We start from the raw sequence: 261,308 nt of genomic DNA, 5'->3' as shown, positions 1-261,308 counted from the left end.
AAAGTCGAGAACCAACTTTCAATGTTAATACATGTAGCGGCATTTCGGCTGGTTCCAATGAATTCAAAAATTCAGCATGGAAATTTCTTATTCATGCACCTAATATGCAAAAGTAAATAAAATTGTTTATTACAGACCGAACATCAAAAATCAGACACTGTTACCCAAAAGGCTTTTCTAAAGATTCCGTGAAAATTTCATCAAAATCGGTCCAGCCATCTTTGAGTCCATACGGAACATACATACAGACATCCATTTTTATGAAATACTAGTTGACCGCCCCGGCTTCGCCCGGTAGCATTTACTAATTTTAGTTCGTCAAGTTTCTCCAACCCTGTCTGTTCTTATTTATTTGCAAATAAAATATCTAAATTTGTACTGCATACTTTAGGGGCTTTTTATTACAGTTGACTGGACTCAAAAACCATCTCCTGAAAATTTCGAATCGAATAAAAATAAATCAGCCAAATCGCTTCAGCCGTTCTCACGTGATGACATTACATACATGGACCATTTCATTTTTATATATATAGATTATGTCGTTGGAAAGGTGATTGAAATACCTTTCATTTGATATCCATATACAATGCATGACTTAGTAATCGAAAATATATGAAAAATGTGAAAATTACAAACAAAATTCATGGTGAATGCTATAAGAATTGCTGTCAATTGAGTCACCAATAGTTTTAAAAATATATTTGCTACAAATTAATGCTGATATTATTAAATTAAGTGATATTCACAGCATTTAACAAAATAAATTATGTTTTCAAATATTAATCTTTTAAAACGTGTCAAAAATATCGTTAAAGCTCGCCAATTTTTTAAAGTAACTTTAATTTCCGGGAAATACTTCCTAATAAAATCTCAATCTAACTTAATTTATATTTTTAAACCAATATATCTTGTGTAGAGCGCTCAAAACTGTCTACATTATAAAACTTAATTAGTGCATTACAAATAGCGGGGCCGATATAACCATGTCCGTCTAAATGAGACATCAATATATCTACTATAGTTCATTAGTTTGCTATTTAAAATCGAGAAAATCGGCCCATAAATGTCTGAGACATAAGCAATATTTATTTTCATCAAAAATAGTTTTTAATAACACATCGAAATATTTGTCGTAGACCCATAAACAATATATTTTCCTTATTAAATTCTATGACAATCTAGCTGTGTCCGTCTGTTGAAGGCTCTTTAGGGACTATAGTGATGGGTTTTAGGAGATGATATTGTCAAGAATTATGAATAGAAAATTCCGCGGGAGTTTGTTCCCCGGGAGTTTTTTCCAATTGAATTTGAATACAAAAAATTGGAAAAGGGAAAAAAAACTCCCGTTGAATTTTTATTCATAATTGGGCTGATTATTGTCAAATATTCTCTGTTGATCAGAAATGTTTGATATAGAAAATTAGCCAAATCAGTCCAACAAAATGAAAAATTTGGAACTCAACATCAAAAATTTAAATTCAAAATAAGTTGATCTGATACATTTAAATGCATCGGTCAGCGAATGAGTAATATTAATGAATTATAACAAGTATACTCAAGAATGAGGAAAAAAATATTTATTATTCGAATGAATACATTTTTTTAATTTACAATAAAAAATGATTGTATTTGAATAATTATTGTCTAAGCTAATGGTTGGTTGGTTTACGTGGTAGTTCACTACGTGCGAACAATCAAGTAGAGTCGAAGGGACCCCGTTTTGATGAGATGATGTATTGTCGTTTACATCGCAATGTAACTAAAAAGTGCTAGCTGGACCCAACCTGTAGCTGTGAGATATCTTAGTAGGTCATTGAGTTTAGACCCGGCTACCTCACCAAGGTTGGTCAATGTATAGTTGCCCATGAATTTATGTCTCTTGACACTCAGAGCTGGGCATTCGCAGAGAAGGTGGAAAGTCGTTTCCTCCTTTTCCCTATCCTTACATTTGCGTGCTTGCCTAACGCCCAGTGTCCCGTTAATACTGCCATCAACCTAGATATATCCCTTCTATTCTATACTTAAAAAAAAATATTTCAAATAGATTTTGGATTAAGACCTTAAGACAACATATCAAACCCGAGACCGTAACATTTATGACCTTTTCATAAACATCAGATTTATTTTTACTTTTGTTTTTTCGAGCAAAAATAAATTTTATTTTTTCAAAATAAATATTTTTTTTGGCTTTTATTAAAATCTAATTAAACAAGTAAGAGATCTATATTCAGCTGTGCCGAATCTAAATCAAATTATACTTTAAAATACAAATTTTAAATATTTTTAGGTAAACAAAATTAAAAAAAAATTTTCAAATTTTTTTTTGAAAATTAAAAAAAAAATTGTTTTCCATTTTTTTATGTTTATTAGTGAAAAAAAAATTTAAGACAAAAAAATTTTGTCATTAAAAAAACTTCGTGTTAAAAAATATTTTTCCCGATTGTAGGTCCAAATTACTACATCGTTGCAATAAACTTTCAAATATCTATCATAAGATATCCATATAGTCTATATTAATGACTTAGTAATCCAGATATAGATAAAAAATATGCCTGATCTTTTTTTACTAGTTTTGTACGTTTTGTTAAGCACAAATTTTTTCTAGAAGATTTCAACCCAAATATAAAAAAACCAAAAAAAAATTTGTTTGCTATTTTTTTTTTATATTTATTAGTGAAAAAATATGTTAGACAAAAAAATTTTTTCATTAAAAAAAAATTCGTGTTAAAAAATATTTTTCCCGATTTTAACCCATTGTAGGTCCAAATTACTATTGCAATGGACTTTGAAATATCTGTCATAAGATATCCATATTGTTTATATTAATGACTTAGTAATCCAAATACAGTGAGACCTCGATTATCCGTAATGGTCGGTACCGGGAGCATTCTGGATAATCAATTTTCCCGGTTAATTGATTACCAGTTTTAAGTAGTTTTTTAATACATATAGTTTTTTATAGATAATGACATTTACGGCTCCATATTGCACCCTGATCCATCAGTTGGATCAATATCGTCAAATTTGGTGGACAAACTTTCACAATAACGTTTTCAGCATTAAGGCAAACTGCTCTCAGATAAACAATTTCAAATAATGTCTGTTCAATCTCCATTATCTCATTGGTGAGTTTTTTCATTGATAAGAATTCATTTAATTTTTCCACGAAAATTGTAGCAGCTATATAATCAGCTGCATATTTTTCTCCTGCTGCATTAAGTTTGTGAATACAATGTCGCTTTTTTATTTAATTTTGAGTGAAATATTTTAGCCTTTTCTTCGCTGTTAATCCAGAAATTGGAGTTCCTTTAAATCTTTCCTTCCGGAATGATTCATAAACAGCAAAATCTACTTTTGTATATGCTTTCGAATCATCATATGCAATAGAGGGAATTCCCCTTTTTCGTTTTATTCACATTGTTCAAATCGATTGTTCAAAAATAATCGAAAAAAATTATGTTTATAATCCCGGATAATAGAGGTAATTACGGTTAATCTATGCAAAAAAATTAAATCGATCCAAAAATATTTATATTCAGCCCAATTATGAATAAAAATTCCCAGAGAGTTTTTCCCCTTTTCTCATTTTTCCTATTTAAATTCAACGGGAAAAAACTCCCGGGGAACAAATTCCCGCGGAATTTTTTATTCATAATTGGGCTGATTTTCTTTCCCGGTTAATTGATGTTGCCGGTTAATCGAATCACGGATAATCGAGGCCTCACTGTATACATAAAAAAATATGCCAAAAATCAAGGTTGTCCTTATATCTCAGCCATTTGTGGGTCGATTTTGTCGATTTTAAATAGCAACCGAGCTGGGAGAATTCCCGATATATTGATGTATGTTTGTAAGTTATTTGATTTCAACATACAGACGGACATGTCTATATCGACTTCGCTATCTATAACGATCCAAATGAAAAATGTAGATATTACAAACGGAATGACAAACTTATATATACCCTTGCCACCCACGATGAAAATTAAAAAAAAACAATTTTTCTTAAAACTCTGACTACGGTTCCTAATTTCCCGGACATTTTTCTTTCCCGGGATAAAATAAAAAAATCTTTCGATTCCCATAACCAAAAAAAGTGTCACACTCGTAGTTTTAATGTTTAATTAAAAACTAAAGAATTTCGACTTAAATCGAATTAAATAAAACACAAGTACATAATTAGTTTCGAAACAGAAATTTTTCAAATCAGATTGCAGATAAACAAATTTAGCATTGCAACCATAAGTTGTGCATAACGTACTTTAACATAAAATGTCAATGTGATTAATTCTTAAGAACCAATTTTTCTTCTGTGGCTTGAGTTGTGTAAAATTAATATAGGTTTTAGAACCGAAAAAATGTAGGGATATAATTAAATCATTCAATTAGCAAAAAATGTTAGACATCGCAACGAATCTTAAAATTGTAACTTTAAGCAGAAAACTTATAAAGAAATAAATAAATGTTTACTACACATTACATAAACATGTAGAAGTATTATGTTATTTATCTAAAAATTCAATGGTTTATTAACATTTAATTAGTGTTTAATGTGTTCTAAAATAATTTACAATGAATATTTGCATATAGAGATAATTAACATAACAGTAGCAAATAGTAACTGAGCTACAAGTACAAGTTTACATGCAAGTGTATCTACCCAGCAGTTCTGCAATTGTCACTAATGTAATTGTCACTAATGTCTAATATTGGCTGTCCCCAGTTTAAATGTTTTTGGGTTATTTGAAATGTATGTGATCTTTGCTATACAGAGAAATGTCAAATGGCTACTTTATACATTACAGGTAATCTAGCTTGAAGTAAATTGTCACTTTAGTGTTTCTAAGTAATCTAGAGTGTAATCACTTTTAATGTTTATTATATACGGGACTTTAGAGAGTCAGTTGTCACTTAGTGTTCCTTCGTAATCTGAATTGTAGTATGTTTTAATGTTTTAATACCCATCATCAATAAGATGTTGGGGTCATTCCGTTTGTAACACATCAAAATATTCATCGCAGACCCACAAAAAGAAAAGGACTTAGAGAGATAAAATTTGTCTTAAATACTATTTGTTGATTAGAAATGGTATTGAAAACGGGGAAATCGGTCAAATAGAGCCAGAGTTATGGACAAAATGTGAGACAACTTTTTTGCAATTTCCTTTAAATATATTGCAGATTTATCCATGACTTTTTGAATAAAACACAGGTTCTTGCTTAAAAAAATCATTTAATTTTTTAACATACTTCGTCTCCTTTGAGCTCAATACATGTGCAACGAGCATTGATTTTTGCCATGGAAACTGCACATTATGCACCCTTGCATTGTCCTGGTGAAAATTAACTTTTTTTTTGTCAAATCCTCATTAAACCGACGCAATAAATTGATATTCGTCATTGATTGTTTTACAATTTTTAAGGTAGTCAATGTAGAATAAACCGCGTGCATTCCAAAAAAACTCTCATCATAACTTTGGCACCGTTTCAAGCAGGTGTACTGTGGTGGATCCACGTTTCGTCCACGGCTACGAAACGGTACAAAAACTCATCCATATTGCGGTTGAACAAAGATAAACCCTCCTGGGAAGTTGTCACACGATTGCATTTGTGGTCGATTGTGAACACACGCGGCTCCCATCTTGCGGAAAGCTTTCTCATTAAGTGATAATTCAAAATTGAAACTACTGAGCCATGTGAGATGCCTATGGCTTCAACAATCGTCAGTAAACAACTTTTTTACCATTGAAATTTATAGTATTTACCAAGTTTATTATTGGTTTTAGTGATGTTTTTTCTCCGCAAAAATGAATGCTTAATGAGCCCAAGAAATTCACTTTTTCCATTTTCTCCTCAAGTCATGCTTTAGTCTGCTATCAATGGCTGTCAAACTAAATGACAGGAGTCAATTGACAGATAACTGTGGACAGCAGTAGTGCTTTCCTTTCATTTAAGAAAGCGGAAAATTCAAAATACAGATAATACATCTTATGTTTGCAAAATACGTAAGAATGGATCGATGATTTTTTTTAGCACCCATACAAATATCTTCACGGAATATGGCTCTTTGATACGTACATAAACGTCTACAGAATAGTTCCATTCATACAATATTTGGTATTGAAAATATACAAAATCTAATAATAATATTGTTACGTTTAACCTTTTCAAAACGTTGGTTTATTTCCTTTAAATAAACCGGATACTTTTGATTGCAAATAAAAGCCGTTTAGTAGTTTGAAAATTGTAACAACTCTTTATTTACTTAAAATGTGCAACAACAACAGAATGATTGTCACTCAATGTTTTTTTAACACGTTTATAAATTCGCAGAAATACAAACACACTTTATAATGTACACGAATTCACTTGATAAATACAGCACACTTTAAGGCACTCAGTTGATGTTTATTCGAATAGCGTCTCTGATAAACTAACGACTGCAACCTCTGCCACTATTTATAACACTGCCATCTGCACTCTAGATTGCTCTTTAACTGTCAAAGCTCGTATATTTTAGAGCTTTCTAATACATACGCCATCTGTGGTGTACTTTCTACAATGTTCTTTAACTGAATATTCGAATTCGAATATACGGTCGCAGCAAACAGTCATGGTTATGTTACAGTTTCCTATTACAGCACTGCTATTTGAAAGCATTATGCTACTTTTAAATCAGCCGTTAAAATCGTTATATTTGAATTCAAGTACAATTTCGTAGCAATATAAAGTTTTTATTCAAAATGTTGAATATATAAGATTCAAGTAACCATTTAGGTTAGAATCCATGGGAGGCTTCACATCAAAGCAGCTCACTTGGGTCCATTAAAAACTGGTCCTATTGTGATACCTTAGAGGCTAACAGCAGGGTATTTATAATACGTCCTTTGTATCCGAGGTGAACCAACCAGATTCTGTGATGAAGGAGTGGATTCGTCTTAGATTCATACTTGATAGCTCATCTAAACACAATATAAATGGGATTCCGAGGATACGTTCCCTCAAGTTTGTCAGAGCCGGGCGTTGGCAGTGCATCGATCGCCTCTTCATCCCTTTTGGACAATTCATCTGCTATATAATTGCCATGATTTCCATCGTAAGCATTATCTAGTTAGGTAGCTAGTAAGGTAACTGACTCCATGTAACCGGTATGTGAATTCTATGCAATGACTACTTTGGACCAGCCATCAGACAGTCTCTTTGTATCCGATGTAGGGTCAATTGCCCAATTAGCTTTCGCTTAGGACACGTCCAGGTCACCCAGAACAGCTGGGAAATTAACCACAACCCTCCCCAACACCAGTATTACATATAATTCCGGCCCCCGGCCATTATAAATTAAGTGATGGAGAGTGTGGGTGTGTGTTTGCCTTTCAGGGAGACGGGTTAATAAATTTATTACACTAATGAGCCAACGGCAAACAATGAATCGAATCAAATTGAATGAAATCAAATCATATAAAATGTAATCAAAACCCAACAATTAAATTGATACTTAAAATGCCAGCCATACATTTAGCGCACAATTAAATCTTAATAAATATTTGCGTTATTTAATAGAAATTAATGAATATGATTAAATTGCAATAAATTGCAGGATTTTATAAGAATTTCTTTTACACTTAAATGGCAAATGGGGAAAATATAGAAAAGACAATTATTTAATAAATGTTCAATTTATATGCAAACAATTTTGCTTAAAATCTGATTGGAAATGTATAAGTTAAAGAAGAAAAAATTGCAAAAAATTTAAATTGTTTATAGATAATGGTAAAATGAAATTGAGAAGAAAATAGAAAAGCGGAGGAAATAGTAAAAAAAATGAAAATAGAAAACATTTTCGAAAGGATGCTTTAACGTTGTTACTGGTTGTCCTTGATATTTGAAACAAATTTGCAATTGTATGTATAAATTAGTGAAAGGAAAAAGAATTTCGTCATGTTGACACCACGTAATTGACAATTTGTAAAATAATGATGCCAAACATTGTCAATACGATGGAGGAATTGTTTTTTTCAGTTTTTTAATTATGAGATAATCTATGAAAAACGAAGGGTTCCCGATAGACTAGATAGATGGACTATCAATCTGAGGGTTGCTTTCGGTTCGATTCCCGCAAAAGATTCTGGGTATATCTGCAGACAAGCCAAAAGGCAGTTTGTGTTTGTTTATACAAAACAAAAAAATAATGCCCCTTTCAAAACCCAATTCTTTCCCCTTCAAATTTTTTCTTACCCATGGCCAATAATTTTTTTATTTTTTTTGTCAAACGTAATTTGATCAATTTAATTTAACCCAAAAACAAAAAATGAAAAACATTAAAAAACAACTTATAAATCAAAGAATTGTTTCATAACAAAGCTAAAACTCAACAACAAATAAATGCCCCCAAAAAATAAAATCAAACAAATTGTATTACAAAATCACTAAGTTGCTAAGTTAAAATGATTGTATTACATTCATTCAAATTATCACAAAGCAAAAACACAAACAAAACTGATTATTTTTACAAAAATGGTAAGAAGAGGACACTTGAAACAAAATCATTTACAGTTTTAGCTGTCATTTGCCATAAACATTCAGGTTCACTCACTCACTAAGCACTACTCTCTCTCTTGCCAGAAAAATCAAGAGTATATTTAAACAAACATGCCTTTAGCATTTGACAGTCAGTCAGTCCTACTTTATTAATTATTTAAAGTTGCTTAATTTTTTAGCGTAACAATTTACATCATAATATTTTGACAGGGGACTTGTGTGCGTCTGCTATTTTTATTGTTTTCTTTTTGAGGGGATTTGGGGAAAAAAAAACACTGAAAATAAATTACAATTTCTTTTAAGCAAATAATGCTTTTAAGCTTTATTTAATTATTTACATTTTAAAGCATCCGTTTTATTTGGGAATTCTTTGATTAATTGGATAAAAGCTTGTTAAAGGAAAATTTGTTAAACAAACGACCCTTACAAATATGCATTAGTAAAATGGTGATTTTAGAGCTGTGTTTAATTCATTATTAATAGATTCGTAAGGGAAAATTAAAGGAAAATTTATTAGATTATTCGATTTAGGAAATTCAAAGCATTTAGCGGATTTAATTGGTAATTTTTAGTGTTTTTATAATTAAGTTAATAAGAATTGAAATTTTATTAGAAACGTTTTAAAATATTAAAAGCTAAATTGAGTGGATCAATTTAAATGTTATTTTATGTTAACTAAATTACTGTAGAGCTATAAATGAACTAGAACCTGAACAAGAACCTGAACTACAATCTGAACTGAAACCCGAACTAGCTCCAGAACTAGAATCTGAAATAGAACCTGAACTAGGATCTAAACAAGAACCTTAACTAGAATCTGAACTAGAACCTGAACTAGAACCTGAACTAAAACTGAACCTGAACTAGACCCTAAACTTAAACCGGAACTAGAACTTGGACAAGAAGAACCTTAACTAGAACCTGAACTAGAACCTGAACTAGACCTTGAACAAGAAACTGAACTGGAACCTGGCCTATAACATGAACAAGAACTGAACTAAAACCTGAACTAGAACTAAACCCTGAATTAGAATCTGAACTAGAATCTGAACTAGAACCTGAACTAGACCCTAAACTAGAACTTGGACAAGAACCTTAACTAGAACCTGAACTAAACCCTGAATTAGAATCTGAACTAGAACCTGAACTAGACCCTAAACTAAAACCGGAACTAGAACTTCGACAAGAACCTTAACTAGAATCTGAACTAGAACCTGAACTGGAACCTGAACTAGACCTTGAACAAGAAACTGAACTGGAACCTGACCTATAACATGAACAAGAACTGAACTAGAACCTGAACTAGAACTAATCCCTGAATTAGAATCTGAACTAGAACCTGAACTAGAACCTGAACTAGAACCTGAACTATAATCTGAACTAGAATCTGAACTAGTACCTGAACTAGAACTGAACCTGAACTAGACCCTAAACTAGAACCGGAACTAGAACTTGGACAAGAACCTTAACTAGAACCTGGATTAGAACCTGAACTAGACCTTGAACTAGAACCTGAACTGGAACCTGACCTATAACATGAACAAGAACTAAACTAGAACCTGAACTTGAACTAGAACTGAACTTGAACTATAACTTAACTTGAACCGAACTAGAACATGATCTATAACTTGAACTAGAACTGTACCACAATTCTGTATCTTTTTAACGACAAAATTTTGTCGTTAAGTAATCAAAATTCGTTAGTTAACAATATTTATCGTTAAGAGATATTCCGAATTAAATTTTACCGATTATTTTCGTTAAAAATAGTCGGTAGATAACGAAATTTGTCGGTAGGTTAACGACAAATAAAATGTTCTAGTTAAGCCATAACGATAATTGTTTAGGAGTTAGTTTTGCAACATAAATATTCGAAATAAGTTGTTTTTTGAAAGTAAGGTTGGTCAACTTTTTTGTGTTAATAAAAATTAACATGCTTTAATTATCTTTTTAAGATAAATTTGGACATATATTTGGTCAATTCACAAGGTCTCTTATCAGTCATATTGTCATAATGTCCTAACATATCTCGGCTCGGCTTAACCGACTCTTAGGCATTCGGCGCAGGTCTCTGCTGGCTGGTTACGATAACACAATAAACATAGCATACATAGTAGTATTATTTTAGGACTTTTTTAGCTTGAAAAGCAATAAAAACCACTGTGAAATATTAGGACATTATGAGACCTTGTGAATTGACCAATTATTTATTTTGAAAAGCAATACAAACCACTGTGAAATATTAGGACAATATGACATGATAAGATAAGTTGTGAATTGACCAATTATATTAATTTTAGAAAATAATATTCGAATTTTAAGAGCAACTTTTATTTGGGGCATAATATCCATAATTAACACATTTCTGGAGTGTATAATGTTTATCCCTATATTCAGTTTCCATTTTTGACGATGTGAAACGATTATAAACTTATATAAATTATAAAATCGTTTTTAAGACAGTATTCTAAGAAGGAAATTCATCTGAATTTGTCGACTGTCCTTATAACAACACATATATATCTAAATTCAGAATCAATGATCACTTGTGGTGGCATAGACATATGTATTACACTGGGTTACTTTTATTTTTAGAAAAAAACTCTTGTTCTTTTGTTTTCAGTAGGTTTCGCGAACATATTTGGGTGAGCTGATGCTTGATTTTTATATATAAATGCGGTTATTTATTCACACGACTACGAATTTATCTGCAAACACGAAAAAATAGTAAATATTTTTATGATTTTTTAATTTTAAAAATATTGACATTTATATTTTTAACTATATTCGTCGTTAAAATTTATTATCGAGAGATATCGTTAACTTAAAATAGTGAATATAAAATTCGTTAAAGCAACCGATAGTTTCCGTTACTTAACGACATCGGTAAGAAAGTATAAAAAGTTACAGAATTGCGGTACTGAACTGGAACCTGAACTAGAACTTGAACTAGAACATGAACTAGATCTGAACTAGAAACTGAACTAGAACATGAACTAGATCTTAAATTGGAACCCGAACTGGAAACTGAACTAGAACATAATTTAAGAACTAGAATTTGAAAACATCAACAATTTATATCTAACAAATTCAATAAATTTATTTTTCTAAATTTTCTTTAAATTGCATATTAATATTTGATGAACCAATCATTTTAAAATTCAACAACAAATATACAATTTACATTTCAATTGTACAATAACTTACCTTGCAGTAAGTTACTCGTGTGAGTAGTTTAAATAAATCAAGTGAACTTTTGTTTTTGTTATTAGTAAATTGTACTAAAACAGAAAACCCCAATGAAATCAAATAAAATAAGCAACACTACACAACAATAATAGCAATAACAAAACTTAACTTACCATATAAAACTAAATAAATACAAAAACAGCAAAATACCCTTTAAACATTTGAAATCTATAGTTAAATAAATTGAATCAAAAGGAAAACAAAATAAAAATGTTTTTGAAAACACCAAAAATTACCGAGTATCAACAACTATATAAAAATCCCTTGCAGCTGTGGCCAGCATTAGTAACAAAAACAAACTACAACAATGAACAACAACGAGTAATAACAACAATAACAAAATAAAAGCAACGTAAACACTAACATCAACATAAAAGGAAGAAATTGAGAGAATAAAAAAGAAAAACAAACAACAACAAAAAAGAGCAACCAGTTGTAATTGTAACATGGTGGCAAATCAAATACAGTAACATGTGTACATACCGTTATTCTTACACTCCTACACTCTCAAACGAACTGTAAAGGTAAAAGAAAGTACAATGGGACCAAGTGAATAGATTTGTTACGATTTTTTTTTGTTAAATTCTACAAATTTAATTGAAACGGAGAAAAATACATTTTATTTGTTATCAAAATTTATAAAATCAGTATTTGTTAATTGTCACAATAAATGATTACATTTGTTTGTACGGTATCTTCCCAAAAATATTGCATGCGACAAAATTGCACTTGTTATTTGAGTCTTTTTTTTTAACTCTCACATCTATTAATGTTTGTCGTCTTGTGTTTCTGTACAATATACATTGTACATACATAAATAGTACTCATTTTTTTTCTCCACCAAAAAGATTCATATTTTTGTCTTCTTTTAGCAGACGAACATAAGTACATAATTATTGCTTCCAATTTCTTTTGTTACTATTATGTACATTTTGGTAACTACGCAATATCATTAGACTAAATAACTAGCTTCATCACCAACTTGATTTCATTATCAAAGTTAAAGTGGTTACGATCAGAAGTCCTGATAAAAGTTTAAATTATCAAAAAGTGCATGTGTTTCAAATTATATAACCATCAGTGAATGGAAAATTTTATAAGTTCTACTATCCCAAATTGTAATAAATTATAATTATATTCGTCTAAGACCCTAAATCCAAGGAATGATCAAATCACTTCCTACAAGTAGACCTTGAATCTGGCCAAGTTTGCATCGAAATCTGTGGTTACTAAACGAACCGCACCTAAAATTCACGTGGTTAATGAACCTAAATCACCAGACTTGGAAAGTTAAATTCCACAATTAAAGTCCACCTTAACTATTACATCAACAATTTTTCTACATATAGAAGACCATTTTGGCCACGAGGCCGCCACATGTGACAAGAATCACATTAACGATTGCATCATAAACTTTGTTACATATAGAAGTCCATTTTGAGCCACGAGGCCCACCACATTTGACGAAAAGTCGCAATATTCCAAAATTGGGAACTGACTGCAAGCTACAGTCCCCACGTGGCGTGAGCCCCATCAACAGTGACTAACATAAGTGACTAAAATCACCCGATCCAGATAGAGAATTAAAATTCCCACGTGGTTGTGAAAGCCTTCACGCCATGACACCAAGTCACGTAAAATATTGTATTTATATTATATATAACTCGATTTTTCATTAACAACTTATTATTTACAACCTGTTTATTACTAAAATTTTCTAATTACTATTATCTAAGTCTAAAATTCTAACAAATATGTTTAAAAACTAATTCTAAATATTCTAAATTATATATATTAAATCCTTTGAAACATATCGTAAACTTTCAAATTAAAACATTATGTAAACTCATTTCAAAATTACATAAATTTTTATAAAATGAATTAATCCAAATCAAATTTAAACAAACTCTAAAACAATCAAAAGATTTAATATTAAAATTTACTGAATATTTCTAAAAACTTAATACTACTTACTAAAACTACAATCTAAATTTTTCTATAAGTATAAATATCACAGTTATTTGAACTAAACAAATTTATAAATATTCTAACTAAACTAAATTTATACTAAATTAACTATTATTGCACATTTTATATAATATGTAAAATATTTTTCTATTTAATTAATTACATTTATATTTTCCTAATCAATATGTAATTTAAATTGTTATTATCTTTAAAATATTTCTAAATTGTTTAAAATTTTGAATAATATTACATAAATTGTAAATGAATTAACTTTTATATATTGTTAAAATTTTTCTAAACTTACATTAATATTATCATACAATTATGTTTTATTAATTTTATAACTAAAATTTCTCTAAGTATATACATAAATATCTAAACTTATTAATAGTAACAAAAAAACATCATTTAGAGATTTACATCGTTTAAATTATACAACAACATCACCAATTACTACAGATTTGCTGGGCCCATCAATGAAACAATAGTAATGGATCACCAAACATAAATGTAAATATTCTCAGTGAGTAATTATGAATTGAAATTATTATTTTTGTTGCTACTATTCCTATACTCTAATTTTTAACACTTGTCCATACGTCAGTCCGTTTTCCAAATTGTTCCATTTCATTAACATGTTATTCTTTATAAATTCCAATTATCAATAATATTTTGCTTAGTATTATGTATTTACTCTCTGAGTAATTATCGTTTATTTTGTTTACGCATTTACATACATTTATTCATTTATGTTATTTTACTTTTATTTTCGATCAAAGCATTTTTTTCGTATTATTATTTTGCTAATTTCTTTTACAATAAAATTCATTGATAATTTCTTTAGTTAAAATGCATCTATAAATTGTTTTAAATTGTAAGGGAAGGATATCCAAAACAAAATAATGAAAATATGAAAGTAAGGTCATGTGTGTATATTTTAGGGACAGATTTTTTTTAAACATTAAGGGTAACAATTCTGTCATGGTGTTTTGCAATTAATTGCTGGGAGGGAAAAGTTTACCCTACGTGACATACCACCTTGTCATGGTTCGATTTATTCAGTTTTGTTCTTTTGTATATATTTTCGTATTAATTTGGATTTATTCTAGTACTTTTGCATACACTGATTATGATATTTCAATTGGCATGCAGTGTATGTTATATGATTACGCGCGAAGCAAATGAGTTAGGAGTCTAAATATATCATATGAGCTAGCCAAACAATCTTTCATGCCCTTAACTAATTTTTTTCGATTTTAAGGTTTGATGTTATAATTTCAATTGTAACAATTTTTATTATTAATGTTTTACCGACGCGTAACAGATTGTTGTAATAAATATAGAACTTTTAAGCTACGGATCCGATTGCCACAAAATTTCAAATATAGACAGAAAATATTAAGCACTCATAATGTTTTTCTTTCCAAACTTCATTCTTTTTATAGATTGTTAAATGTTATCAATTTATACCATAGTGCACAATGAACAAAAAAAAAAAAAAAAACAATCCAAATAAAATTATTTGGGTTTTCGAACCTTTTCATACAGTAATAGTCCCGACCAAAACGAAAGTGTATGCATACAAATTTTACATAAAAAGCAGCGGCATTTGTTTAACTATTCATGTTAGTCGCTTGTTTTTTTAAATAAAATTGAAAACAATTTAAAAAACTAACATAATATTATTATTACAAAATATAAAAAGGAACAAACACAAACATAAACACTACTACATGTGCTCATACTTTTATGTTAAAACGATTTTGTTTAAAATTGTTTCCGCCTTTAACCTGCCCTTTTTTCTCAGCTACAAAAATGCATGCAAAATGTATTAAGAAAATTATACCATTTCAAGTACGTATGAGCATTTTGTATGTGTTTTGGTTTTTTGAAAAGGAAATTTGTTTATAATATTCTAAATAGACATTTGCAGGCATATATTAGAATCTATATTCATATAAACTCAAAAAGGATACACTTAAAGTATAATAAAAAACGTGCTGTTTAAGCTAAAACTGTTATAATATGCGAACAAAACACCAGTGCAATGCAGGAACGTAGAAACACAAATAACATTTAAATGTGAGAATAAATAAAAAATAACTAGAACAGAACTAGAACAGAACTAGAACAGAACTAGAACAGAACTAGAACAGAACTAGAACAGAACTCGAACAGAACTAGAACAGAACTAGAACAGAACTAGAACAGAACTAGAACAGAACTAGAACAGAACTAGAACAGAACTAGAACAGAACTAGAACAGAACTAGAACAGAACTAGAACAGAACTAGAACAGAACTAGAACAGAACTAGAACAGAACTAGAACTAGAACAGAACTAGAACAGAACTAGAACAGAACTAGAACTAGAACAGAACTAGAACAGAACAGAACTAGAACAGAACTAGAACAGAACTAGAACAGAACTAGAACAGAACTAGAACAGAACTAGAACAGAACTAGAACAGAACTAGAACAGAACTAGAACAGAACTAGAACAGAACTAGAACAGAACTAGAACAGAACTAGAACAGAACTAGAACAGAACTAGAACAGAACTAGAACAGAACTAGAACAGAACTAGAACAGAACTAGAACAGAACTAGAACAGAACTAGAACAGAACTAGAACAGAACTAGAACAGAACTAGAACAGAACTAGAACAGAACTAGAACAGAACTAGAACAGAACTAGAACAGAACTAGAACAGAACTAGAACAGAACTAGAACAGAACTAGAACAGAACTAGAACAGAACTAGAACAGAACTAGAACAGAACTAGAACAGAACTAGAACAGAACTAGAACAGAACTAGAACAGAACTAGAACAGAACTAGAACAGAACTAGAACAGAACTAGAACAGAACTAGAACAGAACTAGAACAGAACTAGAACAGAACTAGAACAGAACTAGAACAGAACTAGAACAGAACTAGAACAGAACTAGAACAGAACTAGAACAGAACTAGAACAGAACTAGAACAGAACTAGAACAGAACTAGAACAGAACTAGAACAGAACTAGAACAGAACTAGAACAGAACTAGAACAGAACTAGAACAGAACTAGAACAGAACTAGAACAGAACTAGAACAGAACTAGAACAGAACTAGAACAGAACTAGAACAGAACTAGAACAGAACTAGAACAGAACTAGAACAGAACTAGAACAGAACTAGAACAGAACTAGAACAGAACTAGAACAGAACTAGAACAGAACTAGAACAGAACTAGAACAGAACTAGAACAGAACTAGAACAGAACTAGAACAGAACTAGAACAGAACTAGAACAGAACTAGAACAGAACTAGAACAGAACTAGAACAGAACTAGAACAGAACTAGAACAGAACTAGAACAGAACTAGAACAGAACTAGAACAGAACTAGAACAGAACTAGAACAGAACTAGAACAGAACTAGAACAGAACTAGAACAGAACAGAACTAGAACAGAACTAGAACAGAACTAGAACAGAACTAGAACAGAACTAGAACAGAACTAGAACAGAACTAGAACAGAACTAGAACAGAACTAGAACAGAACTAGAACAGAACTAGAACAGAACTAGAACAGAACTAGAACAGAACTAGAACAGAACTAGAACAGAACTAGAACAGAACTAGAACAGAACTAGAACAGAACTAGAACAGAACTAGAACAGAACTAGAACAGAACTAGAACAGAACTAGAACAGAACTAGAACAGAACTAGAACAGAACTAGAACAGAACTAGAACAGAACTAGAACAGAACTAGAACAGAACTAGAACAGAACTAGAACAGAACTAGAACAGAACTAGAACAGAACTAGAACAGAACTAGAACAGAACTAGAACAGAACTAGAACAGAACTAGAACAGAACTAGAACAGAACTAGAACAGAACTAGAACAGAACTAGAACAGAACTAGAACAGAACTAGAACACGAACTAGAACAGAACTAGAACAGAACTAGAACAGAACTAGAACAGAACTAGAACAGAACTAGAACAGAACTAGAACAGAACTAGAACAGAACTAGAACAGAACTAGAACAGAACTAGAACAGAACTAGAACAGAACTAGAACAGAACTAGAACAGAACTAGAACAGAACTAGAACAGAACTAGAACAGAACTAGAACAGAACTAGAACAGAACTAGAACAGAACTAGAACAGAACTAGAACAGAACTAGAACAGAACTAGAACAGAACTAGAACAGAACTAGAACAGAACTAGAACAGAACTAGAACAGAACTAGAACAGAACTAGAACAGAACTAGAACAGAACTAGAACAGAACTAGAACAGAACTAGAACAGAACTAGAACAGAACTAGAACAGAACTAGAACAGAACTAGAACAGAACTAGAACAGAACTAGAACAGAACTAGAACAGAACTAGAACAGAACTAGAACAGAACTAGAACAGAACTAGAACAGAACTAGAACAGAACTAGAACAGAACTAGAACAGAACTAGAACAGAACTAGAACAGAACTAGAACAGAACTAGAACAGAACTAGAACAGAACTAGAACAGAACTAGAACAGAACTAGAACAGAACTAGAACAGAACTAGAACAGAACTAGAACAGAACTAGAACAGAACTAGAACAGAACTAGAACAGAACTAGAACAGAACTAGAACAGAACTAGAACAGAACTAGAACAGAACTAGAACAGAACTAGAACAGAACTAGAACAGAACTAGAACAGAACTAGAACAGAACTAGAACAGAACTAGAACAGAACTAGAACAGAACTAGAACAGAACTAGAACAGAACTAGAACAGAACTAGAACAGAACTAGAACAGAACTAGAACAGAACTAGAACAGAACTAGAACAGAACTAGAACAGAACTAGAACAGAACTAGAACAGAACTAGAACAGAACTAGAACAGAACTAGAACAGAACTAGAACAGAACTACAGAACAGAACTAGAACAGAACTAGAACAGAACTAGAACAGAACTAGAACAGAACTAGAACAGAACTAGAACAGAACTAGAACAGAACTAGAACAGAACTAGAACAGAACTAGAACAGAACTAGAACAGAACTAGAACAGAACTAGAACAGAACTAGAACAGAACTAGAACAGAACTAGAACAGAACTAGAACAGAACTAGAACAGAACTAGAACAGAACTAGAACAGAACTAGAACAGAACTAGAACAGAACTAGAACAGAACTAGAACAGAACTAGAACAGAACTAGAACAGAACTAGAACAGAACTAGAACAGAACTAGAACAGAACTAGAACAGAACTAGAACAGAACTAGAACAGAACTAGAACAGAACTAGAACAGAACTAGAACAGAACTAGAACAGAACTAGAACAGAACTAGAACAGAACTAGAACAGAACTAGAACAGAACTAGAACAGAACTAGAACAGAACTAGAACAGAACTAGAACAGAACTAGAACAGAACTAGAACAGAACTAGAACAGAACTAGAACAGAACTAGAACAGAACTAGAACAGAACTAGAACAGAACTAGAACAGAACTAGAACAGAACTAGAACAGAACTAGAACAGAACTAGAACAGAACTAGAACAGAACTAGAACAGAACTAGAACAGAACTAGAACAGAACTAGAACAGAACTAGAACAGAACTAGAACAGAACTAGAACAGAACTAGAACAGAACTAGAACAGAACTAGAACTAGAACTAGAACAGAACTAGAACAGAACTAGAACAGAACTAGAACAGAACTAGAACAGAACTAGAACAGAACTAGAACAGAACTAGAACAGAACTAGAACAGAACTAGAACAGAACTAGAACAGAACTAGAACAGAACTAGAACAGAACTAGAACAGAACTAGAACAGAACTAGAACTAGAACAGAACTAGAACAGAACTAGAACAGAACTAGAACAGAACTAGAACAGAACTAGAACAGAACTAGAACAGAACTAGAACAGAACTAGAACAGAACTAGAACAGAACTAGAACAGAACTAGAACAGAACTAGAACAGAACTAGAACAGAACTAGAACAGAACTAGAACAGAACTAGAACAGAACTAGAACAGAACTAGAACAGAACTAGAACAGAACTAGAACAGAACTAGAACAGAACTAGAACAGAACTAGAACAGAACTAGAACAGAACTAGAACAGAACTAGAACAGAACTAGAACAGAACTAGAACAGAACTAGAACTAGAACAGAACTAGAACAGAACTAGAACAGAACTAGAACAGAACTAGAACAGAACTAGAACAGAACTAGAACAGAACTAGAACTAGAACAGAACTAGAACAGAACTAGAACAGAACTAGAACAGAACTAGAACAGAACTAGAACAGAACTAGAACAGAACTAGAACAGAACTAGAACAGAACTAGAACAGAACTAGAACAGAACTAGAACAGAACTAGAACAGAACTAGAACAGAACTAGAACACAGAACTAGAACAGAACTAGAACAGAACTAGAACAGAACTAGAACAGAACTAGAACAGAACTAGAACAGAACTAGAACAGAACTAGAACAGAACTAGAACAGAACTAGAACAGAACTAGAACAGAACTAGAACAGAACTAGAACAGAACTAGAACAGAACTAGAACAGAACTAGAACAGAACTAGAACAGAACTAGAACAGAACTAGAACAGAACTAGAACAGAACTAGAACAGAACTAGAACAGAACTAGAACAGAACTAGAACAGAACTAGAACAGAACTAGAACAGAACTAGAACAGAACTAGAACAGAACTAGAACAGAACTAGAACAGAACTAGAACAGAACTAGAACAGAACTAGAACAGAACTAGAACAGAACTAGAACAGAACTAAAACAGAACTAGAACAGAACTAAAACAGAACTAAAACAGAACTAGAACAGAACTAGAACAGAACTAGAACAGAACTAGAACAGAACTAGAACAGAACTAGAACAGAACTAGAACAGAACTAGAACAGAACTAGAACAGAACTAGAACAGAACTAGAACAGAACTAGAACAGAACTAGAACAGAACTAGAACAGAACTAGAACAGAACTAGAACAGAACTAGAACAGAACTAGAACAGAACTAGAACAGAACTAGAACAGAACTAGAACAGAACTAGAACAGAACTAGAACAGAACTAGAACAGAACTAGAACAGAACTAGAACAGAACTAGAACAGAACTAGAACAGAACTAGAACAGAACTAGAACAGAACTAGAACAGAACTAGAACAGAACTAGAACAGAACTAGAACAGAACTAGAACAGAACTAGAACAGAACTAGAACAGAACTAGAACAGAACTAGAACTAACAAAACTAGGACTAAACTAAAGCTTTATCTGCCCTTAATCCTAAATCTAAATTTGATTACGCCTCTGTAAGCATTCAAAAAAATGAAAGGAATTCCCAGCAACAAAGTAAATATAAACAAACAGTGAACACTAAGTACAACACTTTAACTTGTACAACAACCATCATACAAATAAGATGAAAGTGCCTGAATTTCATTATTTTATTTTTTATTTTGTAAACTAAATAGAAATAAGGGCAAAACAGAAACAAAAAACCCTTTTCATATGCAAATCTAAAACACAATCAAATATTTTGCATTTAAGAAATACTCACATACATTCATAACTAATAGTCTGAGTTTGAATATATGAGCAAGAAAGGGAAAATAAATGTTTGTATTTATTCATGCGATTTGCTGTAAAAGAAAACACCAGCAACAAATTCTCAATTTTTATAGATTTCATTGTAAAATTTTCTTTCTGCCCTCTCACTTGGTTTGTTTATTTATTTACCTTTTGTTGTTGTTGCTGCTGTTACTGCTACTTTTTTTGTTGTTGCTGTTGATTTGTGGGTACGAAGGGACTGGTGATTTTATTGTTGTTTATATAGTTGTTGTTTCTTATTTAGCTGTATTTAGCTCTTCACTTTGTTATTCACTTATTGTTGAGAAGACAGTGTGAGTGTTTCTTTGAATAGTTTATTTCTTTTAGTTTAACCACGTAAAAAGGAATTTTGGACAGGAAAAAAGGTTAAGAACAATAAAAAATATATGTCACCCTTTGTGTATTCTTTTATGTCGACAACCATAGTATGTAAATGTACACAAGTTAATATTTAACATGCATATAAATATCTATTAGGGATCATTTTATCCCAAATGTTGTTTGCTTTATCTACAAAACTAAAACAGATTTACCAAATTGAGTCATTTGTTCATTGGAGGGGTTTTCCGGGTCTTTCATTTGCTTTATTTTTAGTAGTATAATTTTATTTGTCAAAAGGTTGAACTGAACATTGGCTGAAATTATGAAAATATACAGTTTAGAGTAAAATCTTGTTTTTTAGTCAACCATTTCTTTATGATTGGGTTTTGGGATAAAAAATTATTTTATTTTTCATCATAGTCTCCTTTGATATCAATGCACTTTGTCCAACGTTTCTCCAATTTGTTATCCCTTCCAATAAATAAGATTTGTCTAGGTCATCAAAATAGGTATCTTTTTGTGAGATGATTTTATCATTGGAGTCAAATGTCTTTCCGCCGAGACATTGCTTCAGATTTAGAAACAAGAAATAGGCACTCGGTACCAAATCCGGAGAATAATGTGGAAGAGTCTGCTATCAATGGATTTCAAACACAAACTAAAAGACGCAGTTTGTTAAAATTTTGACAGGAGTAAACTGACAGATGAATGTTGACAACAGCAGTGTTGCCCTTTCAGTCAAAAGCTGGGATTTTAAAAACGAAGCAGTTCCAGAAGCAGCAAATAAAATCTCAGGAAATGATAATATCCATTTCTAACTTGAGACTTCGGGGTTACAAGATACATAGCGGACATCTACTTGAGGCGGCCCTGAAGCAGAAACACAAGCAAAAATCAAAAACACTGCTTCGTCAATATACAAGTAACGTCCATAGGAGAATTCCGTTTACAAATTTTCACAGTGGCGGAATCTTTCAACAAACAAAATGACAGAGTCTATGCTACGTCACCTCTACAAGCATTGAAAGTGGTTCCTAGTCATAAGGAGTTTCTTACATATTAATGTCCTTCCAGCTGCGTAATATCGCCAAGTATTGGAAGTGGTTCCTAGACATTTCATGAAGCAGTTTCTTTTATATCAACGTCCTTCCTGGCATGTATCCGAAGAGAATCCAAATGTATGATGTTGTAGTTTGGATTATGAGGAGTATTTCAACAATCAAAATGACAGAGTCAATGCTATGTTATCTCGCAAAGTATTAGAAGTGGTTCCTAGATATGTATCCGAAGAGAATATAAATGTTTGATGTTGTAGTTTGGATGTTTGTTTGGGTGTTCAGGGGAAACTTCTGCGACAACATGATATAATTAGGAGAACCTGTATTTCTTCCTGTAGCAGATGTCTCAAGATGATAGTTTTCAGCAGTAGTACCACAGTTGATCACAGAACGATCAATTGTGTTGTAGGTGGCCAACAAGTAACCTATGGCCGCCTTTAAATAGCTTCTTGTAAGCTTTGCATATTTCTCTGCTGGAGCACAATATTAGATGACCACTGTAAGTGACCAACAATGTTTCTTCATTTCTATACTGCAATCAATCAATTATTCTTGCGCTTCTTGTGGATGTGTAGGGAGGTTAGAGAGGTAATAGTTAAATAGGAGTAGCAACAGGATCCTGGTCTGAGAAACCACCTGTTTAATTTTATGGGGTTTTGTGCATCATCCACTCAGCTAATTCGTGACGATAATTTTAACCCATAAATTGCACGCTTAATAGTTTAGCATTCTATTATATTGAATTTGGACTTTTATGTTCTTTAATCCAGTTAAATATTATGTCAAATTACTATACAAATTTTTATCAAGTAATATGATCCTTGATTCTGATTCTGATAAACATCCCTAAAAATATAGGCCAATATTTAAGAGACAAAATATTGAAATACCAGAAAAACAGGAAAATCTTAAACAATTGTATAAATTTAAATTGTCTTCATTAAATTCCACACGAAGCTTTTCCTTCAGAAAACTTTCCATAACATTTGACACTTTATTTTAAATGACAAAAACTTTTTCTAAATAAAAGTATGTTTAATGTTTCTTTCTTGAAATGTATTTAAATATTAAGTTTTCCACGATTATAAAGTCTACGAGGCGTATGATTTATTTTTAACAACGTTTTCAATTAATATCCATCATACGGCCAAGAGACAAAAACAACTTTGCGTAACAACTACATTTTAACAAATTACTAAGGAAAGCTGTTAATGGTTGTTGGGGGAAAAAAGGTCAAAGATTGTTGTTTTTATTTTGTGTTAAATTTGACACTTTTACTTTTTATATAAAAGAAACAAATTTATCTTTTATGGTATTTTGTTTGCATTATTGTTAAATTTATTTTCAAATAAATTGTCAATCTAGTTTCATTTGTGTTAAATTTTGTTAGAAAATCTTTTCAATGTTATTTAGCTTTTAAATCCCCAAATACGGAAATAATTTTATAAATAAACATGAATATTAAATGTACGATTCAATTACCATCAAATAGAATGCGTAGAAATGTATTTCAACAAATATGAGTTTAAACATAGATATTTTGTGTTTTCAAATGCTTGAAAACAAACACGTTTTGTAGATAAATATAAGCAAAGGATTTTCTAAAAGGAGGTGTTTTTCAGTTCAGTTCTAGTTCAGTTCTAGTTCAGTTCTAGTTCAGTTCTAGTTCAGTTCTAGTTCAGTTCTAGTTCAGTTCAGTTCTAGTTCAGTTCTAGTTCAGTTCTAGTTCAGTTCTAGTTCAGTTCTAGTTCAGTTCTAGTTCAGTTCTAGTTCAGTTCTAGTTCAGTTCTAGTTCAGTTCTAGTTCAGTTCTAGTTCAGTTCTAGTTCAGTTCTAGTTCAGTTCTAGTTCAGTTCTAGTTCAGTTCTAGTTCAGTTCTAGTTCAGTTCTAGTTCAGTTCTAGTTCAGTTCTAGTTCAGTTCTAGTTCAGTTCTAGTTCAGTTCTAGTTCAGTTCTAGTTCAGTTCTAGTTCAGTTCTAGTTCAGTTCTAGTTCAGTTCTAGTTCAGTTCTAGTTCAGTTCTAGTTCAGTTCTAGTTCAGTTCTAGTTCAGTTCTAGTTCAGTTCTAGTTCAGTTCTAGTTCAGTTCTAGTTCAGTTCTAGTTCAGTTCTAGTTCAGTTCTAGTTCAGTTCTAGTTCAGTTCTAGTTCAGTTCTAGTTCAGTTCTAGTTCAGTTCTAGTTCAGTTCTAGTTCAGTTCTAGTTCAGTTCTAGTTCAGTTCTAGTTCAGTTCTAGTTCAGTTCTAGTTCAGTTCTAGTTCAGTTCTAGTTCAGTTCTAGTTCAGTTCTAGTTCAGTTCTAGTTCAGTTCTAGTTCAGTTCTAGTTCAGTTCTAGTTCAGTTCTAGTTCAGTTCTAGTTCAGTTCTAGTTCAGTTCTAGTTCAGTTCTAGTTCAGTTCTAGTTCAGTTCTAGTTCAGTTCTAGTTCAGTTCTAGTTCAGTTCTAGTTCAGTTCTAGTTCAGTTCTAGTTCAGTTCTAGTTCAGTTCTAGTTCAGTTCTAGTTCAGTTCTAGTTCAGTTCTAGTTCAGTTCTAGTTCAGTTCTAGTTCAGTTCTAGTTCAGTTCTAGTTCAGTTCTAGTTCAGTTCTAGTTCAGTTCTAGTTCAGTTCTAGTTCAGTTCTAGTTCAGTTCTAGTTCAGTTCTAGTTCAGTTCTAGTTCAGTTCTAGTTCAGTTCTAGTTCAGTTCTAGTTCAGTTCTAGTTCAGTTCTAGTTCAGTTCTAGTTCAGTTCTAGTTCAGTTCTAGTTCAGTTCTAGTTCAGTTCTAGTTCAGTTCTAGTTCAGTTCTAGTTCAGTTCTAGTTCAGTTCTAGTTCAGTTCTAGTTCAGTTCTAGTTCAGTTCTAGTTCAGTTCTAGTTCAGTTCTAGTTCAGTTCTAGTTCAGTTCTAGTTCAGTTCTAGTTCAGTTCTAGTTCAGTTCTAGTTCAGTTCTAGTTCAGTTCTAGTTCAGTTCTAGTTCAGTTCTAGTTCAGTTCTAGTTCAGTTCTAGTTCAGTTCTAGTTCAGTTCTAGTTCAGTTCTAGTTCAGTTCTAGTTCAGTTCTAGTTCAGTTCTAGTTCAGTTCTAGTTCAGTTCTAGTTCAGTTCTAGTTCAGTTCTAGTTCAGTTCTAGTTCAGTTCTAGTTCAGTTCTAGTTCAGTTCTAGTTCAGTTCTAGTTCAGTTCTAGTTCAGTTCTAGTTCAGTTCTAGTTCAGTTCTAGTTCAGTTCTAGTTCAGTTCTAGTTCAGTTCTAGTTCAGTTCTAGTTCAGTTCTAGTTCAGTTCTAGTTCAGTTCTAGTTCAGTTCTAGTTCAGTTCTAGTTCAGTTCTAGTTCAGTTCTAGTTCAGTTCTAGTTCTATTCTAGTTCAGTTCTAGTTCAGTTCTAGTTCTATTCTAGTTCAGTTCTAGTTCAGTTCTATTTCAGTTCTAGTTCAGGTTCTAGTTTAGGTTCTAGTTCAGGTTCTAGTTCAGGTTCTAGTTCACGTTCTAGTTCAGGTTCTAGTTGAGGTTCTAGTTCAGGTTCTCGTTGAGGTTCTAGTTGAGATTCTAGTTCAGGTTCTAGTTCAGGTTCTAGTTGAGGTTCCAGTTCAGGTTCTAGTTCAGGTTTTAGTTCAGGTTCTAGGTTCGGGTTCAGGTTCAGGTTCTAGTTCACTGAACTAGAACTGATTAACACATATTTTTGACTTAACCTATAAAACAACATTATGATAATATTATCCAATGGAATTATGGTAAATGACAACCCTTACAAAGCATTTGCCATAGAATTCAATGAATTTGAATTGTTTGTGGAAAAGATGCTGGGATATTGCAAATGCTTTAAATAAATTTGACATTAAGTTTAGTTGGTAATGTCAATAACAAAGAACAAATGATACAAATTGACTGGATGGCAGGCAGACTAACTAAATACAGTGAAAACCAAATTTAAATCTAAAGTTTGAAATTAGCTTTAAAACATATTAAATGGAAATATTTGAAGGAATTTAAATTTTATTTTGTAAATCAGAAAAGTGAAAGTCTTAAAAATGTAATATTTCGCTTCTTCTATCATTAAATCATCTTGCATTTGTCTTTTGAATAAAGAAGTCAGAAAAGATTTTCTTTTGGTTGATCACATCTGTTGTGACAACCATTGACATGTTGTTAAAAAATCATTAAAAAGGTTGTAGCAGAAATGAAATGTTAAGAATTATTAAGTTTTTTTTTTTTGCTTTAAAGATTGGCAGCATAATTTGAGTTTATAAAACAATATGTTGCATTGTGTTGAAGAAATTAAAGGAGTGTGTAACACTTTTAAAAGTTAAAAAATATTAAGACAGAGGGAAAAAACTTTGAGTGTTTTTGTTGTTCTTTTTTAAGGAAAAAGTTATTAAAACAAACAAAAAGTATTTGATTTCTTTGAAATAAGATGATTTTTTTTGGCAAAAAGTTTTAGAATGTTAAAGATTTGTAAAGAAATTGTGGCTGTTATCATTAAAAATTCAATGTTAAACCACTAAAATTAATTTAAGATTTTGCGGAATTAGCTTTACAAGTTTCTGGGAATTGTGTCAATGGTAGAGAGAATTCAAGTATTCAATTCATTAAATTTCTTAAATTTTTAACTTCATTTTGCAGCATATTGGATTAATTTATAAGTTCCTTCATAAAAGATAAAGTTGCCATTAATCTGTTTAACAAATTGTGCTCCGTTCTACCCCTTTATGTTCAATAGCCTATATTTTGTACGTCTTCGATGCTATATTTGCTGAACATTTTAGCAAAATCAGAGAACGATTAGAGGCTTTAAATCAAATTATAGTCTTCTTTGAGGTCTATGCACTATGTGAAACATTTCTTTAATTTGTTTATCTCTTCCAAAAAATAAGAATTGTCGAGGTCATTTCTTTAGGTTTGGAAACAAGAAATAGTCAGTCGCGGCGGCCATATTTGTAAAGCTTTCTTACAGCCAAGTGGTCATTGAAAATTGAAACCACTGAGCCATGTGAGATGCCTTTGGCTTCCACAATCTCTCGCATATTCATTCTCCGATCGTACAACACCAAATCGTGATTTTGTTTCGGGTGAAGAGATCTTAACTGGGCGTCTAGATTGTACGGCCACAACGAAATTCAGTAAATCACTTTTTTACCATTGAAATTGATGGTGCAGAGTTTTTTTTATCAAGTTTACACAGAGAAAACATATTAGTGATAGCTACCCAATGTGTTGCCAATCGAATGATTCTACCTTAGTGACCGAATTTTACAGTTGTGCCTACAAAATTTTAGAAAGTTTGGTTGCTTCAACCGTAATTCTTCTTTATCAACTGACTTTCTGTTGATAGAACCGAAAAATTCTATGTGTTCAACCGAATCATTCGATTGACAACAAATTCGGTTGCTATTACGAATCTGTTTTCTCTGTGTAGACTTGCTTAAGGCCAAAAATTATTTTTTTTTCATTTTCTCCTCAAGTCACGCGGTAGTCAGCTATCAATGTCTGTCAAACACAAACTAAATGATGCAGCTTGTTAAAATTTTGACAGGTGCCAACTGACAGATGCCTGTTGACAAGAGCAGTGTGGCCCTTTCAGTTACGAGGCGGGAAATTAAAAAAAGGTCACGGACCCGCCCTCGTAAGCTAAATATAAGTGGACCCCTTATTTTCAATATCTTCTTAAATTACTTAAATAACATAATCATTGTATTTATAATATAATAATGTTATATTTCAATAAACAAATACAATAGAGTCTAAAGCAGCTAAAACAAAAAGCTGCTCTAACCTAAAAAACATTAAATACAAAAATCTTCTTAGATTTCCCACATATTTTTATTTTAAGCCACATTCTAATGGTGTGAGACATATTTATTTTAAGAATTGTGTTCAAACATAAATTGTTATGTTTTTGCTTCTCTTTTCTCCGCAAATTTCCCCCTTTGTTGCAAATGAAAGTTGTCAATGCTTGTATTTTGTTATACTCTTCATCATGAGTGTTAAGGGTAAATATAAGTTTGTCATTTCCACGGTTTTCATTTGCTTACCCATAAAGTTTATTTATTCTGGATCATTATAGATAACATTGTCGACATAGCCTTGTCCGTCTGCCCGTCTGTATGTTGAAATCAACTTTCCGCAGCCCCCAAATAACTTAGACACTGTGTGTAATTTTTTAAGTCATGGAAATATAACCATATACGGACACCAGTACGTAATAAAAAACCAAAAAAAAAAAAATACCCATGTCTCCCAGTTTTGACCAAAGTCATGCTATTTTTTTAATGGGCACCAAAGATTTGGATCCTCGGTATTATTTTTGGAAAAAAGTGATAATTTTCTCAGGCTCATATCTTGCAAACAGTTCGGAATTTTGATTTACTCTCTGAGACAAAGTTATAGCCCTTGTCATAAAGAAAATTAAAAAACTTCATCGTCAAGATCAAAATCGCCAAAAACATTAAAAAATTCGAAATAAATTTTTTTTAAAGCTGCCTAAAAGTATGCTTTAGTTTATTGCCCAAAACATATAATTCCTTTAGTTTTTTCTTACTAACTTATATTGACCTACCTAAACGGTGTTAAGAATCATTCCTAGGAAGTTCATATGTTCTAGAAAGTTGTTTATTGAGATCTTAGGTAAATTTTTGTAGTTGATTGTTTCTTTGAATTTTGAACGGTTTGCTACCTATAGACCTGAACAGGGGAAAAAAGGTAAAAAAATGAAATTTTTTCAAGTTTTTTGAGATTTTAATCTTGAAGATGAAGTTTTTTTGATTTTATATGTTCACAATTTTTGTTCTATATGACAAGAGCTACAACTTTGCCTCAGAGAGTAAATAAAAATTCCGAACTGTTTGCAAGATATGAGCTTAAGAAAATGATTACTTTTTTTCAAAAATGACACCGAGACCCCCAAATCTTTGGGGGCCCATAAAAAATGCATGACTTTTTTTAAAAAAATATTAAAAAAAATATTCATTGGTGAAGGGTATAAAAGATTCGGTACATCTCTTATTTTTTTTTTGCTAAATTTCCTCTGTGGCATTTTTAGACATTTATGTTTTTTTTTTTGGTTGGTGTCTTTGTCTTGTTATAAGTGGTATTTAGGTTCATTTTTTTTGTTTAAATATTTTTATTATTTTTCATTGTTTATTTTTTATAAGTGGCTGTTTGGTGGCAGTTCTTTTTATTGGTTAAAGTTAAAATGTTTTGATATTGTGTTTTTTTTTCTAAATTTGTTTGTGCGTTTACAAGAGGAATTCAATGTTTATTGTTTTATTTGATTTTTTTGATGTTGTGGGTTTCCTTAAGTGGTTTAATAATGTTATATCTGTTCAATTATTGTTAAACTGGGGAATTTCTGTTAATAAAAACATAAATGTTTTCAACGATTTAACTTACTTACTGGGTTTTGTAATATAACAAGCAGTTTAATTGTTACAATACCAGCTGACATTAAATAAAAGGCTTATTAAAAATTTTTTATTTAGAGGACTTTTAAGCAAATATTTGCTTTACTATGTTTATAATTTCAACTCCCTATAGCTTTAAAATAAGTTTTTTTTTTTTTTTTCCAAAAACCTTTACCAAAATTCTTATAATTTTACCACAAAATTTCCATTAAGCCTTTTTTCCCTCTCATTTATTATTTAAACATTAGTTAAAAATTCTTATTTTACTTGTACTCCTGCACAATCCCCAATGATTATAATTCCAAAATTATGTGTAACCTTAACAAAACCAGGCAACAATAAGAATACATTACAATAAATAAATTTATTAAATTGAAATCCCTGATACAATCGATAAAAGGTACTTTTCGTTAAGCTGACATATGATAATGTGTGTGTGTAGACACACATTTATACAATTTGTTTGTCTACATATGTAAATACCACATGCACATTAGAAAACAGTAATTAAGTAATTCATTGGAACTTTCAACAGGATAACAAACTTGTACAATTTTCATAGACCCAGTCTAGTAACAAAATGAATAAACGAATGTGTTTAAATACATTTTTAATGTAATTATAGGCATACTAACATTATTTGTACCAGGGATGTAGGAATTGTACTTTATTTGGTACCATTTAAAATTGAAAGGTACAATACGTACTCTACACAATTGAAATTTACCTAATAATTGATTTACCTTAGCCATGGACAAGTTGATACGATCGTACTTTTTGTGATATTACTAGCTTAACCCATCGCGCTTCAAAAAACTAAAGAAATTAGGTGTTTTGGGCCATAAACTATTAAATTACTATAAACTAAAGCATACTTTTAGGCAGCTTCAAAAAATTTATTTCTAAATTTATTTTGAATTTTTAAGGTTTTTTGCGATATTGATCTTGAAGATGAAGTTTTTTTGATTTGTTATGTTCACAATTTTTGTTCCTTATGACAAGGGCTATAACTTTGCCTCAGAGAGTAAATCAAAATTCCGAACTGTTTGCAAGATATGAGTCTGACAAAATAATCACTTTTTTTGTAAAAATGACACCGAGTCCCCAAATCTTTGGGGGCTCATAACAAAAAAAGTGCATGACTTTGGGCAAAACTGGGAGACACGGGTGTTTTTTTTTTGGTCATTTATCAGGTATATGCCCGTATATGGTTATATTTCCATGACTCAAAAAATTACACACAGTGTTCGTACACACAGCGATCGTACCTCCTGGTACGATCCCTCCAATTTTTGTTTAAACCTCATGCAATAATAAGAAATTGAATCGTGTAAATTTTAAAGACTTTCACAATTATAGTACACCATATATTTGAAAAAAAAAACTATTTACTTTGCATGATAGGAGCCACGCCCACTAATCCGATTCCGCCCATTTTCAGCCAAATTCCATACAGTGATATGAAATGGAATCGTACAAAATTTAAATACTTTTAAGATTAAAGTTCTTGAGATATTCGAAAATAACAATTTAGATTGTATGGGAGGTGCCACACCCTCAAATACCGCCCATTTTTACCTAAATTATCTAATCCGGAGTATAGTGCGGAAGAGGGATCATATCGTAGCCTAATTCATGGATTTTTGCCATGAAAACTGCAAACAATGTGCAGTGCACATGTGTGTAACCTTTTGTGCACCCGATTGTGAGCAAATACGGCAGCCATCTTGCGGAAAGCTTTCTCATACCAAAGAGATCATTCAAAATCGAAAACACTGAGCCATGTGAGATGTCTATGGCTGTCACAATCTCTTCCACTTTCAATCTCGTAATAGTTTTCAATTGTTTCGGGTGTAGAGACCTCAACAGGGCATGTAGAACGTTCAAAATCTTCCGTGCTTGTACGGCCACAACGAAATTCAGTAAACCAATTTTTTAACTTTGAAATTGATGGTACAGAGTTCCCATAGTATTTATTAAGCTTAGCCTTTATTTGAGTGATGTTTTTTTTTCCTCAAAAAATAATGCTTAATGAGCAGGCGAAATTCACTTTTTACCAATTTGTACTCAAGTCACGAGGTAGTCTGCTATCAATGGCTGTCAAACACAAACTTAATGTCGCAGCTTGATAATATTTTGACAGGAGTGTACTGACTAGGGTATTCGAATTATTCGATTTTTCTCTTGTTCGAATAAAACGAATAATTCGAATAAGAGATTTTAAATTATTTGAATAATTCGATCACACGTTTAAAATTAATCGAATTATTCGAATAATTTAATTTTTTTTAATAAAGTAAAAATGAAGTTTTGATTTCGGTTTTTTAATATTTTATTGTTAAAGAAAAACAAAAAATTACGTTATAGTTAATAATTCAAGCATTGATAATGTTAAAAAACATTCGAAAACTAAGTCCATCATTAAATTTTCAACAAAAATAACCGAACAATCTACAATACAATTGACTAGAAAACCCTTTAGTTTCCGTTTTGGAGCTATGCTTTAAAAATGTTGATTGGACATGATCCTGAATTCAAATACAATATAAACGTATTAAGAACTTTTTTATGTAGTTCATTAATTCGGGTTTTAAATTGAGTAACTCATTCTTTAGTAATTATTCACTAGTTCTATATTATTTATAAAAAATTGTATTATACATCAAGCTCTATCAACGTTGCCGAATATTTGCTTAATACAGTGGTCTTGGGGAATTACACAATAAAGGGAATCTGTCCAAAGTTTGATATCATTGTCAGTGAACGTGGCTAATTTGAAGTCAGGCAGACGCATTTACAACTACACGCAAAAAGTTTATTACCATGTTAGACAAAGATGTTCAAAACCATGTACATATAAGACGAACTCCATGCTTTTCTTGCAACAAAACGTTAGTTTGCAATATTTGTGTTTATCATTCGATTTAATAACATCACTTAAATATATTTTAAGATCATGTCCTTTATCTATTTCAATGTAAGCATTATAAATGTCATCCTCAATATCACTTTGGACGACCGTTTCAAAATCACATTCTCCATCACATTCAACTCCACTTTAATCTAAGTTATTATTTTGATTATTAATTGCGATTCTTCTAATATTTCGCCAGTTAAATTTCAAATATTTTATTCCGTACCTCTTATTTTCATTGGTTCAAGTCCTAAGTTAAAAATTTTGAAAGATTTGTATTTAGAATTGTAACTTCTTGCAGTAATATTTATATATTTATAGAAGGAGCTATTGGAACACTCATTTACAGTGATCGAAAGTCCCTTTGTTTTTAGTTATTTGTCGAATTTCAGAAACAATACAATTTTTGTGAGTCATTATTACTTATTTAAATTTGAAATTATGAAAAATATTAAGCAATTTAATAAATTTAAATATATATGAACATTTATTCGTTTTATTCGATTATTCTACACAAAATTGTTCAAATTATTCGTTATTCGAAAATGTCCATTTTTAAATTGTTCGAATAATTATTCGTAAGAAATTATTCGATTAATCGAACGATCATTAGTCGAATGAATAACCTAGTACTGACAGATGCCTGTTTACAGAAACAGTGTTGACCTTTCAGTTAAGAGCCGGGAAATTAAAAAAGTCGCGGACTTATTGACCCTCCCGCCTACATTAATTATGAAAAGTTTGAAACATTTTGCACCCAGTTGTATTTAGGTGGGTTTCAAAGGCAGAAAGGTACTTTTTAATATTTTAAACTTTTGTTTTAAATAAGATAAGTTTTAATTTAAGTGTGAAATACTTTTTCCTCTAATGGTACCAAATTTTTGATTTTTTCTAAATTTACTAAAATGGAAACATAAAGTTGGGCTTTCTCATTTTTAATAAAAAGAAAAACCTCACAAACTGGTATTTAATCTCTCGTCCAAAATTGTTTGCTTGATTAAAGTAAGAACCAACTAAAAGGGTGGTACTTCTTACTTATTTTCATTAAACATTTTGATTGAGAATCAACAAATGGTTATATAGTGGTACTTTTTATTTCTTCTGAATGTACTTTTTGATTTACTTATTAAATTGATTTATATATGTTCTTGATTGAAGCTGGAATCTATAAAATAGAACACTTAATTGGTACTTTTTATATATTCTCTCGGTACCTATTAATTTTTCTTAATAAAATTAGTTTTTTTGATTCTTATCAAAAAAAGAATCAATAAACGGGATACTAAATTTTATTAGTCTGATGGTGCATTTTGATTTTCTTATTAAAACATGTATTTGTGCACTTTTGTATCTAATTCATATTAAAACTCCAAAGAAAGGGACTTTTGTTTCAGTTTACGAAATGTTGCATTTAGTTGCCAACATTTACAATATATTTTTTTGAGAGCCATGCTATCCTCCTTCACATATGTTCTCTATTTGCTCGCTTGTTCAGTTATTTACTAAAAAACGATACAAATTTTGAAAAATTATTTTATCTGCTGCTGTTAATCAACTACAATTGTTTGTATATGTATTGTTATACAAGCCTGAGTACCCAACAGTTCTGTTGATTGGTCCCCAATTAGTTAACACATTAACTCTGTAATTTATTATTTAACTAAGTGTCTGGATTTTTTAAAATGTTTAGCTTTTATTTTGAAACATTTGTACAAAATAAATTTATTCAAAGTATTGGCTATTATTGGCTATGACTTTTTCACATCTTTCTGGCAACAGAACGAATCATGAAAATATCGGCTACTATGTTAATATCGGATACTCAAATTGAAGCGTATCCCAGAGAGAGCGTTCTAGATAGATCGAAACAAATATTAGTCGGAGGGGAATGGTCTGAACTAGCGCATATTCTTATTTTATTCCTTACTAGCTGACCCGGTGCGCTTCGCCACCCCAATTAGAAGAAAGAAATAGTAAATAGTCAAGTCTCACTTTGTGAATCTAATTGAAAATGTCTAATTTCATATTTCTGGGTCCATTATTATAGAAAATGCAAAATGTGTTCCTAATTTTAAAATTTTAGGTTTATTATTATAAAATATTCAAAAAGTACCATTGCAATAAGGAAATAGTACCATTGATTATCACTTTTAAATTCGCATTCACTAAACCATAACCCGTCAAGTTTGAATTTTAGATTTGTATATCATATCCTATATTATCAACTAATTTTGTTTCTATAATACTTTAATAAATTATCACAAAACCGAAACCGATCGGTTTTTAATTTTTTAAAACCGAAACCGCGGTTTTGAAATTCTTCGATTTTTTGGAAAATCTAGGTCCATTATTATAGGAAATTCAAAAAAGTACCATTAGAATATATAAAAAGTACCAAAAATCCCCCACTTGTGGTTTCCCACTCACTCGGGTCCATATAAGCTTAATTTCATGGCTTTAGGTTCATTGGTGAAGAAATTACAAAAAGTACCATTCGAATAAAGAAAAAGTACCAAAAAGTCTCCCATAGAATTCTAACTCACTTAGGACCATGTATGCTTAATTTCATGTTTTTAAGTCCATTGCTATAGAAAATAAAAAAAGTACCATTAGAATAAACAAAAGGTACCATGAGGTATCCGCTTGAATTTTCAATCACTTAGGACCATATACGCTTAATTTCATATTTCTAGGTCCATTATATTATAGAAAATTCAAAAAGTACCATTAGAATATAGAAAAAGTACCAAAAAGCACCCACTTGTAGTTGCCCACCCACTCGTTTCCGTATAACCGTTATTTAGGCCCTAATTTTGTAAATCACGTCACCAAAGTGATGTTTATGTGCAAAGCAAAAACAACATTTCACACATTTTAAAAATTTGTTTTTGTTTTGTGTACACAATTTTCAAATTATGAAAGGCAAATCAACGCTTGAATTTTTGTGCGTTTGTTTGGTTCACAATTTGTACATAAAACAAAAACAACTTTTTGAAATGTGTGAATTGTTTGTTTTTGCTTTGCACATAAATATCACTTTGGTGACGTATTTTACAAAATTAGGGCCTTAATGTTTCTAGGTTCATTGGTGAAGAAATTACAAAAAGTACCATTTGAATAAAAAATAAGTACCAAAAAGCCTCCCCCTAGACTTCTCACTCACTTACGACCATAAATGTTTAATTTCGTGTTTCTAAGTCCATTGTTATAGAAAATTCAAAAAAGTACCATTATAATATAGAAAAAGTACTAAAAAGTATACACTTGTGGTTTTCCAGTCACTCAGGTTCATATAAGCTTTATTTCATGATTCTAGGTTCATTGGTGAAGAAATTACAAAAAGTACCATTCGAATAAAGAAAAAGTACCAAAAAGTCGCCCCCTAGAATTCTAACTCACTTAGGACCATGTATGCTTAATTTCATGTTTTAAAGTCCATTGCTATAGAAAATTAAAAAAAGTATCATTAGAATAAACAAAAAGTACCATGAAGTATCCGTTTGAATTTTCAATCACTTATGACCATATACGCTTAATTTCATATTTCTAGGTCCATTATATTATAGAAAATTCAAAAAGTACTATTAGAATAAACAAAAAGTACCAAAAAGTCTCCCCCTAGAATTCTCACTCACTTAGGGCCATATATGCTTAATTTCATGTTTCTAAGTCCATTGTTAAAGAAAATTCAAAAAAGTACCATTAGAATATAGAAAAAGTACCAAAAAGCCCACACTTGTGGTTTCCCACTCACTCGGTTCTATATAAGCTTTATTTCATGTTTCTAGGTTCATTGGTGAAGAAATTACAAAAAGTACCAATCGAATAAAGAAAAAGTACCAAAAAGTCTCCCCCTAGAATTATCAATTACTTAGGACCATATATGCTTAATTTCATGTTTCTAAGTCCATAGTTATAGAAAATTCAAAAAGTACCATTAGAATAAAGAAAAAGTACCAAAAAGTCTCCCCCTAGAATTCTCACTCACTTATGACCATATATGCTTAATTTCATGTTTCTAAGTCCATAGTTATAGAAAATTCAAAAAAGTACCATTAGAATATAGAAAAAGTACCAAAAAAGTACTTGTGGTTTCCCACTCACTCGGTTTATATATAAGCTTTATTTCATGTTTCTAGGTTCATTGGTGAAGAAATTACAAAAAGTACCATTCCAATAAAGAAAAAGTACCAAAAAGTCTCCCCTTAGAATTCTCACTCACTTATGACCATATATGTTTAATTTCATGTTTCTAAGTCCATTATTATAGAAATTTCAAAAAAGTACCATTAGAAGAACAAAAAAGTACCTATAGTACAGTTCACACATTTTGGTACATAAATATTATCCCCTATTCCTAACACTAACTTCACTCAAATACATATCAGCTAACTTTAATGTCGATAACTGAAATAATTTAAAATGTTAAAAAAGTACCATTAGGAGAAAAGTACCAATTTCCCTTTTCTTACTTGAACACCCCTCAAGTTTGAAATTTAAAAATATTCCATTTTGCCAAAATTGTTTATGCTACAGGCATGTATCAAAATATTAAAATCTGTGTTAATGTGCCCAAGAATAAATATGTTTTAAAAAAAGTACCAAACTGTTTACCCGGATTTGGCCCAATATACACCTTGGCACTCGAGTTCCAAATAACACCCTGTTAGTTAATTTTTGTATGAATCCAGGAACCAACGTTAAAAAATTGGCTTAATAATTTCAAATATAATGTATTTTCCCGATTTTATCCCCTTTTTGGTACCTTTTTTATCCCCATTGAGGTGGTACAATTTCATTCAAATAAATTTCTGTAACGTGGTGGGAGCTCATAATAAAATATTCGTATGTCTATGTCAAATTATAGAAAAACATATTTTATGAAAAAGTACCAAAAATAAACACAATTTTTATCCCTTAAAGGTTCGAATTTCCAAAAAGTACCAAACTTATATTTTTTATTTTTTGTTAATTAAAGAATACGATTTAAAATTTGTTTCTATGTTTATTGGTTTAAAAGATACATAGGGTGCAAAAAAAGTACCAAAATACAGTTTTTACCCGTTTTCTCCCCTAAAAGTTTCGAATTTCCAAAAAGTACGAAACACCTGTCAGCTTATTTTTTAAATGGAGTAACATGCTATTTTAAGTTTTTTTGTATCTTTATTAGTTTTGAAGATATAAGGTTACCGAATTTACCCGTTTTTACCCTTTTTTACCCCCTAAACGTTCGAATTTCCTTCTTATCGGATCGTTTTGGGGAGGGAGGAACCCACAGTTAAAATTTCGTGATTCTAGCTTCAGCCGTTTGGGCTGTGCGATGATGAATCAGGCAGTCAGTCAGTCAGTAACGTTACTCTTTTATATATATAGATAGAAGATTTTTAGAGTTGCTTGAATATTTCGAATTTAAATTCGAAATTTCGAACATATTTTGAAAAGCTTATATTCCGATACTACATTGAAAATACGAAATTGTGCTTGAATTCAAATATAACGATTTTAACGGCTGATTTAAAAGTAGCATAATGCTTTGAAATAGCACTGCTGTAATAGCAAACTGTAACATATCTGTGGGCATTATTAACATTGAATAAAAGCTTTCAGTTGACCATTGATCGTAAGTATGGCAACGCTGTTTGCTGCTACCGTATATTCGAATTCGAATATTCAGTTAAAGAATATTGCAGAAAGTACACCATAGATGGCGTATGTATTAGAAAGCTCTAGACAGTTAAAGAGCAATCTAGAGTGCATATGGCAGTGTTATAAATAGTGGCAGAGGTTGCAGTAGTTAGTTAGTTAGTTAGTTAATCAGAGACGCTATTTGAATAAACATCAACTGAGTGCCTTAAAGTGGGATATATTTTAAAGTGAATTCGTAAAAAAACATTGAGTGACTATTTAATTCTGTTGTTGTACATTTTATATATGTAAATAAAGAGTTGTTACAATTTGCAAACTACTAAACGGCTTTTATTTGCAATCAAAAGTATCCGGTTTATTTAAAGGAAATAAACCAACGTTTTGAAAAGGTTAAAACGTAACAATATTTTTAAATTCATGAACATTTGAATTTCCTTTTTTTATTTTAAAGTTTGAAATTGGAAATGTGAGAAAATTTATTTTTATAAGAATACTCATAATTTAAAGATTATTTTAAGAACTTTAAAAACTTTTCGAACATAAGTTCGAAATTTCGAACTTCTATTCAAATTGTCGAATATAATATTGCATTGTCATTAGGTTTCTGCAGGGTTTAAAAATAATTTTACAAGTTTTAAATTTATTTCGAATATAAATTCGAATTTTCGAACATAGTATTCCATTGACTTCAGATATATGCATGAATGCCAAAATTCAGCCTACGATAACTGGTTCAATATTCAGTTACAAATATTGTTCTAAACTAAAGTTTAAACTGACTTCAAGCTTGATTACTTAGAGACACTTAAGTGACAATTGATTTCACGCTGCATTACCTTGGGTATGTAAATTAGCTTTTAGATTTCTTAGATTTCTGTAGGGTTTAAAAATTATTTTAAAAGTTTTAAATTTATTTCAAATTTTTCGAACTTCTATTCGAATTGTCGAATATAATATTGCATTGTCATCAGGTTTCTGCAGGGTCTAAAAATTATTTTAAAAGTTTTAAATTTTTTTCGAATATAAGTCCGAATTTTCGAACATAGTATTCTATTGACTTCCGATATATGGATGAATGACAAAATTTAGGCTATTCGGGCTACGATAACTGGTTCAATATTCAGTTACAAATATTGTCCTAAACCAAAGTTTAAACTGACTACACGCTAGATTACTTAGAGACACTTAAGTGACAATTGATTACAGGATGCATTACCTGGGCTATGTAAATTAGCCAATTGTATTTTTTGTGCAGTAAAAACTGTTTATAAGTTTCCACAAACCCAACAATAGATAAATTGAACTCAGCCATGAAACTACACATAAGAGAAAAGGGCTACAATGTCACACTATCGAAACTAAAGGGTTAAGCTAGAATGTGTTTATATTACAACATTACAATTATAGTTAATAAATTTTTGTTGACTCTCGTACGTTTTGCTCCACACCTCATTGAAGTCAATTTGAATTAGCATAAATTTCTGTTTTTCTGTTTGAGCGGAGCTGAAAGTTTTCTTTTTTGTATAATTTATTTAATTGTTGAAAAATTACGAGGTGTTAAAGTTATTAAAAGTGGAATTTGTAAATTTTTATATACAAAATTTTATGTTAATTTAATCAAATGTTTGGTAGGAAATTATTTTGTAACAGATTTGTTACAGCTTGTTAAGGAAGACAGCGAATTTAACATGCATAAGGGGTGGTTTTAATTAAAAAGTTTAAGGGTGGTGGGTGTAAAATTAAACATTATTAGGTAGTAGTTTTTAAAGGCCTCTCAAGTAAATCTGGAAATTAAAGAAAATGAAGTCATCGTATACGACACCAAATAAGTGAAATTATTTTATTTAAGATTTTGAAATTTGTTATGCAAATTTTGTTTTATAAAGCTTTAATACAATAATATCATTATAAATAAGAGCTTTAATCTTTATTACAATTAATATAACTAACCATTTTCTTTCTATTCTAGTTTTCAGTTCATCATAGCGTATGATTAATAAAAATTTTCATAGTAATAATTAATATTACTTATACGCATAATCAAAACTCTCGCACAATTTAATATGATAAAATAACTACTTAAATTTAATTAAATTACAAAATGACTGTTATAAAAACAAAACCCTGAAAACAAACTACAAATAAATATTAAATTAACTAATGAAATTAATACATAATAAATGATAAATAAACATATTAACTTATTAACTGTATAAAATATTAAAATATATAGAAAAAAATTAACAACTTTAACAAAAGTTATAAAATAAACAGCTCAACTATATAAACAAATAATAAAAACGCAACGAAAATGTCGCACTTTTCAACAATATTGGAAAATTTGCGCATGGTGGCCATAAAAAGAAGCCCATTAACACAACAAAAACAGAAACAGCAACAACAACAACAGCAGCAGCAACAAGCTGCTGTAACACCACCCTCTCCCCAACAACAGCCACATGTAAATACTCAAGCACCATTAGCAGCTACAAACACATGTAATGAGCAACTGTCTGCACAAGAACAGGATGTAAAAATTAATAACGATAATAAACAAATTAAAGTTTTCATCAACAAACAACCACCCACTCCACAGTCACCAGAAGCCCCCTCATCACCACAATGTACAAAATCTGCTCAAAATCACCACAATGAAGATCACATGGATAAAAATGCCAGCGGCAATTCACACACCACAACACCCGACAAAAAACCACATCATACCACCACCACCCATCATGGCCACAAAAGACAAAGTATATCAGCACGTGGTTCCATTGGTTCGGCTGAATATGTCGCTGGCAAAAATTCGCCAGGACGTGAACGTAATCGTGGCAGCAATGTTATTGTTGAAATTGATGGTGGTGGCGCAAGTGGTGTCGCCAAAAATGCCACCGTTTCACGGGGCTCACGTGAACTTTCGCCGACACCCAAGAATCAACAACGTAAAATGTCAACGGACTTTCGTTCGCGTGCCGGCAGTTTCATTCATCTTGATGAGGAGGGTCGCAGTATATTGATGCGTAAGCCGGTGCGTTTAAAAAATATTGAAGGTCGTCCCGAAGTCTATGATACGTTACATTTCAAGGGCAGAGAGGTAAGTGTTTTTAAATATTTATAGAATATGATATTTATTAAGGTTTTATTTTGGGATGTTTTTTTTTTTTTTATTTGTTTTATTGAGAAATAGGTTTATTTTGAGTTATTTAAGTGAAATCGTTTGGAAAACTAATTTAAGGGTTTAGGAAGGCTTTTTTGTGTTAAAATGGTTAGATTTATTTTATAGAAAATATTTGCAATCAATAGATTTTTGATAGAAAATGTTTGTTATCGATAAATTTTGTATAAAAATTTTATATTTTTGTTACATTTTCCATAGAAATTTTATGTTATCGATAAATTACTTAGAAACAATTAATGATATCGTATAGCTGTTTATAGAATATGTAAGATAACGATAATTGATTTTATATATTTTCTGTTATCGATAAATTTTTTATAGAAACTAAAAATTTCTATAACAAATTCAGTTTTTCCTAGAAAATTTAAGATATCGATAAATTTTCTGTTATCGATTAATTTTTTTTAGAAAAATGTTATGCTTTCGATAAATTTTCTATAGAAAATGGAAGATATCAATAAATTTTATGTAGAAAATTAATGTTATCGATAAATTTTTTTATAAAAAATTAAAGTTATCGTAAATTTTCCTTAGAAGATTAATGTTATCGATCAAGAAAATTAAATTTATCGATTACTTTTCGAGAAAAAATTAAAGTTATCGATAAAATTTCTATGGAACATTAAAATTATCGATAAATATTCTATAGAAAGATAATTTTTTTAAACAGATTTTCCAGTATCGTTACATTTTCTATAGAAATTTTATGTTATCGATAAATTATTTAGAGACAATTAATGATATCGTATAGTTTTTTATAGAACATTTAAGATACCGATATATTTTCTATAGATATTTTCTCTTATCGATACATTTTGTATAGAAATTGTATGTTATCGATAAATTTTCTAACTAAAGTTAGTTTTTCCTAGAAAAACTATTGATAAATTTTCTATAGAAAATGGATGATATCGATAAATTGTCTATAGAAATTTAATGTGATCAATAAACTTTCGATAGTAAATAAATGTTATCTATAATTTGTTTAAAGAAAATGAATGTTATCGATAGATTTTTTTATAAAAAATTTAAGTTATCGAAACAAATTTATCTATTTCGATATCTAGATAAATATTCTATAGAAAGTTAAAGTTATCGATACATTTTCTGTAGAAATTTTCTGTTATCGATTAATTCTTTACAAAAATGTTATGCTATCGATAAATTTTCTATAGAAAATGGAATTCTATATAAAAAATAAAATGTATAATATTTTTATTTATTTATTTTATTTATTTCATTTATTGAATGTAATCTAAAAGCCTCCTTACAGGCCTAAACTGATTACAAGAAAAAATATAATTTAAGCACAATTCAAACTTACATAGTATATGTTAATATTAATTATTGTCGTATATAATTGCTAATATAATTGTTTCCTAACACAAATATATATATAAAGGTTATTTATTTACAAAAATGGAAAATTAAACTCTGATTTTTCTACACTTTTACACCAGAAAAAAAATCCTCAAAAAGTTGTATTTTTAACAGATTATAACCAAGTGTAAAAAAGCTCTGAGTGTAATTTTCCATTTGATTTTGAAATGAATACCCTTCCTTATATACATTTAAATTTCAGATTTTATTCCATAAGAAATACCAATCTTCTCTTTCCCAGGTGGAATTATGCTTTTTTTGCACTTGCATTTTTTTTGTTGCAGTTTTTAACAATACAAATTCTTTATTTAAACTATTGCTTCTTCTTCTAAAACAAACATTCACGTCTATTGATAACACATAATAAAATTTGACGACTAACCAGACTTAAATTTATAGTTCAATGTTTTCTATTGATTTAAAATAAACTCTTACATAAATTAAATAGAACAATTCAGTAAATACGAAAACTAAAATGAAAAAATAAAAATCCCCAAAAAGATTCCAAAAATCCCCAAAACATGCAATATTGCCCCAACTGGTCCCCATATCCCCAAACCAAATTATTTATCCCCATTTGCAAAATAAAATCCACAATTTGGGGAAAATAGGATTTTTTTGTTTTAAAAAACTCATGAAAAATCGAAAACTGCAGAAATTGTTCAAATTTATTGCTTTATCGCAAAGCCACATGTAATAGGAATTCGCTAATTTTTTACAAAATTTTTGTTTTTTGTTTGATATACATACAATTGAGAAGTTAATGTTCTTCGTTCGATTGATTGAATTTTGAAAACATTTTTTCCATGCTATGTGCAATTTTCCACATTGTCAATCGGCTCAGTATTTTCGGAGTTATAATAACAAATTGAAGCAAAAAATAAATTTTTTATTTGAAAATATTAAAGTTTTTTGTTTTAAAAAAATCATGAAAAATCGAAAACGGCAGATATTGTTCAGATTTATTACGTTATCGGAAAGCCACATGTAATAGGAACAAAATGTGTTATCGATCATAAAAATCGACGGATTCTTTTCGAATTTATTCACAATTAAGTGAATTCGCTCATTTTCACAAAATTGTATATGCATGTTTGTTTACATGTTTTTTGTTATTGCAACAAAAACAATGTTAGTTAAGTTATCTAAAAAATGTCTAAGAAGATGTATAAAAAATTTATACTTTTTAAAAAGCTAACTTTACATAAAATATTTGAAATGAAAAATATTAGTTTTTATACCCTTCACCTTCGTGAGAAGGGTATATATAAGTTTGTCATTCCGTTTGTAATTTCTACATTTTTCTGGATCCTTATAGATAGCGGAGTCGATTAAGCCATGTCCGTCCGTCTGTCTGTCTGTTGAAATAAATTTTCTGAAGACCCCAGATATCTTCTGGATCCAAATCTTCAATATTTCTGTCAGACATGCTTTCGAGAATTTTTCACAAAAAAAAAATTGAAAAAACAAAAAAAAATTGAAAATTTAAAAAAAGTAAGTTGGACCTACTATGGGTCAAAATCGGAAAAAAATTTGTAACCCAATTTTTTTTCACAAAAAAAAGTAGAAAAATCAAAAAAAATTGAAAATTTAAAAAAAAAATTTAAAAAACTTTAAATAACAATCGAAAAATTTTTTTTCCAAAAAATGAAAAAACAACTGGAAAAAAAATTAAATTTTGTTTACCTTAAAATATTTAAAATTTTGAAGTATAATTTGGTGAAGGGTATGACCTACAAGATTAAGATTCGGCACAGCCGAATACAGCACTCTTATTTGTTTTATGTAATATTCTACTTTAGCACAAAAACTCTCAAAACGCATACTCGATATCAAAATAGGGTAACGCATTTCAGATGACCAAATATGTTATTAATAATTTTGTAAGGGGTGCCGATAACCCTGCCGCTGGTATGGATATTATAGCCAAAAAACTAAAATATCCCATTGAGATTTTTCAAAACTTTTTTGGGTATTTCTGGATTCCTGATACAAAATTTCAAATTTTGTATTTCCAATAAAAAATTCTATATAACTATAAACTTTCATTAAAAAATATCATAACAACGCCGTGTTATCAAAATGGAAAAAGATTTACATACGTTTTTAACAACAAATCTACCATTATTCTACAATGAATTGCAAGTCATTATGTTTAGTTTTAAAAAGTGTAGACACAATGGAAAATGAAGCTAGAGAAAAAATTGTGCACAAATATCTAGAAAATCCGACTTTGTCGGGTTAAATACAACTATGAAGTGGTATAATGAGAATAATATTGATGTTATAGCAAAACACATCAATTAAACAAATTGCCCAAATCTTCGTCCAATCGATATATATTGTAGAATTGTTAAACGTAAATTGAAAAAGAGTGCAGGTACAGTAAATAACCAGATTTTGATGAGAACAAAGTGGAATAAATATGCTGGAATAACGGTAGAAGTGGGAAGTAAAGTTGTGCAGCTATTAATAGGAAGCATAAAAAGAAAGGCCAGAAAATGTATTCGAAATAAAGACAGATAAACCTGCAGTTATATTTTTTAAAGCTTAATAATTTACCTTTAATTTCATGTATACAATGTTAACATACGTTGTTTCATTTAAAAGTTATGCTCGTTTTAATTCGTACGGATTTTAAGTCGCCACTTCTTTAAATAAAAAATTAATTTAAATTTTAAAAAATTTAAATCTTTGCAAAACCTCAATAAAAAGCATTTTTTGTCATATTTTTCAATAAAGTATTCCATGATTTTTTTATTTTTTAATGAAAAGCTATAAACATTTTTAAAAAGTAGACAAAAGCCTCTATCTATTGATATATAATATGTATCCCTTATGTTTTTCACGTGGCAAATTAATAGGGGAATACTTAACATCTCGCAGAGAATTTACCTAACACTGTTATTTTCATTCATAAAATATTTTTAGGTAGGCAAACATACTTTTTTTTATTAATTTCTATTTTAGGTAAATTCTCTGTGGTTTACTAAAATAATTTTTTTAATATTTTGAAATTTTGTTTAAAAAAAGTTTTTAAAAAAAATTAACAAAGTTTTTTATGTTTTGAGTTACAAATCATTTATTTTGATAGATATCAAACTCGCATCCCACTAAGCGATGAAATAGATCTTCAAGGAAAATATATAAGCTTTATTTTAAGAAAAACAAGTAAGGGTGCTATATTCGGATGTGCCGAATCTTATATACCCTTCACCAAATTATACTTCAAAATTTTAAATATTTTTAGGTAAACAAAATTTAATTTTTTTTCCAGTTGTTTTTTTAATTTTTTGGAAAAAAAATTTTTCGATTGTTATTTTAAATTTAAATTTTTTTTAAAATTTAAAATTTTTTTTTTTTGTTTTTTAAATTTTAAATTTTTTTTTGTGAAAAAAAATTCGTGTTTCGGTTCCGATTTTGACCCATTGTAGGTCCATCTTACTATGGTCTTATATATGTCGTTGCAAATGTCTTTGAAATATCTATCATTAGATATCCATATTGTCTATATTAATGTCTTAGTAATCAAGATATAGGTTACAAATAGGTCAAATATCGAGGTTGTCTTGGTTTTTTCCTCATATCTCAGCCATTTGTGGACCGATTTTGCTGATTTTAAATAGCAAAATTCTCGAAAGCATGTCTGACAGAATTATTGAAGATTTGGATCCAGAAGATATCTGGGGTCTTCAGAAAATTGATTTCAACAGACAGACAGACAGACAGACGGACATGGCTTAATCGACTCCGCTATCTAGAAGGATCCATAATATATATACTTTATAGGGTCGGAAATGAAAAATGTAGAAATTACAAACGGAATGACAAACTTATATATACCCTTCTCACGAAGGTGAAGGGTATAAAAGGGACCATTTTGAAAAAAGTCAAAAAAGTTTTTGATTTCAGAAAAAAAATATTAAAATTTTTTTTATTTTTTTTCGAAAGATTAAAAAAAGAGCTATCTAAACTATTTGGGATACATTTTGTCAAATTTTGACCCCTTCTAACTCAGAGAGTTCTGGATCGATCTTGTTGTTGAATTACTATCCAACAGAACTAACCTTGGTGCAAATTTCATCGGAAGACATCAATTTCAAAAGTTGGTTCACTTGACATGAAATCCCCCATATATAAAATTAGAGTTATCGACAACTTTTCTATAGAGATTTAAAGTAATTAGTAAATTTTCTATATAAAATTAAAGTTATCGTTATGAATACTGTAGAAAATTAAAGATATCGGCCACATTTGAATATAAAATTTTAGTTATCGTTAACTTTTCAATGGAAAATTAAAGTTATCGTTAACATTTCCATAGAAAATGAAGTTATTGATACATTTTTGTATAGATAAACATTATTTTAAAAAGTTGCAGTTAAAATTTTCTATTTATATTATATTTGGAAATAATTTGTATATTTAAGATTTTTAAGTACTTTCTTATTTCACACTTTTACTTAAGATCCTTTTCTATACGCTTACAGGATTATAAATTACTATTCATTTGTTTATACTTAAAAATTCATAATCCCCCTATGAGCAGTATGATATCTTAAACATAATCTTCTTACACCTTGCCACTAAAACCTATAATTAACATGCAACAAAGAGCTCATTACAAATGAAACAAATACTGTGCATTTTGCTAAAAAAAACAACAATGAAAACTTTTTTAATAAATATGAAAAATAAACAGCATATTTGCAGACACCCACATTTCTTGAATTAATGAGAAAAATATTTTATAATAAAACAAACAAAGGAAAACTAAAAACATAAATGCAAAGATTTTAATTTACTCCACGCCAAAAAAACACACTCAAACATACTTAAAATATTAAGCAGTCGAGCATGTGAATACTCTCATACTTGCACTATGACTTGCATGCAAGTAAACCCTACTTGTGTATGGTATAAATACAAACATGTAAAAAAAGAAACAAAAAATTAAACAAAACTTAAACAATGTAAATGAAATTTTTAGTAGGAAATAAAAAGAGAAGAATTAAAATAAAACTTAAATTGAAACCACAAGTCAGAAGTTGTTGTTAACAAGTTGTATCTAGTAGTTTGTATTTATAAATAAACTGCAAGTGTATGCATTTAGTTACTTGCAGTGGCAGTGTGAAAAATATTAATATTACAACCAAATATAAATTAGCTTAAGGGTTTTAAATGAAAATAGGAAAGTTACTTATCTATATATATAAAAGAGTAACGTTACTACTGACTGAAGCTAGAATCATGAAATTTAAACTGTGGGTTCCTCCCTCCCCAAAACGATCCACTAAGAAGGGATTTTTGGAAATTCGAACGTTTAGGGGGTAAAAAAGGGTAGAAACGGGTAAATCCGGTAATCTTATATCTTCAAAACTAATAAAGATACAAAAAAAAAACTTGAAATTGCATGTTACCCCATTTAAAAAACAAGCAGACAGGTGTTTCGTACTTTTTCGAAATTCGAAACTTTTAGGGGAGAAAATGGGTAAAAACTGTATTTTGGTACTTTTTTTGCATCCTATGTATCTTTTAAGCCAATAAACATTGAAACAAAATTTAAATCGTATTCTTTACTTATAAAAAAATAAAAAATATAACTTTGGTACTTTTTGGAAATTCGAACCCTTAAGGGATAAAAATTGTGTTTATTTTTGGTACTTTTTCATAAAATATGTTTTTCTATAATTTGACATAGACATTCGAATATTTTACTATGAGCTCCCACCACGATCCAGAAAATTGTTTTAGTAATATTTTACCATCGCAATGGGGATAAAAAAGGTACCAAAAAGGGGATAAAATCGGGAAAATACATTTTATTGCAAATTATTAAGCCGATTTTGATAATTTGTTTAACATTGGTTCCTGGATTCATACAAAAATTAACTAACAGGTTGTTATTTGGAACTCGAGTGCCATGGTGTATATTAGGCCAAATCCGGGTAAACAGTTTGGTACTTTTTTAAAACAAATATCTATTATTGGGCACATTAACACAGATTTTAATCGATTGAGACATGTCTATAGCATAAACAACTTTTGCAAAATGGAACATTTTTAAATTTCAAACTTGAGGGTTGTTCAAGGAGGAAAAGGGAAATTTGTACTTTTCTCCTTATGGTACCTTTTTAATATTTTTAATTATTTCATTTATCGACATTAAAGTTAGCTGATATGTATCTGAGTGAAGTTAGTGTTAGAAATAAGAGTTTATATTTAGGTACCAAAATGTGAGAACTGAACTATAGGTACTTTTTCATTCTTCTAATGGTACTTTTTGAATTTTCTATTACAATGGACTTAGAAACATGAAATTAAGCATATATGGTACTAAGTGAGTGAGAATTCTAGGGGGAGACTTTTTGGTACTTTTTCTTTATTCGTATGGTACTTTTTGTAATTTCTTCACCAATGAACCTAGAAACAAGAAATAAAGCTTACATGGGCCCGAGTGGGTAGGAATCCACAAGTGGCTGCTTTTTGGTACTTTTTATATATTCTAATGGTACTTTTTGAATTTTCTATAATAATGGACCTAGAAATATGTAATTAAGCGTATATGATCCTATGTGAGTAAAAATTCAAGTGGATACTTCATGGTACTTTTTCTTTATTATAATGGTACTTTTTTTAATTTTGTATAACAATGGACTTAGAAACATGAAATTAAGCATACTCGGTCCTAAGTCAGTGAGAATTGTAGGGGAGACTTTTTGGTACTTTTTCTTTATTCGAATGGTACTTTTTGTAATTTCTTCACCAATGAACCTAGAAACCATGAAATTAAGCTTATATGGGAGTTAGTGGGAAACCACAAGTGGGGGCTTTTTGGTACTTTTTATATATTCTAATGGTACTTTTTGAATTTTATGCAATAATGGACATAGAAATATGAAATTAGGCGTCTATGGTCCCAAGTGAGTGAAAATTCAAGGCCATACTTCTTGGTACTTTTTCTTTGTTCTCATAGGTACTTTTTTGAATTTACTATAATAACGGACCTAGAGTTTCCAAAAAACCGAAGGTTTCGTTTTTTTTCGGTTTTGTGATAATTTTTAAATATTAATTGTTATAGAAACAAAATTAGTTGATAATATAGGAAAGGCTATACAAATTTAAAATTAAAACTTGACGGGTTATGGTTTAATGAGTGCGAATTCAAAAGTGATAACCAATGGTACTATTTGTTTATTGCAATGGTACTTTTTGAATATTTTATAATAATAAACCTAAAAATTTTAAATTAGGCACACATGAGGTGACTTTAGTGGAAAGTTACCATTTGTTTTCACTAAAGTCACCTTTGGATTTTCTATAATAATGGACCCAGAAATATGAAATTAGACATTTACAATCAGATTCACAAAGGGAGACTTAATAGTACTATTGCACTCTTCTAATTGGGGTGGCGAAGCGCACCGGGTCAGCTAGTATAATATAATTTCGTTCAAGCTATTTGTTTTTTTTTCAAAAATATGTATAAATTTTGACAATTAAAAATTCATGGAATACTTTATTGAAAAATATGATAAAAAAAATTTTATTGAGTTTTTGCATAGATACAAATGTTTCAAATTAATAAAATTGTTATTTATAAATAGTTTTTAATGAAATTTCACAGTTATGTAGATTTTTCTATTTAAAATGGAAAAATAAAACGAATTTTAAAATTTACTATCAGCAATCCCGCAATTCCCAAAAAAGTCTTGATAAATTCCAAAAATGGTAACTTTTAGTTTTGGGGTTATCGAAACCCTTTACGAAATAACTAGAAACATATTGGGCCACCTAAAATCGGTTACAATATTTTGATATCGAATATTTGATATCGAATTTGAGAATTTTTGCCCTAAAATTTAATTTTACATAAAAAATAGGTGTTTTCTGAATGGACCTGGTCCCCTCGGTAACAAAATTTTTTTAAATTTTTTCATTTAAAATATTTTATGAAAATTTATCTTTCAGAAAGTATAAATTCCTTATACATCCTCTTAGAATTTTTTTGCGATAACTTAAAAAGAAAAAAAGTTCTTTTTTCCCAAAAAATGAGCGAAAAATCGCCTTTTTAAAAATTTTTAAATTAATAAAATTTTAATTTTTGCAATAAAAAAAATTATTTAGAAAATGTCGCTTACGATAATTTGGCGCTAAGGGCTCGATATGTGTAAACTATGATTTTATCTTTTTTTATTCAAATGTTTTATATCATTTTTAGCTATTGCAGTTTTACTAGTCCAGACTTGTGAAAGTTTAAACTTCCAAATATTTGAATTTTTTTTGGAAAATTAGTTTTGAATGTTCCTGCTTGTTATACTGACTACTTGTTACACTGTAAATACAGACATATGTTTGTATACATTCCAAAAAACATATGTATGTTAATACTTAACATGTGTAAGTTTTTGTATTTATTCTTAAGCACACACAAATGTAAATAAATGTATAAATAACTATGTATGTTAAACATTTTTCGAGTGTATGCAAAATAGTGTGTAGAAAACATTACACAATTACAAACATTACATTAAGGGCCGTTTTCTCATTAGGTGATTATCTTTTTTCCTAACGAAAAACTGCAGATTAAAGAAATTTGGTTTTCTCAATGTCTCATTTGCTTCTATTCTGTCGCAAAGCTAACCCGACCTCATCTGCCAATTATTTATTTATCGTACAGATAAATTCAATCAGCTGACTTCTGTTCATAGTTTGTATGTGTTTGTGTTTTTGTAAACGAAATTAAATAGATTTTATAAAAAAAAGTTTAATAGAGGAATTAACCTTAATTTTATGGAGGATGAACACGAAGAACATGAGTTCCAAGTGAATGCTGAAAAATTTTATCATGCCAGGCCTAACTACCTGGCAGACATAGAGAATAATGAATATTTCAAAAGATTCCGGCTGTCGATGGCCACGTTAAACAGCTGATTTATGTAAACATGTTGTCAATTGAAGGCAGGGTTCCCAACTTTCACATCTATTTTGAGAGGTATTGCCAACTGAAAATAATCTTTTTTTGTCGGTATATTGAGAAAAACAAAATTGTTAACGGACAGTTTATCGGCCTAATAAATTTATGTCGACATTTAGTAACAGGCAGTTTGTCGATACATTGAGAAAACGGGCCTAAGAATAGCAGAGCACGTATAAGGCTGCTCTTTCATGCACACTAGGGTGGCCCTAATTTTGAATTTTCTGGATTTTCTCTGCTCCCAAGATGCAAAATTGTTCTTTGTCATTTAAATAAGAATCAAATACAAATCGTATAACTTTTACAGGTTGAATTTCAATTTTCCCAAAAAAATATTCAATTAAAAATAGTTTTTGTATTTTATTTAACCATAGATAGTTAATAACGCGTATTTTTTTTTTAGAGTGTCGCAAGTTTGAGTTGGCATCACTGATTTATTTTAGCACCAATTTAACAGCTGATAGTTGCGTTTTGTTTAGAATGCTTCGAAATTTCATTATGAATTTCAATCGACCATCATATGCGGCGCCAATTCGGCGAATGGGCTGAAGCACAAATTGATATGGATTTTGAATTTCCATTCAAAATTTTATTTTCCGATGAAGCCCATTTATGGTTGAATGGGTACGCAAATAAGCTGAATTATCGCATTTGGAGTGAGAAGAATCCACAAGCTTTTGTCGAAACACCATTACATCCACAGAACGTTACTGTTGGTGCGCTTTATTGGCTGGTGGAGTCATTGGCCCATATGTCTTCAAAAACGATAACGGTCAGAATGTTACTGTCAATGATGAACGGTATAGGAACATGAATCGAAAATGTTCGTACTTCAATTACGTGGCATTAATCTTGCTGATATGTGGTTCCAACAGGACGGAGCCACATGCCACACAGCGGGCGCTGCAATTGATTTACTCAAATAAACTTTTGATGAAAAATAAATTTACGTAATGGGACCATTAATTGTCCACCAAGATCGTATGATTTAACCCCATTGGATTATTTTCTTTGGGGTTATGTTAAGTCACTTGTCTACGTCGATAAACCACAAACAATTGAATACCTGGAAATCAGATTGCACATTGGAGAAATCATATTTAAATATTAATTTCACAAAATTTAATTTCTAATAAAGCCCGTTTCATTCATATTAAAAATATACTTCCGTGTTTTATTATAATTTAAACTTGTGAAAAAAACACCCATTATAAAATTTAAAATTTTTCTGACATCGATAACACTGTGCAACAAATGAAGACTAATTGAAAAACACTCGAACTGAACAGTATAGGTTCGACTCAACTACGATAGGGTAGTAAAACCCTATACTCAGTTTATACATTTTGTTAACCAATTATTTTTTTATGGACTTAGGGTCCTCTAGTTTAATAAGGTATATCCAGGATCGTTATAGATACTGGAGTCGATATAACTATAGTCCTGGTTTGGTTGCTTTTTAAAATCGAGAAAATCGGCTAACAAATGACTGAGATATAAGCGGCTCGATGTTTGACCTGTTTTTGATCTATTGATGATATATACTTAAATTATTAAGTCATTAACATATCTATCTAATGATAGACATTTCAAAGACCTTTCTAATGACGTCATAGAAATTTGGACCGACAAATTTTTGTTTCACCATAAATTTTTATTTCAACAAAAATTGTTTTCAAAGGGTATATAAAATTCATTACAGTCGAATGTATGTAGCTGCCTTACTTGTTTCACTTAAATTTATATTATTGTTATTTTTTGTTTGTGAAATAAAAATACTTAATTAGCATGACAGTTTTGTTTGCTTGCCAAAAAAAAACAAACAAAATAAACTTAATTAATAACCAAAAATGGTGTTTATCAAGAAACAAATTTGTCTGCATAACAAAATGAAATTTTAGTACATAGTTAGCTGAATTAATTTGAAATATAATAAAGTTAAGATATGCAAATGGACTATTTTAAATTATAGTTATGTTTTTATGTTTTATAAAGGAAATATATTTAAAATTTACCTATTTAATAAAAATAAATTATGTTCCCTAAACTTCATAAAATATTTATTAAAAAAAACTAAGAAAATCCACAAAACAGTAACAAACCTACCTTCTATTTAACATTAACCATTTAATTTAGATATTCTATTAAAAACTCCTTTAAACAGCTTCTTTTAATTACCTTTTTAAAACTTGCTTTTTCTTTTTTGCCAACGAAATATAAAAGTCATTATTTAGAACTTTTTCATATTAAAATCTCTGTTTTTATTAAAAACAACAATAAACTGTTGCTAATAATAAGAGAAATAGACTCAAAATAATGCTTGTTAAACCGTATTTCACATTAATACAGCTCGCTGAGCTGCTTTTCTTTGTTTTGGCGCTCCTTTTTTGTTTCCGGTTTGGAGTACGAGGGTAATTTCTATTACCTTTTTAAGGCTTTCTTTTTATATAAAAAAAATAGCAACTTTGGCCGCATCATAAAAAAAGGATTTTATAAATTTCTTTCACCATGTGCACTTGATAATTAATTCTGTGTTTTTAAGCTTTTTTATATTTATTATTTTTTTTTTTATATTTTTATAATTTTTTGTGTTTATTTTTTAAATGATAAAAAAATTAAGATTTTTTTTTTGTACAGAAAGACTTAAAACTGAGCAAAATGTAAATCGATAATTTTAATATTTTATAACAATTTTCTGTTGTCGATACATTTTCTATAGAAAATTAAAATGATCGATTATCGAGAAAATTTATCGATAACAAAAAATATCTTTAGAATTTTTATCGATAACTGTAGTTTCCTACAGGAAACATATCGATTACTTGAATTTTCTATGACAATTTTATCGATAATTTATAGAAAATAGAAATTATCGATAACTATCCAATTTTTTTATTTGGAAATATATGGATAACTTAAATTTTCCATAGAAACTTTGATCGATAATGAAAAATTGTTTTCGATAACTTTAATTTTCTGTAGAAAATTTAACGATAACTTTAGTTTTCTATGTCGATAAATTGAATATTCTTTAAAAATTTAGCAATAACTTAAATTTTCTATAGGCAATTTATCGATAACTTTAATGTGCTTTAGAAAAGTTATCGATAACTTAAATTTACTGTAGAAAATTTATCGATATCTTTAAAAATAGTTAAAATAGTTATCGATAATTTTATTTATCTAAAGAAAATGCATCGATAACTTTAATTTTCAATTGAAAATTTATCGAAAACCATATTTTTGTAAAGACAATTTTATTTTCTAAAGACATTTTATCGATAACATTAATTTTCTATAGGTGTCTTTAATTTTATATAGATAGTTTATCTATCACTATGAAATTCAATAGAAAATTTATCGATAGCTTTGATTTAAAAAATCTGTAATTTTTCATAAACAATTTCTCGATGACTTTAATTTTCCACAATCGAGCAAAATGCTCTATTACTTTGATTTTCTATAAAAAATATATGGGGGATTTCACGTCAAGTAAACCAACCCACTAATCGACCAAGTAGGCCCTCAAGGAAAATATCTAAGCTTTATTTTAAGAAAAAAGGAACATTTTGAAAAGAAAAGTGAAAAAGTTTTTGATTTCGGAAAAAAAGTATTAAATTTTTATACCCTTCACCTTTGTGAGAAGGGTATATATAAGTTTGTCATTCCGTTTGTAATTTCTACATTTTTCATTTCCGACCCTATAAAGAATATATATTCTGGATCCTTATAGATAGCGGAGTCGATTAAGCCATGTCCGTCTGTTCGCCTGTCTGTTGAAATCAGTTTTCTGAAGACCCCAGATATCTTCGGGATCCAAATCTTCAATAATTCTGTCAGACTTGCTTTCGAGAAGTTTGCTATTTAAAATCAGCAAAATCGGTACATAAATAACGGAGATATGAGCAAAAAACCGGGACAACCTCGATTTTTTACCCATTTTTTATCTATATCTGGATTACTAAGTCATTAATGTAGACAATATGGATATCTAATGATAGATATTTCAAAGTCCATTGCAACGTTGTAGATAAGGCTATAGTAAGTTGGACCTACAATGGGTCAAAATCGGGAAAAATATTTTTTAAAAAACTTTTTTAAAAAAAATTAAAAAACAATTTCAAAAAAAAAAAAATTTGAAAAACAATAAAAAAAAAATTAAATTTTGTTTACCTAAAAATATTTAAAAAAATTTATTTTAAAGTATAATTTGGTGAAGGGTATATAAGATTCGGCACAGCCGAATATAGCTCTCTTACTTGTTTTTATTTTTTTTGGAATATTTTTTTTCGAAATATTGAAGAAATAGCTATCTAAACTATTTGGGACACATTTTGCTAAGAACAATAGGTAATAAGCAGGGAAACCGGAAATATGCTCTAAAAAAAGCGTTTTAGGCGCTTTAAATATGCAGTAAAAACTTTAAAATATGCTCTTAAAATTTAAAAAATATGCTCTTAAAAAAACAAACTTTTAAATAATTTTTAACCAAAAAAAATTTACTTAAATTCTCAAATAAAAATCGTTGTTATTGGATCTGAAAACATTTTTATACATATAAAATTTTCTTTCGACATCAACTGATGTTACAGGAGCAAATTTAAAATACAATATTTCTTTAACACTTAGAACGGTTAAGTTTGAATTAGAACTAAAATTTGATATTTAGATGGAGCTATTATTAAAATAGTGCTTATTTTATATTAAAACAAGTAAGAGAGCTATATTCGGCTATGCCGAATCTTATATACCATTCACCTAATTATACTTCAAAATAAAAAATTTAAATATTTTTAGGTGAACAAAAACTTTTTTTCAGTTTTTTAATTTTTTGGAAAAAAAATTTTTTTTTTTTTAGGTGAACATTTTTTTCTGTTTTTTCATTTTTTGGATAAAAAAATTTTTCGAATTGTTATTTTAAATTTAAAAAAAAAAATTTCTGTTTTTAAAATTTTTTTTTTTGGTGAAAAGCCATCTATTTTTCAATTTTGAATTTTAAACAAAGGAAGTAAAAACCTGTAACACAACAGCGAAAAATAAGTAAGACAAAAATTGGTTTTTGATAAACTCAAAATATGCTATTAAACAGTAAAATATGCTCTAAAAACGCAAAATATGACATAAATATGCTCTTAAAACAAATATATGCAAAAATATGTATTTAAGGGTAAAATATGCAAAAATATGCACTAACAAATCGATGCCAAAATTCTTAAATAGTTCTGAAACGTGTAAATATCTTATCCATGTGCTCATTAGACTCACCAGAAAAAACATGCATTTGCATATTTTGGTTTCCCTGGTAATAAGTTACATGGATGAGAAAAATCACATGTTTGGCCAAAATGTCAAAATTTGACCCCCTCTAACTCCGAGATTTCTTGACTCATCTTGTTGAAAAATTGTGTCTGAATTACTATCCAATAGGTCTAACTTTGGTGGAAATTACATCCCGATCGGAAGACATCGATTTTAAAAGTTGGTTCACTTGGCGTGAAATTGTAAATAACATTAATTTTATATCTAAGTACATGACGTATACTTAATTTAATTCGACTACAATTTAATATTGCGTATACGTCTTGCTGATTTTATACAGAATATTTGTAAATTTTTAACCATTTTCCTTGCTTGATTGTTTTTAAAACTAATACAGTTTTAAATGAAATATTTCAAAGTTTCAGCAATTTGTTAATAAATAACAACATCTTTAAAATTTGTCTTAAAAAATATTTAATTTTACCATCAAATTAAGTCGTTCTCATAACTCATTCACGCCAACTTTTATATACTACAAAGTTTTTCTGTCAAAGAGAAAAAAAATCTATTTAGCAACCTAAAAGTAAATAAAATGTCAGTTTATTACAATTTAATGTTGAGCATTTTCAGCCAAGTAAAATAAATACTAAAAAAGACGTTGTAAAAAACTGAAAAAGGTTGTTGTTAAACATTTGATTTCACGAAATGCTTTTTATTTGAGTTACTGTCTATTTTTTTGGCTATGAAAACAACCATTTACATTCACTGTTTTCTGTTTAAAAATAAAATGAACCCTTCTCCCAAGTAAACTTCCAAATACCTACATTTTAAATTAGAGAAATAAACTAAGAAAGTAAAACATAAAGTTCACATACCTTTTGTTTTATTCTTGGTTCGTACTTTCTTAACTTTAACTTTCAATTTGCTTTATATGCTCGTGGTATTTGACTTTTTATTTCTATTTGGTGTGTAGGTATTTTTAATTTAACTTTTTAACTTTTTTTTTAACCCAGAACCCTTTTGTTTTAAATGCTAGTACTAGTACTCGTTCTTCATTAGACAAACATACTTGATGAATCATCAGCAATTTATTAGTACATTTATTTTAAACTTCTGTTCAGCAGGAAGTTACTGGGGGAAGTTGATTGCAAACAAAAAATTATAGAAAAACATATAAATTTTCAAGCATTTAACGGAAGGGTAACTTAATTACCTTTTCTTCATTAAGTTATAAAATGGAGGTTAAAATGGGAAAATAAAAATGTTGTTATTTTTTTACCACAGAAAAAAAAGGTTGTTAAATACTTGCAGCATTCAGAATGAAGTGAATGAATTGTTGTTGTTGGCTCTTATGGTTTCCCTTTTGTTTATTATTTTGTTCTCTTTTTGCTGTTAATTAGTAACTGTTTTTCTTTTTGTAGTAAGATTACAAAATAGAAGAGAGGAACACACGAACACAACAAAATCCGTTTTAAATAATTGGAGTATAAAGGATACAAGTAATCATACAAATAGAAACTGATCGATATATTTGCTTTAGAAAATTCAAGTTATCGATAAATTTTCTATAGCAAATCAAAACTATTGATAATTTCTAAATGAAAATCAAAGTTATCGATAAATTTTCTATAAAAATTCAAAGTTATCGATAATTTTTTTTTGTTTATATTATGGAAAATCAAAATTATCGATAAATTTTATGTAGAAAAACAATGTTATCGGTTAAGTTTGTATAAAAAATTAAAATTATCGATAAATTTTCTACGGAAAATCAAAGTTATCGATTGATTTTTATAGAAAATGAAAGTTATATAAAAAAATGTTCTACAGAAAATCAAAGCTATTGAGATTTTCTAACAGAAAATCAAAGTTATCGATAAATTTTCTATAAAAATTCAAAGTTATCGATAAATTTAATTTAGAAAAACATAGATATCGATAAATTTTCTATGGAAAATCAAAGTTATCGATACATTTTTATAGAAAATCAATGTTATCGATAAATTTCTTACAAACAATTAATGTTATCGATTAACTTTCGGTAGAAAATTGAAGTTATCGATAAATTTGTTATAGAAAAACAAATTTATCTATAATTTGTCTATAGAAAATTAAAGTTATCGATAAATATTTCATTAAAATTTTAAGTTATCGATTAATTTCCGAAAAAAATCAAAGTTATCGATGGTTTTTTTTATGGAAAATCAAAATTATCGAAGAATTTCATATAGAAAAACTAATTTATCGATTAAATTTTTGTAGAAAATCTAATTTATCGATTAATTTTGTATAGAAATTCACAGTTATCGATAATTTTTTTTTTGAAAAATTTAAAATTATAGATAAATTGTACATAGAAAATCAAAGTTATCGATAATATTTCCAAATTGAGCAAGATTTATTAAAAAAATCTATTTCGGTGACCTTTGACCTCAAATTTTGCAGTTTTTACAACGTCTTTTTTTTAGTATTTATTTTATTTGGCTGAAAATGCTCAACATTAAGTTTGAAATAAACTGACATTTTATTTACTTTTAGGTTGCTAAATGAATATTTTTTCTCTTTGACTGAAAAACTTTGTAGTATATAAAAGTTAGCGTGAATGTGTTATGAGAACGACTTAATTTTAGGGTAAAATTAAATATATTTTTAAAAGCAAATTTTAAAGATGTACTTATAGAAATTTTTAATTTTTTTATAAAAAACTTTATTAATTTTAAAAACAATCAAGCTATGAAAATAAGTAAAAAGGGAGAAATACATAATTTATTCTTTATAAAATCAACAAGACGTATACTCAATATTCAATTGTAGTCTAATTAAATTAAGTATACGTCATGTACTAAGAAATATAATCAGCCTTATCATGCAAGGCGTAGTCGTTTTATGAAAACAAGCATAAAGAAATTATTCAACTTATTCTTATCGATAATCAAAGTTATCGATAAGATTTCCAAAATGAGCAAGATTTATTAAAAAAAATTATTTTGCTGACCTTTGACCTACAAAATTTCGCGTAACGTAAAGTTGATTTGTAGTATCATTTATTATCATATTAAGAACAGTAAGACGAAAGTCAATGCCTATTTGCATTTCACTTCGCATTAAAACCATTATTTGACTAAACTATAAATATACTAAAATATGTACTCAAAATGCCCTACATTTCACAGAAAATTATGTAATTACCATAATTTTTGAACCCAATGTAATCTCAATTAGTAATTTTCACACAATAATTACATAGTTCAACATTTTTAGGCCCTAATTTTGTAAATCACTTCATCAAAGTGATATTTATATGGAAAGCAAAAACAAAATTTCAAAAATTTTAAAAATTTGTTTTTGTTTTATATACAAAATTTTCAAATTATGAAAGGAAAATCAACGCTTGAATTTTGGTGCGTTTGTTCTGTTAAGAATTTGTATATAAAACAAAAACAAATTTTTAAAATTTTTGAAATTTTGTTTTTGCTTGCCATATAAATATCACTTTGTGACGTGATTTACAAAATTAGGGCCTTAAAGTCATCGAGTGCAAACTTGATTTGTCTAAAATTAGATTTTTCCGAAGAACATACAATTTTTCTCACGGTTATATTCAGGAAACCAATTGGCACAATTTTTATAGACATTTAACCCGAAAAATTGCTAAAATGTCGAACAATTTTGATTTTTTCTGTATTTTTTCACAATTATTGGCCCATAGCTATCAAACTATGGGAATTACAGAAAAAATATTCCTTTTAATATAAAACATAATTCTTTATTATTTTAGATGATTTATGCTTGATTACCCTCCAGCTAAGATCGCTTTGTGTTATCTCGCATTCAAGTTGACGCCTCCATGTGTGCAATGGGCGGCCTCTTCTTCGCGTGTTACCCTGGGGCAGTGTTGCCAATTTAGCCCCTTTTTGGGCTAAATTTAGCCCTTGTTTAGCCACAACAAAATTAATTTAGCCTTTAGCCTTTTTTTAGCCTTTTTTATTTTCATTTAGCCATTTTTATGACTAAATCAAAACTTATATATTTACTCTAATGATCTGAAATGTTTGCTGTTGAAAATTAGTAAAATCAGTTCAAAAAAATTGGCAGGGATATTATGACAAAAACTAACTAAAAATGTTGAACCAGTAAACAATTTAAGCACATACAAATTGTTGGACCTTCCATACATTAAAAAAATGCCATAACTAATATAGAGAAAATGGACGTTATTTGAATAAAAATTGTTAATAAATATGTTAATGTTTTACGCGCGGGTCCGGGCGTTTATAAAATCATATATAGGGTTAAAGAGACTACTTTTAACTTTATCTGGGCGATGTATTGACGTAACACATGCCATTTTATAACACATGCCATGTAGTATACCGTTTTCAAAGACTACAATCCAACCAATTTAGAAAGAAAAATTCAGTTCAGTTCGATAATAATTAATAAAAAAATTAACTTTTTTCCAAATTTAAATTAAATGTTTATGTTTACATATTTTGGCTACCTTAGTTTTGATATGTTTACTAACTAATGGCAAAATTTATGTTTTTGCCAATGAAAATCAATTCTGTCCGGCGACGTGTATAATTTTTAGAATATTTTTTTTCTGCATTACATGAGAGGCATATTTGCCATATATTCACTTATCAAAATATTCTCCATCGAAGTTATCACAAAGGATTACTTTATACATAATTTGTCTTTCATATAAAATATTTGCCTAGGAGCATTTTGCAGGCCAGGTGATAAATACGAGGCTTTAAAAACATCGGCATATGATATACGGCCCCATATTACGTTATTTTAAAGTTAAGAATCAATGCCAGTTTTAAATTCATTTCACATTAAACCCCTTATTTTACCAGACTATAAATATACTGTTGGGTGTATGACTTAACAATGCGGTATTTAAATTTATCTTTTGAAGCACACCGATTGCTCAACAAAGCTTATGGTAAATGTGTTCCATTGGTTTCAATGTGTGACAGATGGTTTGTTCGATTTAGAAGTGGTGATTTTGATACAGAATACAAAGATCACTCAGGCCAACCAATATATGTTGCAATACCTACACAGAGAAAACAGATTCGTGATAGCAACCGAATTTGTTGCCAATCGAATGATTCGAACTTAGTGACCGAATTTTACAGTTGTGGCTATAAAATTTTAGAAAAGGTAACAAAAGTTTGGTTGCTTTAACCGAAATTCTTCTTTATCAACTGACTTTCTGTTGCTAGAACCGACAAATTCAATGTGTGTAACCGAATCATTCGATTGGCAACAAATTCGGTTGCTACTATGAATCTGTTTTCTCTGTGTACTATAAAGAATTTAGAATGACTACTTTTTGTTTTCGACTACTTTTTGTTTCGATCGATATAGAACGCTCCATCTGGGATACGATATCTCAAAAACTGACTGTACGATTTAATACTGTTTGCCATATTAGTGATCAGCACGTTAAAATTATGTAGAAAAGATGTTTCAACAAGGAAGACTTCTCAAAACTTTTATTTTATATTGTAATATTATTTAAACATTCAAACAAAGTAAATATGTACTCAAATAATTGACAATCATAAGCCCCTTATTTTAAATTAATTCAAACAAAATATTAATTTTACCTACACACACTTATGTAGATAATAAATGTCAAGAATTTACATTTTACAAATACCGGAAGTGGCTTTTATAAACATTTTTTTCCTTTATATTAAAAAAAAAAATCGCTAAAATACACTTACACTCAAACACAAACCTAATAAACAATAAAAATTCCTGTAAAAAAAATAAAGGAGAGCAAAAGAAAAAACACCGTTAATTTTGTTTAAACAAGTTGTTTTTGTAATGAATTAATGTCGTGTGTTGTTGGTTGCCAGCAAACCATGACGAAGCTGTGCTGCTGCCGCCACTTCACTGGTTTACTGTTAAAATACGACGACGAGTATGAGTAATAATGTGGCAGCCAACAAACGATTAAATTACAATATCCTTCACAAGGAGAGGAGTAACTAGGAGGAGGAGGAGAGAGAGAGAGGAGTTAAAGCAAATAAATAAACAAGAGATGATAAAATATGAGTGGGAGTTTCTTAAATGTTTTGTATGAGAATAATTTAGTTTTTTCTTTCTTTCTTATTTTCTATATAAAATGAAGGGGAGGAGGATAGAGGTTAATAAAATATACAGACAAGCAAAAAATACACGCATCACAATGAAATGAAATTAAAACAATAATGAAGTTGAGCTGCTGTAGGAGGTTGCGGGTGAGGTTTAAACACAACAATAATAAGTACTGGCTGGTTTTTCTATTACATTGTTGTCTTTAAATTGCGCCATCCTTATTAAAGCTCATCAGGTGGCCTGCCCCTCTAACTGTGGGGGATTTTCTTATGACGATTAGCTTTAAGTCTTTGTAAAACCATCCTGCTTTATGCACTATTGCAGGGATTTATTTCTCCCTTTTTATGCGGGTATTTAGTGTTTGCTGTTGTAAGTAGAGACTAAGCGGAAAAGAGGGAAATAAGAAAAACAGTTAAGGAGAAATGGATAGGAGAAGAGAGATTTAGTTGAAAAGCCAGGAAATGAAATTAGAAACCATTTAAATTAAATGGATTTTTATGCCAAGTAATAGCAGGGGATATAAACACTACTTTTATTTATTTGTTGTTTTATTTGTTTTAAATGTTTTAAGTTAGAAATGGCAGAGTATTTAAAGTAAATAATAGAACACAAAGTTGAGGTTGTATTTATATGAAATTTATAGATAATTATAACAATAATTAAAATATTAAAATTATATGTATTTCAGTTATTTAGTTGTAGGTAGGCATAACCCAGCAAAAATTTTGTAAATTTTTGTAATGACAACTAGTTATTTCATGCATTATTTTGTAATGAGTGGTGGTTACCCAGCACATTATTTTATTTACTAGAATAAGTACTTATTTTTATACAGGTTGGTAATGAACTTTTGCATTTAGCACAGCTATCTAGTGTGTTTGACTGGAAAACGGGAGGTTAGAGGTTCGTCACCGTTCAAAGACATTAATTTGTTTGTTCATATCATATTCATTTATATGTTGATGTTAAAACTATTGCTAACTTACAATAAAATAACTCGCAGTGAGTTAGCAGCTTGACTATCGATTCCCACACAAGGCAATATTTTTTGTGTTTTTTTTTTAGCTACATATTCTTGTTGTGAATTTACTACATATTTCTTAACTGATTGTAAGTAAGTACATTTGTAAGCTTGACTCATGAATTTTTTAAAAATCTCGAATAAAGATATGTAGTGTTTCAGTCAAATAATAAGTAGTTATGCCTTGGCTCCAATATTACTTGCTGGCTTACTAAGTAAGTAAAGTTTTTGCTGGGAACAAATGATTTACTTGATTTTTTTTTATTTTTCTTAAGTTTTTGCTTTGCAACAGCAAATGTGTTTTCAGTTCTATTTAGAAAATTGTTTTTAGTAATTAAGAAAACATGAGATTTTGTCATTAATTCTCCAAAATTCAAACGAATTTTTATTATTGTTACTTATAATAATAAATTTCATTAATATAAAAGCAACTTACTTTATTGTTTTCTAAAAATCTCCTACTGCAAGAATATTAAATCACTTTAATTACACTGTCCAACAGCATTTTTGGAACAGAATAGTGACCCTATAATTCTGAAAGGACATGATGAGTGGACCATTTTCATCATCAGCTGGTCCGGTTTTTTTTACAGTGGGTCAAAGTTTTAATTTTTGATCGAATGGTGCAACTGAAAAAAAAGTTGTAAGTTAATATCTGAGCGAATTATTATTGTCAGAGTTATAAGTTGAATTTTAGGAGGAAGATCTTAACCATCTATCTCCTCAATCTAGGGGTCAATTAGACCTTTTTTTTCGAGAAAATCAAAAAAAGTCCTTTCAAAAAGGACATTTAAGTATTAAAATATTCTACGAAAATGTTTGCCGAAAATTTCAGTGGGGGTCACCAAACATACCAAAGTTGTAATTAAAACTCTTTACGCTTAATTAGCAAAATTCCACGCCACCTCGGGTCTCACATTTTTTAAAAAAATCGCCATAAATCCATTTATGATCCGAATGAGCTGAAATTTAAAATATACATATATTGTCCTTTAGGAGATCTACAAAAAACATGCATACATATGTAGGTTATCACTTTTAGGTCAAGAGTTATTTAGTTTTATTTATTTATTTTTTTCAATTTTGCTCGATCTTTTTTTAGTTATTCGAAATAAGGAGGTTTGAAATTTTTTTTTAAAATATCATCTATATTTGCGATAAAATTTCGAATACAATAATAACAACTTTCTAACAGTTATCTCGTACCTATAGAAAGTTACATGCATCAAAAATTGGAACATGTAAAAAGACAATATTCTTTTGTAAAAACAAATTATCTTCAAGACTATATAATATTTGTATATGATCCAAAAAGAGAACCTAATGCAAAAGCATGTAAAGTCAAACATAACTCACCTAACGTAGATGCCTCCAGAACTATCCAAACTTTGCCAATTTTTTTAAAAAAAATTAGTTTTGAGTAAAAATATAGATTTGATCCTCAAAAAAGCTGATATTTATTCATCAGGAGCTCCACAAACCTTGCTCCCTTTTGAAAAATTTTAATTTTTTTTATACATTCCATGCAAAATGTGTTTTGGAAAAAACATAAAAAATACGGCCATTTTTTCATGTTCCAAATTTGGATACTTGCAACTTTTTATAGGGATGAGATAACTGTTAGCAAGTTATTTTTATTGTATTCGAAATTTTATCGCAAATATAGATGATATTTAACAAAAAAAATTGGAACCTCCGTAGGCCCGCCATATCTAAAAAACCAAAAAAAGATCGAGCAGAATTAAAATAAATAAATAAATATAAATAAACCTAAATATCTCTTGAACTAAAAGAGATAACTCATGGATTTTTGGCGATTTTTTTAAAGAAGGTGGCGTATAATTTTGCTAATTAAGCGTAAATGGCTTTATTTACAACTTTGGTATCTTTTGTGAACCCCACTGAAATTTTCCAGCAAAAATTTTCGTAGAATATTTTAATTCTTAAATGTCCTTTTTTGATTTTCTAGAAAAAAAGGGTCAAATTGACTCCTAAAGAGCAGAGCTACAGGGTTAAGATCTTCCACAAAAATGATCCCCATAAAAATCCACAATATAACTCTGACAATAAGAATTCTGACAGACATTAACTTACAAAATTTTTTCAGTTAGTATAATGCTCCTTCGATCAAAAAATTTAAATTTTTGACCCACTATAAAAAAAATTCAGACCAGCTGGACTCTAAGTTTATTCTACCAAAATTATCTACTCAACATGCCCTTTCAGAATTATAGGGTAGCTATTCTGTTCCAATCAAAAAGTCTCAATTTGTTGGACAGTGTAATTGAATAGTTTATGGCCCAAAACACTTAATTTCTTTAGTTTTTTCTTACTAACTTATATTGACCTACCTAAACGGTGTTAAGAATCATTCCTAGGAAGTTCATATGTTCTAGAAAGTTGTTTATTGAGATCTTAGGTATATTTTTGTAGATGATTGTTTCCTTGAATTTTTAACTGTTTGCTACATATGGACCTGAACAGGGGAAAAAAGGTAAAAAAAATATCGAATTTTTTAAAGTTTTTTGCGATTTTGATCTTGAAGATGATTTTTTTTTGATCTTATATGTTCACAATTTTTGTTCTTTATGCCTCAGAGTAAATCAAAATTCCTAACTATTTGCAAGATATGAGCCTGAAAAAAGTATCACTTTTTTTGCAAAAATTACACCGAAGCCCAAAATCTTTGGGGGCTCATAAAAAAGTGCATGACTTTTTTTTGGTCTTTTATCACGTAGTGGTGTCCGTATATGGTTATATTTTCTCGTGTTTCACTGTGTAATACAGTTCGAGGAATATTAGCTTTTATCAAACGATGGGCAAAATAATTTAATGATTCTTACATCACTATAATATTATTTACGTCATTTGTAAGACCGATTTTCGTTATGGCTCAATTGTATGGGAGCCCTACTGTAATGTTTACTTTGACCTTAGATATGATTGAGGATATTCTGCGCTTCCATCATATTCATCACAACTTGCTTTGATTCGACTATCAACATTAAAAAGCTGAAGAATTATGCTTAATGTTTCATTTCTTGTAAATCTTTTAAATGGAATTGTTTTATCCGATTTTCTTTTAAGTTAGATATCATTAAATGTTTCTCAACGCTCATTATGATTCAATAACCCACTTTATTTTGAAACTTTTCGAAAAAAAAACTACAAAATGTCAGATCCATTTAGAAAATTATCTTAATTTTAACGAAATGTTTATTTTTATAGATTTCTCATTAAATGTTATAAAACGTAATATTATTTAAAATTTAAACAACTACCAGTCTTTATATTAAGAATAATTGTATAAATTAACACTCAGTCTGTAAGGATTATATCCATAGACTTAATTAAATAAATAAAATAAATAACTTTAATTTCCATTATAATTTAATTATACTTATATCGATAACTTTGATTTTCTAAACGAAACTTATCGATTATAAAGCAAAATCCTAACTGTGTTGCTTATAAAGGGTGTCCCAAAATTCACTTCAAAACATATCGTCGTCAATAAGTTATCTCCATGTGATCAAAAAATGAGGTAAAGCCATTCTCTGGACTAAATTTCATTGATATATCGATCTGTTCGATATCTAGGCCTCTATCTCACAGAAAAAACATTAGCGCAATTTATAAATTCAAAAATAAGTTTATCGGTCACAGTTTTGATTTTTCGATCAAAATCTTATACGATGAATTGCATTTTCACTTTCATGCCTTTTTGATCGTTAAAGAACCCACATGTGATTGTCGAAAAATATTGCATCCTCAACACGCCATTGTTTTTTGCGAATTTTGAGCAGGACCAGAATTATTCTTGTTATGATGAAGATCAAGCAGTGACGGTTAGTGGTGTTGGATATCGTGACATAATAACAGACTTATTTCTGCCTAAATTGTATGTGTATGAGATAGTTTTTGGAATTGTACTCTCGCATTTTGGTGATCACAATTGGCTCTCTAGATCGTGTGATTTAACAGCACTGGATTTCTATGACAACAAGTGCAGAATCACCGGTTTATTGAAGATGAAAATTCAAATTCAAGAAAAACTGTGTTTTATGTGTAATTTAAATTTTATGAGACCCTTAAAATCTTATTTAGTTAACATTGAAACTAAATACAGAACATGATTATTGTTTTGCTATCCGTTTATCCTTTTTAAGAAACTCTAGGAAACTTCTGTTAATTTTTTTTTATTATTATTTGTTGTTCTATTTTCGCTACAAAACTTTACTCAGTAACAACTGCAATTTTGTTTATAGAACAAAAAAGTAATTTATTAAGAAAAACTGCAAAGTTTGTCTTTGCAGTGGCTCTGTGCTGTTTATTAGAAAAAAAAACAGTGAAACTTTCTGAACAGCAAGGAAAACCAAGACAATATTTATTAATATTAGGTTATATTTAAATAGTAATTAAAGTATGAAAACAGCAGCTACTCGTATTTACGAATGATTTAAATTAGTAATAGCTGAAAATTAATTGAATATTGTTTAAATGCCAAATCATAAATGCGGCCATCAGTGCAAAAGTGGTGTAACCCCAAGCTATTTTTGAATACCAAAAGGTGGCTTACCTCCTTTTTACAGTGATATTGGTAATGTAAGGACTGTATATAACAACAGAACAGCAACCAAAAAAAAAAATTTGTGGGTTACACCACTTTTGCGTTGATGGTTTCAAAAGATAGCAGTCACGCTAACTTCAATAATTTCGGTAACTTAATTTTATTGGTAATGTTATACCCGCAATTCTCCATACATTTTTGCATTTTATTTTAAAATCTTCTAAAATATTGAAATTATTTATATACTTTTGAAAAGTAGACACAATTTTCTTTCTGCTGATATACAGTATAACTACCTTTACTCTCTGTCAAGTCAAATGAATTAACACCAAACACATTACAATTTTTCTTATCCGCTTTAAATTTCACTTTTCTCCTCCGGCCGTTTAAATAAATTTGTATACCCTTAAAGGCTTGTTTGCGTTTAAAACTATAGCCAACATATTTTATTAACAAAACAATTTAAACAGTTTTCCTGAACAAAAAAATAAAATAAAAAATATTCAAAACAATAACTGTGTCTTTACTCGTATTGCATGTTTTAATTTCCGGTACAAAACACACAGAAAACACAGCAGAAGAGAGAGAGAGAGAAACAGTAAAAGTTTATTTAAACTTATAAAACTTGTATAAATTGTTCTTAAGTGCTTGAATATTTTAAATACTACAAACGCTAAGTTTTTTTTTTGTTAATATCTACAAGGAGTTGCAATTATTTGCATAAATGAAAATTGAAAAAATAAACAACAGTTTTGAAAGTATTTTTACAGCAAATATTTTGGGGAAATGGGGTTAAAAGGAAAATTAGTTTTACATTTTTATACACTTCACCTTCGTGACAAGGGTATATATAAGCTTGTCATTCCGTTTGTAATTTCCACAATATAATTTTCCGACCCTATAAAGTATATATATTCTGGATCCTTATAGATAGCGGAGTGGATTAAGCCGTCTGTCTGTCTGTTGAAATCAATTTTCTGAAGACCCCAGATGTCTTTGGGATCCAAATCTTCAATAATTCTGTCAGACATGCTTTCGAGAAGTTTCCTATTTAAAATCAGCAAAATCGGTCCACAAATGGCTGAGATATGAGGAAAAAACCAGGGCAACCTCGGATTACTAAGTCATTAATATATAGATATTTGAAAGACCTTTGCAATGACGTATATAAAGTTTGTCATTCCGTTTGTAATTTCCACATTTTTCATTTGCGACCCCATAAAGTATATATATTCTGGATCGTTATAGATAGCGGAATCGATATAGCCATGTCCGTCTGTCTGTTGAAATCAGTTTTCTGAAGACCCCAGATATCTTCAGGATCCAAATCTTCAATAATTCTGTCAGACATGCTTTCGAGAAATTTGCTATTTAAAATCAGCAAAATCGGTCCACAAATGGCTGAGATATGAGGAAAAAACCAAGACAACCTCGATTTTTGACCTATTTTTTTTACCTATATCTGGATTACTAAGACATTAATATAGACAATATGGATATCTAATGATAGATATTTCAAAGACATTTGCAACGACATATATAAGACCATAGTAAGTTGGACATACAATGGGTCAAAATCGGGAAAAAAAATTTTAACCCAAATTTTTTTTTCAAAAAAAAAATTGAAAAAACAAAAAAAAATTTAAAATTTAAAAAAAAAAAAATTAAAATAACAATCGAACATTTTTTTTTCCAAAAAATGAAAAAAAAACAACTGGAAAAAAAATTCAATTTTGTTTACGTAAAAATATTTAAAATTTTGAAGTATAATTTTGTGAAGGGTATATAAGATTCGGCACAGCCGAATATAGCACTCTTACTTGTTTTTTATTCGATTCGAAATTTTCAGGAGATGGTTGTAAAGAAAAAAAATTCAAAAATTCCGGGTAAAACTCGGACATTTTTTTTGAGTCTAGTCAATTGTAATAACACTGTAAAAGCTCTCTAAAGTATGTAAAAGCTCTCTAAAGTATGCAGTACAAATTAAGATATTTTATTTGCAAATAAATAAGAACAGGCAGGTGTATGTGGGTTGGAGAAACTTGAAGAACTAATAAATTTAAGTATTTAATTTATATGATCTTTTCCCATACCGGTTGACTAATATTTATTTAATTTTTGTTTATATTTGTAGATTTTATCATGCTCGAAGGCCACTTGCATGAGCAGTGTCATGAATTTTGGCACAGCTGCTGTGGAGGCTCGTAAAACGGATGTGGTGCTGGATCATGCCAAAGATTTTTTGGATCAATATTTTACCTCAATTAAAAGGTAAGAAATGGGTTTCAATTAAAATTTAAATATTTTTTTACATCGAACAAGACATAGAGTAGAAACTGGGAAATAATATTACCATAAAATGAAATCCATTACTGTTTAATGAAGCACACGATCAAATAATGCACAATGGGGCAGAATCATAATACTTTACTGCATAAGTTGCGACAAATTAAAGTTTTGCATGAATTTTGGAATAACTTTTTGACAACAATGATAGTTTTTTTATTTACAGTATTTACGTATTTAATCTTGTTTTTTTTTTTTCCTTTTTACTAGATTATCATGCGCTGCTCATGAAACCCGCTGGAAGCAAGTACGTCAGAGCATTGAATCGTCTGGCCACTATCAATTGACCGAAACTGAATTGATTTATGGCGCCAAATTAGCCTGGCGTAATTCATCACGCTGTATTGGTCGCATACAATGGTCCAAATTGCAGGTATGTACGGTTGAGTGTCTGGATATTTGTTGCAAATACATAGTTAACAGTGTGATGTTGAGTGAAAGTGTTAAAATTGTGGGTGTCAGTGAACATGTTGAGGTGTTAAGGTATTTGCCTATAATTGCACGTTAAAATTAATTTATGAACACTATTTACGAAATGAAATATTGATGAAGTGTCTGTTTGAGATAAAAGTTACAGTTTTTGTATCTGCTTTGATTATACTTTGAACATTTTGATAAATGGTAGAGTAATCTTTTAGAGTCTACAGATAACATGAATAAATAATAAATAATAATATATTTGATTTGCGGATATTATAATTTTTTTTTATGTTTTTTGCGTAACTAAAAATAATGGTGGTCTATTTATGGAAAAGACCCACCTTAAAACGCGGATTTTGAGCTCAACGGTTAGAGAAAAAATGTTTGCTAACCTGATTACACCAGTTGATTATGCAGCAAAAATGAATGCAATGGACTATTTTTGAATCCTTAAAAAAAATTTAAAAAAAGCACAACAGGGGCCGCAAATCTCATTAAAAAAAAATTTAAAATTTGAAAACATGATGAAAAGCCATTTTAAGCTTAGCAAAACGGTATTAAAATTTCCTTTCTATCACAACCCGTTAAAAAGCTATATGGCTTTAAATATTGTGAGTTTTTGGAACTTTTTTAAGGTTTTAAAAAACCTCCATTGAATTAATTTTAAACAAAATAAAACAAAAAAGTAAATTTTAATTTCAAAATTTATTAGCAGTGACCAGTGACTTCATGTGTCCCCATAGGAAACAAACGAGAGATGTCAAATCACACGACATTCGATGGCAATTTACAGGTCTATTGGGAAATTTCAGGAAGTTATGCATCCAATTCATGGTGTTCAAACATTTTTGACTGGCCTGGGTCATTTGACATGGGCACTTTGTAATGCAGAGATAAGTCAATTGGTTACTTTATACAGCCTATGTAAACTAGTGTGAGGACAATTGTCTCATAAGTGTACCTCAGTAATCTCTAGAGTAGTAATTTTAATCTTTTATATTGGTACTGTACTTTAGAACCCTTCACCATGAGAGGCAAGGGTATATATAAGTTTGTCATTCCGTTTGTAATTTCTACAATTTTCATTTGCGAAGTCGATATAGCCATGTCCATCTGTCCGTCTGTATGTTGAAATCAACTTTTCGTTGCCCCCAAATAACTTACAAACATGATTGATACATCAATATATCGGCAATTCTTCTGGCTCGGTTGCTATTGAAAATCGAGAAAATCGGCACACAAATGGCTGAGATATAAGGAAAAAACCAGGACAACCTCGATGTTTGGCCTGTTTTTGATCTATATCTGGATTACTAAGTCATTAATATAGGCAATATGGATATCTAATGATAGATATTTCAAAGACCATTGCAACGATGTATATAGAGGACCTACAATGGGTCAAAATCGTGAAAAATATTTTTTAACCCGATTTTTTTTTTACCATAAAAAATTTGTTTGTGATAAAAAATTAAAAAAAATTTGTTCAAATTAGAATTAATTAATACATTTTGCTTACAACATTTCCACATTAATTTGTATAATTTTTGTTTCTTAAATACTAGGGTATTCGAATTATTCGATTTTTCTCTTGTTCGAATAAAACGAATAATTCGAATAAGAGATTTTAACTTGTTCGAACAATTCGATCACACGTTTAAAATTAATCGAATTATTCGAATAATTTAAATTTTTTTTAAAGAAGTAAAGAATGAAGATTTGATGTCGCTTTTTTAATATTTTATTGTTAAAGAAAAACAAAAAATAACGTTAAAGTTAACAATTCAAGTATTGATAATGTTAAAAAACATTCGAAAACAAAGTCCATCATTAAATTTTCATCAAAAATATTCTGATCAGATTAACTCCCGAACAATATACATACAAAACAATTGACTAGCAAACCCATTGGTTTCCGTTTTGGAGCTATGCTTTAAAAAATTTGAGCTAGTTGGACATGATCCTGCATTCAAGAACTTTTTTATGTCGTTCATTAATTCGGGTTTTAAATTGAGTAATTAATTCTTTAGTAAATTAATTATTCACTATTTGTTAATTATTTATAACAAATTGTTTTTATACATCAAGCCGAACCTTTGCTTAATAAAGTTGTCTTGGGGAAATACACAATAAAGGGAATCTGTCCAAAGTTTGATATCATTGTCAGTGAACGTTGCTAATTTGAAGTCAGGCAGTGCATGATTGACGCATTTACAAATACGCAAAAAGTTGATTACCATGTTAGACAAAGATGTTGAACAATGTTCAAAATCATGTTGCTTTTCTTGCAACAAAACGTTAGTTTGCAATATTTGTGTTTATCATTCGATTTATTAAATATTTTGCAACACTTACGTACGCGGTTAATAACATCACTTATATACATATATTTTAAGATCATGGCCTTCATCTATTTCAATGTAATCATTATAAATGTCATCCTCAATATCACTTTCGACGACTGTTTCAAAATCACATTCAACTCCACTTTAATCAAGTTAATATTTTGATTATTAATTGCGATTCTTATTATATTTCGCCAGCTAAATAACAAATATTTTATTCCGTACGTTTTATTTTCATTGGTTCAAGTCCTAAGTTAAAAATTTTGAAAGATTTTTTTTTAGAACTGTAACTTCTTGCTAAAGGAGCTATAGGAACTCTCATGTACAGTTATCGAAAGTCCTTTTGTCTTTAGTTATTTGTCGAATTTCAGAAACAATACAATTTTTGTGAGTCATTATTACTTAATTAAATTTGGAATTATGAAAAATTTTAAGCAATTTAAATATATATGAACATTTATTCGTTTTATTCGATTATTCTACATAAAATTGTTCGAATTATTTGTTATTCGAAAATGGCAATTTTCAAATTGTTCGAAGAATTATTCGTAAGAAATTATTCGATTAATCGAACGATCATTAGTCGAATGAATACCCTATTAAATACTAATACATCATTTAATTTAAACCACTTTCGTTTTTAAAATTTTAATTTTCCATTTGACCACCACTTTAAAATTCCCACAAAACATTCAAATACTCCCTGTTGTTTTTTTCCATCCTTTGATTTGATTTTATTTTGATGTGTTTTGGTTTTTCCTCTGTACGTGTTGAAGTGACACTGACAGATTGTGTATGAGAGTATTTAAAAGTAAATACTTTAATTATGATGACTTTTCAGTTTTATGAATGACAGAAACACAAAATTATTTCAATGCGAAACAGACGAAAAAACAACATTGAATATTTAACTAAAACATGAAATGAAATCCCAATATGAACAAAATTAAATAAAAAAAAATTATGGAAAATAAACAAACAACATCATTTTATTGTGACATTCGTTGGGTTGAGTTTTTCATTCATTCATTCATCTATACAATATGACAAAGTTTTAATGAAATTTTACGTGATTTGTTTAAATAAATATGACTCTTTTCACTCGTTTCCCAACTACACTCTCTTCCTTTTTGGTTGTGTTTCTTTTCATGTGGTTTTATGCTATTCCTGTTGTACATAGTTGTCATCATAGAGTAATGTACATAGAACGGAAATTAGAATAGAAAATTCTAACAACAAAATTACTCAAAATAATAACACATTATTTTCACTTAGTTTTTTTTACTAACTTGGATTTTCAGCAACTGAGTTAGGTCTTTGTCTGAAGAGTTTCCGCTCTATATTATATCTCTATGTTTGTCATCATTTAAGTTTATTTTTGTACTGACATTTACATAAATATATTCAACAGTTGCATTAAGTTTACGCCTCTTATACAGCCCAATTTTTTGTTGTTTGCTTCGACAAAAAAAAACCAGGCACAATTTATGCAGTTGTCACAACAAATTGTTGATAACGAGTCAGTTTATTACAATTTGGTTTGCATTTTAGTAAAAACAAAATAAAAAAAATTAAAACACAACTCGAAATTACTTTTGAATAATTTAAAAATGTTATCTGTCATAAGAACCCAATAACAAGCATAAATATTCAAGGATTTTTAAAGTGCACACGCACACAATAAATGAATTTATGTTAACACATCATAATAGAGTTAGGTTGGTCACAAAAACTAAATGGAATTTTACACTAGGACAATTTTCTATGAATATATTTAAATATTTCCAATTGTTTAAGTTCCAAAAAACTCTTGTGAATCTTAATATTGTTAAAAAGTCAAAACTAAATGAATAATTTTGAATTGTCATATCTTCTTAAACTGAAGAGTTGGTTTAACTCTGTGCGGTCACTTTAGTAACCACCTTTTCTATAGTCTTTAAAATATAGTTTATTGGCTTTTATTGGGATTTTGCTAAACAATTATATGTTTTGAAGTCATTGTTTATGTTTTTTGCAAAACTTGCCGTCAGTGTGCTCTGGTTAGATAAATATATTTCCACTGCCATGGTGGTTAGTAAACTAACCACCCCATTCCACAAAATACCTTGGAATGGTGTGGTTTTTTATGTTTTGTTTTATTTTTTCTTACTTTCTATAATAAATTAACCTTGATTAAAGTAAAAATGCAATTGTTTTGACTTTAAACTTATACACAAAAAAGCATTGTTGAAAGAGTTAAAAATGTAGCGAATTAATTTCAGAAATTGTTAACACACCAAAAAAAATTAGTAATTAAGCCCAACATTAAGTTGGTTAACCGTCCAATTTTCGGTTACAAACCGGTTTTTTACGAACTCTATTAAAAATGCAGGATTCTTTCAAAGCTTTTATTTTTAAACATTTGTACAAAATTCAAAGTATGTATTGGTCATTGTTAGCTATGACCTTTTCCCATCATTATGGCAACATATGGATTCCAAGCCAAAAGAATTCCTCATATTTTGAGGCCAAGAACGAATATAGCCAGTATTGCATACTCTGTGGAGTGGTATCACAGAGAGAGCTTTCTGCATCGAAACAAATAGTTGTCGGACGGAGCACGGTCTGCATTATAAAGCGGATGAGGTAAGACTTCCCAACCACTTCTTTCTAAATAGTTTTTAACAGGTATTGAAATTATCGCTTCAAAATAATACGTTGCGTTCAGTACAGGTTCCCTAGGATGGTTTGGTCAGATTTAAGCAGATCATAATAGATAGGACCCTTTTCCTCCCACCAAATACAGATAGTTACCTTAGTCCAACCGATTCGGTTGGTTGGCCCCACATACGCTTCGGATTATTGTAATGGATCCAGTTTTCATCGCCATCCGAAATTTAGCATTTCGGATGAAAGTATTTGAATTTGGAAAATGTATTCGTACATACATATATTTTACTTGATAAATGTCAATATATTTCTGTTGCTGACGCTTTATATAGCAATAATACTCAATTTCTCAAAACTAGAAATGTAAGTTACTACATGTAAACATAATAATTCAATACATTAAGATGTGAGTGCATTCAGGTGTTTCCTGTTGAACAATCAATGAAAGGATTGACACATACATGCAGGTGTACAAAAAAATACCTAACTAAACATGCACGTGCATGCATAAATACTAAGAGTATTCAGGTATTAGTATGCTTGTATGAGTTTAATAACAATATTTGTTATTACTGCTATTATTCGAATTTTTACATTCACATATACTTAGAAGGATATGAGTACATTTGAATAAATAAGAATTTGTATTTGTTTGTATTTAGGTATTAGTAACATTTCATTAGAATTTTCTGTTTTTTTTTTCAATAAATATAGAACCCCAAAACATATAATTTAATCTGTACAAAACATTGAAAAATGCTTGCTTACATTTGAAATCTCTTAATAAAATATACTGATATATATTTATTCCAGCATTTGTGCTGATAGTACCACTGTGATTTGAAAGTTTAAATGCATTTTTCAATCGAAAGATTTATTTTTTATTTACTCTCTGGTTTCTTTTAATTCGTTCTCAAACCACAAATTATTTTAAATATCTAAGCATATAAATATATTTGAAATGAATGGTAAATATTACAATTTAATTAAATTATATACTTTTTATTATTTTATAGTAATTCTTATTTTTAAGTGGAAATTTGTATTTATAGTTTATTATATAGTTACTATAAAATAACCCAATTGAGAAATTTGACCTATATTCCAAGTATAGCAGGACAAAATCTGCAGTTTGTCAAATAAAGAAAATAATGGGAGTAGTTTTGAAATTTGACATTCAGTAATATTGAGAATCAACTCTTCTTTTCTGCTAATATTGGGCTAAACTATGAGAGAGGCAGGATTATATATTTAAACTATGAAGTTCAGATTCAGTGTAAAATTTCCAACTGACTTGTTTATTTATAAACAGTAAAAACAAACTTTACATTCAATTAGCAGGTTTTTTTATAAATTTTTTTGTGGATTTATGGAATTTAAAAATATAAATTTAATAATAGTTACTTTCAATTAAATTAATTATTTAGTAAAGAAATGTTTTAGCAACCAAAAATCTTTTTTATATTTAAATTGAATTACATTTTCTATAGAAAATTTGCTCTGAGTCAGACTACATTTTCTATAGAAAATTTAATCTGAGTCAGACTACATTTTCTATAGAAAATTTACTCTGAGTCAGACTACATTTTCTATAGAAAATTTACTCTGAGTCAGACTAAATTTTCTATAGAAAATTTACTCTGAGTCAGACTAAATTTTCTATAGAAAATTTGCTCTGAGTCAGACTACATTTTCTATCGAAAATTTGCTCTGAGTCAGACTACATTGTCTATCGAAAATTTGCTCTGAGTCAGACTACATTTTCTATCGAAAATTTTCTCTGAGTCAGACTACATTTCCTATAGAAAATTTGCTCTGAGTCAGACTACATTTTCTATAGAAAATTTGCTCTTAGTCAGACTACATTTTCTATAGAAAATTTGCTCCGAGTCAGACTACATTTTCTATAGAAAATTTGCTCTGAGTCAGACTACATTTCTATAGAAAATTTCTATAGAAAATGTAGTCTGACTCAGAGCAAATTTTCTATAGAAAATGTAGTCTGACTCAGAGCAATTTTTATAGAAAATTTGATCTGCGTCAGACTACAATTTCTATAGAAAATTTGCTCTGAGTCAGACTACAATTTCTATAGAAAATTTGCTCTGAGTCAGACTAAATTTTCTATAGAAAATTTGCACTGCGCCAGACTAAATTTTCTATAGAAAATTTGCTCTGCGCCAGAACACATTTTCTATAGAAAATTTGCTCTGAGCCAGACTACATTTTCTATAGAAAATTTGCTCTGCGCCAGACTACATTTTCTATAGAAAATTTGCTCTGCGCCAAACTACATTTTCTATAGAAAATTTGCTCTGCGCCAGACTACATTTTCTATAGAAAATTTGCTCTGCGCCAGACTACATTTTCTATAGAAAATTTGCTCTGCGCCAGACTACATTTTCTATAGAAAATTTGCTCTGCGCCAGACTACATTTTCTATAGAAAATTTGCTCTGCGCCAGACTACATTTTCTATAGAAAATTTGCTCTGCGCCAGACTACATTTTCTATAGAAAATTTGCTCTGCACCAGACTACATTTTCTATAGAAAATTTGCTCTGCGCCAGACTACATTTTCTATAGAAAATTTGCTCTGCGCCAGACTACATTTTCTATAGAAAATTTGCTCTGCGCCAGACTACATTTTCTATAGAAAATTTGCTCTGCGCCAGACTACATTTTCTATAGAAAATTTGCTCTGCGCCAGACTACATTTTCTATAGAAAATTTGCTCTGCGCCAGACTACATTTTCTATAGAAAATTTGCTCTGCGCCAGACTACATTTTCTATAGAAAATTTGCTCTGCGCCAGACTACATTTTCTATAGAAAATTTGCTCTGCGCCAGACTACATTTTCTATAGAAAATTTGCTCTGCGCCAGACTACATTTTCTATAGAAAATTTGCTCTGTGCCAGACTACATTTTCTATAGAAAATTTGTTCTGATGCAGATATTGTTTTCTAAAGAAAATTTGTTCTGATGCAGACATTGTTTTCTAAAGAAAATTTGATCTGATGCAGACATTGTTTTCTAAAGAAAATTTGTTCTGATGCAGACATTGTTTTCTAAAGAAAATTTGATCTGATGCAGACATTGTTTTCTAAAGAAAATTTGTTCTGATGCAGACATTGTTTTCTAAAGAAAATTTGTTCTGATGCAGACATTGTTTTCTAAAGAAAATTTGTTCTGATGCAGACATTATTTTTTAAAGAAAATTTGTTCTGATTCAGACAATATTTTCCATAGAAATGTTGCTCTGAGTCAGAGAACATTTGTTCTGAGTGTGACCACGTAAGGCAGTTTATAGAATTTCATTAAATTTGTATGTTTATCCTCGTAGATTATACGTTTGCATATTTTATTTTTTAAAATTCTGTGTGAATAATTCTTCTAATATTTATTGTTCTTAATAAAATATTTCACAAAAAAAGGATTAAAAAAAACTTTTCTCATGTTTGCAAATTTTTAAGCACAAACTTGCAAAAGTATCTTGTTTACAAAACATATTCGTAACTAACCAGATGAATGAATAAATAACTAAATATTTACAATTGTATTTCAAAGTATCTGTGTAAGATTTTTTATGGTTTTGTTTTAAAACAAAACAGAAAGTATTAAATACTTTTTATTTACACTTGATTCTACTCTGCTGGAGATTTAAACTCTTAGAAAATTTCTGGTATTTTACTCTTTTGAGTGTAATTTAATTTTTTAGTTCAAGTATTTCATGTACTTGAAATAAAATATTTATTATTTTGTAGATAAATTTGATTGTTGTTGCACTTTCTAAGCAGGATCTTTTTCAAGCAGTTCATGTTGTTGCTGCTGTGGCTGTTGCCTGGCATGTGTTTAAGTACGTTTTGTTAAAGTTATTATTAGTACGTACTTGGTATTTGGTACTTAAGTTTTCAAGTGTTTAGACCACAAACAAAAACGAGAAAAACCTCAAAATGTTAACAACAACAATTTAAATTTATTGCTGATTTGTTGTTTAACAAGTATTTTTGTTTGTATGTTTTTAGGGGTTTTTCCAATTTTGGTTCATTCTGTTTGCGTACTAAAGAAATCAGGGCGTTAAATTAATTTAAAGTATTTAGAGAAGATTTTTAAACATTTTTTGTTTGTGTTTTGTAAATGAGAATGATTAAGTTTTGAAAGGTAAATAAACTAGTTTTTCTGTGAGTTTTTTTATAGAAATAAATATAAATTGTATTTGATTCCTCGGATTTAAACTCATACATATTTATAATAAATGTATGCTTTAAATAAAGAATATATTTTTTTAAATAATTAATTAACCTTGAAATCCTTTACCTTTTGAGCAACTGTTGCATCTGTAGGAGTAAAATTTGTTCACTTTATTTTCCCCATTTTTCATTTATTCTTTTGTAATTAAGTATTGACATGTTTAAAACATGTTGCATTTGACTAAATTATATAAAATTGAATTTGTTTTTTATGTAAAAAGTATAAAGAGCTGAAAAGAAAACATTTCACTCCATTTCATCGCAACAAAGCAGAACAAATTTTACTATAAAAGAAAGTATATTTCAAAATATGCAGCAAAGAGAAAACAAGAAGTCAAGGAAGGAAAATTTTCAACTCAAGGTGATAAAGACATTCAAAGGAACAACAAAAGTAATAACAATACTCGTATTTTTTTAACACAGCCATAACATCCTTTTATAGTCTTATTGTTGTTATTGTTGACTTGTTTTCTGTCTTCCTTTCGCGATTTAGCACCTTTTTGATAGTATATCTTATTAGGATGGCCCTCATTTTGGAATTTTTTCCTATTCGATGCTCTCAAGGTAGAAAATTTGCTCTGAATCAGACTACATTTTCTATAGAAAATTTGCTCTGAATCAGACTACATTTTCTATAGAAAATTTGCTCTGAATCAGACTACATTTTCTATAGAAAATTTGCTCTGAATCAGACTACATTTTCTATAGAAAATTTGCTCTGAATCAGACTACATTTTCTATAGAAAATTTGCTCTGAATCAGACTACATTTTCTATAGAAAATTTGCTCTGAATCAGACTACATTTTCTATAGAAAATTTGCTCTGAATCAGACTACATTTTCTATAGAAAATTTGCTCTGAATCAGACTACATTTTCTATAGAAAATTTGCTCTGAATCAGACTACATTTTCTATAGAAAATTTGCTCTGAATCAGACTACATTTTCTATAGAAAATTTGCTCTGAATCAGACTACATTTTCTATAGAAAATTTTCTCTGAATCAGACTACATTTTCTATAGAAAATTTTCTCTGTATCGACTACATTTTCTAAAGAGCTCTGAGTCAGACTAGGTTTTCTAAAGAAAATTTGCTCTTCTATAGAATTTGCATTTTCTATAGAAATGTTGCTCTGAATCAGACTTTTTTTTAACAGATATTGCAACATGTAGACTAGCGCTGCACAGTGGGGCAGAATCAATATTTTTTTTGGAAAGCGTTCTGCTAGGCCTTGAAAATACATGCTTAAATGCTTTTTAAAAATGTATGGCGTAGTTTTGTTAGTTAGACAACTAAATTACCAATAATATACAAAAGATTTCAGAGCAATGTCAATTATGAATCCAAAATAAAAGATTTTCAATTTAAAAATTTAAAAAATAGTAATTTTTTGCTGTTGTTTGGGCGAAAAGGTGACTTAACACTTTTTTATTAAAAAAACTTTCTTTAAGAACATATAATAATTTTATGTTTTTCTGTAAGGTATCTCTACGGAGAACATTTTGGTATAAAAAGTGTGTTCTATTTTTCGAATATACTGGCCTTACGCCCTTCTGAAATTGACCTATTTTTTTTATCAGAATTTCAACATTGGGCCACATGTTCTAAAAGCTGGAATCAGAAAACGGAAAGCAGCTTTTTAAATATGTTTTCTATTTAATCCAAAAGCATTTTCCCAGCCCCGAAGAAAATGTGGACCCTATGGGCAAAATTGTAAAAAAATACCATTTTTGGGATTTTCCCTCCAATTTTTAGGAAATGCGAGATTCCCTTTTGACCTTTTGACAAGTTTTATTGCAACTTGTTATTTAGAATGAGCAATTTAAAAAACGTTGAAAATTTCATTGATTTTTTTTAATAAATAACTATTTTATTAAATATTACATATTTATTGAGTTTCTGAAAATAAAATTTGTATAAAAATTTTAATAGGATTGCAAATATTGGGACCAATTTGATCCAAATTTATTCGGAACTATTTTTTCTTGTTTACATAAGTTAAGTTTTGGTCTTACAAAAAAAAAATTCAAGTCAATATCTCAATTAGATTCAAAAATATGCAACTTTTAAAACTCAGTCTTTCAAAAATATTGCACATTTGCCATACCATAGCGCCGCTACTCGAATACTCCTTGGCTACGCCCACATACAGAGAATTACCTTAGCGCCATTGATATTTGGCTTTGGTGCCGATTCTGCTGGTTGACCGGGCTTCATGTACGATCTCTTAAATTCGGGTTATCGTAATGGATCAATTTTTCATCACAAATAATGATTCGATGCAAAAATCTCCTTTCTCTCGGTGCAAAAATCTCCTTTCTCTCTGTCGAATTGTAGATAGCCAACAAGGTTTATTTATCTATGCCCCATTTGCTACTGGCTAGCGCTTTGAGAACCTTGTGGCCGAAAAACTTGGATAGTTCACAGTCGGAATTCGGATTCCATTGACTTCTACATCTCGGCGTAGAAGTGAGCTTCACCTTTTTCGTTTAGGAGGATAAGAGTGTTGCCAAAGACTTCGTTGGTGAGAGTTGCAGGTTATGAGCAGTGAAGAAGTTGTGTATTTCACCGAGATATCACCAGATCGTATATGACATCAATGATGGTGCCCGTCGCTGTAATGTTGTTGTTGACCACATATGAGATCTCTGTAGATCACAAATTACCAACTCCTGAACTTAAGTTGTGTTTTAAGCAGCAGAAGCTGAAGTCGTCGATTAGTTCTGCCAACAACGCACCTCACCGTACTTCCCTTAATTTAGAATGCCTGAATTCATGGCGTTGAATTCCCCTATAATAAGAAGCGCAGACATAAGAACTGGTCTAGACTAGACACTGGTCTAGACTAGACACTGGTCTAGACTTGAAACTGGTCTAGACTTGACACTGGTCTAGACTAGACTAGACACTGGTCTAGTATTAGAGGGTCCTGATGTCGTGAAAGTAGCCCGTAGGACATTCAGAGGCTACTGATGATCTTGAGCTTCTCTAGTGTCAGTTGCGAGAGAATTAGCTGGTTTATACTGGATGATAAATGTCATTAATTCAATCACTAAATTTTTTAAATCGGAATTAAGAAATGCTAGCCATTCATTCCATCAACTCATCCCACCAACTAATCTTTAGCTTCCTTCAAAGGCTTTTATTTGAAAAGAATTCATTCATGGTTGAATTAATTCATAACGGGATTACTTCATAACAGATTTTATTCAGCTTTTAAATGAGTAGATTTTTGATAATTCAATTCTAATACAATTAAAATATTGTTACAAATTTGCATTAGCGATTTGAATTTAACGGTCAGAAACGACTACCTGTAACATTCATCATGTTTATAAACATGTCCATCAGTAGAAGCTTCTACTTATCAACAATTTTGGTAGCACGCAGTTATTAGCATTGCTTGTAAGTAAGGCAACATTAAATGTTTAAGCTCTAGAATTAGAAAATTCTAGTTTTGTCCGTTAAGATCATTTATGATGCTACTGGAAAGTAGATGGCGCTGTGTATAAATAGTGGCAGCAGTTGCAGTCGGTGGTCAGTTCATCATACGAAATTTAAGTGTGTGTATTATTGTGAATAATAAACGTTGCTGTGTAAATTTGAATAAATAAAGAGTTGTTACAATTTTAAACTGCTAAACCACTTTTATTTGCAATCAAAAGTCTTTCGTTTATTTAAACCGTTTTTAAAAGGTAGAAACGTAACAATATTTACAAAACGAATTGAAGAAAAACTGAATCATTTAATAAAGTTTTAAAGCTATGAGTATTTTGTAATGAATTTGTATTTAAGAAAATTTAAATGATGCAATAAGGAACTAATTATATAAGGAATTCTCAAAGGAATGAATTCAATACATTTGAAGTACAATGGAACGAAGCCTATGAATTAATTCATAATTAATTCATTGACAGAATAGTTAAGAGATCAAATTCATTTTGATATCGAAAATAAAATTAAGAATTCTTTCGAAGTTTTGAGTGTTAACTTTTCTGAGAACGCGGTATACGTTACAACTGTTCAGACTGGAATTCCTATACTGATATTTAGTTCATTGCATGGTCATAGCACGTGGAGTTGAATTGACTTTCGAGATCATGTAGTTTGACTCTTTCTTGTGGGAGTCTCTTAAGTCGTAGGTCTATGCGAATAAGCCACAAACCACAGCGGCCCTCAAAGCCATTCCATCTGTCTAATTCAGCTTGATTTATGCGCCATCAGTTAAAAAATAAGAGCCACCCTAATGTCTTGTATACGTTTATTTTACTCTTCCAAAACACCAAAAAGGTGATGATGTGAACAACTATTGCTAGCTGTTTTTTGTTAAGACATACGGAAAAATTTTTGTGCAGTTATTTTGCATTTAACGTCTTCCTTAAAGTCAGTGTGTTGTTGCCATTATTCAAATATTGTATCTTTCAAATACTTGAGAGGGTGAGTTAGTTGGAGTGAGATGCATTTGAACAGGGATATTTACCCAGCAGTTAAGCAAGTGAGCAATGTATTCCTTATAGACAGTAGTTGTCACTAATGTCTGATAACTTGGCTGACTCCGATTTATATATTTATATATGTCATGTAATCTAACGTGAAGTCAATTGTCACTTTAGTGTCTCTAAGTAACCTATAGTGTAGTCACTTTAAATGTTTATTTTGTACTGCACTTTAGAAAGTATTTATTTTACCCACCAGCAATAAGCTATTCGAGAGTTGTCGGAGGAAGGTTTGTTTACAAGCAAACAGTTATTGGACTGTCTATATCGTAGATATCTATTTGCTGAAATTATGGGCATAAGTGATAGGTAAAATCTCTAGTTAGCGACAGTCACCAAGAACTGCTGTGTGCCGCTTTGTACAGTGAACACTGCATAATAATTTTAGCAGTATTAGTTGTGCACTCAAGTGCAAATGTTAATGCAATAGTATTCAAACAAACATGCACTCGCACCTTTTTGCTTTGCCAAACATTCAATTGAAAGTGCAAATGAGAGCTTTAAGACATTCCAAAATTTAGGGGGAAGAAACGCTAAATATAAAGAAATGTAGCTGAGAGAAAATTGTAAAATAAGCGAGTAACAAGTACAAGGTAGTTTGTAGTTGAAATAGTGGGAAGAAGCTCCACAGAAAAACTTCAAAAAGAAAAAAACAAACAAATGTTATGCAGAAAAGAAACAGAACTGTAACGTATGAATGGAAAATTTCATTATAACTGTATAGTAATGTGCATAGTGGATCAAAATGGTGTTAGAAAATTTAAAAGATTTCAATTTCAAGCTTTTAAGGCGAAAAGTCTCTGAATTGGCAGCAAATTACTTGGCCAGTGTCTAGTCTAGACCAGTGTCTAGTCTAGATCAGTGTCTAGTCTAGTCTAGACCAGTGTCTAGTCTAGTCTAGACCAGTGTCTAGTCTAGACCAGAGTCTAGTCTACTAGACCAGAGTCTATTCTACTAGACCAGAGTCTACTAGACCAGAGTCTAGTTTACTAGACCAGAGTCTAGTCTACTAGACCAGAGTCTAGTCTACTAGACCAGAGTCTAGTCTACTAGACCAGAGTCTACTAGACCAGAGTCTACTAGACCAGAGTCTACTAGACCAGAGTCTACTAGACCAGAGTCTACTAGACCAGAGTCTAGTTTACTAGACCAGAGTCTAGTTTACTAGACCAGAGTCTAGTCTACTAGACCAGAGTCTAGTCTACTAGACCAGAGTCTAGTCTACTAGACCAGAGTCTAGTCTACTAGACCAGAGTCTAGTCTACTAGACCAGAGTCTAGTCTACTAGACCAGAGTCTAGTCTACTAGACCAGAGTCTAGTCTACTAGACCAGAGTCTAGTCTACTAGACCAGAGTCTAGTCTACTAGACCAGAGTCTAGTCTACTAGACCAGAGTCTAGTCTACTAGACCAGAGTCTAGTCTACTAGACCAGAGTCTAGTCTACTAGACCAGAGTCTAGTCTACTAGACCAGAGTCTAGTCTACTAGACCAGAGTCTAGTCTACTAGACCAGAGTCTAGTCTACTAGACCAGAGTCTAGTCTACTAGACCAGAGTCTAGTCTACTAGACCAGAGTCTAGTCTACTAGACAAGAGTTTAGTCTACTAGACAAGAGTCTAGTCTACTAGACAAGAGTCTAGTCTACTAGACAAGAGTCTAGTCTACTAGACAAGAGTCTAGTCTACTAGACCAGAGTCTAGTCTACTAGACAAGAGTCTAGTCTACTAGACCAGAGTCTAGTCTACTAGACCAGAGTCTAGTCTACTAGACCAGAGTCTAGTCTACTAGACCAGAGTCTAGTCTACTAGACCAGAGTCTAGTCTACTAGACCAGAGTCTAGTCTACTAGACCAGAGTCTAGTCTACTAGACCAGAGTCTAGTCTACTAGACCAGAGTCTAGTCTACTAGACCAGAGTCTAGTCTACTAGACCAGAGTCTAGTCTACTAGACCAGAGTCTAGTCTACTAGACCAGAGTCTAGTCTACTAGACCAGAGTCTAGTCTACTAGACCAGAGTCTAGTCTACTAGACCAGAGTCTAGTCTACTAGACCAGAGTCTAGTCTACTAGACCAGAGTCTAGTCTACTAGACCAGAGTCTAGTCTACTAGACCAGAGTCTAGTCTACTAGACAAGAGTTTAGTCTACTAGACAAGAGTCTAGTCTACTAGACAAGAGTCTAGTCTACTAGACAAGAGTCTAGTCTACTAGACAAGAGTCTAGTCTACTAGACAAGAGTCTAGTCTACTAGACAAGAGTCTAGTCTACTAGACCAGAGTCTAGTCTACTAGACCAGAGTCTAGTCTACTAGACCAGATTCTAGTCTACTAGACCAGATTCTAGTCTACTAGACCAGATTCTAGTCTACTAGACCAGAGTCTAGTCTACTAGACCAGAGTCTAGTTTACTAGACCAGAGTCTAGTCTACTAGACCAGAGTCTAGTCTACTAGACCAGAGTCTAGTCTACTAGACCAGAGTCTAGTCTACTAGACCAGAGTCTAGTCTACTAGACCAGCGTCTAGTCTACTAGACCAGAGTCTAGTCTACTAGACCAGAGTCTAGTCTACTAGACCAGAGTCTAGTCTACTAGACCAGAGTCTAGTCTACTAGACCAGAGTCTAGTCTACTAGACCAGAGTCTAGTCTACTAGACCAGAGTCTAGTCTACTAGACCAGAGTCTAGTCTACTAGACCAGAGTCTAGTCTACTAGACCAGAGTCTAGTCTACTAGACCAGAGTCTAGTCTACTAGACCAGAGTCTAGTCTACTAGACCAGAGTCTAGTCTACTAGACCAGAGTCTAGTCTACTAGACCAGAGTCTAGTCTACTAGACCAGAGTCTAGTCTACTAGACCAGAGTCTAGTCTACTAGACCAGAGTCTAGTCTACTAGACCAGAGTCTAGTCTACTAGACCAGAGTCTAGTCTACTAGACCAGAGTCTAGTCTACTAGGCTAAACACTGTTCTAGGACCAGTGTCTAGTCTAGACCAGTGTCTAGTCTAGTCTAGACCAGTGTCTAGTCTAGTCTAGACCAGTGTCTAGTCTAGTCTAGACCAGTGTCTAGTCTAGTCTAGACCAGTGTCTAGTCTAGTCTAGACCAGTGTCTAGTCTAGTCTAGACCAGTGTCTAGTCTAGTCTAGACCAGTGTCTAGTCTAGTCTAGACCAGTGTCTAGTCTAGTCTAGACCAGTGTCTAGTCTAGTCTAGACCAGTGTCTAGTCTAGTCTAGACCAGTGTCTAGTCTAGTCTAGACCAGTGTCTAGTCTAGTCTAGACCAGTGTCTAGTCTAGTCTAGACCAGTGTTTAGTCTAGTCTAGACCAGTGTCTAGTCTAGTCTAGACCAGTGTCTAGTCTAGTCTAGACCAGTGTTTAGTCTAGTCTAGACCAGTGTCTAGTCTAGTCTAGACCAGTGTCTAGTCTAGTCTAGACCAGTGTCTAGTCTAGTCTAGACCAGTGTTTAGTCTAGTCTAGACCAGTGTCTAGTCTAGTCTAGACCAGTGTCTAGTCTAGTCTAGACCAGTGTCTAGTCTAGTCTAGACCAGTGTCTAGTCTAGTCTAGACCAGTGTCTAGTCTAGTCTAGACCAGTGTCTAGTCTAGTCTAGACCAGTGTCTAGTCTAGATACTGGTATAAGGAATCGAAACCTCAGAAATTAGATAAATATGATTCCACTTCAACACCACTGTCCATTGTTTATGAAAATCTACTCTAGTTTGAATTGCAAATCAGGTTGTATGTTTATTTGTACTTTATGTTTCAACTAAATATTTAAACTGAATAAATTTGAGTTTTCTGTTAACCTACAAAAACACATTAATTCAATGGAATTAAAAAAATTACTTATAAAGGTTTAAAAAATGCTTTCGTTTTTCTTTAAAGGTCTTTGATTGCCGGTATGTGACCACAACCAGTGGCATGTTTGAAGCCATTTGTAATCACATTAAATATGCCACCAACAAAGGTAATTTAAGGTAAGTTAACAAAGATTTAAATTTATTAAACACATTAGACACAAGCATTTGTTTTTATTTTCTTTATCTTTTTTTGAAATTTTCTTAATAGAATAAGGTTTAATAAATTCTTGTCTACGAACATAAGTTTTAAATAAATTTACCTTGATTGTTTAAAGTTTTTTTTGTTTTCTTTAACATTCTATTCATATGTAAATTTGTGTAGAGATTTGAAAGTTGATGATTTTTTCTATTAACTTTTAGTTTTATTTTTGTTTGATTGTGTTTTTTTATAAAAACATAGACATATTAAGTTTCTTTTTTTGGTACCCATAATCCTAAAGAAAATTTATTAGTTTTTTCTACCTGATAAAGTGAAAGAAGACTTAAATGTTATAAATAGCCAGTCATAAAGACCCCAATATAGAGAGTTTCCAAGGGAGAGTTAATAAATGTTTCAAAAGTCATAATGGTCAAAAAGTTTATTAGTTTCTGTTCACAAAACTACAACCACTTGGAATCTAGAGAATTTTTCTTTTGGGGGTATCTGATTGTGTGCAAATATTTCACTTACTAAGTACTTTACTCACAAAACAACTTTTTCTTGTTAAACAATTTTTGCATTTCTTTAACCTTTTTTTCTCCTAAGTTTCCATCTTTTGTCTACTTCATTAATACTTTTACTTACTTTGTATTGTGGTCTATTGGTATTTGAATTTTTGAGTGGGTTTATGTATTTTTTCGGGGCATCATCATCATTTTCATTGTGATAATAAATAGTTTGTTGTTTTTTGCTGCATATGTTTGTTATTTCTTAAGGTAAACTTTTGAAACTTTTATGAATTGGGATTTTAACACTTGAATAAATCAGCAAAAAAGGTCTTATAATCCTTTCTAAATGAATAAATGCACAGAATATTAAGGGAAAATAAAAACTTTTGGTAATTATATTCGATTAATCTTTAGAAGAAGTGTGAACATTAACATACAATAATTATTAAGACTATACACTGGACTAGACTAGACACTGGTCTAGTAAACTAGACACTGGTCTAGTAAACTAGACACTGGTCTAGTAAACTAGACACTGGTCTAGTAAACTAGACACTGGTCTAGTAAACTAGACACTGGTCTAGTAAACTAGACACTGGTCTAGTAAACTAGACACTGGTCTAGTAAACTAGACACTGGTCTAGTAAACTAGACACTGGTCTAGTAAACTAGACACTGGTCTAGTAAACTAGACACTGGTCTAGTAAACTAGACACTGGTCTAGTAAACTAGACACTGGTCTAGTAAACTAGACACTGGTCTAGTAAACTAGACACTGGTCTAGTAAACTAGACACTGGTCTAGTAAACTAGACACTGGTCTAGTAAACTCGACACTGGTCTAGTAAACTAGACACTGGTCTAGTAAACTAGACACTGGTCTAGTAAACTAGACACTGGTCTAGTAAACTAGACACTGGTCTAGTAAACTAGACACTGGTCTAGTAAACTAGACACTGGTCTAGTAAACTAGACACTGGTCTAGTAAACTAGACACTGGTCTAGTAAACTCGACACTGGTCTAGTAAACTCGACACTGGTCTAGTAAACTCGACACTGGTCTAGTAAACTAGACACTGGTCTAGTAAACTAGACACTGGTCTAGTAAACTAGACACTGGTCTAGTAAACTAGACACTGGTCTAGTAAACTAGACACTGGTCTAGTAAACTAGACACTGGTCTAGTAAACTAGACACTGGTCTAGTAAACTAGACACTGGTCTAGTAAACTAGACACTGGTCTAGTAAACTAGACACTGGTCTAGTAAACTAGACACTGGTCTAGTAAACTCGACACTGGTCTAGTAAACTCGACACTGGTCTAGTAAACTAGACACTGGTCTAGTAAACTAGACACTGGTCTAGTAAACTAGACACTGGTCTAGTAAACTAGACACTGGTCTAGTAAACTCGACACTGGTCTAGTAAACTAGACACTGGTCTAGTAAACTAGACACTGGTCTAGTAAACTAGACACTGGTCTAGTAAACTAGACACTGGTCTAGTAAACTAGACACTGGTCTAGTAAACTAGACACTGGTCTAGTAAACTAGACACTGGTCTAGTAAACTAGACACTGGTCTAGTAAACTAGACACTGGTCTAGTAAACTAGACACTGGTCTAGTAAACTAGACACTGGTCTAGTAGACTAGACACTGGTCTAGTAAACTAGACACTGGTCTAGTAAACTAGACACTGGTCTAGTAAACTAGACACTGGTCTAGTAAACTAGACACTGGTCTAGTAAACTAGACACTGGTCTAGTAAACTAGACACTGGTCTAGTAAACTAGACACTGGTCTAGTAAACTAGACACTGGTCTAGTAAACTAGACACTGGTCTAGTAAACTAGACACTGGTCTAGTAAACTAGACACTGGTCTAGTAAACTAGACACTGGTCTAGTAAACTAGACACTGGTCTAGTAAACTAGACACTGGTCTAGTAAACTAGACACTGGTCTAGTAAACTAGACACTGGTCTAGTAAACTAGACACTGGTTTAGTAAACTAGACACTGGTCTAGTAAACTAGACACTGGTCTAGTAAACTAGACACTGGTCTAGTAAACTAGACACTGGTCTAGTAAACTAGACACTGGTCTAGTAAACTAGACACTGGTCTAGTAAACTAGACACTGGTCTAGTAAACTAGACACTGGTCTAGTAAACTAGACACTGGTCTAGTAAACTAGACACTGGTCTAGTAAACTAGACACTGGTCTAGTAAACTAGACACTGGTCTAGTAAACTAGACACTGGTCTAGTAAACTAGACACTGGTCTAGTAAACTAGATACTGGTCTAGTAAACTCGACACTGGTCTAGTAAACTCGACACTGGTCTAGTAAACTAGACACTGGTCTAGTAAACTAGACACTGGTCTAGTAAACTAGACACTGGTCTAGTAAACTAGACACTGGTCTAGTAAACTAGACACTGGTCTAGTAAACTAGACACTGGTCTAGTAAACTAGACACTGGTCTAGTAAACTAGACACTGGTCTAGTAAATTAGACACTGGTCTAGTAAACTAGACACTGGTCTAGTAAACTAGACACTGGTCTAGTAAACTAGACACTGGTCTAGTAAACTAGACACTGGTCTAGTAAACTAGACACTGGTCTAGTAAACTAGACACTGGTCTAGTAAACTAGACACTGGTCTAGTAAACTAGACACTGGTCTAGTAAACTAGACACTGGTCTAGTAAACTAGACACTGGTCTAGTAAACTAGACACTGGTCTAGTAAACTAGACACTGGTCTAGTAAACTAGACACTAGTCTAGTAAACTATACACTGGTCTAGTAAACTAGACACTGGTCTAGTAAACTAGACACTGGTCTAGTAAACTAGACACTGGTCTAGTAAACTAGACACTGGTCTAGTAAACTAGACACTGGTCTAGTAAACTAGACACTGGTCTAGTAAACTAGACACTGGTCTAGTAAACTAGACACTGGTCTAGTAAACTAGACACTGGTCTAGTAAACTAGACACTGGTCTAGTAAACTAGACACTGGTCTAGTAAACTAGACACTGGTCTAGTAAACTAGACACTGGTCTAGTAAACTAGACACTGGTCTAGTAAACTAGACACTGGTCTAGTAAACTAGACACTGGTCTAGTAAACTAGACACTGGTCTAGTAAACTAGACACTGGTCTAGTAAACTGGACACTGGTCTAGTAAACTGGACACTGGTCTAGTAAACTGGACACTGGTCTAGTAAACTAGACACTGGTCTAGTAAAGTAGACGCTGGTCTAGTAAACTAGACACTGGTCTAGTAAAGTAGACGCTGGTCTAGTAAACTAGACACTGGTCTAGTAAACTAGACACTGGTCTAGTAAACTAGACACTGGTCTAGTAAACTAGAAACTGGTCTAGTAAACTAGAAACTGGTCTAGTAAACTAGACACTGGTCTAGTAAACTAGACACTGGTCTAGTAAACTAGATTGTGGTCTAGTAAACTAGATTGTGGTCTAGTAAACTAGATTGTGGTCTAGTAAACTAGATTGTGGTCTAGTAAACTAGATTGTGGTCTAATAAACTAGACTCTGGTCTAGTGAACTAGACTCTGGTCTAGTGAACTAGACTCTGGTCTAGTGAACTAGACTCTGGTCTAGTAAGCTAGACTCTGGTCTATCAAACTAGACTCTGGTCTAGTAAACTAGACTCTGGTCTAGTAAACTAGACTCTGGTCTAGTAAACTAGACCCTGGTCTAGTAAACTAGACCCTGGTCTAGTAAACTAGACTCTGGTGTAGTGAACTAGACTTTGGGATATTAAACTAGACTCTGGTGTAGTAAACTAGACTCTGGTGTAGTAAACTAGACTCTGGTCTAGTAAACTAGACTCTGATCTAGTAGACTAGAATAGACTCTGGTCTAGACTAGACACTCGTCTAGAATAGACTCTGGTCAGTAGACTGGATGCTCGTCTTATCTAGACTGTGGTCTAGTAGACTAGACACTGGTCTAGTTTATAGTCTAGATAATGGTCTAGTATATTGATTAGACACTGGTCGATTCTATTGACTAGACACTGGATTAGTATATTTATTAAAACTACAATTACTCGATTTAAATAACTAAAAATAACTAATTTTCAACAAATAGATAAGGACCACACTGTGTCCTCATTATGAGTAATATTAATTCAACTTGTATTAATCATACGCAGTGAAGTACGACTAAATTTCATATATATTGAGTTAAAAGTGTAACTGAAATAATAATAGCTTTGGTATTAATTAATAAAAATAAATTGAAACATTTGCAACATATTTTAGCTAAAATGGAAAACTTTTAGTTGAACATAAATCAGTGACCTTTAAAAAAGTTTAATACCAATACATTTTTGTGCACAGTTTGTTTTTTAGCAATTTACAAAATTTATTTAACTTTTCTAATTGCTTTACAAGCTAATAACAAACCAAAAAAAAAAAATCATTAATATTTATAACCAATTTACATTTTAATATACAAAAAATTCAATTATCTAATGTTATTTTAAATGTCAACGTGTTCGAATGTGATAAATCACAGCATGTGCTGTTTGTTCTCTTTTATATTTTAACTTAAAAAAAGACACATGGAATATAAATCCTTTTTTTTCTGTTAAACCCAAAATATTTACTTAAAAAAAGGATTCCAAAAATTAAAAAAAAGAAATACCAGTTATATTTGGTAAAAAACAAACAAAAACTTATAATGCAACTGTAAAAATGACTGGCAGTAGATTGAATGAAATTTGTATTTTTATAACGATATTTTACTGGAAATTCGGTTTTTTATTTCCCAGTGTTTCATTTAGCTTATTTTTTTGTGAATTTTATTCGGTAATGGACGAAAAGAAAAACTTGAATGCAAATAAATCTGTATTATACTATTTTTACAATTTTAACTCGTTATTGTTGTTGTATCTTCCTGTGTTTTTGTTTTTTTTTTTGTTTTATGCTATATAAATATATTTAATTTTTGTCTTTCTTATTTTCAATTTCATTTCATCTCTGACACGCTCGCTCTACCATGGAATGGTTATATTACACGGTTGAATGTTTAAAACAAATATGCAAAATAATATAACAAAAACTATGGATGCTCAGGTCAGCTATAACAATATTTCCACAGCGCACTGACGGACGTCATGATTATCGTATTTGGAATGCCCAGCTCATCTCGTATGCTGGCTACAAACAAAGCGATGGCAAAATAATTGGAGATCCCATGAATGTTGAATTTACTGAGGTAAGTTTTGAATTTTTGCTTCTCTGTATTTGGTTTAAGATTAAAACCGATGACAAAAGGAATTATAAGGGCTTTTGTTTAAACAACCATAGTGTGGTGTAATCTCTTGTTCATGTGAATTTTGATTATTTATTTAAAATAAAGAAAAGTTTACTCAGAAAATTGTTATGCGAGGAATAAGTATGTGACAGAATTTCAGTAGATTTTTGTTGTTAATTTAAAGTTATGAATAACTTTTTAATAGACAATTTAAGTGATCAATAAGATTTCTAAAAAAATCAAATTTATCGATAAATTTTCTATAGAAACTTAGATTTTCTATGGAAAAGTAAAGTTATCGATAACTTTTCTATAGAAAAGTAAAGTTATCGATAACTTTTCTATAGAAAAGTAAAGTTATTGATAACTTTTCTATAGAAAAGTAAAGTTATCGATAACTTTTCTATAGAAAAGTAAAGTTATTGATAACTTTTCTATAGAAAAGTAAAGTTATCGATAACTTTTCTATAGAAAAGTAAAGTTATCGATAACTTTTCTATAGAAAAGTAAAGTTATCGATAACTTTTCTATAGAAAAGTAAAGTTATCGATAACTTTTCTATAGAAAAGTAAAGTTATCGATAACTTTTCTATAGAAAAGTAAAGTTATCGATAACTTTTCTATAGAAAAGTAAAGTTATCGATAACTTTTCTATAGAAAAGTAAAGTTATCGATAACTTTTCTATAGAAAAGTAAAGTTATCGATAACTTTTCTATAGAAAAGTAAAGTTATCGATAACTTTTCTATAGAAAAGTAAAGTTATCGATAACTTTTCTATAGAAAAGTAAAGTTATCGATAACTTTTCTATAGAAAAGTAAAGTTATCGATAACTTTTCTATAGAAAAGTAAAGTTATCGATAACTTTTCTATAGAAAAGTAAAGTTATCGATAACTTTTCTATAGAAAAGTAAAGTTATCGATAACTTTTCTATAGAAAAGTAAAGTTATCGATAACTTTTCTATAGAAAAGTAAAGTTATCGATAACTTTTCTATAGAAAAGTAAAGTTATCGATAACTTTTCTATAGAAAAGTAAAGTTATCGATAACTTTTCTATAGAAAAGTAAAGTTATCGATAACTTTTCTATAGAAAAGTAAAGTTATCGATAACTTTTCTATAGAAAAGTAAAGTTATCGATAACTTTTCTATAGAAAAGTAAAGTTATCGATAACTTTTCTATAGAAAAGTAAAGTTATCGATAACTTTTCTATAGAAAAGTAAAGTTATCGATAACTTTTCTATAGAAAAGTAAAGTTATCGATAACTTTTCTATAGAAAAGTAAAGTTATCGATAACTTTTCTATAGAAAAGTAAAGTTATCGATAACTTTTCTATAGAAAAGTAAAGTTATCGATAACTTTTCTATAGAAAAGTAAAGTTATCGATAACTTTTCTATAGAAAAGTAAAGTTATCGATAACTTTTCTATAGAAAAGTAAAGTTATCGATAACTTTTCTATAGAAAAGTAAAGTTATCGATAACTTTTCTATAGAAAAGTAAAGTTATCGATAACTTTTCTATAGAAAAGTAAAGTTATCGATAACTTTTCTATAGAAAAGTAAAGTTATCGATAACTTTTCTATAGAAAAGTAAAGTTATCGATAACTTTTCTATAGAAAAGTAAAGTTATCGATAACTTTTCTATAGAAAAGTAAAGTTATCGATAACTTTTCTATAGAAAAGTAAAGTTATCGATAACTTTTCTATAGAAAAGTAAAGTTATCGATAACTTTTCTATAGAAAAGTAAAGTTATCGATAACTTTTCTATAGAAAAGTAAAGTTATCGATAACTTTTCTATAGAAAAGTAAAGTTATCGATAACTTTTCTATAGAAAAGTAAAGTTATCGATAACTTTTCTATAGAAAAGTAAAGTTATCGATAACTTTTCTATAGAAAAGTAAAGTTATCGATAACTTTTCTATAGAAAAGTAAAGTTATCGATAACTTTTCTATAGAAAAGTAAAGTTATCGATAACTTTTCTATAGAAAAGTAAAGTTATCGATAACTTTTCTATAGAAAAGTAAAGTTATCGATAACTTTTCTATAGAAAAGTAAAGTTATCGATAACTTTTCTATAGAAAAGTAAAGTTATCAGGATTATCAGGGATTCGTTAGTGGAACTTTAGGTTCACGACTTCCTGGTGAGTTGAATGGTTTCAATGCTGGATAGCAGGATTACTGACTCAACCTAAGGGTACGAAAGATCAGAAGAACTTTATTAAAAGAAAGTTTCTCTCCATTATCAGTAAAATCACGCAGGATAAAAACAAAGATACGTTGTTTATTTAAAAATTATCTACTGGCCTTGTAATTTCGAAGCACTTTAAAATGCTTATTTTTGATAATTCAATTTATAAATAGAATTAACAGTTCTAAATTAGAAGAAAAGATTTTTATCCAAACAACGTTTGAGAAAAAAAGTATTTTACCAATCAATATTATTCGTTTTTATTTGATAAACATAACGAAAAGTATGTGACCTTATCATTTTTACTGAACAAAATATGCTGAGGAAACCCGTTTTTAACAAAAACCCACAATATTTATTTAGCAATTACGTGCTTTAACTATTTAATATAATATTTACTTATTCAAATCCTTAATATTGAATTAAAATTGAAAATGTTTCCTTTAATTATATCTATTTTAAGGTGTGCATGAAGTTGGGCTGGAAGGGCAAAGGTACCGAATGGGACATACTGCCGTTGGTTGTGTCAGCCAATGGTCATGATCCAGACTATTTCGATTATCCACCGGAATTAATTTTGGAAGTTCCATTAAGTCATCCAAAGTAAGTTTGCAAATTTTATTGTTTTTCTCAGACATGTTTCAAATACATACATTCACACATACACATGACCTTAGGAAGTAGGCAAGTGTATGTGTGTGTGTTTCAGGACACCTACAGGTGTCAAATGTAACACAGCAGTAGTTCAGGTGCTTTGGAAGTATTTCCATGTAGTACTAACTATCGATCATTGTGGTTGTCAAAGTAGTTCCATTCGAGTAATACACGTGTGTAGTTGTAGTCCTGTTTAGTAAAACTGCCTTAAGTGGTCATCTGGTTGCACCAACCAACCAACTGGTGTGGAAGTGGTTTGTCTATATCCGTGTGTGGGTGTGTGAGTGTCTGAGTATTTAAGTTTGTGTGCAGTAGTTTTGGTTTATTTTTATTGTATGTTGTTGGTTGGTTAGGATAAATTTAGTTTTCATTGCAAATTTTGTACTCGTACTCTTGGAATGAAAGTGTGTATATGGTTTTATTGAATATTGTGGTTATCTGCATATATTGTGCATGGAATACAGATGAGTTTGGTTGGTTCCATTATATTGTTTATACATACAGTTAGTGACAATACAATGGAAACTTTTTTTCTAAGAGAAATTCAAATTTACTAGTGTTAAAATTTTCGAAAATTTAAAAACTAAAATAATGAACAATTTCAGTGCTGGTTTAAAGCTAACAAAACTATCTGTATTAAATATTCCATTAATAAATTAGTAGTTTCTATATTTGGGAGAAAGAGCTCGTAAAACTACACCAAGTCAAGTTAAGTTATTAGCAAGAGAGTTTAAGAAATGTCTCCCTGGGAGTTTAAAAATAATCTAAAATTGGAAATTAGTTATCGAACTGTTAGCTAAAGGGAAAATGAGGCTGATCCTGGTTGTAATCGTCCCGCGAGAAAACTCTTATTTCTAAAAGTGCTTTATTGCCAAAGAACATTTAAACTGATCGACACATAAATGGTCAGTGATGGGAGAACATTTGTAAGGCGGTCGAAGGGAAGGAGTATGGACCCTAAGTATAAAAATAAGATAGTCAAGTTTTCCCGTGCAAATATTATGGTCTGATGCTATTTTTCAAGGCAAAGTATGGGTCCCTTTTCACGAACTTCAATAACAAAGTCTATGTCTATGAGAATGACCCTCTATTCACTGATAAGACCTGAGTGCCTAGAAGTAACTAGCGTTAAATCAAGAACCTCAATTCTGTTAACATCTACAATGGTTAGTGCTGAACCAGTATTGACTATGTCTATGTTATTGCAAAGAATGAATTCGAAAATTGGTATCCGAGCTGTCCCATACAACATGATGTGCATTGGCATCAGCTCCAATAATGACCGGCAGATTCTCTAGTCTTGCCATTTCAATAATGTAGCGGTGTGGTGATTCCCTGTAGTCATGTGCCATGTAGCTTGAGATCACTAGTATAGTTCCGACACCAGTTTCCCAGGCCGCTACCACAGTATCTTCATCGCTGTAATCAGATAGAGTGAAGATATTGAAATTATTGCTGGATACTATACATGATCTTATGTTACCTGTGCCTTTCATGTCTAGTAGCTTATGGCCTTTGGCACATAGTCCGCGAACCCACGATGGATCCAGGGTTCTTGGATGAGTACGAGCTTCTCATTTTTCCCAGACATCCGGAGGAACAGGGCAGTCGAAGCTGCTTTGGAGTGATGAAGGTTAATGTGTGTTATCTTCATCATCTCCGTTTTCGGATACGATTGTGCCGTTGACGTCGTTTTGGTCCAAATCCAAAAGGGCGTACTCGTCAACTACATCGTCCAATGATCCAAAAAAAATTAGCCACCATTTCAGAGTTGGAGTGGGTGTCATCTTGAGCAATAGACCTAGTAGTCTCATCGCAAGACATGTCTTCCAGATTTTTCCGAAGAGGTGCTAAGGACTCCTGGTTCAGGATGACCGTGATCCTTCTATATCCACCTTCGGATTCGGAGACCTTGGCAACCATCCAGTTGTGTGTTGGGGTGTCAGGATTTCCGATCCGAGGAAAACATGCCCCAAGTTTTGAGATTCCAGCACGATAATGATCCCAAACTCACATCTAGGGCTGTAACCGACTGGTTACAAATCAATGTTTTAAAGTGGCCTGCCTAATCGCCAGATCTCAATCCCGGTTATAAGGGAATGGGAAAATATTTCAAAGGAGACAATTGAATCTTTAATTGGTTCAATGTATCGTTGCTGTGAAGGATTGATTAAGGATTGATCTGTCATTTATTCTCACTTAGTTATTGAACATTATAGTGTAAACAACAAAGCATTTTTTTTGCTTCGAAAATATCGAATTTTGTACCAAAAAAGCGTCAAATGCGGGAAGTTTTGCATTAATCCTTTAATTTGAAAAAAGTGCAGCTGAAGCCCACCAATTGCTCACGTGCGAGAGATGGGTTGTGCGGTTCTGAAGAGGTGATTTTGACACGGAAAGATAGCGCAGCCATCCAAAAAAGTGGCATCCAAAGAATTGGAGGCATTAATTCATGAACATTGTTGTAAAACTCAACAAGAGCTTTCAAACTCATTGGGACCTACTCAAGCAGCAATTTCAAAATGATAGCGATGCCAGCAAGCTGAGAGACTTTAAAAGATGTTACATGCCCGAAATGATATTTTTGCACCGAATCATTACTTGCGATGAAAAACTAATCCATTGCGATAACCCGAAGCATTAGAGATTGTAATGGAAGCCCGGTAAACCAGCCGAATCGACACTAAAGCCAAAAATACATGGCGCTAAGGTAATGCTCTGTATTTGGACGGAGCAAAAGGGTCATATCTATTATAATCTACTTAAATCTAGCCAGACCATCACAGAAACCCTGTACCGAACGCATCTGATTCGTTTGAAGCGAGAATATGAGGCCAGACATGAAACTGTAATATTCCATCATGACAACAATCGGCCACATGTTGCAATATCTGTTAAAACTTATTTAGAATAAAGTGGTTGGGAAGTTTTGCCTCTCCCGCTCTATAGTTCGGACATTGCCCCGTTCGACTACTATTTGTCTCGATCGATGCAGTATGCTCTCTCTCTGGGATACGCTTCACTTCAAAACAGAGTATACGATATTGGCTTGATTTGTTCGTGGCCTCATATATAAGCAGTATTTTTGGCTCGGAATCCATACGTTGCCAGAATGATGGGAAAAGGCCAGAGCTAACAATGGACAATACTTTGATTAAATTTATATTGTACAAATGTTTCAAAATAAAAGTTAAAGTTTAAAAAATTTCTAATTTCTAAAATCCCGAATAATAATTGGATTTTCACCTATTAATTAAATATATATTAAGATAAGTTTCCATTGTATTGTTAGCCACTGTATATCACCTGTATATAAATATGTATGTATGTTTGTGTGTTATATACAAATATTTTTGTATGATGGCATTTTTAATGAATTTTGATAGTGTTAGAAATGATAGTTTGCAATTGCTATTGTAAAAGTAAAAAAGGCAAAAAAGTGGCTATAAAAAAGGTAGTTTTATTTTATTTTTATTGCATCGTAAAATTACTTCAAAGTTAAAGGAATAAGTGTTCACTAGGGTGGCCCCTAGTTTGCACTTTTGGATTTTCGATGCTAATAAATGATTAGCTGGTAAATTCGGTAACCTTATAAAATTTAAAATACATCTTTATATACCTTTTCTGCTATATATAAAAATGAAATGGTCCATGTATGTAATGGCATCACGTGAGAACGGCTAGAGCGATTTGGTTGATTTTTTTTTATTTGATTCGAAATAAATCAGGAGATTGTTTGTAAAGAAAATTAAAAAATTCCGGTTAAAACTCGAACATTTTTTTATTTTGAGTCCAGTCAACTTTAAAAAAAAAACTGCCTAAAATATGCAATACAAATTTAGATATTTTATTTGCAAATAAATAAGAACAGGCAGGAGTATGCGGTTTGGAGAAACTTGAAGAACTAAGATTAGTAAATGCTACCGGGCGAAGCCGGGGCGGTTACGTTTTTGCAAATTGAAAAGGGAGAAAAGTATTTTGGTACTTTTTTACTACCCAATGTATATTTTAAACAAATAAACATGGAAATTAATTTAAAATCTTATTCTTTACTTATTAAAAAAATAACAAATCGCACTGGTTCCTCTAAAGAGCGTCAACTCAAAATTTTCCTATTTTCACTTTTTGCAAAAAATCAATATGCATTGACAAACAAGTAAGAGAGCTATATTCGGCTGTGGCGAATCTTATATACCCTTCACCAAGTTATACTTCAAAATATTTTTAGGTAAACAAAATTCATTCCAAAGTTGTTTTTTAATTTTTTGGAAAAAAAATATTTTTTGAATTGCTATTTTAAATTTTTTTTTTTAAATTATAATTTTTTTTTTAAATTTTAAATATTAAAATTTTTTTAATATATATACTTTATAGGGTCGGAAAATTATATTGTGGAAATTACAAACGGAATGACAAACTTATATATACCCTTCTCACGAAGGTGAAGTGTATAAAAATAGTTTTTTGCTTCTACTGAACATTTTAAAATTTTGAGTTGACGCTCTTTAAAGGAACCTTTGCGAAATACAATTTTAATTATTTTTTGGTACTTTTCTCATAAAATTATGTTTTTCTATAAATTGATATGAATATTTTATTATGATGTTCCACTACGATACTGAAATTTTTTAAAATAAAATTTTTATAATTTCAATAGGGACACAAAAGTATCAATAAGGGGTAAAAACGGGAAAACTAAGCAGTTTATACTTTTTTATATCACCAATATTTGTCAAATTAGGTCTAAGTACTCTGAAACTTGTCAAAGTAGGTCTAAGTACTCTGAAATTATTCTGTAAAGTATTGCGAAAATCGGGAAGCATTTCTACCTAGTGCTCATACAATGTACCACCCATCAGAAAAACAATTATGAGTGCTGTATTTACAATAGATGGCGTATCTTTTGAAAGTAGTTTTTGATTTAAATCTATATACATACATACTTTGGTACTTTTTCGAAATACGAACCTTTTAGGGGGAAAACGGTTAAAAACTATATTTTGGTACTTTTTTCTTGACAATCTATGTATCTTTTAAACCAACAAAAAAAATTTACTCATCAAAAAAATAAAAATTATGAATTTGGTACATTTTGGAAACTCAAAACCTTAAGGGATACAAATTGTGTTTATATTTGGTACATTTTCTTATAAAATATGTTTTTCTATAAATTGACCTAGACATAAAAAAGATTCATACAAAAATTAACTAACAGAATTTTCTTTGGAACTCAAATGCCTAGGTTTTTATTGGGTCAAATTCGGGTAAACAGTTTTGTACTTTTTTTAACATATTTTTTTCTTGAACACATTAACACAGATTTTAATTGTTTGAGATATCTCACTAGTTCAAACAATTTTTGGAAAAATTTTGTATTTTTAACCTTTATGTCAACAGCAGAACTGCTTTATGCACGTCAACAGCAACATACCTGGGTATGTTCATACGTTTTGTATGGTGAATGACTGCCGTTAGCATAAAAATGCTAATATCTAACTCGTTTGTTGGAATTTCTGTATTATTTTTTTTTTATTTTTTTAGAGATAGACAAAAGGTTAAAAAATTTTATGATAACCGGTTTTACCCTTACAATTATTCATTGTTTTTTAAAAAAAGTGGTTGTGTAGGTATGACAAAAAATGCTTTTTATTGAGTTTTTGCAAAGATACAATTTTTTCAAATTAAAATAATTTTTTTATTTATTAATAGTTTTTAATGAACTTTTACAGTTATATAGACTTTTCTATTAGATATAGAAAAATAAAAACAAATTTTGAAATTTATAATCAGGAATCCCGTAATTCCAAAAAAGTTTTGAAAAATCCCAAAAATGGGATTTTTAATTTTTTTGCTATAATATATCCACACCAGGAGCGAGGTTATCGGAACCCTTTACAAAATAATTAAGAACATATTTGGTCATCTAAAATAGGTTAATTTATTTTGATATCGAGTACGTGATTTGAGAATTTTTGCCCTAAAGTTGAATTTTACATAAAAAATAGGCGTTATTTGAATGGACCTGGTCCCCTCCGTATCAAGAATTTTTAAATTTGTTTTCATTTAAAATATTTAGTGTAAAGTTAGCTTTTCAAAAAGTATAAATTCCTAATACATCATATTTGAAATTTTTTAGATAACTTAAAAATAAAAAAAGTTCTTTTTTCCCAAAAACTAGAGAAAAATCGCATTTTTAATTTTTTTTAAATTCAAATACATATAACTTTGGAGTCAGTCATGATTTTTAAATAACTCTTTTTTTGTTTGACATATACATTTGCTGTTAGTCCAATAAAAGAAAAATGGAGAAAATCGGGATATATATTTGGACCCGCTCTTATCAAAAATGTGGAGTAGGGTGGGTAAAAACGTTGAAAAAAATACTATATTTTTCAATTTTATCATTATATTTGCATGCGTTTTGCTATGGATACCCAGGTATGTATGCTGTTGACGTAAGGGTGCAACTTTGTAAATGGGCTTTATCTTCGAAACGGGTGATTTTATCCTAACCAAACTTGGGACAATTGCGGAAAACAATTTTGGCTATATGTATCTTAGTGAAGTTAGAGTTAAGAATAAGGGATAATATTTAGGCACCATAACATGAGAACTGAACTATAGGTACTTTTTCGTTCTTCTTATAGTACTTTTTTAATTTTCTTTAATAATAGACCTAGAATTATGAGTGAAAATTCAATGGAGAGATTTCATCGCTGTTTAGCTATATACTAGAAATAGAAAAAAAGCTTATATGGATCCGATTTTGTGGGAATTCACAAAAGGGGACATTATGGTACTTTTTCTTTATTCTAAGGTACTTTTTAAATTTGTTTATAACAATGGACTTAGAAACATAAAATTAAGCATATATGGACCTAAGTGTGTGAGAATTCTAGGGGAAGACTTTTTGGTACTTTTTCTTTATTCAAATGATACTTTTCGTAATTTCTTCACCAATGAACCAAGAAACATGAAATAAAGCTTATAAGGACCCGAGTGAGTGAATCCACAAGTTTTTGCTTTTTGGTACTTTTTCTATATTCTAATGGTACTTTTTGAATTGTCTATAATAATGAACCTAGAAAATTTTGTACCATACGAATTGAAGCCGAGAGACCTTGAAGCACGATTTTGCATATCCGAAATGATGCTTGAACGCTATAAAAGAAAATAATGTTTGCAACGATCTCCATTACAATAACCCGAAGTGTAAGAGATCGTATGTAAAGTCCGGCCAACCAGGCGAATCGACACCAAAGCCAAATATCCATGGCGCTAAAGTAATTTTCAGTATTTGGTGGAACCTTAAATGTCTTATCTATTATGAACTGCAGAAAGAGAACCCGTACCGATCGCAACTAATTCGTTTGAAGCGAACATTGGCCGAAAAACAAAACCGTAATATTGCATCATAATAACGCTAGGCCACATGTTGTAATACCTGTTAAAAACTATTTAAAAAAAAAGCTACGTTTCCGCATAAACCGTAATCGGCACCGAAAACGAAATTCAATACAACTGCACTGAAAAAAAGTTCGTTTCAGAAATCGGCAACGAAAATTGGGAACGAATCGTCAACGATCAGTAACGAAAAACCTCTTATTTGGGGCCGGAACGAAAACAACTTCAAGTAGGTTGTTTTCGGTACTGTAGCAACGAAATTATTTTAAATATTTTTTTATTTCAAAATGAATAAAAAAAAATAAATTTTCTTTATTGGAAGAAGAAAAAATAATAGATTTTGTCAAAAATAATGAAATTCTATTTAATTTCCAAATGACAACTTAAAAAATAATTTCGTTTCTGTTTTATGCAGCAACACACCCAACTGAAACGAAAAAAATTCAGAAACGAGACGGTGACGAACACCAACGTTTTTCAGTTTCAGTTTCGTTATCGGCGCCGATTATGGTGTATGCGGAAACCCAGCTTAAGTGGTTGGCAAGTTTTTGGAAATTAAATATTAGAAATTATTTTAATAAAAATAAAATTTTCTCGGAGAAAATTTTTCGACCTTGGAAGCATCGACAATCTAATAAAATGCAAAATAAGAAGCGCCCTAGTTTTCACATATGGTCAGATAAATTTGGACTAACCATTCTAACAAATTAAAAATAATGTTGAATCAAAAACAAAAACTTTGTTTAAAAAAAAATATTAATGATTTTTTGAATTAAGCTGATTTGGCCCAAATATACTTTTTATTTAAGCATTTTATGTTTGTCCTTAGTTTGCTGGCCACACTTTATACTCTTGTATGCTGGTGTTCATGTCTATTAAAATTGAATTTTCAATTTAAATATTTAGATAAAAAATTGTTGTTAGTTTTAAGATTTTATAACTTAATCGGATCATAGGAAAGTACACACATAAAAGTTGATAGCATAGAGAATAGACATAGAGCGGAAACTCTCCTGTTAAAGACCTAACTCAGTTGTAAGAAACCTAAGTGCTGAGAATGTATTAGTAGTAAAAACTATGTGAAAACAAAAACAACAACTGAGTAATTTTTTTGTTTGAGTTTTTTTTTTAGTTTCCGCTCTATGTTTCTCTATGGTTGATAGTTTAAAACAATATGGGGTAGAGTGTGAAATGAAGAGGGCCGACCAACTTGATTAAACAAATATTTAAATTAGGAATTGAAATTGCAATAATTGAGTTTGAGTAACAACTAAATACAAACAAACAATAAAAAGTTAAATAAAAACAAAAAACGATTTTTGTGAACTTTGACCTTAAATATGACGCGTAACGCTTAAACGATTTTTACCCACCAAATACAGAGCAAAATAAAATAAAAACTTTTCATCTGTCAAATATTTTCCCCAAAATAAAATTATAAATTAATATAGATAGACTTTTAACTGGTGTGTACAGTAAATCTGACACTCCTTCGTTACTACATGACTGACGTCTTTTAATCACAGCCAATCAAACAATATGACACGCAACTGTAATTGCATTTTAACTCCTGCCCAGCAAGTGATTTAAATGTACATTTTATGTTTGTTTTTTTTACGAATTTCTGATTTTTTGTTACAGATACGAATGGTTTGGTGAGATGAACTTGCGTTGGTATGCTTTACCTGCCGTATCCAGTATGTTGTTCGATGTTGGTGGCATACAATTTACGGCCACCACATTCAGTGGCTGGTACATGTCCACTGAAATTGGTTGTCGCAATTTATGTGACACAAATCGTCGTAATATTTTGGAGGTATGTATGTGAAAGATGAAATAAAATTTTAAAAGAAAACTCTTAAATCATTAATTTTGATTTTTTTAAAGTAAATTATTTTTATATGTGACACAGTTTTTAAAATTTTTATGAAAGCTAAAAAAACCTTTACTGGAATTACTTTATTTATTATGTGGCATGTTTGATATGATATATGTTTATTTCTTTTCTTTTTTTCATTTTTTTATTACCGACTAGACTGTGGCATTAAAAATGAATCTGGATACACGCACACCCACCTCTTTGTGGAAAGATAAAGCTGTGGTTGAAGTTAATATTGCTGTTTTACATTCATATCAAAGTCGTAATGTCACCATTGTGGATCATCATACCGCAAGCGAAAGTTTTATGAAACATTTTGAAAATGAATCAAAATTACGGTGAGTTTGCTTGATTTTACAGTTCAGGTTTTTTGTTGTTGTTGTTAGCTTGTGATGAGAAGAAAAAACAATTGTTTTTTATGTTTAGAAGGTTTCTATGTTTGTTAAGGGATTTACACATGGTTTGTGTTATAAAATTTTATTTATTTGTTTTACTCACTTTTGTTATAGGATTTATTGTTCATACGTATCTAGCCATGACCGCGAAAAAAGCTTAAGTTAATATTATATTAATTTTTTTTTTAACTAAAAATATGTTATAATTATGTCAAATTACATTTACCATTTGAGAGCAAAATTTCAAAAATGTACAAAAAAATTGTTATCAATTCTATAACACAGGGCAACAAAATCGAAACCACTACACAATTTTAATGTATTGTGGTTCCAGTAGTATAAATATGGTCCAAATTTTAAATTCTGTGGATAGATTTTTTTTTTCTAAAATTGAGAATTTTTTTAGATGTTTCTACACATATTTTATGATAACTCAGAAAGGGTTAGTCCGATATTATTGAAGTGAACTCAGGAAAGTTCAAGTTTTCATAACCTTCAATCTGTTTATATATTGCGTTTTAATCGGTTCAGTAGTTTCAGAGTTATAATAAAAAATCGAAGGAAAATGTATTTTTTTACGGGAAAATAGCAAATTTTAGGTTTTAAAAAACTCATGAAAAATCGAAAACGACAGAACTTGTTCAGGTTTATTACTTTGTCGCAAAGCCGCATATAATAGCAACAAAATGAAATATAGGAGATAAAAATCGATTGAATCTTTTCGAATTTATTCACAATTAAGTGAATTCGCTCATTTTCACAAAATTTAACTTTTTGGTTTGATATACAGTGGTTGACAAAACAATGGAAACATTTCCAAATATTCCATATGTAGCCCAAAATTTAAAATATTTTTTTAAAATAATTTTTTTTTTTTAGTATTTTACTTGTATAGTTTTATTTTTATAAATTAACTGAAAAACAAACAACATAATTAATTATATTCTGAAAAAAGGGAACAAAATTAAAAATATTCACTATTTCGCTACTGACAAAACAATGGAAACTTTTAAACTTCTGCAAGAAAAACTATCCTGTTCACAGTTATTGTATTTTATTTTTAAATTCTGGTAATTTTTCACAATTTCTTTTTCTAAGTTTCTCGCATAATTGCTTTTTTTCAAAGTTTAAAATGGCTAAAGTTAAGATTTGTGAAGACTTGAAAAATAAAATAAATAACGATTTTAAACCTGGATTAAAACAAAAAAGTATCTGTGACAAATATTCAATAAATAAATCAGCAGTTACAAAAAATATAAAGAAATTTCGTAAGACCGGTTCTGTAAAAACTGAACATTTAGGTGGAAGACCTCGTAAGACTACTCCTAGACAAGATAATTTAATAGCGAGAGAGTTCAGGAAATTCCCAAAAATAACTCCTCTAGAGGTTGTTAATAGCCTAAAATTAGAAATAAGTACCCGAACAATTAGTCGCAGGTCAAATGAGGCTGGTCTTGGTTGCTATCGTCCTGTGAAAAAACCACTCATTTCTAAAAAGAACCGTTCTGCTTGTCTACAATTTGCCAGGGATCATTTAAACTGGTCGATACAGAAATGGAATACTGTCCTCTTTTCCGACGAATCCAAATAAAATTTAAGAGGCAGTGATGGGAGAACATTTGTAAGACGACCAAAGGGAAACAGATTAGATCCAAAGTACACAAATAAGACTGTAAAGTTTGGCGGTGACAATATTATGGTATGGGGATGTTTTTCAGGGCAAGGTATGGGCCCAATTCATATTATAAAAGATACCATGACAGGTATAGGGTACAGAACCATATTAAATGATGTTATGTATCCATACGCTGAGGAAAATATGCCCCTAGTTTTTAGATTCCAACACGACAACGACCCGAAACACACCGCTAGGGTTGTAACCGAGTGGTTACCATCCAACGAGGTACGTTTTTGAAGTGGCCTGCCCAATCGCCAGATCTCAATCCCATAGAAAATCTATGGGAAATTGTAGATCGTAAAATAAGGACCCAAAATTACACCAGGAAGGAAGATTTATCGGAGGCGGTTATAAGGGAATGGCAAAATATTTCAAAGGAGACCATTGACTCTTTAATTGGTTCAATGCATCGTAGATGTGTAGCAGTTATAAAAAATAAGGGATACCGAACAAAATATTGAAAATAAAGTTTAGACCATATTTGTTAAAATAATACCTAAGTTTCCATTATTTTGTCAATGCCGTAATAAATTTGTTTTCTCATTTTTAGAATTTAATTAATTATGTCCTTTGTTTTTTGTTAAATTAAGTTAATAAAAGTATACAAATAAAATACTACAAAAATGTAAACAATTTTTAAAAAATTATTTCAGATTTTAGGCTACTAATGAAATATTTGGAAAAGTTTCCATTGTATATAAAATTGAGTAGTTGATGGCCTTCTTGCGATTGATTGAATATTGAAATCATTTTCCCCATGCTATGTATAAATTTTCACATATATATTGCTTTTTAATCGGCTCAGTAGTTTCGGAGTTATAATAACAAATTGAAGCCAACAATTTGTTTTTTATGTGAAAATATGATATTTTTTTGTTTAAAAAAAAACCATGAAAAATCGAAAATGGCAGAAATTGTTTAGATTTGTTACTTTATCGCAAAGCCACATATAATAGGAACAAAATGAGATGTCGATCATAAAAATTTATGGATTATTTTCGCTCGGTCTTGCTATTTATCTCTTATAATTTCCGAGTTATAGGCATTTCAAAATTTGTCCATACCTTGGTCCGCTTTTTTAAAAATATAGGTCGTAATTTTGGACCGAATGCACTCGAATTTTTTTGTTAGTTAGACAACTAAATTAGTAATAATATACAAAAGATTTCAGAGCAATATCAATTATGGATCCAAAAAATAAATGATTTTTAATTTAAAAATTAAAAAATAGTTGATTTTGGCTGGTTTTTGGGTGAAATGGTAACTTAACTCTTTTTTATTAAAAAAAAAACTTTCTTTAAGAATATATAACAACTTTTTATTTTCAACATTGGGCTACATGTTCTAAAATCCCAAAGTAGGGATAAGAAAACGGAAAACCGCTTTGGAAACCTTGATGAAAATGTGGACCCTATGGGTAATATTGTAAAACATACCATTTTTGAGATTTTCGCTCCAATTTTTTGGAATTGTGGGATTTTCTTTGACCTTTTTACAAGGTTTTTCAGACTTTTTTATTAAGAATGACAAATTTAAAAAACGTTGAAAATTTCATTGAGTTTTGTTAATAAATAAAGATTTTATTACATATTGCTTATTTATTGAGTTTCTAAAACTAAAATTTTTATCAAAATTTTAATAGGATTTCAAATATTAGGAACAATTTCATCCACATTTATTCCGAACTACTTTTTTTTGTTTAGATAAGTTAATTTTTGATCTTAGAAAACAAAATTTAAGTAGAATGCGTATTTTATGCTTTTTAGTGTCTAATAAAAATTAATTGCTAAATAAAAAAATTTCTTTCTATTGTAAATACACATAATCGGACAGCAGGGTAACAGTTTGGAGAAGGCCAAACACTGAATTGGAAAAGTACAATGTAGTAAACACTGTCAAACATGGTGGATAAGGAGTCATGTTGTGGGGTTATATGGCTGTAGCTGGTGTAGGAAACTTAGTTTTCATCGACGGTTCAATGGACAAAACAGTGTACCTTAATATTTTAAAAGAAAACCTACTACAATGCGCTCTAAAGTTAAAGCTTGGTAATATTTCTGTTATCAACAGTACAATGACCCCAAATACACAGCCCATGACGTCCGAATATGAATAGTGCATCATGTTCCCCACATTCTCCCGACTCCTCCGCAATCACCGGACATGAATCCCATAGAAAATCTGTGGGATAAATTTGCCGAACATGTAGGAAAGCACCATATTATTAGTAAGACTCAACTTAAAGAAGTCCTGTTATAAGAATGGCAAAATATTGGAGCTGACGTCACCAAAAATTGCCAAGACGATTAAAATAAGTTATTAAAAAGATAGGCTACTCCACAAAATATAAAACTATTAAAAAAAAACTATTTTCCTATTAAAAATTAGAAACTGTGTGAATATTTTTGTCCCCTTAAAATCGAACTTCGAAACATTAGTTAAATTTTTTTTTCTGAAATGTGCCAACTTATGTTTAGTTTTTCCATATATTTCAATAAGTTATACGTAAATAAATATTTTTTTGAAACCCGTACGAAAGTTGTGGCCTTCGTTTAAAAAATATGGAAGATTTAAGATAAATCTGTATGCTGTGTGAATATTTAAGTCCGGCACTGTACATAGTTATGTACGTTTCTTTCTTATAATTTTCGGGATTTTAGATTTCCCGGAAACCCCGGGTCGGGATTCCGGGATTCTTTACCAAATCCCGAACCCCGGGATTTTCAAAAATCAGTCCCGATTAGCATCTCTAGTCAGAACCAATGACTTGTTGAATAAAATCTTAAGAAAATCTATACAAGAATGAAAAAAAAAATTAAAAATGCAATATTTTTGAAGGACTGAGTTTTTTCAAGACCTTGTCGAGCACTTTCCCATAATATATAAAAATCTTTGAAATTAGATGGGAAACAAAAAAAATGGCACGTGTTTAAAAATTTGACTTGTCAAAGTTACCCAACTTTGAGCCCCCATAGCGTCGCCCATGAATCATTTGTAGGGCCCATTTTAATAACTTAAACTCGAATACTCCTTGGCTATCCCGATCGGACAAATGATTTATTTTCCAAAAATTTTTACTCTGCCCCACTGTGCATTGTTAATACAAATCATGCGTAATAATTAGTCATAGCTCCCATATAAGACACACTTCCGAACACCACTTTAACGAGCATAAATCTCTTAAAAATTTTAAATCCATTCCGAAAATCGAATATATATTCTTGAAATTTTAAAAGACCATACATTCTTATTTGTTTGGATAGTAGGGTTGAGTGGATTTCCTGGTAATTTATGAACCCAAATGTTTTATTTGACATACTGTCGTCTACGAGTATGTGTTTGTAAACAAGTCAAAGGCCAAACCATATTTTATTTTTCGGTTTTTTAAAGATTATTTTTTACTGATTTCAGCGGAACATGGAAAAATGTTGAATGTTACAATATACACAAATGTAAGAATGTGCACGTGTCTGCATGTTTGTGTCTGTCTACGTACCTGTGGGAATATATAGTTAATATATGTATGAATTTATCAGCTACTTTATTGTAACAGGTTGTAAACGTGCAAAACAAATTGATGATTTTCAATTTGTTTTACAGATGCCTAGATGTTACAATATATTTTATATTTAATGTCGTTACATATGTATGTATCTAGTATATTGATATGAGTGTGGGTATTAGGGTGATCCTAAGGTTTAAAACTGGCTTTTCCAGTTCTCATGATGACAGTGTCGTCTGGAAATGTGTCGACAGTATAAACTGAATTTTTCAAGGAAATTGGTCTACTTGAACTGGTATGAGTGCGGGTTTTCCTGGTTTAGGAATCATTATTATCTCAGCCATCTTCCAAAGACGTGGCATGTACTTTAAGTTTATTATTTTGGTTGTCAAATTCGTAGTTTAACATTATAAATGGTCTAACCAATATGCGAAATTTCTTTAAAAACTGTATTTTTGTGTGTAATTTTTTGAGTCATGGAAATATAACCATATACGGACACCAGTACGTGATAAAAGGCAAAAAAAAAAGACCCGTGTCTCCCAGTTTTGCCCAAAGTCATGCACATTTTTTATGGGTTCCCCAACGATTTGGGGCCTCGGTGTCATCTTTTGCAAAAAAAGTCATAATTTTCAAAGGCTCATATCTTGCAAAAACTTTGGAATTTTGATTTACTTTCTGAGGCAAAGTTGTAGCCCTTGGCATAAAGAACAAAAATTGTGAACATATCAAATCAAAAAAACTTCATCTTCAAGATCAAAATCGCAAAAAACTTTAAAAAATTCAAAATAAATTTAGAAATAATTTTTTTAAAGCTGCCTAAAAATATGCTTTAGTTTATAAGAATTTAATAGTTTATGGCCCAAAACACTTAATTCCTTTTTTTTTTTTTTTTAAGAATCATTATCATTTTTGTTAAGAATCTTTCCTAGGAACTTTATATATTCTAGAGAGTTGTTTATTGAGATCTTAGGTACATTTTTATAGTTGACTGTTTCCTTGAATTTTGAACGGTTTGCTACATATGGACCTGAATAGGGGAAAAAAAGTAAAAAGCGATTTTTTTTAAAGTTTTTTGCGATTTTGATCTTGAAGATGAAGGTTTTTTGATTATATATGTTCACAATGTTTGTTCTTTATGACAAGGGCTACAACTTTGCCTCAAAGAGTAAATCAAAATTCCGAACTGTTTGCAAGATATGAGCCTGAGAAAATGATCACCTTTTTGCAAAAACGACACCGAGGCCCCATATCTTTGGGGACCCATACAAAAAGTGCATAACTTTGGTGGTGTCTGTATATGGTTATTTTTTTCGTTTTGCCCTTTGGTTTTGGATGGGTTAATGACTCTATAAAGAGACAGGATTGAATATAAAACTATATTATGGTTTTTAATAGTTATGGTCCAATAGAATAAATGACAGCACAAAAAATCGAAAAACTGCAAAATAAGAGCCACCCTAATGTGTATGTGTGAAAGTTTTTGTCGATTGTTGAATATTTCTACATAAATTTTTGTGGTTTGCGTATTTAGGCTTGTTTGTCTGTATGAGCATTTGATTGCTTATGTTTGACATTTTTTTGGGGGGCTGAATTGGTTTGTCGTTTTTGTTGGGGAAGTGAACATCGCTAAATATCCGTTTTGATAAATGTTATTCCCTCTTCACATTGTGCACATAATTTGTGTTGAGAGTAAAGTAATTTTATGTTGGATTTAGAGGAATTCATTTCTATAAAATGCAAAATATTGATACAACAAATGATCAACGTGTCAAGTAGTTAATAAATATAATAATTGTTGAAAACCACTGAATGAATTTGTATTAATATTTGTCATTATTGGATTTGAAATCACAATAATAACTAAAATACAAGATTCGAAATGTTTTTCAAAACAACTTTGGTTCAATTTGTTTATAGTGGACATAATCTTCAAAAAACTTAAACTATATTATTGCTGGAATATGGATTACAGATTTTATGTTTCAAAATAAATCTAAGAAATTGAAGAAATCCCACATTTTTAGTCATACTTCCAATAAAATCTAAATTTTCATAAATTTTTCATGGATTTTTGCACACTAATCTAACGATTTGCTTTAGAATCGCCATATTTTAATTTCTAAGTAGAGGCTAATATTAAAAGTTTGTCCAAAATTAATGATTTTTTTTTATATTTTTCAAGAAATATTTACTGATTTACCAACTAAAATACAAAATATTAAATGCAAAATTATGTAGTTAATATAGTACTCAATAAAACTAATTAATTACATTTAAAAGACTTCTTAAAATCAAAAAAGTTACCAACAAGTAATTGATATATTTAAGAATCATTGTAGCAACTATTCCACCCCTTATAAACAACATATCTGTGTCACTTAAGTGATTACCATAAAATTGCCCAAATTGTCATGCAGATGACAAATGTCAAATCTTATATCTCATATCTCAAATGTTGTCATCACTTAATGCTTATTTAATAGATTAAGATGTTATCCAATAGATTAAGTACTGGATGGCAAAACATTGAATAAATGTCTAGATGTAATTGAATAAATTAAATTGCTCAAATGACAGCAATTACGATGATTTGATGTTTGTACAACCACCCACACAAAATGTACAAGGATATGAACAACAAAACAATTTATTTTGAATATAAATTACTTAACTACAAAAAAGAAAAGAATTTTTAGTTGTAGATTTGTTTAAACAAGTCATTACATATGCTGTAATTCCTTTATTTTTTTGTTTGTTTTTTTATTTATCTCAATTTTCCCTTTTTTTATACAGAAATGGCTGCCCTGCTGATTGGATTTGGATTGTACCACCCCTATCGGGTTCGATAACACCCGTATTCCATCAGGAAATGGCTTTGTATTATTTGAAACCCTCATTTGAGTATCAGGATCCAGCATGGCGCACCCACATCTGGAAGAAGGGTCGTGGTGATGGCAAGAGCAAGAAACCACGAAGAAAATTCAATTTTAAACAAATTGCCAGGTAAGTTTTTTAATTTATTTGAAAAAAATAAAAAAAAAATAGGGGAGATATCTTGGCAAACAGGGGAGGGTTTCAAGGAAACAATTCAAATGAAAATAAATAAAGCTGCAATTTAAATAAGTTAAAGGAATTTTAAGATTTTAATACAAGGATTTGTGCTTTAATTATTTTCTCAATTTTTTATCTATTTTGATTTTAAAGTGTAATTCTTATTGCTTAAAGTAAATATCCAGATTTTACTATCATAAATCGTTTTAAGAAAATTATTTACTTCCTTTTTGTTCAGCCGAAATACATATGTCTTATGCTTTTGTTTTACATAAATATGACGAGTTTAACTTTAGACAGAATCTGCTGACCTATTATGTAAATTTTACCTTGCTATTGATTATGTAAAAAACAAATAATATTCTGCTGAATTTATGTATGTAATTAATGTCAACTGTAACTCATAATTTTCAATGTCTTCATTTACTCTCATGCCTTCTTAGCCAATGGGAATAATGTAACCAACAATTATGTCATGAAAGTAGAAGTAAAAAGGTTATACTTAGATAAATAATACGCTAATATGACTTTAACTGATTTATTTCAATCTTAAGAAAAACAAGTAAGAGGACTATATTCGCCTGTGCCGAAGCTTACCTTCACCAAATTATACTTTAAAATAAATATTTTTAGTTAAACAAAATTTAAATTTTTTTTAAAGCGGTTTTTTTAATTTAAATTTTTTTTTATGAAAAAAAAAATTCGGATTAAAAAATATTTTTTCCCGATTTTGACCCATTGTTGGTCCAACTTACTATAGCCTTATATATATCGTTGCAGTGGACTTTGAAATATCTATCATTAGAAATCCATATTGTCTATATTAATGACTTAGAGGTTGTCCCGGTTTTTTTCTTATACCTCTGCCAACGGAGCCGGAAGAATTCTATATTTTGATGTATAATTCGATATATTGATGTATAATCATGTATGTATGTTATTTGGGGCAACGGAAAGTTGAATTCAACATACAGACGGATTGACAAACATTGCTATTTCGACTTCGCTATCTATAACGATCCAGAATATATATACTTTGAGGGGTCGAAAATGAAAAAAGTTAGAAATTATAAACGGAATGACAAACTTATATTTACCCTTGACACTCATGGTGTAAATTAAATTTTTTTAATGAATTATTTGAGAGTAATTTCTCATTATGTCTTCAAGGTATGTTGATAAAATAATTGTGGTATGTCTGTCGCTCGGATTGCCGTTCCTACTTTGGTCACGACTTTTCCCAAGTGTCAGGCGATTATTTCAATAAAACATTCTCTAGATGAGGTGCAGCTGAGTTTATGTTATGAATTTGGACTTTAAAACAATATTGTATAAACATATACACCATTATTTTTTGATAATAAGAATCTACATAACTGATTCTATATGTGGTCAAAATTTGCTAAAATTCTACTTCCACAAAGTGGGTCAAAAGATCAATTCAAATATTACTTTTGTTCCAGATGTCTACTAACACAAAAATTTTAATCTCAATTATTTCGAAATGGCAAAAAAATTATACACTACTGTTTCATTAAGGGGACGATATATTGTTTCCTTTATTTTCTTTAAATAAACCGCAATCCTTTTAATTGCACAAGAAAAGCGATCAGAAGTTTAAAAATTGTAACAACTCTTTATTAAAATCTACACAGCAATAGTTTAAATAATCACTCTATGTTGTTACACTTTTATATTTGCACAGGAATAAACAGTGTTTATTCTTACACTTAAATTACGGTTTTAGAACACACATCACACCAGCGCCACCTTCTAGCGATTTCCAGAATCATTTGAATGCAAGGATTAGCTAAAGCTTTTAAAGTTGTTTCGCAGTTAATGTTGTCATACTTATAAACATTGTTAATGACAGCGTGTTATCAACACTTGTTTCTAATATCTTATATGTCATTTTGAAACAAAGTTTTTTTTGCTTCGAAAATGTCGAATTTTGTACCGAAATAGCGTCATATATATATTAGAGTGACAGCCGATTTTTTTTTTTAGATTTCAAAGATTAGGTGGAATATTGTGACACTAGGCCTATATGTTAAGTGCTGAAAATTTGAGCCAAATCGGACAACGATTTCTGGACGCGCATCGAGGTCAAACTTCAGATATATGCAAAATTTTACTATTCATATGGAATAAATAGGTGAAACTCGTTAACTTTCTGCATTGTTTTCTAGAAATGTGTAGATTTATTTATATTAATGAATATTACATTAAATAAAAAATTTTGGAAATTAACCCTGTATCTGCTTTGGGTTAAAATGACCCAAAAACTGTATTATCGCCAAAATTCGGAAAAAAAATGCAAATTTTTCAGTTTTTGTAATTTTTTTTTTTTTTTTAAATAAATACTTTTGCAATTGAATGCAAAATAATCAAAATGTGTACGTAATTATCGTTGTAATGAGATATAAATTACAAAATTTGGTTAAAAAATGTTAAAGTTATTACAAATTCGCCAGACCATTAACGTGTTTCAGGCCACTTGAACAAAAAATTTAGGGAAACAAATTAACCCTCTAAACGGCCTTTAGGCGGGGTATGTTAAATGTATGTAATGCAGCTTTATTTGCTTATTTCTCCCGTTATAACGGTAAATATGTGTAAAGAGACAAACAATTTACTTATTGTGATAAATATGAACGTGCACGTGTCTTTTGTTTTTTTTTATTCCAACGTATTTTTTTTTTATTCAAACAATAACCTGGTATATTTTTTTACCTCAAAATAAAATTGGCCGGTTAGAGGGTTAATATATTTCGAGAAAAATTAAAATAAAAGCAAATTTTTATTTAAAATATATCCGTATTTACTTTTATCTTCGTAGGATACCGTTAACCTATTCGCAGGTATGGCCAAAAAAAAATATTTTTTTAACGGCCGTTTCGAATCTCCATTTTCAAATTTTTAAAAGTTTTCTTAAACAAATTTCAGAATTTTTTGATCATCACATTGGGATTTATTGAGATCAAAATAGGGAATAAAAATATGAAAAAATTATGTCAATACCTTTTACAGTTTTTCCGTACCTGCAATTTAAAACCTGCAAAAAAAAAACAAATTTGTTGCCCATATTTAGGCGAATGAGCCCAATTTCCTTACTGTTATAAATTTTAAGTAAAACTTATTCATAATATTATAATCCTGGTAATTTTAATTATGGTCTGAAAGTTTTACTAAAATCGGAAAACGTGATCCTTTAAATCGTGACGGTCGAAGGTCAAATTTTTCAATATTTGGTATTTCTAATGAAAAGATAGCGAAATGTTATATATTTTTGGGCCGATTTTAATGAAACTTGAGGAAAATAACATTTACAACAGTGCAAAAATGGATTTTAACCTTTAAGAGCACTGGGGGTCAAAATAGCTGTGTTTTTCGTGATTTTAAAAGTTGAGGTTCATCTGGACCCCAAGTGCTGCTAAGGGTTAATTTCCATGTTTGTGCTGTTAGTTTAAATTCTGGACTTTATGTTATATTTTCCCCAAATTTTATTAAAATCGGCCCAAAAATATAGAATCTATATTAAAGACTTAGAGGTTGTCCCGGTTTTTTCCTTATATCTCAGCCATTTGTTGGCCGATTTTGTCGATTTTAAATAGCAACTGAGCCGGAAGAATTCTCGATATATTGATGTATAATCATGTATGTATGTTATTTGGCGGCTACGGAAAGAAAAAAATAAACGATCTGAAGCTCTTCTGTCAAAGACCTAACTCAATATATGACAATAAAATATTTTTCTGATATAAGGGTTATATGGGGGGAACGGTCAATTATGAACCAATCCTCACAAAAGTTGGTAGAAAAATTTAGGTACTTACATATAAAACTTGTTTATGTCCAATTTCATACGATATAAATTATTATAAGGCAATTACGAATGTTCAATTAATTTTCTGAAAGGGACATTGTATGGGGACTAGGGACAAATGCTACACTTCTTTCGTTTGGGTCCAGACAGACAGACGGATAGACGGACGGACATAGCGTTTTAGTATTTCATAAGGACCCAGAATATATATATACTTTTGTTGGTCTGCGATGAATATTTAGATGTTTTACAAATGGAATGACAAAATCAATAAACCACCCATCAGTTTTGATGATGGGTATAAAAACCTAAGTGGTTAGAATGTTTTAGTAAAAAACAAGTAAGAGAGCAATATTCGGCTGTGCCGACTCTTATATACCCTTCACCAAATTATACTTTAAAATAAATTATTTTAAATATTTTTAGGTAAACAAAATTTATTTTTTTTTTAATTGTTTTTTAATTGTTTTAAAAAAATTTTTTTCCAAATTTTTTAAAAAAAAATTTTTAAAATATCTTGGGTCTTCAGAAAATTGATTTCAACAGACAGACAGACGGACATGGCTTAATCGACTCCGCTATCTATAAGGATCCAGAATATATATACTTTATAGGGTCGGAAATGAAAAATGTAGAAATTACAAACGGAATGATAAACTTATATATACCCTTCTCACGAAGGTGAAGGGTATAAAAAACTATGTGAAAACAAAAGCAATGCTCGTGGGTTTTATTTTAGTATTTTTTTGTTTGAGTTTTCTTCTAGTTTTTGCTCTACGTATATATCTCTATGGTTTGAGTAATTATAAATTATAAAAGGCTTAGCTGTGATATTTCAAAAACAGTAATGTTTCACCACAATTATGTAAAAAAATGAAACCAAAAAGTTTCAAAACTTAAGGTTATGTTCTTCAAATTTAAGGTCACTTCATTAGCAGACTAGAGGCAAAACATGTTCTTGTTATTCAATATCAATCAAAGTCCCAGCTGTTTTAGCATTATTGGTCGCATTATATTTCTGATTTTCTATTATCCTTCTGCTACCATGTGACAGAAGCCTTAACTACTAAATAGACATGTGTTGTTATATACATACATATGTATGTATATCTATGTCTATATCTACGTATCTATTGTAGAAATTTGTATATATTTACATTAAGTTAGTTACTATTGCTGTTGGTTTGATCTACTTTGGTTTTGCTTGCGGCTTTAGTACCATATTGATGCCACAAAAAGGATTATCCCATAAGTGGATTACAAGGGTATACAAATGTTATTTCCTTATAAATATTTATCTCTCTCTATCTCTCTATGTTGTATGGGTTGGGTATCTATCTGTGAGTCTATGTTTACTTGCTGCTGCTGTGATACTTAGTCTTTAGTATCTACTCCTTTTTTATAACCATCTATACGAGTTACTTATTGTAAGTTGGGGAAAACAAACTATTACAATGGATGGTTAGATGAATGGTTGGATTTTTTTATGGCTGTTTCAGCCTTTCGAAACTTTTGTTAGCAGTTTGCTAGCACATTTTTTTGCAGCAGAAGAGTAAAAAAAGTCTAGTAGGAGTAGATATGTGTTTGATTGAAGACATTTCAATGTTCTATTCAATTTTTCTTACTGTTTTTTTTCTATTTTTTATCTTAGCAAGTATTTATGTTATTACTAAATAAATATAGCTCGTGTGTGTATTTAAATTTTATTAACAAACAAATTTACAAGTTTGTATAGAAATTTCTATACTTTTGCTATGAATATTTAAACAATTCATTTGCATACGAGGGAAATTAGAAAAAAGTCTTTAAAACAAGTAAGAGAGCTATATTCGGCTGTGCCGAATCTTATATACCCTTCACCAAATTATACTTCAAAATAAAAACTTTAAATATTTATAGGTAAACTAAATATATTTGTTTTTTTCCAGTTGTTTTTTTTGATTTGTTGGAAAATTTTTTTTCAAAATGTTTTATAAATTTTTTTTTTAAATTTTAAAATTTTTTTTCTAATATTTTGCGAAAAAAAATTTTGGTGAAAAAAAAATTCGGGTTAAAAAATTTTTTTTCCGATTTTGACCCATTGTAGGTCCAACATACTATGGTCTTATATACGTCATTGCAAAGGTCTTCGAAATATCTATCATTATATATCATTATTGTCTTTATTAATGACTTAGTAATCCAGATATAGGTCAAAAATCTAGGTTTTTCCTTATATCTCAGCCATATGTGGACCGATTTGCTCGATTTTAAATAGCAACCTAGCCGGAAGAATTCCGAAGATATTGATGTATGAATCGTGTATGTAAGTTATTTGGGGCTTTGGAAAGTTGATTTCAACAGACAGACGGACAGACAGACGGACATAGCTTAATCGACTCCGCTATGTTTAAGGATCCAGAATATATGTATATACTTTATAGGGACGGAAAATTATATTGTGTAAATTACAAACGGAATGACAAACTTATATATACCCTTTTCACGAAGGTGAAGGGTATAAAAAGAAAATAATAAGGGTCCTCATGTAAACGCTTAAATGCCTCGCAAACTGTGCAATCTGTGCATTTTTACACTCTCGCAAATGAACTGTCAAAAAATGTATGGAAATTCGTTTGCACAACTCCGATAAGTTTGCGCGACAATTTAGACTCGCAAACTTGAATTTATTGTGCATTTGATGAATCAGCTGCTTTTGCTTGCTTTTATTTATAAGAAACAAAAATCAAATAAAATATAAAAATTTTGTGCATGTGAAAATTGTGTAACTTTGGAACAGAATGATTGTATTAAATGGCATTGTGTATGAAAACATTAATCAACAGCTAGAACATAAACAAAATCATGCAAACTATGTATATCACCGTTTGTTCCAAAGATTTAACTTTCATTCAACATTTTTAAAATTAAAATTTATAGAATTTGAAAATTTTGTTTAAGGCTTTTGTTGAATTTATTTTTATTTGACATTTATATCAAATAGAGAGAAATTTAATGTATAAACTTGCACAAAATTGAAAAGGTGGTTTCATGAAACACGTGGTGCAAATTTGCACAATTGAACAAATGGGAAACTTAAGCGTTTAAATGAGTACCCTTAATAGAATTTAAATTTGTGTAAACTCTTGTGCAATTTTTTAAGATTTATAATAAGGGTACTCATTTAAACGCTTAAGTTTCCCATTTGTGCAAATGGGCAAATTTGCGCGACATGTTTCATGAACCCACCTTTTCAATTTTGTGCAAGTTTATACAGAAAATTTATATTTGTCAAATAAAAATACATAAATTCAACAAAAGCTTTAATAACACAGTACAACACATGATTTTGGGACTCAATTCTGACAATTGCACGTGAAAGTAGCCCCAAAAATAAGAACTTCTGCATCATTAGTTTTGTCTAGTTGGCTGCCGTAAAAATGTAATTTCCATACGAATTTTTTTTCCTCAAGGAGGATTTTTATCACTTTTTCTATATTTTAGCACGGTTATATCTCGTATACCGTATGGAATATCTCTTTTGTGGCTGAAGGAAAGTTGTAGATATTGAATAGTAGAAAAAAAGTACGGAACATACCTACCCGAAAAAGGTGCATCCAGTGCCTTAAAAATCGCAAAAATGCCCATTTTTTAATTTTTTATTTACCAATTTTTCACCTTTTTTGCTCAATAACTGGATTACAAATCCAATTATGGACCGATCACCATGAAATTAGGTCGTGTGATTTGTTTCTATATGAAAGTTATTTATCATGAATTTTGTATGTATACCATACTTTTTAACAGATTTATGCACTTTAAAGTGATTTTCGGAAGCGTGTCTTATATGGGAGCAATGACTAATTATGGACCGATCATAAAAAAATATGGTACATATAATTTGTTCGGCCCAAAGAAGAAGCCTGTTGAAATTGGCTGAAATCGGTTCATTATTTCACCTAGCCTCCATACAAATGTCCTCCCGAAATTGGACTTTATCGGTCATAAATGTTTAATTTATATATGTATCTACACAAATTTCGCTCCAAATAAGTTTTGTATATACAAAATTCATGTCAAAAATTTTTATTATGATCGGTCCATAATTATTCATAGCTTCCATATAAGACCCGCTTCCGGAAATCACTTTAAAGTGCATAAATCTGTTAAAAATGATGGTATACATACAAAATTCATGACAAATAACTTCCATATAGACACAAATCACGCGACCTAATTTCATGGTGATCGGTCCATAATTGGACTTGTAATCCGGTTATTGAGCAAAAAAGGTGAAAAATTGGTATTTTTTTTAAAAAAATGGGTATTTTTGCGATTTTAAGGCACTGGATGCATCTTTTTCGGGTAGGTGTGTTCCGTACTTTTTTTCTACTATTCAATATCTACAACTTTCCTTCAGCCACAAAAGAGATAGTCCGTACGGTATACGAGATATAACCGTGCTAAAATATAGAAAAAGTGATAAAAATCCACCTTGAGGAATAAAAATTCGTATGGTCATTAAATTATTACGGCAGCCAACTTGACAAAACTAATGATGCAGAAGTTCTTATTTTAGGGTCTACTTTCACGTGCAATTGTCAGAATTGAGTCCCAAAGCAATGAACTGAAAAATGTTGTACTGTGTAATTTTTTTTTCAAATTGTATAAATTTTAATTTTAAAATATTGAATGAAAGTTAAATCTTTGGAACAAACGGTGGTATACATAGTTTGGAGGATTTTGTTTATGTTCTAGCTGTTGGTTAATGTTTTCATACACAATGTCATTTAATACAATCATTCTGTTCCAAAGTTACACAATTTTAACATGCACAAAATTTTTATATTTTATTTGATTTTTATTTCTTATAAATAAAAGTAAACAAAAGCAGCTGATTCATCAAATGCACAATAAATTCAAGTTTGCGAGTCTAAATTGTCGCGCAAACTTATCGGAGTTCTGCAAACGAATTTCCATACATTTTTTGACATTTCATTTGCGAGAGTGTAAAATTTATTTATATATATTTTATTATAAATGAAACGTCCAATAAATGCCGATTTTCACGCCTCTCCATTACAATATATCTAGTCTATCTAAAATTAGTTTCTAATGTAATAAAAAGTACATACATTATTTATTTCATATTTTCTAATCTTAATGTGAGTTGCAATAAAATAGAAAAGTTTAGGACAAAAAATATTTGTATTTAATGTTTAGTATATAATACATATTTTGTATTAATTATAATTATTTGTTGTTCTAATGCCTTCTAACAATATTTTTGGTTTTTCCATCTGGTGCATAGACCTATAAGTATGTGGGGTTTCCCACTCGCGAACATTTCTGTCCTAATTTCTGTCCCCTATATATAAATTGTAATAACTATGGGAGGTGCCACGCCCACTATTTTGCTCATTTTTGACCTGAATAAGTAATTCACACAAAGTTTTAATTCTTTACATATTACAATTATACAGATAGATCTGAATTTTAGTATTTAGTTTGTATGGGAGGTGCCACTCCCACTATTTATAGTCCACCCATTCTTGTCCTAAATATTAATGATAGAATAAACGTACACAATTTATGGACTCTATCTCTTACAGTATATATTCGATTTTTTAATTAACATCATATGGGAGGTGCCATGCCCTCTGTGGCTACTACTCCTATTTTTGTCTCAAATATTTATACTAACGGTGGAATTGCTCATATACAATTTGAGGACTATAGCTATTATAGTTTCCTAGATATCTTATTTTTTAAATTAACTTTGTATTGGAGGTATCACACCCATTTGACATTTCAAAACAAAACGTAGCCTATAGTTCCTTCCAGACAAACAGGAATACATTGTACAAATTTCAAGCAAATCGGGCAGCCGGTTAGCCGTCTATAGTCTTCAAACCAGCAAACACACATTCACTGTTATATATATAAATAAAAAGTGGGCGTTAAGTGAAAGCGACCATGCCCACTTTTTTTGTAAAATTAATTTTGTTATCGGCAGGAATATGCTGTAGAAGTTTCAAGACGATATTCGAACTATTACTATATAACTGCCACCACTGTCATATAGTGAGAATGATCTCCATGTTAGTCAGTAGCTTAAAAAATCTACATTTAAATATTACAATTTAAAGTGCCCTCTAATTATGTTTCTGTGATACAATCTAGTTTTTATTTTTTTGTGGTTTCGAATTTCTGGAAAAAATCAGACTTTCAAAAACACTTTTCAGTTCATCCTCGTTTCTGTATGGGTGTTGCTTTATTTTTGATATTATACCATCATCTAGTAATACACATGCAAATCTCTTCAGCCTTTTGTTTATTTATAATTTAAAATAAAACAATCTATATTGTTTTCATATGTATACTAGGGTGGCCCTTAATAAAGAATAGTTTGATTGAATTTTGTTTGGTGAATTTTGCTAAAAAATTATCCTGAACAAATTTTAGATAAATCGGTTGGGGATAAGTAAGAAAAGTTTGGAGTCATGCTAACCCCAAGTGCCATTGAGGCTTAATTTTCATTTTTGTGCTGTTATTATAAATACTAGATTTCATGTTATATTTTTCTTAAGTTTTATCAAAATCGGCCCAAAAATATATAACATTTCACTATCTTTTCATTAGAAATTCCAAATATTGAAAAATTTGACTTTTGACCTTCACGATTTAAGGTTTAACGTTTTCCAATTTTAGTAAAACTTTCAGAGTACATATATTTAGAATTATCTGAACTATAATATTCTGAGGTTTGGCATAAAATTCGTAACAGAAAATTGAGCTCATTCGCTAAAATATAACCAATAATTTTTACATTTTTGTATTGTTTATTATATTCTCAATAAATCTCAATTTGATGAGCAAAAAATTCTGAAATCTGTTTAACAAAATTTTTAAAAATTTTAAAATGAAGTTTTGACACTGCCTTTAAAAATATTAATTGGTCATACCTGCGAATAGGTTAACGCTATATTACAAAGACAAAAACTCAAATACAAGTAAACATGGATATATTTTAAGTATAACTGAGCTTTTATTTATTGTTCTAGTGGCCTGAGATATGTTAATGGCCTGGGGAATTTTTAATAACTTTAAAATTTTTAACCAATTTTTGTGTTCTATATCTTATCAGAACGACAATTGCGTACACATTTCTATTCTTTCAAAATAAATTGCAAAAGTAATTTTTAATGGCAAAATTTAGAGGTCTTGCGGCAAGTCTTGACCCCAACCGATTTACCTACATTTTATTTAGGATGATTTTTGTTTACCACTGGGAAATATCAAACTTATCTTTATTAAGGGCCACCCTAATGTAACGTATGCGAATTTCTATGGATGTGTTTGAATTTGTTGTTGAAAACTGTTTATAAGGAATCAATGTTGTTTTTTATTTAAGTCATTTATAAATGATTTGCGTTTGCCATCATATAAATAAAATAAAATAATATTGTGGTATTAAATATCTCCAATATGTACGTTTAGAAATCTATTTAACTTTCTAATACCATTTCCAAAAGTTATATAGATGAATAATGTAAACAATTTAAATATTGCAGCAAAAACTTTGCATTAATCAATAATATAGTCCTTAATGCCTACTACATATCCTCTGCCTTACTTAGAAGTAGTCTAATAATGTCTTCAAATATATATTTTATTAAGTCTTATCATTTTCCTTACTCTGAGGTAATTCATTAAAAATGGGAATATTTAAGACTAACAAGCGTATGATTAATATTAATTAACATCTATTTTTAATTTTCATGGTATTTGTTAAACAATTGCTATATTTTCAACAAATTTTAGTTAGGAAAAGCTAAAAAACTATAAAAAGTTTTAACAAAATGAAAAGAAATTGTTTTTAATATAAAATCTATTCAAATTTAAAACATGAATTCCAGCAAATAGCTCAAAAAACCACATGTTTTATATTGGGCATTCCAGAGTCCTTTAAAGATTTCCATTTATAACTTTAGATACACGTATTTTATGAATCTCCTGTCGGATTTTATTGATTTAACATGCAATATAAAGATAATTAATTAATTTGAATGAAAATAATAATAAAAACAGCAGGACTTTCCATCACATAAAAAGTTAAATTTTATTGTTTAGTCAAATTTAACGCTTTGAAGATCATTTTCAAAAGATCATCTCAAAATTGCATTTCCATCAATAATGAATTTAAAAAAAAAATACTACACAAGACTACATAATAAAAAATAATATTTGTTTTAAAAAAAGCATTATTGATGCCAATACAATTTTTAGATGATCTTTTGGAACTGATCTTCAAAGCGTTAAATTTGTCCAAACAATAAAATTAAACTTTTATGTGACTTTTTTAGAAAAATATATACATATGTATGTAATTCTTTCCCAATAAGCACCAAAGCCCCAAAAATTCAAGCACTTTAACATTTTGTTGGAACTTGACTTGAATGCAAATGTAATTATGTTTTAAACTTGAAAGATATTTTAAAAATTAATATTTTTCAAACAAAAAACATATGGCTTGAATTCATGTTTCCTTTTTACTGGAGAATGCTATTGAAATAAAGTGTAATACAACTGTAATTCAATTGCTTGACTATAATTCAAGACTTGAATTCCAGTAAATATGCTTATTGGGTTTGTATTTACCTGTCAGTATTCCTAAATAAATATTTTTCGATTGTACCATTTTTACTGTAATTAAAGTTGCTTAATTCAAGCCTTGAATTATAGCCAGGCAATTAAATTGCAGCTTCATTAAACTTTATTTCAATAGCATTCTCCAGTAAAAACGAAACATAAATTCAAGCCATATGTTTTTTGTTTGAAAAATATTTAATTTTTCAAATATTTGGGGGATTCAAACGGTCTCCTATTAGGTCGTATTGTCATAATGTCGTAAAATATTTTTTTAGTTTAAACAAATTCTTGTTGTGCTGCAAACAAAAAAAGTGTTATTTTATGACAAACCAATAAACATAGTTCTAAAAGTCTTATTAGTTTATAACTTTTTTGTTTGAAACCCAACAAAAATTTATTTAAACTAAAAAAATATTTTATGACATTATGACAATACGACCTAATAGGAGACCGTTTGAATCCCCCAATTTTGTAAGTTTAAATAAAACATAATTATATTTGCATTCAAGTCAAATTCCAATAAAATGTTCAAGTGCTTGAATTTTTTGGGGCTTAGGTGCTTATTGGGTAGTGATTCTGCGTATGATTATGTTTTCATATTTTCTATTTATTCTGCTTAATCCATTACAAATTAAAATGTTTAGGAATTAGTATTAACATGAGTATGATTAATATTAATTAAGATATATTTTGGGTTTTCGTAGAAATTTGTTAGAAAAATTCCAATAATATACAAAAGATTTCCGAGCAATATAAATTATATATTCAAAAATAAACAATTTTGAATTTACAAATTAAAAAATAGGAGATTTTTGTTGTTTTTTGGGTGAAAAGATGACTTAACTTTTTTTTAAACTTTCGTATAGAATATATAAGAATTTTATGTTTTTCTGTATCTTTACGAAAAACATTTTGGTATACAAAATATGCCCTATTTTTAAATTTTGGGCCACATGTTCTAAAATCCCAAAGATAAAATCAGAAAATGGAAACCAGCTTTGGAAACCCTAATGTGTTCCCTATTTGTCCCCAAAGTATTTTCCCAGCCCTATGAGCAAAATAGTAAAAAATAAAATTTTTGGGATATTCGCTCCAATTTTTAGGAATAGCGGGATTCCCTTTGACCTTTTGACAAGTTTTTTTACACATTGTTGTATAGAAGACAATTTTAAAAACCTTGAAAATTTCATTGAGTTTTGTTAATAAATAAAGATTTTATTATATATTACATATTTATTAAGTTTCTAAAACTAAAATTTGTATCAAAATTGTAATAGTATTGGAATTATTAGGAACAATTTGATCCACATTTATATTGTTAATTTTTGGTCTTACAATGAAAATTTCAAGTTTAACTTATGCGGAATGAAATTGCAACAAAAGTTTGACACTGGCCAATAGAAAATGTATATGAGCTATTAGTGTTTTAGAACTTATTTTGAATTACGTTATGTTTTTTCTTAATACTTTAAAACCCCATTTGAAAATCTGGCTTTTAGTTATCTCAAAATGTTAACAAAAAAAGAACTACCTTGAAAAAACATTTGTAATTTTTTCCATATTTTATCAATTATCATCATTAACAATTTGTTATATTTTACATCATGTATATAATTATTTCATAAAAAGAAACATAAGAGATTTTTTTTTTTAAAAGAAAGTTCTTTTTAACTGTTCCATCATCCAACTGTCACGGCCAGATGATTATGGTGTTTCCAACACCCTTGAAATTCTAGACTTTCCAAAGTGAAAAAATTTCCATATTTTTTTAAATTAAAAATAATTTGAGAGTTTTTGGGCATTTTTAAATAAAAGAGTTTTTGTAGATTATTTAAAATAAAAATCGAGAAAAATGAGACCATGAAACTCAAATAGGAGCTCAGAAAAGTGCAAACATCGGTATTTTCAACACCTGTATATAAATTTCTTTATAACTGCGACAAAAGTACATGAATATAATATGGGCTATTTTATAAAGGTTTTATAAATTATTTGTTTTAATGTTGGAAATAAATAGCGTTTTCGCATACGTTACATCTCAATTAGATTCAAAATAATGCCACTTTAAAACTCCGTCCTTCAAAAATATTGCACTTTTTCATATTTGAATGTGACTAAGTCAGAACCATTGACTTGTTGTTGAATAAAATATTAAGAAAAATTTAAAAAAAACATAATTTAATTTTATTGTTTATAACTTTATTTAAAAAATATTTTTTCATATAACTGCTTCAGTTATTGACCATAAAACAGTTTCCTTTTAAAATTTCATCTATATTTTTCATCCCAATTCTTTAAAGATTTCAAGCTTTAGAAATTGAGCTCTCCTGCGTATGATTAATATTAATTAAGATCATATCACATACATATATTTGTTTATATTAGGGTATTCAATTAATCGGGTTTCTGGTTTAATCGGTTAATCGAGCAAATAATTAACCGAGGTTTAGATTTATTCGGTTAATAATCGGTTAATTTAAAATTATTCGATTAACCGAATAATTTCAATTTTCATTTTAAATTGAAAATACAACAACGAATTTTGTGTACAAAAACATAAAAAATAGCAAATAAGGTATTTGAGATAATTTTTGATTAGAAAGATATTAACATCTACTACTTATATTTCTGAAATCGCATGATTTGTTGAAAATTGAAAATAGTAAAATGTCATAAAATATTCAAAGACGATTTTTTCGAAACGACTGTTTTGAATTATGACGTTGTTGCAGAAGATGAGCGATGTGTGAGTTTTTTTAGGGTTTTAGTGAGATCTTCTGAAATAATCTTTTATAAAAAGAATATAATTTAAACGATTTTTTCTTTAGATTTAGTAAAACTTTTCTTGGAAAAAAACTCTCTCGCTGATTGTATATGTTGGAGAAATCATAAGCCTGATAAAGAATATTCCTTTTTGGATTGTTTTAGATTTTGATTAATTTAATAGTTTCGTTTAGTTATGATAAGAGACTTATTTCAAAAAAAAAGTTTCGTCTATACATGTAAATACAAAGTTTCCAATACATGTAAATTAATTATGTCAGTTGTTATACTTACTCACTAATCATGTTTATTGGATGTTCAAAAAATATCTAATTTTAATTTGAAATTTGTATTTGAATTGAAACGGAAAAATAAACACAAACAAATGTTTGAAGTGCAAAAAAAAGGAATTTCGGTTAATCGGTTAATCGACACAAATTAATCAGTTTATTTGTTATTTGAAAATCGGCAATTTCAAATTATTCGAACAGTTAACCGTCCAAAATTAATCGGTTAACCGATTAACGGTTAATCGATTGAATACCCTAGTTTATATGGCCCTAAAAAGTGTTAATACATATTTATGGGTATTTTCGAGCATTATTTATTTACATTTAACTCGAAATCAGATTGTGTACTCCTTCATAGATGTATGTACTTCTCCAGGAAATGGTGTAATTTAAAATATTTTTTGCTTTCAATTTATTTATTTCCCTGTTTTGTGCACTTCCTCTAAATTGTTTCTTATAAATAAGATTTGAAAACAGCTTTGTAAATACTTATTTACATACAGACATGCTTACAGTTATACATATGGGCAATTCCACGAGAATCGTTACCACGACTGAAAACACAAAAACCCTTGAAACTTTTTTTCAAGATGATTTGAATAGAAGAAAATAATAAAATGTTACTATGTGAAAGTATTTAGATCATATTACAATATTTTAAAGACAAAAATAATAGTTTAAACTGATTATATTTAATTTTTTAATGTTTAAGGTATGTTTTAGACTAAAATTGCGGCGAAAACTAGGCTCCCAATAAGCTTGTAGTATCAAATGAATTTGACTCTGATTGTTTTTTTGCTATTGTCAAATTGTTTATTGAAACCGAGTGCATATTTTCTATTCACTTTTTTAGTTTTTGTATACATACATATATTCACAGAATATATACTGTTTTATTATAAGAGAAAAATCTGTCACGTACGGTATGTCACGTACGATATTAAATTTTATTTATTATAAAATCATCCAAAGATTGTTTTTATTTAAATATGACGAATTGTAAAGGAAAAATACTTCGTTTAGTGTAAGAAATTAAAAGAAAACATAACGCCTCTCACGATTCGAATATTTTCACATATTTTTACATGTAGCTCAAGATGAGTTCCGTTTTATGTCACGTACGATATACCCTTATTTCGCTCAATATTTTGGCCAACAATATTTCGAAAGAAGAAAATGTAACATATTATTTTTGTAAAATCTATTCCACTGTATAGGCGTACAAATGTCACGTACGATGATATGGAATTGCCCATATGTAGAATTACTCGTAATTGTGCGTTTGAAAATTTGATGCTGCTCTTTGATTTAATTAAATTTTTAAATAAATGATGTGTAAAATAATTGTTTATACAAATACTTACTTTTAAGAATTTTATTTATTTATTTCTGTTGATTTGCCTAAACAAAATTAAAAGTTTTTATAGACTTGCTACATTTCAAATTTATAAAAATCAACAGAAATAGATGGGTTCTATTGAAAAGTTTTTTTTTTGTATAAGGAAGTTTTAATTATTTGCTTGCTTTAACAGACATTTTTCAAATGATAGAATTTCGGCAATGTTTGGTTTATGGTTTGTGCCATAAAAAAGGAGAGAACAAACATGGATTATCTTGTGGAAATAGAAAATACACAACAAGTACTTTTGGATTTATAACTAAATTTAGAAAATGCTGAAATTTTATTAACATTTGGTTGGCTGGTGTTTTATGATACTAGGATTTGCAGTTAAATGAAAAGAATGAGAAGAAAAGTTTATTTTTTTAGCACTTGTATGTTAAGAAAACTTTGTAAATATTATGTTTTATTAAATAATATATCTTTTACATACTTTACTTTTAACAAAATAGAAATTTTTGTTAAACTATTTGATAAAATAAAAGGTAAAAGAATTTGCTATAACTTTTGTAACAAACAGAAATAGTATTGAAATAAATTTAAATATATTTTGTTGGTAAATATGTATCAAATCTGAAAGAGATAATTTTTGCTTTCCTCAGTTTCATATTTACTTACATACGTTCTTAAAAATCTTTTCATAATTATAATTTAATTTGTATTCGTGAAATGAACAAAATATCACATCTGATAACTTGCTTGACAATGATGATGACAGCCAGTGTGTTAAAAATTAAACCCTTATTTAACACTTTATATAATACATTTTGTGAAAAAGGTATCAATTAAATATAATTGTTATGCACAGGCTTAATATTAATAAAATTAACTTTTTTTAAATATTAAACTTTCATCTCTTTTTAATATTTACTTACTTGCACAAGTACTCACATGTGCGAAAGTGAGTGAGTGCATGAGTAAATGAAGAGAAATTTAATTTATTAACTGTAATTTTTTTACATACTACATACATACATCTGTACACACATAGTAAGTGAATCGTAGTTGTAGTTATTGTTTTTGTATTTAACAAGAAACAACATACGCTGAAATAAATACAGGAATACAACAACATTGTATTAAATATACAGTTACTGTAAACAAGTGTAAAAAGTATTAAAGTGTGTGAGTGGGAGAGCGAGTGTGAGAGCTGCATTGTAAACAAAAATGTAAATTTAAAGAGAAGAGGATGTAAATGATGATGATAATGAGTGTTAATCATCACTATTAATATTTAAAATATACCAGGGGATTATTTAAGTATGTACTGAAAGTTTTGTATTTACACTGTTGTTATTAGTTTTTATACCCTTCACCTTCGTGAGAAGGGTATATAAAGGTTTGTCATTCCGTTTGTAATTTCTACATTTTTCATTTCCGACCCTATAAAGTATATACAGCTATGGACATATAAATGGCACATTTTACCAAAAGTTCTTTCTTATGCTACTATATCGTAAATACTATTAACAAACAAAAAATTTTTGGTTTTTTGCAAAGTTTTATTACTTATCTTTAAAATGAATATAAACAAAAATTTAAATTCATTATTTTAAAAAAATTTCTTTATTAAGAAAAAAAAACACCACTGAAATCAGCTGGACACATAAATGGCACAATTTTTAAAAAAGAGAAAAAAATCATTTTAATATTTCATTTGTTGGTTTTTTGGTATGTACAAATATTTTACTATTAATATTAGTGATGTAGCCTTTGTTTTTGATAACAGCTTCGCACCTGCGACCCACATTTTCCACTAGTTTTTGGCATTTTGTTTTGGGTATGGCATACGAATCTTTCTGAGCTGCCAACCACAGATCGTCCATATTTTTATAATTTTATTGTTGCTGTATCAACCTTGACTTCGTTCCAAAGGTCCTCTATAGGATTTAAGTCAGGGCACTGGGCTTGCCAATCCAAAACTTCGATCTTCTCTGCACAAAACCACATCTTTTACTACTTTAGACGAGTGTTTGGGGTCAATATCTTGCATTAACTGGCATGGAATCGAAGGCATATGGCTCCATATGGTTTATTATAATATCTAAGTACTGAAACTTATCCATTTTGTCATTGATTTTTATAAGGGGACCTACGCCATGCCAAGAAAATGCACCCTAAACCATAATGCTATCACCACCGCGTTTCTCCATCTTCTGAATGAACCGAGGATTGTACACTTGTCCTTAAGGACGATGAACAAAGGTTCTGCCATCTGTTCCTATCCTATTAATTTTTGTTTCGTCACTCCATAACACGTTTTTCCAAAAAATAATGGGCTTTTCTCTATGGGTTCTGGCGAAGACTAATTGTTTTGAAATATTTTTGGTTTAGGGTGTTTTTTTTTGGCTTGGCGTAGGTCCCCTTATAAAAATCAATGGCTAAATGGATAAGTTTCAGTACTTAGATATTATAATAAACCATATGGAGCCATATGCCTTCGATTCCATGCCAGTTAATGCAAGATATTGACCCCAAACACTCGTCTAAAGTAGTAAAAGATGTGGTTTTGTGCAGAGAAGATCGAAGTTTTGGATTGGCAAGCCCAGTGCCCTGACTTAAATCCTATAGAGGACCTTTGGAACGAAGTCAAGGTTGATACAGCAACAATAAAATTATAAAAATATGGACGATCTGTGGTCGGCAGCTCAGAAAGATTCGTATGCCATACCCAAAACAAAATGCCAAAAACTAGTGGAAAATATGGGTCGCAGGTGCGAAGCTGTTATCAAAAACAAAGGCTACATCACTAATATTAATAGTAAAATATTTGTACATACCAAAAAACCAACAAATGAAATATTAAAATGATTTTTTTCTCTTTTTTAAAAATTGTGCCATTTATGTGTCCAGCTGATTTCAGTGGTGTTTTTTTTCTTAATAAAGAAATTTTTTTAAAATAATGAATTTAAATTTTTGTTTATATTCATTTTAAAGATAAGTAATAAAACTTTGCAAAAAACCAAAAATTTTTTGTTTGTTAATAGTATTTACGATATAGTAGTATAAGAAAGAACTTTTGGTAAAATGTGCCATTTATATGTCCATAGCTGTATATTCTGGATCCTTATAGATAGTGGAGTCGATTAAGCCATGTCCGTCTGTCTGTGTGTCTGTCTGTTGAAATCAATTTTCTGAAGGCCCCAGATATCTCCGGGATCCAAATCTTCAACAATTCTGTCAGACATACTTTCGAGAATTTTGCTATTTAAAATCAGCAAAATCCGTCCATAAATAACGGAGATATGAGCAAAAATCCGAGACAACCTCTGAAAATTTCATCAAAAAACACAATGTATTGCATGCTTTGACAAAAAAGCAACAAAACGTATGTTTGGATGTGCATGCTTTGCGTTTTTTGTTTTTCTTTTGTGTTTTGTTTCTTTTGGCGTTGTTGTTGTTTTTTATACAATTAAACGTATGTTTGGATGTGTGTTGGTTTCATTGCCTTGCGTATTTTGTTTTTGTTTTTTCTTTTGGTGTTTTGTTTCGTTTGGCGTTGTTGTTGTTTTTTGTGTTCTTGATAAATTTATGATGCTGTACGCTGAAAGTGGGCAATGTACATACATATATACTAATTATAAAAAATAACAATGCATCCACAACAAAGGTGAAGGGTATATAAGATTCGGCATAGCCGAATATAGCACTCTTACTTGTTTTTTTTTGTACTTTTGTTTCATAAATCGTATTTAAAATTAATCAATCAATAAAAAATGGTTTATTTAATAAACTGTGGGGAAATAAATAGCAGATTTAATTTTGAGAAATAGTAAATAATAAATTTAGAACAAATAGCATATCACTCTTTTGAGACAAGTGAAACATAACTAAAAATACGTGATTTTTAAAAAGATAACATTGTTCTGAATATTAAAGATCTTTGAAATTATTGAATTTAATTACTAAAATTATCATTAATGCCGAATATAAAATGTATATATGTTCTAATTTAAGAATAAAAGATGTTTAAAGATGTTTTCTTTAAATAAACCGTATTATTTTATTTATTTAAATTAACACAACTTAAATAATCACTTTTTTGTAATACACACACTTTATTACATACTTTAAAAACACACTGGTAATACGGTTGTTTGAAAAAAGTGCTGCTGAAGCACACCGATTGCTCACCAAAGCTTATGGTGAATGTGTTTGAAGACCAAGAATTGGAGGCATTACTTCGTGAAGATTGTTGTAAAACTCAACAAGAGCTTGCAAAATCATTGGGAGCATGAAAATTGGGTACTTTACGAATTGAAGCCGAAAGACTTGGAAAGATGATTTTGTATGTCCAAAAAGATGCTGAAACGTTATAAATTAAAATAATTTTTGCATCGAATAATTACTTGCGATGAAAAATGGATCCATTACAATAACCCGAAGCGTAAGAGATCATATGTGTAGCCCGGCCAACCAGCCGAATCCATGGCGCTAAGGTAATTATCTGTATTAGGCGGGAGCAAAAGGGTCCTATCTTATAAGCTGCTGAAATCTGACACAGGGAAATATTCCATAATTACAATGCTGGTTGCAATACCTGTTAAAAAGTATTTATAATAAAGTTGTTGGGACGTTTTGCCTCGCCCACTCTATAGTTCAGACTGTGCCCCGTCTGACTACTATTTTTTTCGATCCATGCGGAACGCTCTCTCTGGGATACGCTTCACTTTGGAGCAGATAGTGGCTTGATTCGTTCTTGACCTCAAAAGATGACGAGTTATTTTGGCTCGGAATCCATATATTGCCAGGAAGATGGGAAAAGATCATAGCTAACAATGACCAATACTTTGAATAAATTTATATTGTTCAAATGTTTCAAAATAAAAGCAAAATATTTGAAAACATCGCAAATTTAGTTATTATCGTTAGTTATTATCGTTAGAAATTTATTTGAAAATTAAAAAAGTATTTTTTCCATTAGTATTTAATAAAATGCTTAATATAAATAAATTGCAAGAGGCTAATTAACGATAATTTAATTTCATTCATGTTCTAATGCCTCGTTCTAAATCATTGTTTGTTATCCACAATTGTTCTAAGTAAGTGGCTGAAAATTTTAATTCTATAACGATCCAAAATATGCACACAGCCTCAAAAGTGAGTAAACACACGCGAATTTTTTTAGACTCATTAGTCATGAGTCCGACTTAATTTTTTTTTCACAACCGAATCTATTATTCAACTCAATCTCCAACAAACCGAAACATTAAAATTCTAATCAATGAATCAATTTTAGGATTTTCATTATCTTAAAAAAAATCAAATAATTTTTGGTGTATGCTCACTTTTGAGGCTCACTTTATCACGCAAATGTAAAATATAGAAGTTACAAACGGAATGTCAAACTTATATATAGCCTTGCCACTCATGGTGAAGGGTATAAAAAAGTGTTGATGAAAAATCGTGGTTGTCAAGAACTGGAATGCTTTTTCTGCCTTCTTTACTACTTTGCCAAATTATCCATTTTCTTTAGCATCTTCTTCATTGAGTCATGTAATTTATTCTGCCTTCAACAATATTTTTTTCATGTTTGCTTTCAGCGGCTTGCTATTTGTTTTCGCTCTTCACAGCGTCTTCCCAGCTGCTTAATCGTAATATTCTCTATACTTTAATGGGTCTCTAAAAATACTATCTTAATTTCAAATACAATCAATACATATTGTTACGTTTTAACCTTTTCAAAACGTTTGTTTATTTCTTTTAAATAAACCGGATACTTTTGATTACAAATAAAAGCCGTTTAGTAGTTTGAAAATTGTAACAACTCTTTATTTATTTAAAATGTACAACAACCACAGAATTAAATAGTCACTCAATGCTTTTTATACACGTTTATAAATTCGCAGAAATACAGACACACTTTATAATGTACACGAATTCACTTGAAAAATACAGCACACTTTAAGGCACTCAGTTGATGTTTATTTGAATAGCGTCCCTGATAAACTCACTAACGACTGCAACCTCTGCCACTATTTATAACACTGCCATCTGCACTCTAGATTGCTCTTTAACTCTCAAAGCTCGTATATTCTAGAGCTTTCTAATACATACGCCATCTGTGGTGTACTTTCTACAATGTTCTTTAACTGAATATTCGAATTCGAATATACGGTCGCAGCAAATACACACACTTTATTACATACTTTAAAAACACACTGGTAATACGGTTGTTTGAAAAAAGTGCTGCTGAAGCACACCGATTGCTCACCAAAGCTTATGGTGAATGTGTTTGAAGACCAAGAATTGGAGGCATTACTTCGTGAAGATTGTTGTAAAACTCAACAAGAGCTTGCAAAATCATTGGGAGCATGAAAATTGGGTACTTTACGAATTGAAGCCGAAAGACTTGGAAAGATGATTTTGTATGTCCAAAAAGATGCTGAAACGTTATAAATTAAAATAATTTTTGCATCGAATAATTACTTGCGATGAAAAATGGATCCATTACAATAACCCGAAGCGTAAGAGATCATATGTGTAGCCCGGCCAACCAGCCGAATCCATGGCGCTAAGGTAATTATCTGTATTAGGCGGGAGCAAAAGGGTCCTATCTTATAAGCTGCTGAAATCTGACACAGGGAAATATTCCATAATTACAATGCTGGTTGCAATACCTGTTAAAAAGTATTTATAATAAAGTTGTTGGGACGTTTTGCCTCGCCCACTCTATAGTTCAGACTGTGCCCCGTCTGACTACTATTTTTTTCGATCCATGCGGAACGCTCTCTCTGGGATACGCTTCACTTTGGAGCAGATAGTGGCTTGATTCGTTCTTGACCTCAAAAGATGACGAGTTATTTTGGCTCGGAATCCATATATTGCCAGGAAGATGGGAAAAGATCATAGCTAACAATGACCAATACTTTGAATAAATTTATATTGTTCAAATGTTTCAAAATAAAAGCAAAATATTTGAAAACATCGCAAATTTAGTTATTATCGTTAGTTATTATCGTTAGAAATTTATTTGAAAATTAAAAAAGTATTTTTTCCATTAGTATTTAATAAAATGCTTAATATAAATAAATTGCAAGAGGCTAATTAACGATAATTTAATTTCATTCATGTTCTAATGCCTCGTTCTAAATCATTGTTTGTTATCCACAATTGTTCTAAGTAAGTGGCTGAAAATTTTAATTCTATAACGATCCAAAATATGCACACAGCCTCAAAAGTGAGTAAACACACGCGAATTTTTTTAGACTCATTAGTCATGAGTCCGACTTAATTTTTTTTTCACAACCGAATCTATTATTCAACTCAATCTCCAACAAACCGAAACATTAAAATTCTAATCAATGAATCAATTTTAGGATTTTCATTATCTTAAAAAAAATCAAATAATTTTTGGTGTATGCTCACTTTTGAGGCTCACTTTATCACGCAAATGTAAAATATAGAAGTTACAAACGGAATGTCAAACTTATATATAGCCTTGCCACTCATGGTGAAGGGTATAAAAAAGTGTTGATGAAAAATCGTGGTTGTCAAGAACTGGAATGCTTTTTCTGCCTTCTTTACTACTTTGCCAAATTATCCATTTTCTTTAGCATCTTCTTCATTGAGTCATGTAATTTATTCTGCCTTCAACAATATTTTTTTCATGTTTGCTTTCAGCGGCTTGCTATTTGTTTTCGCTCTTCACAGCGTCTTCCCAGCTGCTTAATCGTAATATTCTCTATACTTTAATGGGTCTCTAAAAATACTATCTTAATTTCAAATACAATCAATACATATTGTTACGTTTTAACCTTTTCAAAACGTTTGTTTATTTCTTTTAAATAAACCGGATACTTTTGATTACAAATAAAAGCCGTTTAGTAGTTTGAAAATTGTAACAACTCTTTATTTATTTAAAATGTACAACAACCACAGAATTAAATAGTCACTCAATGCTTTTTATACACGTTTATAAATTCGCAGAAATACAGACACACTTTATAATGTACACGAATTCACTTGAAAAATACAGCACACTTTAAGGCACTCAGTTGATGTTTATTTGAATAGCGTCCCTGATAAACTCACTAACGACTGCAACCTCTGCCACTATTTATAACACTGCCATCTGCACTCTAGATTGCTCTTTAACTCTCAAAGCTCGTATATTCTAGAGCTTTCTAATACATACGCCATCTGTGGTGTACTTTCTACAATGTTCTTTAACTGAATATTCGAATTCGAATATACGGTCGCAGCAAACGGCGTTGCCATACTTACGATCAATGGTGAACTGAAAGCTTTTATTCAATGTTAATAATGCCCACAGATATGTTACAGTTTGAGAGGTAATGCTATTTGAAAGCATTATGCAACTTTTAAATCAGCCGTTAAAATCGTTATATTTGAATTCAAGTACAATTTCGTAACAATATATTAAATTACGATGGAATAGCTACATTGATTCAGTCGTATTAATATCGGCTACTACTGGGATTTGGTTTACTTCAACTTAATTCATCTTATGTTCGGGATTGGCTTTCTGCACTTAGGATCGGTTTTAAAGGTTCGGGTTTATATTCAGAATCGGCTTAACGGAGGTTAGGTTTTTTTTTAAAGGGATCGGTTTCAGCAGGTTATGGGAACAGGCAGCCGAAGCCACATTGAGAGCAGGCTACCGAAGATACCGTGAAAACAGGTAATTAAAGGTTTTTATCTTCGTATATGTTTGTACCTTAATTTAAAAAGCTTATTTAACAAAAATCATTGTTATCACTAGTTTTTGAAACTATTCTGTAAATAAGCTTTTAAGTATTTACTGTCTAAAAAAAACCTTAATGAAAATAAATTTTATCACAAAAAAGTAAACTTAATAAAAAATAGTGAACGCATGTTTGACAGATGTATGAATTCATGTTTGGATGTTCATATTTTTTAAAAAAAAACTATAGTTTACTTTGTAGTAGAGTTCATTAAATGACAACAAATAGTCACTTTAAAATCATATTCATTTAGTTTCATAAAAGTCTCTATGAATAGTTTGAAAAAAAGAGACAAAGTTAATGGAACATGCAACATCATACATTGTCACGTTCATGTTTGATGCTCTCTAACAAACAAACCTTCCATTAGTATGCAACTAACTTAAATTATTTAAGAGGATTTTAAATTGTTAGATATTTTAGTATATTGCGTTTGTTTTTTTTTTATTTTTGTGTTTCACAAAATTCAACAGTTAAAAGTGTCACTTGATAACAAGAGTGCGACTCGGTCTTGTTCTTCTGTAATATTTTCATTTACATTCAAAATCAACACAGTCAACCAACCAAACAAACAGTCATGTTGTAAAACATGTGATTCAGTTTTATGTGTTTTTTTCTGACTTTTTGTTATTTTGCGCCAGCATCATAAAAATTTCATCATAGTAAATTGGCCCTCAGACATTAACCATGTGATGTTGCTGGGCAAACATTTTATTATGGTGTCATAAAAGAAAAAGTTCAACACGTAGCAGTACTCAGATTTATGTGCTTTTTAGCAGGGATAGAAAATGGTACAATAGTAAAAATGGTACCAAAATATAATTGTACTTTTTTTTGGGCTCTTGTTTGTAACAATAATTTCAAGCACCATTAGAAATGATAGAAATTCGTTAGAAGTGATCAATAAATATACTTTAAAACCTTAAATATAGAAGTACCATAAAAAAGTACTATTTTATTCACCCATTTATCCCAGGTTCATCTCCATTATTTCGTATTCTTACTCATACATTATTGTTGTCATTTCTACTATTTTTGGGGGGGTGGAGGATTGAATTTTTTTTATTTATATGACTCAGTTGCATAAAAGTGTTGTAATTCTATGTAGTTGGATGGTAAACTGTAAGAACACAAAAAAAACATGAAGGAAGACGTCATGAATGAAATCATAAAAAACAAAAGAATTGCTGGAAACGAAGGGAAAAAAATTAGGACACAAAATCTCATTGTTTTATGATCTGCGACACAGGGGAAGAATGTTATACGAAATGAATACAAGATTGTAAGAGTCGATTCCTCCTCTCCAGTTAATTTCAAACCAAATAATGCTGATGGTGTTTCGACACGGAAACAGGCGACATACAATTGACCATGGGCAAGCGTTTCAGATTTAACCATTGGGATTTGTGGTATCAAAACGTCTTCTACTTTGTACTTTCCTTTTAGTATTGTTACGTTTTAACCTTTTCAAAACGTTGGTTTATTTCCTTTAAATAAACCGGATACTTCTGATTGCAAATAAAAGCCGTTTAGTAGTTTGAAAATTGTAACAACTCTTTATTTATTTAAAATGTACAACAACAGAATTAAATAGTCACTCAATGTTTTTTTATACACGTTTATAAATTCGCAGAAATACAGACACACTTTATGAAAGACACAGCACACTCAGTTGATGTTTATTCGAAAAGCATCTCTGATAAACTCACTAACGACTGCAACCTCTGCCACTATTTATAACACTGCCATCTGCACTCTAGATTGCTCTTTAACTGTCTAGAGCTTTCTAATACATACGCCATCTGTGGTGTACTTTCTACAATGTTCTTTAACTGAATATTCGAATTCGAATATACGGTCGCAGCAAACAGCGTTGCCATACTTACGATCAATGGTTAACTGAAAGCTTCTATTCAATGTTAATAATGCCCACAGATATGTTAAAGTTTGGGCACTGCTAATTGAAAGCATTATGCAACTTTAAATCAGCCGTTAAAATCGTTATATTTGAATTCAAGTACAATTTCATAACAGTATTATTGATTGGTTTTTCACCGCAAGTCGAGTGACATTACAAAGAAGAGGTTGGTTTATATTCATAACATTATGATTACCGATCCGACTTTCAGTTGGATTCCAGCGAGTTTAAAAACTCGTTTGGATACTTGGGTAGTAATGGAATCCTCCGATTAGTATGTCACCGATTCGCGAGCAATTTCACTTTGAATCTGTAAAATCAATACGTCGACATCAATGTTCGCTCAACCAAGCATGATTTTTGCAATTTTATGCAATGTTTTGAAACATCTTGCGGATGAGTTCGAATTTTGACTCGGTAAACTGGCAGAAAGCGATGTATGTCAATGGGGATTTTGCCGGTACAAATGTCCAGCAATTGCTTTGAAAAAAAAACCTCTCCAGATTGATCATTCTGCAGCTGACACACATTTTCTTAGTCAGTTTCAGTTTATTAACGTATTTCCAAAAACGGATGACTTCAAACATGCACAGAGAAAACAGATTCGTGATAGCAACCGAATTTGATGCTAATCGAATGATTCTATCTTAGTGACCGAATTTTACAGTTGTGGCTACAATATTTTGGAATGCGTAACTAAAGTTTGGTTGCCTCAACTGAAATTCTTCTTTATCAATTGACTTTCTGTTGTTAGAACTTAAAAATGCTATGTGTGCAACTGAATCATTTGATTGGTAACAAATTCGGTTGCTATCACGAATCTGTTTTCTCTGTGTGCATTAAATTAAGTTCATAGGCTGTCGTTGACAATGTTTGCCAAAAATGACCTACCAACAGAATCATTACACCACCAAACCGTTTTTGATTGTTTCGTAAATCTTGCATCGTTTGGTCTGATGGCTCTTTTTATGCGCCATTGTACACTCATCCCAAATTATCAGTTTGCATTGCTTCAATATTTTGGCAATCGCACTGTTCTTGGATTTTCATTGTTCCGTAAAAAAAACTTTTATGGACTATTACAAACATTTTAAAAAATTAGACAAATCAGTTTCAGGCATTCATCGATTTTAAATACTTTGAAAAGGTGGGCGTACAAATGGGCGTGGTCAATTTTTTTTCCTGAAAACTTAAATTGGATTACTACGAATATTAAAAAAAAAATTAGACAGCCGTTCTCCGATTTTAGATAAATTAAAAAAGTGGGCGTAAAAGTGGGCGTTCCAAAAAAAAATCAGCCAAATCGATGCAGCCGTTCTCAAGTGATGCGATTACCGTCATTTGATTTTTATTTATATAGATTTCTTCATATCTGTTAGGATTACTTCTCCACTAGATTTTCATTGCTAAAAATGAGAAACATAAATTTAGAATTTACTGCGACAAGTTTTTGATTTACAACAACAGAATTTTCATGACCTCTTTAAGTTATATTAAATTCATTTTATATATTTGAATAAGTTTTCACAATGTTAATATAACAGTTTACAGCGAATTGTATTTGTATTTTTGTTTACAAAAGATGATGTTTAACAAATCAGCCTTTAAGTGATTAGTGTATATTTTTGTTGGCAAAATTATTAAAATTATTTTGTAATATGATATTTAATCATAAAATTATTATTAAAATGGTAGCAGGTCCCTGAGTAGTAGGAGTGGCTTGAGATCTAACTTGTGATTGTCAAGGCTGATTCAGTAATTACCAACGATTGAAGCTAAAACAAGTCTGTATAATTGTCTACGATTAAAGTTAATTTGTTGATGAATAAATACCTATAATTGAAGTTGAAATATGACTGAATGATTTAAGCTATAATATGACTGTACAATAGAGTGCTCCAAAAAAATAAAATTGTGAATTTTGACCGTCCCCCCCTCTAGAATTGTTCTATGTATTGTAGAAACATATTGTGTAAAATATTAGGATGACAGGATAACGTTAACTGGTGGCGCAACGACGCTGAAGTTTTGAGGTGCATTTACAAGGGGAAAATATGCAATTTTTTCAGTTTTTGTAAAAATTTTGCCATTAAATAATGACTTTTACAATTTAATTTAAAAGAATCGAAATGTGTACGTAATTGTCGTTATAATAAGATATAAAAGACAAAAATTGGTGAAAAAATGTTAAAGTTATTAAAAACTCGCCAGGCCATTAACGTGTCTCAGGCCACTAGAACAAGAAATTTATGAACAAAATTAACATATTTTGAGAAATATTAAAATAAAAGCCCATTTTTACTTAAAATATATCCATATTTACTTGTATATGAGTTTTTGTCCTCGTAGGATACCGTTAACCTATTCGCAGGTATGACCAAAAAAATTAAATTTTTTTAACGGCAGTTTCAAAACTCCAATTTCAAATTTTTAAAAATTTTGTTAAACAAATTTCAGAATTTTTTGATCATCACATGGGGATTTATTGACAACATAATAGGGAATAAAAATGTGAAAAAAGTATGTCAATACCTCCCATAGTTTTTCCGTACCTGCGATATAAATTTTGCGATTTTCGAGAAAAACTAATTTTTTTGCCATATTTTGGGGAATGACCAGAATTTCCTTACTGTAATGATTTTTAAGTAAAAGCTATTCAGAATAATATAGTCCAGGTAATGTTAAATATAGTCTGAAAGTTTTACTAAAATCGGAAAACTTTAACCCTTAAATCGTGAAGGTCAAAGGTCAATTTTTTCAATATTTGGAATTTCTCGTGGAAAGATAGCGAAATATTATATATTTTTGGGCCGATTTTGATGAAACTTACGAAAAATATAAAATGGAGTCTAGTATTCACAATAACAGTACAAAAATGGAAATTAACCCTTAAGAGTACTTTAGGCCAAAATGACTGTGTTTTTCGTGATTTTAAAAGTTGAGGGTCATTTGGACCCCAAGTGCTTTTAAAGGGTTAATTTCCATTTTTGTACTGTTATTGTGAATACTAGACTTCATTTTATATTTTTCTTAAGTTTCATCAAAATCGGCCCAAAAATATATAATATTTCGATATCTTTCCATGAGAAATTCCAAATATTGAAAAAATTGACCTTTGACCTTCACGATTTAAGGGTTAAGGTTTTCCGATTTTAGTAAAACTTTCAGACTATATTTTAAATTACCTGGACTATATTATTCCGAATAGCTTTTACCTAAAAATCATTACAGTAAGGAAATTCTGGTCATTCCCCAAAATATGGCCAAAAAATTAGTTTTTCTCGAAAATCGCAAAATTTATATCGCAGGTACGGAAAAACTATGAGAGGTATTGACATACTTTTTTCACATTTTTATACCCTATTATGTTGTCAATAAATCCCCATGTGATGATCAAAAAATTCTGAAATTTGTTTAACAAAATTTTTAAAAATTTGAAATTGGAGTTTTGAAACTGCCGTTAAAAAAATTTAATTTTTTTGGTCATACCTGCGAATAGGTTAACGGTATCCTACGAGGACAAAAACTCATATACAAGTAAATATGGATATATTTTAAGTAAAAATGGGCTTTTATTTTAATATTTCTCAAAATATGTTAATTTTGTTCATAAATTTCTTGTTCTAGTGGCCTGAAACACGTTAATGGCCTGGCGATTTTTTAATAACTTTAACATTTTTTCACCAATTTTTGTCTTTTATATCTTATTATAACGACAATTACGTACACATTTCGATTCTTTTAAATTAAATTATAAAAGTCATTATTTAATGGCAAAATTTTTACAAAAACTGAAAAAATTGCATATTTTCCCCTTGTAAATGCACCTCAAAACTTCAGCGTCGTTGCGCCACCAGTTAACGTTATCCTATCATCCTAATATTTTACACAACGTGTTTCTACAATACATAGAACAATTCTAGAGGGGGGGACGGCCTGTACCTAGAAAGTTTTTTTCGTCCATACAATCTTGGAGCACTCTACTGTACAAAGACCTATAACACTGTGCAACAAGAAAATCTTTCCCGAATGAGACCAACGGGAAATGAAAGTAGATAATTAGTATACCAAAACCCACAAAGGGTTTTTAAAAGTTAGCTCGTGTTTTAAAGTTATTCGCCTTTAAAGTTCAGCATTTTTGAGTAAACATTTTTCATATATATTTTATCAATAATCTATTGAAGTAAGTCAATATTTATATAAAGTAATTTTAGTTGAATGTTCTAGTCCTAATATACTTAAAATTAATTAATTTTAACACTTTTTGCAGATTTATTTTTTATTTTTATAGTTTTTGGTACTTAGACACGCAATTACCAATTTTTGGAGAATTGCTGAATATTGCTGTAAAAGTATTGAGTAGTGGGTATCGTGTATCGAGTATTTGCCATATTGTTTGAGTACTCAAAACTCAAAAGTAGTTACTCAATACTTTTAGACTTGTATTTTTACAATTTAATTTATTTAAATTTAACGGTTATGGTGCAAAAAATGCATCTGTACTATAAATACAACTCAAATCAATATTAGAAATCCAACTCTTAGCGTAAACAATTTTCAAATCAGAATAAAATATTATTAAAAAAACTGGAATAATAGTTAATAAGTTCAAAATATTTATTGATATAATCTTGTAAACCTAAAATGTTTCTAAAAAGGAGTGATGTCTGCTAATACATTACCGAAAAGCAGAAAAATATATCGTTTTTTAAATTTAAAAAAAATCCGTTAAAAGTATCGAATAGTATTGAGTACCCAAACGAAAAGTGTTGAGTAGTATTGAGTAATCAAAAGTAGTAGAATGTTACAGCACTATTGCTGAACAAAGTATTAAGATATTTTAATTTTTTGAAATCAAATCGTAGTTACCTGTTATAATAGTGAAACTTTTTGTGAATTTGTGAACCATTATTTGTTAATAAAGTGAAAAGAAGTTTTTAAATAAAGTTAATTATTAAAAAAAATATTTTTAATTTAATAAAGTTTGTGAAATGTCTTGCAATATAAATATAAATTATAATTGAAGTTATAATATGACTGTATAAAGAGCTACGATTAAATGAAAACTAAGACTGTGTAACGGAGTTTAGTTGAAGCTAAAATACGACTTCAAAGACCTGCAATTGAAACAAGAATATGACTGCACAAACCATACGATGTGTTTTTATATAAACTAGTATAGCCCGGTGCACTTCGCTACCCCTACCCTAGTAAAATTATAAAAATATGAATGGATTTCTGATAAAACCTAACTACATATACAAAATATTGAGAATCTCTCTCTTACAGTTCATTTGATATTCGAAAATAACTAACTAATTTGGTATGGGAGATACCCCTCCACTGCTCTGATCCCACTCATTTTTAAACCTTTTATATAAATATGAAGCTTTACTTTACCTTTCCTTTATAAGGGAAGGGTAATTCCTACTAAGCCGATCATGCTTAGCTAAACTTCGAACAGGAATCAGGAATAAATTAATTTTTAGCTCACCTCCGTAGAATAGTAATAAATTGATTGATACAGTATTTAAATACTTTTAGAATTATAGTTCTCCAGATATTCAAAATTAATTATTTACTTTGCCCCACGACCACTAATGCAATCCCGACCATTTTCAGCCAATCTATGTAAAATGGTAAGAGAGCTATGCAGACAAAGTTTGAAGAACCTTGCAATTATTACTTTGTATGATAGTTGACTCACCTCCTTTTCCGACCCCTTCCATTTTGGTTCCCCAGATATTCGAAATCAATATTTACTCTGTATAGGAGGTGCTACGCCCTCTAATCTTATTCCATCTATATTTAGCTAAACTCCGCACATTAATAAGAAATTAATTCGTAAAAAGTTTAAACACTTTTACAATTATAGTTCTCCAGATATTCGAAATTAAATATTTATTTTGTATTGGGTGTGTCACGCCCACTATTCCAATCCCGAAAATTTTCAGTGAATCTATGCAAAATGATAAAAGAGCTATTTAGACAAAATTTTAAAAATCTTGCAATTATAGTTCACAAAATATTTAGAAATAACAATTTACTTTGTATGGGGGGCGACTCACCATTTGTACCCGTACCATTTTTGATTAAACTTCATGCAGTGATAAGAAATTTATTCGTATGAAGTTTGAAAACCGTCACAATAATAGTTCAGCAAATATTATAAAATAACTATTTACATACTTATGTACAATTACATATTTACCTCCATATGCAGTTTCTAAATTTGTCAAAGGTTTATAAGAACAATTTTGAATGGAAATTTTGTTTTATAAACCTTTGATAAATTTAAAAATTGCTTATCCATATGGGAGTTAGAAAATAAAAAACACCTTCAAAATCTATTTTTTAAGTGACTTTAAATTACTAAAGTCTTCTTCTTTGTTTTCTATAACAACTCTTACTTAAAACAGAGCGAAATCATACTGTTTAATTGTTTCTCTTATTTATTTACAACAACAAATTGGATAACCATGCATTGCTTTGTTTACATTTTAGCTTAAGGTTCACATGTACACGTTTTTGCTTATGTGTTAGTAACATTTTTAAACGATTACAACTCCTAAAAAACTGAACCGATTTCAATAAAATATATATTCTGCACTTCTTTGAAGAAATCCCTTTAAAATGGTATATTTTTTGTCCAAATTGAATGTATAATGTGAGCGTAAAAGGGGTCTAAAGAAATCGACTTGCCTATTAATAGTATGATATGTTTGATTGAAGTTAAAATATGACGGTACAAAGAAGCTAAAATGTGGCAGTATAAGGACCTTGGACTGAAAGAATTGGAAAAAATAAAATTTTTCAGTTTGGAATAAAAAATATTCTATTAATAATTGTCGAATACTCTACAAAAAATATTTTCAAGCTAAAACTTTAAAAAAAAAATTATTTATTTAAGTGTACACATTCGGAAATTTCGAAAAATTTTACTGTTTTAAAAAAAATTTTATTTGAAACTGTTTGTAAATTCAAATAACTTTTTTATTTAATATCATATTTGTTTAATTGAAAAAATATTGATTTTTTTTTAATTAAATTTTTGCAAACTTTCTTGTTTGAATTTACAAATTTTGTGATAGGTCCTAATTCAAACAAAATTTTGTCTGATTGAGCAAATTTCTTTATTCAATCAGAAATTTAATTCTTTCTGTGTAAATATTGAAGAAATAATCTCAAATAAACAAAACCAACAATTTATATTGTTAAAAAAATATATTCATCATTAAAAACTGTTTTAAAAACTAATTTCTGTATTTATTTTTTACTCACTTTATACATTTTTCAAATAATTTCTTTATCAAAAATTTCAAAATTGATATTACGTCTTGTTTCTGTATAATTTATATGGGGTTCAGTTGAAAAATTAGCTTCGATTCCTTCAGCCTCGTGAGAAGGGTATATATAAGTTTGGCATTCCGTTTGTAATTTCCACAATATAATTTTCCGACCCTGTCTGTGTGTCTGTCTGTCTGCTCGGTTGCTATTTAAAATCGAGAAAATCGGTCCACAAATGGCTGAGATATAAGCAAAAAACCAGGACAACCTCGATTCTTGACCTACATATAACTGGATTACTAAGTCATTAATATAGACAATATGGATATCTAATGATAGATATTTCAAAGACCTTTGCAATGACGTATATAAGACCATAGTAAGTTGGACTACTATGGCTCAAAATCGGATAAAATATTTTTTAATGGGATTTTTTTTTTCACCAAAAGTTTAAATATGTAAAAAAAATTTAAAAAACAAAAAAAAAATTAAAAAAACAATTTTTTTTACAAAGAAGGAAAAAACAACTTTGAAAAATTTTTATTTTGAAGTATAATTTGGTGAATGGTGTATAGTTATTTTGTTTGAATAAGTGATGAAAGCCTATTTTTTAAGCAATTTTTTTTTATTTATTTTTAAAAAAAATCAAAAACAATGATTTCGATAAACTTTATCATGTTGGACTTTGTGTTTTGAATTAATTACAATTTTTACTTACTTTTTGTTAAGAAAACTTGTGCTTTTAGAAACTGTTTTGTTTTGAGAATAAATTTAAAAGCGAAAAACAAAAAAAGTCAAGATCAATAGGAATACTTAATTCTATAATGAAATAGGTCGTAAAATGGAGGATTTTAATAAATGATTATTTGTTGAAATAATTTCTTGTGTTAGATTCCAATGTAGGGCAGAAATAATCTTTACTTACACGTGTTTATTTTTTTTCTTTTCGTTAAATGTATAGGATCATAAAACAAATAATAACAACATTCTAAATGAGTGTTTTGAGATTTGAGAAAAAAACATAAACCAAAAAAAATACAAAAACAAAGACGCGACATACAACATATGCATGTATATATGAGCATTAGATTGGCCCTTATTTTCAACATTTTCGATTTTCCATGCTACCAATGTCTAACAATCATATGCTGAAAATTTTAGCAAAATTTTATAATGTATAGTGGTAACACATAATCTTTGAAGTTTCGAGTTTTCCGTCAAAATAGCAATATTTTCAATAAAATTAAAAAAAATAAATGTTAGAAAAAATCCAACTAAAAATTAGTTTTAAATATAATTTACTCATTTTAAAAAGGTTGTTTTATTTCCTCTATTTAAATCGTATTCTTTTAATTGCAAATAAAAGCGATTAAATAGTCCGCCATTTTTATAGTCATTAACTATTTAAATAGTCACTCACTTTAAAAACACATTTTATAATTTACAAGAATAAACTGGTAATACAGTTGATGTTAACTCTAACAGCGCCTACGACATGCTGACTCATCACAACTCGCTTTTACTATTTATATATACAGCGCCATCTTCTAGAAGTCTCGTGAAGAATCTATCGGAAAAAACTCGAGTATAATATTTCCACAACCTAGATTAACGCTGCCATTTGTGACATAGATATAAGCAGAACTCACGACTGCCTTGATTTTTACCTATTTGTGATCTACATCTGGATACTAGGTCATTAACGTAGACAATATGTATATCTAATGATAGACATTACAAAATCCTTTATAGTGACGTATAAACGCCATATACCGACAATGCACTATAGGTTAAATGACTACTTTTTCTGTGCTAAATTAATAACGACTACAAAATCATGGTATTCAAACCAAAACCTTAAAGAATTTCGAATGTAAGAATAATTCTATTAAAAAATGGAATTTAACCCACTAACGACCAAAAATTAACCCATTTACAATCATTAATGCAAACTTAATACATTAATTTATTTTAATTATATTAAAACTTTTAGTAATTGCTTAAATCTAATTCATTTTGTAAATTTAAATCAAGAAGGTCCCCTTCGCTTTCATTAATTTCATTGTCTTGGTGGCTAAAGTAAAATTCTTCCATGGGTTCACTGCAACATAACATTTGAATTACTTCTGGTAGAAGTGTGGAACGTCTCCGGTTTTGTAAGCGCCTATCTAAAAATGATGTGGAAATTAATGGATCTGAGGTACAGCAAAATATTAATATTAATTCGGAGCTTAAAAAATATGTCAGAAAAAAACCTCCCCACTATGGTGGTGTAGGGTATAACAAATTTACTGTTTTCGTTATATGCTTCTCCACTTCATCTGAAAATATGTTTACTTCAATTTTGTCCACTACATGTTTGAAAACGGCATAAAATTTTTCTTTTTTTGAATTTTCGTCAAGCCAAATTTCAAACAATAACCTAAAAAAGAGAGTATTATTCGAAAACGGCTAAAAATGGCTATTATATGTAAATGAAAATTGGTTTATAACATTTCAATATATTCATTTCTGATTTCATTTAATCTGCCGAACTTTGCCGAAATTTTAAAAGCTTCCACGAAGTTACATTTTGAAAACAATCGCAGCAGGTTAAGGTTTTAAGGTTATGTTAAAAAAAGTGGATTTATTTCAAGCAAGTTAAACAATTTTATCACATTTTTTAACAAAAAACATTACCTACTTACTTAGTTTATTGTTCTCCATTTTCACTTTCTTGTTTATAACTCGAGAAATTATTTAAACATGTAATTGAAAATTTTAAAGCAATACAGGCTTTTCAACAAAGTTTATTAAGTAATTACAATGCAATGTCTTTGACTGCGTGTTGTCAAATGGAATTTAATATTTACCAAAAACAAAAAGCTGACTTAGTTAATTTGGAGTATTGGTTACAAAATGGCATTAAAAAAAGTGAAATATTTGCATTTGAAAAATTGGACTCTAGCACAGTTTTGGTAGCCGTTTACCTATAGTGATATGGTGAAAAACCGAGAAAAAATATAATTTTCACCAACAAAATTAAAAAAAAAATATCGTTTTCAATGTTTATCTCAAGTTTAACTTATTTGACGCATTTTTTATTTTATTTTAGTATCAAATTATAATGAGTTATCGATGTGTTAATTGGGCATTCTTTTAATTATTGCAGAGTAAATATAATAAATGAACTTGAGCTTAAAATTATATTGTTACGAATTTGCATTAGCTCTTGGAATTTAACGTTCTGTAATGACTGCCTGCAACATTCATCATGTTTATAAACATGTCCATCCACATGCTATCAACAATGTTGATAGCATGTGGATGGATGCGGTTGATTAGCATTGTTTTTAAGTATGGCAACATTAAATGCTTAAGCTGCTAACATTAACATTGAAAGCTCTAGAATTAGAATATTCTAGTTTTGTCCGTTAAGATCATTGTAGAAATAGAGCTTTCAAGAAACATCTAGATGGTAATACAGTGTGTATAAATTGGCCGTGATAACATTAACCAGCCAGTCTAATTTGAAGCATCGATAAGTAAAGACAAATTAACTGCCTTAAAGTGTGCTGTATAACTTGTGAATTATAAACGTGTGTGACTATTTAAACTTTTGTTATACATTTGAATAAATAAAGAGTAGGTTACAATTTTAAACACTAAACTGCTTTTATTTGCAATCAAAAGTATTCGGTTTAATTAAAGGAAATAAACCACCATTTTTAAAAGGTAAAAACGTAACAATATGAATCCAATTTTAATTCGAATTTTTTTGGACACTCATTTTTTTTAAAATATTGCAACACTGATTACTTTTTTCTCTAAAATGTGCAACCTCTAAACGTTATCCGATTTTGGTAAAATTTTCAACATTTAGGGTTTGGATGTCGGAGAATAATTTAAGACCTTGGAAGTACTGAACATCGAAAAAGTCCAATGTAAAGGCCACCCTAATTAGATTCTGTATACATACATAAATATAACTGTAATTTAAGCATATGTTTCCCAAGTCTTAATTTTTTGCGCTCTTTCTCTCTTCTATGACTTTTTGTTTATGTTTGTATGGATGTGTGTATGACATATTTTTGATGTTCTTGTAATTGTTTTGTACTACAACAATGTTATGTGTTTTGTTTAAATTTTTTTTTTTTATTTGTGTATTAGCAAAAACACATTTTATTTCGAGGGCATTAAGCCAACCATCATAAACTGACATCGACAGACAAGCCAAAATTCATGAACAAACACAAAATATATAAAAAAAAAGTTTGTATGGAGGTCTTTAAATGAATCTTAACCTACATATTAACGTATGAGTAGATTGTAATAAATGTTCCCATCTTAATGATTAAAATGTTGAACACAAAAACAAAAAAAATATAACTTTTCTATTATATAAATTATTATGTTTAAAGAAAGAACTTTAATTGAAAAATGTTTACAGGACAATAGAGTGACAAAAATAAAAGAAATTGAAACATTTTATGACCAAGCTGTGTATTAAAATGTATGTTTATGTGCTGTTAAGTATTTTTGTAATTTATGTGGGTTGTTTTAAACAAATAATTGAAATAACTTTTTCTATAGCTTAAAAGAAACAAAAGCATTGAGTAAAAATTTTAGTCTAAAAAATATTGTGGTCATTTAGTAAGACCTGAAAATACATATATTAAAAGCTAACAATAATGTAAATTCTATAAAAATTTTAAATTCTAATAAACGAAAGTGAAAATAATCGTACGTTCCAATTCGTCATGTTTTGGTCTTTAGCTTTCGTAAATAAGCTGTGCTACAAAAACTTCACATGCCTTAAGGCGCAACTTATAATTTGTTTAAGAAAGAAATATTTATTTGTCACGCCTAAAAGTATGCACGAATTATTTAAAATGTTTCTTTTATTTAGGCATTTTTGATTTTTTCAGGGACCGTAACAATTATGACATTTATAATAAAAATCACAACATAATTGTTATTTTCTGAGTTTTATTTTTTTTGTCAGAAATAATTGTTATTTTCTGATTTTTATTTTTTTTGTCAGAAATAATTGTTATTTTTGATTTTTATTTTTTTTTTGTCAGGAATATTTGTCAGACTTTGAGTTTTATTTTTTTTTGTCAGGAATATTTGTCAAACTTTGAGTTTTATTTTTTTTGTCAGGAATATTTGTCAGACTTTGATTTTTATTTTTTTTGTCAGAAATAATTGTTATTTTTTGATTTTTATTTTTTTTGTCAGATATATTTGTCAGACTTTGATTTTTATTTTTATACCCTTCACCACGAGTGGCAAGGGTATATATAAGTTTGTCATTCCGTTTAAAATTTCTACATTTTTCATTTGCGACCCCACAAAGTATATATATTCTGGATCGTTATAGATAGCGAAGTCGATATCGCCATGTCCGTCTATTGAAATCAACTGTATGTTGAAATCAACTTTCCCCCAAATAACTTACAAACATGATTGATACGTCAATATATCGGGAATTCTTCCGGCTCGGTTGCCATTTAAAATCGAGAAAATCGGCCCACAAATGGCTGAGATAACGGGACAACCTCGATTTTTGGCCTATTTTTGATCTATATCTGGATAACTAAGTCATTAATATATGCATTTTTTTTTACCAAAAAATTTTTTGACAAAAAAATTTTTTGGAAACAAAAAAATTTTTGACAAACAAATTTTTTTGGTAAAAAAAAATTTATGACAAAAAAAATTTGTTGTTAAAAAAAAAAAATTTATGACAAAAAAAATTTGTTGGTAAAAAAAAAAATTTATGAACAAAAAAATTTTTTGTTAAAAAAAAAATTCGGGTTAAAAAATATTTTTCCCGATTTTGACCCATTGTAGGTCAAAGCCTTATATACATACATCGTTGCAATGGACTTTGAAATATCTATCATTAGATATCCATAATGCCTATATTAATGACTTAGTTATCCAGATATAGATCAAAAATAGGCCAAAAATCGAGGTTGTCCCGTTATCTCAGCCAATTGTGGGTCGATTTTAAATGGCAACCGAGCCGGAAGAATTCCCGATATATTGATGTATCAATCATGTTTGTAAGTTATTTGGGGGCTACGGAAAGTTGATTTCAACATACAGCCGAATAGACGGACAGACGGACATGGCGATATCGACTTCGCTATCTATAACGATCCAGAATATATATATTTTGTGGGGTCGCAAATGAAAAATGTAGAAATTACAAACGGAATGACAAACTTATACCCATGCCACTCACAGTGAAGGGTATAAAAATAAAAATCAAAGTCTGACAAATATATCTGACAAAAAAAAATAAAAATAAAAAAATAAAAATTATTTCTGACAAAAAAAATAAAAATCAAAGTCTGACAAATATTCCTGACAAAAAAAATAAAACTCAAAGTTTGACAAATATTCCTGACAAAAAAAATAAAACTCAAAGTCCGACAAATATTCCTGACAAAAAAAAATAAAAATCAAAAATAACAATTATTTCTGACAAAAAAAAATAAAAATCAGAAAATAACAATTATTTCTGACAAAAAAAATAAAAATCAAGAATTTAAATAGCATGTTATTTTATGAAATTATAGTTGAAAACAATCAAAATGGTATGCTTGACTTGACTCTCCGATATTATCCTGTGATGGCTTTTTTCCTTAGAAATTTCAAGAATAATTATTATTTTCGGTCCCTGGATTTTTTACTTCCATTTTTTTCATTTTAAACTAGAATTTTTTGTATTTTTACGTTTTTGATTTCACTTACGTACAAATTTAATGTCTGTGACATGGTACCTCAATATTTACCAAAAATATTATATTGATTACGCCCCAATTTTCTTAAATTTTCTGTAAGTTATTGCCATAAATTGAATATAAATATTGTGTTTATTTACCATCATTTATTAGCCCATATTGATTGATACTTGATATCCATAACATTTTTTGGGGGTGTTTCCTTTATTTGATTTAATATCACATAATATTGCTTAAGTAAATATTGTCTAACAATATCTATTGTATAGTTATTCTATTAGCCAATGTTTATCTATAATCATTTATTCATATGTTTATTTAATAATTTCTCTTCTTTCATTCTTCGCAGGGCTGTGAAATTTACATCGAAATTATTTGGACGTGCTCTGTCGAAGCGTATCAAAGCGACTGTATTGTACGCCACCGAAACGGGCAAATCTGAACAGTATGCTAAGCAATTGTGTGAATTGTTGGGACATGCATTTAATGCACAGGTGCGTAAGAATTTGAATAATGAAGCTATATTTAATACAGTTTTGGAGAAAATCATAAATTTGAAAAGGAAGTCACATAGACGTATACTTGTTATGAGTGGAATATAGTAAATAATGTTACGTATACGTATTGTTGTGTACTAAATACATATGTTCAATTCACAACTGACGTTGTACAGTCGTATGAGTTATAAGTCGTCTGAATCTACAATATTTTGTACAACACCTACAACATTTTTACATATGTTTTTCGAATGTTGTATGAAAATTTATGTGTTACCAAAAGTTCATATTTATACATAAACAAAAAAATTTGTTCATTTTAGTGTAAAATAACAACCAAACGGTAACACTGAAATCAGTTAATTTATTTAATTTATGAAAAACGATAATTTGTTTTAAATATTTGTCAATTGTATGCATTTTTACACAATTCAGACGTTAGTTTGCTATTTTTCGCTGCACTATTAATTTTGCATATTAATAGACTTTGGGATGTTTTGTTTTTATCTGTTTCTTTTGACATTTTCAAGGCTTGACAAGGTAAACTTACGACTTTGAGAAATTTGCGTTCACAACCACAATAGTTGTATCATACAACTTACAACATACAACTACGTTGTGAATAGTGTTGTCTCAGAAAACCTGGCCAAAAAGGCAAAAATTAATTTAGAGAAATTTTGAAAATTGAATTTTCAAGACTTTAAGTAGAGATTTATAGTTAAGAGACGCTGGCAAATTCAGAAAGTGAAGATAATTAAATGTGTTTTTATTTTGTGTGGCTAAACGAATACAGTTTCACATTGATTTTTTTATTTGAAGAACAAGATAAATTGCTATTTAGTATTAATTATTTATATGAAAAAAATTGTTTACCCTAAAAAAGATAACGTTTTTAAATAGGTGAAAATAGTTTTCTTAATAAAAATTTATATACCACAATTAAACTTGAAATCTCTATATTCCGGAACAAGAATAAAATTTTTGCTCTTCAGACACTTTTCATTAACCGTACAATTTTGTTATTTTTTTTACATTGATATGGGAGCCAGGTCCATTTATGAAGCGATCTTCATAAAATCTTATTAAAATTCATCGCGGTACTAATATTTATGAGTTAATAATGAACCTTAAACTGATTTTCTTAGGGTACCTAGAGACAATATAAAAACGTTCATGTCGAATCTCATCAGGATACTAACAATCGACTTTGGATGAATACACCAATATCAGAACATTGTTAAACATAACTTCAAAATGAAAATCGTATGACTTCTAAAGACTTAGAAAAGGGTAGGAAAGAATAGATTCTAGGATGTAATCCTAATCTGCCTCGTTAGCAGATTAGTTTATAGGCATATATAAACAAATGATATATCTTTTAAATAATAAGTTAAGCTTTAATTCTATATTAAAACTAGATCGGCGGCAAACGGCGCCAACAGTTTAAATCCTAGTCAAAGTTGCGTAGATAAGCCATAAAATATTATATACAGTGACCAACAAAAGTCTACATACGACCATTATCTAAACCATAATAAGTAAAAGTAATGATGCAGTTTTATTTCAAATGCATTTTTATTAATATAATAAAAAAATATCGCTAAATTTATAATTAATTTAACTTTTATTCACAAAAAATTAAAAAATATGTTGACAAAAGTCTACATACGATCTGTACACTAAATAAAATTTTTTTCAGGGAATACAAATTTTCATTAAATTCAATATTTCGTTGGGCCACCATGGGCATCTACAAGCGTCTGGGCATCGAAAGAACTAAATTTTCCAGTTCTGCGGACGTTATGTTTTGCCATTCTTCTGGAAGGTTCTCCTTTAACATTGGTGAACAAGTAATAAGATGTTTTCGGATCTTCCGTTGTAGAATTTCCCACACGTGCTCAATAACATTTAAGTCCGAGCTTAGAGGTGGTGTGTACAATTGTCGTAGGTCATGGTAGAGTAGCCAATCTTTGAAAATTTGAGACCAATGTTTCGGATCGGTATTTTTGCTGAAAAATTCAACTTTAACCAAGAGTTAAAATATCGACGGATGCTCTCAAATTTTGTTCCAAAATGGATTTTTACTAATAACGATCCTCAATAAACACTAATTTTCCCACTCCAGAAGCAGCGACAGTACCCCAAACCATCACACTGCCAACACCATGCTAAACTGTAGCGAGTAAGTTTTTCGCATTCATTGCTGTATTTGTTTTGCGCCATACTTTATCTCTCCCATCACTTCCAAATATGTTATACTTCAACTCATCAGTGAACAAAACTCGCTTCCAGAATTCCATGTCCTTTTCAAAGTGCTTTTGGGCGAATTCCAAACGAAGTTTGTGATCCGTTCGCTAATTTACGAGGAGTTCTGCTTTAATTACCATTATTATTTAAGGTTCTTTGAATTGTTCGTGGATGAACAATAACTTCTGATCTTGTTGCGAGTTCTTTGGCCAATTTTGTGGTATTTACTTTTGAGTTTTTGTTGACTTCTTTTAAAATGAAGATTATATCTCTACGATGTAGTTTCTTTGGGCGACCACTTCGCAGCTTGTTTTTAAAAGTTACTGAATATTGTTTGAACTGTAGACTTAATAAATTGCATGCTTATCTGTTAGTATTAAAAAAAAACAGGACATTCTGTGGTCGTATGTAGACTTTTGTCAATGTTTTTATACCCTACACCACCATAGTGGGGAGGGTATTATGCGTTTGTGCAGATGTTTGTAACGCCCAAAAATATTAGTCTAACACCCACCTTAAAGTATACCGAGCGACTTAGAATCACTTTCTGATTCGATTAAACGATGTCCGTCCGTCTGGTCGGCTGGCTGGCTGTCCATGTAAACCTTGTGCGCAGAGTACAGGTCGCAATTTTGAAAATATTTCGATCAAATTTGCTACATATTATTTTTCGGCCCAAGGACCAAGCGTATTGAAACTGGCTGAAATCGGTTCATTATTTCACCTAGCCTCCATACAAATGTCCTTCCGAAATTGGACTTTATCGGTCATAAATGTTTAATTTATAAATGTATCTCCACAAATTCCGCTCCAAATAAGTTTTATATATACAAAATTCATGTCACCAAATTTTGTTACGAGCGGTCTATAATTAGTCATAGCTCCCATATAGACCCGCTTCCGAAAATCACTTTAACGTGCATAAATCGCTTAAAAATGTTGGTATACTCACAAAATTCAACATAGTAAACTTTCATATAGACAAAAATCACACGACCTAATTTCATGGTGATCGGTCCATAATTGGTCATAGCCCCCATATAAAGCCCACTTCCGAAAATTACTCAAAAATATAAATTATTGAAATTTTAACAGAAAAATGTTTTTGCTCTCTTACTTAGTGTAGGGTATTATATGGTCGGGCTTGACCGACCATACTTTCTTACTTGTTTTTATGAATAATTTTGCAAGTTTACATTGCAACAAAATTTTTTTTTGGTGCATAGCAATAAAAATGGATTTCAAACAAAACTTCATTATTATTTTTTTATTTACAGGGTTTTCTCTAATAAAGTGGCAAACATTTTGGTCGAACGTAGACTTATGTCGACCACTGTACATTTTTTAAATTAATAAATTTCAAATAAGCCAACAATATATACAAAACTCATAACAAAAGTAGAATCTGAATAAGTTATCCTTACCAACAAGATATAACAATCCTAAAAAAAAATTATAAATATTAAAAATACGCCCTTGAATGTGGTATAATTTTAACTACCCAAATCTTTAAAGTCGAAAGTAGTGTGTTCTGTCGCCATTTTCGAATACTTCTGTAAACATAATAACTATAATTTCTGCAGATAATTATTGCTTGACATCTTAGCTTTACAATATAAATTGTTTTAGTATTAATTTCAAACATTTGCAAAAATTAATTATGAGAAGCATTTACTGTGCACCGCCTATTCACAAAGATTCTAAATTTTTGCAATTTCTGTATAGAACTCGTAGGACAAATATATTTTTTTCATTCGCCAAAATACATTCTTAAATATTTTTGGTTTCCTTTTACCTTTTTATGTTTATATTCTGTATGGAGATATCGCATCCTGTGCCAAGACAATTCGAAACGGAGGGCCAAGAGTTTTATGATTAAAAGCGATAACCGGTTTCGCAACTTAAAATGTATATATTTAAATGATCGCAATATTTTTTAATACCATTTCTAAATATCTATAAATATTTTTATTCTAAATTCAGCTAATTGTATGTTCAGAAATCATAATTTTTAAACTAAAGCTCACATATATACACCAGTTTTTTTGTTACTAGAAAATTAGAAAATAATTTTGTTTTAATTTTACTCAATTCAATATAAATAAGGAGTGAGATCGAAAAATTCTTAACACACGTTTTTCATTACATTTTTTAACCCAAGTATTATTTGAATTTTTTTTTGATCAAGTTACCTTTGAAAAACATGTCAGTTATTATGTGTAATGTCAATTATATTAATTTTTTTGTTAATCTGATTAAAATGAGTGACCAGAAAAAAGTGCGTACTGAAATTATTAAATATTTTCAACAAAACCCAACTTGGTCTTACAAAAAGTTGGCCAAGCATACAAAGGTCTGCCGTCAAACTGTTTCCAATGTTATTAAACAGTACCGGGAGAACTTGTCAGTTGATAGAAAACCTGGTTCAGGTAGAAGGAATGGTCCACATGATGTTTCTAAAGCCAAAAAAATAGAACGCATTTTCAAAAGAGCTCCCAACACATCCGGTAGGAAAGCAGCCCGGTTAGCTCAGTGCTCGGACTATTTGGTACGAAAAGTTAAAGCTAATGCAGGTTTAAAAACATACAAGGCTCAAAAAGTTCCTGACAGGAACGCTACTAAAAATTTAGAGGCCAAAAACAGAGCACGGAAATTGAAGTCAAGTTTTATAAAAAAATATTCTTGCTGCATAATGGATGACGAAACGTATGTTCTGGCAGATTTTTCGCAACTTCCAGGTCAAAAATTTTATGTTGCTGATGCTCGAGGGAATGTTGAAGAAAAGTTTAGGACCCAAAAGCAGACAAAATTTCCCAGAAAGTTCTTGGTATGGCAAGCAATATGCAGTTGCGGCAAAAGAAGCCACTCATTTGTTACAACGGGCTCTATAAATACCGAAATTTACATCAAGGAATGTTTACAAAAAAGGCTGCTTCCATTCATAAGACTTCATAATGTGTCCACTTATTTTTGGCCTGACTTGGCATCCTGTCACTATGGCAAACAAGCCCTTGAGTGGTACAAGAACAATAATGTGGTATTTGTACCAAGAGAGGCAAATCCTCCAAACTGCCCGGAGCTAAGGCCAGTGGAGAGATATTGGGCTCTTGTTAAAAGAGAATTGAAGAGTACAAAAAAGGTGTCCAAAAGTGTGGTAGATTTTAAACGGAGATGGACTACATGTTCGAGCAAAGTGACAGAAAGCACTATAAAAACGTTAATGGAAGGGTTTCCGAAAAAGGTTCAAAATTTCATCACTAGTGATTAAAACTATAAAAATAATTTTTTTTGTAAATTGTAATAATAATTTCAATCAAATAAAAAAAAAATTAAAGCTGTAAGTTTAGTGGTTTCTTTTTTATAAACATATATGTATGTTAAGAATTTTTCGATCTCACTCCTTAGATTCAAATTATAATTTTATGGCGATTTTTTCAAATGAAAACTTAAATATTCTATATTTTTCCTAAAATTTCTAACGATGTTGCTATTATTTCGACTGTATAAAATTTGACATTTCAGCTAACTTTAATCTAAGTTATTAGGTATTTATTAGGGTAATCGAATTATTCGATTTTTCTCTTGTTCGAATAAAACGAATAATTCGAATAAGAGTTTTTAACTTGTTCGAATAATTCGATCACACGTTTTAAATTAATCGAATTATTCGAATAATTTAAATTTATTTAAAAAAGTAAAGAATGAAGTTTTGATGTCGGTTTTTTAATATTTGATTTTTAAAGAAAAACAAAACATAACGTTAATGTTAATGTTAACAATTCAAGTATTGATAATGTTAAAAAAACATTCGAAACCAAAGTCCATCATTAAATTTTCAACAGAAATATTCTGATCGGAATAACTCCCGTACAATCTACAAAACAATTGACTAGCAAACCCTTTAGTTTCCGTTTTGGATCTCTTCTTTAAAAAATTTGAGCTAGTTGGTCATTATCCTGAATTCAAATACAATATAAACGTATTAAGAATTTGTTTATGTCGTTCATTCATAAATGTCATCCTCAATATCACTTTCGACGACGGTTTCAAAATCACATTCTCCATCACATTCAACTCCACTATAATCTAAGTTAATATTTTGATTATTAATTGCGATTCTTCGAATATTTCGCCCGCTAAATAACAAATATTTTATTCCGTACCTTTTATTTTCATTGGTTCAAGTCCTAAGTTAAAAATTTTGAAAGATTTGTTTTTAGAACTGTAACTTCTTGCAGTAATATTTATATATTTATAGAAGGAGCTATCGGAAAACTCATCTACAGTGATCGAAAGTCCCTTTGTCTTTAGTTAATTGTCGAATTTCGTAAGAAATTATTCGATTAATCGAACGATCATTAGTCGAATGAATACCCTAGTACTTAGTATATTGTTGTTAAATATAACAAACGATAATTCTTTAGAAATGTATATGTATGTATATTTCTAACATATTAGCTTTACCTTTAACACTTTCTGTTACCTAATAAAATAAATGTACGCTCCGTTGTTCATATACAATTTAATTTACAGGTATATTTAATGTAAATTTAACAAATTACAATATAATTGAAATTGCCTAAAGGTCTCCTAAATGCCAGCAACAGGCCACCCAGACGTATGATGTTTATTATTCATAAAATAAATAATGCGTATTACTCATACGCTATGTGTGTTGGCTAGACACCATCATTTCAATGCATTTTTTATACCCTACACCATCATAGTGGGGAGGGTATTATGCGTTTGTGCAGATGTTTGTAACGCCCAAAAATATTAGTCTAACACCCACCTTAAAGTATACCGATCGACTTAGAATCACTTTCTGAGTCGATTAAACGATGTCCGTCCGTCCGTCCGTCCGTCTGGTTGGCTGGCTGGCTGGCTGTCCATGTAAACCTTGTGCGCAGAGTACAGGTCGCAATTTTGAAGATATTTCGATCAAATTTGGTACATATTACTTTTTCGGCCCAAGGACCAAGCCTATTGAAACTGGCTGAAATCGGTCCATTATTTCACCTAGCCCCCATACAAATGTCCCCTCGAAATTGGACTTTATTGGTCATAAATGTTTAATTTATCTATGTATCTACACAAATTTCGCTCCAAATAAGTTTTATATATACAAAATTCATGTCACCAAATTGTGTTACGATCGGTCCATAATTAGTCATAGCTCCCATATAGACCCGCTTCCGAAAATCACTTTAACGTGCATAAATCGCTTAAAAATGTTGGTATACACACAAAATTCAACATAGTTAAATTTAATATAGACATAAATCACACGACCTAATTTCAAGGTGATCGGTCCATAATTGGTCATAGCTCCCATATAAGGCCCACTTCCGAAAATCACTCATGAATATAAATTATTGATATTTTAAAAGAAAAATATTTTTACTCATTTACTTGGTGTAGGGTATTATATGGTCGGGCTTGACCGACCATACTTTCTTACTTGTTTCTTATTAGCAATTTGAAATGTCTAAAGTCTTTATTACTAGGTTTATGTAAATTTTTTTCTTTAACATTTAAATTTAATTTAAGAAAGTATAAAAATGTGAAATTGTTTATACAATAGCTACTTTGTTATGTTGGATAAAAAAACAAGAAATGTTAGCATAATAAATGGTAATAATGGTAGAAACAGAGTGGAATTGTATATATTTATTATATTTTTTAAGTTAAAACTACTATTTTTTCTTAAAATCAGAAGCAGCAATGACACCCTTGGCCTGTTATTAATAATATTGCTGAAAATGTCCTGTAAATGTCATTAAAACAAATCACCACTAGCACTGACATGTTAATGTCAACTACACTCAAATGTCATGTAAATGTCATAAGCCAAATGTTATTAACGGTTAACTGGAATATGATAATAATTTTAAGTAGAAAATAACTGTCCCAAAATGTGAGAAAATAACTTTATAAAGAAAATGACTGTCCCAAAATGTGGGATAACAATTTTCTATAGAAAATAACTGTCCCAAAATGTGGGACAACAATTTTCTATAGAAAATGACTGTCCCAAAATGTGGGACAACAATTTTCTATAGAAAATGACTGTCCCAAAATGTGGGACAACAATTTTATAAAGAAAAGGACTGTCCCAAAATGTGGGACAACAATTTTCTATAGAAAATGACTGTCCCAAAATGTGAGACAACAATTTTATAAAGAAAAGGACTGTCCCAAAATGTGGGACAACAATTTTCTATAGAAAATGACTGTCCCAAAATGTGGGACAACAATTTTCTATAGAAAATTACTGTCCCAAAAAGTGAGACAACAATTTTCTATAGAAAATTACTGTCCCAAAATGTGGGAAAAAAATTTTATATAGAAAATTACTGTCCCAAAATGTGGGGCAAGCAATTCCTATAAAAAATAACTGTCCCAAAATGGGTCTCAATAATTTTCTATAGAAAATAACTGTCTCAAAATGTAGGACAATAATTTTCTATAGAAAATAACTGTCCCAAAATGGGTCTCAATAGAAAATGACTGTCCCAAAATTTGGGACAACAATTTTCTATAGAAAATGACTGTCCCAATATGTGGGACAACAATTTTCTATAGAAAATGACTGTCCCAATATGTGGGACAACAATTTTCTATAGAAAATGACTGTCCCAATATGTGGGACAACAATTTTCTATAGAAAATGACTGTCTCAAAATGTGGGACAACAATTTTCTATAGAAAATGACCCTCATAAGAGGAAATTACCGTTCCTTCAAAATGGAATTATAATTTTCCAGAGAAAATTTCTGTCTATCAAAATGATTTTGTAGAGAAAATTATTGTCCCCCAAAACACAATTTTTGGCATGTTAATGTCAGAGCTACACTTCAATGTCATGTAAATGTCATAAGCCAAATGTCATTAACAGTTAAGTCGTTGTTTTTGAAATCTGTATAGGCCATTTGCAAGGAAAATTGTTTAAGTTTACATTTTTAAACTTTTAAAAAATAATTAAATGCCTTTTAGTTTTAAGTAACTGTTCGCAGCTGTAGTAAATGAAAACTTTAATCAACTAAGTCTTCAAAATTAATAGTTTATTTTGTATTTTTTATACTATCACTGTGACACAAATAACACCTGAAAAAAGTTAAAGTTTTCCAAGCTCTACTACCACTAAATTTCCATCATAATAACGAAGGAAAAATGCCCAAAAAATAAAAAACAAAATGGGTTTTTTTTTGTTGACATGTTCAACAACAGCAATATCAATAAACATGTTCAACAGAAATTGTTTAAAAAAAACTTTTGTTTTTTTGTTACCATCATATGCCCTTTAAATCTCTGTGGCATTAAAATTATACCATGTGGCACATACAAGACATGATGGTCTAAACTGTACAACCCATAATGTTGTCATCATATGGCAGACATATTTTGTTTGTTTTTTATTTTTTGTAGCTTTTGTGTTTTTCTTACTTTCAACATGACATAAAGTGGCATATAATGGTGTGTGGCTGCTGCTGCTGTGGCCTGGGTCTATTTATATAAACTTTGGCAAAATTACTTGATACTGGGGGTCAGGTTTTTGTTATTCTGCTGACACATTGTTTTAATACCTGAGAAAATAGAATTATGTAGGATTAGACAGTGTCTATAAAAAAACAAAACGTATGAGAGAAAAAAATGTAAAAAAAAATAAACATGAAATGAACAGCAGTTACAGTCAATCATGTCTGTAATGATGTCAAATATATTTCAAGCTGTTTTCTGTATAGACATAAACATGTGGTGTTAATGGGTGATTTGGGTTTATCATCAGGTTGTTAACAGAGCCAGTATAATGTAGCAGACAAACATAATAATTTAAATTTATTTTAGTCATCAGTACCTGTACTCATAAGAATCAGAATAAAGTAGTTTTCAATGATTTAAAGTATGTTGCTTTGAAGATGATTTTTTATAATTTAAACTCTGTTGAAGTAGTGTATTTTAAATTCTACCAGACTCAAATTATATATGTCTTTTATCAGGCTCTTTTTAATGCGTCTATAATTGTATGTCTGTCTACACTCACACATTAAATATTAAGGGAATTAATAAAGATTAGAGTGGACCTAAAAATCAAATACTGAAAATTTTGGTTAAATTGGATTTCGTATAGAAGTTGCTCATTTTAATTAAAGTTTCTAGTTTTGGATCAAAGTATCATTAAAAAAATACACTTAAAAAAATACTAAAAAAACTAAAAGTCGGCAAATAAGGGCCAACTTAATGGCAGTATTAAAAAAGAAAAAGTGTATAATATCAAATTAAATTTAATTATTCTTCTCTTGTTTGTTTTTAGATCTATTGCATGTCTGATTACGATATTTCATCCATTGAGCATGAAGCTTTATTGATTGTTGTTGCCTCCACATTTGGCAATGGTGATCCACCGGAAAATGGAGAGGTAAGTACAACTAAAGACAGAAGTACACTTTATAAATTCCTATAAATCTTATGAATTAAAATCTCGTTTTGTTTTCAAAACGCCCAGCTTTTTAATACCCCTGCTAAACTCCTTTGTTTTAGACTTTATATACTTAACAGTCTGTTTCTATTTATTGTCTGGTTCCATCTAAGCAATTGTTAACTGATTTGTGTGTTTTATTTTCATTTTTATGTTCCTGTTAATGTGGTTTACACACAAATACACATTTTACATTTTCCATTATGTAGCTGTTCTCCCAGGATTTGTATGCAATGAGAGTACAGGAATCAGCGGAGAGTGGCCAGGACTCCAGGTAAGTGTTAAATGCTGTTTTGTTTATACTTTTTTTTACATTTACTTTAACATGGTAAAGTACATTCATATTTAAACCAAAAAAAAAAACATCAAATAAACCAGAATGAATACTTTAGTTAGTAAAAGTACTTTACAAGTAAATTATAAAAGCTATTAAGCTAAAACATTAAATGAAAACAGAGTTATGGATTCTACCCATTTTTGTTTGCTTTCGAGATTTATAAAAGTTACTTTAAATTAATTTTCTATTGTTTAAAAATGATGAAAAGTTTAGCCAAAGAAGAGTATTGTTAACAACAGTTTAAAACACATTTTAATATTAGAAACCTAATGTCACTTAAACTCACCAAATCAACAGAAAAGTTTTCAATTTCCCTTTAAAATCAATTTTAAGTTTTGGTCACAATTTCATTTCACAGTGGGCGTTTTTGCAAATTTGTTTTCAATCTTCATTATTGATTATTTTTACCCATTTTTGCACACAATTTCAATTTAAACGACTAACAGCAATTCCTTTCTAACCTACTTTTGGGGCTAAAATTTATATTTTCATATGAATTTTAGCCTATTTTTGGGATTTCTTTATTGTAAGCTAAATTTAATTATAATTTCTTTAGCATATTTTGCCATTTTTACAGCCTTAATACACATACTCGTTATTTAGATATGCATACATTAACATAAGGATGGCTCAAATTTTATACAGTCGAATAGAAAAATACCAAAAAAGGGGACCCGATATTTTCTATAGAAAATGACAAACCCACAAAATGGTACACGAATTTTTCTATATAAATTTTAGACCCATTTTTGCGACTGTAATTTTCTATAGAAAATGTTGGTCCTTTGTTGTGGGAAATAGAAAAAAAGAACTGAACTAGAACTGAACTAGAACTGAACTAGAACTGAACTAGAACTGAACTAGAACTGAACTAGAACTGAACTAGAACTGAACTAGAACTGAACTAGAACTGACCTAGAACTGAACTAGAACTGAACTAGAACTGAACTAGAACTGAACTAGAACTGAACTAGAACTGAACTAGAACTGAACTAGAACTGAACTAGAACTGAACTAGAACTGAACTAGAACTGAACTAGAACTGAACTAGAACTGAACTAGAACTGAACTAGAACTGAACTAGAACTGAACTAGAACTGAACTAGAACTGAACTAGAACTGAACTAGAACTAGAACTAGAACTGAACTAGAACTAGAACTAAACTAGAACTGAACTAGAACTGAACTAGAACTGAACTAGAACTGAACTAGAACTGAACTAGAACTGAACTAGAACTGAACTAGAACTGAACTAGAACTGAACTAGAACTGAACTAGAACTGAACTAGAACTGAACTAGAACTGAACTAGAACTGAACTAGAACTGAACTAGAACTGAACTAGAACTGAACTAGAACTGAACTAGAACTGAACTAGAACTGAACTAGAACTGAACTAGAACTGAACTAGAACTGAACTAGAACTGAACTAGAACTGAACTAGAACTGAACTAGAACTGAACTAGAACTGAACTAGAACTGAACTAGAACTGAACTAGAACTGAACTAGAACTGAACTAGAACTGAACTAGAACTGAACTAGAACTGAACTAGAACTGAACTAGAACTGAACTAGAACTGAACTAGAACTGAACTAGAACTGAACTAGAACTGAACTAGAACTGAACTAGAACTGAACTAGAACTGAACTAGAACTGAACTAGAACTGAACTAGAACTGAACTAGAACTGAACTAGAACTGAACTAGAACTGAACTAGAACTGAACTAGAACTGAACTAGAACTGAACTAGAACTGAACTAGAACTGAACTAGAACTGAACTAGAACTGAACTAGAACTGAACTAGAACTGAACTAGAACTGAACTAGAACTGAACTAGAACTGAACTAGAACTGAACTAGAACTGAACTAGAACTGAACTAGAACTGAACTAGAACTGAACTAGAACTGAACTAGAACTGAACTAGAACTGAACTAGAACTGAACTAGAACTGAACTAGAACTGAACTAGAACTGAACTAGAACTGAACTAGAACTGAACTAGAACTGAACTAGAACTGAACTAGAACTGAACTAGAACTGAACTAGAACTGAACTAGAACTGAACTAGAACTGAACTAGAACTGAACTAGAACTGAACTAGAACTGAACTAGAACTGAACTAGAACTGAACTAGAACTGAACTAGAACTGAACTAGAACTGAACTAGAACTGAACTAGAACTGAACTAGAACTGAACTAGAACTGAACTAGAACTGAACTAGAACTGAACTAGAACTGAACTAGAACTGAACTAGAACTGAACTAGAACTGAACTAGAACTGAACTAGAACTGAACTAGAACTGAACTAGAACTGAACTAGAACTGAACTAGAACTGAACTAGAACTGAACTAGAACTGAACTAGAACTGAACTAGAACTGAACTAGAACTGAACTAGAACTGAACTAGAACTGAACTAGAACTGAACTAGAACTGAACTAGAACTGAACTAGAACTGAACTAGAACTGAACTAGAACTGAACTAGAACTGAACTAGAACTGAACTAGAACTGAACTAGAACTGAACTAGAACTGAACTAGAACTGAACTAGAACTGAACTAGAACTGAACTAGAACTGAACTAGAACTGAACTAGAACTGAACTAGAACTGAACTAGAACTGAACTAGAACTGAACTAGAACTGAACTAGAACTGAACTAGAACTGAACTAGAACTGAACTAGAACTGAACTAGAACTGAACTAGAACTGAACTAGAACTGAACTAGAACTGAACTAGAACTGAACTAGAACTGAACTAGAACTGAACTAGAACTGAACTAGAACTGAACTAGAACTGAACTAGAACTGAACTAGAACTGAACTAGAACTGAACTAGAACTGAACTAGAACTGAACTAGAACTGAACTAGAACTGAACTAGAACTGAACTAGAACTGAACTAGAACTGAACTAGAACTGAACTAGAACTGAACTAGAACTGAACTAGAACTGAACTAGAACTGAACTAGAACTGAACTAGAACTGAACTAGAACTGAACTAGAACTGAACTAGAACTGAACTAGAACTGAACTAGAACTGAACTAGAACTGAACTAGAACTGAACTAGAACTGAACTAGAACTGAACTAGAACTGAACTAGAACTGAACTAGAACTGAACTAGAACTGAACTAGAACTGAACTAGAACTGAACTAGAACTGAACTAGAACTGAACTAGAACTGAACTAGAACTGAACTAGAACTGAACTAGAACTGAACTAGAACTGAACTAGAACTGAACTAGAACTGAACTAGAACTGAACTAGAACTGAACTAGAACTGAACTAGAACTGAACTAGAACTGAACTAGAACTGAACTAGAACTGAACTAGAACTGAACTAGAACTGAACTAGAACTGAACTAGAACTGAACTAGAACTGAACTAGAACTGAACTAGAACTGAACTAGAACTGAACTAGAACTGAACTAGAACTGAACTAGAACTGATCTTGAACTGTAATTTTCTATAGAAAAATGTCGATACCAAAAGTTGTTCGAAATTGTATTTTAAAACAAGCTTGAGTGAAGAACTGCCGAAATTTATAGGTCCCCTCCTAATAACCATATACAGCCTAGTATGTTTGTGCCATATTTATAGTATCTTTATTGTAAACATTTTTCGTTATTGTCTGCATTTGTTAAAAAAACCCATTTATGGCTGGAATTGTTGTCAAACATGTGATACGGAAATTCCCTGTCATTTTATCGAAATAACAATAATAACAAGAACAAACAACAACAACAATAATAATAAAAGTATAAAATGTCGAAGGAAAAAGTTTATAATTTGTTAACGGAAATTAGGGGGCACAAATATTTTATTTTCTTTACAACTTCTAATAGTTGGAATGACAATAACAACAACTTAAACTGCTGTAAAAACCAAACGAATGGATATAACAAACAAATTATCAGGTGTTGGGTTGTTTTCGCGTTGCTCTCGTTTTACATAAAATGTCTTACTTAAGGGATAAAAAAGAATAGTAGAATAGTACTTTTTTGTACATTAACGAGTTACTTTGTTTTTGGAACTTTTGATATGATTATAATGAAAAAAATATAAATTGTTTAGCTTCAAAAAAATAAATTTATTAACCTTCGCTTTACCAATACCCACCCGGGTGACCACTTAGTTTTTATTGGTTTAATATTTTTTTTAATTTTGTTTCGATTTAAATGAAATTTATATTCACTGAACAAATTTTAGAGTTCTATAGAATTTAATAGACACATTTTAAACTTTTTATAAGGTTTTTAAATTTTTTTAAAATTTCGTTCGTCGCATATATCTATAGAAGTGTAGTGTCACCCGGGTGGGTATTGGTAAACCATGTACATAAAAAACCTTTGGTAAAGCGAATGTTAAACCGTTTGCTGGATGATATCTATTGCATTCAGCTTTATAATTTTTTTTTTACAAAAAGTACTTTTTTCCAAAATCTTGTTTTGCACTTACTTAACAAAGCTGTTGGATAAAGTACCATTATTATACCCGTATATTGTTGATACATTTAATTATGTTTTGCAATTCAGCTCCTTAGTGCAGCAACAATGTCCTCAACAATACAAAAAAAAAAAACTCTCAAAACAAATAAAATGTAAATATTGTCAAAATATTGTTGTAAATATTATGGAAATAAAACAATTTTATACATGTGTAATTTCATCATTTAACATTTTTAAAAGAAATCAGTCTGAACAGTCTGACAGAAACAAAGGTTATCAAAATTATTGTATGAAATAACTTTAAGTCTGATAATTAAATTTATTGGTTTTATGACTTAAAACTGCGGGATTTATCTTTTGAACACGATTTTTGCTTTTAATAACTTATATGTATGTCATTTTGTAGGGTACGTATCTGTCATTTATTCTCACTTATTTATTGAACATTAAAGTGTAAAGAGCGAAGTTTTTTTTGCTTCGAAAATTTCGAATTTTGGGCCAACACAACGTAATATGTGGGAAGATTTGCTTTACTTCTTTAGTTTGAAATAAAAGTACCGCCGAAGTTAAATAATTTAATATATTAGAAAAGTACCATTAGAAGAAATATTACAAATTTTAATTTTCCCTCATGAACACCCCTCAAGTTAAATATTCCAGGATGAGAAAGTCATATTAGAAATTTTTGGAGAGTTTTTTTTTCAATTTTTTTTGTCAATTTAAAAACAGCATATTAACAAATTTTTCTAGAAATAATTTATTTTTTAATAAGTTTCATTTAATACATCCCACCCTGTATATTTATGCGCGATTATGAAAGTTTTTATTTATGTAGATGACACAAAACGGAAATTTCAACATATAGAAAAATATAAATAATATTCACATCTGTAAATATGTATGTAGATATTTTAAAAATGCCAAAGGCAATAAAAAAGGCATACAATTTCAAAATCTCTATACACAACACAAAAAGGTATGATGACATTTTACATTATGACATGTTGACACATAATATCGATAACAACCAAAAATATGGGTAATACAGAAACAACAACAATTACAATATAAACACATAAATATTAGCATGATTTTGAACAGAGGCATATTTAAAGGAACCAAAATATTTATCTTTTTATTAAAACCTGATGATACATGATTTATTGCAAAAGAAAAAAAAAAGCTTTTCCTGGATTTTTAAAAATTTTATTTTATTAAATTGAAGCTCTTTACAGATTGGCAACAATTATAGGCATATTGTTATAATTTAAAACTTAAATTTGTCCTCAAATCAGTTTGAAGAGCTTTTCTGAGAAATCACATTAAAAATTAAAGATTGAATTTTACTAAGAGTGAGAGTGGATGTTATAAATTTCAATAATTGCTGTTTAAGCGCACAGAGATTGTTGAAGCTGAAATCAATCATCATCGAGAAAATTAATGATTGTTTGTTGTTGTTGTTTTTTCGTATTCCTTTCATTTAATCAAATATTGAAATGTACACACTCATAGACATACACACTTCAATGCGTACTCAATGGCTCAATGCAGGCTCCAAAAGTGAACATTAACATGACTATGTGTTTGTTCATTTACTCATGGTGTTAAGTGGGAGTAAAATAGGCTGGCCCTCCAAAACAAAAGTTGTGGATATTTCCAACTAAAATATTGCTAAAACATAAATTCTCAAAATGTTTGTACTGGCGTCAGTATTTGGTGAGCTAAATTAAAGGATAAAAAGGTACTTCTTTGAGATTTTTATGATTGTTTTTCACATTTCTAATAAAAATAAAGCTAAATATTTAGTAAAATAATCATAAGCTTAATTAGTCATTAATATAATTAAAAAAATAATTTTTGTTAAATTTTATCAGTTAAAATACTTAAATAATTTGTTTGGTTTTTTTACATGAACTTGCTTGAAATGTAGCCACCCTGTATTTATACAGGATGTTTACAAGTTTCATATTAAAAAAGCTTAGATCTTGCTTTATAACATTGCTAAATAACATTTGTCTGTAGGTAGGTTCATTTAGAAGTTATATTAAGGTAAACATTTTATGTAAGGGTGCGTATGATTAATATTAATTTGGGGTATATTTAAAAAATTATTCATATCTTTATGATTTATAAAGGGATTTTTAAAATTTAAATGCAGTTTGAAAGGCAAGAAATTAGTGTTTAACCGGTAATAGTTAGAAAAATAATGACTTCTCAAGTAATGTTAAAAAATACTAAAAAGTTTTGGTCATGAAATTTAATTTTTAAAATGTGTAATAAAATAAACGCTTAATATTAAGGAAAAGTCTTGCGATGGACTTTATTATTCATTAATATAATTAAAAGAATTGCAGTTTGATAAATTTTTCTATTAAAATTCCTAAATCATTTTTTCACCCCAACTCGGCTGAACTATAGATCATCCTGTGTTTAAACAAGGTGTTTACAAGAACCACTTACTAAAAGCTTAAGTTTTGCTCTATAATTTTCATAAACATTTTTCTGTAGGTCATGTAATTTAGAAGTTTTATTAAGATAAACTAGTTGGAAACGAGGCCATCCTAATATACAATTTTCTCACATGTGCACAAGTGGCTGATTGTATGAAAGACGTTTAAATTATGAAAAATAAATTAATCAAATATACACGTAAATGTAATAATCGATTGAAAATAATTAATTTTAATAACCATCTTGCGCTGGCCTGAGACTAGTAATTCGAGTAATACGGAATATTTGGTATTGAAAATAATACAAATTTATGTTAACATACTTAATACATAACTTACAGCCATACCTAAATAAAAACGTCGAACGCTGCGTTGTCTGACGCCGTGACATGCCTAAACAAGAGTGTAAATTGACAAATATTTTGCTTACAATTTTAGTTTGAATCTAAACAATGCACTATAGTTCAAAGTATCACTTTTTCCGTGCGAAATTAATAACTTTTAAAGTATTCTACTGTTTGATACCATAATTGGACCATAGGTAGAAATACTTATATTTTCAACAAATTTAAGAAAAAATTAACCCTTTGTCGACCATTAACCCATCAGGAGTAAAATAAAGTAAATTCATTGCTTTTGATTAGAAAAAATTTATTTCATATTACTTTTCAGTCAAATTAGTTAAATCAGTAATTCATTTTGTAAACACATTTGATTCAAAATATTAGTTAAAGTATCAGATAAAACTTCGCACAGTGGTATAGTAAAAAAAGAGAGAAATAAATCTGTAATTTCTAAATCCTTAGTTAGATTTGAATGAAATTTGACATGCGCAAAGAAGAAGTGTTGTCGAGTTTAAGTTTTGAATTTTGACCGCATGGGCCGACCAAGGGTGCGGCCAGGGCCCTCATAGTAGGACAACTTGGGTATGTTAAATTTTTAAAACGATGCTATTTCTTCGTCTGTGTTTTCTATCATCTGCTTCGAATGTATTAATACCTTGTGTACTGTGGATGTCATTGGTAACCAAAGATATAAATCAGAAAGCATATATCACCATTAATCCATATAGTGTTTTCATTTCGAAAATTATCTTCCTTTCATCCGTATTTTTGACATTTTACATTTAAATAATTGTAGACAAAATGGCTGACTTTTTCATCCAACAATTTCTTACAGTCCTTAGGAATAACAGGAGCACTAATTTTCTTCACAATATAGTTAATAATAGCATCATACTTTGTGTCTTTTGGGCGTTCTTTGAGCCAAATTTCAAAAAGTTAATTTTTTTATAGCACAGTAACCTAGAAAAAACTAAATTACTCAGAAAGCGCAAAAATGCGCAGTATGAAATAAAGTGAAATGAATTCACAACATTTCAATATATTTATTTCTTTTTATTTCAAGTTTAACAAACGTTAACATTTTTTTAAAAGCTTCTATAAAGTTAAAGTTTTGTAATCAAAAGAAATTACTTTAAGGTTATGTTTAAAAATTTTAATTTTTAATATAAAGGGAAATAGTTTCCAAATATTTGGGAAAGAAAAATTAAGTACTTATACGGCTCGTTGTTTTCCATTTTAAAATTTTTTTAAATTACTTACACACTTTCCGCAATTAACGGTTAAAAGTTACAATATAATATTGATACTATTCACAAGTTTTTAAAAATGAATCTAAACTTTGACTTTGATGGCGTGCTGTGAAGCAGTATTTTGTATTTTACAAAAACCAATTGCGAATTTGATTGCATTGGAGTTTTAATAACATGTTGACAACAAAAAATAATGACTAATAACAACTTCGAAATTTGAATTTCGCACGGAAAAAGTGATACTTTGAACTATAGTGCAATGTAAAGAATAGGTAATGAAAATAAAAACCAAAAGATAACCAAAAAAACAACTGCAGTTACTTCATCTTCTGCAGCCAACATCACTGTCAAAATTGGATTTTCCAATAAATCAGCGTCAGAGCCCCGTTATTTCGTTATGCTTCATACAAATTGTATAGTCATGAACAGTGTTGACAAATAAACGACGCTCTTGTTTAGGTACGTCTCTTAGGAAAATATTTAAGAATTAAGTTTAAGTTTACTCTTACGAGCAAATAGCATCAAATAAAATTAAAACTAAATAATTATTTAGAATTTTTCTAAGTGAAAACATTTTTGAATTAATGAGAGCTTCGAATTAATTAATTTGAGTTTAATTCACTAAAATAATAATTCAGAATTAAACATGTCAGCCATTCATTCATTAAATCCATTACCAACATCACCTTCATTGAAAGGCTTTTATTTATTGGGTATATGACATAAAAATTCGGTACTTTTTCAAATTTGTAGTTTTTATTTTGAAACAATTGTACAATATAAATTTATAAAATTTTAGTCTTTTCCCATCTTTCTGGCAACATTTGGATTCCAAGCCAAAAGAACAAGAACGAACCAAGCCAATATACGATATATATATATTAGAGTGACAATCAGTTGTATGGAAAAAATGTTTTGTTAAAATTTTGAAGAGTGCCGGGTGGAATAATGTGACACTAGGCCTAAATGTTAAGTGCTGAAAATTTGAGCCAAATCGGGCAACGATTTCTGGACGCGCATCGAGGTCAAAGTTCAGATATATGCAAAATTTTACTGTTAATATGGAATAAATAGGTGAAACTCGTTAAATTTCTGCACTGTTTTCTAGAAATGTATAGATTTATTTATATTAATGAATATTATATTAAAATTTTTTTTTTGGAAGTTAACCCTGCATCTCCTTTGGGTCAAAATGACCCAAAAACAGTATTATCGCCAAAATTCGCAAATTTTTCAGATATTTTAAAAATTCTGCTACTAAATAAATACTTTTGCAATTGAATGCAAAAGAATTGAAATGTGTACGTAATTATCGTTGTAACGAGATATAAATGACAAAATTTGGTTAAAAAATTTTAAAGTTATTACAAATTCGCCAGACCATTAACGTGTTTCAGGCCACTTGAACAAAAAATTTAAGAAAAAAATTAAGATATTTCGAGAAAAATTAAAATAAAAGCCCATTTTTACTTAAAATATGTCCATATTTACTTGTATATGAGTTTTTGTCTTCGTAGGATACCGTTAACCTATTCGCAGGTATGGCCAAAAAAAATAATTTTTTTTAACGGCTGTTTCAAAACTCCATTTTCAAATTTTGGGGTCTAGCATTTACAACAACAGTGAAAAAATGGATTTTAACCTTTAAGAGGACTTGGGGTCAAAATGGTTGTGTTTTTCGTGATTTTAAAAGTTGAGGGTAATTTGGACCCCAAGTGCTGCTAAGGGTTAATTTCCATTTTTGTGCTGTTCTTTTAAATTCTGGACTTTATTTTATATTTTCCTTAAGTTGCATTAAAATCGTCCCAAAAATATGTAACATTTCGCTATCTTTTCATTAGAAATTCAAAATATTGAAAAATTTGACCTTTGACCTTCACGATTTAAAGGTTAACGTTTTCCGATTTTAGTAAAACTTTCAGACCATATTTAGAATTGCCAGGATTATAATACTATGAATAAGTTTTACTTAAAACTTATAACAGTAAGGAAATTGGGCTCATTCGCCTAAATATGGACAAAAAATTAGTTTTTCTTGAAAATCGCAAAATTTAAATCGCAGGTACGGAAAAACTGTAAGAGGTATTGACATAATTTTTTCATATTTTTATTCCCTATTTTGATCTCAATAAACCCCAATGTGATGATCGAAAAAATCTGAAATTTGTTTAACAAAATTTTTAAAAATTTGAAAATGGAGTTTTGAAACAGCCGTTAAAAAAATTATTTTTTTTGGCCATACCTGCGAATAGGTTAACGGTATCCTACGAAGACAAAAACTCATATACAAGTAAATATGGACATATTTTAAGTAAAAATGGGCTTTTATTTTAATTTTTCTCGAAATATCTTAATTTGTTTCCTAAATTTTTTGTTCAAGTGGCCTGAAACACGTTAATGGTCTGGCGAATTTGTAATAACTTTAACATTTTTGAACCAAATTTTGTCATTTATATCTCATTACAACGATAATTACGTACCCATTTCGATTCTTTTGCATTCAATTGCAAAAGTATTTATTTAGTAGCAAAATTTTTTCAAAAACTGAAAATATTGCATTTTTCTCTAATTTTGGCGATAATATAGTTTTTGGGTCATTTTGAACCAAAGGAGATACAGGGTTAATTTCCAAAATTTTTTTTTAATGTAATATTCATTAATATAAATAAATCTACATATTTCTAGAAAACAATGCAGAAAGTTAACGAGTTTCACATATTTATTCCATATTAACAGTCAAATTTTGCATATATCTGAACTTTGACCTTGATGCGCGTCCAGAAATCGTTGCCCGATTTGGCTCAAATTTTCAGCACTTAACATTTAGGCCTAGTGTCACAATATTCCACCCGGCACTCTTTGAAATCTAAACAAAAAAAATCGGCTGTCACTCTAATATATATATATACTTCATTATAAATACTTTTTAACAGGTATTGCAACATGTGGCCTAGCGTTGCACTATAGTTCAAAGTATCACTTTTTCCGTGCGAAATTCAAATTTCGAAGTTGTCATTATTCATTATTTTTTGCTTTCAACCTGTTACTAATCCTCCAATGCAATCAAATTCGCAATTGATTTTTGTAAAATACAAAACACGGCTTGACAGCACGCCTTCAAAGTCAAAGTTTCGATACATTTTTAAAAATTTGTGAATAGTATCAATATTATATTGTAACTTTTAACCGCTAATTGTGAAGAGTGTGTGAATAATTCAAATAGTGTCTAAAATGGTAAACAACGAGACATTAAAGTACTTAATTTTTCTTTCATAAATATTTGGAAACTATTTCCCTTTATATTAAAAATTACAATTTTTAAACACAACCTTAAAGTAATTTCTTTTGATTACAAAACTTTAAATTTATAGAAGGTTTTAAAAAAATGTTAACGTTTGTTAAACTTGAAATAAAAAGAAATAAATATATTTAAATATTGTGAATTCATTCCACTTTATTTCATATTGCGCATTTTTGCGCTTTCTGAGTAATTAAATTTTTTCTAGGTTACTGTGCTATAAAAAAAATTAACTTTTTGAAATTTGGCTAAAAGAACGCCCAAAAGACACAAAGTATGGTGCTATTATTAAATATATTGTGAGGAAAATTAGCGCTCCTGTTATTTCTAAGGGTTGTAAGAAATTATTGAATGAAAAATTCCGCGTTTTTGTCTACAATTACTTAAAAGTAAAATGTCAAAAATTCGGAAGAAAGGAAGATAATTTTCGAAATGAAAACACTATATGGCTTAAAGTGATATATGCTTTCAAATTTGTATCTTTGGTTACCAATACAATCCACAGTACACAAGGTATTAATACAATGGAAGCAGATGATAGAAAACACAGACGAAGAAATAGGATCGTTTTAAATATTGAACATACCCGAGGTGTCCTACAATCGGACCCCTGGTCGCACCCCTTGTGAGCCCATGCGGTTCAAAATTTAAACTCGACAACACTTCTTCTTTGCGCATGTCAAATTTCATTCAAATCGGACTAAGGATTTAGAAATTACAGAATTACTGATTCAACTAATTTGACTGAAAACTAAAATGAAATAATTTTTTTCTAATCAAAAGCAATGGATTTACTTTATTTTACTCCTGATGGGTTGATGGTCGACAAAGGGTTAATTTTTTCTTAAATTTGTTTAAAATATAATTATTTATACCTATGGTCTAATTTTGGTATCAAACAGTAGAATACTTTAAAAGTTATTAATTTCGCACGGAAAAAGTGATACTTTGAACTATAGTGCGTTGTCATGATGGAATATTACGGCTTCATTTATAGCCGCATATTCTGGATACGTTTCACATTATAACAGAGGATCCGAAATTGGCATTACTTTAGCGTCATGGATATTTGGCTTTGGTGTCGATTCGGCTGGTTGGCCGGGATTCACTTGCGATCTTTTACGCTTCGGGTTATCGTAATGGATCCATTTCTTCATCGCAAGTATTACTTTCCTTTAAAGCGTTCAAACATCATTTCGGACATGCAAAATCACCTTTCAATCTTCTCTCGGCTTCAATTCATATGGTACTCAATTTTGCTGCTTTTGGATGAATCCTGCTGCTCGCAAACGTTTTGAAATTGCAGCTTAAGTACTTAGCTTCCAATAATCTTTGCATGCTCTTGTTGAGTTTTACAACAATCTTCATGAAATAATGCCTCCAATTCTTGGTCTTCAAACTTTTTAGCTTGGCTTGGGCGATCTTTGTCTTTCTTGTGAAAATCACCACTTCTGAAATGAACAAACCATCTCTCTCACGTTGAAACCGAGGGAACACATTACCAATAAGCTTTGGTGAGCAATTTTTTTTTAAATTAAAGAACTAAAGCAAAACTTCCCGCATATGATGCTTTGTTGGTACAAAATTCGACATTTTCGAAGCAAAAAAAAAAAAAAATCGTTGTTATTTACACTTCGATTAACTAAATGAGAATAAATGACAGATATGTACCCTTCAAAATGACATATAAGTTATTAAAAACAAAAACCGCCTTCAAAGATACGCTATCTATTTTAAATCTTACATTTTTAAATCATACACCCAATACAAATTTTACGAAAAAAGTATATTTTGATTTTCAAAGTCTGTAGCGTTCGCTATCGTCTTCAAAAGATATGCTATTTGTTGTAAATTTTTAAGTCATACACCCAATACAAATTTTACGAAAACAAGTTTATTTTGATTTTAAAAGTTTGTCGCGTTCTCTATCGTAGGTGTATATTAATTTAACATTTAGATGGGTAAAACGTGTACTGAATTAAGAAGGAAGGAAACAATGTGGTAGAGTAACTTCGGGTAATGTGGACTACCGTTTTGTTTCTTCTAAATTTTGGCCACAATATATATGGATATTAAAAAAGTTGTGAAGCAATATATTAGCTAATATATTCCCTAATTGTTTTTGCAGTTGAAAATTTTTTCCGTCAAAGGATAAAAAAATTATGTGAAAATATTGTAAGGAACCCAAAAACCAGCATTAAAAAAATTGGAGGGTAATATGGACCACTATATGAGGGTAATGTGGACTAGTATTTAATACATAAAATTCATGAACCAGCTAATCATGAATGATTAAAAAATTTAATTTCAATATATTTTTATTAATACAAACTAAAAAGTCGCGTTCTTGGCTTAGATAGATTGCTTACAAAGTACATAGTTATTGTCGGGTAATATGGACCAGTAGTACATAATCAAGTAATTTAAGTGGTCCACATTACACGAACTTGGGTTACAGTGGTAAAAAAATATTTTTACCTAATAATCTAAATGTGCTTAAATTCTTATCAAATATATGCAAAACTACTACGTGTCCACTTTAACTATATAAAACAACCAAACAGTTACAAAGTAACTGTACCAAATTTTGTTTCTTACTTGAGCAGAAAAAAATGTTGAGCACGCGCATTAATTTCAATACAAGAATAAATAGCCAACATATCAATTACTCATGAAAGCAAATGTGCAATTGTCGTTTCAAACAAATTGTAAAATGTACGACAAATCAGTTTTATCATACCTTCAATAGTTTCTGAAAAAATACACTGGTCCACATTAGACGCATAGTACCCGAAGTTACTCTACATGGCAAAAATTAATACAACTAGATATTTTGAAGTAATAAAAAACTGTGCAGAAAAAGTTGCGCTGTAAAAAGATAAATTATGCTTAAGAGAAGGAAAGTTTAAGCAAGAAAAAGGTAGAAAATGCATTACTGCTGGGTTTACTTAAAGAACTAAAGTTAATCAAGCTCTATTTATATTATAACATACATTTTTTCCTTTAATCAAGTTTAAAATTTATATATTATGAGATTTTACATAAGTATTTCAACAAATATAGTGCTACTAAAATACCATTGAAGAGTTGAACCAAAAAAATTTTAAGATTTCTCTATTTTTCTCTCCACGAACGAATGTCGCGTTCTTAACTCTGAAATTTGTCATACGAATATTTAGTTTAGTTTGTTAAAAAAATTAAATTTATTTATACATTATTTAAGATAATCAATGTTTTCAATATAAATATTGGCAATTAGCAATTTTTTGTGATACACTTTATTTAAATAACATGTTTATTAGTTTGCTATAAATTAGTTAAATTTGAAAAGTAATCAATGCAAATAAATCATGTTATATACAATATAACTTATCTAGTCTAGACAACCTCCCCTTTATATTTAAAGTTTTCAAAAACAGCTGCTGGTCATCCTTTTTACAAAACAACGAATGAGTCTCATTAAAGTTTAATTGTGTTTGTGATTTTTGTTCATTGTTCATTTAATTTCACAACACGATTTCATAATTCATTGAACTCTAGAAAATCTACAAAAAAAAAAACAATGTACCTCTTACACATTACAGCCATGATTTATTACGTTTAGTTTCCTTGGCTTGATTTCATGTTGAGGGGATGATGTGTGTGTTATGGTCATCAATGAGAAAATCTTTGTTTTTATAACTTTTTTTAAGATTTTGTTTATGTTAGTTGTTTGTTTAAGTATAATTAGATTAATGACTAATGAAAATCACCTTAAATATCCGTAATGACAGTTGGTAAACAATTTCTTTTATGATGCCATGTTGACCCAAGATTTCAACATGTTGAATTTTGTACAAGAAAAATAAAGCCTATTTAGAGGCGTTGACACGCACAAAAGTAGTGAAAAGCAAGGAAATAGTAGAAAAGAAATAAAAAGTTTTCTTTGGACGGTATTATTTTCCACGTTTTTATTTTATTTTATGTTTTATTTTCTATTTTTATGGTTTAGCAGTTTTCCTCATGATTGTGTTTGTGGTCTTTTAACGATTAATGAGTGATGGTGTGTGCATGTGTTGCGTTTTGCTCTTTTATATCCTGTCACCCTATTTAAGGTTTAGTTGTGGAATTAATTGGTTATTTCGTTGGAGACCAGAAAAGAAAAGTCGTATCAAGTATCTATCTTAGATGTGAGTTATCATAGAGTCCCCCTGGATCCCTGGTTAACATGAGAAATGCGGGAAATCTACCAATCAGTCAGCCAAATCATCTAAGAACGAGGCTTCCCTTTTGGCCAATGAATCCACAATTGAATTTAAAAGTATATTTTGGGGTTATTTGATGAAAAGTATAACTGGGGAAGGTTTCACGATCTCGTTCAGAGATGCCCGCCATATCAGGAATTGTTGGATGCCATGTATACACCCCTACCGTGGCTGAAATATCAGCACAGTGGGGGAATTAAAAAAATGGAAATTTTCAAATATATTTTTTTTATTATTTTTTTCTTGTTCATAGCAGGTTGTAGTATATTTTATGATTTTTTAAGTCATAAATAAAATTGTTTAACATTAAAGTACAAAATTGTCAGCTGGTGTAACACAGTATCATTTTTCCTATTTAAAGCTATAAAATTTTGAATTTTTAAAGATAATACAATAAATATTTAAATAGCTTTATATTGCTTAATAAAATTTATGTAAAAATTCTCTCTATACCAAATACTGGTTTTAAGATTCTACTTTAACCTTAAATAATACATTATTTTACTAGACTAAATCTTCATACTTTTGTTTTTCTTAACATGATTTGACAGTTTATATGAAAACTACTTCCGTTTCCTTCCTTGCAGTTGCTCCTTGCAAACTTTTTCATCACCATCATCATCATCATCAGTTTTCCCCGCCTTTGTTAAATAAAGTTTTGTTATTAAGAAATTTGTTGCTTAAGTAATTGAATTGAACTGGTATGATGATTTTCACTACTCTTTTCATTACCTCCTCATTTTCTTGTCATATTTCCCAAAGGATTATTGGCAAACCTCGAAATTTGGCCTTGTAATCATTTAGCAATTGTGTAAAGTTTTTTTTTTTTTTGGAAACATTTTATAAGAAACTATTTGATCAAATTATATTTAGTTTTTTTTTAGGTTTTATTGTTGCTTTGCAAAAAAAAAAAACTGTGTTGAATTTTATAAACTGTTTTTGTTGCAGTTTTGACATTCAAAAACTTATAACTGGCAATTGGGGAAATTTTGCAGTCAATTCAAAAGTTTTCTTGTGTGTTCCTTTTTTTTTGGTACTGGAATAAGTTTGTCAATTAGCCAATAGTTGTTATATATTTAGACGCTTTAAATATGCAGAATATTTTAAATAATAAAAGAAAGAAAAGAAACGATAATAACTGATTTAAATTCCTGTTAAAGTCTTAAATGTATTTTTTTGTGACATAGTTTTAGGATGATTTAAAATATTTATAGTATGAATCAGTGATGGAATTTTAAATATTTTATATAGTGCAAATTTGATATAAAAAATTTGCCAAAATGGAAACAATAGTGGCAAATCCATCGTCCTATTTCTTCTATATGATTCCTATTTAATTTTCTTAGGTCAATTATTATAAAAAATTCAAAAAGTACCATTAAAATAATGAAAAAGTACCATAAACTTCCACTTGTGGATTCCCACTCGCACTGATCCATGTTTTTATGTTAATTGGTGAAGAGAATACAAAAAGTATCATTCGAATAAAGAAAAGATAGCCAAAGACTCCCTCACTTACGACCATATAGCTTAATTTAATGTGTTTAGGGCAATTCCTATAGAATAAAGAAAAAGTACTATAACAGGATTTCCATTCGATCGGGTCCATAAAAGCTTTATTTCATGTTTCAGTGTTCGTTGGTGAAGAAAATACAAAAACTACCATTAGAATAAAGAAAAAGTACCATAAATTTTTTTAAAAAAAGTTAAACATTTAATCACTCAGCACCATATATGCTTCATTTAATATATCTAATTCTATTATTGTAGAAAATTCGAAAAGTTCCGTTGGAATAAAGAAAAAATTTCATAATGTCACTACTTGTAGATTCGGTCCATATAAACTTCTTATATAAAATTTATAAAGTAAGTACCATTAGAACGAAAAAAATACCACTAAATACACCTTTTGCGTATTCTTACTCTTTCGGGATCATAAGGAGTGAGATCGAAAAATTCTTAACATACATATATGTTTATAAAAAAGAAACCACTAAACTTACAGCTTTAATTTTTTTTTTATTTGATTGAAATTATTATTACAATTTACAAAAAAAATTATTTTTATAGTTTTAATCACTAGTGATGAAATTTTGAACCTTTTTCGGAAACCCTTCCATTAACGTTTTTATAGTGCTTTCTGTCACTTTGCTCGAACATGTAGTCCATCTCCGTTTAAAATCTACCACACTTTTGGACACCTTTTTTGTACTCTTCAATTCTCTTTTAACAAGAGCCCAATATCTCTCCACTGGCCTTAGCTCCGGGCAGTTTGGAGGATTTGCCTCTCTTGGTACAAATACCACATTATTGTTCTTGTACCACTCAAGGGCTTGTTTGCCATAGTGACAGGATGCCAAGTCAGGCCAAAAATAAGTGGACACATTATGAAGTCTTATGAATGGAAGCAGCCTTTTTTGTAAACATTCCTTGATGTAAATTTCGGTATTTATAGAGCCCGTTGTAACAAATGAGTGGCTTCTTTTGCCGCAACTGCATATTGCTTGCCATACCAAGAACTTTCTGGGAAATTTTGTCTGCTTTTGGGTCCTAAACTTTTCTTCAACATTCCCTCGAGCATCAGCAACATAAAATTTTTGACCTGGAAGTTGCGAAAAATCTGCCAGAACATACGTTTCGTCATCCATTATGCAGCAAGAATATTTTTTTATAAAACTTGACTTCAATTTCCGTGCTCTGTTTTTGGCCTCTAAATTTTTAGTAGCGTTCCTGTCAGGAACTTTTTGAGCCTTGTATGTTTTTAAACCTGCATTAGCTTTAACTTTTCGTACCAAATAGTCCGAGCACTGAGCTAACCGGGCTGCTTTCCTACCGGATGTGTTGGGAGCTCTTTTGAAAATGCGTTCTATTTTTTTGGCTTTAGAAACATCATGTGGACCATTCCTTCTACCTGAACCAGGTTTTCTATCAACTGACAAGTTCTCCCGGTACTGTTTAATAACATTGGAAACAGTTTGACGGCAGACCTTTGTATGCTTGGCCAACTTTTTGTAAGACCAAGTTGGGTTTTGTTGAAAATATTTAATAATTTCAGTACGCACTTTTTTCTGGTCACTCATTTTAATCAGATTAACAAAAAAATTAATATAATTGACATTACACATAATAACTGACATGTTTTTCAAAGGTAACTTGATCAAAAAAAAATTCAAATAATACTTGGGTTAAAAAATGTAATGAAAAACGTGTGTTAAGAATTTTTCGATCTCACTCCTTATGTGTCTAATTTCATATAAATGTATTCAAAAAGTCCCCTTGGATTCTTATTAACTCAGAATTAAATAGTCACTCAATGTTTTTTTTATACACGTTTATAAATTCTCAGAAATACAGACACAATTTATAATGTACACCAATTTACTTGAAAAACACAACACACTTTAAGGCACTAGTTGATGTTTATTCGAAAAGCGTTTCTGATAAACTCACTAACGACTGCACCCTCTGCCACTATTTATAACACTGCGTTACCATCTAGAAAGCTCTATTTCTACAATGTTCCTTAATTGAATATTCGAATTCAAATAGTGTTGCCAACTTACGATCAATGGTCAACTGAAAGCTTTCATTTAATAATGCCCACAGATATGTTACAGTTTGCTATTAAAGCACTGTTATTTGAAAGCATTATGCTACTTTTAAATCAGCCCTTAAAATCGTTATATTTGAATTCAAGCACAATTTCGTAACAATACAATACAGTACCATTAGGAGAAAAGTACCAATTTCCCTTTTCCTCCTTGAACACTCGTCAAATTTGATTTAAAAAACTCAATTTCACTAAAATTGTTTGAGCTACATGTCTCAAACAATAAAAAAAGTACCAAACCAAACCTTAATTTTTATATGAATCCAGGAACCAATTAAAAAAAAATTATCAAAATTGGCTTAATAATTTCAAATAAATTCTTTTTCCAGATTTTACCTCATTTACCCCTTGCGTTGGTAAAATTTTATTCAAATAAATTTCTGTATCGTAGTGGGAGCTCATAATAAAATATTCGTATGTCTACGTCAATTTATAGAAAAACATATTTTATGAAAAAAGTACTAAAAATAAACACTATTTTTATCCCTAAGGGCTCGAATTTCCAAAAAGTACCAAACTTATATTTTTTATTTTTTGATAAGTAAATAATACGATTTAAAATTTGTTTCTATGTATATTGGATAAAAGATACATAGGGTGCCAAAAAAAATACCAAAATATAGCTTTTACACGTTTGCTCCCTTAAAAGGATTAAATTTCGAAAAGGTACCAAACACCTATCAGCATTCTGTTTTTAGTTTTTTTATCTTTATTAGTATTGAAGATCTAAGGTTACCGTATTTACCTTTTTTTACCCTATAAACTTTTGAATTTACAAAAATCCCTTCTGAGTGGGTTGTTTTGTACATTTCGTTGACAATAAGATAAAATTAAGTGATATCAACAATATATCCTTATTTGCTAAAAAATTATACCAATATTGATCTATTTAGATCATTGGTAGGCGTTCATATTGTTGAGATTACGAACATTTTCGTGAATTTACACGTACACAACCCGAATGTAAACAAAACACACATCAAGAGCGTAACAAATACAAATACCTCATTTTTCAAACAATAGAGCGGAAAAATACAAATATTTCATTCTGTTGCTTGATGTTGTTTTTTTTTAACCCATACGTGCACACAAACTACAATTTCTCGTTTCGCCATTGGTAGGCAAATAAATAGAGGCATTTAATTTGTGTGCTTTTTTGAGTAAAAAATAAAATATCCACAACAACATCAAGCAACTGAATGAAATGTGTGTATTTTTACGGTCTTTTGTTCACATTCGGGCCTGAACAATACGGAATACTCTTTGAGTAGTCATAAATATGTTGATTATGCGGTAATCCTGAAAATTTTGAACAAATTAGTTCTGAGACTCTGTGCATTTCGGGCCAGCCGAATATAATATTCTTACTTGAGAAGCCGCAGAACAAAATTGGTTTTTTGGTATTTTTACAAGATTTGGGTTGAAATCTTCTAGAAACAATCAAGTTTTTTAATTTTTCTGGGTTCTAAAAAATGTGTGCTTAACAAAATGTACAAAACTAGTATAAAAAAAACTAGTGTAATTTGTTTATATATTAGATCAGGATTAAAAACATTAATTTAAAATATTATCGTTTAAAAAAAACATGTTGTTCTTTATTTTTTAACAAAAGTTTCTTTTTCCGATATTAAAATGGTTTTATATCAAACAACCTTAACATTTAATTAATGTGATGACTTATGGCAGTTAGATGTATCTATTGATATGTAAGAAACTTGTTACCATTTTCAGGTTCATGTAGTTTTTTAAGGGCTCGAAATAAATAAATCTCATTTTGCCAAAAATTTTAAATGTGCCAAAAAGTACCTTTTGTACCTCGCTTATTCTAACGCTTTATATTAAAATCTCAATTTTCATAAAAAGTGGATTTAGCACGTTTACTTACAAATTGGATTACTTACCTAAAAAAAAATCAAAATAAAAATCATAAATACCTATCCAACTTTTATTGAATTTTACTGTATTTGGTTAAATGGCAAAATAAAAAAACTATTGCCTACATTTATGCGCTATTTAAAATTTGAATGGCCTATAACAAAATACTTATGTATATTTTGTATTATATAGGTGTGTAAGAAAACCTGGTGAAAATTGTATTTTTGTATATTTAAATAGTACTTATTTAGTTTGACGTAAATTTCTGTTCTAAAAATAGTTGAAAACATAAGTGCTCTCTTCCCGCCTTTTGTTTAAACCACTCAAGAGTGTAATTAAAAGCAACTTAAGAAAGAAAGTTTAAATACTAATACCTACACAGGCACACATACTAGGGTGGCCCTTACAATGGAATTTTCCCAAGGTTTAATTGTTCTCCGTCATCTAAGAACGAAGTGTTAAAAGTTGCAACAAAATATAATAACCAGTGTTTTATGGGCATAAAACGTGCAGTAAAAATCGAAAAATATGCTTTTAAAATTTAAAAATTTTGTAATTTCTTTAATAATATTGAAAAAATAGGAAAAACATTAAAACTATACACTAATACCCCAGTTTGCGTCGGTAATTGGGCCTGGAGAAACGCGACGCAAACCGAAACGACGCAAAACGAAGCACGATTTTACATAGATTTGTATTGATTTTCATTTAATTGGTTCCTAGATTCATAATTTTTGTTGAAAAAATTGATTTTTCAATACAAACATTTTCATATTAACGACGCAAATCGAAGTACTAACGACGCAACTTCGAAGCCATGCGACGCACACTGAAACAAAAACGATGCAAATCGAAGCACTAACGACGCAACTTCGAAGCCATGCAATGCAAACTGGAACAAAATCGACGCAACTTCGAAATCACAGAAATTTTATAAGACGCAATTTCGAAACCGACGCAGAACGAAGCGACGCAAACCGGGGTATTAGTGTACATGAAATGAAGACGATTTGTTTAAATTCTTGCTTTGATATAGATTCAAAATACTAAATTGTTTAGTATTTAATGACCCTAAACTTTTTTTTTTTAAAAAAAACTTTAAATAAAATGTGTTACCTCCGAAAGTTATCCGATTATGCTCAAATTTTAGGTCTTGAGAGCATTGATCAAAATTAAGGTCACCCTAATACACACAGCCATGCCATACAACCAAACAAACAAAGAACTAAACAAATGTTATTTAAGATTTAACTGAAAATAAAACACTAATAGCGCGCACTGTTAAAGAGCAATAGTTTTGTAAGAGTTTGTGCAGTTGTGGTTAAAATAGTATTTAAACAAACACAAACTACCGCTATACTTATACCCAGATACATACGGATAAATACGCAGAACAACATCAAAACAGTTGAAAACAATCTACTTATTTAGTTCAAGCGTAAAAATAATTACAGCTATAGAGTGCAGAAAGCAGAGAGGTAGACATAAAGATACAAGTCCATACATATATATATCGTTACCTAAAATGCAAAATAACGTATCATCAGAAAATTCGAAAGTAATTTTTTATATTTTGATTTACTACATCATAAATATTACACATGTGTACAAAACTGGAAACTTCTACTATCAAAAATATCGAAGTTATAGCCAAAATTCAAAATAACGTATCATCAAGTGCAAAATAACTTATGTTATGTCATGAATGGCAAGGGTATATATATAGTTTGTCATATATATAGTTTGTCATTGCGTTTGTAATTGACCCCATAAATTATATATATTCTTGAACGATATAGATAGCGGAGTTGATATAGTCATGTCCGTCTGTCCATCTATTCGTTGTTGCGCATATATTCAGTAGCAAAGCATCTGCAACAGCTGATCACGCATCAGCAACAAAACTTGGCATAACTGCGGCAGTGATGCACAAATTAACTGCATTTGCGAACGTTCTTTGATTATTCATTTACATTATGCAAAACTTTCCATCTGCCTGTTCTTGCCCCATTTATTGCTAGAGGTAAAATTTTTAAAAAAGACATGGTTCCAAAAATGACTTATAACCGTGAAAAACCAAAAAAAAAAAATTTTAATCTTTTCAGGAAAAAATTTCTAAGAAGATGTATAAGGAATTTATATTTTCTGAAGAGATAATATTACATCAAATATTTCAAATGAAAAAGAATTTGCAAATTTTTGAAACCGAGGGGAACAGGTCCATCGAAAAAACGAATATTTTTTATGTAAAATTAAATTTTATGGCAAAAATTCTCAAATCGCATTGTCGATATCAAAATATAGTAACCCACTTTAGATGACCAAATATGTTCTTAATTATATTGTAAAGGGTTGCGATAACCTCGACCCTGGTATGGATATTATAGCCAAAAAACTAAAAAAATACCATTTTTGGGATTTTTAATCACTTTTTTTTGGGAATTTCGGGATTCCTGATTATAAATTTAAAAACTGGTTTTTATTTTTTCATTTTCAATAGAAAAGTCTATATAACTGTAAAATTTCATTAAAAAATATTCATAAATAAAAATTTTCAAAAACTCAGTAAAAGCTTTTTTTTTGTCATATTTTTCAAAAAAGTATTCCATGAATCATTTTATTGTCAAAAGTAGACTAGACGATAGAGTGCTGGACTATCAATCTGTGGGTTGCGGGTTCGATTCCTGCAAGAAACTGTGGGTATATCTGCAGACAAGCAAAACGCTTCGTTTGTCTTTAAAAAAAAACCTGTCTATCTTATAATTTTTCTAGGCAAATCAATTAGGGACTAACTTTCATTGAAATCGGGCTAAGCGTCTAGAAGTTACAGATTTATTTTGATCTATTTTTTTATACCACTGTGCGAAGTATATACCGCCCTAGTAATTCGGAGCTACATGATTGAATCAAAACCGGGAAAAATATTTTTTTTAATCCGAGTTTTCGCCAACTATTTTTTTTTTTCATAAAATTCTTTTACCATATAATTTAAAAAAAAAATAAATATTTTCAAACTTTATCTTCAAGTATTGTTTGGTGAAGGTTATATAAGATTCAGCACAGTCGAATAACTTTAGCTCTCTAAGTTGTTAAAATAAATTTAAATATTTTGTTTTTTAATGTTTCAATTCAAATAAGTAGTTATTAGTAATTAATATTGTTACGTTTTTACCTTTTAAAACGGATGGTTAACTTCCCTTAAATAAACCGTATTCTTTTAGTTGCAAATAAAAGCTATGAGTAGTTTAAAAATTGTAGCTAGTTACTATTTATTTATTTAAATTTAAATAGTCACCCTCATTTATTGCACACACTTTATAATTTATACAAAAGTTCATGTTAATTCTAACAGCGCCTACCATATACTGACTCACTCACAACTCGCTGTTACTTTATATACACAGAGCCATCTTCTAGAAGTCTCATGAATAATCTAACGAACAAACTAAAATGCTATATTTCCACAATGATCACCTAGAGCTTTTAAAGCTGCCTCACAGTTAATGTTGTCATACTTATAAACAATGTTAATAACAGCTTGTTAATTGTGGAAATGTTTATAAACATGATGAATGTTGCATGCAGCCATTACATACCGTTAAATTGATAATGCAATTTCTTAACAATATAAATAACAGCTTTTATTTAAAAATTGTGTTTTAATTTTTTCAAACAAAACTATATTGAAGATACGTTATTTTAGTTTCTGAAAACAAAATAACGTAAGACACATTACATAAGGTATACTTTATAAATGATTTTTTAAGAAATATATTTCCAGTTTCATTGTAATCCAGATTTGATTTCGTTTTTTGGTGCTCCTGTAAACTTATGAAAAGTGATGATACGTTATTTTGCATTTTAGGTAACGATATCTACATATACTATATACTATACAAATAAGGACTGAGATCCAAGAAATAAATGGCCACATAAAAAACTAAAACTCCACAAAAATCCATTTTGTTTCTTTATATATAAGGAGTGAGATCGAAAAATTCTTAACATACATATATGTTTATAAAAAAGAAACCACTAAACTTACAGCTTTAATTTTTTTTTTATTTGATTGAAATTATTATTACAATTTACAAAAAAAATTATTTTTATAGTTTTAATCACTAGTGATGAAATTTTGAACCTTTTTCGGAAACCCTTCCATTAACGTTTTTATAGTGCTTTCTGTCACTTTGCTCGAACATGTAGTCCATCTCCGTTTAAAATCTACCACACTTTTGGACACCTTTTTTGTACTCTTCAATTCTCTTTTAACAAGAGCCCAATATCTCTCCACTGGCCTTAGCTCCGGGCAGTTTGGAGGATTTGCCTCTCTTGGTACAAATACCACATTATTGTTCTTGTACCACTCAAGGGCTTGTTTGCCATAGTGACAGGATGCCAAGTCAGGCCAAAAATAAGTGGACACATTATGAAGTCTTATGAATGGAAGCAGCCTTTTTTGTAAACATTCCTTGATGTAAATTTCGGTATTTATAGAGCCCGTTGTAACAAATGAGTGGCTTCTTTTGCCGCAACTGCATATTGCTTGCCATACCAAGAACTTTCTGGGAAATTTTGTCTGCTTTTGGGTCCTAAACTTTTCTTCAACATTCCCTCGAGCATCAGCAATATAAAATTTTTGACCTGGAAGTTGCGAAAAATCTGCCAGAACATACGTTTCGTCATCCATTATGCAGCAAGAATATTTTTTTATAAAACTTGACTTCAATTTCCGTGCTCTGTTTTTGGCCTCTAAATTTTTAGTAGCGTTCCTGTCAGGAACTTTTTGAGCCTTGTATGTTTTTAAACCTGCATTAGCTTTAACTTTTCGTACCAAATAGTCCGAGCACTGAGCTAACCGGGCTGCTTTCCTACCGGATGTGTTGGGAGCTCTTTTGAAAATGCGTTCTATTTTTTTGGCTTTAGAAACATCATGTGGACCATTCCTTCTACCTGAACCAGGTTTTCTATCAACTGACAAGTTCTCCCGGTACTGTTTAATAACATTGGAAACAGTTTGACGGCAGACCTTTGTATGCTTGGCCAACTTTTTGTAAGACCAAGTTGGGTTTTGTTGAAAATATTTAATAATTTCAGTACGCACTTTTTTCTGGTCACTCATTTTAATCAGATTAACAAAAAAATTAATATAATTGACATTACACATAATAACTGACATGTTTTTCAAAGGTAACTTGATCAAAAAAAAATTCAAATAATACTTGGGTTAAAAAATGTAATGAAAAACGTGTGTTAAGAATTTTTCGATCTCACTCCTTATATAGTAATTTTCATAGTAAGAGCGTTTTCTAGTTTAACTCAACTCAACCCTTAGCAAAAACAGACACTTAAATGTTTTAAGTGTCTCTTATTCGAATTATTTGAACTAAACACCAGTACACTGCTACAACTGCTACAACAGCTCTATGCCTGTAGTAGTCCACTAAATAGCAACAGACCAACATAAAGGGGTGCAAAAGGAAGTGAAAAATAGTGAATGAAACGAAAAAAAAAATAGCAACACAATACAAAACGTAAAAGGCGTAATACTTATGTACGTTTCTGTGAACAACAATTGTACAAAAATAGCTATAAGCTAAAATGTGCAACACTATGATGCTGCAGCATCATTATCATCCTCATCGTCATGACTATTGTTGCTTTCGCCCAGGCAGGTGTTGAGTATTAATACAACACTCTTAATTATGTTGTAGTGTTTAAATTGTGTGATTTTTAAATAGCAACAGAAAAGCTTATTTACAGATTTTTTTTGCTAACGCTTGTTGCACATAACAAAAGAAATGAAAAATTTTACATTAGAAAAAAATACATTAAATTGTATAAGAAAGTGACCTAGACCTAGATTTAAAGGTGATATTTATAACGATATATTTAAATAAACCTTTAGAAATATAAAACTATAATTTAAAAATAAATAATAAATGTTGACATTTAATCTAGAACAGCAAACACAGATGTTTTACGTTCACCAGACGCATGAGTGTTATTAATTATTACTTCATTAAAAATATTAATCATACGTAAATTATTCATAATCTGCTTTAAAATATTAGTTAGTTTAGTGAGAAAATGTGCCAAGTCCACTTTTTATGAAAATTGCGATTTGAATAGAAAACAATAGAATAAGTAAATAAACGTAAATCATAAATATTTTAAGAAAATATTCAATTAATCATTTCGATCACTGATTTGTATTTTGAGAGAAACTTTAATGGCTATAGATCTTTGTTAACCAAACTCTGGCAACAATAGATTTGCTTTGTATTCTAGTGTTACGATTTTATTCGATTTTTCTCTTATTCGAATAAAACGAATAATTCGAATAAAAGATTTGAACTTGTTCGAATAATTCCATCACACGTTTCAAATTAATCGAATTATTCGAATAATTAAAATTTTTTTAAAAAAGTAAATAATGATGTTTTGATGTCGGTTTTTTAATATTTTATTGTTAAAGAAAAACAAAAAATAACGTTAAAGTTAACAATTCAAGTATTGATAATGTTAAAAATATTCGAAAACAAAGTCCATCATTAAATTTTCGACAGAAATATTCTGATCAGATTAACTTCCGAACAATCTACAAAACAATAGCAAACCGTTTAGTTTCCGTTTTGGAGTTATGCTTTACAAAATTTGAGCTAGTTGGACATAATCCTCAATTCAAATACAATAAAAATTCTTAATACGTTTAAGAATTTTTTTTATGTCGTTCATCAATTCGGGTTTTAAATTGAGTAACTAATTCTTTGGTAAATTAATTATTCACTATTTCTAAATTATTTATAACAAATTGTATTATACATCAAGCTCTATCAACGTTACCGAATCTTTGCTTAATAAAGTGGTCTTGGGGAATTACACAATAAAGGGAATCTGTCCAAAGTTTGATATCATTGTCAGTGAACGAGGCTAATTTGAAGTCAGGCAGTGGATGATTGACGCATTTATAAATACGCAAAAAGTTTATTACCATGTTAGACAAAGATGTTCAACGATGTTCAAAATCATGTATAAAACGAACTCCATGCTTTTCTTGTAACAAAACGTTAGTTTGCAATATTTGTATTTATCATTCGATTTATTAAAAATTTTGCACCACGGTTAATAACACCACTTATATACATATATTTTAAGATCATGGCCTTCATCTATTTAAATGTAATCATTATAAATATCATCCACAATATCACTTTCGACGACCATTTCAAAATCACATTATCCATCACATTCAACTCCACTTTAATTTAAGTTAATATTTTGATTATTAATTGCGATTCTTCTAATATTTCCCCAGCTAAATAACAAATATTTTAATCCTAAGTTAAAAATTGTTAAAGATTTGTTTAGGAATTGTAACTTCTTGCAGTAATATTTATATATTTATAGAAGGATCTATCGGAACACTCATCTACAGTGATCGAAAGTCCCTTTGTCTTTAGTTATTTGTCGAATTTAAGAAACAATACAATTTTTGTGAGTCATTATTAATTACACTAGCTTACATGGTTTTTGCTCATGAATTGACACATAAGGGGATTTGTGTATTTAGGTCTTCCAATTTCGGAAAAAATATTAAAAAAATCCTGGACGTCAAACTTTTGAGATATTTATTAAAAACGAAACATATAAAAATGTACATTAAATTAGGACAAAAAAATGAAGAATGAAGTGTTTAGTCCTCTTTTTATAATTATTTTCATTTGTCTCCCTCACGACACTTCAACAGTAGTCTCCTAGCATATTCTGATCCCAAAAACCTTGATAATTCCTCTCGAAAAACTTCAAATCTTGATGGAAACGCTCTCCATGTTCGTCACTCATGTGTCCTAGGTTTTCCGGGAAAAAATCCACATGAGAATGTAAAAAGTGAATTTTGATTGATATATTTACATCCATCAGTTCAAAATTATGAAATAAATTCGCAACAATATCTCTGTAATTTTGACTTTTCTTATTCCCCAAAAATTCTTGAACAGCAAGTTCAAAAGAATTCCATGCTGCATTTTCAACATCTGTTAATAGACACTCAAATTTGGTATCAACCAAAATTTGTTTTATTTGAGGACCCACAAATATCCCTTCTTTTAATTTATTCGTTTTATTCGATTATTCTACATAAAATTGTTCGAATTATTCGTTATTCGAAAATGGCAATTTTTAAATTGTTCGAATAATTATTCGTAAGAAATTATTCGATTAATCGAACGATCATTAGTCGAATGAATACCCTAGTGTACACTGAATCAAATTTCTTATGAAAATATCCTTCACTGGCAACACTTGTAAAATAACTCATGTTCATTTTTTCACATGTATAAAGAACTCTCACTAGACCGTGCCCTCGGACGTACTGCTGGAGACCAATGCTATAGATACATTATATCAAACTAGCTAACCCGGTACCTTCGCTGCCTAAACGCTGTAAAATGAAAATAAACAGAAACATAAACCTAGCAATAAGTCGGTAAATAGTGGTCCAAATGGAAAATGGATAACAATCTGTGATCACATATATTTTCAGTTTCCACTTAGAATTATATTCATCCAATTTCATGTTTCTCGGTTTCTCAATATAAAAAATTCAAAAGGTACTAATGACAAATATAATACGCAGAATTTAATCCACATATTTTTGCATTCCCACTTCGTGTGTGCTTATAATTGAGTTCCAAGAATCATTATTAAAGAAAATTCAAAAGACACTATTAGAAGAAGGAAAAATCATTTAGGATCTGTGTATATGTGTCTAATTATATAAAATTTAAAAGTACCTTTAGCTGAACGAAAAAATACCACTTGTTCGCTTAATTCTTACTTCACTCAGAAGCATATCAGCTAACTTTAATATCTATAAATTAAATAATTTAAAATATTAGAAAAGTACCATTAGGAAATTTGAACTATCAAAACATTCCTTTAGGTGAATTTTTTTGTGATACAGATATGTCTCAAACGATTCAAGCCAGTATTCATGTGCTCAAGAAAAACATATGTTTTAAAAAAGTACCAAACTATTTACCCGCAGTTGGCCTAATCTATACCATCGCACTCGAATTACAAACAACAACCTGTTAGTTATTTTAGTATGACTTGAGGAACCAATGTTTAATATTTTATCAAAATTTGCTTAATATTTTTGGATAAAATGCATTTTTCCGTTTTTCCCCTTTTTTTGGTACTTTTTATTCAAATAAATTTTAGCATCATAATAGGATATGAATATGTCTATGACAATTTATAGAAAAACATACATATTTTATGAAAATAGTACCAAAACTAAATACAATTTTTATCCCTTATAGGGTTATTACACTTACGTACATTTTGGCAAAACGTATGGAAGATGTTGAGAACTTGAAAGATTTGTTCACACTTGCAACATCTAACATCTACCATCAGTAAAATTGCAAAAATATTAAAAATCATATTGTTTTTATGAAAACAAAATGAATTGAGACTGGTTTTCTTTTTTATACTATCAAATTAAATAAGAAAATAATTTCACAAGCAAATTTCAAACAAATAAAATGTCCCCTCATTATTATATTATATTTGTTTACATTTTTTTCTTAATATAAATGCCATTTTATTAGTGGTGACACTAAAATAATCGAAAGATGTTAGGTGGAACGAAATGAGATAGGAAAATTTTTTAAAGATTTAGAAAGATGTTGGCACTCAGCGCTGTGCAATTCTTATGGGAAGATGTTAACATCTTTGCAAATTGATGGTAGATGTTAGATGTGCGCTAGTGTAAAAACCCTATTAAGGGTTCGAATTTCCAAAAAGTACCAACTTAATATTTGTTTTTTCTTTGGTGTAAAGAATACGATTTGAAATCAATTTCTATGTTTATTGGTTCAGATATGGATAAAAAAGTACCAAAATATAGTTTTAACCAGTTTTCTCCCTCAAAATGTTCGAATTTCAAAAAAGTACTCAACTAAAAAAAAGTGGACAGTTTTTTTTTGTAGATAAGGGACATAAAACTACGAGAGTGACAAGACCGGGCTCCTTCCACTGTTATAAGGAGTTTTTTTGTAACCCGATTACTTAAAATTCGAAAGATCAATACATGGCATTAACATTTGAAAATGATTTCGGGCATATGGGCTGTTCTTGACGAAGCGTCCAATTTTGGGCCACTTTTTTGAGCATTGCTGACCGTATGTTACGAATAACATGAAGAATGTTGGCTTCCAAAGCGTCAATTGTTGCTGATTTATCAGCATACACCAGTGAGACCTTGAAGGCCACTTGACAGGTTCATTTCTCGAAATCAAGTTATCGCCAAATTTTGATTTCAATAAGACGATGGTTGCGGTCGCCGCATGGCACATAGCGCCATCTTGTTGAAACCACATGTCAATCCCATCCATATTTTCAAACAACAAATCATTGATCATGGTGCGGTAACGATCTCTATTGACTGTAACGCGAGCTCCGCCATAATTTTTGAAGAAATTATGTCTGATAATTCCACCTAAACGCTGTTGCATGTTTTCTGGATGTAATGGAGTCAATTTTGATTACTAACAAACTCGTTAAACCCAAAATGAGACTCATCGCTGAACACACTTCTTTTAAATTGCGCTGACTGATTTTCAGAGTAAATTTGGATAATTTGGTAGCGTTGTTCAAGCCTCAATCTATCTATAAATACAAAAAAAGTGATTGCAGTATGAGTGTTAATCCTTTTGTTAGTTCTATCGGGCTTAAAAGAACTCCATTTACAACAAAGGCTTTAAAAAGCTAAACCAACATTGGACAACCAAAAATATTGTGTATTTTCTTAAAACGCAGTCAATAAAAATATCTTATTTAAAAAACTTTTGTGATATAATTTAAATAATCAGGTTTATAATTTGGGTTACTCTTTACTTTGCTGAAACTATTAACGAAAGTTACTGCAAAAGTTTTTTTCTAAATATTTATAGCAAAATACATATTTTCACATAAATATTATTTAATCCCATTATATTTATTTGCTTTAGATTAAAAACTTTTATTTTTTTATATACAAAAATTGTGTTTGATAAAAAATATTAAAACATAATACCTAATAATAACAACAAAAATCTGTCATTGTTAGTTGTCCTCTACATACGAGTTCATTCATACAGTCTAAATATAGTAAATGTAACTAATCCTTTGTATTGCATGTGTCCAATATGTGTCACTTGCGCTTTGTGTGTCTCCGTAACATACTGTCATGAGATTTACAACAATAAATACAAAAAAATATTAAAAAAAAACTACAAACATAACAATCATTCAAATAAAGTAAATAAATGTTTAGCAGGACATTTTTTTGAATTTAAAATATTTAACTATTTAGCTAAATAATACTAGCTACCACTGTTACATTTCAGTATTTTTTCAGTAGTTTAGATTGTTTATTGTCTGGTGTATATATCAATTCATTTTTATTATTTTTTATAAATATTATTTTCATTTGTAAAGATTCCTCTTGTTTACTTAAACAATTTTTATTATTTCCTGTATCGTATTTCTTTCATTTCCGGTTTTTACTTGAATTTTGTTATTTTCATCTCCATTTTTTTTCAGTATGGCTGTAACATCATCGAAATCATTTATGAAAGCAAGCTCAAGGCAAGATTTTATTAAATTACCCTTGCAACAAGTAAAGAAAATCGATAGATGGGATTCGTTGAGAGGCTCCACATCGGATACATTTACGGAGGAGAATTTTGGACCACTATCGAATGTGAGGTGGGTAGAGAAGAAAAACTTAAATGAAATGAAAATAAATTTAAGGAATATTTTAAAGGATAAAAATAATAATTCAGCCAACATTATATAGTACGTGCTGCCACTGGCTGAGAAACATTTTTATAGAAAATGTTGAACAGTCTGAGCAACATTTCTATGAAAAAGGTTGTCTCAGTCTGAGCAACTTTTCCATGGAAAAGCTTGTCTCAGTCTGAGCAACTTTTCCATGGAAAAGCTTGTCTAAGTCTGAGCAACTTTTCTATGGAAAATGTTATCTAAGTCTCAGCAACTTTTCTATGGAAAATGTTGTCTCAGTCTGGGCAACTTTCTATGGAAAATGTTGTCTCAGCCTGAGCAACTTTTCTATGGAAAATGTTGTCTCAGCCTCAGCAACTTTTCTATGGAAAATGTTGTCTCAGTCTGAGCAATTTTCTATGGAAAAAGTTGTCTAAGTCTGAGCAACTTTTCCATGGAAAAGCTTGTCTAAGTCTGAGCAACTTTTCCATGGAAAAGCTTGTCTCAGTCTGAGCAACTTTTCTATAGAAAATGTTGTCTCAGTCTGAGCAACTTTTCTATAGAAAAGCTTGTCTCAGTCTGAGCAACTTTTCTATAGAAAAGCTTGTCTCAGTCTGAGCAACTTTTCTATAGAAAAGCTTGTCTCAGTCTGAGCAACTTTTCTATAGAAAAGCTTGTCTCAGTCTGAGCAACTTTTCTATAGAAAAGCTTGTCTCAGTCTGAGCAACTTTTCTATAGAAAAGCTTGTCTCAGTCTGAGCAACTTTTCTATAGAAAAGCTTGTCTCAGTCTGAGCAACTTTTCTATAGAAAAGCTTGTCTCAGTCTGAGCAACTTTTCTATAGAAAAGCTTGTCTCAGTCTGAGCAACTTTTCTATAGAAAAGCTTGTCTCAGTCTGAGCAACTTTTCTATAAAAAAGCTTGTCTCAGTCTGAGCAACTTTTCTATAGAAAAGCTTGTCTCAGTCTGAGCAACTTTTCTATAGAAAAGCTTGTCTCAGTCTGAGCAACTTTTCTATAGAAAAGCTTGTCTCAGTCTGAGCAACTTTTCTATAGAAAAGCTTGTCTCAGTCTGAGCAACTTTTCTATAGAAAAGCTTGTATCAGTCTGAGCAACTTTTCTATAGAAAAGCTTGTCTCAGTCTGAGCAACTTTTCTATAGAAAAGCTTGTCTCAGTCTGAGCTACTTTTCTATAGAAAAGCTTGTCTCAGTCTGAGCAACTTTTCTATAGAAAAGCTTGTCTCAGTCTGAGCAACTTTTCTATAGAAAAGCTTGTCTCAGTCTGAGCAACTTTTCTATAGAAAAGCTTGTCTCAGTCTGAGCAACTTTTCTATAGAAAAGCTTGTCTCAGTCTGAGCAACTTTTCTATAGAAAAGCTTGTCTCAGTCTGAGCTACTTTTCTATAGAAAAGCTTGTCTCAGTCTGAGCAACTTTTCTATAGAAAAGCTTGTCTCAGTCTGAGCAACTTTTCTATAGAAAAGCTTGTCTCAGTCTGAGCAACTTTTCTATAGAAAAGCTTGTCTCAGTCTGAGCAACTTTTCTATAGAAAAGCTTGTCTCAGTCTGAGCAACTTTTCTATAGAAAAGCTTGTCTCAGTCTGAGCAACTTTTCTATAGAAAAGCTTGTCTCAGTCTGAGCAACTTTTCTATAGAAAAGCTTGTCTCAGTCTGAGCAACTTTTCTATAGAAAAGCTTGTCTCAGTCTGAGCAACTTTTCTATAGAAAAGCTTGTCTCAGTCTGAGCAACTTTTCTATAGAAAAGCTTGTCTCAGTCTGAGCAACTTTTCTATAGAAAAGCTTGTCTCAGTCTGAGCAACTTTTCTATAGAAAAGCTTGTCTCAGTCTGAGCAACTTTTCTATAGAAAAGCTTGTCTCAGTCTGAGCAACTTTTCTATAGAAAAGCTTGTCTCAGTCTGAGCAACTTTTCTATAGAAAAGCTTGTCTCAGTCTGAGCAACTTTTCTATAGAAAAGCTTGTCTCAGTCTGAGCAACTTTTCTATAGAAGAGCTTGTCTCAGTCTGAGCAACTTTTCTATAGAAGAGCTTGTCTCAGTCTGAGCAACTTTTCTATAGAAAAGCTTGTCTCAGTCTGAGCAACTTTTCTATAAAAAAGCTTGTCTCAGTCTGAGCAACTTTTCTATAGAAAAGCTTGTCTAAGTCTGAGCAACTTTTCTATAAAAAAGCTTGTCTCACTTTTCTATAGAAAAGCTTGTCTCACTTTTCTATAGAAAAGCTTGTCTCACTTTTCTATAGAAAAGCTTATCTCACTTTTCTATAGAAAAGCTTGTCTCACTTTTCTATAGAAAAGCTTGTCTCACTTTTCTATAGAAAAGCTTGTCTCACTTTTCTATAGAAAAGCTTGTCTCACTTTTCTATAGAAAAGCTTGTCTCAGTCTGAGCTATGGAAAATGTTGCCTCAAACTCAGCTACTTTTCTATAGAAAATGTTTACCACAATTGTCTATATTCATGAAAATAATTTGCCTTCTTTGTGTCATTCCAGATTCGCTGTCTTCGCTCTCGGTTCTTCGGCTTATCCAAATTTCTGTGCTTTTGGGCAATATATCGACAATATTTTGGGCGAGCTTGGCGGAGAACGTCTGCTGAAGATTTCATATGGCGATGAAATGTGCGGTCAAGAGCAATCATTTCGTAAATGGGCACCCGAAGTCTTTAAGGTGGCCTGTGAAACATTCTGTTTGGATCCTGAAGAAAGTCTTTCCGATGCATCAATGGCTTTACAAAACGATTCGTTAACTGTCAACACCGTACGTTTGGTGCCCTCTAAGGGCAAGGGATCACTGGAACAAGTACTCTCCAAATATCACAATAAGAAAGTTACATGCTGTCAAATCAAAACACAACCCCTTAATCTTACCAGCATGGCTAGTGATGAAAAGACCACAATTTTATTGGAAATAACAGCACCCGGCATTGATTATGAGCCCGGTGATCATGTGGGCATATTTCCTGCCAATCGGCCGGAAATTGTGGACGGTTTGCTGAAACGTTTGACTGGTTTCGAGGAGCCAGACGAAGTTTTACAATTGCAATTGTTAAAGGAGAAACAAACATCGAATGGTATTTTCAAGTGTTGGGAAGCGCATGACAAAATACCGGCAGAAAGTTTAAGAACTCTTTTAACAAGATTTTTCGATATCACTACGCCACCCTCGAGGCAAATGTTGACTTTATTGGCGGGCTTTTGTGAAGACAACACGGATACCGAACGGCTACAGTTGCTGGTCAACGATTCGTCGGCCTATGAAGATTGGCGCCACTGGCGTTTACCTCATTTATTAGATGTATTAGAAGAATTTCCCTCTTGCAAGCCGCCAGCTTCATTGGTGCTGGCCAACTTAATGCCGCTGCAATCGAGATTCTATTCGATATCCTCCTCACCTCGCAAAGTCAACAATGAAATACACCTGACTGTGGCCATAGTCCGGTATCGCTGTGAGGATGGTGTGGGTGATGAACGTTTTGGTGTTTGTTCCAATTATATGGCTGATCTTAAAGCTCAAGATGATTTGTTTATATTTGTGCGCAGTGCTCCCAGTTTTCACCTACCTACGGACACTTCAAAACCCATAGTTTTGATAGGTCCTGGCACTGGCATTGCTCCGTTCCGTTCGTTTTGGCAGGAATTCGAAATGATGCGTGAAATGCATAGCGCTTGTCAATTACCCAAGGTATGGCTATTCTTCGGTTGCCGCAATAGCAATGTAGACTTGTATGCAGATGAGAAGGAACGTTTGGTTAAGGAACAAATATTGGATAGGGTATTTTTGGCTTTATCGAGAGAGCCGAATATACCAAAGGTAAGTGAAGATCTTAAGTTTATAAAAATCATTTAGTTTAATAATATTTATCTTAAATGTTATGTTGCGCACATTCAAGCAGAAATATTGTAAAACAAATAAAGAGATAGATAGATAAATAAATAGAGTATTAATATTTCATGTTATTTAGATATTTCAATATTATTGTAAATCCTTATTGAAGTCCTTAAATCTTGGACAATCTCTCTTGTATTATCCTTGGTAGCTTTACACCACAAAATCTACTAGTGCTAGATATTTATAATACACATGACAAAAAAAGAAAATAGAAATGATAAATTTCTATACCAAACCAACCAGCACAAATAACTACACAAACACAAAAGCATATTTGCAATAAAGTTTTTCGTTCTTTGTCTGGAAACGGAAACGTATAGTAAAATAGTTGTTCATAACTAACACATGGACAAACATTTCTTCATTGATACAAACTGCTACAAGCATAAACTATTTAAACTGGTCAATAAATAAAATTTCCTCCCTTAACTATTTTTCTTTCTTTCTCGTTTCTGTATTTATTTCCGATTGCATTTGTTTCTATTACTATTTGGATTGTTCTGCTCCTTGATCAACTCTAACTAACAACTTTAATGATTGTCGTCTCATTGATGGAAATGGAATGCTTGAATGGTCATCAAATGGTTGCTGGGGATTTTCTTTCTACCACTGTCTTTCGAAAATGACAACACTTGTCATCATCATCGTCATCTTATCACAACCTTACCTCCCCCTCATCATTAACTTGTCATGTTTACAACCGTATCCTTCTGTTGTCTCTGTGGCTCTTTGTTGTTGTCGTCATTGCTGTTGCTGCTGCTGCTACTCTTATTTGTGTGATGAATGAACAACAAATCTCTCTTAGACTTATGTCCAAGATTTGATTGAGCAAGAATTCGATTCATTGTACAATTTGATTGTTGAAGAACGTGGTCACATTTATGTGTGTGGCGATGTCACAATGGCGGAACACGTCTATCAAACTATAAGGTAAGTTGTTATTTTCAATATTTCATTCATCAAACTTATAAGGAGAAATAGTTAGTCAGACAAATATAAATGTGCTCAACTTATATCCTGTGAATTTGTTATTGTATTGTGTGATAATGTAATAAGGGACATGTCCATGTACATGCCATAATCATCAATATTATTAACATAATCATATAAACGTTGACTGTCTGTGTGTCTGACTGTTCTTGGTCCTGTGTGAATAACGACAGATATTGATTGTTTAATAGGAAAAGGTTTTTGCAGAAAGTGAAAATGTATTTATTTCGAAGAGAAAAATGGTAAGATGACCAACTATCAGGATAGAAAGATGTTCACGAAACTTTTCTTTAGAAAATGTTGTCACAGTCTGAACAAATTTTCTTTAGAAAATGTTGTCACAGTCTGAACAAATTTTCTATAGAAAATGTTGTCACAGTCTGAACCACTTTTCTATAGAAAATGTTGTCACAGTCTGAACCACTTTTCTATAGAAAATGTTGTCACAGTCTGAACCACTTTTCTATAGAAAATGTTGTCACAGTCTGAACAACTTTTCTATAGAAAATGTTGTCACAGTCTGAACAACTTTTCTATAGAAAATGTTGTCACAGTCTGAACAACTTTTCTATAGAAAATGTTGTCACAGTCTGAACAACTTTTCTATAGAAAATGTTGTCACAGTCTGAACAACTTTTCTATAGAAAATGTTGTCACAGTCTGAACAACTTTTCTATAGAAAATGTTGTCACAGTCTGAACAACTTTTCTATAGAAAATGTTGTCACAGTCTGAACAACTTTTCTATAGAAAATGTTGTCACAGTCTGAACAACTTTTCTATAGAAAATGTTGTCACAGTCTGAACAACTTTTCTATAGAAAATGTTGTCACAGTCTGAACAACTTTTTCTATAGAAAATGTTGTCACAGTCTGAACAACTTTTTCTATAGAAAATGTTGTCACAGTCTGAACAACTTTTCTATAGAAAATGTTGTCACAGTCTGAACAACTTTTCTATAGAAAATGTTGTCACAGTCTGAACAACTTTTCTATAAAAAATGTTGTCACAGTCTGAACAACTTTTCTATAAAAAATGTTGTCACAGTCTGAACAACTTTTCTATAAAAAATGTTGTCACAGTCTGAACAACTTTTCTATAGAAAATGTTGTCACAGTCTGAACAACTTTTCTATAGAAAATGTTGTCACAGTCTGAACAACTCTTCTATAGAAAATGTTGTCACAGTCTGAACAAATTTTCTATAGAAAATGTTTCTGAACAAATTTTCTATAGAAAATGTTGTCACAGTCTGAACAAATTTTCTATAGAAAATGTTGTCACAGTCTGAACAAATTTTCTATAGAAAATGTTGGCACAGTCTGAACAAATTTTCTATAGAAAATGTTGTCACAGTCTGAACAAATTTTCTATAGAAAATGTTGTCACAGTCTGAACAAATTTTCTATAGAAAATGTTGTCACAGTCTGAACAAATTTTCTATAGAAAATGTTGTCACAGTCTGAACAAATTTTCTATAGAAAATGTTGTCACAGTCTGAACAAATTTTCTATAGAAAATGTTGTCACAGTCTGAACAACTTTTCTATAGAAAATATTAAAATAAAAAAAACCTGTTAAACACTGTTGGTCACATTACTTTTACAGTCATAAAATCTTATTTATTGAATAGGAAATCCTTTAGTTTATTGAGTTTTTATAGTTTGTAAAACAATATGTTTTACATGCCATAGAATTATTGTAACCAATTGGTTTTTATCAAGTTTTGTTGTTAGAAAATCTTTTCATGCGTCTGTCCTTTCTATGGTCTGTTTTTCTTTTCATTCTTGTTGAATTTCTATGGTAAATATAGATGTAAAGAAAAACTAGAAAATTACAATTTAGATTTATCTACAAAATGTTTCGTATTTGTAACGTATTTATACATACAGAATCAAGTAGATTATTGAGGAAATTGTATTGTGGTATTTTATTATAAATAATTCTTCTTGAGCTGATGGCAAAGAGGAAGCCAAAGAGAATTTGTATTGTATTTTATGATTAGTAATTTAGGAGGAGTATTACAATATATAAATAATAAAATTTACATTTGTAATAAACTGTAAGTTTATGTTAACAGTAAAATTGATTTGTTAACCACAATTTTAAATGAGAAGAAATTAAACAAAGTGTTGGTTTTGAGAAAACAATTTAAGCCAACTGGTGCACAAAATTATGATTTGTAAATGATAGTTGAGATATGCCTACAGAAATACAATATTTAAGGACATTTAGAATTTTAATAAAGGCTCAAGAAAGCTATGCAGAAGATGTTAAATAGAATTTAATATGTTTATTAAAACAATTTACATAATATGCTTATAAGTATTTTATTACTTTCTTTAATTAAAATTGATAGATATATTAAGATGATTCATTACATGTAATAAATTTATAAATTTACTAGCTTTTTAGTACCCGGCGTTGCATGGGGATTCATTATATTTTATTTAAGAATAAAAATAATTGTTTAAGAACAAAAGGTAACAATAGATCCGCTTTGTGGTCCAAGTTTCGATCCAAGTAAGGATTCATCTATGCTCCAAATATCAATAAAATTGAATTAGCCATTTAGGCTTCATTGTTTAAGAACTAAAGGTACCAATTATATGGATATTTCCCCATTTTATCCCTTCCTGATCCAAGGAACAAACAAACCTGTAAAATTACAAAGACATTCATATTATTGAAGGTTTATAATACTAATATTTTATAGTAATTTTGATAAATACACCTTTGATGAAATTTGTATGTATTAAGAAAACTAATGAATGTATTTTCTTTTTCAGTTTAATAAAATCTAGTTTATTAAAGTATTTATTTGAATTGTTATGGTTTAAGAAAATGTCTTTATAAAAACCAATTTACTTAATTGTGTTCACATAAGAAAATAATAGAATATGGGAATCCATGCGAATATTTAATAACAAATTTAATGACAATTTACTTGTTCAACTTAAATATAAGAAAATAGTAAAAGACCGATATTAACATACAATTCTATAATTTAAATATTCACACACAATTTATTGCCTCACTCCAATAATCCACGCAATGTATTAAAAAAATAATAAATTGTTTCTCCACAAAAGCTAAAGTTTGTTTCGGACTAAAGTGTACAAATTTCCTAAAGCTAAAGGCTGCCCTTAAATTCACAAATTTCTTAAAGCAAATGATGTTACCCTAAATCGGACCAATTTCCTAGTGAAAATATTTTTCTGAAACGGACAAAGTTCCAATAAATAAATTTTCTACAAGAAAAGAACAAATTTTCTATAGCAAATGTTGAGCTGACAAATTTCCTTTAGAAAATATTGCCCACTAAAAAAAATTTCCTATAGAAAATGTTGTCTTCAAACCGAAAAATTTCATAATGAAAATGTTATCTTGAATAGGAAAACTTTTATCAGAAACGCACAAATTTTCTATATAAAATATTGCTCTGAAACGTACAATTTTCGTAGTAAAAATAGTGCTCTGAAAAGGAAAAATGTTCCAGAAGCGAACAAATTTTATAGTAAAAATACTGTGCTTAAGCGAACAAATTAGCTAGAGCAAATATTTCAATGAAACTATCAAAATCCCTAGAGAAAATACTGTCCTGAAAAATAAATATTTGCTTGAATCAAACAAATTTTCTATCTTGCCATAAATGAGACAAGAAAATATTGCCTTGAATATGACTAATTTTCTATAGAAAATATTGTCTTGAAAAGGACAAATTTTCTATAGAAAATATTGTCTTGAAAAGGACAAATTTTCTATAGAAAATATTGTCTTGAAAAGGACAAATTTTCTATAGAAAATATTGTCTTGAAAAGGACAAATTTTCTATAGAAAATATTGTCTTGAAAAGGACAAATTTTCTATAGAAAATATTGTCTTGAAAAGGACAAATTTTCTATAGAAAATATTGTCTTGAAAAGGACAAATTTTCTATAGAAAATATTGTCTTGAAAAGGACAAATTTTCTATAGAAAATATTGTCTTGAAAAGGACAAATTTTCTATAGAAAATATTGTCTTGAAAAGGACAAATTTTCTATAGAAAATATTGTCTTGAAAAGGACAAATTTTCTATAGAAAATATTGTCTTGAAAAGGACAAATTTTCTATAGAAAATATTGTCTTGAAAAGGACAAATTTTCTATAGAAAATATTGTCTTGAAAAGGACAAATTTTCTATAGAAAATATTGTCTTGAAAAGGACAAATTTTCTATAGAAAATATTGTCTTGAATAGGACAAATTTTCTATAGAAAATATTGTCTTAAATAGGACAAATTTTCTATAGAAAATATTGTCTTGAATAGGACAAATTTTCTATAGAAAATATTGTCTTGAATAGGACAAATTTTCTATAGAAAATATTGTCTTGAATAGGACAAATTTTCTATAGAAAATATTGTCTTGAATAGGACAAATTTTCTATAGAAAATATTGTCTTGAATAGGACAAATTTTCTATAGAAAATATTGTCTTGAATAGGACAAATTTTCTATAGAAAATATTGTCTTGAATAGGACAAATTTTCTATAGAAAATATTGTCTTGAATAGGACAAATTTTCTATAGAAAATATTGTCTTGAATAGGACAAATTTTCTATAGAAAATATTGTCTTGAATAGGACAAATTTTCTATAGAAAATATTGTCTTGAATAGGACAAATTTTCTATAGAAAATATTGTCTTGAATAGGACAAATTTTCTATAGAAAATATTGTCTTGAATAGGACAAATTTTCTATAGAAAATATTGTCTTGAATAGGACAAATTTTCTATAGAAAATATTGTCTTGAATAGGACAAATTTTCTATAGAAAATATTGTCTTGAATAGGACAAATTTTCTATAGAAAATATTGTCTTGAATAGGACAAATTTTCTATAGAAAATATTGTCTTGAATAGGACAAATTTTCTATAGAAAATATTGTCTTGAATAGGACAAATTTTCTATAGAAAATATTGTCTTGAATAGGACAAATTTTCTGTAGAAAATGTTGCCTAGAATAGGACAAATTTTCTATAGAAAATATTGTCTTGAATAGGACAAATTTTCTATAGAAAATATTGTCTTGAATAGGACAAATTTTCTGTAGAAAATGTTGCCTAGAATAGGACAAATTTTCTATAGAAAATGTTGCCTAGAATAGGACAAATTTTCTATAGAAAATGTTGCCTAGAATAGGACAAATTTTCTATAGAAAATGTTGCCTAGAATAGGACAAATTTTCTATAGAAAATGTTGCCTTGAATAGGACAAATTTGCGAGGCAAATGTTGCCTCGAATGGAGAAAATTTTCTATGGAAAATTTATAAAAACTAAACTATTTGTCACACTGTATTTAATAAATATTACTAAAGATTAGTCATATTACTTTATGTGCATATGTGTTAATATAAAAAAACATATTTCATATTTCTTACTCACCCTTGAATTTAAATTTTTCTTTTGCTTCTCTTCTTTGCTGATATATTTTGCGGCTGTATGGAATGTTGCCTTTACATAAAATGATGACGATGATGTTACCAATGCTGTTGTGATTGTTGGTGCTGCTGCTAACGTTCATTGTCATGTTACTGGTTTGTTTTGGTTGTCTACGGTTGTTGCGTGTGTGTGTTTGTGCGCCATTTTATAGGAAGTGCATTGCCGGAAAAGAACAAAAAACAGAAGCGGAAGTTGAGACATTTTTACTGACATTACGTGTAAGTATGCTTGATTTTAAAGGATGTTTTAGTTTTTCTTCTTTATTTTTTTAGATTTTTATTGTAATAGTTTTATTGTTGTTTCAACAATAAAGTAAAAGTTATGTGTTACAATAATGAAGATGTGTATGATAGTAGAGCTAATGTTTGGGGTTGAATGCTCCAGTTTTTTGTTCGAACAAAAAAAGGATATAAAAAGTGAAAATTTATTATATTTCGTATTTCTTTTTCTTGCTAAAAAGATAGATGATTATGCTACATGCATGCATATGTGATGTGTGGTGGCTTGCAGTTCAAAAATACGAGATGAATTTGAAAATTTACTTTGAATACTTTGAGATATGGAAATATTTTAATCTCAAAAAATTTTGAAGACAAATGCATTTGCAAAAAATCCAAAATATCAAATTTTGAAAATATACCATTTTGTCTGTAGCTAATTTTGATCCTGCTTTCGTTGGTAAAATGCTTGTTTGTGCAAGGATAAATAAAATTGTGTGGGTGTTTGTTTATATTTCTAGAAATATATATGTGTTCTGTGCTCTTCTTTTCTTTTGAAGTTGAAAACTGCTGACATTTGAGCGTAATAAAAAAGTTTCTTATGGTTTGTTGAACAAATGTTTTATAAATATTTAATATATTTAACTAAAAGTACAATTTCATTGCAAATACACACATATTTTAGGAAAGAGCTCAGTAATATACTCTAATATAATAAAGTTGTAGAAAATATTACACGAGGCTTAAACTTTAAAAGTGGTACAGAAATGAGTTCAATGAAATCTGCACAATAAATTAATAAGAACATTTTTTGGGAAAAGTTGTTCAGAATCAGACAAATTATATAGAAACTGGTTGGAGCCTGACAACTTCTCTATCGAAAGAAGTGCTCAGAACTGTTTTATTTTAAAATTTATAGAAAAAACTGTCCCAAAGTTAATTTTTTTTGAAAAATGGAAACCTATTTTAAAAACCGTTTCCTTAAATTTTTCTTAAATTTACACCAATATTTATTCTTTTAAATTTCAGGATGAAAGCCGCTATCATGAGGATATATTCGGCATCACCTTAAGAACAGCTGAAATTCATACCAAATCTAGAGCTACAGCGCGCATACGAATGGCTTCACAGCCTTAAACGGGAACCAAGCAATGAGAATAATCCAAAATATTAATTACAAACAACACAAATTTTACTAAAAGCAATTTATTAAACTTAAAACAAAAAACGAACAAAGAAAATCTCTGTAAATTTATGGTAAAATCTATACAAATACTCTGAGTATCTTTTCTTTTTCAAATAATTAACTATTTTTAATACTAATTGTTGTTGCTCCTCAAAATGAAACAAAATACAGCGTCATATCAAAAAAAAAAAAAAAAACGAAAATATTTTTAATCATTTTTAAATAAACTAAACTAAAATAAAATCTAAATTTGTTGTTGGTAGTTTTCAGTAAAACTTTTTTTGTTGATCAAAAAGAATCGTAAAATTTCAAAATAATTTCATTTTAATAAATGTTAATTCAAAATTAAAATCATATCAAAACAAAATTATCAATTAATTGAAATGCAAAAATTAAATCAATCAAAATCCACAAATTAAAAGCAAATAAATTATGAAAGTAAATAAAAATTTAAAGGAATTTAATTAAAATACAAATAAAAACACAAGTGAGTTTTATTTAAGAAAAAGTTCTACCGACAAATCTAAAAAAACGAACAACTTTTCTATAGAAAAAAGTTGCTCTGTGGTCACAGACAACTTTGTTGCTCTGTGGTCACAGACAACTTTTCTATAGAAAACAAGTTGCTCTGTGGTCACAGACAACTTTTCTATAGAAAAGAAGTTGCTCTGTGGTCACAGACAACTTTTCTATAGAAAAGAAGTTGCTCTGTGGTCACAGACAACTTTTCTATAGAAAAGAAGTTGCTCTGTGGTCACAGACAACTTTTCTATAGAAAAAAAGTTGCTCTGTGGTCACAGACAACTTTTCTATAGAAAAAAAGTTGCTCTGTGGACACAGACAACTTTTTTATAGAAAAAAGTTGGTCTGTGGTCACAGACTACTTTTCTATAGAAATAAAGTTGCTCTGTGGTCACAGACAACTTTTCTATAGAAAAAAAGTTGCTCTGTGGACACAGACAACTTTTCTATAGAAAAAAGTTGCTCTGTGGACACAGACAACTTTTCTAAAGTTGCTATAGAAAAAAAGTTGCTCTGTGAACAGACAACTTTTCTATAGAAAAAAGTTGCTCTGTGAACAGACAACTTTTCTATAGAAAAAAGTTGCTCTGTGAACAGACAACTTTTCTATAGAAAAAAGTTGCTCTGTGAACAGACAACTTTTCTATAGAAAAAAGTTGCTCTGTGAACAGACAACTTTTCTATAGAAAAAAGTTGCTCTGTGAACAGACAACTTTTCTATAGAAAAAAGTTGCTGTGTGAACAGACAACTTTTCTATAGAAAAAAGTTGCTCTGTGAACAGACAACTTTTCTATAGAAAAAAAGTTGCTCTGTGAACAGACAACTTTTCTATAGAAAAAAAGTTACTCTGTGAACAGACAACTTTTCTATAGAAAAAAGTTACTCTCTGTGAACACAGACAACTTTTCTATAGAAAATAGTTGCTCTGTGTGATCACAGATAACTTTTCTATAGAAAATAGTTGCTCTGTGTGACCACAGATAACTTTTCTATAGAAAATAGTTGCTCTGTGTGACCACAGACAACTTTTCTATAGAAAAAAGTTGCTCTGTGTGAACACAGACAACTTTTCTATAGAAAAAAGTTGCTCTGTGTGAACACAGACAACTTTTCTATAGATAAAAGTTGCTCTATGGACACAGACAACTTTTCTATAGAAAAAAGTTGCTCTGTGGACACAGACAACTTTTCTATAGAAAAAAGTTGCTCTGTGGACACAGACAACTTTTCTATAGAAAAAAGTTGCTCTGTGGACACAGACAACTTTTCTATAGAAAAAAGTTTCTCTGTGGACACAGACAACTTTTCTATAGAAAAAAGTTGCTCTGTGAACACAGACAACTTTTCTATAGAAAAAAGTTGCTCTGTGGACACAGACAACTTTTCTATAGAAAAAAGTTGCTCTGTGGACACAGAAAAAAAGTTGCTCTGTGAACAGACAACTTTTCTATAGAAAAAAAGTTGCTCTGTGAACAGACAACTTTTCTATAGAAAAAAAGTTGCTCTGTGAACAGACAACTTTTCTATAGAAAAAAAGTTGCTCGGTGAACAGACAACTTTTCTATAGAAAAAAAGTTGCTCTGTGAACAGACAACTTTTCTACAGAAAAAAAGTTGCTCTGTGAACAGACAACTTTTCTATAGAAAAAAAGTTGCTCTGTGAACAGACAACTTTTCTATAGAAAAAAAGTTGCTCTGTGAACAGACAACTTTTCTATAGAAAAAAAGTTGCTCTGCGAATAGACAACTTTTCTATAGAAAAAAGTTGCTCTGCGAATAGACAACTTTTCTATAGAAAAAAGTTTCTCAGACAGCTTTCCTTTAGAGAATTTTTCTTAAGTATTTTATGTTTTATATAGTATTTAACAGTTTTTCCAACACTCCTCCGACGAAGAAAAACTGTATTATTTTCATTACCACACACTGTCAATCAGGTTCACCTAACAACACCCCACTAATCCGATTAACATCATTGTAAATGTGTGTAAATTAAAACATTTTAAAAAGAACAAAAAATATCAAATTAAATATTCAAACTTGCGACAAACAGTCAGTTCCAACTGCTAAAGTGATGGCTGGGCGGACAGACAAAGTCACTCTATTAAATTATGCGCAAATCTCACACTCATCTTTACTTAATGGTTTTATTGCGAGTTTATTTCAATTTGAAATATTTCTTTTTTTTCATTCACATTGTCTGATTTTTTTCAAATTATTTCTATTTTTTTTTTCTGTCTGTCCAAATACCTCGTAAAACATTAATTTATGCTTTTTGTTTGTATGTGTGTGAATAATGAACAACAATTTATGCAAATACCTTCTTTGCACGGTACAAGTTAATTTGAATAAATATTAACATTTTTTTATTTCATCTTCATTTTTTTACTCAACATTTCTTTGGTATATGTTTAATAAAGAATTCTTCTTTATTATAAATTTTTTATTGTATATTATTCTAAATAAGAAAATGAGCAAAAATAAGCAACATTTTTAAAAAAAAAATTCGCAGTTATTATAATAATTTATTCAGTGTGTGAACATTTGCGCACATAAAAGAGAAATGCTCCATATTTATATGTGATTTTGATATTTTTTTATTTTGCGCGCCAGTTGTCAGTTTGAAAATCTGTTATCAATGAATAATGAGAATTTAAATTTCGCTTTATTTAAATTGTGAGTGTGGGAATGGTGGAATTGTTTAGTATTGAAATTAGTTGAAAATTTGTTTAGATTTATTTTTGGAGAACTCAATTTATTCAGAAATAGTAATAAAAACCTATTTATAAATTTATTGAGTCTGAAGATGTTCTAATTAATGCCTTCAAATTAGTTTAGAGTATAGATTATACTAATAAATTAACTCCACTTTTCATTAGTTAAAATCTTTATCCAAATATTTGCCCTCTCAATCCACTGTGTAGTTTTCTTTTTCGCAAAATTCCTGTCCTCACGAAGGGAAATATTATCTGATAGTAATACAATATTTCTGTTGTTTTTTTTGTTGAAATTTTGCAATTTCTGATGATTATGTGTTTGTCTGTCTGTCGGCTTAGTTGTTTGTTTCTGCATTTTTTTACGAAATTTTTCTGGCAAAAGGTTAATGACAACTAATTATAACCAAGGGAAATGTAAAGCAACAAGTACAACATTAAGTGTTGCCAATTTAGCATTTTCCTTAAAATCTTACATACTTGATTCATAGATCAATATATCCGCTATATTCCAGGTTCTGTGGCTATTTATAATCGAGAAAATCTGCCCACAACTGGCTGAAATATAAGCCAACATGGCTCAATTTTTTGACCCATATTTGATCTATATCTGCATTATTAGGTCTGTTCATTTACTTTCCCAGTAAATACTTGCAACGAGAGAATAAAATCAAAATTTACAAAATTACTCTCTTAAATTCTCAAAATTAATAAAAAGTAAATGAACGCTTTTCCAGTAACAATTGTTTTATATATAACTTTTGACAATTAAAAAATTCATGGAATACTTTTCTGAAAAATATGACAAAAAATGCTTTTTATTGAGTTTTTGCATAGATACAAATTTTTCAAATTGAAATAAAACTTTTATTTATGATTACTTTTTAATGAAATTTTACACTAATATAGATTTTTTATTGCAAATGAAAAAATAAAAACATATTTTGAAATTTGTAATCAGGAATCGCGCAATTCCCAAAAAAGTATTGAAAAATTCCAAAAATGAGATATTATCGTTTTTTGACCATAATATCCATAACAGGGGCGGGGTTAACGGAACCCTTTACAAAATAAATAAGAACATATTGGGCCATCTAAAATGGGTTACTATAATTTGATATCGACTATGCGATTTGAGAATTTTTGCCCTAAAGTTGAATTTTACAGAAAAATTTGGCGGTTTCTGAATGTACCTGGTCCCCTCGGTATCAAAAATTATAAATTTCTTTTTCATTTAAAATATTTGATGTAAAGTTAGCTTTTCAAAAAGTACAAATTCATTATACATCCTTTTAGAAATTTTTTAGATAACTTAAAAAGAATAAAAGTACTTTTTTCTCAAAAAATATCGAAAAATCGATTTTTTTTTTTTAAATTCAAATGCATGTATCTTTGGACTTAGTCATGATTTTGTAAACCATTCATTCGTTGTTTGATATATAGATCTGTTGTTAATCCTATAAAAGAAAAATGAAGAAAATCCGGAAATATTTGGAACCGCGGTCATCAAAAAACTGGAGTAGGGTGGGTAAAAATGTTGAAAATTTAATTTTCAAATGCGAATATCTCCTAAGCTATAAGAGATAATTGAGAGCTACGACGATGTTTTATGTAGTACTCGACAAGAAGATTCTATATATGTATGTATTTTTTTTTGAAATCGAAACACAAACGAAGAAATAGTATCGTTTTTAAAATTGTACATACCCGAGGTGTCCTACATTGGGGACACCTGGTCCCGCCCTTAACGGGCCCATGAGGTCCAAATTCAAAACTTAAACACTAGACAACACTTCCTCTTTGCGAATGTCAAATTTCATTCATATCGGACTAACCGTTTAGAAGTTACAGGTTTATTTCACAATTTTTTTCCTCATACCACTGTGGAGCGTCTGACTCCACCCTTAAATACCTTCGCACGACCCTAGTCAGAGATTGTATGAAGTTCCAGATTAAGGTAATCATTCATGTTTTGCCTCATTGCCCCAATATCCGATAGGCTTGGTCTTACCTAAATGAAAATGAATAGCAAATGTTGCTATCATCTGCAAAAGAATAGATAGGGTTGGAAGTTTTACATAGAAGGTCGTTTAGAAAAATAAGAAATAGAGTCTTGACTATAAAGCTTGTTAGGCAAAACTTCCCAACCACTTCATTCTAAATAATTTTTAACAGGTATTAAAACATGTGGCCTAGCGTTGTTATGATGGAATATTACGGTTTCTGGTCTGGTCGTTTAGAAAAATAATTAATAGCTGGTTGGCCGAGCTTAACGTGCGATCTCAAACGCTTTTGGTTATTGTAATGGATCTATTTTTCATCGCAAGTAACGATTCGGTGCAAAAATTATTTTCTTTTATAGTTTGACAACAAACTTCATTGCGTAAGGTCTTCAAACTTTTGTGGCTTTCCTTGGCAATCTTTGTCTTCCGTGTCAAAATCACAACTTCTGAACCGAACAAACCATCTCTTGCAGGTTGAAACCGTTGAAAACATATTTAATCTTCATGGTGTAGTGTCTCCAATTCTTGGTCTTCAAGCTTTTTTTTCTGCCCTGGGTGATCTTCCGTGTCAAAATCAACACTTCTGAAACTCACAAGCAATCTCTTGCAAGTTGTAACCGATGAAACACATTCAACATATGCTTCGGTGAGCAATCGGTTGCTTCAGCAGTACCTTTTTTTAAAGAAATAAAGCAAAACTTCCCGCATATGACGCTTTCTTGGCACAAAATTCGACATTTTCGAATTAAAAAAAATTTTGCTGTTTACGCTATGATGTTCAATAACTATGTGACAATAAATGACCCTACAAAATGACATATAAGTTATTATAAACAAAATTCGCGTTCAAAATATACGTCATATATTTAAGTCCTGCTCCCAAACACCAGAAAATGTACCCAGATAGGTCTTATAAGTCGCCAACGATCCTTTTCGAAAATGTGATTATTTATTATTATAAATCATACCAAATAAATACAATAATAAAACTCTATTAACAGATTTCAAAAATATTTAATACTAGTTGACCGCCCCGCCTTCGCCCGGTAGCATTTACTCAAGTTTCTCCAACCCACATACACCTGTCTGTTCTTATTTATTTGCAAATAAAATATCTAAATTTGTACTGCATAAGTTAGGGAGCTTTTTTATTAAAGTTGACTGGACTAAAAAAAAATTCAAAATCACTGGTGCAAGAACTAGTTCTCAAAAGATTCCTAAGAAGGTCAACGCCAAACTAGAACAAGCACTAACTATAAAATGCGTTATAGAATTAGTTGTGGAACTAATATATTTTTCCAAATAAATATAAACAATTCATAAGAATCAATTTTTGAATAAAAAAATATTTGCGAAATATTCAACAAATATTTTTCAAATTTCTTTAGCACATTTTTATTAATTTTCGCATTTTTTTTTTTTTTTCAAAACAAAACTAGCACTTTTCTGTAATTAAGTTTTGGTAACACTGACAACATGCAACACATGTAAAAAATAAAAATTTGCCTAAAAACACAAAAACAAAAAAAAACTGAACATTAATTGTAATGTGACACCCTGACCGTAAAAGCATGTTCATAAACGAATCCAAGCAGGTCTGACTGACTGGCTGACAAAGTCATGCTTATACCGAATAGTTGGCGAATATTGAAAGCAACATTAAAAACCAGAAGTTCTACGTACTCAAATATGATGATATTGGCAAAATACATATTGTGGGGGAAAAAAATTGCTGAAAAATGCCATAAAAAATATAAAAAAAATACAAAATCTGCATAAACACATGTTGTGTGTGGAAATGCTGAATACTTATGAAAAAAATAAAAATTAAATCCAAAAAAGGTATGGATGGCGACATGCTGACTGTTACATAAAAATGTAAGTTTTTTCTATAGATTTTATTTGATTTTTGTTTAATTTTTTTAAGTATTTTTTCTATACTTGTGTGTATAGTTATTTTATTTTTGTATTTTTTCAACAACAAAAAGCAACTGTAATATAATTTATTTTACAAAATATGCAAAATCACACACAGACATATTTTAGCCAGCAAATGTTACCATTACACAGATAATAATATCTACACCATTGCATGCAAATGTATTGGTTTGTTGAGTAAATGTAAATATGGAGTGTGAGTGTATCAGTGTGAGTCTTTGGATATGATTGAGTGAGTGCTGGTATGTCAGTATTTGTAAGTGTAATGCCTGAAGTTTATAAAAATTGAACATTATCAAAAGCTTATGATTAAACATTAATATACCCAATATTTGACATGAAAGAGTTTTTTCCTAAAAGTTGAAAAACTTAGGATAAAATGCTGTGTAGAAAATTTAAGGACAAGGCCTCTTATTAACAAAGATCTATATAGAAAAGTTGTCAGAAACTGAGCAACATTTTCTATAGAAAAGTTGTCCGTTGCCACAGAGCAACATTTTCTATAGAAAAGTTGTCTGTTCCCACAGAGCAACATTTTCTATAGAAAAGTTGTCTGTTCCCACAGAGCAACATTTTCTATAGAAAAGTTGTCTGTTCCCACAGAGCAACATTTTCTATAGAAAAGTTGTCTGTTCCCACAGAGCAACATTTTCTATAGAAAAGTTGTCTGTTCCCACAGAGCAACATTTTCTATAGAAAAGTTGTCTGTTCCCACAGAGCAACATTTTCTATAGAAAAGTTGTCTGTTCCCACAGAGCAACATTTTCTATAGAAAAGTTGTCTGTTCCCACAGAGCAACATTTTCTATAGAAAAGTTGTCTGTTCCCACAGAGCAACATTTTCTATAGAAAAGTTGTCTGTTCCCACAGAGCAACATTTTCTATAGAAAAGTTGTCCGTTGCCACAGAGCAACATTTTCTATAGAAAAGTTGTCTGTTCCCACAGAGCAACATTTTCTATAGAAAAGTTGTCTGTTCCCACAGAGCAACATTTTCTATAGAAAAGTTGTCTGTTCCCACAGAGCAACATTTTCTATAGAAAAGTTGTCTGTTCCCACAGAGCAACATTTTCTATAGAAAAGTTGTCTGTTCCCACAGAGCAACATTTTCTATAGAAAAGTTGTCTGTTCCCACAGAGCAACATTTTCTATAGAAAAGTTGTCTGTTCCCACAGAGCAACATTTTCTATAGAAAAGTTGTCTGTTCCCACAGAGCAACATTTTCTATAGAAAAGTTGTCTGTTCCCACAGAGCAACATTTTCTATAGAAAAGTTGTCTGTTCCCACAGAGCAACATTTTCTATAGAAAAGTTGTCTGTTCCCACAGAGCAACATTTTCTATAGAAAAGTTGTCTGTTCCCACAGAGCAACATTTTGTATAGAAAAGTTGTCTGTTCCCACAGAGCAACATTTTCTATAGAAAAGTTGTCTGTTCCCACAGAGAAACATTTTCTATAGAAAAGTTGTCTGTTCCCACAGAGCAACATTTTCTATAGAAAAGTTGTCTGTTCCCACAGAGCAACATTTTCTATAGAAAAGTTGTCTGCGCCCACAGAGCAACATTTTCTATAGAAAAGTTGTCTGTTCCCACAGAGCAACATTTTCTATAGAAAAGTTGTCTGTTCCCACAGAGCAACATTTTCTATAGAAAAGTTGTCTGTTCCCACAGAGCAACATTTTCTATAGAAAAGTTGTCTGTTCTCACAGAGCAACATTTTCTATAGAAAAGTTGTCTGTTCCCACAGAGCAACATTTTCTATAGAAAAGTTGTCTGTTCCCACAGAGCAACATTTTCTATAGAAAAGTTGTCTGTTCCCACAGAGCAACATTTTCTATAGAAAAGTTGTCTGTTCCCACAGAGCAACATTTTCTATAGAAAAGTTGTCTGTTCCCACAGAGCAACATTTTCTATAGAAAAGTTGTCTGCGCCCACAGAGCAACATTTTCTATAGAAAAGTTGTCTGCGCCCACAGAGCAACATTTTCTATAGAAAAGTTGTCTGCGCCCACAGAGCAACATTTTCTATAGAAAAGTTGTCTGCGCCCACAGAGCAACATTTTCTATAGAAAAGTTGTCTGCGCCCACAGAGCAACATTTTCTATAGAAAAGTTGTCTGCGCCCACAGAGCAACATTTTCTATAGAAAAGTTGTCTGCGCCCACAGAGCAACATTTTCTATAGAAAAGTTGTCTGCGCCCACAGAGCAACATTTTCTATAGAAAAGTTGTCTGCGCCCACAGAGCAACATTTTCTATAGAAAAGTTGTCTGCGCCCACAGAGCAACATTTTCTATAGAAAAGTTGTCTGCGCCCACAGAGCAACATTTTCTATAGAAAAGTTGTCTGCGCCCACAGAGCAACATTTTCTATAGAAAAGTTGTCTGCGCCCACAGAGCAACATTTTCTATAGAAAAGTTGTCTGCGCCCACAGAGCAACATTTTCTATAGAAAAGTTGTCTGCGCCCACAGAGCAACATTTTCTATAGAAAAGTTGTCTGCGCCCACAGAGCAACATTTTCTATAGAAAAGTTGTCTGCGCCCACAGAGCAACATTTTCTATAGAAAAGTTGTCTGCGCCCACAGAGCAACATTTTCTATAGAAAAGTTGTCTGTTCCCACAGAGCAACATTTTCTATAGAAAAGTTGTCTGTTCACACAGAGCAACTTTTTGTATAGAAAAGTTGTTTGTTCCCGCAAAGCAACTTTTTCTATAGAAAAGTTGTCTGTTCACACAGAGCAACTTTTTCCCTTCACAGTTACAAATTCGAACATACATATTGACATAAATATTCATTGATATTGTAACATACTAAAGTTTGTTCTCATTTAATAGTTTTTTATAATGAACTAACTTTCATTTTAAATTTAGACAAATTAATTTCCAACCGGTAAGAAAATCTTTGGCTGTTTATTTAATTTATTTTGTAAAACAAAATGACAACAAGAAAAAACCTAAAAAAAACTAACAAACTTGTCTTGTAAGTCACAAAGTAAAGTAAATGGCAAAGACTGTATGGCTCTAAAAATTTACTCTAGTCTATATTTCTCTAACTATTGGAAACAGTTTGTAATGAATGAGTCACATCTTGTACTCGTACTAGTGACTGGGTATTTCATGCCCAGTGTATTTCAAGTACCAACAGAAACTGGGTAGACACAGTTCTCGTAATCATAGAGTGACAGCAGTCGTACTTACGTACTTTAAAGTACGTTGTATGGAATGCAGTTTTTCGAATGTTAAACCAAACATGATTTTATTAACTTTTTTTTATTATTTTATTAGTGAACAATAAAATCTATTTTAAAGTTAAATAAAAATATTTTGTTTTTTGTTTAAAACAACTCGTACTCTCGTAGTAAAAACGAGTGGTGTGAGTTGTAGTATTTTGTTTGAGAAATAAATTTAATAAATGTTACTCATATGTGAATGAGGGGGCTTTGTCTTATATCCAACATCAATTTGTTTAAAGAATTAACATTGAAATCGAAATCGTGTTTTAAGATTTTTTCACTTTTATTTATATATTTATTTATAAGTATTGTTTTTAGTTGTGAAGTGTGTTTGGCACGAGTCTAAAACAACAGAACGCATTTGTGTTTTGGTTTATGGTTAAAATATGGGGTTTCAATTTCATCATAAATAAACAAAAAAAAATGAGAATAAGAAACAGATTTTAAAGTAAATGCACCCAAAAAGTAGAGTTACCATAAGCCAAAATTATATAAATATATAGTTAAATTAGCAATACAACATTAACAACGACTTGTTCAAACTAAATTTAGAGTTTTTCCAAAATTCTTAAAACATGTTGAAATATTCAATATTTGACTTGACAAAAAATTCTGCAGAAAAGTTGCGAGCTCAACTTTTTCTATAGAAAAGTTGCCCGTTGACAGAGATCAACTTTTTCTATAGAAAAGTTGTCCGTTGACAGAGATCAACTTTTTCTATAGAAAAGTTGTCCGTTGGCAGAGATCAACTTTTTCTATAGAAAAGTTGTCCGTTGCCACAGAGCAACTTTGTCAGAGCAAAGTTGTCCGTTGCCACAGAGCAACTTTTTCTATAGAAAAGTTGTCCGTTGCCACAGAGCAGCAAATGTTGTGCATTAACACACAGCAACGTGTTTATTGCCTGCCGTTATAATTCTGTTTTCTTTCACAAAAGAATTAATCTCAAAAGTTAATTTAAACAATTTAACATATTTTAAATACCTTTAAACAAAAATCAATCTTCAAGTGACCTTTTTTTAAATCTTTTCGTAAATCGCATTTACCTGTATGCTATCTGTACACATTCCACAAAATACTTAATTCTCTACTAATGAGTCAGTTAACATTTTCAATAAAAAACTACGAAAAACAATAACAAAATTCTCTATATTCTGTATATTTTTTTCTTCTTTATTTAAATCAATCGATAATAAAATTTGATGTTGTTGTTATTTTTATAGTCATACCCGGTATTTTTATTTGTTTTGAATCATAAACATGCCATACATTCATTCATCCATCCATCCCAACTACGACTTCAAAGATTGAGATGACAAAGATGAGACATAGCCAACGAACGACACACATACGTTGTTTAAAACCTCAAGTTTAAATTTTATAGAGTCATGTTAGAAACAACAACAACAATAATAACATGAACAGCTTAAATACTTAATAGCTGTTAATATGGTTGTTTTTGTTGTTAGTTTTTATGTTTTATGTTAAATAAATAATAAAAAAACTACACAAAGAAAACAACAAAAAAAACAAATGCAATTTGTTTTTTTTTCTTCTTTTTTTTCTATAGAAAACCGAAAATTAAGGTGTTGATATGAAAATTGTTGTTTTTTATGTTGCCAAGCAACGATGTTTATTAAGGGGGGCAACAGAAAAAAATCATTAACAACATGTTGCAGCCATACGCAACATGTATGAGAGAGCTTGGCATGATCAAACGTTAGAGTATAAGTACAGTGAGTGTGCTAAATGGTGTAAAATATTAAATTTGTTTATTATTTTCGAGTTGTAAACGTTTTGAATTAATTTGTATTACATTTCTTTCCTAAATGCTTTTATATTTGTCACCTGAGCTCTATGTTGCTGGAAAACAATAAGCTGTTGTTTCCAAAATTGTTCTTAAAATCGATCGAAATCGATCAAAAGCGATCGAATTTAAGTGAATACATGAGTATCAGAATTTTTATGGCATTTATTTGCTGATCTTTATAGATTTAAAAGGTTTTAATAAAAAATTACACCGAGTTCAAAATAAAACCGTTTTCTTTTGTTCATTTGTTAGATCCAAAACTGATTAAGAGCGATCGAAGACGATTTTCATTGACAAATGCAATTCTAGGGACAATGAAAAATATAAATTGACAGTTCAGACGATTGTAAGAAAACCTTACGATTTAAAAATGGACAGATCCGTTGTTAGAAATGTCAAATTTTTGAAATTGTTCATCAGTGGCTGTCTTTTTTCTTCTGTATTTTTCCTTCGCCGTGCCTCAACTTCCTCAATATGTTTGATAATATTTTCATGTGACTTCACGGATTGCACCTTTTAGCGTTAGGATCTTTTTAGGCCTTGATTTTTTACCGCCTTCTGAGCCTGTAGGCGACTGGATAAGAAAAGTCAAGTCAATTGGCTCATATCTGCAATCTATGGCGCAGGTTTCGTTAATTGAAATGTTCTATTCTTTATTTAATTAATTTTCCAATTTTATTTCACTTTTGTTTTATTAATACGAACATTTCATTGTTATTAAATGGTCTGACAATGGTGTCATTGTGAAAAATATACCTAAATCCGCTGCAAATCTTCCTTTATATACAACAAATTGGTTTAAGTACAGGAAATTTCCGTACATCAGAAGCCGTATCCACATAAATCGAAATATAAAGTGTGTGGGAAAGATAAATGAATGCGTCAATGGCCTCACTTCAATAATTTCTTCGGCTCCGTCTACAAAACCAAAAATGAATAATTCCAATTCAGATATTGATCGATTGCTTCACGAAAGAGAAAGCTTAGAAGAGATTGGCGACAAAATAGATTTGCAAAACGGAGGCTGTCCATCGCTACTAAAAGACTGAAAAAGTCCTCTGTTTAGAAGAAGGTTGCATAGATAGAAGATACATCGAGAGATTGACGAATACTAAACATTCAAATTTTTCTCTTTGGAGGGAAATATTCCGTTGAGAAAAGCTGGTGGTAATTGGGCAAGAAATGCCAAGCAGTAATTTTTGCCGAACACCTGAGTAACGTATTTGTGCCAAATCCACACAATAATAATTTAGTACTGGAAAATCCTCCTGTTTATCAGAAAACGGGTGATCACTTCAGAGTTAGTCCAGAGGATGTTCGAAAAGTAATCGCATATAACATAAATATGAAACAAATTCACGGATTGTGACACAATTACATCATCCATGGTTAAAAATCGGTACTGCTTACTGTGTAAAGTGCAGTTAAAAAAGTCAATCCATCAACTTAACATAAGAGAGCTGAAGCATTTATCTCGTTGGATTTTACTCATTAGCTAGTCATTAATTAGCCGACGAGAGCTGAAGAATTTATCACGTTGGATTGCATCCATTTTAGCCGTTTTCCGATCGAGAGCCGAATAATTTATATCCTCGGATCGCATCCATAGCTATATTTATCCATAATTAATAGTTAACCGACCGATACCCGAAGCATTTATCTCGTCGGATTGTTTTAATTAGCTCCAACAACGAATTCATCTCCTCGTATTGCATACGTTGGATTTACTTTTCCATAATAAGTCGTTAGCCGACCGAGAGCTGAAGCATTTGTCTCGTCGAATCCTCTATAAGAAGCTTCGCAAATGAAAAATGTAGAAATTACAAACGGAATGACAAACTTAATATACCACTCATGGAGAAGGGTATAAAAACAAGACAGCTCTGCAGTAAAGAAGATTTCCAATGAAGCAGACGTTTGTAGATTCTCAGATGAAGGAACGAATGAGTCTCAGATTCATCCTTGATAATTCATCTAAACCCCTTTCCTATCGGGAGACAAGAATACTTTCCCTCAAGTCTGTTAAAGCTAGAACAGTCTTCTCCTTTTCTTCGTTTCTACAGCTTCTACAGTAGTCGTTAAACCGTAGACCCATTATTCTAGCATGTGTTCCAATTATAAAAGAAACAATTAGCCTTATTCTCCCGCTACGGTATTTTATAAGTAAATTCGTCCTGCCGACATCGTATACGGGCCAGATCGACCTCGCTATAACACAGTTGGATTCATTACTCCACCAGTTCTGTGCAGTTTCATATAGTTTCAGGAAATACCAGAAAATGGATCAATCTCCTCTTCAGCCATCATCGTTCCTCTTCTGGCCAATTCGTCTGCTATACAATTGCCCTGATTTTCATCGTGTTCAGGGACCCAAAAATGCGTTATCCAAGAAAATAAGTAGGGAGCAATCAAATCCAAAGAAATATTAGTTTCCAATTTCAATTTATTTTACAAATATTTCTGTTAATTCAAATATTAACCTACATTTAAAAATACGGAACTAATTTTTCTTTTGGTGTTTTTCCATTATCAAAAAGATATACATTGGTAATACCCAACGATCTTTAAGATATAAACCATCTTCATTTAGTAAGTGCCAGGGCGTTTGATTTGAGTCCAGAAAATCGCTGTTGCGATCATTATGGTTGCTAAATGCCACCAATATGCATTGTGCAATGTTACATTTGAGAGATGCACGACGTAATTAGCAATTTCCCTGTTTTGGGGTTTACAACACTAAATTTTAGGTACATAATGAATCCATATCAGTTAGTATTTCAGTGTAATCATAAATTCTTAAATTTATTTTTTTTTTAAGCATAAAAATTCCATATAAACTCATAAAAAAAACTTAATTCCTTTACAAATCCTTAAAACTCACGAACACCCACAAGAAACCTACAAACTTAGTGATGTAATTCACTTTAACAATTTCATAACTTTAGCAGCCAACCAAATAATAATGCCTTAAACAAAAACCATAAAAATAGCGCCAAAATTTTCTAGTTGCACTACACATACCCATCCACACTCAACATGTTGTAAAGCAACTTTTAAGCTCACGACACAACCAACAACAAACTAAAGTTTGCCTGATCTTAACAATTTTAATCGAACCATAAAACTTGGCTAAGACACGAAACATCAAACTTAAAGTCGCATTAAATAAATGACTCTGCCATGAAAACAGCATAAGAAAAAAACGTTAAACTTCTTTTACGATTAAAACTAACTGAAGGGAAAAGCAAAAAATAAAATGAGTCAAAATTAGCATTTTATATGAAGTTGAAGACAAGAAAAGAAAAAAAAAATCAAAGCAAATTGAAGTAAAGTAAAGTAAATCATGGTATAGTAAGTAAGAAAGACAAAAGCGCTAACATTGAGACATGAACTTGTTCCATCGTTATTTAACGTACACCATGTACTAAACTAAATAGTTAGTACGAGTTAGTACGTCTGTTGAAGTGCTAAAGTTGTGTATGCTGCTGGTTGGTGCTAGATAGTCTAACCACCAGCATAAGGCAGCGCAAACACTGCCATACCATACCAAGCCTAACCAAACCCAAACCGGCGAGTCAATGAAGCCAAACTGAGACACAATGGGTTGGAAATAACAGAAATGCATTTTAATTTATTTCAATTATAATAAAATATTACTTGGTGTAAAAGGGATTTGAGTTCAGAAATCATATGACATATTTTTATTAAGAATATAGAAATCATTTTCAACTAAATCGAAGCATTTGATAACAAAGTGTATACAATATAATAAATTCAATATTGATTTCCATAGTAACGAAAATAAAATACTCTGATTCCTTCAAATATAGTGATTGTTTCTGTAATATGTACTAGAAATATTAGTAAAGTTATTATTATAAATGTTTGAAGTTAGTTCTTAACCATTTCCACCTTTGCAGATGACACTGCAATTCTTAGTTCTCATGTGGACTTAAATGTAGCATCTAGAAACCTTGATAATTATCTCAGGCACATGGAGACGTGGTTAAAAAATTGGATAATACAAGTGAATGAAATCAAAAGCAAGCACCTAACGTTTTCACTTAAGAGAGGAAATTGTGCACCAGTGACACTAAACAGTGTGAACATCCCACAGTCTGACCACGTTACATACCTTGGCATTCATTTAGATAGACGTCTTACGTTGCGTCGGCACATAGAAGACAAGCGGCTCCACATGAAACTAAAAGCTTCTAATTTACACTGACTAATCCACCACCATTCGAAATTAAGCCTTAAGTGCAATGTCATCCTGTATAAGACAGTATTAAAACCAATTTGGACATACGGAATCCAATTATAGGGAACAGCAAGCAATACCAGTATAGATCTTATACAGAGGGCACAATCCAAAATTCTTAGAACCATGACGGGAGCTCCATGGTACATAAGAAACGAGAACATCCACAGAGACTTAGATGTACCCTTGGTCAAGGATGAATTCAGAAAAACTCGTGAAGCTTAGTTATCAAAATTACATCATCATCCGAACCCGCTCGCAAGGCTACTTACAGTAACTCAAGACAGCTCAAGGCTGCGTAGAGCTGATTTGTCACTCATCTAATTTTCCAAATATGATTCTCCACTAAGAGAACAATAATTGTTTAATTTTAAGATTTAATTACATATTGTAAGGCCTAGAATAATATTATAATAAACGTAAAAAAAAGTTCTTATTATACCGGGTGGTCCAAATAAAGGGTCTTCCAATAGGGAAATAAATAAAGTGTAATACAACTGTAATTCCATTGCTTGACTATAATACAAGGCTTGAATGACACTTGCTTTCAACTTGAATTCCAGTAAAATTGTTTATTGGGTTAGGACTTGGAGATTGATATTTTAGTAAAATTAAATAATTTTATGTATTTTTCGGATGTCATTTACCTTAACTTTCGCTTTACCAATACCCACCCGGGTGACCACATCGATTTTATTGGTTTAATATTTTTTTTAATTTTGTTTCGATTTAAATGAAATTTGTACTCACTGAACAAATTCTAGAGTTCTATAGAATTTAATAGAACCATTTTAAACTTTTTATAAGGTTTTTCAATTTTTTAAAATTTCGTTCGTCGCATATATTTATAGAAGTGTAGTGTCACCCGGGTGGGTATTGGTAAACCATGTACATAAAAAACCTTTGGTAAAGCGAAGGTTAAAAACTAAAAAAAATATAATGTGGTGATTTTCCATGAAGAAAAATATAAAATTTTAATTAATGTAAATTTTTAGCTGTAAAGATATCATAACAATATTTGGATGTAATATAGACTTAAATGTCCTTAAATCAATGCCATTTTTATTTTCAAATACCGAAATTCCTAAAACGGGGAAATTATGATCCAAAAACTGAGTTTTTTTTACAAAAGTGTCTACTGTGGCGTTATTTACTGTATGATAGTAAAAAAAACTTTCCAAGTATTTATGAAACATATAGAATTATACAAATATGGAGCTTTTTCTAGGATCGGTGCTTTGCCTTTATAGAATTTTTTAGTCAAACCTAATTTTTTTTTTTTAAATTTGGCCACTTAATTGAGCCTAATTTTACTTTAAACGCTTTTGCATTAAGTTCTCTTTCCGGATCATATAAAAATTGTATAGGTACCGAAGAAAATTGTTTTCTACAGAAGAAAAAATAATTGGGCCTTTTTGGGAAAAACTTAAAAAATACGGCCCTTTTTACATGTGCCAACTTTGGATGCGTTCAACTATATTATACCCTTCACCTTCGTATAATATAAGTTTCTCATTCCGTTTGTAATTTCCACGATATAATTTTCCGACCCTATAAAGTATATATATTCTGGATCCTTATAGATAGCGGAGTCGATTCAGCCATGTCCGTCTGTCTGTCTGTTGAAATCAACTTTCCGAAGCCCCCAAATAACTTACATACACGATTTGTACATCAATATGTCCGGAATTTTTCGGCTCGGCTCGGTTACTATTTAAAATCGAGAAAATTGGTCCACAAATGGCTGAGATATAAGGAAAAAACCAGGACAACCTCGACCTATTTTTGACGTAAATCTGGATACTAAGTCATTAATATAGACAATATGGATATCTAATGATAGATATTTCAAAGACCTTTGCAACGATATTTCAAAGACTTTTGCAAAATCGGAAAAAATATTTTTTAACCCGAATTTATTTTCACCAAAAGAAAATTTAAATTAAAAAAATTAACAACTTTTGAAAAAAAAAAAAATTTAGTTTACCTTAAAATATTTAAAATTTTTATTTTGAAGTATAATTTGGTGAAGGGTATATGATAAGATTGAAATACGTAGAAGAAAATTTGGATGTATGTATAGGCATACCCTTCGAAAACCCCCTGCGAAATGTCAGTCAGCCTAGGACGTACGTTTAACAACATCGGTGACCTCAAGGACCTGATAACGAATAGAAAAATGTGGAGACAACTTATAGACAGCCTATGCCCAGTATAGAGGCAGCCCGTAATTAAACTAACTACGAGCAAGGCTATATAATATATATAAGATTCGTCACAGCCGAAAATAGCTCTATTACTTGTTATTTTATTTACAATTATATCGCCAATATATCTGATATTTTAAAAAATTTCGACCCTCTGTAGGCCCGCCATATCTAAAAAACCATCAAAAGATCGAGCAAAATTAAAAAACAAATCAATAAACCTAAATATATCTTCAACTAATAAAGATAACTTACACATATATTCGCATTTCTTCTCAAGGCCTATTTATATTTTCAGCTCATTGGGATCATAAATGGATTTTTGGGATGACCCAATTTGAAATACACACTAGACCCCATTAGCGCTATGAAGCTGAACAAAAGCAAATCAACTCGAAAATATCTCAGTTCCAACCGTGTGGAATTTTGTAACAATATCACACATGTTGCAATACCTGCTAAAAATTTTTTAAAAAGCAGTGGTTGGGAAGTTTTGCCTCACCCGCCTTATAGTTCAGACTATGCTTCCTCTGACTACTATTTGTTTCGATCGATGCAGAACGATCTCTCTGGGACATGCTTCACTTTGGATCAGAGTATCCGAAATTGACTTCATTCGTTTTGGCCTTAAAAGATGAGCAGTTCTTTTGGCTCGGAATCCATATGTTTCCAAAAAGATGGGAAAAGACAAGGGCTAACAAGGGCCAATACTTTGAATAAATTTATTTATACAAATGTTTCAAAATAATAGACAAAAATTCCGCATTTTTAAGTCATACAACCAATATATCAATTAAAGTAATGAAAATATTAATATTCTGAATGTATTAATAAATATTTGAGCTGCAAGTGCATTTTCAACCCATAGTGCAACGGCTTAAATTCTTAACTCTGGTTATATTTGCGCTCTTTTGATTCCTTTAGTTTGTCAGTACAAACCAAAAAAAATACAACAAAAAAGTGACTAAAAAAAATAAAAGTGTGATGTCGAACGTAAATGGATTTTTTTTTAAATAAAATATGTTGGGTTTGGTTGGCTGGCTGATGGAGGGACGGACAGACAGACAGCCAGGCTAACTTGAGCTGTGGTTGTTGTAGCTGATTTTTTTTAAATTATTTAGTTATGGTTTGACTTTTGGCTGCATTAACGTTTTAAGTTGCTTAATACTTTGTTTTTTGTTCATTTTATTTACTACAAACTCGAATACAACAGCTGCGAGCAGAGCTCAAACGGCATGAACAGTGAACACTGAAACCGAAACACAAACAACAGCAAAAACACACACTAAGCGACAATAAAACACAAAAACACAAACGGGTCGTTTTAAAGTGTTTAGTTAATTTAGTTTAGTTAGTGGCGAGATTTCAAGCGTTAAACTTGTGTGAATTGTACAAGAGTTAATGAAATTTGTTTGAAAAAAAAGCAAATTTTTTAAAAAAAAAAGAAACAGAATATTTTATTAAAGCAAACAAATTTCATAGCCAAACAAACAAGTTACAAATAACAAAAAAAAATCAAAGTTATATGAAGTTATAAGCTTGAGTTAAAGCTTAAAGAAAAAAACTAATACATAAATTATTATTTAAAGGTTTGCACCATTGAACACGCGTTTTGTGTTGTGCTAAAAACAATACATTTTTTTGGGGTTTTAACAAAAACAACTGCATTATATCTAATAGTTAGACAGATACTTACATTTTCAATTCAATTTTTATACATTCAACTCAGACACTAACTAAAACTTCAGTTACGTTTCCATTTATTGTATTTTATTTTAACTGAGAGCGAAATTTTTGTTTGGTTTTGTTTTTGGCTTTAAGTTTTTGGTCGAAAATCCAAAAATAAAATAATATAATATTCAATTGAAAAAGAAAAGTTTAAAGAGAAAAAAAATAAAATAAATTTGTAAATAAAACACAAAAATTTACCAACAAAAAAAATATTTACAAAAAAGACATGCAGTGAATTTTTAAAATTATTAAGTGTTAAATTCAATTACAACAACCACAACATTTAACAAAAATAACAAGAAACAAACAAAAGTTTAAATTTAAAATAAAAATATTTTCTTTTCGTTGGTATTTTCTATGAATATTTGAAAGCTTTTTTAACCAAAATTAAATTAAAAAAAAAACAAAACTAAAGCAAAGCAAAGTAAAGTATATGTTTAATATTTTTTTCATACCAAACACCAGCCATATATTGAACGATTTAATTCATACAATTGTTAAAGTAGAAGAGAAAAAAATTATATCGAAAAAAAACCAAAAATAAATGTTTGTGAAAACACACATCAATATAAAGCAATAAAAATTAATTTAAAATAAAGAAAGAAATTCAAAATATACAAAAAAACAACAAATTTAGAGTCTATTAAATCGTTAATTTCAATTTGTTTGTGGTTACCAAGTGAAACGTAGATTTATTTGTATTACAATAATAACAAAAACAACAATTACAACAACAAAAACATTAAACAATTATTTGTTTATGGCTTTCTTTCATGATCAATTAAAATAGTTTTCCTGGTCTTAAACATTTCAATTCAAATCAAATTCAAATATCTTTTTATTTTTTTCTAAATCTTTACAAAAACAACAAAAATTCCCCAAAAAAAATTGTGTCAATTTTTTGTTTTCTATCTGTTTTAATTTCAGTCATAAAAATTATATTTTGTTTAACAAAAATAAAAAAAATTGAAAGTAAATTTTCGTTTTCCAAAATCCTCATCATCAACATAAAAATTCAAAATACCAAAAAAATTACTTTTCAAATCGTGTGTAATTGAGAGCTGCTACCGTTTTATGTGGCTGTCGCTTTGATTGTGTTGAAAAAAAAGAAAGATAAAAATAAATTAAATTTTCAAAAAAAAAAAAAAAATAAGCGTTAAGAAAGTGTTAAATTACAGCCGGCTTTTGCGGTATATTGGAGAAATATTGTGCCTGTATTGTGTGGTATCATTGATATTTTTTTAAAGGTAAGTGACAAAAAAAAAAACAATTCAATACATTAATATTAAATCAAACGTATTTAACAATAAAGAAAATTGATACTTGAGAAATTATTTATTAAGTGGAAACAACACATTGATATTTATTAATAAAATTACATTATAAATAAACAGTAAGAAATATTATGAAATTATTACAATACACAAAAACAAATAAAGTAGGTTTTCCAAGGAAATTAAGTATTTTAGAAAAATAATAGTTTAATAAACAAATTTAAAAACTTATTTTACACTCAACTCATTTACAGTCTTAAAACGTGTATAAACAAATTAAAAACAGTTTAATTGAAGTATTCTAATTGATCAAAATTAGTTCGTTGGAAGATTGAATTTTTAGTCTATATTAATGGTTTAATTATAATTTATTAAGGACCCTATTGGATGTATAACATAAAAATGTGAGATTTTTTTAATTTTTTAGCTTTTATTTTGAAAATTATTGACCATTGTTAGCTATGACCTTTTCCCATATTTCCGGTAACATATAGTTTCCGAGCCCAAAAGAACGGCTCATCTTTAGAGGCCAAGAACGAATCTAGCCAATATCGGATGATCTGTTCTAAGTGAAGTGTATCCCAGAGAGAGCATTCTACATCGATCTAAACAAATAGTAGTCGGACGGGCCAAGGTCTGGACTATATGGCGGGTGATGCAAAAATTCCCAACCACTTCATTCTAAATAGTTTTTAACAGGTATTGCAACATGTGTACAAGCGTTGTCATGATGGAATATTACAGTTTCATGTCTGGCCGCATATTTATAATGGATCCATTTTTCATTGCAAGTAATAATTCTGTGCAAAAATGATTTTCTTTTATAGCGTTTCATAGTATTTCGGACATGCAACATCGTCTTTCAAGGTCTCTCTCCTTCAATTCGTATAGTAATCAATTTCCCTGCTCTTTAGGAATCCTGCTGCTCGCAAACGTTTCGAAATTGCTGATTGAGTAGCTCCCAATGATATTGCAAGCTTTTGCTAAGTTTGACAACAATCTTCATGAAGTCTCCAATTCTTGGTCTTCAAACTTTTATGGCTGGCCTGGGGGTTCTTTGTTTTCCATCTCTCTCACATTGAAATCGAACACATTCAACAAAAATCTTCGGTTTGCTTCAGCGGTACTTTTTATACCCTTCACCATGAGCGGCAAGGGTATATATAAGTTTATCATTCCGTTTGTAATTTCTACATTTTTCATTTGCGACCCCACAAAGTTCATATATTCTGGATCGTTACAGATAGCGAAGTCTATATAGCCATGTCAGTCTGTATGTTGAAATCAACTTTCCATAGACCCCAAATAACTTACAAACATGATTGATACATCAATATATCGAGAATTTCGCCTCGATTGCTATTTAAAATCGAGAAAATCGGCCCACAAAGGGCTGAGATATAAGGAAAAAACCGGGATAACCTCGATTTTTTACCTATTTTTGATCAATATCTGAATTACTAAGTCATTAATATAGACAATATGGATATCTAATGATAGATATTTCAAAGTCCATTGCAACGATGTATATAAGGCTATAGTAATTTGGATCTACAATGGGTCAAAATCGGGAAAAATATTTTTTAACCTGATTTTTTTAGCAAAAAAATTTTTTTGTCATAAATATTTCGGCACATCCGAATATAACTCTCTTACTTGTTTTAAGTTATAGAAGTAAGCAAAACTTTTCGCATATAACGCTTTGTTGGCACAAAATTCGATATTTTCGAAGCAAAAAATCTTTATTGTTTATACTATAATGTTCAATAACTAAGTGCGAATAAATGACAGATAAAAGCACATATAAGTTTTGAAAAACAGAAACCGCTTTTTAAAATCCATAAGTTTTAAATTATACTCCCAATACAATTAGAAAATTTGGAAATATAATTGGAAATTTCTGAAATAAAATTGAAATATTATGAAATGCAATTAGAAATGTAGTTCTTTATTTAATGGGTTTTGTTTAAAATTATCGTTTTCCGAACTAATCCCTTTATTATTGAATACATGTAAAAGTAAATTTATTTGATTTTAACCCTCCGTTAGTCGCAACTGATCTGGTTGATACAGGCAAAATTTTTTTTATTGTAAATTTTTTTATGCATCCTAAATTTTAAGCTATTTTTTGATAAAAATATATTTTTACTGCAATTTTATTTTATTTACTCTTTAAAATACATTGAATTTAATATTGTTTTTATATTTTCGAAATAAAAAGTGAAGATATTATTTTTAAACGGCCCTATTTTTTATTGATATCAATTTGATACATTGCGACTAGTCTCCATTTAAAATGATTGCGACTAACGGAGGGTTAAACATTTTTTTTTTAAATAACACTCTCTTCTATACATACACAGAGAAAACAGATTCGTGGTAGCAACCGAATTTGTTGCCAATCGAATGATTCTGCCTTAGTAAACGAATTTTACTGTTGTGGCTTTTTAGAAGACGTAACAAAAGTTTGGTTGCTTCAACCGAAATTTTTTTTTATAAACTGACTTTCTGTTGATAGAACCGAAAAATTCTACGTGTGCAACCGAATCATTCGATTGGCAACAAATTCAAAAACCTTCAAATTGATTTAATTTACAAACATTGAAATAATTTTAAACTTTAGAAATTCAAGAAATTTATATTTTTAACAAATTAATTTTTGATGTTTTTATACCCTACACCTCCATAATGGGGATGGTATAATGCGTTTGTGCTTATACCTTCCCCATCGGTATACCTTAAGGTATACCGATAGACTTTCTGAGTCGATTAATTTTTTGTGCATTTTTCATGCATTTTGATATCTAAATGTCCGAATATCTCAAAGATATGTTCACTAAAGTTGCTAAGCTCAACGCCGGCAATAACATGGTCCAAAAATTCGATTTTGGAATATAAAGAAAAGTGGTATTTTTGGTTTTCATTGAGTGTGAAAATCAAAACTCAATTAAAATCATCCAGAGAAAAAATATAGTTGTACATGTTTACCATAACCATTTCAACATTTTTACAAATTTTTTAACAATATTATGGTTACTGTACTTATGTATATGATTGCGGTAATCATAGTACGTTTAAGTTACCATTGGTATAATTGTAGCAATTATGTATATATGTATATGATTGTAGCTAGGTTTATTGCGCTGTCGATCGCCTAAGACCCAGATAAGCCGAGCGGTCGAGTCGTGAAATATTAGAACATTATGACCGGATACCTTGTGAATCCATTAAATATATCTAGGTTAGATTAATGTGTTTCAAAAGTGGTGCTTATATGAGAGCTATGACCATTTATGGTTCGAAGATTTGTATATATATGAAATTTATATACATACATGTTTAATTTCAACTTGATTGCCATATTTGTGGATATTTACGAGATTTTCGGAAGTGGACCTTATTTAATATGGTTTAATATTCTCCAATCCTCCGGAAAGATGTTCTCGTTATTTATTTTAGCATGAGACTTATTTTTCCTGAATTTCGTATAGATATAGCAATTTTATAAGCATTTATGTTCCACTGATCTATATTTCGGGAATAAAATTGTATGGGGGCTAGATCAAATCAAGGACCGATTCTTACTATTTTTATAAAAGTTTGTTATTTTATCATAGAAATAACGTGTGTAAATTTTCATGGTATTAACTTCATTATTAACTTATAAACAAAATAGCAAATAAATTGTGAAAAGTTTCAAAATTTTTGAAGGTTGTCTTACATTTTGGTTCATAACTCTGGTTGTGCTGTTTCGATTTTGCTGATTTTCAATACCAAACTGCTTAGGACAATAGTAAACATTATGTTGGAATCCGGCTAAGTTTGTTTGTGTATTTTGAAAATGAGAGTGTTTTACACAGACACACAGACGGACTTAGGGTCAAAAAATATATACTTTATGAGGTCTTAGATGAATATTTCTCACACTGATGACAAACTTATGTATAATAAAGTAAGTAGTTGGATGTTGGTTATTTCAAGCTATATTTTTTAACTAAATGGGAACGTAATATTTTGTTTTGTAAAGAATCAAATATAATATAGTCACTACTATACTACTTCTAAGTAATGCTAAGTGTATAGATTATTCATTATAGTCTACAAATAATCAGTAATGAAATGTAGAAAAATTTACAATCTTTTTTCTAGACTTAACTATAATTAGTTTTTTTTTTAAATTTTCCTGAATTTCAAAATTCGATTTTGGAATATTTGTTGCTGACTGCATTTGTTTATGGAAAACAAATTGAAACTATTAAATAAATTTTGTATTAAATACAGCAATTAACAAGCTATTGCTAATAAATGTTAATAGAATAATTAAACATTTTCAAAATAAATTAATTTAAAAACATTTTTAAACAATTATGGTTATTAAAAAAAATTACTCCTACAGAAATACTCACGGATCTCTAATTAACCAAAATTCTCATTCGTTAATAAATTGTTCAATGTTTTGACATTTTATTTAAATTTTTATTATACAAAATTTATTATTGTAAATAACGATAAAATCTACTTTAAATTTAATAACTTTTTAGTTCAATAAAATTAATTCAATAACTTTTAAACGTCGTCATATGACGTTTAAAAGAACTACGGCCATATTATGAGTGATAACAAACGTGTGTTAATTTTTTTATTATTATTATTATTACTATTATTATTCATATTTTTCTATTTTAATTTATTTAATATTCTTGGCAAATCTATAATATTTAATAGAAAAAAAAAGTAAATGGTTGGGTAAAGACCTCTTAATATGGGTTTGGTTTGGTTTGATATGGCTGAATTGTTTGTGTTGTGTTCAACGTACTTGATTCGTACTTGTTCATGACTCTGAAGTCGGTGAATGAATATGAGGCTGACTGACTGACAGAGTGTTTATTGATTCAATGTTCCTTTAAAGTTTATTTTTTTTTTTGTCTTTCTATGATTTGCTTCCATGTTGTGTGTGCGGTCATTGATTTGTTAACTTGTTTAGCAAAAAAAAAATCAGTCTTCAATTATTATAAAATATATAGTTTTTTAATTATAATTTATAAGAATTTTATGTCAGTAATATTTTTTTCTATGAATTTCGCAATAATAAAAAGTCTTTCAGTTCATTAACATTTTGTTCGTACTTACTTACTTTTTAGACAAGTTGAATTATTTTTAAAGGCTGTACATTTTATTTCCGTGGATAAATATAACTTTGTGTTTTGCAAAATGACTTTGAATTGTAAAGAAATATAAAAATAGGGTGTGAAAAACATTTCGGGACTTAAGTTAAGTTGTTTTAAGTATAAATGCGAATATTCGTACATACCATCATGTAATAAACCAAATATGTATATGGACCAGTGGTTGGCATAAAGAGAACATGGAATATGGATTATAATAATATGTTAAACACCTTATTTGTTTGTTATAATCTGACCTTTAATTGTATGCGATTCTTTTTCCTTAGTTGCTCATTTTTATAAACTTCATTGACATATTCTTCGTTACTCCCTAGTGGCTATGAGTGCATACCACTGATATAAACACTTAATGTACGTTATTATATCAATTAACTGTCTAAAAAGTCTTACCTAACAATTTCTTTTTGGCTCATTTAAATTAATAAAAGTAATAAAAGTAAAATTACCACGTTTATATACATATAATTATTATGAATGAATTTTTTGTTTATTTCAATTTCTACTAGTTTATTACACTTTTTACTTTTGTTTGTTTACCCACTTCTTCTGGTTAATTATAATTTTCATTAAATATTTTTTTTTATAATAATTTGTCATAATTTTTTAAAACACACATTTTTGTTTTCAAATTTGGTTGCAATTCAGTAGACGTTGTTGTTGTTTGGTAAAAACAAAAGTTTTATTTCGATTTTTTTTTTGTTTTTGCGAAGGCAGTAACTATGGTGAACATTAAAATGGTTATGAAAACAAACAAAAATATAGGTAGAAATTATGTATGACAAATTTTTTTGTTAACATGTTTTTTCTGTTGGTGCTTAAACAATTTAGGGATTCACGCATGTTATTTTAATTAATCATAGAAAAATGTGGCATATGTTTAGGGGTTTGGAAGGAGTGTTTGTGAAAGGAGACTGACTAATCCCCTTATTCTGAATATTGTATGAAATTTAAAACTGTAATAAAACAAGTAAGAGTATTATATTCTTGTATACCCACCATCAATATGTGATTATAGGGGTTATATGGGAGTAGTGTCAATTATGGGCCGATCCTCATAAAATTTGTTTTTGAACAATTTCATCGCGATATATGTGTTCAATAGGGTATTCATTTGACTAATGATCGTTCGATTAATCGAATAATTTCTTACGAATAATTATTCGAACAATTTAAAAATGGCCATTTTCGAATAACGAATAATTCGAACAATTTTATGTAGAATAATCGAATAAAACGAATAAATGTTCATATATATTTAAATTTATTAAATTGCTTAAAATTTTTCATAATTTCAAATTTAAATAAGTAATAATGACTTACAAAAATTGTATTGTTTCTGAAATTCGTCAAATAACTAAAGACAAAGGGACTTTCGATCACTATAGATGAGTGTTCCGATAGCTCCTTCTATAAATATAAAAATATTACTGCAAGAAGTTACAATTCTAAAAACAAATCTTTAAACATTTTTAACTTAGGTCTCGAACCAATGAAAATAAAAGGTACGGAATAAAATATTTGTTATTTAGCGGGCGAAATATTAGAAGAATCGCAATTAATAATCAAAATATTAACTTCGATTAAGGTCGAGTTGAATGTGATGGAGGATGTGATTTTGAAACGGTCGTCGAAAGTGATATTGAGGATGACATTTATAATGATTACATTGAAATAGATGAAGGCCATGATATTAAAATATATGTTTGTATATAAGTGATGTTATTAACCGCGTACGTAAGTGTTGTAAAATATTTAATAAATCGAATGATATACACAAATATTGCAAACTAAAGTTTTGTTGCAAGACAAGCGTGGAGTTCGTCTTTATTCGTCTACATGATTTTGAACATCGTTGAACATGTTTGTCTAAAATGGTAATAAACTTTTTGCGTATTTGTAAATGCGCCAATCATGCACTGCTTGACTTCAAATTAGCCGCGTTCACTGACAATGATATCTAACATTGGACAGATTCCCTTTATTGTGTAATTCCCCAAGACCACTTTATTAAGCAAAGATTCGGCAACGTTGATAGAGCTTGATGTATAATACAATTTGTTATAAATAATTTAGAAATATTTGTATTACTGCGAGGTCTAGAACTTTCTGACCTATTTTTTTATGTAAATTTCAAATTTATGCCAAATTTTCTCAAATTGCATTGCTGCATTAAAATCTCTTTTGTATGTCCCAAAATGCTCTTAAATATTTTGCAAAGGGAATTTAGATCTCGGACCCCGGTACCATTTTTGGGATTTCTGAATAGTTTTTTTTGAGAATTGCAGATTTCTCAATAACAAATCACAAATTTTTGTTTCACTTTTGCTATAGAATTTCATTAAAAACAATTCATAAATAAAACTTTTATTGTATTTTAAAAATTAAAATTTTCCAAAAAATCCGCTAACAGTTTTTATTCCCATATTTTTCCAAAAAGTCTTCTATAAATATAGGTCGTATTTTTGAACCGAATGGACTCTAGTTTTTGTTTGTTAGTTAGACAACTAAATTACCAATATTATACAAAACAAATTTCAGAGCAATATCAATTATGGATCCAAAAATAAAAAATTTTCTATTTAAAAATTAAAAAAACAGTAGATTTTTTCTGTTTTTGGGCGAAAATGTGACTTAACTCTTTCTTTATTAAAAACTAGTTGACCGCCCCGGCTTCGTCCGGTAGCATTCCTCATGTTTCTCCACCCCACATGCACCTGCCTGTTCTTATTTATTTGCAAATAAAATATCTAAACTTTTACTGCATACTTTAGGGAGATATTTTATTACAGATGACTTGCGTAAAAAAAATATCCGAGTTTTACCCGGAATTTAGACAAACTTTCTTTTAGAACATATAACAATTTTTTGTTTTTCTGTAGGGTATCTTTATGGAGAAAATTTTGGTATAAAAAACATGTCCCATTTATCGAATATTTCGCCCCTATGCCCCCTTCGGTATTTGACCTATTTTTTATCTAAATTTAAAATTTGGGTCACATGTTCTAAAATCCTAAAGCTGGGATCAGAAAATGAAAAGCAGCTTTGGATGCTGTTCCATATTTATCCCCAAAGTATATTCCCAGCACCGAAGCAAATGTGGACCCTATGGGCAAAATTGTAAAAATACCATTTTTGGGATTTTCACTCCAATTTTTTGGAATTGCGGGATTCCTTTTAACAAGTTTTTTTACACTTTGTTATTTAAAATGACAAATTTAAAAAACTTTGAAAATTTCATTAAGTTTTGTTAATAAATAAAGATTTTATTATATATTACACAGAAAAAAGAAATTCATAATTGGAATGACTTTTGTAATAAATATTACACGGTTCTACGATGGAAAAAAACTTTGAAAACGACCTAGAGTGGGTTATAGGTCTTGCTGAGTACATTACAAATTGTGTCCAAAAATTTCAGAAATACCCTCAAATTCAGACGTTATTTTAAAAAATGTTTTCAGTGATGTTCGTCAACTTATCGTCCTGTAACTCAGTAAATTTTTGACCGATTTTAAATTGTTTAACGTGCTTGGAAAGCAAACTGATTACGCATTAAAATGGCATGCTTTTTTTTGATACATTTGTAAGTTATAAGTATTGTTTTTGTTAAGAATATCTAAAAACAAAACAAAATTTTTCAACTTTTTTGATTTTAGTCGCTTTTCATTGATTATTTTGATATGAAAGCTTATGAAGATGTATATGAATGTATTAAGAAAATTTAGTTCTTAACAAGACACGATTTTAATTTTTCAAATCGGATGAAAATTGTAAAAGTTATTCAACTTTTCATTAATACCTTTTTTGGTATTTTATGAATAAAAAAAACTATATTTTGTAAAATTTTTAATTTACAAGGTAAATTGTTTTTAACTTTTTTCGAAAAAGTTTAATAACTTTTGCAAATATAAACCAATTTTAATAAGTAATATCTCGTTTTTTTCTATATAAAATTGTTTTTAAAACACTGTGCAAAAAAGATTTGGTTTTCATAGAAAAAATTCAGAATAACTATTGTTAACTTGAAAAATTACGAACAAAATTAAAAAAATTTTAAACTTTTTATAAAAACTTAAACAGTTTCTTGAATATACATTTTATGCCTACATAAGAGGAAAACTTAATTCTTTGTCTATTCATAAATGTTTGTAATTTTGAAATCGGTCTAAAAATGTGTGAGTTAAAGTACTACAACCTACCCTAAAACAGTTTTTTCAAATAACTCAAAATTTTGAGGGTGTTTAAAAATCTTTATTATGTCCTCACCTAGGCCTATAATCTTCATTAGGTCGCTTTTCAAGTTCTGACAAAAAGTGTCATTTTGTAGCAGAGTAGAGAGATCGAACTTGACTTTTTTTTCCCAAACTTTTTTCATTCAGAATAAGAACATGTTCATAAATATTATAAAATTGTTCATGACGGAAATTTTTGCTTTTATTGCATAAATTTAATAATATTTTATAATAAATTGCATTATAATTGCATTATCTAATGAATTAATTCAAAACTATTTGCATAATAGCCATATATTGGCCAATATTTTAAGATGAATCAACAATTTAAATATAACAATATAAATAAACATTAAGCATATCATCCCCTTAAAAAAATTTAATCAATTTCGCGAATATTTGCTCATTTTGTAGCTGAAAATCATAAAAATAAATAAAAAATGTTCCAAGGAAAAGTTCAAACATTTCTCTACAACGTAAAAATATACATACATAAATGAAATTGAAATTATATTTTTCAAGCCTTCTAGATTTAATTTGAAAATATTGAATATGAACAAAATCTTAATATTTATGAATTGAAATCAATGAAATCAAATCATAATATTTATGTTGAAACTTTTTTCTTTGTACATATTTATTGAGTTTCTAAAACTAAAATTTGTATCAAAATTTGAATAGGATTGCAAATATTAGGAACAATTTGATCCACATTTATACCGAACTAATTTCGTTTGTTTAGATAAGTTAATGGAATGGAAACAGAAAAATGGCACGTGATTAAAAATGGTACATGTTACATCCTTAGCTACGCCCACATCAAATTTAATTCCGATCGGACCAGCCCTTTAGAAATGCCAGATTTATTTGCAAAACATTTTGATTCTGCCCACTGTGCAATCTTCAGGGAATAATGCCTCCAATTCTTGGTCTTCAATTTTTTTTGGCTGGCATGGGCGATCTTAGTCTACCGTGACAAAATCACCACTTCTGAACAGAACAAACCATGTCTCGCAAGTTAAAACCGATGGAACACATTCACTATTTTTGAAGAAAAAAAGGAAAGTAAAACTTTCCGCATATGACGCTTTGTTGGCACAAAATTTTTGAAGCAAAAAAAAAATTGTTGTTTACACTATACTACACTACACTAACTAATAAGAACCGACTCTATGTTGGCTTCAATACTAGTCTCAAAGACGGACGGAGGTTTTTAAGTTTGTAACATGTTGATACCCAACTGGGAATGATTTTGTATTTGAACATACAAATATTGTTCATAAATAGTTTATAAACCTTTAATCAATGTTTAAATTTCCATTTTCAACAAAAATCATGATTCAGTTTAATTATTTCGATTATTTTTATATACATTTTATTAAAGTTTTTTTGTTTTATTCATACAAATCTTGATGATTTAAAGTTAATGATGTTTTTTGAAATGTTCAAATAAAACAGTCAGCATACAACGAACCAACCCAACTAATTAACTTTGAAAATCTTTCTTTCCAATTCAGTTTGTAGTCTTATAGATATTTATATACTCGTACAACATTAATTTCGAGAAAAAAATAAAAAAAAATATAAAACTTAAAAATTATTTTAATTTAATGTTTTTGTTTGTAATTTTACTTACATGTTTGTTGCTTATTTTAAATGATACAATATTTTGGTTGCTGTTGCTGTTTATATGGATTAATTTTAATCGCAGATACACTGGTAATTCGTAATTGAATGTAATTAAAGAAGCGTGCAACAAGTGAAAATCAGTTGAAAAACACAGAAAACTATTTTTTATTTCATTGTAGTTTTGGTTTGTTTTTGTGTTCATCTGGAAAGATAATTAAATAAATGAAATTAATTTTTAAGAGATTTTGTTCGATTCAACAAAACAAAAAAAAACATTTAATTATTTAATTGTTTGTTTGTTAAACTTATGCAATTCAATATACAATTGCCAATAAATTGCATAAATTAATGGAGAATTTTTTTTTTTTTTTTTTGGAGGATAATTTGTAAACACAGAATTGGTTTATAGAGTAAATGAGATTTTATGTAAGATATAAGAGGAAATTTGTGTTTTTCATTTTTGGAAAATTATTAAAACACATGTAAGTGAGAGTGGCTTAAATTTTATGTAAGATTTGAAAGTACATATATTAGTATTTTAATGGATAATGAAAACCAGGTCTGTATGAAATAGTTAAACATGTTTTATCATGTTTATTATTGCAGGTCAATAAAGTTATGCCAAATTTCTAATTAAGATATAAGGAACAACTAGCTCTCTTTTTTATAATATACACTTGAACATTATATCAATAAAGTGCTGTAAATCATTCAGATACAGGGAAGAACTAGTAATCTAGCTTTTGGTTCTAAAAGCTGTCCGAAAATTTAAGCAAGATTTTAATAGTAGAAAAAGCAGTTTTATTTTATATTTTATATAAAAAAGAACGATTTTGAAAAAAAGTGAAAAATTGCATGTTTTGAGTTACAAAACATTTTTTTTGATGGATATCAAACTCGCATCCCACTAAGCGACCAAATAGGTCTTCAAGGAAAATATCTAAGCTTTATTTTAAGAAAAAAAGGGCCCATTTTGAAAAAAAAATTTAAAAAAGTTTTTGATTTCGGAAAAAAATTTTAAAATTTATTTTATTTTTTTGATTTTTTTTTTTCGAAAGATTGAAGAAATAGCTATCTAAACTATTTGGGACACATTTTGCTAAGAACAATAAATGGATGAGAAAAATCACATGTTTGGCCAAAATGTCAAATTTTGACCCCCTCTAACTCAGAGAGTTCTGGACCGATCTTGTTGAAAAATTGTGTCTGAATTGCTATCCAATAGGTCTAACCTTGGTGTAAATTTCATCCCGATCGGAAGACATCGATTTTAATAGTTGGTTCACTTGACGTGAAATCCCCCATATATATTCTGGATCATTTATGATAGCGGAGTTGATTAAGCCATGTCGGTCTGTCTGTTGAAATCAACTTTCCGAATCCCCCAAATAACTTACATTGACGATTCATACATCAATATCTCCGGAATTCTTCCTGCTCTTTTGATATTTAAAATCGAGAAATCAGTCCACAAATGGCTGAGATATAAGGAAAAAACCAGGACAACCTCGATCTTTGACCTATTTTTATAACTTTCACCATGAGTGGCAAGGGTATATATAAGTTTGTCATTCCGTTTGTAATTTCTACATTTTTCATTTGCGACCCCACAAAGTATATACATATATTCTGGATCCTTATAGATAGCGGAGTCGATTAAGCCATGTCCGTCTGTCTGTTGAAATTAACTTTCCGAAGCCCCCAAATAACTTACATAGACGATTCATACATCGAATTCTTCCGGCTCGGTTGCTATTTAAAATCGAGAAAATCGGTCCACAAATGGCTGAGATATAAGGAAAAAACCAGCACAACCTCGATTTTTGAACTATTTTTGACCCATATCTGGATTACTAAATCATTAACATAGATAATATGGATATCTAATGATATTTTAAATTTAGAAATTTAAAAAACAATTTTGAAAAAACAACTGGAATACAAATTTAAATTTTGTTTACCTAAAAATATTTAAAATTTTTATTTCAAAGTATAATTTGGTGAAGGGTATATAAGATTCGGCACAGACGAATATAGCTATCTTACTTGTTTTACCTATATCTGGATTACTAAGTCATTAATATAGACAATATGGATATCTAATGATAGATATTTCAAAGACCTTTCCAATGACGTATATAAGACCATAGTAAGTTGGACCTAGAATGGGTCAAAATCGGAAAAAATATTTTTTAACCCGAAGTTTTTTTTTCACCAAAAGTTTTTTCGCTAAATATTAAAAAAAATTTAAAAAAAACATTTTTTAAAATTTAAGAAAACAACTCGAAAATTACTTTTTTTAAAAAAAATTAAAAAATAATTTTTTAAATAAAAATAGTTATTTAAAATTTTTATTTTGAAGTATAATTTGGTGAAGCGTATATAAGATTCTGCACAGCCGAATATAGCTCTCTTACTTGTTTTTATTATAAAATAATGTTATACACAATATTTTCTATAGAAAAACTGTTATAAAATTTTTTTTCTATAGAAAAAAACTGTTATGAGAGAGAAAACTGTTATACACAAGCCTTCCATAGAAACAACAATATTTTTGTTTATAGAAAACACTGTTAAAGCTAAATTTTATACACAATATTTTCATTAGAAAAAACAGTTATACACAATCCATAGAAAAAAACTGTTATACGCAATAATCTCTATAAAAAAAACTGCTATACACAATCTTTTCCATATTCAATATTTCCATTGGAAAACTTTTACACACAATATTCTCTATAAAAAAACTGTTATACTGAATATTCTCTGTAGAAAAAACTTTTATACACAATCTTTTCTAAAGAAAAACTGTCATACACAATATTTTCTATAGAAAAAGCATTTGTACACAATTTTATCTCTAAAAAAAACTGTTATACACTATTTTTTGTCTAGAAAGAACTGTTATACCAAATTTTTCCTATACAGCTATCTATACAAAAAACTTTTATACACATTTTTTTCCTTTAGAAATAACTGTTATACAAAATTATATATTTTTTTATAACTTTAAGAAAAAGCTTTTATACCAAATTTGTTTCTGCTGAAAAAACTGTTATACAATATTTTTTCTATATAACTTTCTATAAAAAAACTGTTATACACTATTTTTTCCCAGAGAAAACAGTTATACACTATTTGTTATCTTAAAAAAAACTATTATACAGAATTCTTTCTCTAAAAAAAACTGTTATAAACAGTATTTTCTATAGAAAAATCAGTAATAATTACATTGTATATGTATTTCTATAGAAAAATCTTTTATACACAATATTTTCTATAGAAAAAACTATTATACAAGCAATTTTAATTCTCTCATGTACTCCTGCATTTTGACAACCCCCTAAACAGTCAACTGTCAAACTTTTTTTTTGACAACATTTTACTGCACAAATGGCGGCAAACTCAAATCTGGCATGAGTTTATGAACACCCAGAAAATGTATTCTTTTAAATGTTATGTATAATTTTTCACTTAATTAAAGTCAGTAACCAACAAAACCTATCTCAACTGGTATTCAGTTGAAACATTTTAATTTTAGGTTTTAATTTAATTTTCAACAAGACTCCAAGTTAAAATGCAAAAATCGTTTATGAAGCTTAATCCAAAACTCGTGTCTACATTAAACTATTTCGTTTTTGGTTTGATTATTAAACACACAAAATAAACCTAAATATGTATTTATGTACTCAGGCCACCATAATGAAAAGAAATGAAGACTTGAAATAAAAAAAAAAATAATGTATGAATGACAATTCATTAAATATTCAAAACGTTTAACGTAGACCAAAAAAAAAACAAACATTTTTATTTATTAAAACAATTCAAAGAGGTATGTTTGTGATTTGCATTTTATTTAGTTACATGGAAATAAAATAGTTGAAACTTTTATATAAAAATAATAATAGTTATAAATATTTTAAATATTATTTTTAAAACTAATAGTTATACAAATATGTAGGCTTTAAAATATAAAATTTAACATAATTTTATAATAAATTAATTAAACTGTCATTTACTGTCAGTTTGATTTTTATTTTTAAGTTGTTTTTATCTTAAACTACAAATTTAAATGTCACATTTAACATCTTTAAAGTCACCATCATCATGGTACCCTTAAACTTTATCACTTACTTACAAATTTTAAATGTTATTTATCTTTATATTTAAATATTTTTTATTTATGGTTTTCATATTAATTTTAATTCTTCATAATTTTTTTTTTATTTTAATTTTTCTTTATCTTTTTCCACTTATTATTTGTATTGTATTCATTGAGGTTTGAGTGTTTGATTTTAATTTTTAAGAATTTCTCAAGGGTCATTATAACAGGTCTCTTAAGATACTCTTTAAAGGTTTTTTTTTATTGTAAAATAAAAAAAAAACAATACAAATAAATATAAATAAATAATTTTATACACAGGGTATTGTATTTTTTGTCTGAACGTTTAAATAATGAATAAAAGACTTCATTCATTTTAGAATTAATTAGTCTAAATTACAGATTAAAAAAGAGTCTGCAAATGAGTGGTGATAAAAGAAATCAGTTTTTAAATCATGGTTAAAGTAGTAATTAAAGCTTAATCTGTACTTAAAGTTAATATTAATTGGGCTACAGAAAAGTAATTAAAAACTTCAATGAATTTTGAATTACTGAGTTTTTTTTTCGAGTTTGGAAGAGGGTTTATAAGTGAGGTGATTAAAGTGGTCAGTTTTGAATTCGTGGTGAATAATATAACTAAGGATTAATCAGAACCAAAAGCACTTAAAACCAGTTTAATAAATTCCTTTTAATCAGTTTAAGGCTCATTGACCTAAGTGTTTTGATCATGTAAATAAACGATGGCGTTCGTCCCATAGTGGCTATGGAAGCCGAACACTGCTCTGATGAATGAAACACCGGTTTCTAGCTGGAATATGAAGTATAAAAATATAAAATTCTTTTAAATCCCTGCTCTCTTAAGGAGCAACAATGTACGAACTGTCTGATGCATACAATCGAGAAACCTTAAAGATTTACTACTCTTACACTTGCTTCACTTCCATGTTTAATTTATAATTACGAAACCATTAAGATCTTAACTGGAATTTATTTATTTTTTTTTGCAAAAATTTAAAAGCATCATTCTATAAACGAACACACTTAAATTACCACTTTGTGAACATAATGAACATAATTATGGACATATTATTTCAACAAAATATTGGCTAAAAATTTTATCATTTAAATTTCCACGAAATATTATTTATTTTTATTGTTTTTGACAGGTTTTCTTTTTGCAAAATATACAACATTCACTTGCTCACATTCACACAACTCACATAGATAAATAAATTTTAAGCAAAAAATATCTTCTTTCGTAAAGGTAAAAATTGTCGTCATTTGTGGTTGACCATTAATACTGACTGATTTTTTTTTTCATTTTGTTTAATACTGCGAAAATACGTATTAAATGAGAAGAAACAAAAAAAAAAATATTTTATTTAAGTGGAAAATCCACAAACAGCTTAAAAGCGATTGACGCAAAATGAAATGAAATAAACTAAACAATCGTTTTTAAGGAGAAAAATGTGCAAAAATAAAACGTTATTTTTTTATTTTTTTTAAATTAAAATGAAAAAAATATGTGTCAAGTCTTGGCTGCTAAACAATCAAAATGTGTACATAAATGAATGAATGAATTATCAGAGTTTAGTGAGTCACTCACTCACTTTGCTCTACTCACATTTTAAATTATTTAACCAAAACGTTTAAAAAATAAAACCTGATTTAGAGAAAAATCACAATGAGATTTATTTTATTTACATATTTAAATTGTTTTAACATAATTAGGTGTTATCTGATTATAGTGATAGTTGATAATCGGTTTAAAACTAGTTATTTCTATGGGTTTGAAATAAATTTGACCAGCTTTGAATACCGTAATTGCCTAAAGCAAAGTACCAGACATGATGCTAAATTATTATATCAAATACCACGTTCTTTACATTTAGCTAAGACACAATACGAAAGTAAGCGAAGACATGTTCGGATATTTTTGACTACGAGTGCCGACCACTGCTTTCAAACTGAATGATTTGAAAAAGCTATCTCTCAAAACCAAACTATTTTACACCTCCAACATAAACAAAATTTACGCTACGTAAAGATGTAATATACAAGCAAAACCTAGACTGTTTAAAGATAAACATAGAATCTATGAAAGACCTATGATTAAAGCTCAACATAGACACTAAAAAGACCTACGATTGAAGCCAAATTTAGACTCTTTAAAGAACTACGATTCAAGTTAAACAAAGACCTACGATTGAGGCTAAACTTAGACCCTTTAAAGAACTACGATTTAAGCTAAACAAAGTCTTACGATTGAATCTAAACTTAAACTCTGTAAAGACCAAAGATTGATGACAAACATAGACTCTATAAAGACCTACGATTGAAACCAAACTTAGACTCTATAAAGACCTACCATTGAAGCCAAACTAAGACTCTATAAAGACCAAAGATTGAAGTCAAACTTAGACTCTATAAAGACCTACGATTGAAGCCAAACTAAGACTAAATAAAGACCAAAGATTGAAGTCAAACTTAGACTCTATAAAGACCTACGATTGAAGTCAAACTTAGACTCCATAAAGACCTATGATTGAAGCTAAATTTTTAGACTCTACAAAGACCTACGATTGAAGCCAAACTTAGACTCTATACAAACATACGATTGAAGCTAAACTAATACTCTATAAAGACCTACGACTGAAGTCAAACTTAGACTCTACAAAGTCCTATAATTGAAGCTAAATTTAGACTCTATAAAGACCTACGATTGAAGTCAAATATAGACTCTATAAAGACCTAATATTGATATCAAGCATAGACTCCATAAAGACCTACGATTGAAGCCAAACTTAAACTCTATAAAAACCTACGATTGAAGCCAAACTTAGACTATAAAGACCTATGATTGAAGCCAAACTTAGAATCTATAAAGACCTGCGCTTGAAGCCAAACTTAGACTCTATAAAGACCAACGATTGAAGGCAAACTTAGACTCTATAAAGACCTACGATTGAAGCCAAACTTAGACTCTATAAAGACCTAAGATTGAAGCCAAACTTAGACTCTATAAAGACCTATGATTGAAGCCAAACTTAGACTCTGTAATGACCCAAGATTGAAGTCAAACTTAGACTCTATAAACACCTACGATTGAAGTCAAACTTAGACTCTATACAGACCAACGATTGAAGCCCAACTTAGACTTTATAAAGACCTGCGATTGAAGTCAAACTAGGACTTTATAAAGACCAACTATTGAAGCCAAAATTAGACTCTATAAAGACCTACGATTGAAGCCAAACTTAGACTCTATAAAGACCTACAACTGAAGCCAAACTTAGACTCTATAAAGACCTGCGATTGAAGCCAAACTTAGACTCTATAAGGACCTACGAATGAAGCCAAACTTAGACTTTATAAAGACCTACGATTGAAGCGAAACTTAGACTCTATAAAGACCTATGATTGAAGCCAAACTTAAACACTATAAAGACCAACGATTGAAACCAAATTTAGACTCTTTAAAGACCTACGATTGAAGCCAAACTTAGACTCTATAATGACCTAAGATTGAAGTCAAACTTAGACTCTATAAAGACCTACGATTGAAGCTAAACTTAGACTCTATAATGACCTGCGATTAAAGCCAAACTTAGACTCTACAAAACCTATGATTGAAGCTAAACTTAGACTCTATAAAGACACGATTAAAGACAATCTTAGATTATGACTGAAGACCTACAATTGAAGTTTAAAATAGTGTGTTACATCTTAAGATAATTAAATTATAATTAACCAAAATTGTATTTCAAATTTCTTAAGAATTTATTATATCAAATACAATTATTCATATTAGATCACATTATGGAAATAATAATGCTTCTTAAATTTCAGAAATTTCCTATAATTATTTTTAAATTTAAGCTAGATTAATTAAGTTAAGCCAAAAAAGAAATATAAAATGCCACCTGTTTTAAATAAATTTTAACTAAATTAAAAATAATGATGAGTTCTTTGTTCAAAAATTCTAAATTACGTTCCAGTTCATAATAATTTCCTAAACATGGTTATGAACTGATGATTTTATAATGGCCAGCAACAAATTTAAACAAAACAAATATCAAATTTATAAATTATAATGGTATATAATAATAAATTATTAAAAAAAACAACAAAAATTCTTTTGTTATAAGTTGTTATGTCATTATTCTCAAAAACATAAAACTAAAAAAAAATTAAAAAAAAGAACTACTTAAATTTGGAGTTAACACTAAGTTCGACAAAATTTTAATGAACAACAAAATTTTAGAAAATAAATAATATTAATTTTTTAACATGAATCCAAAATTATTTGCCAATTTTTAAAAATTTTACCAAATTTTTAAAACCCATCCCTTATCCATCCACTAGTGTTAATAATTTTTAACTACCAGTTTTATTTCCAGCTCTTGACTCATTGTTTTATTTTAGCTTTAAACAAAAATATTTAAAATTGTTTACATTTTCTATAAGTTAAATACATCTCAGAGTATTTTTTAAATACATTTTTTCTGTTTGTTTAAAATCTTAGCTGCCGTTTTATAATTGACCTGATTAAGTTGTTCGCTTCTTTATTTGCGAAAAAAAATAAAATGCAAAAAATAAGAGACTCAAAAATTAAATCAAGTTTTGCTGTATTTTAACCATAAAAAATATATACAATTTAAACTAAACACGTAATTATTTAAACCTTAAAATGTTTTAACGAAACAGCAGTTTGGATGCTCAAGAAAAAATAATTAAAAGAATTTTTGTTTTTTGGTTGTAATCAGTCCATAATGGGCAAATAGTTAAACTTACTTTGATGGCGGTTGATCTAGTTAAACCAAAGTAAAACTGCAAGTAAACGAGTGATGTTAAATTAGTTTTTTTGTTTGGTAATGGATTAAGTGCGATTGTTACAAGTGCTTTAAAATCTATAATAATTGATTGAAAACTGGAAGAAATAAACCGCAACTTCTTATAATCGGTGACCAATAAAACGATTACTTAAAAAATATGACCAATAAAAAAGCTATGAATGCTCAAAAACTAGCTGGTACTTCTACAAGAGCCATGAGTGTTCCAACACTATTTCTAGAAGAGCCTATAATGCTACAAAACTTGCACTTTTACAGGAGTCTGAAATTATTACCTCTACAAGACCCACGATTTCTCTGAATCTAGCACATCCACCAACGATTAGACCCTATGACTACCTACGATTATACTCTATAAAGACCTACGATAGAAGCTAAACTTGGACTCTATAAAGACCCACGATTAGAATCTATAAAGACCTACGATAGAAGCCAAACTTAGACTTTATAAAGACCTACGATAGAAGCTAAACTTGGACTCTATAAAGACCCACGATTAGAATCTATAAAGACCTACGATAGAAGCCAAACTTAGACTTTATAAAGACCTACGATAGAAGCTAAACTTGGACTCTATAAAGACCTACGATTAGACTCTATAAAGAACTAGGATAGAAGCTAAACTTGGACTCTATAAAGACCCACGATTAGAATCTATAAAGACCTACGATAGAAGCCAAACTTAGACTTTATAAAGACCTACGATAGAAGCTAAACTTGGACTCTAGAAAGACCTACTATTAGACCCTATAAAGACCTACGATAGAAGCTAAACTTGGACTCTATAAAGACCTTCGATTAGACTCTATAAACACCTACGATTAGACTCTATAAAGACTTACGGTAGGAGCTAAAGTTGGACTCTATAAAGACATATGATTAGACTCTATAAAGACTTACATAGGAGCTTAGCTTAGACTTTATAATGATCTACTGTTTGACCGCATAAAGATCATCGATTAGACTATATAAAGACCTAAGATTGGACTCTATAAAGACCTACAATTAGACTCCATAAAGACTTACGTTTAGACTATAAAGACCTACGATTAGACTCGACAAAGGCATACGAGTGCTCTGAACCTAGTGTTTCTTAAAGAGCTATAAAAGCAACGATTGCTCTGAAACTAGTTCCTCTTAAGAGCCACGATTACTTATAACTAGTTCCTCTATAAGAGTCGCGATTACTCTAAAACTAGTTCCTCTATAACAGTCACGATTACTCTAAAACTTGTTCCTCTATTACTCTAAAACTAGTTCCTCTGTAAGATCCACGATTACTCTAAAACTAGTTCCTCTGTAAGATCTACTATTACTCTAAAACTAGTTCCTGTGTAAGACCCACGATTACTCTAAAACTAGTTCCTCTATACGAGCCACGATTACTCTAAAACTAGTTCCTCTATAACAGTCACGATTACTCTAAAACTTGTTCCTCTATTACACTAAAACTAGTTCCTCTATAAGAGCCACGATTACTCTAAAACTAGTTCCTCTATTACACTAAAACTAGTTCCTCTATAAGAGCCACGATTACTCTAAAACTAGTTCCTCTATAAGAACCATGATTACTCCAAAACTAGTTTCTCTATAACAGTCGCGATTACTCTAAAACTAGTTCCTCTATAAGAGCCACGATTACTCTAAAACTAGTTCCTCTATAAGAGCCACGATTACTCTAAAACTAGTTCCTCTATAACAGTCGCGATTACTCTAAAACTAGTTCCTCTATAAGAGCCACGATCACTATAAAACTAGTTCCTCTATAAGAGCCATTATTACTCTAAAACTAGTTTCTCTATAACAGTCGCGATTACTCTAAAACTAGTTCCTCTATAAGAGCCATGATTACTCTAAAACTAGTTCCTCTATAAGAGCCACGATTACTCTAAAACTAGTTCCTCTGTAAGATCCACGATTACTCTAAAACTAGTTCCTCTATAAGAGCCACGATTACTTTAAAACTAGTTCCTCTATAAGAGCCACGATTACTCTAAAACTAGTTCCTCTATTACACTAAAACTAGTTCCTCTATAAGAGCCACGATTACTCTAAAACTAGTTCCTCTATTACACTAAAACTAGTTCCTCTATAAGAGCCACGATTACTCTAAAACTAGTTCCTCTATAAGAACCATGATAACTCTAAAACTAGTTCCTCTATTACTCTAAAACTAGAGCCACGATTACTTTAAAACTAGTTCCTCTATAAGAGCCACGATTACTCTAACACTAGTTCCTCTATTACACTAAAACTAGTTCCTCTATAAGAGCCACGATTACTCTAAAACTAGTTCCTCTATTACACTAAAACTAGTTCCTCTATAAGAGCCACGATTACTCTAAAACTAGTTCCTCTATAAGAGCCACGATAACTCTAAAACTAGTTCCTCTATTACTCTAAAACTAGAGCCACGATTACTCTAAAACTAGTTCCTCTATAAGAGCCACGATTACTCTAACACTAGTTCATCTTAAGAGCCACGTTTGCTTTGAAACTACTACTTCTCCAAAGCCACTATTACTCTAAAACTAGTTCCTCTGTAAGATCCACGATTACTCTAAAACTAGTTCCTCTATAAGAGCCACGATTACTCTAAAACTAGTTCCTCTATAAGAGCCACGATTACTCTAAAACTAGTTCCTCTATAAGAACCACAAATGCTCTGAAGCGAGAGCCACAATTGCTCCAAAACTAGTATGTCTTAAATCAAAAAACAAACATATTTTTCTAATTAAAACCAACTGAGGGTTAAGAAACCCAAAAACAAAAATCTTACATTCATTAACACGATGAATAACAAAAACATTTTTACTACAAAAAATAATTCAAAATTAACAATATAACAAATTCAAACAACAACAACAGCAGCAACAAACAATCTGATGAATCATCTTAAAAAAATGATGCTTTAAATAAAATTTACATGCTGGGATTACACGATGTAAATCATGATTAAACGTCTAAAAGCCAGTTAACAAATTGTTTTGTTTAAATAAACAAAATATTGTATTTGATAAGGTTTTTTTTGTTTTTGTTCGTGTTTTCGTTCGCTTCATTTTAATTACTCTCATTATAATTATTAATTATTGTTGTTGAAATTTTTTCCCTTTTCAACAGTTTTCAGTTATTTTTTTTTTCTTAACTAAGTCTAAGGGATTTTGTTTGTATTGTGTTTAGTATTAATTTTAATTAGATTTTTTTTGAGACTGAAAAAAAAAGAAATAACATGCACATGCAAACTCGTTTAAATTAATGACAGATTTTTGCTTAAGGCCAGTCACACATGGGCTGGCTGCTGCATTTCGTGTTTGAAAGAAAAAAAAAATTATTCAAACTAAACTGAAACAGTAGCTTTTTAAGTAGCTAAAACGAAACCGTTAAATTTGTAATTTTGTGTGTTAAAAAATTCATAAATCAATTTAATTTATTTTTTAAAGATTTAAATAATTTATTAAGCACGTTTGAAACATTTTTGTCTTTTGAACAAGATTATTTAATCGTTGTTTAAGTAGAGATGTGTTAAAGAAATAGATAAAAAGAAATTAATTAGTTGACAAATTAATAAATTTATTAATTTGTTAAAAAAAAAGAAATTTATATTTGTGTGTGAAATTGCTAACTTGTTGTAATTTTAAGAAATTGGTTAACGGGTAACTCTAAAGTGGTTATAATTGCTCAGAAACTGACAGTTTTAAAAGAGCCACGATTGCTCTAAAAACTACACCAGGCATCAAAATCGAAAAAAAAAATTAAAGGCTTTTTAACATTTAACAATTTGAGTTATTATGGTTTCAGTAGTACAAATATGGTCCAAATTTTTTTAAAGATTTTACAGTTTATATGATCTATTCACATTGCTATCATACATCAAGCTCGGTTCACCATGCGAAAAAGCGAAAAATGATACAAATAGGTTCGCTTGTTTTTAAAATTAGGAGTTTTACTCGCACGCTGGTCAAGAACTTCAATATCTAAAATTTCTCCGTTCCGCTTAACAATAGTTTCTGAGATATTTATAGCGAAAAGTCAAAAAAACTAAGAATTTTGAATTTTTTCAGTTTTTTTTTAGATTTTTTCAATTTATCTTCGAACAAAACAAATCGTCAAGCGGTGCCGAGGAATTTTAGATATTGAAGATCCAAACTAGAACCAGTAATTTTTGCATAAAATTCTTTAGTCATTTTATTGCCATTTGAAATTTAAAGTTGTGATTTTTCCATTTTCAAATAATTCTTTAAGCAAAAGTGCCCCTTAATCACACCAATTTGCTAACCGAAGCTTATGGAGAATGTTTTTTATCAGTTTCAAAGTGCGAGAGATGGTTCAGAAGTGGTGATTTTGATATGGAAGACAAAGATCGCCCAGGCCAGCTAATAAAGTTTGAAGACAAAGAATTGGAGGCACTACACAATCAGCAGCAGGATTGATCCAAAAGTGCGGAAATTGGTAGCCATTAGAATTGAAGCTGAGAGACCTTGAAGCTGAGATTTTGTATGTCTAAACTGCTGCTTGAACTCTATAAAAGAAAATAATTTTAGCACCGAATCATTACTTGCGATGAAAAATGGATCCATTAAGATAATCCTAAGCGACACCAAATTCAAATATCCATGGCACTGAGGTAATGCTCTGTATTTGGTATGACCAAAGGGTCTGTGCTGCTGAAATCTAGCCAGACCATTACAGTGTCTGTACCGAAAGCAACTGATTCGTTTGAAGCGAGCATAGTGTTAAAAACTATTTAGAAAGAAGTGGTTGGGAAGTTTTGCATCACCTGCCTTTTAGTCCACTCTTTGCCCCGTCCGACTACTATTTGTTTCGATCGATACGCTCTCTTTCTCTCTGGGATACGTTTCACTTTAGAACAGAGTACACGAAATTGGCATGATTCGTTGGTGGCCTAAAAAGGAGAACCGTTTTTTTTTTGGCTAAGAATATTTGAGGTTTCCAAAAGCATTGCTGAAGTTTATATTTTTTGTTGTCTCAAACTTCACTACAACTTTTCTGAAATATAAACAATAGAGTGTCCCTTAGAATTAAATTTTTACCTACACCAAATTTTTTTAGCTTGTTCTAAGAAGGGCAACCCGTGCCGAATTTCGATTTAGTTTTAAGGTGCATTTACACAGGGGAAAAAATGAATTTTTTCAGTTTTTTTAAATTTTTGCTATTAAATAATTACTTTTGCAATTTAATTTCAAAG

General features: G+C 30.0%; 1 protein-coding gene across 1 annotated transcript; it reads left to right on the top strand.

Annotated features, from left to right (window-relative positions):
- Positions 1 to 40,924: 40,924 nt before the first annotated feature.
- Positions 40,925 to 214,453, top strand: Nos (Nitric oxide synthase). Its single transcript, XM_065501668.1, has 17 exons — positions 40,925 to 41,782; positions 71,325 to 71,461; positions 71,747 to 71,909; positions 89,573 to 89,664; positions 95,301 to 95,442; positions 98,138 to 98,277; positions 107,374 to 107,548; positions 107,768 to 107,949; positions 115,983 to 116,192; positions 158,146 to 158,290; positions 168,855 to 168,959; positions 169,229 to 169,293; positions 202,470 to 202,634; positions 205,147 to 206,464; positions 207,348 to 207,472; positions 213,167 to 213,233; positions 214,263 to 214,453. The coding sequence occupies exons 1-17, from the start codon at positions 40,997 to 40,999 to the stop codon at positions 214,368 to 214,370; spliced, it is 4,125 nt and encodes a 1,374-aa protein (XP_065357740.1). The 5' UTR covers positions 40,925 to 40,996; the 3' UTR covers positions 214,371 to 214,453.
- The last annotated feature ends 46,855 nt before the right edge of the window (positions 214,454 to 261,308 follow it).

Source organism: Calliphora vicina, chromosome 2, assembly GCF_958450345.1.
Source record: "Calliphora vicina chromosome 2, idCalVici1.1, whole genome shotgun sequence".
NCBI lineage: Eukaryota > Metazoa > Arthropoda > Insecta > Diptera > Calliphoridae > Calliphora > Calliphora vicina.
This window is presented reverse-complemented; position numbering and strand designations above follow the sequence as displayed.

Coding starts and splice junctions, on each gene's coding strand:
- Nos (XM_065501668.1), top strand. CDS start 40,997: ATGTCGCACTTTTCAACAATATTGGAAAATTTGCGCATGGTGGCCATA. Junction 71,910..89,572: donor TACAATGGTCCAAATTGCAG/GTATGTACGGTT, acceptor TTTTCTTTAAAG/GTCTTTGATTGCCGGTATGT. Junction 168,960..169,228: donor ATCCACCGGAAAATGGAGAG/GTAAGTACAACT, acceptor TCCATTATGTAG/CTGTTCTCCCAGGATTTGTA.